The sequence below is a fragment of the Canis aureus genome, chromosome 2, assembly GCF_053574225.1.
Source record: "Canis aureus isolate CA01 chromosome 2, VMU_Caureus_v.1.0, whole genome shotgun sequence".
NCBI lineage: Eukaryota > Metazoa > Chordata > Mammalia > Carnivora > Canidae > Canis > Canis aureus.
The window spans coordinates 47,933,867-48,222,224 of NC_135612.1; the positions used below are offsets into that span (position 1 = coordinate 47,933,867).

Here is a 288,358-nt window from a genome sequence, read left to right on the forward strand (position 1 = left end):
CTTGCTCCCTTTTCCAAGCACAAGGGCAGGCCCCAGCTCTGGTGACAGGGGTGGTCTCCAATGAGCCTTAGCGGGTCTTGACATGGCCCTCGGAGAGTGATGACAAGTGCCGAGACCATCTCAGCCACCCTCAGTGACCTTACTCACTCCACCACAGCCGGGCAAACTCTCATTATCCCTCTTCTGCAATTGAGACTCAGAGGAGAGAATAGGCCTGAGGAGGCCAGCTGCTTCAAACCCAGCTCTGTCCACTTCCTAGACCCACACCTTCCCTGAACCCCACCCCCAGGGCTCGCCTACCAGCACCCCTGCTCCCCCCCATCACCTGGCTCTTTCCTCCCTGGCACTCAAGTGACATTTTGTCCTCTTGTGGTTGGTCCCCATGTGCCTTGCCAACCCTTGGCTCAGAGGGTGGGGGCCTGGTCACCTTGTGTGTTCACCTTGTGTGCAAGCCCAGATTCTAGAACAGGGCCTGGCTCACAGGAAGTGCTCAAGATCTTGGTCAAGGGAAAAACTCTCCTGTGACTGTCTAGTCCCCATGGGACCGTGAGCTCCCTGCTGGGCCTTCCTACTGGGCTCTAATCTCTCCCTAGAGAGAGACCTCTTCCTGGGCCCCTCCAGTGAGCTGGGCCCCAAAGAGCAGCAGCCCTGCTGGTCACGCAAGGTTCTGGGCTGAAGGCTGCTGTGGCAGAATGTTCGGCCAGCCGGCCCTCTAGCCTGGGCAAATGCCCTCCTTGGTGCTGTCCCCACCCCCACTCCCAGCAAGGACTGGTGAAGTCTCCCTCTGGGTAGGCTTTCAGGGTTTACAAACCTTTACTTCTCACTGGGCTCTCGCTATTTGAAACCTAGAGCTGCCTCCTCCGTGTGCAAATGAAGACGCCCTAGGCCCCCTGACACGCAGGGTGGAGCCAAATGGAGACAAGGCCCCGCCCCCCGGGGGCACCATGGGGCACATGGTCAGCAAGGACCGGGCTGTAGCAATGACAATCCCCTTGTGGGTCCCGAAACATATTTAAAGAAAAGATACCAAGTGCGAACCGTCCAGGGGCCAGCTGGCCAGAGTAGATAATCTGCCTGTTTTGGAGGTATGGACTCACAGGGCCACAGAACTGACCTGGAGGCACGACACCCAGGCCCCAAGCCGAGGATAGGGACCCCCAGCACCACAAGGGGCCAGATTTCTTCAGGACGAAGAGTGATCTCCTTCCCAAGGCCGGGAACAGAACGCAGCACAGGCCGCTGGGCCCGGCCTCCAAGCGGGTGCAGGCAGGGCCCAGGGGAAGACGGGCCTCTACGGCAAACCGTCCTGCTCCTTTAAGAGCCACAGGTTGGAATCCGGAGCGCAGACGGGTCTGGCAAACCACGGGGCCTTGTTTCAATAAGTGACCTTTCTGTTGGTGCTAATTGAGGAGGACTTGCCTTGATTCCAGACATGCGAGGCCCTGCCAGGGAGCAGGGAGGGGGGGCCTGGGGCCTGCTCCTTCCAGTAAAAGGCAGGCTTCTTGGCAGCAGTCGGTTTAGAAGCCGCGTTGCTATTGTAAATCATAAGCTGATTATTGCAGCGCTTTAAAGTTTCCCAAAGAGGTTCCAGCCGAGCTGTGAGTTGCAACATGATTGTGAGTTGTTTATCGGCAGGAAGAACCCTCCACTAGAAGTCTTTGACTCAAGAGTTCTTCGCGCTAAAAATCCCAGCCTCTCCTTCCGGGGGGCCCCCCCTGCAGCCAAGCCTCCTGGGTTGACAGCCATGGGAGTTAACTGAGCCAACATATGGGTTTATTTGGTATCAAGAATTAAGAGCTTCACGGAGATTGGAGGTGGATTTTGCAGTCCCCTAAGTATTAGCAAAACCCCTTGGGTCTGGCAAACTTCTCTAACTCCTACTCAGACGGATCTCCACCCGCAGGCTGTGCCACCCTTCCTCTGTCTGGGCCTCGCGAGCGCTGGGCCGGCCCCTGTGCCAAATTGCTAGAGTTAACATTTGTGTCAGTGTTTCCATTATAAAATGCCTTTTTCCCCCTTCATGAATATATAACCCAACTGTTAAATTACCCTCAAGGCTGTGGGCTGGCAGACAGTGTGTTTTCGCTTCCTCTGGATGGAGGGGGGGAGGTGCAGGATCCCCATCTGGACGACACAGGTCTCTCCACACGCACCTTCCTTGGCACGACCAGTGTGGGGAACTAGGCATAGCTCCGATCAACCGGTGGTGGCAGCCCCTCCAGGTCACCCTGTCTGGCGCAGGGACAAGGGCTAAGGACTGCAGTGGCTCGGCCCGGGGCTGTTACCCTCACCAGTGGCTGCTCAAGGACAATCTCAGAAACCTGTGGTGGTTAAGGTTCTGGACCCAACACCACAACCGGTGCCGGTAGGAAAAACAGTGCAACTTTAAAGGCTCAATTTCACAAGCACACAAGCGAGCGATCTGAACAACCCAGCCAGCAAGGGAAGGGAGGGAACCGGAGGTGTATCCAGTCAGAGTTCACGCCAACGCAACGTAACTGTGTTCAACCAATTCTAAAAATCCTTAGTGACACTTTTTAATATACAAGAATCAAAAGTACAGCAGTTTTACAATGTAGGAAAATTTAATACATACTATATAAACAACAGTATTTACATCAGAAATCACTAGGACAGTGGCATTTTTCACAAATATAAATTAATTACTGTTTAGTCAACAGGTTTTTAAAAGTCCACAATTTTACAATAAAGAAAAACCATCTGTCCCCAAACGCATGGGGTACGGATGGACTACAGCAGCCTGGACCCTTGGCCTGGCTCTCCTCGCCCCACACGGCAGCCCTCAGACAAGCCAGAAAACCACTGGTGCTCCGCCCAGGGCCACCGCTCCTGCTGACGAGTGGATTTTGGTCTGTAGGATTCCAGTGTCCCTGTGTGAATTTGTAACTGAATTGCATGTGCACCGCACATCCTGATGCAGCTCTCAGGCATCAGGCTAAAATGTCTGCGGCACGATGTGAGAAGTGTTCTGGTTTCCCGTGGAAGGGCTAAAGAAAGGAATGACTAGAAGGAGAGAGAGGGGGCCCAGGGGCCACCAGCTCGGGCTCTGCAGAGGGCCTGGCTTTTTCTCTCCAGCTGTCTCTGGAAAGACCGCAGGGCTGGACCTGGGCTTTCAGGCATCCTTTTCCAGGGCTGTGGTGTACCACGTTAATCCTTGTTTATATCCAGAGCTCAGGTGATGCTAACTCCCCTCTTCCTCAACCCTGCTGTTTCTACCCAATTATGAAATCCTTCAAAGCTAGGCTCCATGGAATACCACCCTTGCAGATTCCCGGGGCAGCTTATCCCATCCCCATGGGGAGAGAATACCTACCTGTGCAAATCCGTTTTTGACAAAAGCATACAGTATTTATACTGATTTAGGTCAATGAGGAAATGCCTCCTTTTCCCAACTCACTCTTCAAACATACTTCAACACTAAAATAGACGCTTTTATGGGGATACTGTAATTTTATAATCAATTTAACACTGATCTGGCTAATATTGCCTTTTGCTACATCATATGGCACTAAAAGTCCTGAATGTAAACAAAAGGAAGTTCCTTTTTCTTCATGATGAGACATCTTTGGGAATAACTCACACCTCCTATCAACTTCAGAGAAAACCACCCTGGCTGAGAACTGAAATTCAGGGCCTCCTGCCATGCCTCCCAGAAGACACGGCCTGACTTCCCACAGGGAGAGACATGCTATGCTGGGGGCACCTGCTTCCCTCTTCCCTCCCCTCCCAACCCAAAGGACAAGCAAATCAACCTAGCCTTCCTCTTTGGCCTGGGCAACAGAAACACAGGGTAGTCTCAGTACTGTCATCAAGAAGCTACTGGTGGTGGCCAAAGCAAATACACTCTTCTCTCACAGAACAGTCCCAATGGGATGACTGTGGCCACGGGATCCTATGCATTTCTTTGGGCTATGCTCCAGGGCATGCTGACCAGGTACGTACAAGCCCACGCTGAACTACCCAGTACCATGAGGAGATAGATCAGGAGGGGGCAGGCCCACTGAACTCCCAACACAAGCTGTGAGGACCCAGCCCCTCTAGAATGCACACCTGGCCGGCCCCAGGATACTGGGGACAGCAAGATGCAACGAACCACCAAAGCCACATCTGCTTCACTAGGGTGACAGGACTTGAGAATTCCTTAGTAAAGGCATTAATGGTGCTGCCCAGGGTCCTGGCAAGTAAGTGATGATCATTTTATGAAGTCCTCATGGGTTAGTTCAGAGAGCTGACCCTGGGCATGCCCAATGGGAAGGTTTTCACCTGCTCTGAGCCTGGACACATGAAGGCATGCTGTAGGTTCAAGTCCATTATCCCACCTAGAAAGGCCTTTGGATACTCAAACAATACTGGCAAGCTATATTTAAAATGAGTAAAATGGAAGGCCCAGGATCCGCAGAATGAAAGGAGCCTGATTAATTGGTATAACCAATCTGCCTTCCCACCACTGACTCGTTCAACCCCAGGACTCTTCCTGTTTGCAGCTCAATCCCCTGTCCTTGGAGGCATCCTAGTTTGGAAAAACTTTAACTTAGGTTTATACTTTGATCTCATCCTAAAAAAAAAAATAATAATAATAATAAGCAGTTCAATTCTAATGTGTGGGTTCCCCATAGGTAACGGAGTTTCCACCTGTCCACCCGCCACACGGGGTCAGGAGATGTGTGCTGTGCGTCATCTACTTATTCACACTGTGCAAAGGGAACTAGAATTAACTACAAGGCAGCTGCAAACGCTGACCTGGCACAACACGAAAGCCCCCATTCCCTGGCACTCCTGAAGCCCCACCCCAGGAAACCTGCTTAACACCTGCACCCCCACCTGGGCCCCTGCCAGCAGCAAGCTTCTCCCTCCTTCCCAGGCTCTGAATTTAATACTTCCTATCACAGGATCAGAAATGCACCGAGGGACTCTGAGTCCCTGGCCACACTGCCCCTGCCCCTCTTTCAGCCCATGCCCAACAAAGGCAGACCCATGCCAACTCCAATGCTGCCTAGCTCACAGTGCTCAGAAGTCAGCCAGATGGACCCTACTCTCCCTGGCACCAGGGCAAAGGAGGCCCACTCAGAAGACCAAGCCTTTGAAATGTACAGATAGTGTGGGAAAAATTAGTGTTGGTCGGGAAGGGGCCACTGTGGAAGCTGTTTTCCTCTGTCTAGCCCCCCTGCACCACAGGTGTCATGCTGAGGCCCCAGCACGGTTTCTCCCAAGAACACATCCGAGGAGTGTACTGCTCCCCTTCAAGTCCCACGGGGCGAGACCCACGCCCCGCTCCCTGTCAGCAGCATCTGTCACGTCACAGTGAAGCAAATCGTGTGCCGTCCAGCAGGTCCTGGCTGCCTACGCGCGCACGCACGCGCACACACACGCACGCACACACACACACACACACACACACACGCTCCTACCCAGCCCACTGCACCCAGGCTCAGGGCAACAAAATACTCATGACTCTAAGATCCCTTCTTCCTTCTCTGGGGACACACAGCTCACAAAGCTGGTACACAGAAGTCACCTCTTCCTCCTAGCACCCATCGCAGTGACAGGCCAGAACCAGGCTGGAATGGGATGGGGTGTCAAAGTGTAGGAGTGGTGACCCAAACCCAAGCTGGACCGAGTGAAAGGCCCTCCACTCCTCGAGGTGCTCCTTCCACCGGCGAGCTGACAACAGCAGCATGTCCAGAAACTCCACTTATTGGTCTAGATAACTGGCTCCTACTGGATCAGACCAAAAATATCCAGGTGCTTAATGACTCTTGCTCTGCCCTTCTTTCCCAGTCGTCCTTTATGTTTTCCGAACATTCCAGTTATAATCTGGATTGTTTTTCTGTTCTAATGATCTCTCCAAAGGAGACCTGTGATCCAGGGGTGACTTGGAATCGTGGGGAGACTTCTGAGAAGGGGGTGAGCGAGGGTCTGAGACTGCAGGGTGCAGAGGGGGCAGGGGCTGTTTATACTCCCCCAATTTGTCTGTGTGGAAAGAGCGGTAATGGTCTGAGGGTCCTTGGCCATGATAGCCCATCGGGGGGCGGTGGTCAGACATTCGTCGGAAATCCTGCTGGTGGTAATTTTGAGGCCGAAACTCATCAGATCTCCTCCGCTTAGAGTCATGATGGTGCCTGAAATGGAAATGCAAAGATTAGCCAAGAGAGACCAAACCCATCCCCTTCTTTGTCATGTACTGGCTCTTCCTAATGCATTCACATTCAAGGACACTTCCAAAGGACTCAGAGTTTGCAAATGATTACCAGGAATTGGGGGAAGGTACCCCACAAAAGTAGTAACAAAGGGCTATTTTATACCTATTGGCAAAACACATCCTATGAAATGACATAAGCCTCAAGTCTGCAATGAAACAAGTACACATTTGAATCACTGGTGGCTTTGTAAAGCCTTACTCCCTTCAGGAAAACTGGCAAGATCTACAAACAATTTCATATTCTCTGACCTGGCCCAGGAGAAAAAGAGCCACAAAAATTATTTGAGAAGCTATTAGTAACAGCAAAAGCCACAGTCAACCCAAATAGGCAACAATAAGTGAAGGGTTAATTAAACTTTTAAAAAATTGACTCAATGTGAAGAATATTAAATTTTTTTAATTAGCACCACAGTAAACTTCTTGTTATCCTATTAGAAGAAAATTGGTACAAGTCAACAACAAAAAGAAACAATCCAATTCAAAAATGGGCAAAGGATGCAGACAAACATTTCTCCAAAGAAAATCTACAAATGGCCAGTAAGCACATGATAAGATGTTCAACATCTTTAATAAACATTAATCATCGGGGAAATGCAAATCAAAACCATAATGAGCTACCCCTGATTCACCCCCCACTAGGATGGTCATGTTTAAACACACACAGAAGGTTAAGTGTTGGCAAAGATGAGGGAAAATAGGAATTCTCATACATTGTAGTAGGAATGTAAAATGTTTCAGCCACTGCGGAAAACAGTTAGGTGGTTTCTAAGAAGTCAAATAGAACTCCCCCAATTCCCTCCCAGGTATATACCCAAAATAATTGAAAACAGATATTCAAACGATATTCAAACAAATACTTTTACACTCATGTTCATAGCAGCACTATTTACAAGATCCAAAGGTAAAAACAATTCAAATGTCTTCCCAAGAAATAAATGGATAAACAAAATGTGGCACACAGGTACAGTGGAATATTAGTCAGCCTCGAAAAGAAACAAGTACTGGTACCTGGTACAATGTGGATGAGATTCAAACATTATGCTACATGTTCAAAGAAGCCAGTCACAAAAGGCCAGATCTTGTATGATTCCATTTATACAAAATATCCAACAGTAGCAAATCCATAAAAACAAAATACAGATTGGGGATTATCAGGAGCAGGGAGCAGAATTCAGTGACTACTTAATGATGATGGGGTTTTCTACGGGGTGATGAAAGGGTTTGGAACTGGAATAGTGATGGTTGCATAACATTGTGAATGTATTAAATTGTCACTGAATTGTTCACTTTTAAAATAGTTAATCTGTATTGTGTGAATTTCCCCTCATTAAACGAGAGAGAGAGAGAGAGAAAGAGAGAGAGAAGGTGACTTCAACTTCCAGTCAAGGTGGAGTCCCGGCAACTGGACTCACCCTGCTACTTGAACAAGCAAAGAAGGGACAAAATGTATAGAATCAGGCTTCTCAAGACACCAGATGTCAGTAACAAAGAACAGTGATTTCCCGAGGGATGGAAGGGGAATGAGATGAAGTTCATCATAACCCCCCCGCCCCCCGCCACCTTCAGACAGTTCCCAGACCTCAGCACAGGGAAGGGGAGACGTCTTTCCAGAGTTGAGAGGACGGGGCAGAACCGAGGCAGCTGGAGTTCAAATGATGGGACACAAGATTACTCTGCACACACAAAGAAGTTCAAAGACCTACAAAGGGGGATTCAGTGATCCAGGGCGTGCCCGTGAAGAAACCACACAGGACCAGGAAATCACCACCCAGAAGATTAGAGGTGTGAGTGCCCTGCACTCACCAGCTATACCAAAAAACCTCAGGCTTCAAGGGACAGCAGTCGAGTACCATGCAGCGCTCCTGCCTCCGTGCTGGAACAATCAGCCCTTGCCAGAGCACTGTTCCTGTTCCACCCAAAGAATTTTAACAGCAACACCTGGAAGAATCCAACTGTTTGCAAGTAACCTGTGTCTCACAGCAGAGCTCTGGAATACTAACAGGAACACAGAACATCCAGCACTCTGCGCACCCCATGAGGCATCTAATCAAAAATTACCAGGCCTGGAGAAAACCAGGAAACTAAGACCGTAGTGAGGAAATAAGCTAATCAACTGAAACAAACCCAAATGGTAGAATTAGCCAACAAGGATGTATACTTACAGGCTGTATTCCAGATTTCAAAAGGTTAGAGAAAGATTTAAATTGGAAAAAAGGGGGGGAGGGGTACAGCTTCTAGAAATAAAACCAATGTATGAAACACAAAATATATTAAATGGGCCTCAAGGCAGGTTAGATATTGAAAAAATAACCTCAGTGAACTTGTAGACACAGCAATAGAAAACTATCCAACAAAGAGAGAAAAAACGAAATTAAAGAAAACAGAGCATCAGTGAGCTGGGAGACCAAGGCAAACAGCCTAATTACAGGTGTAATTAGAAATGCCAAGAGAGGGAAAACAGAAGAAATACTGGTTAAAAAAAAAATCCTAATTTGATAAGATAAACTCACAGATCCAAGAAGCTCAACAGTTCTAAGCAAAACAAACAGGAGGAAAAATACAGCAAGATGCACTGTAATTAAACTGCTAAAATCTAGTAATATAGGAAAAAACACACATTATATAAAGAGAAAGAAAAAGACGACACTTTTCATTAGAGACAGTTCAAGTAGAAGAAAAGGAACATCCTTAAAGTACTGAAAGCGTTCACCTAGGATTTAAACCCAGCACAGATATCTTCCATACATGAAGGCAAACTAAAGACTTTCTCAGACACAGATATGCAGAAAGGATTTATCACCAGCAGACCCATCCTATAAAATGAAAAGTCCTTCAGGCAGGGAAAAAAAAAAAAGTCACGTTGAATGGAAATACAGATCGAGACAAAGAAATGCTGGGCAAATGCCCACTGAAGCCAGACAAGACAATACAGAAGGGTGGGCAATGAGGCGGACACAGATCCCTCTAAAGGAGACAGATGCTACTTGGCAAGACCCTCTGTCCTAATGTGTTACCAAATCTTCCCCAAAAAAGAAGATATTTATACAAAATTTTCCAGATTTAAATTCAAGTCCAAACAAAGCATGTTGTTAGCCTAAGGAAAACCAAAGCTACCATGAGGTTAAAATACAGTCAAGTCCTAAAATTAGGAAGAATAAATAAAACCTCTTCAGGCATTCCTGTACTTGGTAACTCTCACAGGTTACTATCTTGGCTCATAATGGTACTAAACTGTTTACTTGCAGATAGAGTAGGACTTCAAAAGCCCTTGACCCCTGAACTGTGGGCTGGTGGCAGACAAGGACTAGAGGCTGGGACCCCTCTCAGGATCCTGCCACCTAGTGTTCTGAGTGCCTCTCACAAAGCTTAATAATTTCGTTGTAGACTCTAAGATTTTAAGGCTATAACTTCTCTACATTTCCTCAGAGGAAGGAAGAAAATTCTTTTCCTGTACAAGTGGAAAAATGCAACTGCAAATAGCTCCCTCTGACCCAAAGAACACAACTTAAGACCTGTAACTTGGCATTCAACCCCTTTCTAGCCATTGTGTTCATCGGTTGGCTTGGGCCTATGATAGCTACTCCCATTTCTCCACTTAGCAGACTCTACAAGCCCAAAGCAAGAATCAGGAACCTCTCCTCTTCCTCAGCCCCCAGGAAAAACTCAAAAACCTCTACTTTCAACCATCCACTCAGTACAGTGTCAGCTGTCTATACTGGGATTCTTCCCCCACTTCCCAGGATGCCCTGAGGGCAAAAAACATGACCAGGGACCATGCACTCTTCTCCCCCTCGAAGAGTAAAACTCTTGGCAGAGGTCAAACTAGTGCCTCAGGACCTTCGGCCTACCTGTCATAATAATCTCTGTGTCCCCTGTGGTCTCGATCACTGCTGTACTGTTCATAAGGTCTCTTTCTGGACAGGTTGTTGGGTCTATAGCTCCCAGAACGGTGGGCGTCCATGTGTCGCCGGTCCCCATAATGGTGGTCCTTATACCAGTGCTGCTCATACTGATGGTGTCTGTCACTACCCCACGGAGGATTGTTGCCACCACCATAGTTAAACTTTCTTTCCCTCTGCCAGTCTCCTCGATCTGCAGGAAAAGAAAGAACAGTTTCACAACTGCAACAAATGGCTGAGTTTCACATCCACTGAAGTTTTAAACTCAGAGGCTGGCACGTGTTAGAGAAATAGACATTGAATTTCCTCCTTCATAGCCTTTCTGCTGCTGATAAACATTCCAATAATGAGTCCCCACGTTCTCTCCCTCAAATTTTAAGCAAAAAAAAATTCACTGCCTTTCTCTTAGGAAATCCTAAGAACTATGGCCTTTTATTTTCTAAGCCTCTCTACCTTCCAATGAGATTTCACTCAAAAAAAAAAAAAATCATTAATTCAGAAAACAGCACTTGCTGAGTTTCATAGTCACAAGGTATCTTCTGTTTACACGTTGAAAGTTTATTTGCCTGCTGGTACCATAAGCTGTGCCTGGTCTCTGAAAATATTTCCAAACTATAGATACTGATTCTATTACTCTTTTCCAGCCCACACCAAAGAGATAAACCTCCCTCCAGTAAAAAGGAATTCCTTTAACTCTGGATTTGGATCAGTGTGCTAACTCTCAAGGACAGGGCCAAACTGAAATGGTTTCACTTCTTTAGTCTCTCTTTTCCCTTGCCAGGAGAAGAATCACACTTAACTTGAATTAGAAAAGGTAGCGAGCACACAAAAGTCCAGGAATGGAGGTTACAGTGGGTTCAAGTGTGACCCCAAAATGTATGTCCACTGAACCTGTTAAGTGTGACTTTACTGAGAGATAGGGTCTTTGCAGATATACTTAAGGATTTTGAGAGGAGATCATCTTGGATTTAGATTGGGCCCTAGATCCAAAGACAGATATTCTTCTAAGAGAAACGCAGAGGGAGGGATGAGATAAAGAGACACAGGGAGGAAGGCCACACAGAGATGAAGGCAGAGACGGGGATGATGCAGCCTGCAGCCACAAGTCTGGGAACACCAAAGACTGCTGGTAGCCCTATACACCAGGAGAAAGGCTGGGAACAGATTCTCCCTCTCATCTCCCAGAAAGAACGTGAATGCTATCCTAATTTCAGACTTCTGGCCTCCATAAGTGTGAGAGAATACACTGCTGTTGTTTTAAGCCACCCGGAATGTGGCACTTTGTTACAGGTAGCCCCAGGAAACTGGGACAGGGGCTTAACCAGAGAGAACTACGTGGCCTCAAGGGAAATCCGTCTTCTTCATCTACAACTACACTAACAAAAACAGGCCTCCAGGTAAATGTCTCTCTACTCAATTTGCTGGTCGTCGTCTTTTTTTTTTTAAGATGTTATTTATTTATTCATGAGACACACACACACAGAGAGGCAAAGACAGAGGCAGAGGAAGAGCAAAGGCAGAGCCTGCTAGAAGCAGGCTCCCTGTGGGGAAGCCCAATGTGGGACTAGATTCTAGGACCCAGGAATCATGACCAAAGGCAGACGCTTAACTACGGAGCCATGCAAGCGCCCCTTAATTTGCTGGTCTTCTAAGCATTTTTGTATTAATGATACCATGATGGAAGCCGTGCAGCTTCAAATCTGACACCCTCGAAGCAAAACACAGTCGACCAGCAACTGAGAGTCATTGCCAATCCAGAGTGGGTCAGGCCAAAGGACCAACAAGTAGAAAAGTTTTACTCTTTAAGCCTAATAACTTCATAGACAACAAAAAGAAACACCTTCACAACATGAAAACAAAACACTTGCAGATGGCTTCACACCAAATGGAAAGTAATATTTCAAACAGGGTGTCAGTGTTTGCGGTATAGTGCAGATGCTTACAACTTTAGCCAAGCCATTTACTTCCAGAGAAACCAAACAGTGCTTTTCTTTCTTCTTGAACCCTCCATGAGGTAGGTCGCTGGTGAGGAAGTGCTAAGCTATTAAGGAGATGGATGAAGAATCCAAGATTTAAATAAAAGACTACAGTGAGCTAAGAAGCATTCTTTCAAAAGATCAGAATATAAAATCAGTGACGTCACACAAATAACACAAAACCAGTCTGATCCCAGGAAAAAGTCAGGACAAATAATACAATTAGATCTATGAACATGGAAACTCCACCCAATCATCTTGTATAGTAATTACCTTTCTCCCCCTCAATCAAATGGTGATCAATGAAATCTGAACTACTTAGATTTTTAAGATTAGAAGACCTGGAACTTCTGCTTCTGGGTAGTATAGAGCAGCTTGCTGCAGAAGCTATACTTCACCAAGAACAGTAAGAAAGGCCATGTAAACAAAAATTACCTGTCTGAAGACATCAAAGAGCAGCCAGAGCTGCTAGACTAGAAGGAGTAAGACTCCAAAGAGCAGAAAAGCTCAGAAAGGTAAGAGGTGATTGCCGTATCCACTGGGCGGGGAGGGGGTGCTGTGATTCTGAGCACAGGTGAGAGGCTGAATATCTGAGCTCCTCCCAGCACAGGACCAAAGACACCAACAGAGCCTTCGGAGGTCCTTTTAGGCTAGAGGGACACAGCAGAGCTGAGGAGCTCAAATGCACAACCAGTCTTCCCTTAAGACATGTGCTGAATCTGCAGGGAGCAAAAAGGCTTAAAAACCTAAACGGGAACCCTCAAAACAGCAGAGCAGTCTGGGGCAGTCTTGCAGTGCTGAGAAAACCCAGACTGGAGTTTAAGGCCTGTTGGAGGGGAGGATCAGAGAATGCTAGTACAGGCCACCAGATGAGCACTTGGAAGAGCTGAGCCCCATAACAGGGGGACCAGAGGCAGACTAGATTAGAATGATCGCCTCACATTTTGTGTGCCCAGGAAGGGAAAGAATGAATGCTCCCTTGGGAAAGCAACATACCTGGAGTTTCCATAATTTCTAAAACATAGGTTCCCCATTTATTTTATTTTTAAAGATTTTATTTATTCATTTGAGAGGGCAAAACACAGTGCAAGAGAGCACAAATGATAGGGGGCAGGGAAGGGCAGAGAGAGAATCAGACTCCGCTGAGCAAGGAGCCCAACACAGGGTTGAATCCCAGGACCCTGAGATCATGACCTGAGCTGAAGGCAGATGCTTCACTGACTGAGCCACCCAGGTGCCCCACAGGGTCCCCCATTTCATAAAAAATAACTAGGTATGCCAAAAGACAGGACTTTAGACTGAAACCAAGAGATATACAACAATAGAAAAGGACACACAATAATTCAGATACTGAAGTTAGCAGGTAAAGATTTTTAAATAACTATAATTCATCTGTTCAAAAAAAGAGGATGATGGGGAAAATCAAGTTTTCTAAAAGTTGAGAATTTTACAAGAAGACTGATATGTATTCTTCAAAAGAATCAAATGGAGGGTGCCTGAGTGGCTCAGTTGGTTGAGCATCTGCCTTTAGCTTGGGTCATGATTCCAGGGGTCCTGGGACTGAGACCCACTTCAGGCTCCCTGCTCAGCAGAGTTGGCTTCTGCTTGCTCTGTCTGTTCTCTCAAATAAATGAATAAAATCTAAAAAAAAAAAAAAAAAAAAAAGAATCAAATGAAAATCCTAAAACTGAAGTTTAGAAAGAAATATATACTTCACTCTGATTATTATGGAATGCCTGATCCTTTGTAAAATCCTATACCTATGACTTCTATAGATAGTATATACTTTTAGCTTTGATTCTATACACTTTTTTCCCTTTCTTCTTACTTGTATCTTTAAAATTCATGCTCACTGTAATCAGTGAAGCAAGAGAAGATGGAGAAATTAACTTTCTACAATCACCCTTCCATCCCCAGCATCCTGAGATCACTGGTACTGTGCATGTCTTCACATCTTTCTGGATGCTTATTCAAACATATAATATGGAAAACGGTTTGGTGGTTCCTCAAAATATTAGAGTTACCATATAATCCAGCAATTCCACTGCCAGATATATACATATACCCAAGAGTTGAAAACAGGTACTCAAAAACTTACACACAGATTGTTCACAGCAGTACTATTCACAATAGCCAAAACATAGAAACAACCCAAATGGCCATCAATCAAAGAATAAACAGACTGTGTCCTGTGTCCATATAATTCAGTCACAAAAAGGAAAGAAGTCCTAATACACGTTATAATATAGATAAACCTTGAAAATACTGTGCCAAGTGAAAGAAATCAGACACATATAGTATGATTCCATTAAGAGGCAGTGTCCCAAACACATGAACCCAGATAGACAGAATACACACTGGGGGCTATAGGCAGGGACTGGGGTGAAACTGCCTCACAGGTGTGGGATTTCCATTTGAGTTGATGGAAATGTTCTGTGATTAAGAGAAATGGTTACATCACACTGTGAATGTACTAAATGCCACCAAACTGGGTATTTAAAATGGCAAAGTTTGAGGCACCTAGGTGGCTCTGTTGGTTAAGCCTCTGCCTTCCACCCAGATCATGATCTTGGGGTCCTGGGATCAAGTCACACAGCAGGGCTCCCTACTCAGCAGGAAGTCTGCTTTTCTACCTCTCACTCTGACCCTCCCTCTCGCCTACTCCTGCTTGCTTTGCTCTCTCATGCTTTCTCTCTCACAAATAAATAAAATCTTAAAAAAAAATACAATTAAAAAAATAAAATGGTAAAGTTTATGTTATGTGAATGTCATCTCAATAAATCTAAACAGGGATGCCTGGGTGGCTCCAGTGGTTGAGCATCTGCCTTCGGCTCGGGGCATGACCCTGGGGTCCTAGGATCGAGTCGCACATCAAGCTCCCTGGAGGAAGCCTGCTTCTCCCTATGCCTGTCTCTGCCTCTCTGTGTCTCTCTTGAATAAATCTTAAAAAAAAAAAAAAAAAAAAAAAATCTCAACAGACATATACAGGTTTTGTTGTTGGTTTCTCTTTATTTTTTTAATCTCTAAAGCCAACTCATTCTTTTTAATAACTGATGATAATACATAGACTAACAATGTCCTACTATTTATCTCATGATTCTCCTGTTGATGGATATCCAAGTTATTTCCAGTTTTTTTGCCACTGTAAGACTGGAATGGCATCCTGATACATCCTCATACACACAGAAAAAAAAGCTTATGTATTTAGATATTTCAGATTAATTTCTGGAAACTGTAGCAATTCACTCTCTTAGCTATTTTTGTGTATTCCACTCTTTTAATTTTTGTTGATCTGCATGGGCAAAAAAAAACGGTTAGCTTGCTGTGGCCTTAATTTACAATTTCCCTAAAAGCAGTGCTGGTCACCTTGTCATGCTGGCCATTTGAGTTTTCTCTTCTGTATGAATTCTCTTTTGCTAACCTCTGCCCACTTTTCTGTTTGGTTATCCTGTTATTGTCAATTTACAAGGGCCCTTTCAGTATTAGCAGTTTTAACCATTTCACTGTGCTATATAATGTAAATTGCTCCTCTCTCAGCTGTTTGTTTATGGTGGCCAAGTTCTTCAAGCTAGAGTAACAGCCTTTTAGATCTTTACTGCATGGTCTGTCTGAGACAGGAGACAATAAAGTCCTAAAGGAGAACAAAGCACAAACGTTTAGCTGCTACCTTTGGAAAATAAAATGATTCTTTTGGAATCTCTTTTTAAAACTCCACTTAATGACCTACCTGCATTACTAAAGTGTCTCTTGTTAGGGTGATTATAGTTATCTCGTGGGTGTCCATGCATCTGTGGGCCGTGGGAGGCAGGCAAGTGAGGCTTCTGAGGGTGAAGGTTGTGTGGAGTGTGGGACTGAGATATCAGGGAGTCCCGGCTGGAGCCTGAGGCCTCTGGTCGAAATGGCTTCTTACCACCAATTACATCATCTTTCTTCTTTTGCTCCTGAGAATAAAAAGAAACCAAAGACTCTTAAGCCCCCAGGCTGACTTCACAAAAACAGTACAGAGATCATCACCTTTAAGTATTCCCCTCCTGCCCGTCTTGGCATCCCACCTGCCACCTACTACATTTTTAACAAAACATGTTTGTAAATTCCCCCGAGCTCCCACAGCATGCCAGCTTCCTAGAGTAGCACCTTTGCTGACAGGTCCTTGTGAGCATGTGCACATGAATTGCTGGCTGCCCCTGCATAGGGCATGCATGAACAGGTGCCCAGGCTGTCTTTGTTCTCACTCAGAGACTTAGCTTGGACCATGTAAAACTAGGACCATCACCTTTCCTAGAACCAACAAGCTCCGACTAGCCCAGTGGGAACTAGTTCCTATGCCAAAGTCATCAAGCTAAACATGTAAATGTTTACTTCTTTACCACACAAGTAAAATGTGACATAAAAATAAAAAAAAAAATAATACAGTAAGAAAAAAATAAAAGTAAAGTGACCTAAAATCTCACCACCAAGGGAATTACTGTCTGTAGTTTGGTCCATGTCCTTTTAAGCTTGTATTTTTTCAACAAGGAAAATATTATTTGGTATTCTTCCTTCACTTAATGTACTGTGAAATTTTTCTCATGTAAACACTTATTTGCACCATTTTATTATGGCTGAATAATACTCTCTAACATGGATATATCATCACCTATTTAATCTATTCCTTATTGTTTGACATTTAAGTCATTTCTACTATAAATGTGCTTATTTTATTTTTAAGATTTTATTTATTTATTTGAGAGAGAGTGAGAGCCAGAGATCAGATAGAGGGAGGGAGTGGGGAGAAGTAGACTCGCCACTGAGCAGGGAGCCTGATGCGGGGCTCAATCCTAGGATCCCAAGGCCATGACCTGAGCCAAAGGCAGATGCTCAACTGACTGAGCCACCCAGGTGCCCCTATAAACATGTTTACATCCTTAATTGACAAATCTGACTGAACTGTCCTTCAGAAAGGCTGTGACAGTGTGTACCCCCCGAAGTAGGACCACTACTTTCACTCAATGATGCTAACTTCTGATACTTAGACTAATGTGGCACTTTACCATCATGTTTCTAACTTTATCCTGTATAACTTCCACTCCCCACTAGAGGGTCTTTCCCTCCTGGAGCTTTTCCTGACTATTCTCTCAGACTTTTATAACACTTAAAATTTGCATTAACATTCAGTGACATTAATATGTTATTTCTGTATGTTACTGCTAGATCATACTCTTCCATATAAAATTAAATTATAAAGTAGTTAAAAGTACTTACTACTCTATAGTCCTGGACAATGCTAAGCACAGTGTAAGTTCAAGCAACAAATACTTCTGAGTACTGCCCCATGTCTGATACCATTTCAGGCATGGAGAACAAAGCAGAGGGATGAAAGACATAACATCTCCACCTTCACAACAAAGCTGACATGTTAGTGGAGGAGGTGTTAAATGTTCACAGACTGGCCTTAAATGGCTGATTTGGGAAGGGCCTACATGGCACAAGTCAGCAGATCTGAAAGTGGGCATGCCAGCATAAGGAACACTGCACTGCCCCTGCAGAATCAGCAAAGTCACTCAAGTGCCCATCCTCCCTATGCCAAAGAAGGGCACTTCTGGGCACCTTCTCATATTTGCTCCTTGACGTGAGCAGTTGGGCTGCTACATACAACAGCTAGAAGGACACCAAGTATACGTGGCCCAGAAAAGAAAAGAAAAAGTATTTTCTGCTCACAACCCTGTTGTTTATCAGGAGCCACGTTTATAAGCTAAAACAAGACTGTGAATCAATGATTCTGGGACATAAGAACACAGGGTCACAAGTCCTTGTCAGAATGCGAACACGCTTTGGTTCTAATACGTTGGCTATTTTACCTGTCAAATCTTACTGTTACTTTCATACTACAGTGGCATGCCAAGAGAGCACAGAGCTAATATCGCTGAAGAGCACACTGTGCCAGCAGGAAGGGCTATGGTGGGCACCTCCCCACTGCTAGACCTACATCTTCTTCTGTAACCAATGACCCTTCTAGCACTAACAATATCATCCCATGATCATCTCCCCAAGAAAAAATAGTAATTAAGGAATTTTTCTATGGAATCAGTTTTTATCTGCATATATTAAGATTAAATTTGTATTTTACCTCCTCTTCTTGAGACCTTTTCTTATGAGCCATCTTGTATAACTTATGCAATTTTCGAGCATCAAATTCTGTAAACTTGGAAACAAAAATCCATAGGTTCCTAAAATAAAAAAATATATATAGTTCTAATAAATTACAGAATTTTTTTTTTTAAAGATTTTATTTACTCATTCATGAGAGACACAGAGAGAGAGAGAGGCAGAGACACAGGCAGCAAGAGCAGGCTCTAAGCAGGGAGCCCGACATGGGACTCGATCCCGGGTCTCCAGGATCACATCCGGGGCCAAAGGCAGTGCTAAACCGCTGAGCCACCCGGGCTGCCCAAAGTACAAAATTTTTTAAATGACTTTTTGTTCTATTGATGGCAAGCTACTGAATTCTGCTATGGATATTCTCCCAAGTGTAAAAGTTAAATGACAGAAACATTCCTTCAGGTCTGTGCTTCGTTAACATAACACATCTTTAGATGCCAGAGTCAACAGCATCTGACCGAGGAGTCTCCTAGCTAAAATCCCTTGCTTTACACCAGCACCCAGGAAAAGTCCTAGAGTCTTCCTGCACATTTCACACCTCCTGGACTCTGCCACGCAAACCATCATTACCAACATCTTCCAGGCTGGGACCTACATACATTCAGGTATCCTCATGTTGCTGACCCTCCTTCCTTCCCAGTTGTTGCCACCAAGGCCTATCACTTCTTAAAACTCCCAGAAGTGCCTCCACTGCGATACCACTGCACTCATCCTAGCAAGGCATTACCGTTAACGGGCATCTTGAACAAGGAGGCAGTAACTCACGGTGAGCTGGAAAAGGAGTCTCATCTCCTTCCACACTTCGTAGAAAACAGTATTGCCACATCATGCCACCCACAGAAACCGTACTGGCTCCTGAAGTCGTAAACCTGCTGCATCGTGTGCAAAGCCACTTCCCTTTCTTTGTAAGATCTTCTATAATGGACCTGGGTCTTCACAAACCCTACAAACCTATGAAACCCTACAAACCTCTCACAGTTCACTGCCCTACTTTTAAGCCTTTGCCAAAGCCTGAAAACTCATCTGAGCCCTACTCTTCCACACCCAGCTCAAGGACACCTGCCCACCTTTCCTAAGAGTGTCCTCCCTGCCTGTTCTTCTGCAGGAGGAAGTTGTTAACAGTATACGGGGAACGAAAGTAACATTTTGAAGCTTAATTTTTTTTATGGGTGTGAAGCATGTGGTGGATAGCATCATAAAGAAGCTTTCTTAACTGCCACTTTTCATTTAAAACCAATCCACTGGGATTGGGCCTCTTATACCAAGATAATTACATAAACTACAAAGTTTAGGAGTTCAAAATAACTTTGGATTACAGAAAGAGACTTAATGTTACAGTGATCTTTAAGAAAGAAATTTCAGTTGTATTTTCTTAAAATATCAAAAGTAAATACATAAATGAATATATGAGCCATGCAAATTAAAGTTCTGGATTAAACTGGATTAACTCAAATTAACTACCAGAGTTCTTCAGTTCTGAATTAACTCAAATTACTACCAGAGTTCTTCAGTTATCTGAGAGAACGGAGAAATGACAGTTCTGGTGACTTTAGTCTTTATTTCATGTCATGTGTTAGGAGAGAACTATTTAAATAGTTATCACATTGTATCTATCAACCTGAGGCAGGTAAAGTCATAAGACTAGATCCAGGTTTACAGATCAAGTGTGTGTTCTGACAATAGGCCAGTGAATCTGGTACTCCTGCTGTTCTCTTATGAAATAATGACATCCACCTACCTATTCAAAAGACTGGTCTCAGTGGAATGGCCTATTACAGGAAAAATGGAATTGAAGCCTGCATATTACTAATAGATGGGTTTTTATTGGGGGAAAATTTTTTTTTCATTAGGTGACTCTGAACCTTTTATAAAACAAAAACAGAACATACTCCCTCCCTCCCCCAACACACACCCACAGTTTCCTGGCCATCTGAGGCCAAGGTTACTGACCTCCTCCACAGTTTGATATGCTCCTGGTCTGAGTAGGCTTTAAGGCACTCGGCTATCCGGTCTCCAATTTTCAGGAGGCAGTTTCGGGTGTGCTCCAGCTGTTCCTGCACATTGAGCCCCTTGTCAGGTTTGTCTAACTGTTTCAGTGCCTTTTTCACAGGCCTCATCCTCTCTTTGCACTGCAACAGGACAACAGAGAAGAGACATGACACACATGCAGCAGAAACATCTTGTCTTTCTGTGCCCTAAATTCCCAGAGAAAACCCAGCTCACCCTCATGCCATGTTACTGCTAGAGGAGGGATGGGTTAAGGCTCTGGGAACAAGTACAAATGTACGTCAGGAAAACCTGAAGTGCAGGTCCAAAAGAAGCCCTTAGAGCAATGACTCCTATACCTTCATTATAGCTCAAAATGGTGTTTCCTCATCTGCAGGAGGGGCATGATAATGCCTCAGGAGGTCATTGTGAAGATAAAATGAGAAGATTATGGAACTAACCTAGAAACACCAGATAAACTATCTAAAACTACAGAATAAAATATTCACAAGTCCTTTGGACTTGTAAGATGCTAACTTCCAGATAAAGATGGTGAGCTGTAAACAAGAGCTGTTTTCTCCCCCTGACCAACTCCACTGAACAACAGTAAAGGGAGTGTCTTACAGAGATGGGCCCTCAAACCAAGGGAAAATGCAGAGAAAACAAGAGTAACAAAATACTGGCAGCAAAGGAAATGACTTAAGAGACCAGAGATGAGAACCAACCTGGTTTATACTGTAACATCCCCCACAGAGGTGAGTATCTCTGAAGCAGGAGAGAGTTAAAACTAAGGACTGGTTTTTTCAACAATACTTAGAAGTAACAAATACCCAGATTCACAAGAGACACCCAAACTTCCAACTCTGCTCAGCAAAAGGTACAGAGGTTATTATCTAAGGAGGATGAAGGAGAGGTCTCTGAACTGCGCAACACAGGCACAGGGGAGAGGCAGGGGTGCCACACTGAAACAGGAGTAATGACCATGCATATACCAGAGGAGTCAGCACCTGGCCTTCTGCCTCCCAGACTCCAGAATGAAGAAAGCCAGGCCTTCACCCTTCACTCAGGAGACTGGAGGGTCCTTGTCCACAAAATCTGACCATCTAAGAGGAGGAACTACCCCCTGCCAGCCAGTCTCCCAATGAACCAACCCAGCCACATCACCGAACAGTGATCACACGAAGTCAACCAAGCTCCACTAACATGCTCAGAGCTTTGGTTGGATGGTTAGTCCCCTACTCCCAAATGTGTGTGCAGACAACCAACAATTCTAAATCACCATCACCTGAAAAAGCATCTAACATGAATGATGGAAAACAAGTAAAAAAGAAATATAAAAAAACATTCAGAGAACCACAGACAGGAGAGAAATCTTACAAATGAAACAAGAGAAATAAAAAGCTTAAAAGAAATAATGTGAGATAAAGTGGAGGGGATCTCCTAGACAGCAGAATTTAAAAAGCACAAATGAAAAAAAAGGTAATATTGGGAACCACTCCCAGAGTCCAATATCCAAAAACAAAAACTTCTATAAAGCTAAAACTAAGAATTAGGAGGAAATCACCATACAATAATTCAAGAAAACTTCTCAGACCCATAGGGCATGGCTGTCAACCATAAGGCTTCTGATACAACAAACTAAAGATGACCATGAAGCTTCACAAGAAAATCCTGAAGCTTCTATCTGTGGTAATTCCATTTACTTTCCAGAGTTATACTTCAATTTTCAAAAGTGACACAAAATTAAAAGATGTATCACAACCTGGAAGGAGTCTCTAAGGACTATAATGGGTAAGAGATTAGTATCATGAACGTATAAAGGATTTCTATAGAAAAGCTAAGAACAAAAAAAAATTTTTTTAAATAAAAATAAATAAAAAAGAAAAGCTAAGAACAAATTACCAAAATAGGTGAAGTATACAAACAGGCAATCTGCTGGAAACATGAATGCCTAACAGATACAAAAACAAATGTTCAACTATGCCACTGATCAATTTCATACCCCTCAGATTAGCAAAAATTAATAAATCAGAAATGACCAAGTGTTTCTGAGACTGGGAAGCAATCAGAACTCAAATTCCCTGCTAGGAATGTATAAATCTCCACAAATAGCTTAGAAGGGATAATTTAATAGTACCTAGTAAAGTGGTGGACATGCGTGCCCAAGGAAAGACCCACAGCTCTGTGCAAGCTATACACCTTAGAAAACCGCTCATACATGTATAACTAAGAATATTTACAAGAATTTTGCTGTCATCTACTTTTAGTAATAAACATTTGGAAAACCCTAAGGTTATCTATAGGAGAAACCATCAATTGTGGAAGTCATGATACAGAATAATATAAACTTTTAAAAAAAAATTTTTTTAAGTAAGCTCTATGCCCAGGGTGAAGCTTGAGTTCACAACCCTGAGATCAAGAGTGGTATGCTCTCCCAAATAAGCCAGCCAGGAGCCCCTGAAACAGTTTAAATTACCAACATGGGTAAACCTCAAAAATAGAGATGCTGTAGGAGGAAAATCAAGCTACAGGATACACACAGTGTAGCATTTATATAAAATTTTTAAACATGAAAAGCAATACTGTGTGCTGTGTATGGACACATGGGAGGCTGTGCACTAGAACAGTTAAGAACCCAGGTGCTCATGCCACACAATCTGGGTCAAACCTTTGCCTACATCTTTACTGTGTTAACACATAACGTATGTAACTCTCTTCATTTTTTAAGATTTTATTTTCATTTATTTATTTTTTTTTAGAAAGAGAGTGAGTGAGAACATGAGCAGGGAGCGGGAAGAGAGGCACAGGGAGAAACAGAACTTTATCCGGCTCCCTGCTGAACATGGAGCCCAACTCGGGGCTTGAGACCACAACCCTGAGATCATGATCTGAGCTGAAACCAAAAGTTGGGATGTTTCACCAACTGAGCCAGCCACCCAAGTGACCCTAAAGATTTTACTTTTAAGTAATCTCCACACCCAATGTGAGGCTCAAACTCACAACCTCAAGATGAAAAGTCCTGCTCTTGGTAAGCCAGCCAGGTGCCCTTCTTCATCTTTATTTTTTTAGTAAGTAAAATGGAGAGAATTACCTATCTCATAGGATTGTTGTGGAGAAAGAAAAACAAAAATGCACAAACAGTGCCTGGCTATTTATGTGAGTCATTATTGTCTTTACAGACCAACAGAAGTGATAAAATGCTAAAACCAAACATGAACAGTACATGAACAGTAACTGAATCTGAAACCAGCCTTACTTCTGAGAGGTAAGAAAGGAAAAAGTGTGGGTTTAGAGTGAGAAACAGTAAGGCCTTCAACTTTACTCTGAGTCTTAAAATTCACATATGACAAGGTTTTGTGGTACCTGTATCACTATTATATTCCTTAAATTTTTCTATAGTTTTTAAAGATTTCATAATACTAAAACATAATAAAAGCCAATAGGTGAAAACATTTTTAAAAATAAATGGTTACTATTAGAAATACTGTGTTAGGATTTTCTCTTATAAATATTGGACTAAGGAAAAATCAGGAAAAGGTCAGCAGATCAGATGCTGTTGTACAATGAATTTATTCATTCAGTTAGTTTACACATTCATTGATATACCCTTTTCATTAAAAATATTTCTTTAGACATACTTCTAATACCTAAACATACTTTACATAAGAATCACTACTTGCCGTCAGCTCAGGACAGAACACTTCAGAGAATTAAGAATAGTTAGGTAAGTATAAAGAAAAAGAATATATATATACATATGTTTATAGATTTTTGAGAATAAGGAGAAAGGAGCAATGAGAAAGGAGACTACCTTACAGGATGAGATCAATATCCTATCCTTTGCTGCCACACAGCAGGAGTATCTTGATCTGGAAGATCAGGTTCTCTTTGAGACTGAAGTAATGGTCAGTTAGCTGTGATTTACACACCTCTGGGGAGAGGAGGTGGGAGGAATCACAGAGCACAGCACATGTGGACCATGGAGCCCTGGTGAAGGGTTAGGGTCCCTGAGGGCATGCTAGCCTATTTCCATTCCCACTTGAGACCTGGTCCATGCACTCCCTTTCCCTATCACATTATCATCTCACAGGAGGAAAGAGACAGTGTCCTAGGCCACAACTTGGCCACGACTTAGCCCCCAGCACTGAGGTGTGGGAGTAAGAAAGATACACCATGCTCACGCACACCATTGCTCTAGCTCACTAAGCCAGGACTCTGGCCTCGTCTCATGTCGTGCTGTTCCCTGGTTCTCACCACACCAGCCAGAGTGGCCTTCTGTGACCTCCTTGCTGCACTACAGGCAGTCCCTGCCACACAGCCTTTGCACATGCCATTGCCTGACCTTGACATGTTCTTCCCTCCCCTCATCTCTTGTGACCTTTCCCTCTTCCTTCAGAACCCAAGTCAACATCATCTCCTTAAAGCTGCCTTCCCGACAGCCCTTGCCTGGGTCAGATCCCCTTCTCACAGAATCTTCAGAGCATCTGCTATCCCTCTCCCAAAGCCCATCCCAGTAGCACAAGCTCCATCTGTATGGCTATCCAACTATCTCCCCTACTCAAGTGTGAAGTCTGCAGTGACAGCAGTTCTCTTCGCAACATCATAGGTAACTCTGGGGTCAGCACACAGAGCGTATTCAATAAAAGTTAGCTCAATGAACATGTCTGCTTCCCAAATGCCTCTAAGGGCCCCTGCAGCCTTTCTCTTTTTTAAAAGTTTTTCTTTTTTTTTATGTATGTATGTATTCATTTATTCATTTATTTGGGAGGGGGCATACACAGGGTGGAGGGAGAGGGAGAGAAAAAAGCAGAGAATCTCAAGCAGACTCTGCACTCAGTATAGAGCCTGACACAGGGCTCAATCCCACAACCCTGAGAGTATGACCTAAGCTGAAACCCAGAGTCTGACACTTAACCAACTGAGCCACCCAGTCTCCCACCTCCCCTGCAGCTTTTCTGACTGGGAGCACAAGACAAGAAATCGAGTCCCCAGACTTCTTTCTCACTAGAACATAAGGAAATCTCTTCCTGCCTATCTTTCTAGAGCAAAAGGTCTTTAGATAGTAGAAGCAATGTATTCCAAAGTAACATACTAATGCTCAATCAAGCCAGCTAAGGCTGTAGGCTGGGCCCGAGAAAGGCAGAGCCACAGCAAGCACTATGGCCACACACCAGCACCCCTCCATTTTAAGACTTACTATGCTGAATGTCTCCTGGTCCAGATCATCATCCTCATCCTCTCCAATGGGGACAGGTTCACTTCCTGCTGTAATATGGACAGGACCCTGAGATCGCTTTGATTTACTTGAAGATTTGGCATCACCACCTTTAGGCTTTTAAAAAAGAGTTACAAGGAATCATTGTCATTTGTGCAATCCTGCCTTGTAAGCTGGACATCTTATCTATGTCACATCACTCCAGAGAGTAAATGTGACAGGCTCAGTTCACACAAATGGTAAAATAAAGTCATCTAAAACATCCACAGGTGAAGACTGTAAATTGGCAGAGCTCTTGAACAGTATCGTGTATCATGTTTTATTAAGAGCTTTATAATCATACAGTTTCATCTAGGAGTCTGTATTAACTACAGTGCTGTAAATGATTGATGTGTACATGAAGCCACATGGATAAATCTCACTTATCCATGAAAGGATGGAGATACATATATATATAATAACTTCAGGTATAAACATTTAAAAAAATAATACTATGCTTTGTTTACAATTGTATATAACATATAGTAAAGGTATAAAAAACATGGGCAGGAAGGTTTCAAACCAGGAGAGGAGAAAAGAGGGAGGCAGAATAATGAAATTGGGAAAGAGGAAATGGAGAGGGGCTTCAACAGTATTTGTAATGTGCACGAAACACAAAATATATCAGCTCAACAAAAGGCACTGCAAGTAAACGTGAAAAAATGCTGGCCACAGTTCTATCTGGGTGGTGGATGAGTGGATGTATGGGAAATGGCTCCCTGTACGTTTATATTTTGGAAATACTTCACTTAAAAAAAGAATTTGGAGTACAAATGCAAATGTATCTGGCACAGCAAGCTTCCTAACATAAAAAAATCTGAAAGTGATTTCAGCATGGTAAGTGTACACTGCTTCCAAGGTGTTATAAATAGAATCTTCTTTATTTATTCAAAGTGATTTTAATACTTATTCAGTTGGAAAAGTTGTTTCTGATATACTGCTTCTGTGGGGAGAAAAGGCTGCCCAAGGAATCTGATTTGATCATTTTGTACTTACATATATAAGAATAGTTCTAAAGATCAAAAAGTCTACTAGAGATTATCAATAGAGGGTGGAATAAAAGCAGGATTAAGGGTTAACTGCAAAATAATTTTTTTTTAATATTTTATTTATTTATTCATGAGAGACAGAGAGAGAGAGAGAGAGAGAGAGGCCAAGACACAGGCAGAGGGAGAAGCAGGCCCCATGTAGGGAGCCAGACGTGGGACTCGATCCCAGGTGTCCAGGATTAGGCCCTGGGCTGAAGGCGGTGCTAAACCGCTGAGCCACCAGGGCTGCCCGCCCCCTTTTTTAAATATTTTATTTATTTATTCATGAGAGACACAGATGCAAAATAATTTCATCAGAAGCCAGAAAACATACATGCAACACTCTACCAGAATCCTGTGGTTTGGGATTCACCTCACAGAAGTACCAAAGGGAAGATTATAGAATAGCTGGGCTTTTCATCCATTTCTACTCCAAAAGTTTCTCTTGGTATATTTGGGCTGACTCCTAAACTTTTCAAATATTCAAATTCATCTATGGATTGTACTCTTGTACCGTGAAAATGAGAACAGATTTCAGGTCATTACCTGTAAGTGCAACATTTCTCACCTGTCCTATCCATTCAAAATTCCCCTCTGAAATCAGTAGTAAGAGATCAACTAAAGGCCTTCTGTATTATAAATACCCCACAGTTGCACGTTTCCTCTCTGTAAGAAGAGGGGCAGGTGTCCCTCTGACAGCCCAGGCCTTCCTTCTTGGATGTGCCCACAAAGACGATTACTTCAGGGCGCTCCAGGCCCATTCTGTCTAGGTCCTAGCAGAAATCTCCGAGGCTATGGGAATCTCAGTAAAGCACAAGGACGCTGATACCTTCTCTTTCTTATCTTTTGACTTCTTCCTTTCCTTGTCCCCTTCTTTGTCTTTCCTAGAACTCATTTGTTTCTCCTTGTTCTCCTTGTTCTCTTTCTTCTTCTGTTTCTTTTTCATTGGACTTTTTTCTAAGCCATCATCCTAGAAAACAAACAGGGCTGTGAGCTTTTGCCACAAACTTTATATCTACTGGTCTACTTTCTAGAGACAGGAGCACTGTCCGCAGTGGTTCATCACTGCATCCACACTAAGCTTGTTTTCAAGCACACAGCCCTAATGCAGGCGCTCACACAATTCTAAGCTCTCCAGTAATCACCAGGTAAGCCTGTAGCAACAGATGCTCTGCAACTCATATCCTCTCTTAAATTCTCATAGCAACCCTTCAACCATAAGCATTATCATTGCCCTTTCACAGATAGAAAAAAACTGAGGACCAGAGATATGATATACCTGTCACCAAGTAATTGTCACGGTTGCTACAACTTTTTGAATTCATTTGTGCATGACAATTTCATGCCAGTTTCTGTACCCACTGCTGATCCTCTTGGAGCTAATCTCAAAGTACAATCACACTCAAAGGGCAACAACATAAAATCCCATAAGGCTGTCACTCACTGAAACAACACACTGAATGCTACCACTTTTTAAACTTTGCTTAAACCAGAGGTCACAAACTGGCAGGCCCTGGGCCAAACCTGACCCACAGATGTGTCTTATTGGCCCACGATAAACTAAACTGCAGAGCACCTGCCCCCCTGCCTCAAGCATGAAGCTCCTGGTGAGCTGCAGTCCCCACCACTACTCCATCTTCTTCAACCACAAGACTGGGTGTCACGGGCCACTGATCATTACATCTTGCATGGTTCGCTTCATTTACTTCCATTACCCATGAATCTGTGATGGCTGGCTTAAATGAACAAATTGCTCTCTCACTGGGTAAGCAGAGACATATATATTCTATTTTCACTTTATTGACTCTGCATATAAACCAAACACATTTTGAATGGTTTTATACCAGTTGGCACAATAAATATAGCCTAAAAGGCAACCCTCAACTGAAATCCAGCCGCATACCTTTACTTCTCCCTCTTCTGATGGATTGTCTGAGTGTCTAGGAGATGAAAACTCAACCCCATGCTCATCTTTCAGCCTGGGTTCTTTGTTTTCCTTCTTTACTCGAGGCTTCCGCTTCTTTAATTTGGCCTGGAAAGGAGAGAAAATGATGATAAAACCACAAACCTGAAAAAGGATGACCAAATAACGTTAGGACTCTTTAGAGCAGTAGCAGCCACTAACTCAAGTGAGAAAATTCAGAGTTATTTCAAAAGGCTGTCATCAATTTTACCTGGGGGTGGGTGGTGGGGTGGGGAGAGGAAAACAGTAATGTAAGCCCTACACATGTCCCTACACCACATAAAAGCACCCATATCCTTGACTGTATTAATTCCAGTGCTCAGAATTTATGCTAAAGATAGAATTCAAAAGAAGGAAAAGCACATTTATGCACAAAGACACAAATAAACACATGAGACTTAGCAGTAACATTAAAAAATCTAGACATATGCTCTATCTAAAAATTAAGGGAAAGGTTAAAATACTGTTGATCCCCTCAAATAGGATACAGACATATAAAGCAAGTATAAACAGGACCTAATCTGTCCCTCCAGAACCCAACATATAGTTCATACTCAACATGTTATCTGGAGAATGGCACTACTTTTAACACTATTACATGAAAAAAAAACAAAAAAACAAAAACAAGGATCACGTGGGATCATGGTGATTTTCTTTCCCTAAAATTCATTTTGTTTATAATATATGGAAATATATGCAAAGGGCAGAGCTCAGAGCATGGAGAACACACACCCAACAAGGACCGCTAGTACCAGATATAACATCTCACTGTGATTGCCAGCTTTCTAGGCCTGAATTTGAAGTGAAAATTTGGGAAAATAAAAGGAGATAAGGTTCAAATGAGATCATAAGCAACTTCGTTGGTATTCTGTACTGAGTAAGTAAGGCAGTCAGAACTGAAAACCAGCTTCTGCATTCACTGTGGATTCTATCCATTGTACCTCTGGGACCAACTGTTACAAGTAGCCCAGGGTCAGTTATACAAGTTAAATCTGGTGGTATTCATACAGTAACAAGAACTGTGGTCCAAAATTGAGGAAGCAGCCCCAAAATTGAAAAAACAGCAACATATATGTCTGGATCAGTGGCTCTGGGAGAGGTGAGGACTATTCTGAGGCAGAACTGGAGGAGAATGAGCTTGTAAGAAAGTTGTCAAGATGTTCAGGCCAATTACTGAATGAACATTCCTATTATTTATTACCAACCAAACCATCATTACTGGAACTTCAAAAGCAACACCTAACTATGGGATGATTGCATTGTGTGCTGTGCCCAGAGAAGGCAGGCATTCCTTCTCCTACTTAACTGTGCGGGGGGGTGGGGGGGCGGTGGTAGCCTCAGCCCTCTGAAGGATACTCTGCTGGCAGCTGCACTCACCTCCTCCCCGCCCGTCACAGCCCCCTTCTTCTCCAGACTCTTCCTCAGCAGCTTCAGCAAGTAGTCCGCTCGGGTCTGCAGTTGCTTCCCCTGAGGCTTTTTATCTGTCTCCACAGGCAGAATCTTCAACAGGAAAGGAAGAGAAGCACCCGCCACCACCCATGTCCCGGTTAGTGGATCAGGATACATACAGTCAACAAAGAACTAAGCAGTCCTTTCCCTCCCCAACCACCCAAAATACAGATAAAGCCTCAGATCCTATCTCATGTCCATGGCTCCCAGTCACTGAAAATCCCTTATGAGCCGTTCTCATTTTACAAAATGGGATGGAGAAATCCAGCTCTCCCACTGGCTCCTACCTGTGCTGTTAACAGGGTAGAACAACTCAGGTAGGAGGGGCTTGTTGGCTTCATCTGCTAGAGCATCCCAGCCGTCGTGGATTTCCTCCTTCCAGGAGCAGGGAATCCCTGGAGCTAGGTTAAAGCTTCGTTTTAGATTGAAAATGCTTCTTAGAGCATTGCCGGAGAGCACTGAGCTATGCCAGGACATGATCCGTCCCTGCTACCACAGCTGGACCTCTCAGGCCAGGCTGGATTTGGTCTCAGTGCTTATGGCAGGGTGCTGTCACCCTCTTAGAGCATCACACATGGGATGAGCATTGTTTGACGTGCCAGGAAAAGCCCTGCCAGGAGCACAACATGGAGCGCATCCTACTAAAATTTGAGCCAGTCAGCTTTCCCTGCTTATAGCTCTGAGTACGGCCTTACTACTTGGTAGCCTGATTTACAACAGATAGGGTGGGAGGCTCGATTTTGTGGGAGAAGTACAGCCAATATTTAATTCCATTACAAAAAATACCAAGGTGTAGCTCATTCTTTGGAGAACTGAAACACAATTGCTTCAAATATTGTTTTAAACAAGAGGGCCAATGATTGAGGCCAAGGAATCCTTGTATTCTTAATAATCTTACCCTGGTATTTGTTGCAATAAGATTTGATGTATAATAAGAATTAGAATTTTAAGATTTCTCCTGTGATTTCCCCAAAATTTTACCTGGCTATTATCTTCATCTAACAGTACCACAGTCCACTAAAGATGGTAATATTCCCCAAAACAAAAGAAATCCCAGGAATTTATTACTGTACTAATTTCCAATGTGATCCGCCAACCCCAGAGAATAGTTAAAAATAAGTTATCAATATAAAAATATTATGTAACAAATCTGGAAATCTCCAGCATCACAGATTTACTTACTTTGTCAGTTAGCTTAAGCTCTGGATCCGTCTTAATTAACTCCCAGTTTCCATAGCCATGTTCATAAATTCCCAGCAGTAGTCTTGAATCATCCTCCACCCCCCACTCCACATCAAAATGTGCAGCTTTCACTCGACAGGTTAAGCAGTATCTAAAGGGATTTCAAAAACAGGAGGACATGAGGAGGGGCCTTTAGAATTTGGAAAGGAACAAAAATGAACATGGACAAAGCATTGTGATGTGTTAAACACAAGACCATGAAAACCCTACATAACACACAACTCTTAACTTGGAATCGCCTTTCTGACAGCACAACCACTCATGCATATGCACAGAATAGACTCACTTTTTTTTTTCTTCAGGGTCCACAGGGATAGATTTATGCAGCATCTCAAACTCTTCCTCATGTTGTATAATGGATTTCACGTTAACCTGAACCCCCGATATTTTGATTGTTGGGCCTCTTTTTTTCCCTGGTCCTTTCCCTAAAGGATACCAATTTCACATCAGTTAAGTGAGAATTTGCTGCAGTTCTACAGAAAACATTATCAGCACACCCTGAATGTTTATTCACACTTGATATGTATCTCTGGTTTATTGTTAGTTTTAAGATAACCTAAAGTCAAAAAAGCTTTCCAATTAACAGGCATAAAATAACCTCTAAACAATTCAGTTTTTTAAGATTGAGGATTTTTTAATCCACTAGTATTTATTTCTATTTTAATCTTCCTATCTTTTATACTTTGGTTCTAAAATTAAAAGTAAAAAAGATCCTAAAGGATTAATAGTAATACTGAAGTTTTTTTTGTTTTCTAACTACCTTATTAACAGAGTTAAGAAAACTCAAGGTCTTAAAGATGATTTTCTCTACTGTAAAAATAGGGGATCAAGTTAATACCATTTGAAATGAACAAAAGGTGTCCTGGAAAGATTTCCTTAGCCCTAGTGCCAAATGAAAATAATCCTAGAATTAAAAATGAAACCCAGGGGTACCTGAGTGGCTCAGTAGTTGAGCATCTGCCTTTGGCTCAGGTTGTGATCCCAGGGTCCTGGGATCGAGCACCCATCAGGTTCCCCACAGGGAGCCTACTTCTCCCTCTGCCTGTGTCTCTGCCTTTCTGTGTCTCTCATGAATAAATTTAAAAATAAATAAATAAATAAAAATGATGATGAAACTCCGTCAACTTAGCCAGATATTGGGAAAATGATGGCACAAGATAATGACACTTGTCTGTGAGAGGAGAGGGCTCAGAGCCTAAGAAACGGTTTCTTTTTTTAACATTCAAGTTGATGAAATGGTGCTATGATCATAAATAGTTATTTAGATATTCTTCTGTAATCCTCTAGAATTCATTTGCAAATGCTATTCCCAGCAATTCTGAAGAGAGCTGGAACAGAATGTGTGAAAATGGGAAAGGCACTTCTCAAAATCAGAAATCTGGGATTTATTCCCAAATTTGCACAAAGTATCCTTGTTCCCTTCCCTTTTCCCCTCTCACTTCTAGTTGTTGACCTCTCTGGGTCTCAGTCTCCTCATCTGTAAAATAAAAAGACTGCAACAGAAATATGGGCAAAGGATAAAGAGACAATTCAGAGAAGGAAAAACAAATGATTCCTCAACATTTGAAAAATACTTGACCTCACTCATAATCAGAGAAATGCAAATTAAATATATATACATACCATTTCTAACATTTCTATCATGTTGAAAAATTCAAAAATTTGAAAACATTATGTTGATGAGACCAAGAGGAAACAGCCACGCTTATTCAATGCTTAGTGGGAGAGTATAGTGCAAAATGGTGTGCATACAAAATTATCTACCACAATACTGTAAAGCAAGATCATATAGCTGAATGTCCTTTAACATATAGCATATCCATAATAGATTATGCAAGTCTTTAAAACAAAAATCAGACAGCTGGATAAAACTAACCACTTTCAATGGCACTGAAACATATAATAACCATACAGAAAAATAAAACTGGATACACCAGGAGAAACTTCAAGTGGATCAAAGATATAAAAGTAAATGAAATCACACAAGTATAAGAGGAAGAAAAGTCACAGCGAATTCCTGTTTATACTGGGAGTAGAGGAAATGTATTTAACGGACTCAAAATCTAAATACAGTAAGGTAAAAGACATACATTTAATTATATAAAATATTTAAGTTTTCTTAAAGTGCCATGAGTAAAAAGACAAGTCACAAACTACAGGTGAGAAACAGCAACTTTCATCAGAAAAACACTCACAATCTTACTCATTAAAAGAAAAACAAGATACCATTTCTCACCTATCAGTTTGGCAAAAACCCAACCATCTGACAATATCCTTTGTTTGTGAGACTTGTAACCAGTACCAATATCCACTGCTGGTGGCACTATAAATTATGGTATGACTGCTGGAGAATTTGGCAAAATCCAATCAAGTCATGCTTCTCCAGGATCCAGCAGTCCCACTTCCAGAAACCCATCCAGGAGACATGCTTGTAGAGATACAACACAGCATCTCCCTTAGACTATGAATTCATTACAGCTGTCTTTGTAATAGTCAAAGACTAAAAACAACCCAAATATTCATCGCTCAGAAACAGTAAAGTCTGGGATCCCTGGGTGGCGCAGCGGTTTGGCACCTGCCTTTGGCCCAGGGCGCGATCCTGGAGACCCAGGATCGAATCCCACATCAGGCTCCCGGTGCATGGAGCCTGCTTCTCCCTCTGCCTGTGTCTCTGCCTCTCTCTTTCTCTCTCTGTGACTATCATAAATAAATAAATTTAAAAAAAAAAAAAAGAAAGAAACAGTAAAGTCTGAATCCACATCTACCGAACATAGTGGAACACTGCAATTGCAAAAGGAAAGAAAGAGATTTCTACAACATGCGGCATGATCTCCACACGTGAAAATATGTTGATACAGAACACAATACGCACTATGCTATCTTCTGTATAAGAGGGGCACGCACACTGAAATTCTTACATAGAAACAGTGGAAAGAGAAATCTGAAATTAATAGAAACAGTGACCTATGAGAGATGGAAAAAGCAAGGTGCAGAACAGTGTGCTTGCTGCATTTGTGGTATTAGGAGAAAAAACATGATTTATTCATTTTCCATAGTACATATTTTCTCATTTCTAGAAAGATACAAGAAAGAGGGATACCAGTTTTCAATTTGGAACCATGTGAATGTAAAATTTATTCACAACAATTACAATGAAAAATGAAAACATGGTAAACTTAGAGTTGACTCTTGGGTGTTTTCTGAGTGCCATACATATAAAAGCATGTACTTGGATCACTGTCCTAACCATATCAATGTCTTTTACAAAATAGGAAAATACAGCTAAATAAATTTTTGACTATACTTAAGATACTTTAAAATTATACTACCTTCAATAATATCTTTAAAAAGAAAATCTATAGCACAAATACTTCTTTCCTGGTATCAGCGAATGGGGCAAGCCAGATACCACACTATGCATTTCCCATGAACAGACTGAGCCAGGAGTCACCCTCAGCCTCTGAGGCAGGCACTGTTACTCCCCTCTGCAAATGAGACCATTGTGAGGGAAGAACTTGTTGAGCTCAATTAAAAGAAATTCTAGCACCATGAAAATCGCATAGTAACAAAAATGTTTATAATATTCATCCAAAATTTTATATATTCCAATTAATTCTCTAAATTCTTTAAGTTTGCCATATTACAATCCATATTTGTATATCCAAGATGACTAGTGATGCTTGTGGTCTATAATGTCCTCACCTCCAGCCAAAATATAGATGTATCCACTAGGCTTTGCCCACTCAGGTCTTTACATCATTCAAACCAGTCTAAGGTTTCTATAACAACATCAGAAGAAACCATTCATGGGGCACCTGGGTGGCTCAGTCAGTTAAGTGTCTGCCTTTGGCTCAGGTCATGATCCCAGGGTCCTGGAATCCAGCCCCATGATAGTCTGTCTCGCTGCTCAGTGGGGAGCCTGCTTCTCCCTCTGCCCCTCCCCCACTCGTGCATGCACGCTCTGACTCTCAAATAAAATCTTTATTTAAAAAAAAAGATGAAATCATTCATGTTGCTCATTACTCTCCACCTGCTGCAAATCAACTTTGTGGAGTAGATATCTGGGTTCTTACAACACTGAGCTCACATAAAGGCAGGTCAGAATACACACGTCAAAGGATGAGGGATGCCTGGGATAGGAGTCTGTTCCTCAAAAACAAAACCCCCTGGCAGCAGTATTCTCAATCCACAATACTGGGTTTGGGAGAACTTACCCTCGCTGGCATTTTCTTTCAGCTGTTCTTCATACTCCTGCATTGCTGACACACAGCTGTTGTGAATCAGTTCCCCCAGTCGTTTCAGATCTGCTACAGACTTATCCACCAGCTCGGCATCCCGTGCTATGCACTCCAGCCTGAGGAAGGACAAATACGGAGACTCGTCAAGGCCCTATGCCCATTTTTCTAATGTCACATGAGATACTATTTGGCCTCATAGAAACTTGCTCCTGCAAAGACATTTTCCTCAATTTTATTGATCATTCCAAGGCTCCAACAAGAAGCCTCCAATAATGACTGAGAGGTAACTCATTTTCCATCATAAAGAACTGCTCTTTGGAATAATCCACAAGGTAATTTCAAAGAACAGAGGGAAAGGAGTCGGCTTTTTTTTTTCTTTTTTTTTTTAGGAGTCGGCTTTTCTTACTAGTTTTTTATTACTAACTAGACGGCTGCCTGACAATGGTGGCAGGTGAGGTGCCAACGACTGTCTGCACTCCTCTGATCCTCTGTGCTCACCTCTCTTCCTCCAGCTTACTTTCATTCATCACATTATTCCTAGAAGCAAAGTACAGTTACTTCTACAATGTTTCAGTGATCTCATATGGAGCATGCAAACATACTTAACGTCTAAAAATCAGTGTGCCAGAAGCAGCCAGATGCACTCTTCCTCACCCTGCTGGTTTTTATGATCACCGGCTCACAGATACACATTTTATCCTGGGTGGCCAGCAACAACCTCCAAAAGGTGCACCTGACTTTCTAGGTTTCACCATCACTAATGCTACACATCACTGCTTCCTCTCTAAATGGAGAGGACAGAACAAAACATACAGACTATAATTTTCTTCCACTCCAGAAGTTTACTAGGAAGAACAGTAAGGCATCTGCTATTTCTATTAAGTCAGTACTATTATTCATAGGACATACTGCTGATTCTGGACAAAGCAAAATACTGAACTAGTTCAGATTCAGATAGTCTTTTCTTAAAATCCAATTTCTGAGTTCATTTCCTGAATGCCTGTAAAAGAGTAACAACAGCCAACCCTTTGGTAAGTTGCTGCTGGCAAGGTGTTATTTGCATTTAATCTTCATGATACTCTACTAAAAAAGTAAGAGGCTACAAAAATCACAAATTGTTATTACTAAATAAGAACTAGGATGCAAATAGTAAATAGGTGCATTCTTTCAAATTGAATTATCTGAACATCTCCTCTGGAAATTCTCTCTGTATTGTAGTTTTGCATGTACTTGCTTCATTTTCCACTCAAGTAAAATCTCTGTACAGATGGTCATCTTTGTCATCCCTCCCCAAAAACATATGTACAATTGCACAATATATAAATATTTGTAAAAGAACGTTTCCAGGACAAAAAAAAAATGTTCCCAGCATTAGTACTAAGTGGAAAATAATACAAGGGAAAAAAAGAAAGCATGCTATGTAATAAAAATGAAAAAAAGGTGGATAAGAAGCTTACCGTTCAAGAGGGAGACCAAACTTCTTATATGCCTTGATGAACCTGCGAACATGATCATAAAAACACATTAAAAAACAGAGGTTTTGGCTCAGTGGTAAAACATGCCATGCACACTGTCAAAATAGACTGAGCCCAAACCATGGAATTGACACTAAGTCAAAGAATGCTGAGTCTTTGAAACTGGTCCACTTAAAATAGTGAGTATTAGAGATGCAGTCAAATTTATTCTCAGATACTAATCAAGAAACCATTAAGGAATGTAACCGCAAAGTGACCTAACTCTAATATTACCCTTTTTAGAAGGTGCAAGTTCATGGAGTTCAATACATGATAAATGATTTAACCACCATTTAACTCCTGTGATAAGACCGCAAAACGGTCAGCCACTCTACTCAGTTACTGTTACTATCGATTCTAAACAGTAATATTTATTATTTTCTGGTCAATTACACAGCTGTAAAATTTTTAAGACTGTCTCAAATACTTCTGGGAATAAAGCAAAGTAAAGTAAGTATGTGATTTAAAACTTCTTAGATAAATCTATTTTGGAAAGTCTGCTGACTATGCCTACCAGACCCTGTCTTCAAACAAATATCCAACCAATCCTTTCACAAGTCTCTACCCTATACTATTATTCCTTCCTTACAACTAACCACTACCATTGTCACTAAGTAGCAAGATGTTACGATATATCATAGTCATCACTGTCATCGACCACATTACTAAAATCATCTCGTTAGGTAACAGTGTAAGGTGAGACACTACGGAGGGATAAATGGAAACAGAGAACACAGCAATTAAAGAAAAAGGGGGAGAGAATGAATAGGCCTGTTGCTGAGAAATGATACTACATGAACAGCATGAACACAAGGACTAGGAAAGCATTATGGGGAAAGTGAATGTGAAGCTTATTCTTCGACTCTACCTTTCTTCCATTCATATATACTGAAATATTTTATGTATAAAAGAATATGACGTTTGGGAATTACTTTGAAATAACACTAGGAGAGGGAAGCATTTCTGGAATGGTCAAGAAAAGGACTTCTGAAAATCTGTTGTTCCTCCATAAAAGCAAGAAGAACACCAGCAATATAGTCAAGATCGACTTTGTTAGAACTCTGGAAATTAACCAAATGCTTGCAACTATCACAGGAGCGTTTACTCAAGCAGATGGCTGGATGTCAGTAAAAACTGAAAGCGCTCTGGCATTTTAACTTGTTCTATTCCCATGCTCCTCTCTGCATGCTCCATGAGTCTTGAAAAATCAACATCTTTGTAACTACAGTAGTTGTCCAAAGCAGCATCACAGCAGCCACTAAACAGGCAGAATTAAGAGCCTCACAAAGAGTAACTGAATAGGGGCACCTAGGTGGCTCAGTCGGTTAAGTGTCTGCCTTCAGCTCAGGTCAGAATCCCAGGGTCCTGGGATGGAGCAAGCCCTGCATCGGGCTCCCTGCCCAGTGGGGAGTCTGTTTTGGCCCCTCTCTGTCCCTCCCTCCCCCTATTTGTGCTCACTCTGTCTCTGTCAAATAAATACATAAAATCTTTATTTAAAAAAAGGTAAATATATAAAGACAGCATAAATGTACTTTTGTAACTCTTTAGATTTTTTAAAAAGCAGTAATTACAAAACTGTGTTGACAGGCATATAAAGTGTAAAGATATAACTTCTGCAACAATAAGAACACAGAAAAGGGGAGAGGAATGAAGTTATATTAGAGTACAATTTATTTTACCATTGGAATTAAGTTGATGATAATCTAAATTAAACTGTTCCAAGTTAAGGTACTAATTATAACCTCCAAGGCAACTACTAAGAAAATAACTTTGAAATAGTAAAAAACTATATGGGAAAATAATGAGAAACACAAAAAAACAAAAACAAAGGTATTAAAATGCTATATTAAAAAATACCTACATAACAAAAATAACAGTAGTAATGGGAGAATAAAGGAACAAAAAAGACACAAGACATAAAACAAATAGCAAAATGCAGATATGAATTCTAACTTATCAGTAATTACATGAAATACAAATGTGATTAAAGACTCCAACCAAAAGAGACTGACAATAAATTTTTAAAAAACTGATAGAACAATATGCTGTCTATAAGAGACACAAGCTAGACTCAAAGACAGGCATACTGAAGTAAAAAAGATAGAAAAAGATAATGTGCATACAGTACCCAAAAGAGAGCTGAAGTGGCTACACTAATAACAGATTTTTAAAAATTAAAGCAGATGATGAGTAAGGAAATGGAAGACTCAGACAATCCAGAGTCAGAGAGGCCTCACAAACATCTGTAGACCACTGTGTTACCTACAGAATACACATTCTTTTCAAAATAATACTGAGGGTAGGAGGTGAGAGGATGTAGCATGTACACAGAAGACTGACTACAAATTCAAAATGGTTAAGATGATAACATGATAAGTACTGGAGGGTATATATCAATGTTTATATATATTTATACTTTTCCATACTAAATTAAAGAGAAGAAAAAAAGAATAGTTATAACATTTAGGGAAAAATAAAGACTTGGTTTAAAATATACTAACCTACAAGAGTTAGTGTAACTATATGTGATATAATTATTATAATATGGATTGGACCATAAAGCTACTGTAAGTAAATACTATAAATAATATTTTCTTCAGCCTAAAACAAAAAATACATGCAAAGTGAGGAAATATCACTTAGAAGCAACAATTTTAGATTTCTTTTATTGGATGGCAGATGTATGAATTAAATACCAACAAATGTACAATAAGTACAGACATAGAAAGATATCTAAAATCAATTACAGGTGAAAAAAAAAAAAGCTGCAGAAGACTATGTTGGGTGTATTACTAACAAACCAAACCACCACACCACCAAACTGGTATCAGTACTAATACTGTCAGGAAGTGAACTGGGGAGACAAGGGATATGAGGGCAGCGTTATCTGTACCATTTTAACTTTTTATATTTATACTATCTCTTTTATATGCATAGACCTGTGTGTGTGTCTATGTATGTTTGCACATGTATTCCTATTCTTAAAATAAAAAACGCTCAGTCCCAGTTTGCCTCCAACCGTTTTTGTCTTGGCTGGACTTTCTTTGTGAAAATGCTCAGAGTAACCAGAGAACAGGAAGAAAACAAGAGCTGAGCAACCAACAAAAGACCTCAAGTGAGGAAAACCCTGGAGGGCAGAATCTTCTGAGGCAGGACTCCATCTGTGGGGTATGACTCTGTCCCCCGCCTTCCTTGCACACTGCAGCCTCTGCCTACCTTGTCTTCAATGTCAGGAATACCATCAGCCCACAGCTCATAGCATGCCCTCCACACAGACTCCAGAGAGAGAGCAAAGCCTCCACTAACCTTCGTATCTCTGCATCAGTAAATCCCTCGACAAGGTCCTTCCGCACGCTTCTGGGGCGCCCTCTGCGCTTTGGTTTCTTGTCATCATCAGAGTCATCTGTCTCACTCTCAGAAGCAGAGGATCTCTGGGCCTGCCTCTTGGACTCAGTGTCAGAATCACTGTCATTTGTCTGAGCCTGAAAAGGCAAAGTCTCATTGTAGCAAGTGCCAGGCACAAGAAGTCAAGACTAAAACCAGCCCATCTCAATTCTTTAGTACTCAAACTTTTCATCATATTCAACAAGCCCTTTTTCCTTTAAGAAAATAAGGAGGAAGGTGTCACATAAAGGAAGAAGATCTGCTTGGGAAATAGTCACATTTCCAGAGACATAATGCAATGTAACGACAAATGAACTAGAATAAAAATACGTGAATTGTAGGTTCTTATTTACTTGCTTAGGTAAGTTTTTTACCACTCTGTGTCTTGGCTTTCCATTTGTAAAATGATGATAAATATCTATTTATTTGGGTTTTCACGAACACTAAATGAGTCGATAGATATAACAACACAACTATGCCTGGCACACAATTAGTGCTCAATCAATGGTAGCTATTACTATTAGCTAATACTTACTGATTTGCTACAATCTTGGATAAATCTATGTCCAATAAACTGGGTAATAATAAAACTTATTCTACCTACTTCAATGATGTTGCAAAAATCATATTAGATCATGCTTGTAATGGTGCTATAAGATGTGAAGTACGTGTATGTTGTTTACAGTTATATAATCTCTTACTAAGTATTTACACTGGTGCCACAAAAAGCCAATTTACAAAGATCAAATGTCTCACAAGTGAACCCAGGGGTACTCCATAGTTTTCCTCTGCTAGGTTCACTATAAAATAACTGCCTCCACGTCAAGACAATAATGCAAAGCCTCTTCCTTGAATAATTAGCACTTCCTTAGCCTTTACAATAGAAGAAGTCCTTTCTTATCTTTCACCTAACTCAATCACCTTTTTCGTGGAACTCCGAATTCGGGGCAGCATGTAAATTTCTTCTAGCTCCTTCTGACGCTCTTCCTCTTCTACTTTTTTCCTTTGCTCCTCCGGAATGATCTCATCCCAGTCCTTGTGAGGACGCTCTTCCAGCTCTTCTTCATCTTCCATTGTTGCAAAGTTGGCAACCTTAAGACACATGAATAACTCATTGTCTGACATTTCCCTCTTTCCCAAACACCATCATTTTTAATCTCACCTAGCATTTTTAATCTAAATATGATGCTATGAGTAATATCAGAACTCCTGTGATCTTACATAATCAGGCCATCAATTTTCTGCTAATCTCTCCCTTATCATCCGTAAATCACCTTGCCAAACCCTCAAGTTCATCAGAAACATTACTGAGAAACAGGGAAACATAAAGATATAAATTGTCTTATAAGTTTTATGGAAAGATATAAATTGTGATATAAGTTTTATGAAAAGTCTATCACATTTTCTAATAAATATGATACTAATTAGAAATTTTTTATTTACTTAGATGATCAAATGCTGAATACAGAAACTAAAGGTATGTAATGATCTCATACACTCAAAAGTGCACTCTACTCTTAGAACATAAATGAAATGAAAATGAGAACATAAAATGCAAAAAATTCAAACAAATCTAGAATATTCCATATCTGGCATTCAAAATATCTATGCAATTCAAAGTCGCAGCCTGTGGCTACACACAGACATATCTATCAGCTCTGGCCAGGCTATGGGCAGTGGTGGGAAGGCCCCAGGCATGGGCTCCACATCCTTTTTATTCCTTCTCACCTAGTCTTTTAAAGCTATAATCAAGTACAGAAGAGCTTTTTGGGTTTTTTGTTTGTTTTTGTTTTTAAAGATTTTTATTTATTTATTCATGAGAGACACAGAGAGAGAGAGAGGGGCAGAGACACAGGCAGAGGGAGAAGCAGGCTCCATGCAGGGAGCCCGATGTGGGACTCGATCCCAGGATTCCAGGATCATGCCCTGGGCTGAAGGCAGACGCCCAACTGCTGAGCCACCCAGGCGTCCCTAGATCTGACTTTTAAAACAGCCAGATGAAAATGGCAAATAAATACATTAGTGGTTCACACAGTTGGGAAATGAACTTTTCCCAGGGCACATTACGGCTAAGGGCCACATGCTATATATAGGCCAGACCACCTGCCTAGGACGTAATCACAACTCCACATATCTGTGACCTTAGGAATCTACTTGGCATGCCTGTGCCTCAGTTTCCTTATCTATAAATGAAGAAAATAATATCTGATTCATTCTAAGGTTCTGAAGGGCTTGACATACACAGTAAGAGTTATACAAGTACCAGTTATGATTACTAAAGAAAAGTATAATCTTAAATTATCTCAAAAAAAGCTTTGCTATGTTTCCAACATGTTAAATTAGGGTTTAATAGAGAAAGGGGGAGAGAAAGAGAAAGAGAAGATTAGTGGGAAAAACAAAGTCAATTCAGTTGAAGCATTCCAGAAATAAAAAAGCCCCCAGGTAGACAGACTCCTACTGTTAATTACATCACTTGATCAGGTGCTAAAACATAACAGCCAAAAGAGCTTATTTAAGCAAGGCAAAAGTCACCAGCCAACCACTTTTGATTAACCTGTTAATATGCAGAAATTTTTATATCTAAATCATCATATACTATTCTGACCAAAACATTGTCATGAAGATTGCTTCTCTTTAAAAGAGAGCAGCAGTGCAAGAAGTGTAGTCCAGCTGAAACGGTAATAATTCACCTTCAACTGCAAACACACTTACTCTGATTCTAGAGCTCTTTCGTCTAGTCAGCTCCTTTTGTGTTCTTTCGCTGAGACAACTTCTACCTGTGGCCAACTGTGGACCTCATTACACAATACTACTTCCTTCTAAACACTTTGCCCACATCTCCCTCAATCCCACAAGATGTACTGTACTTAACCATCACTGGAACCTTCAAGTCGCCACTGCTTCTCTAACCTGTAGGGCACAAACCCAAAGCCAATTCCTTTACCCATGTTCTCACCTGGAATTGCGAAACCTTTGCAACTGTGACTTAGTCTCCCAAGCCTACCTCCCACTTTAGGACAACAAATTGATCCAGTCCCTCTGACCTCAAGTACTGCTGGAGAAAATCCTAAGACTCTGTTGACCAGCTCTAATGTGAAGTCTTACCTTCCAAATTCAGTTCACTCACTACCAAGTTCCTCCTTCCTGGCCCCACCTGTGGCTGTCCCAAATTATTTCTATTTTACTTACTTATTGGTAATTACCATCACAAAGAAAGGTATCCCACCTCTTCTCTCCTCCCCATTCCCTGAAGTCTCCTTTTTCTTTTGAAGGCAACTGCACCACCAGTGTTTTTGATTACATCCATTCTAAGTCTCTTCTAAGGCAGTGTGCTAACAAATTTTCCTTCTTTCCTTAGAGCCTTCCATCTCTCCCTACTCTCAAGCTCTTCCTTCAACCAGGAGACATTAGAATATCTTTCAAAACCCTTGCCTTGCTAGACTCTTCTATCCTCATAAATCACCTTCACTGTACTCTTTATAAGCTTTAAAATTAACTCCACTCAATGCTGCCACCTCCTATTCACCTGGTGCCCAGCTTTTGCACTTAGTCCTGATCTCATTTAATTTTCTGTTCTATCAGATACCACCCATAATCATCACCCTTAAAAAAAAAAAAACAAAGCCCAGGTGGTCTAATATTTTTACCAAGTCATCAAGGGCTTTCTAACTGTTACCTTCTGCTTTATACCTTTGGCCTCTCCTCATCCTCTGATTCTATCAATGTCTCTCCCACAATGCCCTCCACACCTCCGGGAGCTCCACATTATCCCGTTCTCCACCCATCCCACTGACACAGATTCTGCCCTCTTTGCTGGCTTTTCCTCTATCCACGGACTCTGGGCAGGAGAGACCACATCAGTGATTATCTCTATGCAGAAGACTAAACCTACACTCATATCGGGACCTGGAACTCAGGAGCAGAAAGAAAGGAGTCAAGTTAGGTAAAGGAGAAAGTAAATCGCCTTGCACAATGGAAGTACTCACAGACATTGGTTATTATTAGATAATGTATCAGTGCTGAGGACTCTCTCCCACAATAATTTTCATACCTTAAACTGTGACAGAAGTTCATCTGTTGCACTTGTTGACACTTCATTCTCTCTAGTTTCAGCCAAGCGCAAAATTTCATCTATGTCCATTTCCTTAGGGACACCAACAATATGATAACGGTAAACAGGCAACAGTGATCAGTACAAACTGAAAACACTTGGTGTGAATAAACCAAATCTCTTTCCTCAGATCCCATTTACCTTTACAGTACTTGGGTTTATATCCTTTACCTCTAATGTCTCAAACTATTATTTATACAAACGACAAGGTGAACTTCAAAAATTACACAAAATAAAACCAGAATTAAAAGGACCTAAGATAAAATCCTCAAATATTTTTCTCATTCTTTCCTATTCTATTTAGTAAGAGCTTTGAGCTCTATAATTTAAAAAGCTAGATCTTTCAATTACTATTCTTTATAAAAGCTTCTAACACAGACTAAAAATCTACTTCCAGAAAAATTTAGACTCTTACAAATACTCGTCAAAAAAGTTTTTTCCTTATTGTTAATTACCTGAGGCTCTGACTCCTCCCCTTCAAGTTCTTTGAAGAGATCCTCTGCTCCAAATTTCAAAATAGCTGTCAGCTCTTCTTTATTAAAAGGATTTGAGCTGTAGAAGTAAAATGTAGTTGTAATCCCTTAGGAATGTCAAGTAACCGCCATGAAGTTCTACTATAAAATAGCTACCCTTCATAAAGGGGTGAAATTACTTTTGAAAATATAAATTCTGCCCCAGGAAAAATGATCTCTCAAAGATTTCATTTTTTTATCCCTAGGATGAGTCTGTGATGATAAATCTAACTTAGCAAAAGACTAGAAAATGAATTATTTTCCTGATGGCTTATCTATTACATGATTAAGCAAGAAACTTAATTAGCAACAGTGAAGAAGACAGTTCTTTGCTCTTTGTCTTTTGACTCAGGCAGTTATCATTCACCAAGAATTTTCTTTTTTATTTATTTATCCCCCACCCCCCAACAATTTTCAACCTTCTCATCTCCAGTCTAAAATAAAAGAACTAAGCCTTTTCCATTTAGGTTCTTCTTGAATGGAAGATTATCTGAAAATATTCTATTTAGGGAAGGGCTCATTTGATTTCCACCTGTGACACAAACTGCACAATTGCCACAGAAGACACTGAACAATTTGGCCAAAATATAAACTCAGAGAAATAGCTGTGTTTCTAAAAAAGTCAATTGAAACTTGACTGTTTTCCTTCTACATCTTTCTGTTTTCAATAGGAAAAGTAACAATCTCCATACAAATATTTTTTACCAATAATAAGAAAACAGCTGCCAACTCCATCTGGCAGATTCTTACTACTAATATGTTCAAGGCAACTTTATGTTGGGATGAAAGCCTAACTGAGGGACACAGCTGCCACTGCTGCAGTCATATGTCACAAAAAGCCAAAAAAGAGCCAAAAGCTAAAGGCAAGAGAGGGAATAAGAAAGAGAGGGCACATGAGCACAGGGTTGAGAGGTAAAAAAAGAAAACAGGGAAAACAAGAGAAAATGAAAATGACACCTTCTCGTGGTTTTGGCTTGACCTTTTCTAGGTAATTAATAGGTAACGTCAATTATAGAAAATCCTACTAGAAGGATAAATTCTATCAAATGTTGATGTAAAATCAGTTTGGTTCTGATCACCTCCTCCACCTTTCTAGAACTTACTTGGACCTTCCCGAGTTGTTTTCCAGAACTGTCCGACCAGTAGTATCCATGCGCTGAATCACCAGATGGTCCAATACCATCTTCTTTTTGGCCCGTTCAATGATCTCCTCCTCCACAGTCCCCTTTGTAACCAAGCGATAAATATTTACCTATAGAAAAACAAAATGTTATGTTTATACTTGATCAGCAAAAAAAAAGTTACCTGTCTAAAACCAAAAGATAAGTAAAAAAGACTTATTCTCTTCTCCTAAAAATGACTATAAGCAATTCATACAAACAGGCAGCTTAAGTAGATGCAATATTTTTACTCTAACATATTGTAATCTTAAATAAAACTTCCTCTAAAAATTATTACAGCCTAGTCTAATGATAAAAATCTTGCTAAAAAATAGTTTCACTGATGGAAAGTTTCACCAAACTGAACTGTTGGCCGAGTACGAAACTTAAGAGTTACCCAATGCTAGAGCAGAGTTTGAGATTCTCACATGAAAAAAACAAGCATGTATTTTCCCAATGTAGCTCAGAGCTAACAATCATGTATAATAAAAGTAGACCATCCTGAAAAATGTTGGACTATTTAACAATTTAACCACATTCAAATAGAAAAACATTCCAGTTCTTAATCTATTCATCATATCTCTTTCTTAGGGTAAACCTGAAACTTACAGGTGACATAATTTTCAAACAGCACAAGAAAATATTTCCCTAAGAAGTTCATCTGAGCCCCAAAGACACCTCTGTACTAGTTAACAGACAGGCATCTACCCTTGGGGAAAAGAGAGCATAACAGGAAAAAAGCATTTTACAAATGTCCTGAAAGGGCTAAACAACACCCCTCTCTTTCCCACCTCACCCAAACCACATCCAGATGTCTCACTCCACTGACCTGCTTCTTCTGACCAATTCTATGGGCTCGGGCTTGTGCCTGCAAGTCGTTCTGGGGGTTCCAGTCAGAGTCAAAGATGACAACTGTGTCCGCCGAAGCCAGATTGATTCCCAGGCCACCAGCCCTTGTCGAGAGCAGGAAACAGAAGTCCTGTACACAATGCAATATACTACTTTATGCAGTGGCCTTCTCAGAAACAGTTTCACAGTCCAATAAGCCCTTATACCTGGAAACCCCTGCAGGTGTGAAGAAAAGTGAGATATGATGGACAAACTTTATGGAAGCTACAAGAAGGCCAGGGACTTGATGGTAGAGTGAATTTTCGTTTCATTAAGCAGGAAGAATCAGTGCAGAGAACTAAGGAGTAAAGCTGATTCTGGTAAGTCAACTGGAACAAAAGAATTAGTGTTCTCTCTTTGCTAAAACTAGCATTACAAGCAATTAACAAAACCCAGAAAAACTTAATTAGCAAGGGGATCATTCCAGCAAGTTGCCCACACACTCATTTTCAGGTAAAGGTGGATTATACCACATAAGGTAGTCGGTATAAGCAAAGGTACTTTATTGTGAAGTGGCTGAATAGAACAACACTGCATCAACAGATCAGGTGCCAGCACTGCTCAGAAGCACAGGGTCCTCGATCAGCACAGCATACACAAAAAGAAAACCAAAGCACATGTCGCTGAAGAGCCACGTGTGGGAAAGATACAGGCTCTGGCATATTCTACACAGCAATAATAAGAGATTGAGCAGGCATGGTATACCTGCCTGCATCTGAGAGCACAGAAAATATGGAGCAGGAGGCAAAAATTAAATTATATGAGCCAGAAGAAAAGAAAGCCACAGAGATTTCTGTCTTTAGGGCATTTGATCATGTATGTCAAAGGCTGACACCTTTTTGGCACACAAGTGGTGCTCAAAAGCTGATAGTTCTGAGTTGTATTTGATCAATGGGTGTATTTACTATACACAGAAACAATGAAAGGCTCTCCACACTCTAACTAAATCCCACTCACCAGCATCCTGCCACAGAAATGAAAATGGAGAGAATGATCTCAGAACTTTAAACAAATCCTGAGGCACATATGCTCTGTGATCCACAGAAATACCAAGTGACATCACACTCTCTAATTTACAGAAGCCTGCAAGTAAATGCTGGAGACTTGAGAATGAGATACCTAAACCACATAAAATCTGGGATCTGAATAATCATAAATAGTTTTCACTGTCGCTACTTTCTTTTAAAGATCTATTTATTTGGGGGGGGGGGGGCGAGGAGGCAGAGAGAGGTGGAGAATCCTTTTACAGACTCCCCACTGAGCACAAGAGCCCAACATGGGGTTCGATCCCAGGACCGTGAGATCATGACCTGAGCCAAAACCAAGAGTTGGACACTCAACCAACTGAGCCACCCAAGCACTCTTTACCATAGATAATGTGAATTAGAAGATGTTATTTGTGTCTATTATCAGACTGAAAAAAACAAACATGATGACATGCAATGCTAATGCTGCTCAAGGTGAGATAGAAATATGCATACACAAATAGTAATGATATAAACTGCTTTGGGAAATTTAACAAAGTATGTGAAAAACCTTTCTTAAAATGCTCGTATGCTTTCAACACCCCAAAACAACAAAATAAGTGATTAAGTTTAATCACTGGGTTAAATAATAATGGTACAACTATGAGAAAACTTTAGAAACTAAATTTTTTTTAATCCTTAATGACATGGGAAAAATGATCACAGAATTCTAAATGAAAGTGACAAAACTATATGCAGAATGATCCCAAATTAGGTGAACATACAGATAATCGGTTTTATCTTGTATGAATGGAAATACATCCAAATGATAAGAATAGCAAGTTGTTTCTGGGATGGGGGTAGGGTATGCGATTTTTCTTCTTTATACTATCTTTTAAATTTTCTAAAGGTGCATATATTTCCACCCAATGATAAAGTATTTAATTTTTCTTAACCAAAAAGGCTCAGATGTGCAGAATAATGGTAGAGAACCTGTATTCTATATACAGTCATGAGATGAAGAATTGAGAATTATAAAGGCAGCTTTAATAGTGTTTCTCTAAGAAAGGGTAATATGAAACATTCATACCATTTTTTAAACTAAGAATAGGGAACACAAAACTAGTTTCAATAAATACCAAATCATACACTAGCCTAGCATTTACTGAGTGCTCACTATGCCCCAGGCAGTAAATGCAAGCCTACTGCTTGCATTTAATCCCCAGAGCAGGTATTGAAATTATCATGATTTTACTCGAGGAAACAGAAAAAGAAGGAATGGGAATTAATGGGTGAGCGGTATTCAGTAATCCAATTCCTCTTCTCCTGAACCATTCAGAGCCTCAGTTCTGTCCAGATTCACGCCCAAAGCTCCTCAAGTACAGCTAACATTTTAGGGTAAAGAAGCCAGAATGCTATAGTCTAACTGGGACCACATCCATTTCTAGAGGCAGAAGGCATACCATTTTGGAGTAACAGACTGTACAGAGTTTTTAAAGCCCCTCAGAAAGCAGAACATGAAGTCTGTTTCATCTATATGAAGTAGTGGCCCAGGCTTCAGAAGCACTAGCGTTCTCTCCAAAACACTAGTTACTTCTGGCTCTCTCCACTGCTGCCTTCACCCACACATGGTGCTGCAGAGTTACCTCTGCTGAACCTCTTCTCCCCCACTTCTCTCAAATCCCACAGCACTTCACAGCTTGATATGCACGAACTACAATCTTACCATAGTTTCTCACTTCTCTTTAAGCACCCCTTCTATATATGCCTTAAAATCACTTTAGAATGCAAATCCAAGCTGGACAATAGACCATAAGTTATATTGATCATACCAGTAATCCAACACATTTGAGATACAGTAAATGTACTTTACATGCCTCAGTCACCAAAAAAGTACAGATCAGAACCTTCTGATGTAACACACATGTCAAAATTAATTCTACTGGCCAGCTTTCTTGCCTCTTGCCTTACTGTTTGTTCTCCTAGGTCCAGAAATCTGATGTCTGGAAGCCACTATGGAATACGCAGTTGCTATTAGAACTGCTCTGTCACTAATCCAGACCAGGGCAGATAAACAAGCATGCAAATGCTTTTCTGGAATAACAAACAAAATTAAGGGATCCCTGGGTGGCGCAGGGGTTTGGCGCCTGCCTTTGGCCCAGGGCGCGATCCTGGAGACTCGGGATCGAATCCCACATCGGGCTCCCGGTGCATGGAGCCTGCTTCTCCCTCTGCCTATGTCTCTGCCTCTCTCTCTCTCTGTGTGACTATTATAAATAAAAAATTAAAAAAAAAATAAAAAATAAAAAAAAAAAATAAAAACAAACAAAATTAAGAGGCATCTTTTATATTAGTGATTTCTCATTTCCTTCCCAAAGCAGGATAACTTTGCTGTGAACTGTTTCTGAAATGAAATACATTAAAGCCAGAAAGGCTTTCTCCTGGATACAGAGCCCACGCTGCCCAAAAAGCAAAGCCATATATGGTGTACCTCAGACCCATCTGCATTGAAGTGGTCCAGGGCCTGTTTTCGGATTTCTCCCTTGATGGAACCATCCAGACGCTGTAAAAATAAACCACAAGGAAATCATAAGGTAGGCAGATCAGCTATTCTCAGAACACCAGACTTGCAACCTTTATCACTCCAACACCCACTTAGTAAAAATAACCGGAATGCACTGGCAACATGCTGGCAAGGGACATTGCTTAAGCAGCATATTCTACTTGCCCAAGCTCTCTGGTTACAAACCCAAGGTCAAAAGCTTCTGACTCAAAGAACTAGGTCTACCTAGGTCTACCCAAGGATCAGAACGACTGCTAGAACCTCTAATGAGAATGATGGCAACCCAAGCTATGCTTGGAAGCTATGTTTGCTTCTACATCTGTAGATCCTGAAGAGATTAGGTCATCAGACCACTGGTCATTTTAGCTTGTGCAGAAAATGATCCTTTTTAATAATGTGACCACAAGTCCCACAGTTATTAAGTGCTACACAAACCAAAAATTCATTTGCACAATTTTGTTTGTAAACATTCTGCCATAACATTGAAAGTGTTAAAATTAAGTTGGTCATATATTCCAGCTTTTCCAAAAATTACATTCTGAAATCAGAGCAAAGTGTTTAAGTAGCCAAAGAGCGTATTTAAGAAAGCCTCTGGAATTCAGTTCTAGGTTCCAAATATCACCAGGGAAAACCACATGTCAAATAGACACTTGAGAATCACTACCTGTATGCTGTACATGTAAAATGTTTATTTCTTACCCTTTAAAGACATTTTCACATCTTCCCCTTACAGTCAGATCTTGAGATGAACAAAATACCTCATTTTACAGAAGGCAAAACTGACCTGAGAGATGAGGTCAGCTGCCCAGTGATGGAGACACCGGCTGTAGAAGAACCTATATCTCCCCAGCTCAGAGCTCTGCTGACCAGACCCAGAGCTACCAAAACACAAGTCAATCACACCTGGGAACGCCCTCCCTTCTTTCTGACTACCAACTCTACTCAGAGCCTTCACCCAAAGATATGTTTACATGGCAGATTCATAGCCTATATTTGATATCAGAAAACCCAAATGCCTTCTTTTTAATATCCCCATTAATAGAAGACAGTAGACATGACAGACTCTAGTGGATCCCAGCCAAATATTCCCTACAGAGAAAACCAATGCATTCTTATTTTATGTGGTATCGAATGATTAGCTTGACCTGAAAGTTCACAGAGATCAGATGCATTGAGACACAATAATCTTTTTGAGTGTGCTGGGCTTTTATTAGTCCATTTTTAAATAACCACAGTATCAAACCATATTCTAAGATAGCTGCGGAAAGACCACACAAAGATATTATGATAGAGCAGTGTCTTTCAGGGCATTTTTGAAAGACAATATTAGTGAGTTGAAAGCTTGGCCATCTCCAGGTACAATCACTAACCTCGCTTTCTTCAATACCAGACAATTACAGAAGTAGGTTCATAAGTCCAGCCACTCAAAGAAAAAATATTAAGCCAATCTTAAAAGTCAAAGCACTATAAAAATGTTATGCCAAAAGTCAAGAAAAATAGCAGATACGTCCATAAACAGATCAGAAAAAAAAAGTTTCACACACTCTAACACCCAGAAAAATACTGTGTTGAAGAAACTCATTTCCCCCTTATCTTGTAGGAGACAACTGAGTGAAGATGAAAAGCCACAGTAACAATCCCACAGAGATGAGGGGACCATCACTACCCCCTTCAGGGCCCAGCAAGCTCTCACATGCACCACTCTGCTGAGTTCCCAGCCTCACAGCCAGGGTCAGCTTTCTCCAGGGTGACCGCACAGAACTACTGCCTTTCTCTTCCTAGGATTTGGGCTTCTGGAATTAGGCCCGCACCTCCTTCCTCTATAGTGTTAACCAAGATTTTGGAGCTGGAAGATACCATCTCACAGCCTTTACTCTTGTTTGCTTTTCCTCTATCACCCACCTCCGTACCACCCCCTGAAAACCTGAAGGACCTCACATGACCACTTTTATTATAGGCTACTGAAAGGTATGGAAGTAAACACAAAGACCCTCGTGGAACCTTCATCTCAATTTGTTTCTAGCTGAAAAACTTGTTTCCTAACATTAGGATGATTCTGTAAGCAAAGAATACAACTGCAGGGAGGGAGCCAAGAGGGATTCCAATCACTGAGCATCCTTACCTGGAAAGGGTAGTGCTTGATCGTCAGGTACTCAGCCAGGATGTCCAACATTCTGACCATCTGGGAGAAGATTAGGACTCTGTTGCCCCTTTCTCGAAGCCTTGTCAACAGTTTATCTAAGAGAATCAGCTTCCCACTGCTCCTGATCAGGGACTGCAGATTGAAAAGACATTCTGATCATTACACTCAAACCCATACTTCAATCTGCCCTTAAAACTGCTAAGAGTTCCTACTTTGACAATCATCTTTCAGCTTGGTGAAGCCCCCTGCCATCTGGCTGACAATACCCAAAATGCTCTTTACCTGGCATCATTCTTTCCATATTTTTCCTAGTGAACTTTCCTCACATCTTTTCAAAGCTTCTTTTGACACTCCTTGAAGAGTCATCAAAGGAGGAAAGAAAAGAGCATCTATAGAAACCACAGTGTTTGAGAATTTAATTACAAATACAGAGGCCACACACCAGAAGAACCTCCTGCCCGTTCTCTCGCTCATTCTCCTCGGGGGGCTTGATCAGGTAGCAGTGGTTACAGCACTTTTTCAACTCCATCACAATATTCAGGAAACCAGATGTGCTGCCTCTTGTCCCTTTGGCAAGAGCCTTATAGTTTCTGGTCAGGATCCACCTATAAATCAAAATAATGATGTCATTCAATTTGAAGAAACAGAGAATCAGAGGCATCAGAAGATTGTGAGAGAGAGCTGTGTTACTGGAAACAGAAAAACCAAAGCAGAAAATACCTAAGACCGTTAAAAAGGCACAGAGGGATATGGTATTTTGCATCTCCCACCACCTACCTAGGACCACTCACATCTTTGGTCTGATTCAGAATGTTAGCCTCTGGGAAAACACTGCTCTACTGGGCACTGTAATCTGAACACAGGAAACTAACAAGAGTGAAATAAATACACACACACACACGCACAAACGTGTCAAACAAGGACAGTCACTGAAGCATTCTTTATCACAACATACAAATGGAAGTAAGCTAATAAGGGATTAATTACATTAAGATTACCATCAGATGGAAGCTATGTACCCGTTTACAAACTGCTATAAAAGGACATTTTACACTATAAAATGCTCACAGTAACTATGTTTTATCTCCAAAAGGGAAGGAGAAATGTATGTGTATTCACATATATCCACACGTAAGTTTTAACCACTCTAAAATATTAGAAGTGCTTTTTTTCCTGAACAATGGAATTTCTTTACACTGTTAGCAATTCCAATTTTAGGACTCTCTCAAAGTAGAATGTTCAAGGATTTTAAGTGCTATTTCTAAGAGTAAAGTATTTGAAACACTAAATGTCCACCACCAGGAGGCTAGTTGAATAAACTATGATACAGATCCACAATGAAATACTATACATATGTAAAAAGGAAACAAGAATATCTTTATAAACAATGAGAGTGTTCTTCAGCCCACATCATTAAGTATAAAATGTAAGGTAAAGAAAAACATGTATAGTATGTTGTCTATATAGGAGGAGGAAACAGCAAAAAAGTTAAAATGTATTTGCTTGTATTTTAAAAACTAAAAAATAAAGGAAAAGTAAGCATTTAAATTGATAATTATTATTACCTAAGGGAAAGATGGACTAGAATGAGATGACAAGGAAAGAATAGCAGGCTTTGTAGCTTTGCCTTTGGAACTCTACAAATATTGCAAAATATTAGGAAGCAAAATTAAGCAAAGCCAACTTTTAAAAAAATAAAACTAAAATGAAATAAATAAACCATTGTATCTAGCTGGTAACGTAACCACAAGTAAAGAAAAGAAAAACTATCTCGAGGGCACCTGGGTGGCTCAGTTGGTTAAGTGTATGCCTTCAGCTCAGGTCATGATCCCAGACTCCTGGGATTGAGTCCCACACCAGGCTTCAGACTCCTCTGAGCAGGGAGTCTATTTCTCCCTCTACTCCTCCCTCACTTGTTCTCTCTCTCTCTCTCTCAAATAAATAAAATATTGAAAAAAAAAAAAAAAAAGGAAAACTATCTCAAAGTACTTTAAGATTCTTATCCATTTCTAGTGGAATATACCTTTAAAACAAACCAAAAATATCATTTTACCCTTAACCTGTTTTCATTATTCACACTGCTGATGGTAATCCTGGCACTATTATTCATTACTAAGACCATATGTGCAATGTTAATTAAGTTGGTGGAGTTGAGATGTGGAATTTTTGGTATGGGGATAAGACCATTAAGGTCAAATAAAATATCTATGTTTCACTGTTTCACTGAAAAAAAAAAAAAAAAAAAAAAAAAAAAGATGTATTATCTTTAAAAGCAGATTTCCTAAAACAAATAAAAATAAAAACAATTTCCAAATTCTGTCCACTGAAAAAGACTGGCAGTGATATCCAGTGTGGCTGCAAGTCACAGCTCCAGTACCCAGCCTGAGGCCTCCAAATTTCACTTTCCAATAAAACAGTACAGAGCTTGTTGGATATATGGCTGACTCCTGCTATGGGGCACAAATGTACTACAAGATGAACGTGAACAATTTGTTCCAGAAAGCAAAAAGCTCTGAGCTTCAAGTAGGATTATGTCAAAAGGGCTCAAAACGGACTTGAATGAGCTCCTCCAGGTTAAAAAAGGAGCTATCAAGAATAACGGTCGCAGAGTATAAAAAGAATAACAATCACAGAATGAAACACGAATATGCTTATCAATGAATTCATAATCATACCAAAACAAATCTTACTGGTCGAAACCTTTGAAGAAGGGTAGATATAACCTATTGTTTCTTTTAAAGATGTCAAAACTCCAACATGAATGGACTTGAGCATATTATGCTAAGTGAGATAAGTCAGAATGAGAAAGACAAGTACCATATGATGTCACGTATATGTGGAATCTGAAAAAGCCAAACTCAGAAAAAAAGAATGTAAAATAGTGGTTACCTGGAAATGGGGGAATGGGACAGATATTAAGGGTATGAACCTACAATCTGTAAATAATCCCTAGAGATCTAATGCACAGTATAGTGAATACAGACAATATTGTATTATCATCATCAACCTTGCTCAGACACTAGAACTTAAAGATTCCAACCATTAAAAAGAAAGGGTCATTATGTAATGTGATGTGATAGAGGTGCTTAATTATCACTACAATGGCAATCATCTTCTTACATATGAAAGTATCATATATGAGCAACATGTTGTACACATTACATTTTCACATTATATGTCAAATCATCTCAATTTAAAAAACAAGTGAGGTGGGGCACCTGAGTGGCTCATTCAGTTAAGCATCTGCCTTCACTCACATCATGATCCTAGAGTCTGGGATCAGACCCCACATCAGCCTCCCTGCTAAGCATGGAGGCTGCTTCTCCCTCTCCTCCCTGCTTGTGTTCCCTCTTGCTATTTCTCTCTCTCAAATAAATAAATCCAATCTTTAGAAAAAAATTAAAAATTAAAAACCACAGAGGCACCTGGCTGGCTTAGTTGGTAAAGCATGCAACTCTTGATCTTGGGGCTGTAGGTTCAAGCACCACGCTGAATGCAAAAATTACTTAAGAATAAAATCTTAAAAAAAAAAAATAATTATAAAATAATAGATTTTTGGGATCCCTGGGTGGTGCAGCAGTTTAGCGCCTGCCTTTGGCCCAGGGCGCGATCCTGGAGACCCGGAATCGAGTCCCACGTCGGGCTCCCGGTGCATGGAGCCTGCTTTGTCTCTGCCTCTCTCTCTCTCTCACTGTGTGCCTATCATAAATAAATAAAAATTTAAAAAATAATAATAATAATAATAGATTTTTAAATGCCAAAAATCAAGAAGAATCATGCATTTATTCTGTCTTTCCTAAATGAACTGTTCCTCACCTGATACGGTAAAGTTTCTTTTTGCAGTATTCCAGCTAATAAACAGAGAGTAATAAAATTTAAATATCACCCGTTTGTAATCCCTAATGAATTAATGATCTAGGCAATGCATACTATTACTTGCTAATATCAAAAAAAGACAATAATCTATTGTGAAAGAATGTACCTTTGCATTCTATGAAATACTCATATTGAATCTGAGTCTAATCAAGCCTCTACATTTATCTGTAAATATGAAGGGTTCAGAGAAAAATGTTAAATAATGCCATGAAGCTGGAATCAGCTAAGTCCAGGCTGTAAAAAATATCCACAGAACACAGACTCGGGGGACACCTGCATGGCTCAGCAGTTGAGCATACGCCTTTGGCTCAGGGCGTGATCCTGGGGTCCATCAGGCTCCTTGCATGAAGCCCACTTCTCCCTCTGCCTATGTCTCTGCCCCCTCTCTCTCGGTGTCTCTCATGAATAAATAAATAAAATCTTAAAAAAAAAAAAAAAAGATCTACTCTCTCAACAACTTTCAAATATGCAACAGTATTATCATCATAGCCTCCGTGCTGCATGTTACATCCTCATGACTCATTTATAACTGGAAGTCTATACCTTTTGACCCCCTTCACTCATTTCTCTCACCCCCACCCTCACCTCAGCCTCTGGCAACCATTTTTCTGTTCTCTGTACCTATTATCTCAGTTTTGTTGTTACCACTGTTAACTCATAAAACAGTGTTCATCTTTTAGAGATATACAGAAATATTTGATTGATAAGTACCTGAAACAGGCTTTAAATGATCTAAGGGTGGACATGAGGATGCAAAAGAAGACAAGGTGAACTGAGACTGGCCATGAGTCAATAACTGAAGCTGGACTATGGGTATGTAACTACTTCTTATTCCATTTTTGTACATATCTTAGATTTCCCCTAAGAAAAAGATTTTTAAAAGTCAATATAGTGTTAGGCAAAAGGGTCAGACAGTAATTTTTGAAAATTACAATCTTGTTTTTATTCAGTTGCATTTAGAACAAACAGGGAATATTAGAAAGGCTACCACATTTTAACAGTAAAAGACTGTAATGTTCACAACATGTAATTATTTCCAATCATTCCAGATTCAACTTTAAATCATCAAAACTAAAGCACATTATTTACCACTCCCTGTCCTAAACCCAATATTTTGCCCATCATAACCTAAACCAAGTCCACAACCTGCCTGGGCCACTTGGGAGTGCCAGAAAGGAGAGCATCTTCCCCTTCCAGCACATAATGGAGAACTTTTCCTTCTGAACTTTCACAGAGCCCTGCATATGCCTCGGTTATTAAACAACACTGTTTTAAATCCTTGTCTCTATTCTGTCTTTCCTCTTAAGCAATACTTCTGGCAGAAACACATTCCACTCATCTTCATACTCTCAGTATCTAGCAGAATGCCTGACACATTGCAGAATCTTGGTAAATGACTGAAAGAATAGTGGAGAAGAAATGGATTAGTGAGTGAAATATGCCTGCCTGTTGGAGGGGATTAGCACTAAGATTTACCATATACTTCAGACCATCCTACAGAATGGAAAGTGCTGCGTGCAAATTCTCATCCAAATAAAAAAGCAAAAACAAAACTTCTTTCTAACGATGAATATATTGCTATTCACATCTGTTAGGCATCACTGAAAAAAAGCAGCTTGTCAACTGTCTATCTCATGGCCCCTTTCTTTTTGTTTTAAGATTTATTTATTTATTTATGATAGACATAGAGAGAGATAGAGAGAGAGAGAGAGAGGGGCAGAAAGAGAAGCAGGCTCCATGCCAGGAGCCTGACGCGGGACTCAATCCCGGGTCTCCAGGATCAGGCCCTGGGCTCAAGGCAGGTGCTAAACCGCTGAGTCACCCAGGGATCCCCCCTCATGGCCCCTTTGAATGGGTATTAATCCTACTGCAGGGTGACCCAGCCCACAGCTTACTTGTAATACTGCTTCTGCAGAGCCGACATCTCCACCCTGAGGATCTGTTCCACTTTGGCAGGAAGGGATTTCTCCACATCCTTTTTGACTCTCCGGAGGAGGAAGGGCTCCAGCACCTTATGGAGACTCTGGTAGCCATTCTCCCTCCCTTTCCCATGGTCCTCTTCAAAATCTTCCCAGAATTCAAACCTGGAAATAAAACAGGACAGCAATTGTTACAGAAGCAACCAGGAAGGGGAAAAAATAATTTTTTTTTCAAACTATAATTTTAATTAACTAAATGGGGAAAAAATCCGTAAAAAAAAATTTTTTTTAAAAGACTCTTTCCTATAAGGAAATATAAATTTTACCAGTCACTAACTCGTGAACACAAGAGAAGGGAAAACACAAAGGAAAGGGACCACCTGAATCAATTCCATCTGTCTGTATTGGGTAACATTAAGTTTCCAATTCTCAGACTGGGTCTAGAAGTCACAAGATATTGCAGTGGAACATGCAATGTATATGTAAGTATAGACAAGTTATTGTCATGTAACATTCTGCAGAAAAATTTGTAAGCTATCTGTAAAGCTGCAATTTCTTGGGAAAACAAATTCAGAGGTAAGAGAATTAGTGGCAATATTACAGCTGTCACTACTCAAAGGTGAAAGTTTATTACATAATTTTCATCAATAATCTTCACAGTTCATAGATGAAAAAAATTAATGAATTATAATAACAGTAAACAAGACCATGGCCCCCAAACAAGAATAGCAATATGAGTGATGCCACTTTAATAGCATTAGAACTTAGGGACAGAAGTTTTACTAATAAATTTTAAAACCTGTCACCATAGTAATTCTGCCTCAACTCAATAGACAAAGGTTTCTCTTGTTTAAATCTTAATTCAATCATCTCTGATTTACTAAAAGACCTATGGCAGAAGTCCAGAATAGGACACTGTGAACAGATTTCTTTCAAAAACAAAACAAAATAAAACAGAAAGAAAGAGAAAGAAAGAAAGAAAGAAAGAAAGAAAGAAAGAAAGAAAGAAAGAAAGAAAGAAAGAAAGAAACTTCTTTCATGAGGATTGAAAAAAAAATGTGCATTGTTCTGCCACTAGAAAGCCAGGGAGGCACTTGGAAGAACCAGCTGGGTCCTATGTGCATAAGGATGGATGCTCCACAGGGGAGAGCAGGCCATGGAAGAAATGGAAGAAGGCTAGAACTGAACGCTCAATCAGTCACTGCTTCCCAGTCTGCCTTCTGACACCAGGTGGCCCTCCTCTGCTGAGGTCAATCACACCCCAGAAGACAGAATAGCTCAACATTATCTAGAGCTCTGGAGGACTCAATAAGCATCTGCCCTCTGAGGAGATGGAAAGTCAGAGCACAGATGCCAGTGCCGCCAGAGACTACAATGGCATCAACAGAGTCTGCTGCCATTTCTGAACGGATAAATGGCCTTGCATTATATCAGGTACTAGGAGGTAGGTCTACACCAGCCTCAGTAACGCCTGGTAACACGGAAAATAGCCACCCTTAAGGAAGTGGACAAAAACTTTTAGGGTAGGAATCTAAAAACGTCAAAGCTTACAGCCTGATAAAGTTAATGTAAGTTGTATTTTGTCACACTGCTATGCAAATACTCCAGGAACAAAACTAAGTGAGGAATTAAAAATAGTAAGAGGATTAAAAGGAACAATGCCAACTGAACTATCTCAATGCTAGGGTTGGCAGGTCACCCACAAAATGTATGAAATGACTGGAAAACAGGGACTATCACTATATCAAGCTATTCTCTGAAAAGCTGGGAGACAGTTTCAAGAAAATGTTTCAATTTACTTAACACTCATTATCATGAATTACTATTATATTAGTCTAAAAACTTAAATACAAACCTTATTTACAAGATTTACTTCCCCTACTGTTTCAGGCAACAAATACTTTCACCTGCCTAGTGTATTCTTACTAAACTTAAAGTTAATATGACACACTATTTCTTTATATACATGCTGAATGGTTTATGAATGGTCTATGGCTGCTTTCTCTCTAAACAGCAGAGATGAGTAGCTGTAACTGAGACCGTAATGCCTACAAGCTGGAAATCTTTCTTATCAGGTCCCTTATGAAAAAGTTTACTGTTCCCTGCAATAGAACTGTCAACTTAAAATACTACATACATAAAAGATATAGAGCTACAGCAGTGAACTTAATAATGGCATCATGCCATGACCTATAGATTATTTTAGATATATCCTTGTTGTTAACTTGCGTACATAGGTCTCTCACGAAAGTAGGGGCAATTTTGGTTACTTCAATTTTCTAGACTTTGGGGTTTTAGAAAATAGAAGTTCACTCTACTGAGGAATAACAAAGAAGAAAATTAAATCAGAGCAGTGAAAATTGCATGTTAGAATTCATGTGATAAATATGTGAAGGGAAAGGTACAAAAAAAAAAAAAATCAGACTGGCCTAGACAGCAGAAACAAAAGCAAAGCAAAGCAAAACAAAAACCATTTCTTACATGAAACGGTCACATCTCTAAAATATGCTCTATCAAGTTATTTTGTGGAATGGGTATGCAGTACACTTTGCAAGTGATTAGAAACTCAATTTTTCGGGCTTGCCTTATTTTTTTCTACCTTTATTACCAAGCCCTGTGCTTTGCCAAATAGTACATACAAACTAATTGATTGGCATATATTTACAATAAGGGTAGTGGTCAGATTTATAAAAATGGTGGTAGTCTGGTCAAAGCCACCATGCAGGAAAGGAAATAGCATTTCAGTTGGCTAAAATGAGAACTAACTTCTGAATTTAAAAAATGATGGCCTGTTATAATCAAGGAGGTGAAGGTTCAAAAGTTATCTGACCAAACTTAATTCCTTTCTATCCACTAAAACTTCTTCAATGGATCATTTCTTTGAAAGGACTAAGTGGTCCCACAAAACCATCTGGAACCTAAGAAACTACTGGTAAGGATTGGGAAAATATTGCACCGGATTTGGTCACCCGCCCAGCAAAGCTCAAGCAGAAACAAAGGTTAAATCTTAACTCAACTAATGGAGTCATATGCACATTTGTGGAAAACAATCTTTTAAAAAATGTTTGAAAATGACAGTATTTTAAAAACAAAGTTTTCAAGAGAAAAAGCTCTCTTACACACACACACACACACATTTGCATTTTTTTTTTTTTAAGATTTATTTATTTATTGAGAGAGAGAGAGAGAGGCAGAGACACAGGCAGAGGAAGAAGCAGGCTCCATGCAGGAAGCCCAACGCGGAACCCGATCCCAGGTCTCCAGATCACACCCCAGGCTGCAGGCAGTGCTATAAACCACTGGTACTTCCATATATATGGTACTTCCGGTGTACCAAAAAGATCTAATATGAAAAATTTAAATACACATGAAAATTCTTCATTTCAGAAAACAAAGATTAATAACAAATCATTGAAAACCAGGTAGCCCAGGTGGCTTAGCAGTTTAGCACTACCTTCAGCCTAGGGTATGATCCTGGCAACCCCGGATCGAGTCCCATGTCGGGCTCCCTGCATGGAGCCTGCTTTCTCCTTCTGCCTGTATCTGTGCTTCTCTCTCTCTCTCTGTCTCTCGTGAATAAATAAACTCTTAAAAAAATGTAACAAATAATTGAAAATCTTGACTAGTTCTGAACTTTTATACATTATCTGTTTTACAACACTTGTACCTTTGAAAAGCACACTTTATAAAAACACAGCCTTCTACTAATACATGATGAATAGGTTACTCATTACAGAATGTACAGCAGAATGTTTAAAAAAAAGAAGAGGGCCTGGCAGGTGGGGAGGATGGGGTAATTGGATGATGAGCATTAAATTAAGGAGAGCACTTGAAGTAATGAGCACTGAGTGTTGTATGCAACTAATGAATCACTAAATTCTACCTCTGAAACTAAAAATCAGATTAGAAAAAAAGAAGGCAACTGCCTCCATCCTTAGGCCAGTATCCACTCACAGAGCTCTGAAGAAAGGACAGAAGACCCAGGTGAGCAACAACAGGACAGACAAGACAGCAGCAATGAGACGGGGATGGGTGAAACATCACAGGAAAAGGAATCTCCTATAGAACGGTGTTTCTTGACTGGTGATGAATCTGCCTTCCTGTGGGACACTGGGAAGGCCTGGAGACATTTTTGGTTACTGAAACTGAGAAAGGGGGCAGCTACTGGCATGTGAAGTAGTGGCCAGGGATGCTGCTAAACACCTTCTAATACAAAGGACAGCCCCTGACAAAAAAGAATTATCCAGCTCAAAATGTTAATAGTGCTGAGGATGAGAAATGAGAAACGCTGCTCTGAGAGAAGGCAGAGGAAGGAGGGGTGTCCAGGGGGCCCCCCACTCCCAGAAGCACACCCCCATCAACAGGATGCCTGCAAACACAGGAAATAGTTTAAGCCTATTCTACTAACAGCTGTAGTGAGGCCAGCACAGTCAGAGTGGTCAAGTTTTTCTACCCATCTTCTGAAGAGTCTTAAACTATCCTTGAAAAATAAAAGTGAAAGAAGGACAGTCACAAACAAATGAAAACACAGAATTTGTTGCTAGTTGGTCTGCCTTACAAGAAATACTAAAGAAGTCGTTTAGGTTAAAAAGAAATAATACCTAACGGCAAGCTGAATCCACAAGAAGAAATAAAGATCACTGGAAATAATAAAATAAATGTGCAATATGAAAGACTATGTAAGTACATTTTTCTCTTTTCTTAATTTCCTTAAAAGACAAGCCTGAATAAAGCAATAAATTTATCACTGTATTCTTGAGTTTACACTTCATGAAGCCATACTGGAGAAAAGCTCTATTTTACCAGAAGTAGGTCAGCATTAATCTGAAGACTGTGATGAGATGCACACTAAAAAAGCCCCAGCAACCAGTAAGAAAATACTTTAAAAAAAAAATCAATTACCAGCATAATTAAAATGACACACTAAAAATAATCGTTGAAACAAAAAAGACAGTAAAGGAGAAGCAGAAACAAAAAAGATACAAGACATATGGGGGGGGGGGGGGGGCAAAATACCAGACATAAATTCAATCATTGCAATAATTACATTAAATGTGAATGAACTAAACCCTTTAATCAAAAGACAGAGATTATCAAACTATATTTAAAAAGGAAGATCCAACTATATTCTGTCTATAAGAGACATATTTTAGACTCATTAAAAGTAGTTGAAAGTAAAGTGATGGAAAACAGTATATCATGCAAACAGTTACCAAAAGAGAACTAAAGAGCTGTCATATCACACAAAATAGATCTAAGGAACAAGAAATATTACTAGAGATAAAGAGACATTTCCTGAAAAAAGATTAATACATCAAGAACATAGAACAATTCCAAATGTGCACAAACCTAACACACAAACCCCTCAAAATACATGAAAGAAAATCTCACAGAACCGAAAGTAGATCACTCAACAACTATAATTATATATCTAAACGTTTAACTGTCAATATTAGAGAGAACTAGACATGAAGTCAGCAAAGGCATGTAAAAAATAAATTTTAAAAAAAGGCATGTAAGACTTGAGTAAAACTATTTATTAACGAAGTTAATATAACAAATTCTACCCTAGGAAAGCAAAATATTCTTCTTTTCAAGTGCACAAAGAACATTCTCCAAAATGCAAACATACCAGACAATATAACAAGTAACAGTAAATTCATTTAAAACATGTTCAATAAGACAAAATTAAATTATGAATCATTTGGGAAGTATCTAAATATTTCTAATTAACCAACACACTTAAAACAAACCCATGCACCAAAGAAGTAATCACAAGAGAAAATAGATGAAAACTGAATGAAAGCCAAAAACACATGTATCAACATTCGCAGAATGCTGCTAACGCAGCACAGAGAAGGTAACCTACACCATTAAACACCTATATTAGGAAAAAAGAAAAAAAGCCTTACATCAATAATCTAAGTTTCCACCTAAAGAAAAAAGAAAATGAGAACATTAAATAAAAGACAATAATAAGGATGAGAACAGAAATTTGTGAAATAGAAAACAAAACAAAAAAAAAGTCAAAAGTTGGTTTCTTTGAAATATCCTTCTTCAGACTGTTAAACCCTTACCTGAAATGACCAAGAAAAAAAGGCAAGACACAAATTACCACAACCAAAACTTACTGAGATCACAATATATCCTTCAAAAGTAAAAGGATCATGAAGAAACACTATGACATTATGCCAATAAATCAGACAACTTAGACAAAATGGACAAATTCTTAGAGAGACACAGATTAACAAAACTAAATGAAGAAACAGAAAACCTGAATAGATCTGTAACTAGAAACTGAATTAGTCAGTTTTCCCACAAAGAAAAGATAGGGCCCACAAGGCTACACTGGTGAATCCTATCAAATATTTTAAGAAGTAATACGAATCCTAATGAATTCTTTCAGAAAATAAAGGAAGAATGAACATTTTCCAATTCATTCTATTATCCTGATACCAAAGCCAGGCAGACATCACACAGACAGGCATAGAACTAGAGACTAATATCCATCAAAAAACACAGATGCTTGTCTTTGATTAAGTGGTCAATAAAGTATTAAACACACACACAGACTGTTAAACAGTCTTTAACAAAACAGTAGCAAAATGAATCTAGAAACACATTAAAAGGATACAACACCATGACTAAGTCAGATATATCACAGGAATGAAAGGTTGTCTTAAAATCTATAAAGTAACTAATATAATATACCATATAGGCAGAAGAAAGAACAAAAACCATAGTCATTTTAATAGACCCAGGAAAAAAAAATAGCATGTGACTAAATCCAACACTTTTTCATTATAAAAACTCTCAAAACCTTGGAAGAAAATGTCCTCAGCCCAAAAAGGTATTTACAAAAATTCTACAGCTAACATCCTGTTCCCAACTGTATTCAACATGGATGTTACAGAGAATAAATACCACAGGCCAGGAAATAAGAAGCATCCATCCACATTGTAAAAGAAGCATAACTTCTTTCAAATACAGTTGAATTTTGCAAGTTCATAGGATCTAAGATAGCTAATAAACACTCAGGTACTTGGGATGCCTGGGTGGCTCAGCAGTTGAGCGTCTGCCTTGGCTCAGGAGCGCAATCCCAGAGTCCCAGGATTGAATCCCACATTGGGCTCCCTTCATGGAGCCTGCTTCTCCCTCTGCCTATGTCTCTGCCTCTCTCTGTCTCTCATGAATAAATAAAATATTTTTTAAAAAAGACAAAACTCAGTTACTCTATTACAATCTGAACATTAGATTAAAAAAACAATTCCACTTAAAATCAAAATAAGTAGGAATAAATTTAACAAAAGAAGTATATAAGACTTATACACTGAAAACTATTAGACACTATTGAGAAAAATTACAAAAGATCTAAATAAACAGGAAACTTTCTGTGATGATAGCTTAGAAGGCTCAATACTGTTAAGATGATAATTCTCTCTAAATCAGTATCTATATTCAACACAATGCCTACCAAATTCTAGCAGAACTTTTTTCCTTTCAGAAATTAACAAGCTGATCCTAAAATGCCTTTGGGAATACAAAGGATCTAGAATAGCCAAAATAATTTTGGTAAAGAGGAACAAAATTGAATTTATATTTCACCATTTAAAAAAACAGTATACAGCCACAGTAATCAAGACAGTGAGGCATCAGCATTAAGGGCAGAAATACATATCAGTAGATCAAAACTGATAAACCACAAATAGAACCTTACATTCATGACCTCAACTGATTTTCAACAATATCAAGGCAATTCAATAAAGAAAGGTTATTTTCAACAAATGGCACTAGGACAACTTCCAAAATCCCACTGCAAAAAAATGACCTTAAGTCCTCATACTTTACCCTATCAACAAAAAATAATGCTAAAACAGAACAGAGACCTAAACATAAGAATTAAAATTCCTATAAGAAAATAAAGAATAAAGTCTTTGTGACTGTAGGTTGAGCAAATATATCTTATTTTATAGGACATTAAGCAGAATCCTTTTAAAAAATTGGTAAGATTATACTTTATCAAATTAACAGACTTTTTGCTCTTTAAAAGACAACCTTAAGAAAACAGACAAGCCAGACTGGAACAAAATACTTGCAAATCATAAAGTACTGAATCTGGAATACAAGGAAGGAAGGACCTCTTTGACTCATGAAACAACATAATTTAATTACACAGACATTTCACCAAAGATACACAAATGGCTAATGAATACATGAAAAAATGTTCAACATTATTAGTCATTGTAAAAATCCAATTCTAAGCCACAATGAGGTATCACTACACTCCTACCAGAATCACCAAAATCCAAAAGACTGAGAATACACCAAGTTTTGGTGATAATACGGAGAAACTAAAAATTCAGACATTTATGGTGGGAATGGCAACAGGAAAACAGCCTACCCTGGTAGCTTAAGTTAAACACATACTTTCCAAACAACCGGCAATTTCAGTAAGTTCTAATGAAGATAAATAAAAACATATGTCCACACACAGACACAACAGGCCCAAACTAAAGCAACCAAAATGTCCATCAACTGGTGACTGGACAAACATATGATGGAATAGTACTCAATTTTAAGAGACTAACTCCTGATAAATTCTGTGACACAGGTAAATCTCAAAAATATTATGCTAAATGAAACAAGCCAAAAACAAAAGACTACGTATTAGGACTCCATTTATATGAAATTTCTAGAAAAGTTAAATCTCTAGAGATGAAAGTCAATTAGTGATTGCCTAAGGCTAGAGGTAGAAGCAGAAATTAACTACAGACAAGAGGGAACTATTCTGGGTGAAGAAAGTATTCTAAAACTAGATAATGATGGGTGCACAACTCCAGAAATTTACTAAGAAATACTGAATTGTATACTCACAGTCATGTATCTTATGGTATGTAAACTGTATCTCAACAGTGTTTACAAAACGCTAACAACACATGGGGGAAGGGGCCTCCTTTATGGTTTTAATTACACTATCCAAAATGCCTTGCTCAGTTTATGGCACATAGTACGCACTCAAGTCTTTTCTGAGTTAAAATTAAAAAATTGTGGAGCATTTCCCTGTCAATTGGACAACCCTTGACCGTTTACTGCATACCAGAAACTACTCCAGGCCACATAGACCATCAATGAATTACGTAAACAAGATCCCTGCTGCTTCTGATACGTAAAAAAATTTTTTTTAAGATTTTGTTTATTTATTCATGAGAGATACAGAGAGAGAAAGAGAGGCAGAGACACAGGCAGAGGGAGAAGCAGGCTCCATGCAGGAAGCCTGACGTGGGACTGGATCCTGGGACTCCAGGATCACGCCCTGGGCTGAAGGCGGCGCTAAACCGCTGAGCCACCAGAGCTGTCCCCTGATATGTAAATTAAATGACATGAGGTGAACGAGGAAGAAATGAGGAAAGGGAGGTGCTGTGAAGAAAATAAACAGGGTAGGGTGACATGCCTGTCCCACAAGCAGCTTCAGTTAGATGGTCTGAGGAGACATCTTAAAGGAGGTGGTCATACAGGCTGAGGCAAAAATATTAAGACAAGACAGCCATGTGAAGATGAGGAGGAGGGAGAACATTGCAGACAGAGAGTGGCAGGGCCGTGGCACGCTACAGGTACAGAGAGAGGACAGACTGGCTGAAGCAGAAGGAGTGGTGAACAAAGTGGGATGGGATGGGTCAGAGTACTATGAAGGACCACATGGGGCAGGGTCTTCCAAGTTAAGGTAACAAATTTAGAATTCATTCCAAGGATCACTGAATACCATTGGGTAAGTTTTAAGAAACGTGCATATCATCTCTCCCATAAAAATCTTCTCAATAAAAGACATTCCATGATTCCTTAATAAGTTAAAGATCTGAATAACACCCAATGCTGATGGCTTCTGTTATCAAAGCTTTGGGTTTAACATATTAATGCTATCAGACTGTGTATCTTATATACTTCATTTCAATTACTGATTACCTTATAAGAATAGGGAGAAGGTCTGAGGTTACCTATTTACCAATTATTTCCCCAAAGCATTAAGTGATTGATTTAAACATCTGCTAGGTAACAGGCTTTCCTCCTTGACATGCTCAATTCTGTGCCTACCATTTATTATGGAACATTTTACTAATTTTGTTCCTGCACCAGTTTAATGTTTTGCTGTCCCCAAATCATGCCATCTGTTTTCCCTAAGGTCTATTTTTAAAAAGTTAAGAAGCATTGGCATTTCAGACATTCTGCATCTTTCGAAATACACAGGAAGGAGCTTACTTCTCCGGCATAATAAAGTGCAGCAAGGACCAGAGCTCTTTGAGGGAATTCTGAAGAGGGGTCCCCGTAATCAGGAGCCTATGGTGGGACTTGAAATCAATCAGAGTTTTATACAATAAAGAGTCATCATTCTTCAACCGATGGGCTTCATCCACTCCCAGAAAGGCCCAGTTAATACTGCCCAGCACAGTCTAAAGTAAAAACAAAACAGAACGAGCCACCAGGTCAGAAGGGAACCCAAAAGTACTTTCAACTGTTAATTATCTCTGTACAAATACCATCACAAAGGTATACATAGAAACATTTATTCTTCACGGACTTAAATTATATTAGGACTGCTCTGTTTATTCTGTTTTTGGCCAGATTGGTGTCTACTCAGAAGAGCATATCACCACCATCACTTTTGAGTTATTGAGGGGGAAAAGGGAGTCTTTTATGCCAAGTGTTGCTGCATGCCCCACAGGAAGAACACAAAAATTGGTATGCTGGGCAAAAACAATACAAAAAAAAAAAAAAAAAAAACCATGATTTTGCAGTCTCTCCTTAAATAAGATTCTTCTCTGCCTATTCTCCACCCCAACCCTGAAGCACAGAAACACTAAGAGCCACCAAATTGAACTCATTTACACTTATTGTCACCAATGGAACCACCTGCCACATACATTTCTTAGTAACTGTAGAAAGGAGATGGTGTAAAAACCTTCATTTTTCTGTCCTCCTCACAGAGACCATTCACATCATCTATTGTGGAAAAATTGCTTGACAAGGATATGATGGGAAATGCCCAGGATGACGCTCAGGTAAGTTATTGGCCTCAATACCATTTCATCCTGTTAGATGTGATCTAAAGTCCCCTTCAACTGTAAGGTTCTGATTTTTATTTACAACCTTAATATTCTTTGCAGATTGCTTGTTCACGGTTTGCTTTTCTAAATAAATAAAAGTAACATGGCAAGCGGGAAGCACAGGCCCCACCATTTACACAAGTCACACTACAAAATTACACACCTTATCTTTTAAGAGGATCTCGTATGTTGTTATAAGTGCATTGAACTTCAGCCTTTTAGTCTGAGAATGAATCCATTCATATTCCCGTATCTAGAAGAGAAACCAGTAATTAAGATACAATTTCTACTTTTACCTTTCTAGATCACCAGCAGTCTTGTGACAGATGCATCAGAAACATGCCAAATAAAAAATAAACCTGACTAGAATTTAATGAATATTTTATACATTCTAAATTGACCTAGGCAACCAAAATATTAAGCAGTAGAGAATAAAAAGATCACTCACTGAGCAGCAAAAACTTTACTGTGAGAATTCAAATAAACTGTCATCAACCCCTACCCCTGCCCCAACATGTTTGACCAAAAAACCGCACTGCAACTACAACTAAACCCTGGTGACTTGAACTTATCTAGTGATCTACCTGAATGTTAATTTTCTTAAGGATAGTTTATTATTCTTTGCTCTTTGGTAAGGCAATACTTTTATTAACAAGTAGAACAAATGCCAACCTCTGGCTCAGTCAGAAATGTCATTAATCTAGAGCAGAAAGATGTGGCCTCCAAGAAAAAGGGAAAGAGGGGTATAGGATGAAAATGCAATTTAATAAAAAAATAAAAATAAAAAAAATAAAAAAAAATGCAATTTAATGAGTGAAAATAAGGTCAATGTAAAGGAACACAAAACTAACACATTCATACTGCAGTGTAATGAGTTCCAGCAAGCACGATGGCCCAAGAAAAAGCTCCCGTAGTTTGTATGGACTGGAGAACAGGATAAGGAGTGTGTGCAGGTGATCACTACCAAGTGGGCAGAAAGAACAAAGAAAAGGAGGATTGGAGTCCACATAGGAAACTACCCTGACTCTACAAATTTTCAGAGTTCACTTTGTCTTCACCTATGAATGCAGTGCTTGAAGCCATTTTGCATAATCTGAGGTTTTTTTTCCTTTTGTAAAGGCTAACAGATGGATTAGCAGAGCTAAGAACTGCAATTTTTTTAGAAACTCAAAATTAGAGCAGTGAAATCTGCCAAGGTTTAGGTTAGACAATTTGAATGAAAATATTTAATAAAAAATAAATTTCAACAAGCATAATATATAACATCTCTTTTAAAGGTCTGAGGATTCCTGATTGTTTGCTCTTGTGATAAGCAGTCTACTAGAAACAGTTTACTCTAACTTCACACAGAACAAAAGAGCAAAGGTCTGGGACCAGACACTTCTCTGTCCAGACCTCAGCTCTGCCACATCCTAGATGGCGGGGACAAGTGTTAAACTCTCGGAGTCCTTTTTCTTCATCAATTGGTTAGAAAGCACCATCTACTTGGAGGAAAATCACGAGGGTTACAGCTAATATACACAAAGCACGCAGCACAGGCCCTCGCATATTAACAGGTGCTTTTGAATAAGTCAGTCATTATGAAGAAATGATTTGCTAAACAGAGATCAACTCAAGCCTCCATGTTCTAAGTTCCTGATGCTCATGTTAAGGTTGAAAATAGACAAATAATTCTCATTTTTATAGCCCTAGCATGGCTCATTCTCCTTTCTCTTTATTCTTTCAAGTTCTACAACCTCACTATTTTAAAAGGCTGGGAAATCAACTATAAGAACTTGGTTTTAGTAGTAGGTCTCTGCTCAAACAGCAAAAATATCAACCGTCCACAAATACATTATATTATTTATTTATAAATAAAGTGTTCTTAGAAATACAAAAGACAGAAGAAAAAACTACAGCAATCCAACTAAAAGAGATTCCCATTTATGTACTGCCGTAGCTTTCCTTTAAAGCAGTCAGCATGTTAAAGAACATCTGAGTTGCACTTTTGTGATACATAAATCTCCCAACATTGGGGACATAGCACAGTGTCAGAATCATAATGTTACTGAAGACTATAACGATTTTAGGTCAATTTCCAAAATACATTTATAACACAGATTCTATCCCAATTCTTTTTGTTTACACACCGTATTTCTGCTCATCAGGTCACCTATGTAAACCACTACGTTAATCTCTGGTGCCCAGATTTCAAACTCCCTCTGCCATGAGGTGAGGGTGGATAAAGGGACGACTATAAGAAAGGGGCCATACAGCTGGTGTTGGTGGAACAGGTAGGAGAGGAATGATATGGTCTGGATGGTCTTTCCTAGGCCCATTTCATCAGCAAGGATTACACTGTTACTTCTGCAAAAAGAGAAAAAAACAAAACAAAACAAAATCATTAGTTCACACACACACACAGCAAAGAAGCCAATGCCTCACAATTCACCAATCAAGGCACCGATTCCATCCAAGCCTCAAATTTATTTCCTCTCCTGCGTAAGAAGAAAGCAGAAGCTATACAACAGGAAAAGTAACAAGTGATCAGAGTATAATCAAATTTGGATTACTATGAGACCTTATTCAGACTATATTCTTTACCTTGCATTTTGGTCTTTCTTTCCTTATAACAGAGCAGGCAGGTTTTTATTATATTGGGGTGTCCAGGAACAGGACCTTGGGTTTCAGCATTACAGAAAGCAGAGACAAACTGGCTATTCACCACTGCTGGTGAACCCTACAGCCTGACAGTCCTGTGTCTCTGCCCAAATCATCCACCCATTCCACTACATGCCACTGGACTGTTTAATGCTACATACGCCACTCCCTAGGCACATGTGCTGCAGGGCATGGAGCTTGTTTTAGATACAGAACAGTCTACAGGAAAGGTAGGCTACAGATCAGATTTCTGAATCCACTTACACCTACCAAAGAAAATATCTGGGAAAGGGCTCAGGGATCTGTACTTTTACAGATACTTCTGGATATTCTGATGCAGATGTATTCCTTGGACTGCATTTTGAGAAACTCTGCTCTAGGAGACAGTCTAGATTTCAACTGGATACTAACAGGAGAGGATTTTCCAGATAGAAGAAAAACACTCAAGCAATGGCCAGAGTAGGAAGTATGTTCAGGAAACAGAAAACAACCCATTTGGCATGGAATTAGGAATAGATATATGGCAAAAGGCTACAAACATTAAGAGATTGTTGAAAATCAGGCTATGAAGGTTTACAAATACTAACAAGTGCTTAATCAATGAACCAGAAAGAACTGAAAGTAATATGCAAGTTAAAGAGAACTGATTAGAAAAACAAGACATTCTATTTACCAAGAAGAGATTAAATTTTTAAAAATACATTGTATGTTCCACAGAATGGCTAATTTTAGAGGGAAAGAACAAAGTCAAAAATATACTGGGGGAAGGGAAAAGGAGGAGCCATACCTTTCTATAATCAGGTTGACCTAATTTTATATGCACTATTCAGACATAGTATGTCCCTTTGAGTAATCTCCCTCCTCTTTCTCTCACCTTTCTGGCGGGGAGCAACTAACCTCATATCCTCCAACATTTCCTCTCTCTAGCAAGCTACCACTGTTTATATATACATATTATAAGAGATTTGAAATGATCTGCCCATTTTTCTAAAACTAAGCTAATACAGCATACTATTTAGCATAAAGTTCCTATGACCAGGGCCCAACGACTTCTTGGGCCTGTTCAGCCGACTCTGAATTGTTCAGATGGAAGTAGAGAAAGCTAGCCAAGGACTCCACAGAAACAAGTGGAACTATGAATCAGGTACATGACATCTTCGTTCCTAGGAGCCTTCATAAGAGGGTCAGGAGACATAGCTTGAGGTTCCACCTAGCCTTATAACTATCCTAAAGGAAGAGAAGGTCTCACTATTCTCTGAAACCAAACCCGTTTTCAAACAATTTAGAATAGTTCTAGGAGATACACATTCTTAGTCATGCAAACAGAATCTCAAGAGCTCTCATGTTCCTGTCAGATACTGCATGCATTAGGTTTTACAGGACACAGAGGTGGTTGGATTGGGAAGCAGACACTGTATATTTATCCCTAACTAGAAACCACTTTTCTGGCATCGAGAAAAGCTGCTCACACGTTTTTATTTTCAGGCTGCAGTTTAACTCTCAAACAAGAATTTCTGCTTTACTATAAAACACTGAAGAAATTAAGAGCTGCATGTAGATGAATGAGTTTGTAGGCAGGCATTCACATTGTATATACCCTGTGAGGGCAGGGAAATGAAATGAAAACACCTCTGGGACCCCTCAGACACAGTAATCAGAGACTACGAATTGCAACTGAACTGATGAATGAAATTCATGAGTACTATCTCAAAGTACCTTTAAACTTCTAACACTATCATCACAGCTTTTTTTTTTTTAAGATTAAGTTGGTTTTGTTAAAAGAAGAAAGATTAATTTTATAGATTCAACCAGAGACTTTTCCCTAAAAGGGACAGCATGTACAGCAATATCAGGAAGGCAAATTTCACACTATTCTTCAGCATGGCCATAGGACATTAAGTCAAAGGTTTCCCTGGCCTAGAAGGAAAATGAGTGGAAAACAGACATTTTCTTCATTCTCCTTCTACACCAAAGATCTGGGCAAACTATCTTGCTATCTATACCCATGAATAACATGTTATGATGTAGGTCTCTGGCTATGACAAATTAGCCAATTTGTTAACTAACTAATTAACCAAGTACTATTTATTTCAGATTAAAATGGTATTACATACTTAAATAAACTCCTAGAAAAGCTTTCCCTCAATCACATACTTTTTGTTTCTGTAATACACAAAGAAAGAAAGAAGTAATTATTTGTACTTAACAATAAAGAAGTCAGAAACTGTAAAGAAAATGTCAAACGTCTTTTTCTACCTACTTGCACCAGGAATGAGCAAGCCAGTTGAGACCTTCTAGCTGATAATCACGGAGCTCCAGATTCTCCCCTCCTAAATATGTCGGCTGTTTCTTTAAAGCCACAAATCGTGGTCTCTGCTTCAAGGCCTGAAAAACAAAAATTAACAAAGTCCAGGTCTGAAGAAGACTTTCTTGCTATTCCTATATAAAATACTAGCTGTGATTTATGTGCTCTGAACCATAGCACAAAAGTTTAAATTTCATATCTGCATCACCAACCACCCAACCCAGCCTACCCCACCTCCTTCCATTGTGGTCTGTATTCCCAAAGCCAGATGCATCCCAAATAGTTTTTGGTTCACATGCTCCTGGTCCTGAAATCAGTCCATGAAAATAATTACACAGCACTCATTTTATATCATCTCTATCATACAACAAGGAACGCTATACTATCACTTTCACATTATCTCCTTCTAAACCGTACAAAACACCACCTCTGGTAAAGTCTCTATATGCTAAACCCAGCAGAACTGTACCATAATAGCATTTGCAAATCCTGAAAAGCAGCCTCCACCTAGTTGGAACCCCCAGTGTGCAAGTTTGGTTTTTCTAATGAAAAGGACATGAAGAACCATGTAGTCTCTAGTAAGGCCACGTCTCTATGGTTTGTACAAAATATGGATTCTGTGGCTAAATCCATGTGGGAAACAATGTAATAAAAGTTACACAGATTTCATTACTTGTGCCTTTCCCATGTCTAAAATGCTTGTGCATATTGTGAATTTACAGGAAAATTTCATTTAGGAATGCTTCCCAAAATTCTTTGGCCATGAAGTCTTTCTTCAGGGAGTATTTCCCTGAAGAGTAGGGCTCTGTGGAATCTGCATGCTATTACATGGAGTGTCATCCTAGCAGTTTGATAAGGTGATTACTCATCATCACAGCTCTCCTCTGTGACACCAGGCAGCAAATGGAATCTGACTCCTCGTGCTCAGGCCACTGAACACTGTATCCACTTCTGCCAAGTCTCCCCCATAATGCTTCTCCCATCTGATCCTTTCATCCCATGGCACTTCCCTTATCCTTACACTATTCCTCCATAATGGGAGGACTTCTACGGCATCTTCTTGGCTGGACCTTCTGGCTTTTCTAAGAGCCTCCTCCAGAGTTTCCTGCACACTCCTGTGAGATGGAGCTTTCTAACTCGTTTTTTATGCAGCTGCTCTTCTCACATCAATGCCCACAGGATAAAGCCCAAATTACTTTTCAAGTTACTCAAGACATACACACTCGGGACTTAAATGCACTCGTCAACATCACCTTCCTCCCTTCCCACCCAAAGTGTATCCTTCTCCTGCATCCTTCATGGGAGGGTAATAACCTGGGCCCCCTTTTGTCTGTCTGTCCAGCACTCACCATTCCTCAAGGACCAGGAAAGTTCAAGTACCACAACCTCCTCTTTAGCTCTTTAAAACCTCCTCAAGGACTACTGGAGCTCAGTGACTCTGCCTCTCTACTTCTCTGACACCAATTATTTATTACACTCACTGCCCCCTTATTTACACACAGCAGTTCACAGATGGAGGTTCGGTGCCATGAACTGGATGCCAACTTCTCAGAGACAGAGCCCATGTCTTAATAGACTTTTACTATGGAGGCACATTTCTTAATATGTGGAATGGATTCCAATGAAGGGAAAGCATACGTACGATCAATCTAAATAAATAAATCTAAATAAAGGACCATATCTATTTAGGCTCTGAGAATTTAAAGCCTCTCCTCATTCCTGTCCCTTCTATTTAAAGTGCTTAATCTTTTTCAAATATCCTGCACATGATTTCCAATTAGACATACCTGGATGTGTGGATTTTAAGAATAAAGAAGTCAGCAAAGCCATTATACAACTCATGCTCTCCCTGTTTTAATATTTTACTGTGATGTTGAGGTTAATTCAACTTCTTTCACTTCAAAATGGAAACTATCATTTAGGTTTGTACTATTTTCTCTTCCCAATATAATATCTATGTGACCAACCCTTTCTATTAACACCTCTTTCCCCTGGAAAATCAAAAGCCAGCAATCACCACACCTTGCATTCTCTTGTTGGGATGGTTTTTGAGTTGTTCCGACTATGGAAGCTGTCAATGCAGCTCTGGAACTTCTTGCCAATCAAGGCTTCATCTTCCCAGCTGCACTCTGAATATGGCAGTCCCATCCATTTGCATAGATACTCAGGTTCATTTGAAGGCGCTGGCTTCCGACTGTGAGCTATTTCATATACAAAAATTGGTAAATTACCAACTGTCATTATTTTTTTTTAAAGATTTGTTTATTTATTCATTAGAGACACACAGAGAGAGGCAGAGACACAGGAAGAGGGAGAAGCAGGCTCCACGCAGGGAGCGTGATGTGGGACTCGATCCTGGGACTTCAGGATCACACCCTGAGCTGAAGGCGGCGCCAAACCGCTGAGCCACCAGGGCTGCCCCCAACTGTCATTAAAGGAGGGGGAGTGACATTCTGTTTTACATATAACCATTGAAAAGCCACCTGGCAAAACTGTAAATATTCTGCAAAACATGAACTGCTCTTAAATGCTCAATAACATTTATTAACCAGACCTCTTGCTCACCTGGAAAATCTGTCTGACCCAGTGTAGATTTGCTTGTCTTCACAGCTAAAGAAATGGAAAATAAGATAAAAAAATTATCACTATAACAAAGAGTGACATTTTAGATCCTACGAGTAAGAACACAAATATACAATATTGCATTAAAAAAAAACAAAAAAAAACACAGTCCTCCCACAGCTCTGTGTCACAATTACCCCATTCCTCTGTTCCCCTTTACCTCAAAACTCCCCAGGAGACTTATTTCTACTCACTGTACCCCCTCATTCTCTCTTAAAGCCCTCCCAGTCAGGCCTGCATCATCCCTACCATTCCACAGTTCCACTTCACCAGCACCACACCTGGGGCCAAATTCAAGGATCAACTCTTAGCCCTCCTGGCATTTGGCTAGCAGCAGTTCCTCCTTCCCAAACCCATGAATCACTTGGCTTCCAGGATATACTCCCCCAACCCCACTCCAATCTCACTGGCTATTGTCTCCTGGGGCTTCCCCCTGTCTTCCAAAACCTGTAATGTTCTCAGACTTCCTATTCTCACTATGTATACTATTTCTGATATTCTCAGTAAATCTTAGGCTTTACATACTATTTATACACGGATAAATTCCCAAATTTAAATCCCCAGCACAGACTAAGAGATTGAAACTCCAGGCTCACATATGCTACAGCCTTCACTATATTCCCACTTAGACAACTAAGAAGTAAAGCAGACTTACAAATATCAAACCAAGCTCTTGATTTCCACTCCAAAAATCAGCTCTTCTCTTAATCTTTCCATTTCAGTAAATATTTGTTCTCCTATTTGCTTGGGTCAAAAATCTTGGTATCACCCTAACATCCATCCCTCATCCCCCAAATCATAATTTACCAGCAAATCTTGTTAACTTCTCCTTCAAAATATCTAGTCTCAAAGAGTAAGCCCGCAAAATGCATTTTGTCATTTACATTACCCAAAACCAAAAGCCATTATTCATGGAGATCAAACACTGCTCAAGTAAGTTTCCATGTGCTCACCAATTACTCTTTCGACTATCTGATACTGTTTGTTCAACTCTGAGGCCAGCTCTTGTTGGCAGTTAAAATATTCCACATCTTCAGGAGAGACTTTTCCTAACCTACACAGAAGAAAAAAAAATGCATACCAGTTAGATTTGGAAAATCTATATATATCTATCAAAGTCAAGGCAAAAAGAGAAAAGGAAATGGAGTCTTTACTTCCATCTGTCCCTTTGGAAATCCTTTACTACTAGTAAGGCAAGATATTTTACAAAAAAATACACTTTCAAAAACTCTTAAGACTCATAGGACACACCATTGCTCTTTCTTTATAGAGAAACCTAAAAATAACTACTTTGTATGATAAATTCATATATCTAAACAGAATAGGACAATAAGTGCAGCCCCAGTGGCGCAGCAGTTTAGCGCCGCCTGCAGTCCAGGGTGTGATCCTGAAGACCCAGGCTCGAGTCCCACATCAGGCTCCCTGCATGGAGCCTGCTTCTCCCTCTGTGTCTCTGCCTCTCTCTCTCTCTTTCTCTCTCTCTCTCTCCCTCTCACTCCTCTCTCTGTGTCACTCATGAATAAATAAAATCTTTAAAAAAAAAAAAAGAATAGGACAATAAAACAATCTTTTTTTTTTTTTTTTTTTTTTTTTATGATAGAGAGGCAGAAACACAGGCAGAGGGAGAAGCAGGCTCCATGCACCGGGAGCCCGATGTGGGATTCGATCCCGGGTCTCCAGGATCGCGCCCTGGGCCAAAGGCAGGCGCCAAACCGCTGCACCACCCAGGGATCCTTAAAACAATCTTCTATATTTAAAAGGAAACGTGCCTTTTTTCATATAGATATGAGCTTTAGGAGTGATTCAATGTAGCTTTTATGAAAAACCAGTTATTCCTGGCATCAAAATTCTATAGAAGGATAACAGCAGTAACCAGAAATGAAATGCTACTGTACCTCTTAGGATTTTAAATTTCTAACCACTTTACAACCTACACCATCTTCAGGACACTCAAAGGAAAAATAAAGGAATTACTGAAGGACCATACTGTGGGTAATAGTGAAAGGGGACCTAGAACCCATCTGGCCCTACTTCTAACACAAAAAAAAACCTGATCACATTACACTAACAGGTATGTCTTCAGGATTGAACTTGATTATTAGTTTAGGTTTGTGGGTACTACAGCCCCCACATATTTCTCATATGCAACTCAATCACATTCAAAGTTATAAGAAAACTAAAAACACAACAGTCTAACACAGCTTCAGGAGTTCTGTTTTTGTCACACCATTTCTGCAAATGGTGTAAAACTAAGAATAGTGTTAAGTACACCAGAACCCAGATAGTTCTAGAATATTAGCTCCTGACATCTAAGCAACCCCAACATACATGAGAAATATCAAAGTGTTTAGGAGCTCTGGCTACCAGAGTTCCAAACCTGGGTCCCCCCAGAAAAGCTGCTCTGTGCCTCACTCCTTCACCTACAAAATGTATACAACAAGGAGAATCTCATGGGCTTATTGTGAGGATTAAAAACATCACATGCACAAAATGCTCCATAAACTACTTATTATTATTCAACTCTACAAACTTGGTGACCATATATGGAAATATATACTGTCTTCAGGTCACAACTTTATAAAATGGAATTTTGGATGGCTCTGTGCTCAATAATCAAGGCAAAATTTGAGTTCCTAGACAGCTGTGCATTCCCCACATTATTTAAAAACCTTCCCTTCCCTGAAGGCTGCAAATATCCCATGACTTTAAAAATGTACCATTGCTTGATTTCATCCTCTTTCTTCTTGAAGTTCTCTAATTTTTTGAGTCCTTTCACTTTCTGCTGCTGTAAGGATTCTTCGCTCTCCCATGTGCTGTGGATATAAGACCAACCCTTCCACTTGATAAGGTACTGGACTTCGCTTTCATCCTTTTCAGTGTCAAAGTCACCACTAGGGTCTCCATTAGCTTCAATCGCATACACAGTAGTAGAAGCTCCGGTGGCTGCAAAACAATTCAGATAAACTTTGAAAAGTGTATTAAACCAGACTCTGAAAAAGCTTCTCAAGTATGGATTCATCTGAAGAGTCTCTTTTTGGATGAAGCACAAAATACTCTGACTTAAAAATATGCACAAATTCACAAACAATACAGGATGAACAAGATCTGTAATTTCAAATATTTTCAAAGTGCAAACCCATTTTCTAAACTTTAAAATGTTTTCCAAAATTTGCTGATGAAATCAAAGAAATCCTTGTATCCAAACAAAATAAAGGTGGAAGAGAAATATCCTTTTGATTTGGTCCCTATTAACTCAGAAAACAAGTCTGTCTCTCCCAGAAATTTAAGAAAACAAAAATCCCCACCATCACCCTGTCCAATTACCCATCCACCCAAAGTACTCTGTTAACTCTAAAACTCCAATGAGGCTGGATGAAAAAAAAGACAAAGAAAAAAGAATTAGGCAATATTTCATATTTTCTACATGGAAGCTTACTTTAAAGAAACGGAGTTAGGAGACACCTCAAGTTAGATATTTAAAAAAAAAATCTTGGGATGCCTGAGTGGCTCAGCAGTTGAGCGCCTGCCTTCATTTTTTTTTTTTTTCTGTAAGAATTCATTTATTTATTCATGAGACACACACACACACACAGAGAGAGAGGGGGGGGGGGGGGGCAGAGACACACAGAGGCAGAGGGAGAAGCAGGCTCCATTCAGGGAGCCCAACGTGGGACTCGATCCTGGGCCTCCAGGACCACACCCTGGGCTGAAGGCAGCACTAAACCGTTGAGCCACCTGAGCTGCCTTTTTTTTTTTTTTTTTAAATAAAGATTTATTTGTGAGCGCCCGCCTTCAGCCCAGGGCATGATTCTGGAGTCCCGAGATCGACTCCCACATCGGGCTCCCTGAATGAAGTCTACTTCCCTCTCTGCCTATGTCTCTGCCTCTCTCTCTTTCCGTGTCTCTCATGAATAAATAAACAAAACTTACGAAATAAATAAAAATAAAAATCTTCACTGTCATCCACATATGTATTTAGCCAGTTTGACACACTTCACAAGGAGATTCAGAAACCCCTAATTAAAGGTAAATTTGTTTAATGTTTGTGAGCAAGAATCTCTGCTACATCACTGCTTTTTAAGAGATTAACATATCTTTACTATCTTAATTTTCAAGTCTCAAAGACATACAGCACATATATCCCTACATCCTCAGCAATGAAACATGAGACTGGGTCAGAAAAACTTCCATTTTCATGCAAACTGGTGCAGCCACTCTGGAAAACAATACAGAAGTTCCTCAGAAAGTTAAAAACAGAGCTACCCTACAATCCAGCAACTGCACTACAAGGTATTGACCCAAAGGATACAAAAATATGGATTTGAAGGCACACATGTACATCGATGTTTACAGCAGCATTATCAACAACAGCCAAATTATGGAAGGAGTCCAAATATCCACTGACAGATGAATGGACAGAAAAGATATGGTACATATACACAATGGAATATTAGCCATAAAAAAGAATGAAATTTTGCCATTTGCAACAACATCGATGGATCTGGAGAGTATTACGCTCAGTGAAGTAAGTCAGAGAGGGACAAGTACCATATAACTTCACTTATGTGGAGTTTAAGAAACAAAACAGATGAAAGGGGAGGGAGGGAGATGCAAATAAAAAAACAGACTCTTGACTATAGAGAAAAGCTGATGGTTAGTTGCCAAAATGGAGGCAGGTAGGCGGGGATGGGTCAAACAGGTAAGGAGAATGAAGGAGTGCACTTCTGATGAGCATGAGATGATCCATGGAAGTGCTGAATCACTATATGGTATACCTGACACTAATATTACACTGTATGTTAACTAATTAAAATTTAAATTAAGATGTGATAAAGAAAAAAAAATCCACATTTCACAACCAATGTAAGCATGGACTGAAATTCATCTCAGAGCTGAAAATACACAAGATTTGGACCTCGCTGAGCAGATATAAGAAGTAATTTGCTTCCCAAAGACACATACCTCCTTTCTTTCCCAGCCTTGAATCTAAGACCTTTTCAATAGTTTCACTGTTATCCTGCTGCTCATCGGCTCCTTCTCCAGTCATCTCAATGAGGTCATCAGAGTCGGTCTCAAAGTCATCATCTTCCTTGTAACTGCATGAGGAAAAATGCCAAATAAATGAGAAGCTACTGCTTCAGACTTAAACAACATTAAATATATCACCATTAAAGAACTATACCCTTTTGGCTCCATGTTGTCTTAAGATCAGCCACAGTTAAAGTGGGCTCAGAGTTCCTTTTTTCCTACTTAAGTAGTTATGCATGTCCACAAAGAACTGCAGGAAGGCTCACTCACAGTTCAAAATAAAACCAGACTACATTTTGTAGTGATTTGTGTAAGTAAGATACACACAACTCCAAGGACACGGCTATGCTTTCTTTTTGTGATAGGAGATCATGACCACAGAAACGAGGGAACAACTACGAAGAAAATGCATGATTAAATGAAAAAAAGTTACTCTTTTATTAAGCACAAAGGAAGCAGTTACTTCTAAGACTGAATGTTTGAACCCTGTATTTTACCAGTGAACAGAATATGAAATTTAGGTATTCTCAAAGTGTTGAAAACTACAACTAACATACTTCCTGGTAATAAAATATTAAAATGTAACCTCCTACAATAAATAGGCAACAAACGGTTTGGGAGTTACATGTGAGAAAAACACTCCTGAATGTACAACAAGTGCAGGAGGAAGAAGGGCTAACTATATGTCAGCATACTCCGCACCTAATCCCTAGCTGTGGCATCATACCTGGACACATGGACAGGTTAGGATCTCCAGGACTTAGCTTCACCATCTCTAAGTAGACCAGAAGAAACCTGTGTATCTTCTAGAAGAAAATAAAATGCCCTTCGACTCCTATAAAGTAAAATCTTGATGCCTGCATGTGTCCCTTCCAGTGTTTTATTTCCTACTAATGTTTCATACCCTATTAGAAAACTTAATAAAACTATGGCACCCAAGTATGTAAGGTGACCCTCAGGAGAATCTGATTAAAGGAGCAATTTAGAAGTGAGAATACAATCCAAGCATCTTTCCTGAGAAAGGATGATATGAAATGAAGACAGCATCACTAAGTCATCTCAACAGAACATAACCTGAAGCAGTTTTCTTTCCACAAATGAAGGTCTGAAATAAGTCACTGCTATTCCTTCCACATTCCCACTGGTCCACACCATTCCTTCTGCAAGAACTCTGATCAGATTTCTGAGCACAACCTCCAGATACAGGTCATTACTTTTGCCTTTCAAATGCAACATCCTGGACTTACCAGGACCAAGCTCTAACCAACTACACTATCACCCTCACATGAAGCCATCACCCACCTAACATTTTTAGCTGCTCTGCGCCGAGTCTGCCTCTTAGGAGCTTCATCGTCTTCATCATCATCATCAGAAGAATCCTGTCTTTTTCTCTTGCCACGCTGAGTCTTAGGCTGCTTTTTAACTCGAGGTTTGGGCACTGTTCTAAAATCAGAAAAGAAAAATGGCAAAGTTTTCACTCTATCCCTTGGTGTCTATTTCACATCTTTATAATTTCCCAGAGTAGCAGTACACAAATAAGATTAACCTGTGGAATGTCAGAAATATGTATTTCTGGGTCCCACTTGCTGAGATTCTAACTGACTAGAAAATCTGCATTTTCAACACAAAAGTGATTCTAATGCTGAGAATCCCCAATCATATACAGAAGATGCAGTGGATTCTCAGGCAATGGTTCTCAACTATTCCTCAGTGCTATCAGATATAAAAATACATACGCAACATGTTGCTGATGGTATCTCTTTGGTGGGCAATTTGAAAGTATCTATCAAACTCACAAATGTTAACAATTTTACTTCTGAGAATTGATCTTACAGATACAGGCATAATAAGGTATTCACTGTAGTACTGTTTGCAATAACAAAAGATTAGAAAAACGCTAAGTCTTCATCAACTGGGAATCAGTTCACTGAACAGAATACTAGGTAGCCACAAAAAAAAAAAAAAAAAAAAAATTCCAAGAACTGATATGAAATGATTTCCAAGAGAACAAAAGAAAAATGCAGAACAAGATGCATGAAATTCTATCTATATAAAAGGAGCAAAAGATAAGAAATCACTACACATGTATTTGTGTTACATGTGTACAAAATATACCTAAAAGACAACCTGAGAGTGCGTGCCCTTCCACAGACCAGAACAGGCTGAGGAGATGCTCCACAGGTGACTCCCACTTACAATCAGGATTGGAGGCCACAGCCCAGATACTCTCAGAAGGAAATTCCCAAATATTCTACCCATGGTAGAAAGGTGAAAGGAGGTAGAGGGAGATGGAAACTCAAAACCCTGTTTCTCTTGTACCTTCCACAAACAACACTACAGAGACAGATGATCAACTACTCAATAAATGACAGGTAAACTCTAAAAGAGAAAGCTAAAGTAGCTTCCTAGTCCTGTGAGCTTAAATTTGGACCAAAAGAGACCAAACTCAGATGACAAATTTCCCTGCTGGGGTGGGACTGGTGTACAATATCCTAAGTCAGAAGTAGGCAAATGTTTTGCCACAAATGGCTAGCACATAATAAACATTTTTGGCTTTCCCAGACAAGAGGCAAAACTGAGGCCACTACACAGGTACTTACATAACAAGGGAAAGTAAGTTTTCATACAATGTTTATTAACAAAACTCAATCATCACTCAGTACACATACTGTGATACACAGCTAATAAGAACAGAATTCTTTTTGAATTAATTTCACTTAACTGAGGTTCAAATTTAGTGTTCCCTATCATCAAACTATAAATGTTTATTTACAAAATCTATACTTAACTTGCAAGCCCTACAGAAATAGGTGGTGAGTAGGATCTGGCTATCAACCCCATCCTAAAGCAATACTGAGAGGTAAATTTCCCTGCTATTTTTCTCTGCCTCCCACCTTCCTTTTCCCAACAGCAGTACCTCTCTCTGCTACTGACATCTGACCAAAAATTACCAGTCTCTTGCCACCTCGGCCTACTTCTTTCTCTGCACAATCAGATTCTCTGCTTAATGCTAGATTCTAAGAACAAGGTAATAGTGAAGAATGTGTTCAACCAGCCAGTGTTTTAAACTTAGGAATGTCTTCTCCCCAAAAGAGCCTGCACGCTACACAAATACACAGGGAGGTTTTTTAAAAGCAGAAGATATATCCACCCCTAATAACCAGTATGCCATGGGTAAGAAACAGAAGCTTTGCCCTGCACAACATACCATGCAAATACCCAGTCAAGTGTAACATCCCCATCATCTAATCACTTGCTAACGAGGTAGCCCAGCAAGAAGTGAACCAGACTTCCAAAGCCCAGAATCGTAACATGTATCCCATCCATTAAGGCTGTCGTTCTAAGCACTGCATCATCCTCCATCTAACGCAAATTAAGCGCCACCAGAAGCAGAGATCTTCAAGTAAACACTGCACCTTCTGGGGACAGGTCTTCTGGCTTTCACTTTTTTTTGCTCTGCTTCGCTCTCTGCACTGGTGCCTTGCTCCTGTTCATCTTCTGAGGGCTCCCGTTTCCATTTTTCTCTGTGATCAAAAGCAAAGCAAAATGATTTTTTTTCTAAAAGAACTCCTGAAGATAATATAGTTTGAAGAACCTGACAAAATTAATTTCAACTGTACTCTCCAAAAGGCAGAACATGTATGTTTTAGTATTATAGCTAAAGTTTATTCTAGCTCCACTTAAATTCTGGCTGTTATTATCTTTTCCTATTTTTTTCTCTGGTAACAAAAATAAATGAAAATGGAAACTGAAGAAGTATTTTTTAAACTATTCTGGGTGGGGGGGAAGCAGTTAAATTTCTCATATTCTACTTTTATTTACTATTATTTTTATTTACTACTATTCTTGAACAGATTGAAGCTGTAATATAAATTAGACCAATAGTTCTCAAATTAAGATGATCAGAACCACCTAAAGGACTTACTAAACAAATTTCTGGACCACAGCCACAGTTTCTGATTTAGTACGTCATTAATAAGTGGCTTAAAAATTTGAATCTTAACAAATTCAAAGCTGATGCTAATACTGGTTATAGACTCATTCTAGAACTACTATGCTACATATTTTAACATCTTTAAAATATATTTGATTAAACAGTCTCTAAAAGTATTTTTCACTAGTAAACCTACTACCTACTAAATAATCTGTTCAGCTAAAAATGCAGTTTTTAGTAATTATTAGATACAGCAGGTGTTCCTTTGCTCCTTGAGATCTCAGAGGACATTCAAGAGCCATCCATACCTTATAGGTCTTTCCTACCACCCCAGTTTTTGAGGTTTACTTAAAGACCAAATGTGGGACTTAGCTCATTTCTAGAGAAGAAGGAACATATAATCGCCACTGGGCATGAAATACCCAAAAGAAAAACGACACTGAAACTCAAAGCCAAATACCTGAGATTTTGTTTTGTTTGTTTCTTTTGTTTATTTGTTTTTTAAAAGATTTTATTTATTTATTCATGAGAGACACACAGCGAGAGAGAGAGAGGCAGAGACACAGGCAGAGGGAAAAGCAGGCTCCATGCAGGGAGCCCGATGTGGGACTCGATCCCAGGAATCCAGGATCACACCCTGGGCTGAAGGCAGGCGATAAAGTACCTGCCGGGCTTCCCAGTACCTGAGATTTTCCAAAACAATTACCTCTGTGCCTCTGGGTCCATGACTAGGAAATAAGCTTATACTAAAGACAACTATTAGAGAATCACAAAGTCATTCTTCACAGGAGAATAGGTCAAAGGAATAATGGAAGTTTATTGCCAGAAGGTGGCTTATGTACCAACTCCTGAGCCACCCTACACCTAAGTGAATGGAGACTCTAGGATGAGTGAGAAGGCAGCAGAGCAGGTCTATGTACAGCACTCGAGTTCAACTGGCATGTTTGTTTAATACCCATTGCCCTGGGAGTAGGGGACTGCTTCTGGGCAAGCCCACTTCTGCTCATCTTTGTACCAGAGCTTACCACAAAGGCAAACAAATGGAGGGAGATACTCCTTTGTTAAGTAAAGAAATAATTTAAAAATAAACCCTATCAGTCTAACAGACAGGTAGGTACTTTGGAAGCAGACTGCTAAGACACTGAGGCATATTAATGTTGCCTAATATCCTTCCATCTCTCTTAAAAACAAACACCTCCTTCTGTCTAACTACTCTCTGGGCACCTGTCTTAGTCTCCTTTCTAGAACTTAGTACAATAAATGTTTGCTGAGGAATCAAAGGAATAGAAGGGGATGGTTAGGAAGGAAGGAGGGAAGATGTCTCCAGGTGCTGGGGGATTGGTACATGCAGCTACAATCTTCCTTAGACCAAGTCCAGAACAGTTAACCTCTTGGAAGGGGCTCACATAGCCTAAGTAGAGATGTGACTTCACAGGAAAGAACCTGGAGAGAACATAAACAACTAAGATGTAAGGGAGAGCGGGTCAGATGGGAAAGATCCACAGTCAAATATTAACTGTAATTTACATAACTCCACAGGAACTGAGAATCTAAATCTGGGCAGCTAAGGAGGTCCACTTCTACAACTTTAAGAGACTAAAATGGCAGTCAACTTGACAGAATCCATGCTAAGGCTAGAGTTTTCTACTTAAAATTGCAGGTTTATATACTTATGGACAATCAGGAAGACTCAGAATCTTCCAGTATGAGAAATGTACAAAAACTGAGCAAATAAACTGGCCCAAAGGCTTCCTCTTAAAGAAGGAAACCAAAGCCCAGTGAAAACAAGGTGTTTGTCATAACATGTCAAACCTCCAGCCATCCTTCTCTCCATCATAACCCACTGAAGACCACAGAAATCAGGAAACACCAGGCTTGCACATTCTGGGAGGATCTGAACTCAAAGGCTTAAAAGGCCTAATTGGGTTAGTTTGCACATATATTTGAAATTGGCTGGATTGTTTTAAATTTTCTATTAACTTTCAAGAACAGGAGGAAAAGTAAGTTACGTAAGTCACTTTGTATAAAGAGATGAGAAAAGTGATCAGTTACAAAACGATTTACTTCTCAACCTTGTAGATGTCAAGGGCTCTCCTAGATCACTGGTTTCTTATACATAATACAAATTTTATGGGGATCCCTGGGTGGCTCAGAGGTTTAGCACCTGCCTTCAGCCCATGATTCTGGAGTCCCGGGATTGAGTCCTACATCAGGATCCCTGCGTGGAGCCTGCTTCTCCCTCTGTCTGTGTCTCTGCCTCTCTCTCTCTCTGTCTCTCATGAATAAATAAATAAAATTTATGAGGATGACTCCTTGACTATGCCATACACTACAAGTCAGAGTACAATGAGGAGTTATCCAAAATACAATATTGTAATTAAAATTTTTTTTGTATTTCAAAGGAGACTTGAATTGCCAGACCCAGCTCTAAGAGAGCATCATGAGATTCCCTAAGATTCCCTAAAGGGGAATCACTGTAATTTTTTCTTTACCAAAATTGTCAGAATTGGGGAGAAAAATATTAAGATTTAGCCACTGAGGCCCCAAGACAATGTAAATAGACATAAAAAAGTGAGAATCCAAGCTAACTAGGAATAGTTTTCTTCCTTTATTGGAAAAAAGGTGTTCAGCAGAACACAGACCCTAAGACACAAATCAAATCTAAACAGATGTGCGGGCAGCCCCGGTGGCACAGCGGTTTAGCGCCGCCTGCAGCCAGGGGCGTGATCCTGGAGACCCGGGATCGTGTCCCACATCGGGCTCCCTGCATGGTGCATGCTTCTCCCTCTGCCTGTGTCTCTGCCTCTCTCTCTGTGTCTCTATGAATAAATTAATTTAAAAAAAATAAACAGTTGTGAAAGAGGGAATGAACAAAATTCCTTTGTAAATAAAACAGGCCTAAACTCTGGCCAATAATTAATGATACTTTTCTTAGTAACTATCTGTAAGAGCCCAAAGAAGGCGATTCCTTTCTCCTCTACATTAGAAGGCAGATCAGGAAAAGAAAAAAAGAACTGCTTAAATTTCAGTTATTTTCAGTACATTTTCCCAGAGAGAACCCCATTCAGGAGCAAGTTCCAATGAAAAATGATAATCTGGGGCTAACAGATTCTCCTCCACTGTGTCATGCGTTTGTCAGAGTTCCAATTCAAAGCACTAGAAAGGAAAAAATAACTCTTTCCTCCAGGAGAAAAACTTCAAGTGATTTATAGCTAACACATTTTTTTCTTATTCCAGTTGGAGAGAAGATTCTAGAACAATTCTAGAGAGTAGTTTGAAGCACTGAAGGGACCATAATGAGTCAGCAAAAATCCTATACAACACTTCACAAACTTGGACAACATTAATAAGTACTGCATGGAAGGGGATCCCTGGGTAGCTCAGCGGTTTCGCGCCTGCCTTTGGCCCAGGGAGCGATCCTGGAGTCCCAGGATCGAGTCCCGCATCGGGCTCCAGGCATGGAGCCTACTTCTCCCTCTGCCTGTGTCTCTGCCTCTCTCTCTCTCTATGTCTATCATAAATAAGTAAAAATAAATATTAAAAAAAAAAGTACTGCATGGAAGAGAGTTCAGTGATCAAAACAGCAGGAGTAGGTTAAATAAAATTTAAAAATTTATTGGTTTATATGACTAGGTCAGGGGTTATAATCTCAAATACCCACTGAGGCCAGGTAAGGACTCTAAATGGGGTCAAATGGAGAACCCCCAAGTCCATCAGAAGGTTACAAAGACTACTGTTACGGGGGCCATCACTAACAGATTTTCTAAGAAGCACCTAGAAATCTGGATTCTTAAGCATCATTTCTCAAATTTTTAACATTGCCAACTAATTTTAAAAATGTTCCCAATATTGTACAGAAGCATTATACTGCTTTACTTCTACATTTTTAAAATGCGAATTCACATTATGACTCTGGGGAGTTAATCCCTATGACTCTATTCTTCAAAAATGTCAAGGTCATAAAAGCAAAGTGTGAAAGCACTGTGAAAGTGCTCTAAGGAAACATGACCAATAATACACCACATCTAACCCCAGACAAGACGCTGCAGTGGCAGCCTGAAAAGTTATAAAAAGACATTATTGGTTCAATTAACAAAATGTGAATATGAACTACACAAAGAATTTTAGGAAAGTTAAATCTATATTAAAACTATTCTGTGCTTATGAAAGAGAATATTCTTCTTAGGGAGTCCACACTTCAGTATTTAAAGATAAAAGGCCATAATGTATGTCAATTTTAGTCTTACATGGTTCAGAAAAAAATATTATGTGCATGCATACATGTATATATATACATATAATATATACACACACACAAAGAAAGCACCAACAATAAAGCAAATGGGGCAAAAATGTTAACCAGTGTAATTCTACGCAAAGTACACAGGCATTTCTTATACTATTTTTATTCTTAGAACTTTCATAAAGTTACAATTTCAAAAAAACAAAAACGTTAACAAAAATAGCTCCTTTTAAAAAGCTTCAAAATCTGTGTGAGTAGTTTGCAGGGTTTCAGAAAAGCATTTCCCTGTGCTAATATTTCAGAATCTCCGCTCCCTTGGAGTCTCTCAATTCTGAAATCCGTTGTGCCCACACACTAGGTTCTGTTAAGCTTGCTCAGGTAATAGAGGGCCCCTTGTAGTGCTATGCCTTGAAACTATAGCACCTCCTCTAATTCTACGAATTAAACGGACTCAGAAGAGCTCCCCATAAGCCCCAGTTCCCAACCTGCCGCCCAGATGATGGCAAGAAGGGAGGCTAGCCCAGTGCCCCAACAAATATGCCTGATAGGAACTCCTCAGCTCCCACTAAGTTCCTAAGGCCCGGGGTGGGGAAGCAGCCTTACAGAACATACACTTCCCTAGGAGGAACTAAGGTTCTACTCAGGGGAAAGAAGGTCTCTGAGGGCCATCAACTTTAGAAAACTCTTAGGATTGACAAAAGGAAAAGAAGTACAGGGGCCAGTGGGCTTTCTGTACACCCAGAGAAGGCCATTAAAGCAGGATGTGGAGGTTTTCAAGCACAGCACCACTTAGATCCCTGCCAAGAGACCAGTAGAATATAGCCAGATGGTGGAGGAAAGAGCATATGCATGGACTTCCCAAAAGGCCCCAAAAGGCCATTAGACCAAAATAAGTCCCCCAAGCAGGCCATGAGATTGGAGTAGAACAAAAGCCTTCTAAGATGCCAAGAAATACAGGCTTGCCTACAGTTTTTCCTCCAAATCGAACTAAATACTTAAAACACAAATGAAAATTGCAGGTGTTCTGGGGATGGCAAAACTACTTGACTTTTCTTAGCATAGTTTCCAGCAACCCTGTTAGGTTGGCAGAACAAGTATTACTCTATTTTAGAAATGAGAAAAAGAGTTTAAAAAATTCAAACTCCTTTGCCTTAGGCCAAATACTTATTATGCAGAACTAATATTTTAGTCCTAATATTTAGGACTCTATTTTAAGATGCCACAATTATTTACCACAAGAGACCCCTGAATTTATCTGCCAGGTGGTGTTTGGTCTTTGTTTTAAGATTTTATTTATTTTTTCATGAGAAACACACAGAGGAAGAGAGAGAGGCAGAGACACAGGCAGAGGGAGAAGCAGGCTCCATGTAGAGAGCCTGACGTGGGACTCGATCCCGGGTCTTCAGGATCACACCCTGGGCTGAAGGCGGCATTAAACCGCTGAGTCACCAGGGCTGCCCTATCTGCCAGGTTTTTAATATCTACATTTTCAAGTGCAGTCCCTGAGGAGACAGGCTGTAGAATTCAAACTGTCAGAGATCCATACCCGCTCCAAATAGGACTTTTAAATTCCCCCTCCCCCCCAAAAAGGGCAAATTATTTTTCACCTTAAGTAGAATTTATAAAATTTAAAAATTATATATAATCTAGGTCCTAAAGGAATTTCACATAAGCCCAAGAATTAAAATTTTCTAGCTTGTGAACTGCAGTATTAAAATCATATGGTAATAAGATGAAATTTCACACTACATTGGGTGTCTTTGCCCAATCAATATAAATTTGCCACACCCACAAAAAGAACAAATGAAAAACAGCAAATCTAAATTTGTTCCTTGCTCAACCAGAAGAGAATCTGTGCTCATTTAAAGAAAAACAACCAGGTTAACGGGGTACCCAGGTGGCACACACACGAGACAGGGAATCTGAGCTTCAGAGACTGCCAAGGCAGCAGGTCACAGGGACAAGAGCCCATGACAGCAAGAGGAGCAGGGGGCTCTGGGACCCAGGGTGGACTACAACACAGCAATAACAGCCACAGAGAAGTGGACATTCTCGAAACTCCTGGGTGAAATAAGTGCCCCATGAAAAAACTTACTGTTTCTTCAGCTGCCTCTGGCCTCTTCTTTTTGGGCTCCCACTCTCAGACCCGCTACTTGCCTTCAGTGTGTGAGGGGGGGGAAAAATGATCACAGACTTTAATTCACAGTTCTTAGGGACAACACAACCCCCTGGTTCAACAATTTACTCAATAATAACATTATTCAGTATGAGCTTCTCAGACAAAAGAAATCTGTGTTTGGTGGTTCTCATTCTTATTTTCCTTTGAAAATTAGTTACAATGTGGTTACCTCTAACACCAGGAAATATTTCTCTCCGCTTACTTCTACAAGGCACAGTCTGATAAAATTCTCTGTGATAATGGAAATGTTCTTTCTGTCTCTGCAGGGTTCAATCTAGTGACCAGCAGCCACGTGTGACTGCTGAGCCCCTGAATGTGTCTAGTGCGACTAAGGAAAGGTATCTTTCCTTTTACTGGACTTTAATTAATACAAATTTTAAAAGCCACATGTTAGTGGCAACCATACTGGATATTGCAGATCTAGAATATCATGTGAAAATGCCACATCTAGTGTACCATTAAAGGTGGTGACCTACTGATCTACTCTATTTCAGACTCACTGAAGAGCATGTTCAATCGTCAGCCAACGGTGCTCTGATGACAGCACTAAGCCAAGGAAAGTTCATTAGTCAGAAACATCTCAAAGCTCTTTTCCCCCCAAGTTGGGCAAACTGGCAAATATTCCTATTGCTGTTAGTCTTGTGCCCTAGCGGGAACCTGTTAATTTACACAAAAAAAGGGAAAAAAGACTGACACAACCATGCGACTGGTTGTTAAACATAGGGTCAGGAATCTAATCCTAGACACTATGGAAAAAGAAAGCTGAGGCAAACCAGCTCACAGGTCATCAAAAATAAAACACCTTGAATGCAATGTGGATGTTAACAGTCCAGTTGATCTGTAAAGTACATTTACCAAAACCCACCTCCACTCACTAACCTCTGGATATTAATATTTAACTTTCATCAGAAAGATGTTACAAAGTTAAGAATAGCAAAGTCCTCCTAAGAATGCAGGAAGGGGGTATTTCACTGAGACATAAAAGAGCATCTCTTCAGACTGGTCTATAAAATATAGAGGTAAAAATTGATAAAAAATACCACACAAATTGAGAAAGATGAGGAAAGTCTGATGCTATAGAAACCACAGAACCCAATACATAATACCAATTTTTTTAAAATCATCAATCTATTTAATCTCTCTCAATTATATCCGAGTAAATATGTGTGAAATATAGTACACACTAAAAACGGAAAGTAAACTTAAATAATTAGTTAAAACACATTACTTAAGTTAAACAAACTCTCCTTCCCTTCTCAGAAATAGATCTGAAAGTATGTCCATTATCACATTTACCACGCAAGTGACTCTTTAACAAAATATAGATTTAGAAACTAGGTATTTTAAAGGTAAACCTGTTGAGATAATCAATTTCACTTGAAATCCATAAACATTAAAAAAAAATGAAAATACAAATGTGAAACCAATACTGTAGAATACTCTAACACTCTCCTAAAATATTATGACAATATAATCTTTCTGGGAAAGTTCTTTCTTTAAAAGCCACCTGTGGTTTTCCTCGCAGTTCTAGGTTGAAAAACCTCACATAAGAGTCACTTAACTGAGGTATAATGTTCAGTCATGTTAATGATAACATACACAACCAGAGTTGAAAACGGTAAGTAAGATAAGGAATTTAAATGCATCCCCTTAAAACATTTATTTTTCTTACCTCCTCCTTAATATTAAATCGTGATGGTTCTTGTCTGCTTCGGTTTGACCGCCTAACCCCATAAACATCAGGATATTCTTCCCACATCTGTAAAATTAATAGACCATGTGTGAATCCTTTTTTCTTGATCCCCATTAACTATTTTCATCACTAGAACATGTATTTCCATCTAAGAAAATTCAAATAGCTAAGTATCAAAAGGCTTGTTTCTTACTAGCTTTGTTTAAAGATAATAAAGTACCATCTGTATTATCCTGGAACACAGTAAAGTTTAACAATGTCTCTTCGTTACTGAATGAAGTTCGTTCGAACTTAAACTACATGGCACACTGCTTACTCGTCATTAAAATATAAACAGTTAAACAATACAGAATCTTTACTGATGAATTTTAACTCCCTAATGCCTTCCAGTTTCAGCTCTTGACTGTGTATTGATCCATCTGAGAATTCAAAAAACCACCAGGGCCCCAACATGTCTAATTTTAAGTAAAACTCAGGACATTTGTGTATTTCTTTAAAATCCTCAGGATACATAACATGCCAGAAGCATGAGTAATAGTCATTTCTGACACTTAGCTACTAAGTCCTCAGAATAAGCACCACTACCCCTCATTCTCTGGAACACTCTGTTTTACTCTTCAACAGTAATTACCCTTTGCCTTCAGGATTTGATTTTCAATAACAATCCTCACTAGCAATCCAAAAAAAAAAAAAAGTAGGGACCCCTGGCTGACTCAGTCACATGCAACTCTTAATCTCAGGGTTCTGAGTTCAAGCCCCTTGTTGTATGCATGCAAAAGTTACTTAAATAAAATAAAACCTTAAAATAAAAAGATAAAGCTGAAAGGAGAGATTAGTTGGAGAAAAAGGTTTTTTTTCTTCACAATATACCAAATCATTGTATAAAAAGACTCAACAAATCTATAGAAAAAATGTAAAAAAGACCTCTAACAATGAGAGTCTATAACCCCAAATATCACTCTCCTTCCCACAGATAACTACTACCAAGTGTATCATATATTCTCTTAATGAAATCAGTCACAAGGAGCCAAAATGAATTTGGATGGGCTGTGGAACACTGAAATGAAGATGTTAAAAAAATGTGGAAGAAATGCCTGATAGCTAAGATTAGAAATGGGAGTTTGTTGTCAAAATACAGGTGACAGCTAATATATCATTAAAATATTTACAAAGTGAGGCCAGAGGAGAAACCACTGGTTGAGACTCATGCAGTATGTGCAAAAATGGACCCCAAAAAAGACAAAATTGATGAAAGACAACCCAGAAAAACAGAATGTCACTCAGGCAAGGGAGGATATTGCCAAAGTACCTTTAAAAAAAAAGAAAAAAAGCCAAGTAAGCTGAAGAAAACCAAGGCCTTCAAAGAAAACAAGAAAGATGTTCCAGGAAAAGTCATTTTAGAAAAAGAATCCAATTTAATTATGTAATCCAGTGTTCTCAGTTTATAAAAGTGACAAATCCATAATTGCCTTAAAATAATCTGAGAGTGGAGAGGACAAAAGGTCCAACCAGAAAGAGTTAGGAATAATCAAGTGGCAGAAAATGTAGGCGACAGAGGCAGAACACTGAACAAATCTAGAAGAGAAAGGAAGAGGACAAAAAAGTTTACTGTAGCCATGCCAACCCCAACCTCGACCCCTTTTCAGACTTTTGCTAGAGCTATGAAATTACTTTACTCAGCACAGGTATTTTAAGCTTTTATAAACTGGGACAGCTATATCACTTTAAAAACCCTACATTTATTAGTTTTATCGTTTTAGATATTAGGCATTCAGGTTCAATTGCTGGGACTGTATTATAGGAGATACTATAATATACACACACTAAAATCATCCTGAGTTCATCTCTGTCCTTTTGAGGGCTACAATATCTAATCCAACCCTTCAATTAGAGAGCTACCATGTAAAAGGACATGTATATAGGAAACAGAGAGCCTTCCTCAGAAATTCTCATTTTAGAATAGTATCATTAAAGTCACAATCCAATCCTTCTAACTGGTTAGTACATCCATCCATTTGTTAATCTTACTACTAACTTTTTGGAATTGATCACTTTAATTTTGAAAGTTTATCTGAAAGTTTCTGCCTGAAGCCATACTTCTATTTTGAAATCGATCTTAGCAATGATTTCCCTTCTTTTTTAGTTATCTTTTATTTTTTTATATAAAGTTATATAAGGTCTTAAAACTTAACAGCTGTGAATCCTGGTGGTCAACACAGTTTCAGTGAAGTTTTAAGCACTATGTTAAGTAATGGCGTCTGTTTTCCTTTAATCTCTGCAAGTTAAGAACGCTCCACTGCACAGATGGAAGTTATATTCAGATTTTTTCCTTCCTTTACCATTCCTTCAAAAGTGTATTGTGGTGTTCTGAAAAGAGCACTTGATCTAGATGCAGAGAAAACCAGGCTCCAACATGACACATGACACACTGAAGATCAAGATCACACAAGCAATGCCTTCTGCTACAAGCCTGCGTAATAAGTCTCTGAGGTTAGTGATACTCAGAGCAAAATCTCTAAGTGGTGCTTCTACATGCAGGGTCTTTTTGAATTCTCTCTGTGAAAGGTCCACCCACACTGAGCAGACAACACGGTGCAATAACTTTAGTATCTGAAAGTCACTCCTCTGTTGAGTGAAGCAACAAGGATAGCTCTCATTTCCCTACCCGTCACAGCACATCTGTTGAAGCTATTCTACAGAACCTGCAGGTAATTTAAAATTGTCTGTACAACTACAAAAATCTGAGACCTCAGAAGACTTCTATCTTAGAAGAATAAAAACTGATGTAGCATAATAGCTTTTAATTTCATTAGGCCATTTTATTTTTAAATTCCTAAAAGAATATTCTTTTGTATTTTCAGTGATTCAAATGCAATGGTCTCAACAAAATTTTAAAAGATCAGCTGTATTCTTGTGATTAATTAGGTCAAGTCATTCATTTTTCACCAAAAGGAATGCACTCCAAAGTTTGTGCATCAATGAGAGCACACTCTGCATTTCAATTTTGTCTCTTTGCATTCTTTGCTAGAAGACTCTTCTGTTGGGATGCCTGGGTGGCTCAGTGGTTGTGCATCTGCCTTCAGCTCAGGGCATGGTCCCAGGGTCCTGGGATCGAGTCCCACCTCGGGCTCCCCTCGAGGAGCCTGCTTCTCCCTCTGCCTCTGTGTCTCTCATGAATAAATAAATAAAATCTTAAAAAAAAAAGAGAGAGAGAGAGAGAGAACTCTTTTGTTAAGTGAACAATACCTACATTGCCTAAATGCAGATAACTTTTTTCCTATGAGAAATATTTTTCTTCCATCCTTCAGATAAGAAAAACTGCCCTTATTCTTTTTTTTTTTAATTTTTATTTATTTATGATAGTCACAGAGAGAGAGAGAGAGAGAGAGAGAGAGAGGCAGAGACACAGGCAGAGGGAGAAGCAGGCTCCATGCACCGGGAGCCCGACGTGGGATTCGATCCTGGGTCTCCAGGATCGTGCCCTGGGCCAAAGGCAGGCGCTAAACCTCTGCGCCACCCAGGGATCCCAACTGCCCTTATTCTTAAATTATCATCCATCACTAAGCTTTACAACTGCATTGCATAATCATCTGTCAGTGATTCTCTCTGGTATTCTTCAGTATTGACTATTACCTTTTTTAAATGTTAAAAACCAAACTATAGGGGCACCTGGGTGGCACAGTCCATTAAGTGTCCAACTCTTGATTTCAGCTCAGGTCATGATCTCAGGGTCATGAGATCAAGCTCCATGTCCAGCTCCATGCTGGGTATGGAGCCTGCTTAAGATTTTCTTTCTCTCTCTTTCTCTCCCTCTCTTTCTGCCCCTCCCCCTACCACTCACTCTAAAAAGACAAAAAACAAAATTATAAAAATTTGTCCTTTTGCCTTGTAATTTGACAGATCATGTAATTTTCCTTATGGCCTTGTGTCTACTATATCAAATAGCAGGAGAGAATGCAATCTCTGTTTATACCCACAGACAGTATATTATTACAAAAGGTGACTATAGTTTTCATTATCCAGATCCACTGAGTTTTCCATGGGAAACAAAGGTCTGCTAACTGGTCCTAGCTAGCAGCACATTTTTAATGTACAGCAAAGTAGATACCTTCTTCACATCAGCTATCCGTTCCTTCTTAGAGGCAGGCTTCTCTTTGGCTTCTGGAAGGACTGGCTGGGATTTAGAACCCGCCGACTCGCTTTCAGATTCCGATTGGCTCTCTGAAGACTCAGAACTGCTATTTGACTCACTGCCATGTCCGCTTCCTGGATCGCTGCCCTGCTCACTCTCCGACTGGCTGCCTGAGTCTGAACCGGAAGCTTCTTCAGATGCTGAGTGACTTAAGTTAAAAAAAAAAAAAAAAAAAAAAGACTTAAGATCCACCATATAAATCTGTTTTTAAAAAATTCCACATAAATCTATTTTTAAAAAGCAGTAAAATGACAGCAAAGAATAATTCTGGTAACACAAAATCAAAATCTTCAAATTCAGATTTATATTCTTAATATTGCAAATAATGTTACCATCATCATTCCCAACATCCCTAGTAGCTACCATTTCCTGAGTGGTTAGATGATGGTATATACCATTTAATTTATATAGATTAAATCTTTTACAAAACTCAAAATGAAGCTCAGATATAATTAAGCAAGTCTCCCAAAATGTCATAGGCAGGATTTGAAACCAGATCAGTCTGGATCCACTAAGTCTTATTTGTTCTGTATCAGTCTCTTCCTCCTCAAGACAACTCTACCCCCACACACAAAGGAAAAAACCAACATAGAACAAAACCAAGGCAAAGTTACCCAAAGAGTAAGAATGCAATCTGGTTGCAATTATCCAATCGGATTCAGGTTCAATTATCTGATTTGAACCTGTTCTCAACAACAGGTTCAAATCAGACTCATCTGGGGAGCAGTATGAAAACATACACATTAACCCCAACCAGAGGTCCTGCCTTGCAATCTCTGGCAACGGAGTTCCAGGCCTGGTAGACTTAACAGAAAAAAATAAACACAAAGAGCATTCGGAGTCTGATGTGAATCCAATAAAGACCCACTATGGACTAGCATACATCCCACCCCTTCCTCATTCCAAATACCCCTCTAGAAAGAGCAACCTAAGGAGGCACATGATAGCAAAAGCCACAAAACAGAAATATCAGAAGGGGATGGAAGATGGGAGTATCAACCCTGGGAGCCAAGTAGGCAATATACCCTCCCCATAAAGTAAAAAAGCAATTCAGGGGCACACTGGTAATAGTGAAGTTACTTTAAAGGGAAAGACCTAAACTGGGTAGACTCCACAAGAAGACCTGGGCAGTTCACAGAACTCTTCTGCTTAGAGTCAGAGCACACAAAGGGAGGCAAGTAGCAACCCAGAACCCAGGGTTAATAGCCACTTAACAGAAGGGGCCTGGTGTTTAGGAAGCAGGAGAGAAAAGACATGTGGCATGAAGCCCAAGGGGGTAAAGAAGGGAAGCTTTGAATTTACCACCACTGTACCTTCCCAACTAGAAATGAGGGCCTATCACTTGACAAACATGTCCACAAAACGGGTAAGACAGTACACTGGGGACTGGGATTGACTCCCCAAATGCCATGTGACACACAGTACGCACATTAGAGCACAGCAGCCTTTTAGTAAAGATAAGGAAGTAATTAATCAGCGACATTGAAGAGGGGGTAAGGGTGTTGGAGGCGGAGGGGTGCGGGGAAGAAGGGTAAAACCACATATTAATTGCCTAATCATCTAACAGGTACCCAGCATTATTCGAAGGACTTTATATGTATTATTTTGCTTATTACCCAGAACAACCCTATTAGGAATCAGTATCCCCATGCAAAGGACGAGAGAAATGAGACAGCAGGGCTGGGATTCCCCCCCACCCCCTGCCCGCCCCCAGCTTGGCTCTAATGCCCATATCCTTTATTTTACCACAGGAGTTCAAAACTTTAGCGACTCAGAAAATAAAACTTTCCCCTGTTATACTATGTCCAAAACCAGTCAGGCACCCCAGTAATAAGTGACTCAACACTGCTAAGGTCTCATTAGACTCCCTGGCCCTCCGGACAGTAAAAGCCAACTAATCCAGCTGACTATGGCATCATAAATCACTTATTCTCTGTGACCAAGCATAAGGTGGTCACTTGGCAAATAATAAAAAGACGAAGGCTGGACAGTATAGCAACAAGTGCAGGCTTCAGCATCGACGGCTCAGGTCTTAGTCCTAGATCTCTCCCCCATGGCACTTTGTAAACCGTGCCATCCTGGCAAGGTTATGATATGAGAGCACTAGAGGGCAGACAGGACACCAGGACCCTATAAATGACAAGACCTTACCAAACATTAGGATTTCCAGACTTTCACTTCCCAGCTCTTCTAACACAAAGTTCTCCCCAGCTAGCACTCATTAGTGAATCAGTACCACACAATTTATGGCACTAGTTGGAATTTATTACCTTTGCCTCCATTATTTGCTCAGTTTTAAAGGTACAGAGGCAGCTCCAGCATTTCTGCACCAGAAGAATTTAGAAAGAAACTCCTTTCCACTTAAAAAAGTGTTAGGAATGTACCTGGAGGCTGCATTTACATAGCCAAAGGGGCTGAGTGATTAGAGAGGCCTGGAGGAGGAAGAGCTGGCTGCCCACCTCCCCGGGCCTGGTCCCTGGGAACATCCAGTCTCAGCATGTCCCAGGAAACCTGGCCTCCCTCTCTAAGTTCTCAAGATCTAGAATTCACCCTTCCTTCCCCCCTCACCCCCACCACTCCAGCCTTACTGAACCACTTGTACAGCACACAACACAGTCAGCCTGAGTACTGTTCACCTTCAATCTTTGCTGGTGAGGCACCTCTCCAATTCTTGAAGCCTCAGGCATTACCTTCTCTAGGAAAATTCTCCGTGGCCTCTTCAATCCTAAACTCAGCGCCTATTAAGTACTTCCATGATACTCTGCCACAGCAGTTACTGTCACTGGGAACTGAAACAGGCAGGCTCATTTTGGTCTGAGTTTCAACCACCACGCTCCACTGGCTCTCACTTTTAGCAATGACACATCTCAACCTTGAGGACAGGCGCCAAAGCCCCAGTTGCTAAACATCTAGGCTTCCTTTGCCTCTCATGTATCCCATCCTATACAAGTAACTTGGTCGTGTGTCCACCTCCTGAGAGCTAAACTGTCTTCTTTGATGTTCCCTGGGCCTGGAATGTTGGAGAAGAGGACAGGGGGAAATCACTGACTTTGCTAAAATATGCATTCATTCTGCAACCTTTTTGGAATGAATGGTTTAGTTTTCTAATTACTATACTGCTTCACTATCTCCAGACAAGAGATTAAGGCAAGAATCCCATTTTGGCAATCATCACCAGCTAAAACTGTCTCAAGACCATAGGATGTTCCATGAAATACAGAACACTCCAGCAACAAGACAGAAAATATTCAACTCTTGGGCAGCTCCGGTGGTGCAGCGGTTTAGCACTGCCTGCAGCCTGGGGTGTGATCCTGGAGACAAGGGATCCAGTCCCACATCGGGCTCCCTGCATGGAGCCTGCTTCTCCCTCTGCCTGTGTCTCTGCCTCTCTCTCTCTCTCTCTCTGAATAAATAAATAAATCTTTAAAAAAAAAAAAAAAAAACCTCTCTCTCTCTCTGAATAAATAAATCTATCTTTAAAAAAAAAAAAAAGAAAATATTCAACTCTCAAACAGAAAATCACAAATAGCATTAATCTGCTGAAGATACCAGGACAGTCCAGTTAGCTGGAAATCCTGGGAGCGTTTTGTGCTGAGATGTGATGGAAACATCCCCTGCCAGCACCCACAATAAGGGTACGTGTATACATAGGATGCCTCACTCCCTTTGACAGCCTCTATAATGATAATATGGATGCTCTATATTTTATTTAATCCGTCCCCTATTCATGAGACATTTAGGCTATTCTTAAACCATTATCTTAACCAATAAGCTACAAATATCCTTGATATACTTCCATATTTATCTCTGACTAGAATATTTAGTTTTCCAAATTGCTCACTGTAACAGACCATAAATATCCTTGTATAAGGCTTCTTGTGCAGCTGTATATTTGTGTTTGTGTAGGAAAGTGACTCTAGAAATCTAACAGTGCACACAATAGCTTTTAAGGAAAAAAAAACACAACCATGTTTCTATCAACACCTAATCTATATACACAGATACATTTTAATCACCAAACTGTTAACAGTGGTTTACTCTGTTTGATGAGTTATTTGAAGTATACTAACAGATACAATGAACTACTTGTGTAATTTCAAAAATGTATATAGATATATTAGTATGAAAATCAAACCTCTAAAAAAATAAACACCAAATTCACAATTGTACTTACCTCTAGGGTTGAGGGAGCAGATGTGATCAAAGAATGATATTGGACTGAAGCGGAGTGGCGAGTTCAGTTGTTCATTATGTAAGTATTAGTCTTTTTAACATTTAAAATGGTTCATAATAAATCCAGACAAAAGAATCAAATGCAAAGCAAGGGAAATTACCCCCAATCCAACACAAGATGAGCTAAAGATGTGAATGAAAGTAAGACTAGGTGTTTTTTAATTATTTTTGAAACCAGCAAGTCATATTTAATAAAGTAATATTCAGGAGGAAAAAAAAGGTGCTTAAGAAAAAAAAAAGGGAAGAAAAAGGATTCCCACTGCTAATGTCATACTCAGTAGTGAAAAGGCTGAAAGCTTTTCCCATCAGATCAGGCACAAGTATGCCCACTCCCAGCTCTCAGATTCAACACAGTACTCTAAGTCCTAGCTAGAGCACAATCAGGCAAGAAAAGGAAATACAATGTAACTGAAAAAGAAGTAACTTGTCTCTATTTGCAGATGACATGATTTTATAAGGAGAAAATCCTAAAAATTCAACCAAAACACTGTTAGATCTAATCAATGAATTTAGGAAAGTTGCAAGATACAAAATTAACACGCAAAAATCAGTAGTATTTCTATACACTAAAAATAAATTTTCAGAAAAAAAAAAGAAAGAAATTGATCCCATTTACAATAGCAGTACCAACCATAAAATACTTAGGACCACATTTATTAACTGAAGAGGTGAAAGATCTCTCACTCTGAAAACTATAAGACATTAATGAAAAAAATAAAAGATGACACAAACGGGGAAATGCCTGGCAGGTTCAGTCAGTGGAACCTGTGACTATCTCAGGGTTTTAAGTTCAAGCCCCACATTAGATGCAGATTATTATTTTTAAGATTACTTAAAAGTAAAAACTTAAAAAAAAAAACAACACAAATGGAAAAGTATCCTGTGTTCATAAGTTGGAAGAATAATGTTAAAATATCACTATTACCAAAAGCTAACTTTAGATTCAATACAATCCATATCAATATTTCAATGGTATTTTTTACAGAAGGAGAAAAAGCAATCCTAAAATTTATATGAAACTGCCAAAGACCCCAAGCGCCAAAATCTTGAGAAAAAAAAGAAGAGGTATCACACTTCCTAATTTCAAGCTATACTATAAAGCTACAGGCATCAAAACAGGATGGTAGTGGCATTAAAACAGAAAAATAAATCAGGGGAACAGAATCAAGAGCCCAGAAATAAACCCAGCCATACACAATCAACTAATATATACTTTTTAAAGATTTTATTTATTTATTCATGAGAGACACAGAGAGAGGCAGAGACAGGCAGAAGGAGAAGCAAAGCAGGCTCCCCATGAACTCTGGGTTCATGACCTGAGCCAAAGGCAGACGCTCAACGACTGAGCCACCCAGGTGTCTCCAATCAACAAATATTTGACAAGAAATCCAAGAAAGGGCAGACCGGTTGGCTCAGCGGTTTAGAGTCGCCTTCAGCCCAGGATGTGATCCTGGAGACCTGGCATCAAGTCCCAGGTCAGGTTCCCTGCATGGAGCCTGCTTCTCCCTCTGCCTGTGTCTCTGCATCTCTCTCTGTGTCTCTCATGAATAAATAAATAAAATCTTAAAAAAAAAAAAAAATCCAAGAAAATTCAACCGAGAAAAGACTGTCTCTTCAATAAATGGTGCTGTAATAGCTGGAATAAATCCACATGTAAAAGAATCAAAATGGACCCATATCCTACTCACTCACTCACAAAAATTAATGCAAAATGGATTAAAAACTTGAATGTAAGTCCTGACCATGAAACTCCCAAACAAAAATACAGAAATAAAGCTCTTTGAGAGCAGTCTTGGTAATGATTGTGTGGATATGATATCTGAAGAACAACAAAATCAAAAATTGAAAATCAAAAACTCAACTGGGACCACATCAAACTAAAAAGCTTCCGCACAGCAAAAGAAACCACAAACAAAATGAAAAGACAACCTACAGAATGGAAAAACATCTGCGAACTATAGATCTGATTAAGTAGTTAATATCTAAAATATAGAAAGGACTCCTAACAACTCAATACCAAAAAGCAAATACATTGAAAATTAACAAGCTAATGGGGCACCTGGGTGACTCAGTCTGGCTTTGGCTCAGGTCATAATCCCAGGTTCCTGGGACCAAGCCCCACATCAGGCTCTGCTCAGTGGGAAGCCTGCTTCTCCCTTTCCCTCTGCTCCCTCTTCATGCACATGCACTCTCTTTCTCTCGAATAAATATTTTTTTAAAAATTAATAAATTAAAAAATGAGCAAAGTACCTCAAAAGACATTTCTCCAAAGATATACAAAAAAATCAACAGGTATATGAGAAGATGCTCAACATCACTAGTCAGTAGGGAAATGCAAATTAAAGCCACAATGAGATATTACCTCACACCTATTTAGAATGGCCATATCAAACAGACAAGAGATTAAACAAGTTAGCAAGGATGTGGAGAAAAGGAAACTCTTGTCCACTGCGAGTGAATTGGTATAGTCACCATGGAAAACAGTATGGAGGATACTCAAAAAATTAAAACTAGAACTATCCAGTAATCCCACTTCTGGGAATATACCCAAAACAACAAAAACACTAATTCAAAAAGATACCTAACTCCATGTTCACATGTTCAGGGCAGCATTACTTACATAGCCAAGACATGGAAACAAACTAAGACAAATACTAAATACTGTATGGTCCTACTTAGATGTGGAATCTAAAAAAACAAATAAATAAAACAGTAACTTTTTAAAAAACTCATAGAAAAAAAGATCAAACTGAAGAGTTACTGGATACAGATGGTGGTGGGAGAGAAAACTGGAGAAAGGTATTTACAAGAGGTACAAACTTTCAGTTATAAAATAGGTAAGTACTAGGGATGTAACATACAACATGATGACTACAGCCAACACTGCTGTAGGAGATATGGGAAAGTTAAGAAAGTAAATCCCATGCGTTCTCACTAAAAGAAAAGAATTCTTCTTCTTTAGGTTACTGTATAGATGGATGGATGCTACTGTAGCAATCATTTTTTAGTATATGTAAATTAATGTATGCCTTGAATTTATACAGCGTTTTATGCCAATTATTTCCTCAGTAAAACTGAAAGAATATACTTTCTTTGTAAGAAAAAAAAGTCTTAATAAAGGTATAACAATTAATTTGCATACTTCTCTCTTAGGAGGGCAAGATTCTAAGTGTTAAAATAGAAAAGAAATATCTACAAACCAAAACACTATATTTCCACACTTAAAGCGCTGACAATCTATTTCAAAAGACAAGATTAACTATTATGCTGACTTGCTATTAATGCCTAGTTATAATAATACTAAATCATTATCAATATTTAATTGTAGCTTGTAATGCCAATTTAGACCCAGAGATGTGGAAAATCCACAAGACTTGACTAAATGGGTCAAATGGAGTTGGGGGAGAGGGGGGAGTCCTTTAAATAAGCTCTCACCTAAACAAAGTCATAACATTACCTGACTTCCGACATTAATGGTGATAAAGCAATTAAAAATGGGATATTCAGGAATCTGTCACACAGAATCCTTATGAAAAATAAGTGTATCCTAAAATCACTCAAAATCTAATTTGCAAACAAGACTTGTAATTTGGGTCTGAAAAATCACTACACAGGAAATACAATGCAAAAAAATAAATGAAAGGGACTCATCAAAACCAGATTTCTGGATTCCAATTGAAAATAAATGTTTATGAAAAAAAGTTTAACATCTCTTTTCACTTGTCGGTAGAAAAGGATTTGGTATCTCTTCAAAATCCTTTGTGAAGTTGGCAAAAATCGGGGATCCCTGGGTGGCTCAGTGGTTTGGCGCCTGCCTTAGGCTCAGGGCGTGATGCTGGGGTCCTGGAATCAAGTCCCACATTGGGCTCCCTGCATGGAGCCTGCTTCTCCCTCTGCCTGCGTCTCTGCCTCTCTCTTCGTGTGTGTCTCTCATGAATGAATAAATAAAATATTTTTTAAAACTGAAGTTGGCAAAAATGGAGTGATGAAGTATATTTTACAACTGGGCTTTGAAAGCAAGCAGCCTTGTAAGAGCTATTGTTCCCATTTTTTTTTTTTTTTTTAACTTATGATAGTCACAGAGAGAGAGAGAGAGAGAGAGGCAGCGACATAGGCAGAGGGAGAAGCAGGCTCCATGCACCGGGAGCCCGACGTGGGATTCAATCCCGGGTCTCCAGGATCGCACGCCCTGGCCAAAGGCAGGCGCCAAACCGCTGCGCCACCCAGAGACCCCCGTTTCAATTCTTTATCGCTGTTTCCCGAATGGCCACAAGAGGGCAGCACAGCAACACTTCAATGAGAGAAAAGTAAGCCTGTGGGTGCTCTGCCCAGGAGCTGCCATTTCAGCACTTGGGTGTTTATTTTTTCTGAAATTTACAAAATGGCTGAACTGTTTGGCAGAGGATGCTTTTTTTTGTCGGTGAAAGCAAAATCTGTTAACACAAAGCAACCTACACTAAAATTCTTTTTTTAAAACTTGTTTTCAGACTAAATTCTATCGATGATTCAGTAGCTAATATTTATGAAGCGCTTAGGTGTCAAGCATATGCAAAAATTTTCCTCTAAACCTTTACAAAAACCGTCTAAGACAAATTACCCTCATTATAGAAGAGGCTTAGCCCAAGTGCATATACATGATGTCACCCCTCCCAGCCCCACAGCATGAACTATGGGACTCACAGTGCTGTCCCCGCCATGCAGACATTCTTCGGTAAAACAGCATTAGGGCAGCCTGGGTGGCTCAGCGGTTTGGTGCCGCCTTCAGCCCAGGGCCTGATCCTGGAGACCTGGGACTGCCTCTGGTTCAAGTCCTACCATTATGAGGAATACACCACATTATAAACAAGGTTAAAAGACGACCAATTGAGAAGAGAAATTTCAATAACATAAGAATTACAGATCAAAGAAAAATCCACAGATAACTAGGGGAAGGACAGGGATTATCAACCACAGAAAAGAAACTGGCCAAGAAACTTATGAAAAGGAAATTAAACCTCAGGAGTAATTTGAGAAATGTATTATTACAACAGGTTATTCTACATCCATCTGCTTTGTAGAAATTAAAATGTATGATAATACTAAGTGATGTGGAGAAAATAGGCAAGATAGTAATGATACACCATTACTGAAAAAGCAATTGGCAGAGGCATTGCAAAGCAACTTGCCATTTTCCAGTAAACCTCCAAATATGCATATGAATCATGCAATTTGATCCATGGGTATATAAAAGCACACACATTATTAAATTTGTGCAAGAGGGATCCCTGGGTGGCGCAGCGGCTTGGCGCCTGCCTTTGGCCCAGGGCGCGATCCTGGAGACCCGGGATCGAATCCCACGTCGGGCTCCCGGTGCATGGAGCCTGCTTCTCCCTCTGCCTATGTCTCTGCCTCTCTCTCTCACTGTGTGCCTATCATAAATAAATTAAATTAAAAAAAATAAAAAAATAAAATAAATTTGTGCAAGAAGTGGAAGTATAAAAATTCACAGCTCTGCTCATAAAGACCATTAATTCCCTAATAAAGGAATTAATCTAATCTAGATTCATACTCTGCAATTAACAAATTAGACTAGGAATGGATTAGATCTATAAACATCAACACAACAATTGCAAAACTATTAGATCTTTAAAACACAAAACCCATTATGCAAACCAGGTACATTTTTAAAATGCCAAGTTTTTTATATGTCAAGTTCATGACCGTTAACTAAAGAGAAGGCATAGTAAACAGGACATTAGCCATATCTAATTTGTTTAGAACTTTAAACTGTACTCTTTGAATTTTTCTGAGCTTTTCTGAATTTCTCAAAAAAGACTTGCAGAATTGATCACTATTCAGAAGCAGATCTTCCTGGGGTCTGACAGTGCTGGAAGTTACTTTTTTTTTTTTTTTTAGATTTCATTTATTTATTCATGATAGAGAGAGAGAGAGAGAGCCAGAGGCACAGGCAGAGGAAGAAGCAGGCTCCATGGAAGGAGCGTGATGTGAGACTCGATCCCAGGACTCCAGGATCAGGCCCTGGGCCGAAGGCAGGCGCTAAACCACTGAGCCACCCAGGGATCCCTGGAAGTTACTTCAAACACTTCTAAAACCATGGCTCTTCTTTCCAGAAAAAAAAAAAAAAAAAAAGGCACACAAAAAGCTACTTCCAGTTTCAGGGGGTAAAAAGCAAAGTCTCTCAGATTCAGAAATTCAGTGCTAACAAGGGAAAAACATCCATCTGTAATAAGCATGCTCCTAACATCTTCAACTGGTGCCAGAAGTCACCTTGTCTTCATCATGCTACCTCTGCTCCCCCATAACCAATTAATACTGAGTAGTCCTAAATAGCTCCAGAAGCATCAAATAAACAGTTCAGGAAGCATCCATGGACATATACCACCAGGAAAAAGTGAATTAGAGCAAGGAGCCTGGATGAGGTAAAAACCAGATAACCACTTTATGAACATCTACCCAATTCAGATCTGCTAATGCACTAAGGATCATATAAGAACAGGACAAGTAGTTAAAGCGGGGTGAAAGAAAGCTCTTCCTATAACCCACCATCTCAGGTGGTATATTTTAGAGCCCTGAGGACAGATGAACTAGTCTGACCACAAATTCCTTGCAGCCCTTTGAGTCTCATCTTTCCTTACTTCTAGGCTATAAATCTCTAGACTTCCATAAGGTAGCAACTCCAACGTTCAAAGGGGGCTTAAAAAGCCAGAATGCTAACCTCAATAGCAAATTACTTCTACCCAAAGTCATAGGACCTAAGTGGGGTCCCTGAATCAAGCCACAGAAAAAGCAATACTAATGGTGAGGACTCCCTCAACTTTCTTAGTAACAATCAATATTCACTGTGGCAAGCATTTTGCCAAATGTTTTAGACCACAGTTTCTGAAGCATGGCATTACTAACATTTGGGGCCAGATAATTCATTTTCTGTTGTGGGAGGCTGTCCTTACATGTTGTAAGACATTTACGCAGCATCCCTAGCCTCTTCCAAGCAGATACCAGGTGCACCCCAGCCCCAACCAAAAATATCTCCAGACACTGCCAAAAGTCAGGAAGGGGGGATGTCCCAAGTAGGAAACTACTGCTTTATTTCATTCTAAACTTCCCTAAGAGACACACACATAGTCTACCCTTTCTCCTTTTCTAAAGGATAAAGAAACAAGTTCAGAGGTTCCCGCCCAAGATCTTACAGCTAAAAGGCAGAACAGAGACCCAAATTTCTGTCCTAATTAGCCCTTGTTTCCCAAACCAGCCTCAAGCCTCCGCACAAGAAACAACCGTGGTTGGTGTTCAACATACAGGTTCCTGGGATGGGACCTCCCGGACCTGACTGAATTCAAACTTCCAGGCGAAAGGCTGGGAATATGTTTAACTATCACTCAAGTGACTCTTAACAAGTAAATCTGAGGACTTACATGCCTTTATAAAGCTAACTTCAAAAGGAGCAATTTTTTATTTTTATTGGTAAATCAAGCAAGGGAAATGGAGAATTTGACCTATCACTCACCTTCCTCAAAATTACAGCTTATCAGCCAGACACTATTTGAATGTCTCTATTTGAATGTCAAATAACCTCTACTGAAACTGAAGACACTAGAGCTACTTCCTTTCACGGCATGTCTAGAGAACAATGGTTTCCATCCCTGACTACCTAATACACCCACCTGGAAAGCCATGACAATGCCCATGATCGCCCCTGCCCTACTACATATAGAACCCCTAAAATCCAATCAGGTATGGGGCCTGTTTTATTTTTTAAGACTTTATTTATTCATGAGAGACAGAGAGAGAGAGAGAGGCAGAGACATAAGCAGAGGGAGAAGCAGGCTCCCTGCAGGGAGCCCGAAAAGGGACTCAGGAGTTCAGGACCCCAAGATCACGCCCTGAGCCAAAGGCAGATGCTCAACCACTGAGCCCCGCAGGTGCCCCTGCGGCCTGTTAAAAAAAAAAAAAAAAATTCCCAAATGATTCTGATGCAAAGGGTATTTGGAAGTTAAGTAGGAGTTAGTTTAGAACAAGACAACAAATTAGAAACCCAGTCTTCATAATCCGTTGCCAAATCCAAAGGGTGTGGGGGGCAATGGGAGTCAGGACTGCAAAAAGATCTTCTGAGATTTCCAGTACCTCCCCCTCCCATCCACCCTTCTTTTATCGAGTCCCCAACCACCCCCATGGGAATCACTTAAAGCAGCCACATTTTTTTTTTTAGGTTTTCGTTTTATTAATTACCAGCAGCCACATTTTAACTAGAAATTCTTTATCCAAAACAATGACTTTTGAGCAGCACTAAGTTTCTGGTGCCCATTAACCCTACAATGCATTGAGATTTTGAGTTTTCGGTTTCTTTAAAACACAGTTTTTATGAGAAAAGAGCATACAGAATAATTCGATTTTTACATTTTCCCTTAATATACAGTTTCCTCTTAGCCATCTTATTTGATGGTAATTTTCGACAAAATGCTTAAGTGACCCCTGGAACCAAACTACCAGTGTTTGAATCCAATTCTACCATTTACTCCTTTCCCCTAATGCCTGAGTTTTCTATCGGCGAAATAAGGAGGGTAATCACAACTACCTCATAGGCTTGTGAAGATTACCCAAATTAACACATATAAAGGACTTGTTCTAACAAATTCCAGGCTCGTAGTAGGCACTATAAATGACAGTTACTGTGTTTTTGCAAAACAAACTTAGTTTTCACTGAAATCTCTCTATTACCTCATCCACTAGTTTAAGCTTACTGAAATGCAAAATTACCTGCAAAACCAGCATAAACAAATTTGAGAGGAATCTGCAAATCCTTTTTTATGTATATGACTCAAATGAAGGAACACAATGGGATGGGAATGAAAGAGCTCAGCAGGATGCCGGACCACCCACAGGCCTTCAAAGGGAAAGTGCTCTGGGACAGTTAATTTGGGGAACTGGCTAACCAGTGGCAGGTCAGTAGCATTTCTGCTACACTAACCGCCACATTAAATAAAATGCACATCAAAAAAAAAAAAAAAAAAAAAAAAACCTTAAAATAGTGACTGACAGGAGGGATCCCTGGGTGGCTCAGTGGTTTAGCGCTTGCCTTCGACCCAGGGCGTGATCCTGGAGTCCCGGGATGATGGAGTCCCATATCGGGCTCCCCTCATGGAGCCTGCTTTTCCCTCTGCCTGTGTCTCTGTGTCTCTCATGAATAAAAGAATAAAATCTTAAAAAAAAAAAAAAGTGCCTGACACAAGAGCAAGTAGTCAAAAAAGCATAAATCTACTCCAGTATTTTCCCATAAAATTCTTACTACATACTGCTTTTCCCTATGATAAAATCCAAATGAAAGATTACCAACATTATGGATACTGCTGAACTTAGAAATAAGCCTAACCCTAACACATGCCATTCCATAAGGTTTATTATCATATTATATTCTATTTTATTTTTTAATGCTGGTGACAATTCACAACCCACCAATGTGTAACAAACCCTATTCCAAACAGCAGAGCCCACATACACTGCATTAGACAGTTACTTGTATCAGCTTGAGGGAAAGGGAATTATGAATGGAATGTCACTGCATTCAAAGTTAATTCTGGAATCCAAACTTTTAGAAGGATCATAGGGCATAAGTGGAGAATTATAGTAAGGAAGTGACAGCACTAGAATTTAAAGCAATTAGGACAAGAATTCAAAAACCTTGGGGGTGAAAAATTCTATCAGCATACACTACTGCTGGATTTGGCATAACATTTAGTGCAGAAAATGTCCCTCTTCCATCAAGACACAACCACCCTTACACCAGCACCCCACCCACTTTTCCCTTCCAGACCTCCAAACGCAAGCTACTGGTAAAATTGCCCTAAAGGGACAAGGAGAAAAAAATGAGAGAGGCAACAGGAACACCAAGGGCTAGAAAGGAATCCAACAAGAGGTTCTCTGTCAAAAGAATCAAAACACATGCAAACCTATGGAAATACATGCACTTTTAAACCGCATGGAGAGCTTTGGAAAATTAACTCAATCCTAGAGAACTGGGCTAGACTTGAGTCTTTTTAGATGCCCTCTCCAGGGTCTGCTATAGGAACAAATAATAGAACTCAACCCACAAACCATAAGGAATGGGAAATGAATAACATTAAGAAGACCAACAATACAGAAATCTTAAACCTAGACTACAGCTAAAGCAGAATAGTATTGGACTTTAGGCATTATGTTAAGTCAGATATATGGTGCTATGATGAAGGTGGATTAGGAAGAGCAAGCCACTGCCAACTGGGTATTAGTTTTAAGTATTATTGCAGTTACATCTGTATCCAAACAGCATTGCTCCTTGGCATTCATTATTCACTCCTGCACAGCTTGAGAGGGTAAACCAGGGCAATAACCACTTGCTCCAGAAGGAAGGTAAGGTATCTACTCAGAGTGACTACCCACAGTTGCGCTGTGACTCACAAGCACAGAACAAGAAGCTGTTTTGGTCCAGAAAGCATCAAACACTCCCTTCAAAAGGCTGGCTGTCTCAGAAGAAAATTCTAAGAGAGGATTAACTACAAAAAAAACCTAAGGTTTCAGCTAACTAAAAGAGGACTTGCCTTCTAAAATCATTTTAGAATGATTTAGACAGATACCTGTATCAGCAGGAGGGGAAAGGGGCCTAGATTAGGCCTAATGGATCTCTTATGGGAGGCCAGGACACCAACCTCTACTCTCAGGAACAGCATGACTCTTAACAAGGGAATAAGTGCAGAGGGAGGGGTAAGAAAGTAAGATAAAGCATTAGAAGTAAAATAGTACTCATTGCTTACATTTAAAGAGCACTTTCAATGTAACAGGTTATTTGCTAACAAGCACTTTATAGGCTTTATGTTACTTGACTTCATAACCCCAAGAAGATTATCATTATCCACATTTTTTAAGTGAGAATTCTGCAAGTCCAACAGTAGACATCATGGGCCTAAATTGGGAAAAAAATTTTCAGTATTCAAGTAAACGTCACACTGGTGTGTGTTAGGTACACAGCACTTGCCAGGCACAGAAGTTAACAATTAAACCCACCACAAACAACAAAATAACTCATTATATTGAATCCAAAGCATAAAATCAGGACCTTAGCCAAGGCTCCTCGGCAGCATTTCCCCAAACTATGGGAACTCTTCAGTAAAGGGAATTTACAGTTCTTTTCAGTATGGAATATAATCCTGATAAGGTCACTGAATTAACCAAAAAAGGTAACCCTAACCAAGTATCTTAACACTAAAATACTACATAGGAACTGTTTCAAAATGTACCATGAAAGGCTTCCATACACCTAGGTTCTCCATGATTTATTTCGCAAAGCAAAAAGCTCGTTCCTCACCTCATAAACTGCACTCGAGCTTTTTAGAAAGTCTGTCCCCAGACTTGCCCTGTCAATTAAACTTTAAACACTTAAGTCGAAAGGTCATAGCAGACATATAAACAATGTGTTGTTCTCACACTGTATTACGTTACTGATTACAAAATAAACATTGGATAGACCCTAAGTCTATTTGATGGTATTTGGTTTGATGGGTATTTGATGACTTAGTCAACTTCTATTGTTCTGGCCTTACACTAACACTAAAGTTCCAAAACAGCAGCAATTAGCAATTTTGCTAAGGTATAAATTTGAATTCAATGCCCGGGGGCAGGCTAGAAGGCAGGAGACAACAACAGCTAGGATAACAAGCACTCAGCATAAATTGGCCAACATGGGGCTGGGGCGTCTGGGTGGCTCAGTCACTTAAGTTGTCTGCCTTTGGCTCAAATCATGATCCCAGGGTCCTGGGATTGAGCCCTGCAAGAGCTCAGAAGAGAGCCTGCTTCTCCCTCTCCTTCTGCTGTTCCTCTGTTTCTGCTGTCAAATAAATAAAACTTTATTTTCTTTTAAAGATTTCATTTATTTGTTCATGATGGAGAGAGAGAGCGCGCGTGCGCGCGCGGGAGAGAGAAGCGGAGGGAGAAGCAGGCTCCATGCCAGGAGCCTGACGCGGGACTCGATCTGGGGACTCCAGGATCACACCCTGTGCCAAAGGCAGGCGCTGAACTGCTGAGCCACCCAGGGATCCCCAAATAAATAAGACTTTTTTTTTAAAAAGTAAATAAATAATATGTTTGTGACCCCCACCTCCACCCCTCAAGAAAGCCAACTGAGTTCTTGAGTTCTAAGATTTGCAGGAAGAACCTAAAGGGCCTTAAAATTTTCTTTGTTTTTTAAAAGGTCATAACCAGAAAAAATTTACTAGGTATGACACAGAACACTCAATTTTTGTCAGGAAGAAGTTTACCCTACCACATTTTATGGGAGAAAGGATAGGAGTTTGGAAATCCCAGAGGCCTCAAAAAGTATCTCACAATCATTAGGAATTTGCCATATGAGAGAAAGGAGAGGAGTAAAATAATTATAAAATCTGTGAGAGATGGGACAACTGGGTGGCTCAGGTTGTAATCCCAGGGTCCTGGGATAGAGTTCCACATCAGGCTCCCTACAGGGAGCCTGCTTCTCCCTCTGCCTATGTCTCTGCCTCTCTGTCAGAATAAATAGATAAAATCTTTTAAAAAATAAAATCTGAGAGGTGCCCAGGTGGCCCAGTCAGTTGAGTGTCAGACTCATGATCTCAGAGTAATGAGACAGTCCCAAGTTGGGATCCTAGCTGAGCATGGAGCCTGCTTAAGATTCTCTTTCCTCTCCCCCTGTCCACACTGTCTGTGGAAAAAAATAAAATAAAATCTGTGTCAGATACTGTCAGAAAAAAATTCAACTTCCAGATTCACCTCTCAAACCAGAACTTGCTAAAACTTTCACAAAATTCATCAAATACTGTTTAACCATGTTCCTGTGAGGACTTAATCTTTACAGATTTTAATTTTCAAGGTGCCATGTAGGTTTTAAAAGAAGCCACAGAGGGACCCCTGCATGGCTCGGTCAGTGGTTGAGCATCTGCCTTTGCCTCAGGCAATGATCCGGGTCATGGGATCCGGTCCTACACATCTGGCTCCCAGTGAGGAGCCTGCTTCTCCCTCTGCCTGTGTCTCAGCCTCTCTCTGCACATCACTCATGAATAAATAAAGAAAATCTTTTTTAAAAAATAAATAAGCCACAGAAAAGAGATTAAATCAACATTTTTCTTGCCATTTTTTGCCATTCTCTGCACAGAAGGAAAAACGCTCAGAAGTCTTAATGAACAGACCTAATTACTCTGGTTCTTTAAAAAGTTCACTGGCTCCAAGTGGCATGCAAACAGTTTGTAAATAAATTGCTGTTATCATAATATAAATTTTAACTCACGTATTAATATCATCATTTTGGGTTAAAACATCTTCAACAAAGTAGTTTATATCTTCAAACATGACTGCAATACTACTTCTCTTCCAGTTTTTAGGAATTTAAAGACATTCAGCAAATAGTAAAAAATTTATACAACTAACCAGAACTCAACCTCAATACACAAGAAGAATCTTCTTTCTTGTTGCTTCAAACGCACTTCTGAGGTTTGAAGCTCCAGTTAAATGGTCAAGTTCTACAAGTATTCACCTCTAAAGCTAATTCTTGTATACGTACTTTATACCTGAGAACATAATTTAAGAATCTCTTATTAAACTTGATGGGCACAAGTCTATAGAACCAAAATTCCAGTTTCACCTAAAGTTTCTATAAGCTATTCAAAAGATTCTTCCAAAAGCTTCAAAATTGTGTGAACCTACAAAGCCAACTACTATGGCAAATTTTAACTTTTTAAAACTTCATTCGGAAACGTGAAAGATGCTCAGGTAAACCTGTCTACCTACAATCCACATCTCTCTGGAGACAGCATCTCTCACTCAGTAAGGAACTTCTGAAATAGGCCCAGTACCTGACGACTCCCTCCCGTGACTGCTAACAGCACTCCAATAGCAGAGGGGGGAAAACAAAACCTTTTCGTCAGGGCACAGTAGGAAAACAGTACAGCCTCCTCTTCGTGCTTAAATTCATTACGTGCGACTCAATCATGAAATAATCGTTGCTAAACTAGGGTTTTTTGTTTGGTTGTTTTTTTTTTAAGAGCCAGAAATCCTTGCCAAAGCTTTCCCAACCAGACCGAACACAACCAAAGCGTTTTATTAACAATTACCAGGACCGAGTTAGAATACCCAAGAACCGGGGGCTTGAGAGGTTTCCAAGGCCTTCCAAGTGCTTCGTTCCATCAACTGAGTTTCGGGGCGTCGCGGCTCCTTGGCACACTGCTACCAACACCTGGAAGGAGCGGTTTTCTTCCTAACACTTGTGCGCACACTAACGGGTGCCTCACATGCTGTTTTCTGTCATTTTTGAAGTTAACGTCGTCGTGCTAAGTGGAAACTCCTAACACTGGTTTCTACGTATCCCGTAGTCTTAAAAATAAATCACTTTGCACATACTGACCTGAGTTTTCCTCCATCAAATGCCAACTGAGAAAATGCGTGGCACCAAGTAAAAATGCACGGGGACAGGTTCACATAACCGTCCCTTTGTTTATGAGCCATGATTAGACACCAGCTCTAACACCCGCTGGGACGTCTCACTTTCAACAAAAATATTTCCTGACAGAGAAACGGTTTTGGTCAGTGATGAGAAGATTAAGCTCACTAATCTCTTCACTGAACGGGAAAAGGAAAAAAAAAATCCGCTAGGATAGAAGGAAAGCGGAAAAAAAAAAAAGTCAAACCCCACAGGTTTTTCGATCAGCGGCTTTTACTTCGTCCCAAAGTAGAAGCCGCTCCTAAGAAAGGAGCGCCCTTCCGAGGGACGGGCCGAGGAACACACGCCGCAGGGTGCGGACGGCTAGAGGGGAGGGCGCAGAGGACCGCCGAAGCGAACCGGCCGGGAGGCGGCCCCCCCACCCCCACCCCCACCCCCACCCCCCGAAAGCCCCGGCCGCAGCTCGGCCCCTTCCCTTCCGACCCTCCGCCCCAAGGCCGAGGGCTCGCAGGACCGACAGGAAGCACCCCGGCGGCGCACGCAGCCCAACGTCACTGCGTTCGCCCCTCCCAGGGGCGAGACGACGCGCCTGACGTCGCGGGGCGGGGCCTGCCGGGGGCCGCCGCTGTTGACCCGCTGTTACCAGGCGTGCGCACAGCCAATCAGCAGCCGGCGCCGGCGCCGGCGCCGGCCGGCCTTTGAACTCGGCACGGCAACTTCCTGCTGTTTGGCGAGTACACAGTGCAATGCAGTATGTCTGTCAGCGCTGCGGCACAAAGGAACAGCCATTTTGTGACTGAGCTGGACCTGCACCAAGATGCCAGGGGCTCACAGAGCTGCTGCCCGCGCGGACTACCAAGTTGCCCTTTATTTTAGCACCACAGAACCAAAAAAACGGAAGGCTGACGGGGGGGAAGGAGTTTTGGTATTTCAAGTTTACATTCGATTTTGAGTCTTCTCAAAAATCCCGATTCTTAAGAATTATCAGCATCATAAAATGGCTGCCACTTAAAAACTGCCTGTTCAGTCCCGAGCAACTGCATTATGCCATTTCTAATTAGCCCCAGTCTTTCGGCATAACTGCTAAAAGGATTAAAAAGCAGAAGGTTTTTGCCGCACCGCAGGTTGTCAAAATAAATCTGGTTCAAAGGCAGACGATTCAGAGATAAATTTAATAAACTGTCTCAGTTCTTTAGATAAAACTGCAAACGCAGCGTCCTAGAACACACAGAACCTTTGTGTGCACACAGGTCCATTCACATTCCCTGGTCTCCTGCTTCCCAAGCTTCAAGATTACTCGTTACCCCACTGACAATTATTTAGGAAAGAAGTGTGTGGTACATGGTTTCTCTGTATGTCCATCACTAAAACTTTTTTTTAATATTTAGAAACTTTACAGATAGATCAAGTATTTTTGAAATCATATTTTTGAAAGTAACTTTTTAATCTTCAGAAATCAGGATATACAACATATAACATAGTTAAAAGCATTAACAAAAGAATACAGTAATAACAAACTTTATATAGAAACTATAAAGTCACTGCATTATTTCCAAACAAAAACAGTGAAGTATCAGGTTTACCTAAACTTGCACTCAATCCTTTCAGATCCTAAACTAATTCTCAGAACAGAGTTTACTTGACCTGCAAACTCCTCCCTTCCTCTCTAGTGGCTCAGGCTGTAAAAGTGATTTTTGTAGAATTCCCTGAACACTAGACTTTGTGCCATGGAAACTAGGTCCTTGCAAGAAATTGTGATAGATTAAGGAACCAAGTACTAGTACCTGAACAGTCTCCTTAACTTGAGCTTCCTAAAATTAACATTCATCTACCACAATAAACACCACTAGCATCCCATTAAGCTTTACAATTTTAAAAGGAAGTGATGTCATAATTATGTACATGTATTAAGGTATGCAATTTCAGATAACTATTTTAAAACTCCAAGGAGTCTCTCAGATATTTTTGAACATTCATCAGGTATGTGAATCAAACTACCTGACAAAATCAATTCAAAGAGCAGTACATCATGCTTCCTTGTTAAGCTGTAATCTCCCACTGCCAACAGGCAGATGCATGACAACTTCCAAATAGTTTTCTAGGTAAGTAAATTATTAAAAGAAAGAAGAGCAACACTGCTTAATTTTTTAAATTAGAAGGCAGTCTCATCAATGATGTTAACCACAAACCCTACATAAGCCAAAACCTATGTGAGACTATGCAAATCAGACATACTCAAGGGAGCAACAATTTTAGGTACTGAATCTTTAATAATTTGTCAAATACACCTGGGGATTCCTAGTTCTTCAAATTACCGTTACTTTTCAGAAAAAAAATCAGTTTAGGATTAGTAGAGAAGTTGTCTGTCCTAAATCAAATCTAGGTAATTACAAGAGCAAATTCACTTCAAAAGACAGCAATCCAAATTGTGTGACAACTTAATTTGCAAAAGAATTTGGAAAAGTATTTTTAAAAGAAAGGGTCAAAATATTTTAAGTATACTAAAGTATAAATAAAATTCAACATTTGTAATAAACCAGTTCAACAAAACTTTCAAATTCACTAACCTAATATTACTTCTATAAAATTATAAAAGTAAAAGCAAAATTGAGGGAAAAAATCATATAATTAATCACATCCTTAACTGTAGGATTTAAAATTCATAACATGACAATTTATAAGAACACACGTCAAAGAAACTCATTCATATGTACTTTTAAAAAATTAATATACAGATCGTAACAACAAAACATCTGAGAGGCTTTATTACTTAGTCACTAATAAGATTCCAACAAATGTGAAACATATCGTGATTTGAACAAACAGTATATTTGTAAGCTTCAGAAGATAAAGCATTCCAGGCGACTCTGTCAAAATAAATCAATAAATTTAAAGCAGCTACAACTAAAATGCAAAAATAAGACACTACACATCTACCAACCAAAAAGCACTGTCTGAATATAAGTATATAAATGCAAACCTTAAAATATTTTAAATGCAAAATGATACAAGTATAATCAGTAACAAACACAAAAGAGAAGTATATTAAGAGTATTCCAGGATTTCTGTGATCACAGGTTTGATTTCATAAATGCAGGAACTGTAACCATGGAGTAAAGGTTTTGATAAATCTTACCAAAATTTCCTAAAATGTCAAGAGTATCAAAAGAAATACAGAGTCAAATAAAAATATAAACTGAGAGGCATCAGTCAAAGGGTCCTTTTTGCAATTTCATTTTAAAATGTACATTTTTTCATTCATATAACTTTCTCAAACGTCTATTTACTATAATTTACTACCACAAGGCTCCTCTATGGCCTTCAGTTACAAGTTTGGGTATCCTAGATTCTTCAAAGAAAAAATTTGCCTTGTATGTAAAATGGTGCAATGCAGCAATGGCTAAACCGACAAGGTCATTTTTCTACAGCACAAAAACCTAAAACCTGAAATTTATTGACAGAAAAACTGTAGTTTGCAGGAAAGGCCCCCTTGAATAAAGGTACCTTACCTTTTGACTGCTGTAAGAGGCCTTAAGTCACAACTCAACTTTCATAAATTGCTACCAAAAAATTAGGGTGTGGCATATTAGCAATCTCAAGGTCACGCTTTAAAAAACGAATTCAAATTAGTAAAATACTAAAATAAAATAGACAGCTCTCCCTGTCTGTCAAGGTAAACAATGTAAGCTGAGGTTCCCCCCCCCCAAAAAAAAAGAAAAAAGGAAGAAAGTTGATAGCTCATACCTCGATGCATTGCTGTGTAGCGAACTGTCCTCCTCTTGGCTTTTGTCCTTATTTCTCATCATCTTTTAATTCTTAAATATTAAGGGGGAGGGGGAATCTGTGTTTGCTTTGAAGTCCTGTGCCCAGGTATTTACTGTCAAAAGTTGAAAGAAAGGTAAGGTCCCAGCTTCTATCGATGGTTTTTATTATCAGGAACAAAGTCCTGACGATGTAACGATATTGTTATAATACAACAGCGGTAAGCACCAAAAAACAAAACATTTCTATTTTTTCCTTAAAAAAAAACAAAAACGGATAAACCGAACAGAGGAAATCATCACTATCAATAAGGAAAGTTTCTCAAAGTAACACACTGGATACAAATAACAATCTCTGTATCTTATTGCGTCATCCAGGAATTTCTCATATTTACAGAAAATAAAGCAAACTTATACATATAAATCTTTAAAATTATCACTAACGATCATGGACTTACCTGATCCATGTAGTAGGTCCAGAGCAAGAGTCCTATCTAGTAGTAGAAAAATAGCAGATCCCAAATAATTAAAAATAAAAACAAAATCCTCCGTTACAAAAACGAAAAATAAATACAATAATCCTCCAATATGTTAACTGGTCAAAAAAATAAAGCAATAATTAATACTAAAACGGGTCCGGAAGAAAAAAAAACCTCATTAGGAGAGCGCACAAAAATGGAGGTGCGCCATGGCTTCTAAGCTGGAAAAAACAACGACCTGGGCTCTCAGTACGGCTGCTTCTTTCCAACAAGGCACGAAAAGAAAGCTCCTAAAAGCTGCTTTTCTCCCTTAAAAAGGTTCAAATCGACCCCAGTAAGTCACTAGGAGAGGCAGGGGGCTGCGGGGGCCCCCTGAGGCTGCCCGAAAGTTAGGGAAAGTTGCGTAAAGTGAGGCGAAGGCAGGGAGCAGAGCGCGCTCTCTCTAAGGCACAGCCGCCATCTAGAGCCTCCTTCCCAGCTCTGAGAGCTCTGCCTTTGATTGACACTCTCTACATTTACCCCACAACTCAGGTGATGTACCATAGACCCACCCCTTCATCTCCACCAAAAAAAAAAAAAAAAAAAAAAAAAAAAAGATCCTCCATCCCAGGGAGCCTGAGGACCCCTACCCCCACACCTCCCTGCCCCTCCAGACCACCCCATCAAGGGGAGGAGGGAGGGTTTCTTAACCCCCTCTGGCTCAAGCACCCTTTTTAAGCCAGAGAGAAATGTAATTTGTTCCTTTTGTCTAAAGATCTGCTAAATATTTCAGTCCTTGAGCTAAAATAACTTCCTCTCTGGACAGGAAGTGGTGTTTTATCAAGCCATTTTGAAAGAGGGATAATTCTTAGAGAATATAAAGCTTAGCTTAAGTATTAATCTTTTAAAAAATTAACCCCCCAGGGGTAAAATGGTTTCTGAATAAAAGCAAAACCTCTATTTCATAAATTAAATTCAAGTCTTGCCTTCTTTGTGAAGCCAAAAATTATCTAAAGACAAAGTTAAAGGGGGAATCTTCCATCCCAACTGGAAAACGGGGGTACAACTCAACAGCGCCTCCCTAGTGTTCAGTTGCATTAGAGCAAAAATTATGGCAACTAGCTTTTATCTAAGAATCTCAATTTTCCTTTAATAAAATTCTTTAACCCATTATATATAACCTTGCAAACTTCACCAAAGCTCTCATAATCACCATATATTTACTTCACACAGAGTCGGACAAAACAAAGTTCTTAAATTCAAGAGCGTGAAACTACTATGGGCACCCTTAGGAAACAAACCCAAGAAACTCCATCTCCAAGCCAACAGAACACATATATCCCAGCCATTCCCTTGTATTTCAAATCAAATTCTAAGTATATACCCTCATTTCGACAATGGCAAATTAATAACAATTAGTCCTATCTGATAGCAAGTTATCAAAGTAATGTCACAGGGTGAATTCTCCTAAATACCAACACCATTTGATCTACGGAAACAAAATGACGAAGGCCAAGAACAAATTATTTAATACTTTTCTCTCAACAAGCACCCCAAGAAAACATTCATGAATCCAAAAAGAAATAAGCCTTCCTCACATAACATTAGACTATGCCAGAACAATATCCTCCCCTCCCTGAAAAAAACTATTTTGGGTTTATACCTAACAAAGGTAACAATGTTGCCTCTAGGTAGTAAAATCCATAATCGAAACCTAGTTTCAATTCTGTACTTTCCACAGAACATAAATTTTCTACCAAAATCAAAATTCAAAATTCCACTTTTGATTTAGACGACCAACCACCTCAAATCAGTCAATGAGAATACTGCACATGTATTGACCAGAGATGTGTGCATTATGGTATTTGACACTGATCGCAAGAAATGATTCTCACCAAAAGAAAAAAAAAATTCAAACTCAACTAGTCCTTGTTATCTGTATAATGGGAAAACAGAATCAAGTCATTTGGGGTATCAAAATGAAGTCTACCCCATCTTCATAATAGTTGCTAAAACTGGTATTTATTCAATTATCAATAAATGGAACAGCAGCATTTACCTAGAACTCAAACAGTAATCCATGACATGTATGATTTATTCCAAATTCCTAAACAGAGTAAGAAAAATACTAGATAGATTATAAGCCCTATTTCATATTTATATAAAATGTACCACTGACATTATTGCCACCAAAATTTTAAGTCCTTTATGAATACCCTAAGGACACTTTCATATAAATCCAACATCTCTTCCCCTAATTAATATTAACTATTAAAACAGGAGGCATATGTTTAAAATGTTCAGATGAATATTCTAAGACATTTACAATATTAAAAAGCATAGGTAAAAGAGACCCTTTCCATCAACACAAAATAACTTATAAAAATATTTTATCACTCATTCTGAATTTTGAGGCAAAAGGCATTTTGTTTTATAAGCTAATTACAATCTCATGGCAAATTAAAGCTCCTATTATTACCCCTTGGTAAGTTATTTTCCAAGATGTTTCATGAAAGCACAAAATAGCTTTTCAACCAAACGACCATTTCTTAATGCTGAAATAAATTTCCACAATTTTGTGAAAAAAAAAGACCAATCTTAATGAACCCAGTAAAACATCTTCCATCACACCATTTCCATTTTACCAGCTTTATTCAGTACACGTTACCCCTGGGGAACTCTAAAGGTCAAAGTGTTAAGCCAGTAAGTGAACATTTAACGAAATTTCAGCTTAAAAAAAAAAAAAAAGCCCAAACTGAGAAATTTTAAAGTGTTAGAAATTTTATTAAAGTTAACATTCCACAAAGTCATACTCATACAAATCAAACTGCAAAAATTTCCAGGCATACAAACTAACATCTGTGTTAATGTGCCATCTTTCTTCTCCAAATGTCAAAAATTTACTTGTTTTAATGATACAAAAAGTCTTTGGAAAGTCAAATCCACTGTCCATTTGTGCTGGGTAAGAAACCTATGTCTTCATTCATTTCATGAAATCCATGTTAAAAGAACCCTGTCTTGGTTGTATATTATCACAGCACTCTGGTATTAATCCATTTTCCTGAATTCCCCATAGTGGACTGCCATCTTGTTTTCTCAGTGGTAGGATCCATTTGAGACTCTTCAAGCTGACTGGGTGCTTGATGAAAACATTAAAAGAAAAAAATGCTGTTGGAATACCAATGATCTTATTCCTTCAAACAGAGAACATCCACCCACCTTGAAGATACTCTTACCATACACAAAGGTTTAATTCTGTAACAGCTTTAAACTATGAAACTGTATTAAAGTCTAAAGTTGTATGTACTACACACTTCTCAGAGAATCATGGCAAGACTGCAAACAAGTAACAAAGTTCTACTGTCACAGATACATGTGTAACTATAAAAAAGTGGCAGTGAATACTCAAATTTTACATACGTAATGTTGTTACACTGTCAATATGAGAAGTAAAAACAAAAATTCAAATTCAAAATCCTGGAAAGCTAAATTACAGCAACACTATGGATTTTAAATTTCAGTGCAGAAAACTTTCCAAGCTTCTTCAAATAAAACTAATTATGGAAATGAATTTTGAGATTAAAAAAAGAAAAAACCAAAGCAGTGGATAACAGCATAGTTTTCCAGTCCAACAGATGTTAATTAATTTTGCTTAGATAACACAAATGGCCAACAGAGATGGTAGCATCTTCAGCTACTTATTTGAGAATACAGGAAAGAAGTAGCAACCAGGGTAAAAAATTATCAAAAATGCAAAATATCTACCTGGCCTATTTAATATTTGCCATGAACTGCTAGCATATTTCAAATTAAATACAAGTAAAATACTCCTATTGCCAAAATATCAAATGTTCCTCATACACAAACATATCCATTACTTAAATAATTTTAACTAAGGGGATTAAGTGGGAAGCCAGGATATTCTACTATTAATGATCCTGGATCCATCATTAGCAAACATAATTGCAAAAATAAGTTTTAACTCTGTCTTCTCCATCAATTTTGCAACTCTCAAACTAAATTTGTAGAGATAAAGTCTGGGTGACTAGGAGATTTAAGTATAAGGCAGTTTTGCTCTTTAGGTAGTTAAATCTTAACTCCTAAACTGCTGTCTACATACACAATATAAGTATCTACTTGGTCAACTACTTGACAACCAAGAGACACTGCCACTCATATCAAAAAACGACTAAAAAGGAGTGTCACATCATCAGGAATAAACATGAAATACAAGATGTTTCTCCTCAACATACTTTCCTGATTTCCCCCCGCCCTAAAATAAGAACTACATAACTCATTCATTCTTCCTATCAATAAAGTACCTTCCATTTGAACTATTCATTACTTAAAACTAAGGGACAAAAGTATAAAGATAATACCATCATTTTTCTTGCACTGTTAAATTATAAAACAATTCCAACCCCAATCTATATTGTTACAATGTAAGATCAAGCTCTAAAGGAAGAGGAGGATGTAAACAATATTATGGATCAACAACACTAATGTATTGTTAACACATTATAATTACTTAAATGGCTATAGGTACAATTTATTGAGTTTATTAGTACATTAAATGATAAACTCAATGCTTTATATTATTTTGTCACAGGACAAGAGGTAAAATTTATCCAGGACATCAAATTTTCCCTTTAAAATCATTATTTTAAAAATTTTCAGAAGAAAACCTGATGACATTAAAATCATTCTAAAATTACTCAATAAAATGCACTAGTTGGTGTGACAACAGAAATTAGAAAATACTAGCAATCTGATCATTCTATCATATTATATTTAAGATAGCTTTAAGGGGCACCTACGTGGGTCAGTGGTTCAGCATTTGCCTTTGGCTCAGGTCATGACTGTGCCTTGGGCTCCCCGCAGGGAGGCTGCTTCTCCCTCTGCCTATGTCTCTGTCTCTCTACATCTCTCATGAATAAATAAAATTTTTAAAATATATATATATAAAGATGGCTTTAAAAATAGAAAGCAAGTAAATGCTACCAAGAGCATTAAAAATGTCATGGTCAGTCTGCACTTCTACAAAGCCAATGAAAGCCAAAAGTGAGAATTTTGTTAACAGGCAAAAGCGCTCAAAACTTATCAAGAATTCTAAAAACACCAATGAGGGATTTATAAGTAAGCCATTTATTTTCATGGAATTCCTAATTTTTGCAAAAACTAAATCTGCAAATATGCAATTTGTTACAAAATAAAAAAGAAAGTAGGTATGAGTTCTGTGAGCCTGAGTATTTTTTCAGTAACAAAATCCACAGTTCTTCATGTGTAAAATAGAAATATAGTACCTACCTCATGTGGCAGTACTGAGAATTAAATTAGTACATTTATAGCTTTTACATTATCTGGCATGTAGAAAGACCTCAATAAATGTTATTTAGCTACTATTCCTATATACCACACTGATCAAAGTACATGAAGATCTACAAACTAACCTTACTAATCAAAGTAGTTTATATTCCAATAGCAACAAGATCTCTGAAAAATCCATTGGATAAATGAGGTCAATTATTTAAAACATTTTCTGCTCTAAAAAGATAATTTAATCTTGCATTAAAATAAGGTCAGTACAGAAAACTGAGTAGGGTTCAGATATCAAAGCCCTACTACTCCACATCTTTCCAATAACTTGTGAATTACTGTAGACATACTGAAAAGATGGTCTGATCTAGAATTCCATCATCAAATAGACCTAGATCTTTTGTGTTTTTATATACAGGCTTCAAGATCATTCTATGAACAGGTAAAATTTTTCCACTCTGATGTTTATAGTTTAGATCTCCTTTTTAAGGAAAATTGTTTGTTCTAAGAAAATTCTCAAAAGCAAAAGTAAGTTTCTATGGTAAGAATAAGAAGGTACTAAAAAAAAAAAAAAAAAAGAATAAGAAGGTACTAACAGCTATCTCTTAAAATCCCTAAATATTGTACATCCAGAAATTTAAGAATAGAAAATTGAGCAAGGAAATCTCTCAAAATTCTAATTCAGTAAGTTTGTTCCAAAATCACTGGACATTGTAAAATTAAGTTAGCTGAAAAGTAAGCAATCAGTTGAAATGCAATTCAGCAATCCAATTACTAAATTGGGTTTACGAGGGGGTCCCCTAAAGTAAGCATAAGCAATCTCCTTACCTCTACTTCCCAGCAAACTCCCATTTTTTAATAGCAAAAAAAATGTGGGGGACAGGGAGGAAGGATTACAAGGAATAAGAAATGATTAATGATTCTTTTATTTTTTTTTTGATTCTTAATTTTAAAGCAGGTGTCTCTAATAATGCCACAAAACATTAACGTTAATTTACATCACTTCAAAACTCAAATACTTACTGCAAAACCAAAAGGACAAATATAAAGTAATGATAAGGAGTAGAAATTGATTCTTCCCATCACGTAATTAAGATTCTTGGTGCTTATGACTGGATTTTAGTCTTCCTTGTTCTGGTCTTTAAATTTGGAAACATTTAATCGTGAACTTACATAGATTGTCTTACTACCAAAAGTAGCTTGAATCCTCAACAGGATTACAATGCATTAATAAGTTTGGGTCCTAAATAAAAACTACAAAATTGTTTGATCTCTAAGAGAATAAGATCAATTATGGTAACTAAGAAAAAGAATCATCTAAGGCTTTACAATCCAACAAATCTTCCTCACTGTCACTGTATTAGTTTATAGTCTGACAAAATGTACGTGTTGAGACAGAAAGTTGTAGTTTCTTATCCCTTTTAATCTTTACTGAGTCACAGTTTTAGTTTTCAGACATAGTTAATGCATTAAAATATAAATTTTAATAATAAATTTAACTTTGTTTTCCAATTAGACCTAAACCACTAGTTGATAAATAATGTTTAACAAATGATATACCAAAAATCAAGTTTATTTACTGAGCATCCACTATGTGCCAGGCAATTAATCTCTTTAAAATATGAGGCATGAGATCAGTAATTGTACATTAGGAAAGTTTTCATCTCTGCCCTTACCATTCCCATCAAAATGTAACGAAACCCCAGAACTTCACCCTTATGCAGGATCTAGTAGCCATTTATATAATGTAAGTTGAAGTACTAATTAGAAGCCATATTATCATTTAGAATTTACATTCTCAAATGTGATTCAAAAGTACTTATGAAACAGCCGGTATGTAATTATCATACCTCAAAAGTTGTCATAATAAATAAATCCTTTAGAGGATTCAGCCAAATTCATTTCTATAGTTTTTTCTCATGTTGTAGGTTAGAATAACTATTTCACAGTAGTAGTAACCAAGTCTTCTAATACCAAAAGATAACTCCAGTGTGAAAAGAACTTTTTGTTGGGCTTTCAAGTTTAAGCAAAGTTCAGAACTACTTTATTTACTATAATTTTTACATTGAAATTCATGAAAAATTATGTTCTGTTACCAAAAGAAAACCCAAGGGCTTCTTTTTGAAGTTCTACATAGAAAGGATTAAGTTGACACAAGAAATGGGTCTAGGACATGGACAGGTAAGCTTTCTTTACAGAACAAGATAGCATAAACCTTTCAGGGTTTGTGACCATTAGCTACAATTATTCTCAACTCTGCAGCTATTGTGGCAAAGGAAACAATGTATAAATAAAAGAGTGTAGCTGTGTTCTAATAAAACTTTATTTACAAACACAGGAGAGTTTATCAATACCCAGATCTAGAATGAAATTTTAGAAACATTACTTTGCATTCTATCAAAGTTTAAGAAAAAAAAAAAACAAAAAAACGGACTAAACCAATAAGCAAAATTTTAATCAACTTCACACACATCTAACCATAGATTTTATTTTTTGTAGTACTGCTTTGAGCTTCACTAAATCCCTTTATATTTCTCCAACTGACTCAATTATTCAAATTTCCAAAGTCATTGAAAACTTAAGAAACAGAAACATGAAAATTAAATAAAACTTACTAAATGCTTCCACCAACATCTATTACGTTGTACAGGCCCTTTAGAGAATTCAGTCTCTGGATTCACATTTCTGCAGAAAACAAAAATAACCTAATTTTATGCATAGAAAAAGATAAAAAGACTACTAAAATGCCATGATTTTTTCCCAAACTTCAACCTAAGGATCATTCATCAGAAAACCAAGACATTTATGTATTGTTGAACAGTATAGTCCAAGCATAAGGTAAATTCTAATCCCGAGGATTTTAAATCTGGATGTACAGGAGGCTTACCTGCAGAGTAAGTTACTCTAAAAACCATGGGTAAGTCTCAGTCCCCAAGAACTCCAACAGAGTAGATAAAATCTGGTCTCCCTAGACTTAATGAGCAATCAGGGTGGAGAACTAGTTGTTTAAAAGAGCCCAACAACACTTCTTAACAGTACAGAACCACGCTATTTCTGGTTGTTCATCTAATCCACTTTTAAGACTTTTTCTTTTTTTCTTTTTTTTAGATTGTTTGAGAGAGAGAGACAATGAGAAAGAGTACAAACAAGCAGGAAGGGGAGAAAGAAGCAGACTCCCTACTGAGTAGGAAGCCCAACACTGGCCAATCTCAGGATCCCAGAATCATGACCTGAGCCAAAAGCAGCCCCTTAACGAACTGAGCTACCCAGGGACCCCACCCTCCCCACTTTCAAGACTTCTGAAAGAAAATTTCCATTATCCACCTACAGGGTCATGTTTCTCACTCATTATCATCCTCCTATTATTTTACATCATCAAATACTTTAATCCAACTATTTTAAGGTAAAGAGAAAGGAAACTTTAGACAAAATTTCAAACAACTTTTATTACCAACTGTATTGACCTACTCAAGCAACACTCTTTTTAAGATATCTAACTGAGGGGAGGCACCTGAGTGACTCAGCTGGTTAATGTTGCCTTAAGCTCAGGTCATAATCTCAGGGTCCTGGGATAGGATGAGGCTCCCCACTCAGCGGGCAGTCTGTTTTTCCCTCTCCTTCTGCCCCTCCCCCAGCCCATGTGCTCTTTGTCCCCAAATAAAATCTGTAATTGATAACAAAAGTCTCGTATCCATGCTGTTCACTAGATGGAAATGCCCCATAAACTAAACATGGAAAATAATGTTTGTTTCAAATGCCCTCTGAATTAAGATATGTATTTTTTTAGTCACTCTGCTCTTAAGTATGATTATAAAAATCATAACATGTAACGATATCAAAAAAGCTCCAAGTTCAATATTAAAGTGTAGTAATTTGGGGCGCCTGGGTAACTCAGTGATTAAGCGTCTGCCTTCTGCTCAGGTCATGATCCTGGAGCCCCAGGTCAGGATCCCTGGGCCCAGGTTGGGTTCCCTGATCAATAAGAAGGGAGTTTGCTTCTCCCTCCTGCCACCCCAGGCTGCTTGTGCATGTGCACTCTAATAAAATCTTAAAAAAAAAAAAAAGTAATTTAAGGACTTTTAGAATGCACAATAGTTTAGGATTTAAATTAAAACCTACTTAAATGTTGTTACAGGACTAGGATTTCAAATTTTCAAATTATAAGAAAAGTTCCTGATTATACTACCAAATCTAAATCCCTTAAGTCATTTTGACTAATCATAATAAATAAAGATCTACTTAAAAATTATCTCTAAGACTTTAGATGCTAAATAAAATATCCTCCCCCACCAAGTTAACAAATCAAGTAGTTTACAAGAAACAGCATTATTTACCTTTAAGCTTCCAAATTTAATCTGACTTTAATAAGGAATAGTTTGTGAACAAAGACAAATATTAAATCAAGTGAACTAAACTGATTTAACTCCTAAGAGAAAGGTGGCATTGACTTTCATTGGTAAAAGAATATGAGGGAAATCCTTCACACTGGTCTGAAGATATGATTAAAAAGCTACTATGAGTAAGAGTATGTGCCTCACTCCACCAGAAGCAAAAAAAAGGACTTGGATCTCACTTTGCATCACTTCAAAAATTACTGACACCAATGTAATCTACCATACTATCTCCTTCCCTAAAACTAAGAAAGTAGTACTCTGCCTTCCTTTAAAAAGGGCAGGGAGGAGCCAAGCTGGCTTAAGCAATCTACAAAAGTTGGTAATTTTGCTATTATTCCTCCCTACCTTTAATATCTTGCAATATTATAGATTCTCATTTAATATAAAATTATAGGTGCAATGTACATTTTGACTCCTGATCCTTTTTTTATTTTAATTTTTATTTATTTATGATAGTCACACAGAGAGAGAAAAAGAGAGAGAGAGAGAGGCAGAGACACAGGCAGAGGGAGAAGCAGGCTCCATGCACCGGGAGCCCGACGTGGGATTCGATCCCAGGTCTCCAGGATCGCGCCCTGGGCCAAAGGCAGGCGCCAAACCGCTGCGCCACCCAGGGATCCCCTGATCCTTTTTAAAGGCAGACTCCTATCTTTATTACCCCACTTGTGCTTTTCTTAAAAAATTTTGTCACCTTTTAATCTTTGAAAGTCCCTAGAACAATTTTTACATTTCAAGTACGAATACCTGAGTCTCTCTGTCACGAATAAATAAAATCTTTAAAAAAAAAATACCTGAGTACTGTAAAATATATGAAATCTTCCACAAAAATAATGTAGCAGTAAAGTCATTAACATTCATAAGTCAGCTCAGAAACCATTTAAGTTAAGCAAACTATCTTGATCATCTAAATCAAAATGATTATGATCATTTTAATTCACTATGTAGTATACATTAAGGGTATAATTCGTTGTTTGGGAAATATTCATTATCAAATAAATAAAGCTTAATTTCAAAAAGCAAAGGATTGTTTTCCAAAACACAGATCTAGCTTTGTACAGTGTACAAATCAAAATTTCATCTGATTGTAGGAAACATGCCACTTGAATGTTATGAAATCAAGTCCTACAGTTTCTATTTACAAACTTCAGAACATCCTTGAATTTAAATTGTAAAGGTTAATTACATTCAGAAATAACAGCCAATTTGAAAATTAGAAGTTTGTATTGAGCTGCTCAGCCCGGAAGGTCAAAGTAGTTGGTAAAATGAGGATATTTAGCTTTGAAGCATAAAAATTTCTTAAAGGAAATTAATTATGTCAAACATATAAATGATGAATTCTCATAAAGAACTGTGATAGCCAGCTACAAATGTTACATTAAATACACTAAAATTTCAAGTGTATCTAATAATTAGGGGGAAAAAAAAATCCAACAAATTTGTTATTGCAGCATTCTAAATCTCAATCGTTTAAATACAATTTCACACCTTAACTATTTTTTAAAATCAACCTTCTGCATTTATATTGTTAATATTTTAGAATGTCTACCATGAAGAGTCAGGTACACTATATATCACGTTATTCACATCATTTCTTCACAGAAACAGCATTTCTAATGCAAAAATTACAAATTATTCCCTGTATATAGGAATAAGATACTCTTTAATATTATTTTTATCACATAATTAAGGGCTAAAAGTATTTTAGGAGATTAGAAACTCCAAATACTTTCTGTAGATTAGGAGACTAAGGTCCAGAGTCAATGTCAAGATTACAGGGCTAATCTACACTTAGACGCTCCCCTCCAGATTGCTGAATCACAGCTGTATTTTCCACTCTATCACACACACCACTCATTAATGAAGATGAAGATGTCCTCTTATTATTTATTCCCCCTTACATCTCTCAACAAAAAATCTTGGAGGACAGAAAGTAAATTAATTGGTTGTCCAGTCCAAATTTTTAAGCAATCAAAAAACTACAAATAACAGAGAATTCAACTTGGAAGAAAATTTATATTCAAAGTTACCTGTATCATATAATGTAGCCTCTAAGTAGCACACCATAGTTCATGAAAACGTTGTAATTAACTATGAGCATGGCTGCTTTCATTTCTGTGGAATTTCAGGTACTTTTTTAAATAGTACCATAGTGACAAATGCAATAAAACATTGTCACCAATTCAATCAAGTGATTTTTATGATTTAATAGTTCAAAATGCCAAAATAAAAATGCGTCACCTTAGTTCTTAGGCAAAATACAGTTAGTAAAGTAAATGTTACTTTTTAAATGAAATTTGTCCATTACTTTGGTCTATCAAACATACTGCCCATTTTACAAGCATGATTCAAGCAGCAAATATCAGACCACTGAATATAAGCATCATCATGAAGGTCAAAATACATGTTAAGACCTTTTTAGAATGTGATTTGCTATAATCCTTTATCTTGTTGGTGATAAAAGGGAAGTTGTATTCCACTAGATTCGGGGGTTAATTTAGAAGTTACTAAACCATTTAGATTTTTTTTAATATTTAGTGATACTGGAATAAAAAAAAAAAAAAACAAAAATAAAAATCATCATTTAACATTTCTAACCTTGACCATTCATTTTTTATTTTAATGGGTCAAACTGGATCTTCAGTAGCCATCAATTTATTGCTGATTTATACTTAAAATTACATTATACTTCACATACACTTGTGATTAAGAGGACAATTCTCAGTTTTTATAAGAGTGCCCAATTCTCAGTTTTTACAATAGTACACAACCACAGCTGAATACTAATCTAATATCCTATCATTTGCATACAAGAAACCCTAACCTTGGCATTTGTGTTAAAGGTTAAAATGAAAAGCGTTTGTATGTTAGATCTTTAAAAACACTATAGTTAAAAGTCTAACATTTAGTTTTCTTTTGCACACTAAAATATACACAAATTTGATCAAATCGCAAAATGACTGAAAAGCAAAAATTAAGCTAGAACAAACGCAACAAAAATATTACCTTTATCACCTATTTCAATGAATACAATAAGCCAACATCAAGATATAAAAGATTTCAAGGGTAAAGATAAATTTGCCTTCATATTACTTATTTGGCTATTCTTAAAATATCCTAAGATATCTTTTTTACTATATATACATATTTCTCTGCTAAATCCCTAACATCAGCTTGACAGTAATTTCCATGTTCAGTGTTAACTCAAAAAGAACATTTCTTGAAAAATATTAGCAGATGTATTTTTTTCATTCACATATCTAGTTTTAAGGTATCAAACTATCCCATACATGTTGAAAATTATTTTCCTTTTATGTTTTAAAAATAATTTTACTAAGCTATAAATTACAAGTCTCTTTAGATGTATTATTCTAATTTCCTATAAGATAACTCATTTTAGTACCTGTTTGAAAACAAAATCATAAAGACAAGTAAAATATATTAAATCCATTAATAAGAACTGAAATGTGAAAGTGTCTTCAATTTTAAAAATATACTTCTTTTAAGAACTGTAAGATCAGCAAAGGGAAAATTCTAGGCCCTTTCAAAAACATGATCTAGATCGTCAAAAAAAAAAAAAAAAAAGGCTTAAGAATTTCAGATTATAAAGCCATATGATGCTGATAATTCAACTACTGATTTAACCATAATCCTGATGCAATGTAATACTGAAAAGTACTGAATGTCTTATTGCTGATATAAACTACATACATCAACTGTTTTAATAGAATACAAAAGTGCTTTGATGTAAGGTAAAGGAATTTGATGGGCTTTTTCCTCATCTCCTTTTTGAGATAAACAGTCTACATTTTATGTTTCATTGACAAACTTCAGTGATATTTTCCTTCTCAAATGTTGGTAGCTATTAAATTTCAGATGTTGAATAAAACATTTACTTACTTGCTATATAAAATAAAGATTTTAGCAAATATTTCCTTTTATATACTCAAGGATAAAACTCCATGGATCTCAGTCTTCAAAATGGCATACCTTTTGGAGGAGAAAAGAAAAACACACACACCAATATTCTAAACAATTTATTGATGGAACAACAAATAGCAAGTAGGAGTAAGTGTTTTAAAACTTTTATTATATAATTGAGAACAAAAACTAAAATCCATGCTCACAAAACTTGATTTTTAAAATGTTCTTCCCTAAAATGAACTACTATGAATACTGACTAGCTCAAATTTTCCAAAAAATTCATCTTTAAATACTTAAAAAATTAGTTTGCACAGTACACTAGAGAATTAGAAAGAAAAAAAATGTATCTTTGGTTCAGTTTTTCTCAAAATATAATCAGTCTTTTCTTGTTCCCAAAATTAAACAAAGGCTTAAGAGACCTTCAGGATTTTAAACTATTCAAAAGGCACATTAAGTTACAACGGCTAAGCACATATACTTTTCATTCGATAGACAGGTTTAAAGGTTTGGCAAAATTATTTCAGCTATTTAGTATATTCATACTTATCATCACTATTTACTAGAAATATAAATTACTAAAGAGCAAAATAAAAACCAAATAGGCTTATTTTTAAGTGAAAGTAATAAAAATTTATGGTCTTACCTCAAATAAAAGGGCTGTATTTGTTCAGAACCATCATCAACCAATTTAATTTTAATCTTGTTAGGTTACCTTAAAAAAAAAAAAAAAAAAAGATGATATCAACGTTTTGATTTTTATACATTTCCTGGCCAAAGTTTCAGTGTGATAAAACAATGAGAAAATATTCCAAATACACGATCTATGAACAAATTTGGGGACAGCTTAAGACACCACCTTTACATTTAATGTTGCAGTTATTTCTTAGTAACACATCAGTCTTTGTTGTCCTCATCTTTTAGTGGCATGGACAAACACTAGATATTAAGGCACTGAGATTCAATAAACTACAGAAAATTCACATCTTCAGACAGATTTAGGATTATAACCTTTTTTTTTATTTTTTCTTTTGATGCCAGGCAATACACAAAAGTTTGCCATTTAAGAACCGAAATCATCTTAAAATTTCCATTACCATCTAGAAAATACCTTTTACAATTATAAGCAATTAAAAATTAACTCCTCCAGGAGAAATTGGTCAAGTTAAAATGGCTACTGGTTACTTTAAATTTTTAAACCACAAGTTATTTGATCTCACCAAGTGGGATATGAGCTTTGTCTTTTAAGCAAGTCTAAAACATGTAGTATCTATGACCTTTATTCAATTTCAAACCAGGGTCTTGAACATTTTTTCAGTCTCTCCCTTCCCCCATTTCTCCCGTAAAAAGATCTTATGAGGTTAAAATGCTAACAATTATTTTGCATTTCACCATTCAAAAAAAGGAGCCCGAAAAAAAGATTCCGAATATACATTTAAAACTACTTTCAGTGTTCACAAATTTCAAAAATGTTGTTTTGAAGAACCAACATGAGCACCTAAGATTCTGTAAAATCAAGATATGCGCAACTGATGTAACATGTAGGACTATATGAATGCTATTCAGAACATAAAACAATTTCACTGACAAAATTACCATCAGAAATACAGTGGATTACACCAGTAACTCTGATTTTCTAGGTACTACGTAAATCTGCCCGACACTATTTTTACGCAGATCTGCACCTTTACAACACAACAGCTACCGCAGAATGAAGACAAATAATATTCTAAAATACACAAAGGTTTGTGCATTTGTGGTCTGTTCTTCAAACCATTAAACTTAAATCCCCCCTCGATTTTCTTTTAGACTCAGAACTACAGAGGACTCTGCAAATTTTTGAGAAAGCAGGATTTATTATTAAACTACTGTTCCGTTTTGAGCATATCTAGATTTTTATGCATGCAACAAATGCAACAAATATGGCTCCTCTTCATCGCCCATTACCGAGAACAGTCCTACTTTAATATTTACACTACGAGAAAGTAACTTCACAAAGAGATTTGGGCGTCAGAATATTCCTTTGTAAAAGTTTTGTCGACCGTGGCTTGTGCCAACGTACATTATTTCTTAAAAACAATAAAATGGTGCTAACTTCAACTTTTAGGAGTCCAGGAACGGATTCAAGTACGTTCTAACATTCAGGTGTGATTAAGTTACAGATAACGGCTCCTGACGACCTTTTAAAAAGTACCGAACAGTCTATTTAATCGTTATTCAAGCATCAAGAATGTCACCTAATCTTGGCATAACTAATCGATAACACAAACTATCTTAGTCAAACGTCATCGTCTAGCACTGAAATTAAAACCGATTTCCACCAAACAGCCTTGACGGCCCAGTAAACTTATCTTCGTAATTTCTGAAATGCCAGCGGCACTTCTCCCACTTGCGTTTTTAAAAAGACAACCTTCACGTCATAAGGGTTTTTAATAAGCAGCAAGTACCTTCCCAGCCCTAACACCGCAGCCGTTTTCAAAATCGGCTTGCAAAGAGTTAAAAGCCAACACCCAAAAGGGGGGGGGGGAAAAAAAAAACAAGTTTTATTTTTGTTCGAACGTAGTCAGGCTTCCATTGTTCTTTTAAAATTCCACCATGAAGAGGAGCTTCCACCTCGCCGGAAGGGGGTTAAAAAGCTCCCCGGCTGGAGAACCTGAAAGGAATTCTTGCCCCTCACCCTCCACAGCGACATAACTCACCCGGACAGAAAGGGGCCGTGTGGCGCGGTCCCCGTCGGGCTCCCGCCTGCGCCGCCGCCGCCGCCGCCGCCGCCCCTCTCCCGGCCGGGCTGCGGCGGCCAGGCCGGCGAGGCGCCCCCCGTGGGGTCTGCGGCGGGCCCCGCGCGCCCCCGACCCCGAACCCGGCCCCGGCCCCCGGCCCCGGCGCCTCCCGCGGGGAGAGCCAGCAGGGGCCGCCCGGGGAGAGCCGGCCGCCGAGGCCCGGCCCGCCGCCCCCTCCTGCTCGCGCGCTCAAGGACATTTTGCTTTTCCTCCCAAGGACAAAGGACAATAAAAGGAGCCGGGGAGCCACTCACCGGGTCCGAGGCGGCTGTCGGCACCTCCCGGGCGCCCGCACCCGCGTCCCGCGCGGGGCCGCCCGCCCGAGCCTCCCGCCCGCGCCGGGTCGAGCCGCCGGGGCCCCGGGGAGCCTCCGCGGCCGCTGCCGCAGCGCCGCTCTCGGCGTCGTGGGCCCGGCCGCCAGGCGCCTCGGGCGCGGGCTCCGACGCCGGCGCGCGGCCCGCCTCGCCCCAGCCGCCGCCGCTTGGCTCCCGCGGGCCTGCGCACCGCCCGGGCGCAGCTCCCCGCCGGCCGGCGACCCTGCGGCCGCGGCGGAGCGCCTGACAGCTCGCGGTGCTGCTGCCTCTCCGGCCATCTTGTGCCGTGTGTGTGTGGTGTCTCTCTCCCGTCTCCTCTCTCGGCTTTACTCCCTCCTCCTCCTTCCCCCCCGCCCCACACACCACACAACATGGCCTCTTCGCTGCGGCGGCGGCTGCGGCGGCGGCAGCAGCTCCGCCGCGCTCCTGCCCGCTCCCCTCCCCCACTCCCCGCCTCCCGCCCGCAGCCCCGGGGCCCAGCGCGCACGCGCGCCGCCGCCCGCCCGCCTCGGCCATTGGCCGCGCGAGCTTCCTGCCACCCCTTCCCGGGAGCGGCCCCACGCACGCTCGCAGGCGTCTTCCTCCCTCCTGACAACAACCACCTCGATTCTATTGGCTGGTTGTGCTCCCATCCCCTCGGCTGCAGGCGCTCGGATAGGCGGACATTACTGCCACTCACCCCCCGTCGGTGTTTCTGCTCTTCTCGAGGGGCACCAGCCCGCGATTGGCTGGTGATGGAACCTCTGGGTTGGGAGCTGGGCTGTTGCCTTGCGCCCCGCAGTGCGGACCCCTCCGGCCTGGCTGGGCAAGGGGGGCGGTCGGGGGCCGGTTCCTGGCGCCGCGTAGGCCAGGGTAGAGCCATTAGTACGGAGACCTCGAGGGGAGGGCTGCACTTCTGGGAAAAGCTCGGAATCCGGTGTGTCTGAGCTCAGATTTGGGCTTCTTTTTTTTAGAAAAAGGAAAATGACTGACAGGTCGACGAGCAAACAAGCCGCCTCTTGAGCTGTAGAACTCAAGATTTTTCTTCCCACCAACCGGTCGTTGCCTAAGGCTCACCAAGTCAGGACCAGTGGTTTTACAGCCTAGCGGCTCCCCCTAGCCCGTCATCCACATGTAGTCGCCGTGTGTTTGAGGGCCAGTGACCTTCGTGTGGTTGCCCACTTACATGAGACAGCCTGTTCCCAGGCCCAGTGTCCTTAGAACTTCGTGAATCAGTGTTTTATAATCCCGGTGGGACCCCATACCACTTCTGGGCACTTATTTGTTTAAAGGCGTAGTTTTAACCTGAGCAATCACAGTCTACCCGTCCAGCCTTCTCCCAGAGAATTCAGCGAAACAAACTTCATTTTCTTTAGGGAAATCTCACTTTTTTTTTACCCCCCACTAGGTCTTCCTACTGTGATCTGGAAGCAATCTCGGCACTCAACGGAATAACCGAAAAACCTAAACTTTCCTGAAATGGATGAGAAAAGAAAAAGTGGCTCTCTCCGGCTGCCAGCATTTTAGAAGTCTTGCTTCTTTTGGCAAGGGACCTTGGGAAAAGAAAAGGAACACCGGAGGCTCTTAGTTTTAACAGATTTCTTTGAGAGGCTGGTTCTTGGGGGCAACTCTTAAATTCTCTTGAGACTCAGCCCCTGAGTTACACTCAGTAGGTTAAATATTCAGTCAGGCCTAGGAACAATCTCTGGCCATTCTTTTAAAAATGGCACAGCTGTTTATTGACCTGGGCATCAGCTACGGAGGGCGGAGCTTAGAATCTAAGTCTCTTGACTTAAAGATCTTAGGGTTCCTTCTATGCAACTTGGCCACCCTTCTTAGCAGTTTAACTTGAGCACTAAGTGGGCACACAGAGAGAGTACTTCTTTAACTGAAATTAAATTTTCTCCATTTAATTTCCAAGAGACATTCCCTTATAGTCTAGCTTTGAGCCCTGTAGGCCTGCAACAAGACTTTTCCTCTGAAATAGTCCCACCCTGAACCCTTTTTCTTCATTCTTCTTGTGTGTGCTTGCTATGCTATCATTCACTCCCTTTCCCTTCCTACCACTACCTGAAATCCATCTATGATTCTGCTTTTCCATATTCTTCACCAAGTACTCTGTGCCGGCGATGCAGGCCTGAACAGGCCTTGATTAAAAATAGTAAGGGCCAAAAAGCATTGAGTTAGCTATGTGCCAGGCATTGTTCTAAGTCCTCATTGTAGGTTAACTTGGCACCCCTGATGAGAGACTATTATTACTCCCCTGTATTTTCTTTATTAGGAAGCTGAGACACAAGAAGTTTAACTTGCCCAGGCTCACACTGCTGAGGCACACCAGAAGCAGGCTTGAGCCCAGGTGCTCTGGCTCTAGACCCATTCCCTCTGCATCTCCCAGTTTCTTTTTGAATACTGCCCCTCTGCCAGATAGGTTCAGTTGGATCTTCCATCTTTCGGTGCTGATTTGCCAGCTGCCCCATCTTCTACTTTGTTGAAATGTTTCACCTTCCAGATTGGGCTTCCCTCCAATTTGGGAGATGTCAGGTCCATTCTATCTGAATTTCCACACGTGGGCCCCACCCTAGTACTGTCAATCTCCTGGCCTGCCACCCCGGAACCATCCACCTCTTGTTTTATTCCATCTTTGACTGTAGACCCCCCACAGCTCAACTGTGGGGTGACTCCCCTTTATGAAGATACAGCTTGGGTGGCTTACAAAAAACAGCTTTCTTCTGAGCTTCCATCCCACACAACATATTCAGAGAGGCCCTCATTTGCCATGTTGAAACTTTATTCCCTGCCACACACATCAGCCATGATTTCTTTTGCCATATCTTTACCATGTCTTTAACCATCCCTTGTTAAAGCTAGACTAGCTCTGTCCTAAGTTAAAAGCACCTGACACCTGGAGGACCTCATCCTGTCCCCTTCCCTGTCCCTTTTCATGCAAAGTGATCTGCCAATGAACAGAGAGGAGATCCCTTCCTCCCTCCCCCAGTCACACTGGCTTCTATTACTGCTGTTTCTTTACAGGTGAAAATGAAGAGCTCTTACCCTGGGCTCACTTAACAGAAAGACCTCTATGTACGCTCTGAGTAGTTCTGGTCCTATGTAACTGTGACCAAATGAAAACATGGATGGGCAGAGAATATTTCTGTAAGGATACAAGGACCTGTTTGCACCAGTTGCCTCCAGGGAGACCTCAGAAGCAGAGAATGGGGTGGGAACGTCACTTTTCCCTTTAGACCCTTGGTGACTTTTGAAATTTGAACCATGTGAAAGTACTACCTTTTTAAAGAAGAAAGAAAAGGAAAAAAATGAAATTCAAACAATCTAAAATTCAAGCTAAAAACTAACACTGTAAGGAAGATAACTTTTTGTGACATCTGCATTTATTACAATAAACACCTTTATTATTTTTTTTAATTTTTATTTATTTATGATAGTCACACAGAGAGAGAGGCAGAGACATAGGCAGAGGGAGAAGCAGGCTCCATGCACCGGGAGCCCGACGTGGGATTCGATCCCGGGTCTCCAGGATAGCACCCTGGGCCAAAGGCAGGCGCTAAACCCCTGCGCCACCCAGGGATCCCCCTTTATTATTTTTTTTAATGGAATAAAGGTCACACCACACTCAGTATCTCCAGGGATGTGAACATCACCTAAAATGTCCCCAGTTGATAATAAGGATTCCTGGTACATAAAAATGGGGGCAGCAACTTTCATTCCCAATATAGCATGGCCTCACACACTGCAGAACAGGACTTCCCACCATGCCCCCTACTTCCCGGAAGCTCTCCAGGTCTGTTGCCCTGTTTCTACCCTCCTGTCTTCCTGTGGCAATTAAAGAAGTAGAGACACCAGGAAAGTCAGCTTCTCTCTGTTTTCCATCCTCTGAGGCCACGTTGGCCTGGGATGTCTCCCTTCAATGACCAGCCCAGCTCATGAAGGAGACTCAACAGAAATTAAGGATGTCCTTGACTCTAGTCAGAGACACCGTTTTCAAATACAGACCTTTCCAGATTCCTGTAGTTCTGCTCCTGCTGTCAGCAGTTTCTCTTGCCACTCATATTCTGCATAATTTACATGCAAACTCTGTCTTGCTTCTGTACACACGCCCCTCCCTCTTCCCATGTGGCAGTCTTTCTTTCTTTTTCCCAGGGTACCTCACACATAGGATTGACATTCATTTGATAGTCAAAACATCCTTTCCAAACACAATTATAATAACGTGCTCAATAATGAACTTCTTCTGTGTTTGTTGTACCGTTTTGCAAGCTAGGGATGCCAGAGTACCTGTTCTCATGGAGTTTATATTCTAATGGACAGAAGTCCATAAATTAGAAAATACCAGGTAGTGATAAGTGCTATAGGGGACCTAACTACAGTTGAGTGGTCGAGAAAGGCCTTTTGGAAGAGGTGATATTTAAATTGAAGCAGGAAGTACACAAAGGAAGCAGTGTTGTGTATAACTGCATGTAAGTTTCAGGCTAAGATGGCAGATGGTATGCATGCAACTAATTTTGCTCCAACCCAAAACTGCTCTAAACAGATTTTCTTCTTTTTTTTAATCTTTCTTCCTTTCTTTCTTTCTTTCTTTCTTTCTTTCTTTCTTTCTTTCTTTCTTTCTTCTCTTTTTTATATTTAAGTTATAAACTCATAAGGAAAGGAGAACAGAAGAGGAAAGAACAACACAATTTCAGAAGCTGAAAAATAGATGAATGAGTGGTTAACTGATTTAGGAGACCTAAGAAAATGGAGCTGCAACCCAACTTATACTGGAAATACCTAAAAAGGCTCAGAAACTCACAGAATCAGGGATCTTTGGGCCTGAGGGTAGAGGCGTAGGCTAGAAGAAGGACAACTGAATGAAAGCAATTTGAAAAGCTGCATTCCTGCAGGGGTGGGATTCCACACCCCATCCCTGATCCTAGCAGAAAATTGGAGGTTTATCCTGCAGGAAAAGTCCCTGGTCTAGAGGATGCCAGGCACACTGAAGGTGTAGGAACTACAGTAGAAATGGGGGAATCCAGAGGCCAGATATACACCAAATGCAGAGACTCCAACTATCTTGACCCATTTGGCTCTCAGAATGCTGACAACGTGATCTTCACCTACTAGATAAAAGACTGGAAAACTCTAATCTATGAGGAAAGCCCCATGGAGTGTGACACTGGGGGATCCCCCAACCAGTCTGACCTGGTCACCCTTCCTTCAGGGAAGCTCAGGGTCAGAGTGCCAGACCTCTTGTGTGCACCACATCTAATCCTCTTGATCTCACTTCTTACTCAGCCCACAGTGACAGCCACTATCCCATCAAGTTCCATACAGCTTCCCAGAGCAAATGCAATGGCTAATTTTAGGTGTCGACCTGACCAGGCTGCAAAATGCCCAGATATTAATCTTTATTTCTAAGTGAGTCTGTGGGGATATTGCTGATGAGATTAGCATTCAAATTGGTAGGCTGAGTAAAGCAGATTCATTGATGTTGGTGGGCCTCACCCCAAATGTTGAAAGCCTAAATAGAACAAAAAAGTTGAAGGAAGGGAAAATTTGATCACTCTCTCCCTCCCTGCCTCATTGTTTTTGAGCTGGGGCATTGGTCTTCTGCACTCAGACTAGAATTTACGCCATTGGCTATGTTGGGTCCCAGGCCTTTGGACTTGGAATAGAACTACACCATTGGCTCTTCTGCATCCCCAGTTTGCAGATGGGAAATCATGGGACTTCGCAGCATAATCAGATGAGCCAAATCATTACATCTATATCTATCTCCTATTTTTTCTGTTTTTCTGGAGAACCTTCACTAATACAGCAAGGAAAATCTCATTTCAGACCTGATCTTGCTCTGTGTCCTAAAGCTTCGTTATCCATGTGGGTCTGCAGAAGCATTCAGCATCTACATTCAGGCAAGTGCAACCCAGAAATTCAAGGAAGATAATATCTGTGGAGCTACCTTCAAGGATAAATATTGCCTTTTTTCATCTCCTGAGTGGACAGTCTTATTCCATAAGACTCAGAATATCCCAGGGAATGGAGCACCAGTTACTACAGCAATGGCCAGCTGGATAACACATTTAACACTTAGATTGGCTTTCTCTCTCTTTTTTCCCGCCCACTATCCCTTATTCCTGCTTCTTTGGATTGCTTAACAAATGTACTACCTCCATGTAAGTCTTGGGCTCTGCTTTGGGGGAAACCTTGAGTAAGATACACAGCAAGGTCTAATCCCACACTCAGAACTTCCAAACAGTCTTTGAAACTGTACTCTTAATCATGAGCAAACAGCTAATGCCAAACAGCTAAAGAAAGCTTCTCACATGAGAGATAAGGACTAAAACCAGCAGGGCAAGAAAAAGTAACTTGTTAAAACAGACCATGCAGGGAAGACACCAAAAAATTAATTTAGAAAGTTATCATCAGTATTTTCAAAAGGAAAAGAGATGATGTTGCATCCATGAAAAAAGGAAAAGATGCCATATAAAGAAATAATTCAAAGAACAAAAAAGAATTCTTGGAAATCTAGAACATTATCCCAGAAATAGAAAACTCGGTAGAAAGAATGACGAAATTGGAGAAAATTCACAGAAAATAAAACCAAAAGACAGAGATGGACAATAGGGGAGAAAATTACAGGACAAGTCATATAGGTTAAACGTGAATAATAGAAACTCCAGAAAAAGGGGAAAAAACACAATGAACCCAAAAGAATCATTTTTTTTAAAGATTTATTTATTTATTCAGAGAGAGCGAAAGAGAGGCAGAGACAGAGGCAGAGAGAGAAGCAGGCTCCATGCAGGGAGCCCGACGTGGGACTCGATCCAGGGTCTCCAGGATCACACCCCGGGCTACAGGCGGCGCTAAACCGCTGCGCCACCAGGGCTGCCCCCAAAAGAATCATTAATTAAATAATTCAAGAAAACTCTCCAGATGAACAACTTCCAGATGGAAGAGGTTGATCAAGAAATAAGACCAACAGATGAATATAAACACACACCAAGGGGCACCTGGGAGGCTCAGTAGGTTGAGCGTCTGATGCTTGATTTCGGCTCAGGTCATGATCTCAGGATCCTGAGATAGAGCCCTACATTGGGCTCCGTGCTGGGCATGGAGCCTGCTTGAGATTCTTTCTCCCTCTTCCTCTGCCCCTCCCCCTCCCTGTGCACAAGCTCTTTCTCTTTCTAAAACACATGCACGCACACACACACACACACACATCAAAGCTCATCACTGTGAAATTCCAAAACACAGGAGATGAAGAAAAGATTCTACAAGCTTCGAGAGAAAAGAAAAGTCATGTATAAAGGATTGGAAATCAACAGTTTTGGGGTTCTCAACAGTATGGCTGGAATCAAGAAGATAGTAAAGTAACATCTTCAAAATGGTATGGAAAAATTATTTCTGACTTAAAATCCTATACCTAGCCAAATCATTTAGTAAATATGAGGAGAGAATGAATGCAATTTTCATGCAAAATCTCAAAAAATGTTACCTCCCGTGCATGCTGTTTCAAGGAGCTGCTAGGGAATGGATTCCACAAGACACTTAACAAAAAAAAAAAAAAAAAAAAAAAAAATGAGGAAGTCAGAGGACAGAGGATGGAGGAGATCTATTGTAGAAAGCAAGCAAACAGTCCCTAGATGGATGGTGCAGAGAGATTCCAGGATGTCGACTGTGCTCCAGATGGCTACCAGTCAGATATAACCCAAGAGACAGACATGTTGAGGATGGCTTTCATCCAAGTGCTGCCACCCATTGCTCCCTCCTTTTTATCTGAGGACCAAATACACAGGTGGACCTGACCCAGATTGTAGTCCATCCATGATCTATCTGATGCAATCTATCCATGTATCTATTTGATACAAGCTTTTCTCTATCCTCCTTGAGCCTGGCCACTCTAGATCAGCTAAGGACTCACGTCTTCCCTCATGGAATTGATTTGCTTTGATCTACTGCTTGGCCATGATGAGCATAAAAACAGATTAAAAACAGAGTGGCGAACTCCCCTGCCCACATAACTGCCAGGCATCTAACACCTTCCTCCTACTCTTGCTCTACTACCAATGCCCTGACTATGCTGTACTCTGTTTCCCCCACTCACAACATTGCCTAGGAGACATTCTGGTAAAATCCCAGAGAAGCTAAAGTCAGACTGTAACCTAGGGACCATTCTAGGAGCTTGTGTAGTTGATTTTTTTTTCAACTGTCAATAAAAGCAAGAGAAAATTAATTCTAATTAACTCAAAACTCAGAAATATGGGTAGCCTCTGATGGTGGAGGGGCATGATCATGAAGGGGTACCCAGGAGGTTGCAAATGTACTGTTCACAGTTTATTTCTTAAGCTGAGTTGTGGGTACAGGATCTGCCTTTGGTTATTATTTACCTGTGTGTGTACGCTTTATATACTCTTCAGTATGTAAGAACATTTCATAAGATAATTTGATTAGAATTCAATTACATTAATGATAATTTTAAAAACAATGATCCAGGAAATCAAAGCCACTGAAAAGTCCCTAAGGCAAGAACAAACTTGCTTTGTACCGAAATAGTTAATGTCTGAGGAAGGCCCACTGTGTGAGATGGGTGAGCTAGGAATTGTCACAAGTGTCAAGCCCAAGGTCACGTTCTGTCCAGTGTCTTCTGTTACCACTGCATTAGCCCAAATCGGTTGGCTGTAGAATGTTAAGGAACAACAGAGAAGTCACAGGAATAGGTCAGAGGACCAAGAAGGAGAGAATATCAAGCGAAATAAAGGACTCAGTCTATTTATAGTAAGCTTTCATGGTAGTTACTATGAAGAGAAAGATCCCAAGTTCTCATCCCATCCCCAGAGACTCCTCATTAAAAAAACATAAAACAGGTATTAACCATCAGTTTTTCTGGGCACCTGGGTGGCTCAGTTGGTTAAGTGTCTGCCTTTGGCTCAGGTCCTGATCCCAGGGTCCTGGGCAGGAGCCTTGTATCCAGCTCCCTGCTCAGCGGGGAGCCTGCTTCTCCCTCTCCCTCTGCCCCCAACCCCTGCTTGTGCTCTCTCGCTCTCTCTCCCTGTCAAGATAATCTTTTTTTTAAATAATCATTTTTTCTATTACAAATGATAGAAACTCCACTATTATCTATATTGTGTTAAAAAATCACCACAAGGGGCAGCCCTGGTGGCTCAGCTGTTTAATGCTGCATTCGGCCCAGGGCCTGATCCTGGAGACCCAGAATTGAGTCCCACATAGGGCTCCCTGCATGGGGCCTGCTTCTCCCTCTGCCTGTGTCTCTGCCTCTGTGTGTGTGTGTGTGTGTGTGTGTGTCTCATGAATAAATAAATAAAATATTTTTAAAAATCACCACAAAACTTGGTGGCTTAAAGAATTTGCATTTATTATCTCACACAGTTTCTGTAGTCAATGATTTCAGGAGCAACTGAGCTACATGGTTCTGTCTCTGGGTCTCCTGTGAGGTTGTAGACAAGATGTCAGCTACAGCAGCAGTCATCTGAAGGCTTGAGTGGGGCTGGAGGATCCAAGATGGTTCACTCACAAGGCTTTTGCATGGATCTCACACAGGGTTGCTTGAGTGTCTCCACCACAAAGTAGCTAGCTTCCCTAAGAGTGACTTATTCATGAAAGAGCAAAGGCAGAAGCAGGCAGCTGTAATGTCTATTATGATTCAGCCCAGGAAGCCACACCTCATCATCTCCTCAGTATTCTGCTGATTACACAGGTCAGCCTGATTCAGTGTGAAAGAGGACCATAAAAGAGCAGGAATGCCAGAGCAGGAGACTATCACTGGGGCCATCTTGAAGGCTGGCTACCACACCAGGTGGACTTCATAAAAAATAAAAAGTCTCTTCTTCAAAACTACTAAGAAAATGAAAAAGCAAGAAACAGATTGGGACAAGATATTAACAAGTCATATATGTGATGGTCTTGTATTCAGAATATATAAAGAGCTATCAATATTCAATAATCATAACATGATTTTTTAAACCAGCAAAGTATTTGAAGAGACAGTTCCCCAGGAAGATCTACAGATGGCTGATAAACATTGTATACACCCTCAGTAACTTTAGTTATTAAGGAAATCCAAACTAAAACCAAAATGAGGGGCATCTGGGTGGCTCAGTCAGTTAAGTGTCTGCCTTTGGCTCAGGTCATGATATCAGGGTCCTGGGATCCAGCCCCACATCAGGCTCCCTGCTAAGCAGGGAGTCTGCTTCTCCCTCTCCCTCTGCCCCTTGCCTTGCTTGTGTTCTCTCTCTCAAATAAATAAAATATCTTTAAAAAATTTTTTTAATTAAATGAGATACCACTATGCATGTAATAGAAAGTTGAGAATTAAAAACTCCCTGCCAGGTGGTAAGAATGTGGAGCAACTGGAATGCTCATTCACATTTTGTTGGTGAAAATGCAAAATTGTATAGCCACTTCAAAAGAGTTTCTTTTAAAGTTTAATATACTTAGCATATGATCCTACTCCTAGGTATTTACTCAAATGGCATATCTATGACATGAAATACTACTCAATAACTTTTAATGAATGAGCTATTGATAAACGCAATGTGGATAAATCTCGAAAATAATGTTGCTTGGGGCACCTGGCTGGCTCAGTCGGTAAAGCATGTGACTCTTGATCTTGGGGTTGTGAGTTCAAGCCCCACATTAGGTATGGAGGTTACTTAATAATAAAATATTTTAAATAATAAGTTTGCTTGAGTTGAAGCCCAACAAAAAAAAAGTACATACTATATAATTCCATTTATATAAACAGTGAGAAAATGCAAACCAATAGAAAGCATGCTTTGGTGGCCTGGGGGTAGGAGACAAGGATGGGGAGAGGTGGGAGGTACAGATTTCAATGGACATGAGTAAACTTTCAAAGGTAGTGAATATATTCATCATCTTTATTATACTGATGGTTCACAGATGGAAATGCATGTTGAAACTTATCAAATTGTGCAATTTAAATACGTGCAGGTTACCATGAGTCAACTATATATCAAGAAGGCTATTCCTTTAAAAATGCAGAACGGTTTGTTTGTTTGCTTATTTTTTGATAGAACATCCTATGAAGATTGTACTCTTAAAACTTTTCTATTTCATTCCTTTTTTTATTTTTTTAATTTATTTTTTAAAGATTTTTATTTATTTATTCATGAGAGACACAGAGAGAGAGAGGAACAGAACAGGCAGAGAGAGAAGCAGGCTCCATGCTCGATCCCGGGTCTCCAGGATCACACCCTGGGCTGAAGGCGGCACTAAACTGCTGAGCCACCTGGGCTGCCCCATTCCTTTTTTTTTTTTTTTTTAGCATCGTGTTCTAGTCTTTGATTTTTTTCACTTATAGTTTTTTTTTTTATTTAAATTCAGTTAGCCAACATATAATATAACACCCAGGGCTTATCTCATCATTTGCCCTGCTTAAGGCCCAATTTTTAGTTTTTTAATTAGTTAACATCTGGTTTGAAGTTCAAAGAGTACATAAGGGTATACAATGAAAAGTCCCCCATCTCTGTTCCCATCCACCCAGTACCCCTTGGGGAAAGCAGTTCATGCAACTAGTTTCCTAAGTATCCTTCCAAGGACATTCCAGATTTTATTATAGAGAACAGACTACTAAAATGAATTAGATTGTATTAGATTGTATTTTACCTGTTGGCTCAAAGCTTTTGGCCTTAGGGTCATCTTCTTAGGAACCTCCACACCATGAGAACCAAGTGCAGGAAGAAGCAAATGTGCAGGTGAAGTGAAAAAGAACAGAAGACAAGGCCGAGGTCCAAGTGAACCACTAGCTTACGTACCCATGGGAGCCCCGGGAGTAGAAACCAGGAAAGCCAGAGTTGAGGGATGCTAGTGCCAACTGTTGGACACATGCCTCTGTCCAGAATCTAACAGGTCTAGAACATCCATTGCCACCTGATCACAGCCACCATCTTTGAGGGATCCACCTTGCTAAGACCAAAACAGTCCCTTTTGGTCCTTTGCCCTGGACCTGCGACATTCTGGACTAGTTCTATTCTCAGCTGTGGGTGAATGTTACATGTACATAGTAAATCATCTCTTCTGCTGCCTTAGTTGAAGAAACAAAAGAAAAGCTTGCAGGGTCAAGGGCATGTTCAGCATCACACAGACCAGTACAGTCCTTGAGAAGCCATGCCATCATGAAACCCCTTCCCTAAAAATATGACCATTGGTCTCAGATGTTTCTCTCCCTGCCCTCTCTGCTTCACCTCACACTGACCATTGGTGTAGCTCTTGGGATTGGAATCTAGCTCTTTCTGACTCTGGATGCTTCTTGCTTCCTTCTGACTACATCAACCATTTCTTTCTCAATCATCTTCCCGGTTGCCATCCTGCTCTTCTTGGAGACTCCTCATGAAGACAGCCCCAGGAGCTGTTCTTGATGGGCTCCCTGGAACATCTCATCTGTTTACGACTCTCTGAACTAAGGCCACTTTGAGGTTGCAGATTGGTGCTTTGCCAGCTTAATATAGCTGCTACCCAGGGGGACCGATGTGTCTCTCTCCTGTGATCCTGGCTGGCACCTGAAGGCCCCCTACCTTTGCACAGCCCTCCCTACATCCCTCAAATATATGCTGTACACATTTCCACCTACGTGCCCACCCTGTAGAATCAGTTCATGCAAACAGTTCTCTCTCTTCAATATAAATAAATAAATAAAAAGTGATTGCTTTGGCCTCCTTGGAATTTCTATGGGTTAATGGCTATGCTAGTCAGTAGTCAGGTGGCACTTATCATGAGTTAATATTTGTCTATTTGGATATATGGATCATATCTCTCTAAGTAGACTCTGTGTGGCTTTACTAAAGGTAGAGACCTTGACTTAGACTTTATTTTGTTTACCACCACACAATTGTAGATGCTCAAATAACAGCTGATTGAAGATTTGCCACATTAAAACTACCCAACAGATTGGCAAAATACCCACCTGTTACAAACAAAATTCCATTTCACAGATTAGGAGCACTTGATATTGAATGGGCTTCAGCATGATTTAGCCAAAGTAAATCATCACAACTTAATGTACTTTTAATGTAAATATAGGTTTCCATTTATTAGAGCTCCTTAAAAGTAGGACACACCCTGTATTGTGGGTGGTGAAAAATAGATCTTGCCCCTGGCACTCCGATAGAATCTCTGGAATTGCTGGCATGTTATGCAATAGCCCCTGACCAGCCAACCAGAAGTATCTCCATGCCAAACACTCCTTGGGACTTAACTTGGGCTCTTATGATTTTCAGTGTGCAGTAGAGTGATTCCTTTACAGGTGTTTTCTCCCTGCTAGGTATAAAAGCACTAGGAAGACAGAGGGGGTAGAGACAGCACAGCAGCAAACAAAGCTCTCTGACGCCATGAACACTGGGATCCAACCTGAACTTGACCATTTTCTGGTTATCTGACCCTAGCTGGGTTCTGAACCTCCTCTATAATAAAAAATCATGGGATCCCTGGGTGGCGCAGCGGTTTGGCGCCTGCCTTTGGCCCAGGGCGAGATCCTGGAGACCCGGGATCGAATCCCACGTCGGGCTCCCGGTGCATGGAGCCTGCTTCTCCCTCTGCCTGTGTCTCTGCCTCTCTCTCTCTGTGACTATCATAAATAAATAAAAATTAAAAAAAAAATAAATAAAAAAATAATAAAAAAAAATAATAAAAAATCATGATTCTATAGACAACCCTGCTTCACCCACTCTGTCTGCACACCATTGGCCACCCTCATAACCCTCACCTGGCAAGGAGGAGATGGCCATGTGGGTCTGGGAACCTGAGACAGATGGGAAACAACTGCTCCCATTGCACAATAATGCAGGGTCATAAAATAAGCAAACAGCTGGTCTTTGTTTACCAGTTTGATATTTTTGTTCATCGGGGATATTTTATTTATTTGTTTGCTTATAAGATTTTATTTATTTATTCATGAGAGACACACAGAGAGAGGCAGAGACATAGGCAGAGGGAGAAGCAGGCTCCTTGCAGGGAGCCTGATGCAGAACTTGATCTCAGAACCCCAGGATCATGACCTGAGCCAAAGGCAGATGCTCAACCACTGAGCCACCCAGGCACCCCATCGGGGATATTTTAACATTAATTTTAACTCTAAAATATATTATCGTAAAACATTGTCTTAGGGCAGCCTTGGTGGCTCAGCGGTTTAGCACCACCTTCAGCCCAAGGCATGATCCTGGAGACTCGGGATCCAGTGCCTTGTTGGGATCCCTGTATGGAGTCTGCTTCTCCCTCTGCCTGTGTCTCTGCCTCTGTATGTGTATGTGTGTGTCTCATGAATAAATAAATAAAATCTTAAAAAATATATATTTGTCTTGATTTGGCGCCTCTTAAATTTTGTGCCCCAGGCAAGTGCCTCACTTGACTCATCCTAATCCCAGCCTTCCTGGGATTATCAATTTGGAGAAAGGGCTCTGGTAACCAATAAGCTCTGTTTCTGACCTCAACTCTGCCATTTATGAGCTTCAAGATCTGGGCTGCCTGGGCCTCGCCCTCACAACTTCATCTGTCATACGATATAGATGATTAGACCTGCTCCGTTTTTTTTGCAAAGCAGTTAACTATGACGATCTGATGAGACAATGCAGGGAAAGAACCCTTGTTAAAGAGCATTGGGCTCACACACAGAAAGGGATAATAATTAGCAAGAGCTTTATCCTCAGGCTTGTTCTTGGAGCAGGGATTAGCAAATACCGCTTGATCTGTGAGCTCCCCAGGCTCGGCATAGAGAGTCCAGCAAACTAAAAAACATCTTTCCCCAACATTTACCTAGATGCATGAGGAAGGGGTATCTGTGACACCCTAAAATTCATATATGTTCATATATGCTTTGCATGAAATTACATGTGCTTACTAAAAATTGTGGTAAAGTATATATAAGATTGACCACCTTAATCATTTTTAAACATACAGTTCAATAACAAACACGTTCATGTTGTTGTATCTGCTTTTTAAGAGTTCCCGAAGCACTTCAGGATTTTGTGGCTCGATTAGTCACTGTTGAGAACATTAATCAAGACTATTCAGGAGACTTAGAAATGCCTATAAAGAGAGGGTTTCAGCTAGCAGAGGACAGGTTTTGATTCTCTAGTGCTCCTGTTTTTCTCTGGGTGTGGTAGGGCCATGAGGGCCTGATTGTGTGGAACCCAGGGTATGTCATTCTAAGAGGCAGTGTCATACAGGAGCTGAGAGCATGGGTCTGGAGACTGCAGGGCTTTGCATTGAGGCTATGCCACTTATTAGCTGTAAGACCTTGAGAGGCTGCTTAACCCTGTGCTTCTATTGTCTCTTGGGTAATAACACCCACCTCATTGGGTTGCTTTGAGGTTTAGTCAAGTAAATACATCAAGTCCTAAGAACAGCACCTGGTGTGTCTGCCATGCTGTGAGATTCAGCTATCGTTCCTGGGGGAGGAGAGAGAGGGTAGACGGGATATGGGCGGTGGAACAGAGGTGATGTTTCTGCAGTTTAGCCTTAAAAGAAATGGAGCCATGTCAATACAAGAGGGTAGAGACAAAATAAAACAAAACAAACTCAAGTAGATGTGATTTCTGTCTATGATACAGGCACTGTTTGTGAAGTGGGGTCTGAGCCAAGTTGAGAGCCTTTCCTCTTTGCTGATTTTGTTCTGTACAATATTTTGATGTAGTAAACCATAGCTGTGAATACAACTATATTCTGGGTTCTGTGAATCCTCCTAGCAAATTTTTTAAGCTGGGGAAGGTCTTGGGGACCCACAATACAAGGAAATCGTAAGATAATGCCATTTTAACCTTGCAGGCTGACTTGTGTTTGGGCACAGTACTAGGACAGTGGTGAGAAACCTAGTCAGTCATTCCGTGTTGCCTGCTACCATCTTTTATATATTTTTTCCTTTATTTCTTCAGTTTCCTAACTTTCCGGAGCATGTTGGATGCTTTTGAAAACTAACACATGTTTTTCAATGGCCATCTCTTTTCAGGCATGTAACATACACAAATTTGGTGGCATTTTTCCCATCATCCAAATATTTTCAGGTTAGCAGTCACCTTTAGTGACAACAACCAAGATGATCTTGATTCTATGAAGAAAATATTTGCAACAGAAGTTACTTTTTTAAAAATAATGCCCTAAAACCACATGTAGTTTATCTAATTAGATAATAATTTTAAAAGATATGCATTAGCTTTGAAATATTCTACCAATATTTTTCCTCCTGTTCTTTCTGTGAGATTATCAATAATGGTACTCCATTTTCAGATGAAAAAGTAAATAACCAAACAGACATTCCATCTCTGGTCCCTAAACAGTGCTCAAATCAAAATTCCTTCCTTGGATTTTACAGGACAACAGAAAAAGCTGAAACTTCCAAATGGCCTTGAATGATTCCGATTACCTTTGGTTTACACATTATAACTGTGATTGACTACGTTTGACCTTTTGCTGTTTCAAAAGCAAAAACAAACAAAACAAACAAATCAACCTAAAAAACAAAGAGTTCCAAAACAGGACTCTGTCTTTGATACTTTAACTTTTCCATCAACATACTTCACCAAGAAACACAGAAGTAAAAGGACTTCTGTGTTTATATCTCTTTTTTTTTTTTTTTTTTTTTTTTTAATTTTATTTATGATAGTCACAGAGAGAGAGAGAGAGAGAGAGAGAGAGAGAGGCAGAGACACAGGCAGAGGGAGAAGCAGGCTCCATGCACCGGGAGCCTGACGTGGGATTCGATCCCGGGTCTCCAGGATCGCGCCCTGGGCCAAAGGCAGGCGCCAAACCGCTGCGCCACCCAGGGATCCCCTGTGTTTATATCTCTATCAGATTTATATCTTCTATATTATTCTGTGGAGTGAGGGAAAATTTTAAAAGTCTCTCTCTCTCTCCAGAGATCTAGTGGAAAAAAGCTCCTCTTGGATAGCTGCTGCTGCTGAATCTATGAAAAGACAATTTATTATTCTTCCAATCTGTTAAATTCCATCACGTTTAGAAAAAACAAGTAAAATGAACATTCCCACAAATCAAAACCACAATGAGATAGCACCTCACACAGAGGTGGATAGTCTGAAAAAAGCAGAAAATAACAAATGTTGGTAAGGATGTGGAGGAAAACGAACCTCTGTGCACTGCTGGAGGGAATGTAAATCACTGCAGCCACTGTGGAAAACAGTATGGTTCCTCAAAAGTTACAAATAGAACCAGCATATGATCCAGCAATCCCTCTTGTGGGTATTTACCCAAAGAAAATGAAAACACTACTTTGAAAAGATATGGACACCCCCATGTTCCTTGAAACATCATTATTATTATTACATATTATTTCTAAGTCATCTCTACACCCCACATGGGGCTTGCACCCACAACTCTGAGATCAAGAGTCACATACTCCACCAACAGAGCTGACCAGGGCAGCATTATTTACAGTAGTCAAGGTGTGGAAACAACTTAAATATCCATCCATGAATGAATGGATAAAGATGTGGTATATTTACACAATAGAACATTAATCATAAAAAAAGAATGAAAATTTGCCATTTGTGACAATATGGGTAGATCTAGAGTGAAGTAAGTCAGGTGAAGAAAGACAAATACCATCTGGTTTCACTTGTATGTGGAGTCTAAAAACCAAAACAGAAATAGTTTGGCCCCATTGGTTAAGTGTCCAACTCTTGACTTCAGCTCAAGATCTCATGATCTCAGGGTTGTGGGATCGAGCCCCACATCTGGCTCTGCATGCAGTGCTGAGTCTGCTTAAGATTCTGTCCCTCTACCCCTCCCCCCTCTTCATTTTCAATCTCTCTCTCTCTTTCAAAAAAAAAAAAAAAAAAAAAACAGAAACAGAAATAGACTGGCAAATGCAGAAAACAATACGGTGGTTGCCAGAGGGGAGAGGGATTTGTGGGACTGGCAATATAAAAATAAGTGATTAAAAGGTACACAGTTACTATTATAAAATAAATAAGACACAAGGATACAATATACAGCATAGAGTGATATAGTCAATAGTATGTAATAAGTTGGTATAATAACAGATGGTAGCTAGATTTATTGTGGTAATTACTTCATGTATATAAATGTTGAATCACTATGTTGTATATCTGAAACCAATATATATATATTTTTATAAATTTATTTTTTTAAGATTTTATTTATTTATTCACGAGAAACACAAAGAGAGAGAGAGAGAGGCAGAGACACAGGCAGAGGGAGAAGCAGGCTCCATGCAGGAAGCCCAATGTGGGTCCCCATCCTGGGTCTTCAGGATCACGCCCTGGGCTGAAGGAGGCGCTAAACCGCTGAGCCACCTGGGCTGCCCCCTGAAACCAATACAATATTCCATGTCAACTATGCTTCAATAAAAAAAAAAAAAAAAAAAAAAAAATCTCAGCTTGCTTCAGTATGGTTTTGTTTTTTTTTTCTTTTTATGATAGTCATCAGAGAGAGAGAGAGAGGCAGAGACATAGGCAGAGGGAGAAGCAGGCTCCATGCACCAGGAGCCTGACGTGGGATTCGATCCTGGGTCTCCAGAATCACGCCCTGGGCCAAAGGCAGGCGCTAAACGGCTGCGCCACCCAGGGATCCCCAGTTTAAGTTTTAAATTAGCTGTTATTGAAAAAAATGCTCATGAAAATAAAAATCAAACAAATATATTTTGGTCTGAGGGTGGATTGTGCAGAAAGGTGAATGTTGGGTTACTACTTCCCTTATAGAGAAAGTCTCTGAGACTTCAGAATAATCCTGGATTGTGATTCTGGCTCAGTGATTCTCAAAGTTTCTGCGGGCATTCTAAATGTCTTCACATAGTCAATGGGTTAATGGAAAATAATGTACACCTTCAAATTATCTTATTGAGAAATCTTTTGGGTTTTTTTTTTTTTTTACAGGATATATACTCAGCATCCAAATTTTCATGCCACCATTTTTGTTAAATTATAAGAACTTCTGTTTATGTGTTTGCTAAGCAAAAACTGTTCTCACTTAAAATAAGAAATTGAGCTCAGTGGTTGAGCTCTGCCTTTGGCTCAGGGTGTGATCCCCGGGTCTGAGATCAAGTCCCACATTGGGCTCCTTTCAGGGAACCTGGTTCTCCCTTTGCCTGTGTCCCTGCCTCTCTCGGTGTGTCTTTCATGAATATATAAATAAAATCTTAAAAAAAAAAAAGAAATTGAATCGGTTTCTGAGATTTTTTTTTCATTAAAAACAAACAAAAAAGTAATATATGCTTTCATGTTGTATTAGTTTCCTCAGACTGCTATAACAAACTACCACCAACTGAATGACTTCACAACAGAAATTTATTCTGTCTCAGTTTTGAATTTCATGATCAAGATGTTTGTGGGGTTGGCTCTTTCTAAGGATTGCTAGAAAAATCTGTTCCATGCCTTACCCCGAGATTCTGGCAGTTGCTGGCAATCTTTGCTGTTTCTTGGCTTACGGAAGCATCGTCCCAATTTCTGCATCATCTTCACATGGTGTTCTCCTTGCATGTAATGTCTGTGTCTAAATTTTCCCTTGTTATAAGGATACCAGTCATATTGGATTAGTGGCCCACCCTACTCTGTAGGACCTCCGCTTAACTAATGACATCTGTAATGACCCTATTTCCAAAGAAGTCTTCATTCTAAGATACCAGAGGTTAAGATTTTGACACATGAAGTTAGGGGGGGATGGACATAGTTCAACCAAAAACACATATGAATACATTTATCTTAACAGATAACCACATGGCGTTGTACAAGAGATCTACCTACTCTGAACCTCAGAGTCTTCATTCCTTAGGAGGGTTATTGTGACTATTCTCATTCCCAAGACTGTGTCTCCAGGAGACCAGGGACTGTCCTGTCCTATTGAATAGCCTGAGAGAGAAGCAGGCCGAGCTTTGCTTCTTCTGCTCATACAAGTACCTGTAACCAGGATCCCCCTATCCCACCACCAGTGCTGGTGGTAGAGTCTTTTGTTTCATTCAAATGCAATCCTTGTACATAAACTACTCTTCATTACCAGCCTGGCAGCAACTATGCACATAGTTCCACTCCCATTACCAGGATGGCATAACTCCCACTTCTCACCCTCCTGGTACCTGAGTGGTCACGATTGCAACCTATCACATCCAGCTCCATACTCTTCCCCTGAATTAGTGGTACACTAGCCAACTAATGCCTCCAGTCTCCTTGCCCCAGGTCTTGCCTTGTTCTCTCAAGACTATCAAGGTGCAGAGCAGGGTGCCTGGGTGGCTCAGTGGTTGAGTGTCTGCCTTTGGCTCAGGTCATAATCCCGGGGTCCTGGGATCAAGTCCTCCATCAGGCTTCCCGTGGGGAGTCTGCTTCTTCCTTTGCCTATGTATCTGCCTCTCTCTCTGTGTCTCTCATGAATAAATAAGTAAAATCTTAAAAAAAAAAAAAAAAAGGTTCAGAGCTGATGTTTTAGCCCAAGCCTCCATACCCACCCTAAACAATACATAACCACACATTCAGCGGTTCCTCTTATCACATGTCCTATTAGACCTGAAACTCTCCAATAACCATATTGTCAAAATTATACATAGTGTATTCCTAATTCCTAGAATGGGATTCAATTCAATCCAACTTTTGGAGCAGTACATTTGTATAGCCTGTGAACCAGCTATAAAAACATTCTGGCAATGATTGTATTCATAAGTGAATACTATCAAAATCTTACAATATGCTTAATAAAACCTAGTAGACTACACACTCACAAACAAGCCTATAGGGTCATAAAAGCATGGGCTGAGAAAGAAATCAATGGGAAAATCAGTCTGAAAGTTAATTTCATATGTCAGCTTGGCTAGGTTGTGGTGCCTAATTGTTTGGTCAAACACTAGTCCAGATGTTACCGTGAAGGAGTTTTGTAGATGTAATTAACATAATCAGTAGACTTTAAGTAACAAAGATTACTCTCCAATAATGCCTCCTGAAATCATCTGAAGCTCTTAAGAGCAAAAAACTGAGGTTTTCCAAAGAAGGAATTCTGCTTCAAGACTGTAGTATGGGAATCGTGCCTGGATTTCAGACTTGCTAACTACCCTCAACCAGTCATGGGAGTCAACTCCTTAAGTTGAGCCTCTCTAGATAGATGGTGGTGGTGATGATGGTGATGATAATGATGATAAAGCATGTGTGTCCTATTGGTTCTATTTCTCTGAAGAAGTGATTGATAAATTCAGACTTATTTTAATGGTGGCCAAGAAAACAGGAAGAATTGTTTGAATAAAGGATGTAAGATGAACTCATTGGCTACAGACTGGAAAACAAATCATTACCAATTTTCCACTCTGGGTCGTAGAGAAAGAGAGAAGAAAGATAATGGCACTTCACAACTCCAAATGATTAGCTTCCCACCTGGAAGTTGCACCAATAAGGCAAAATCCTTCCAAAAAGGATGTCTAAGATGTTTTCTTAAATCCGAATACATCAGACCCAAAGAGAGAATGAATGTTCAACCTGCCTCTACAGATGAATGCTTAGAAAACTCCCCTGCTGACAGGCTGTTAGCATAAGGTGGACTCTCCTTCCGTCTCTACACAGTTCTTGAAAGGATGCAATAAGTAGGTTATTCTAGCCTCAAAGGTAATAAAATGAATTATGAATGACTCAGTGGATAGCAGTGAACAGATAAAAATGTACATCATATTTAATTAGCCAAAAATAAGCTAATTAAATCAAAACTCAAAAGGCAAACACTAGATGAGGGGAACTATTTATTAATAATGAGGAAGAGAATTAATAGTTTTAATATTTAAAGAGCCCATGCCATTCAGGAATAAAAACCCTAAGAGTTAAACATGCAAAGGATTCTACCAGAAAATTCTCAAACAGGTTATATCAATGACTGGCCAATATCTGGAAAAATGTCCAACCTCATTGATTCAAAGAAATGCAATCTGAAACAACAGTGAGATTGCATTATCCATATACCAAATTAGCAAAGATGGAAAAAAAAAATGAAACGATCTCTGATGGTGCTGACAGGAGTAAATAGCTATTGGAACACAGTTTGGTAATACCTAAAAGATTTGACCTAGTAATTTACCTTCTGAAAATCTACCTAAAGAAAGGTTGGATCACAAAAATGTTTCACACAGCATTATTTCAAATAGTAAGAAATTGAAATGTCCTACCAAAGAGGAATGTTTTTTCATTTAACCATCCAAATAATTATTGAGTACCTACCATGTGATCATTCCCTAAGATTGCCAAACAATGGCTAGTTGTTCTAGATTAATCTTTTATTTTTTATTTTTAAGGGTTTTTAAAGTTTTTTTAAGATTTTATTATTTTATTTTATTTTATTTTATTTTATTTTATTTTATTTTATTTTATTTATTAATGAGACACACACACAGAGGCACAGAGACACAGCAGAGGGAGAAGCAGGCCCCATGCAGGGAGCCCGACATGGGTCTTGATCCCGGGTGTCCAGGATCAGGCCCTGGGCTGACGGCGGCGCTATACCGCTGAGGCCACCTGGGCTGCCTAATCTTCTTTTAAAATGTGGGTAGAGGGAATCCCTGGGTGGCTCAGAGGTTTGGCGCCTGCCTTTGGCCCAGGGTGTGATCCTGAAGTCATAGGATTGAATCCCGCGTAAGGCTCCCTGCATGGAGCCTGCTTCTCCCTCCTCCTGTGTCTCTGCCTCTCTCTCTCTGTGTCCATCATAAATAAATAAATAAATCTTTAAATAAATAAATAATAAAAAAAAAATAAAATGTGGGTAGAAATTTGTGTAGATAAATTAGTGATGCATGTGATTATACATAAGCTTGTATCTGCTTGTATCGTCACTGGAAGTCTACACAAGGAACTCATAACAGGCTGGGTGAGAGGGGAAAGGGAGAATTGCTTTTCACTGTGCTCTTATACCATCCCGAATTTTTAAAACATGTTCATAGATTTTGTTAACGTTTTGAAAGGGCATGATACATAAACAATCTTATTTCTCATAAAGAAGTCTTTATTGGGATCCCTGGGTGGCGCAGTGGTTTGGTGCCTGTCTTTGGCCCAGGGCGCGATCCTGGAGACCCGGGATCGAATCCCACATCGGGCTCCCGGTACATGGAGCCTGCTTCTACCTCTGCCTATGTCTCTGCCTCTCTTTCTCTCTCTGTAACTATCATAAATAGATAAAAATTAAAAAAAAAAATTAAAAAAAAAAAGAAGTCTTTATTGTTTTCAAGTCATTTCATATGTGTCTTGTCTTCTTGAATGTAGAATGCTCTTCATGGGAAGAAACTGTTTTCTATTTCTTTGTATTCTCCCATAGTTTGTATGTAATTCTGGCACATAATGGGTGCTCAAAAATATTTATTGAATAGAAAAAAATGTAATTTCGTGCTCAGAAGTTAGTTAAAATAGATGTTAAAATCAATAGCTCTGCATATTGCTTTCATGTTGACTTGTGTATTTAAAAGCATATCTCTTACTGTTTAGATCATAGTTTGCTAATCTAGAATAAGGAAAAAACAAGATAGTTGATGGAATTCTTTGATGAAACCATATAGAGAAAAGCAAAATGACCTTTTAGTTCCTCTGCATCTACTTGTAATCTTAATAAATAGATTTAAAGACCCCTCAACATCGAGTAAGGAGGGATCCCTGGGTGGCGCAGCGGTTTAGCGCCTGCCTTTGGCCCAGGGCGCGACCCTGGAGACCCGGAATAGAATCCCACGTCGGGCTCCCGGTGCATGGAGCCTGCTTCTCCCTCTGCCTGTGTCTCTGCCTCTCTCTCTCTCTGTGTGTGACTATCATAAATAAATAAAAATTTAAAAAATATATCGAGTAAGGAAACATACAGATAATCTCAAGATTTTAATTATCACAAAATTTGAAATTTTTAATATAAGGTCTGTTTTGTGCATCTGTAAGAGATTAGATTTGTTTTAATACACCTTGTAAGATATTTGTGATCTACAGTAATTCCTCTATCACCAAAGAGGTGTTGTTGTTGTTTTTATTCTCCTCTATATGAGAAACAGGGAACAAAGTTGTTAAAAGTAATACATTGCATTCACCAGTAAATTTATCTCTTTTCTACAGTTTCATGAATGAATGGACAACATCACTTAAAAGTGGCACCTGATTTGGTTTATTGGTTCCCTTCACTGACTTCCTCCTTCCCCCCATAGTCATTTACTTTCAAAATATCATTGCCTGCTGAAGAAATTAGCTGGCATCCTACCAAAGGGAAGTATATTGAACTAAATGAAGTTCCTGAAATGCAGCTTTTGTTTTTTGTTTCTTTCTGCTCCGCCAGCAACTCCAGATTATGAGAAAGTGCTTTCTCTGCATTGTATAGCATAAGACAGTCCAAAACTATTCCAGAAGGTACAGCTGCTATTTGGTACAACGTACAAAGCAGGGGGAAAGCCTGAGGAGGAGAATGAAGGAACTTTTGAACAAAGGATCTGTTTTGTTTCTGAAACGAAGGAAACAGTTTGATGTTAAGTGAAGTACTAAGCACTACTGGTGAAAAGCTAACAGGAAAGGCTGGGCCAATGTGAAAACAGCATTGGAGGCGGAGCTGTAAATAAGGCCTCTTAACGAGGGAGCAAAAAAGAGGAAGCTCAGTGAAAACCAGAGTGAGGCAAAATTCTCCCAGCCGGGTGAAGGGACTTTGCTGCAAAATTCCCTAATGAAGGAAACACACAGATTTGCTGGGATGCAGTTAGGTTAGATGATAGGAAATTGGAAAATTTTATTAAACTCGCAAAGAAAGATTGAGATGCTTGTGACAATGTATGCAGATCTCAGGGCATCAACTGACAAATGACCAATTGCCAATTACCAGCCTGCAACCAGAAATCAGGAATGGTGGCCCAGAAAAAAGAAATAATAATAATAATAAATAAAACAAATGCGTTGTCATTGAGGGGGAGGGGACAGTGAGTGTGCTCTATTTATTGTGGTCTCTGCAGTGTTTCCCTTGATAAGAGTAAGAAAGACAAGGAGAAAGAGGAAAAAATAAAAGAAACAGAGCGTGGAGAAATTCTGATTTCAAAGAGAATGAAGAAGGACAGAAGGGGGAAAGCACCAGAAAGAGGTAGGGAGCCGACATTTAAAGATGTCACCTCATTTCCTCTTCTCTAGAATTCCAGAGCCTGCTTTTATTTCCATCGTACAGGTGAAGGAGGCTGGAGGCTGTGCAGCTATGGACAGATGGAGCCAGGCTAGGACCTGACAACAGTGATTCCCCTCCTCTCCATGCTCTACAGGACCATCGTCCACAGTCGGAGACAAGGACATCTGTGAGCTGGGGTTCCGTCCATCCATCAGCGTAAATGCTTGAAGGAGAGATCAGCACGTGGGACATTACCTGCAGAACTGTTGTTGTAACATTAAGTTACATTTCACCTCTGGGAAAGAGGTAATGAAGGGCATGGGAAAGCTTTTAACTCCTTTACATCAATCTTGAACCCACAGGAATGGAAATTACAACCGGTCATAATGACATGCTGAAAGGCTTGGCCTTTGGGGAAACAAAACAAAACAAAACAAAATGGGATGAGTTTATACTGGGAATGAAAAGCTGAAAAGAGATGTAGTGTTCGGTGATACAAAACGGAGACTGTAGGGGCCTGCTGATATTTTAAATCATCATCACACAGAGAGGAGGAGGAGGAAGAGGAATGGTAACACAGTTGAGTGTTTACACGTACAGAGGCGAATTGTAAACACTTAACTTGGGATTTTCTGCTCTCTCCCAAAACACCACATATCCCTTGAAATTGAGGGATTGGCTTAATGTGGTCTTGTCTAAAAGCAAAGGTTTATGGGCTGAGTTATTTCTTTGTTGGTGCTGATGATTCATTGGAATTAGAAGGAGCCAGGATATAGGCTCCCACATGGTATCAGGCTTTTAGGTTCACAGAGGTAGCACTGTGGTCCCAAATCTTCCTGGGCACCCTCTGTTATGTGAACTCCCTTCAATCCTAAGACTCCTCAGTGGGGCATCATTCACTTAGTCCCCAAAACTACTGTGTCTGCTGACTCCAAGGAAGAGCCATCAGGGAGCCCTTGGAACCATCTTTGGAGTCCAGGTGAGTCTAAGGGCCTAACCTCCAGCTTCACGCCCTGTACTGTGTCCTTGTCATGGTGTGCCTCTGTCCTAGCTCTGGTCTCTGGATCTTATTAAAAGTGAAAAATAGGGCAGCCCCAGTGGCTTAGCGGTTTAGCGCCGTCTTTGGCCTGGGGCGTGATCCTGGAGACCCTGGATCAAGTCCCACATCAGGCTCCCTGCATGGAGCCTGCTTCTCCCTCTGCCTGAGTCTCTGTGTCTCTGCCTCTCTCTTTCTCTGTGTGTCTCTCATGAATAAATAAAATCTTTTAAAAAAATAAAAATAAAAAAATAAAAGTGAAAAATACAGTGTCCTCTTACCTGGCTAAGGGGAACATGAGACAAAACCAATGTCATAAAGCAAGTCAACCTATTTTTAATTAGTTCATTATTCTCAACAGTAGAAAAATATGCCTCACATAAAGTTCACCATCTTAACCACGTTTAAAGGTACACTGCGGTGCGCCCATCACCATCACCCATCTCCAGAACGTCTTGCAAAACCGAAGCCCGGTACCCATTGAAACAGTAAGTCTATTCCTCCTTGGCCCCTGGCAACCATCATATTACCCTCTGAATCCACTGACTTGACTACTCTGGTACCTCATGTAAGGGGAGTCATACAGTATTGGTCCTTTGGAAACTTACTTGTTTCACTTAGCATAACATCCTCAGAATCCACCTCGGTTGTGGCACACAGCAGAATTTCCTTCCCTTTCAAGGCTGAATAATATTCCATTGTCTGTACATACCCCATTTTGTTTATCCCTTCACCTGCTGATAGACACTTGGGTTGCTTTCAACCTTTTGGCTCTTAAGCCGGTTTTTTATTTTTTTATTTTTTTTTAAATTTTTATTTATTTATGATAGTCACACACAGAGAGAGAGAGGCAGAGACACAGGCAGAGGGAGAAGCAGGCTCCATGCACCGGAAGCCTGACGTGGGATTCGATCCCGGGTCTCCAGGATCGCGCCCTGTGCTAAAGGCAGGCGCTAAACCACTGTGCCACCCAGGGATCCCTAAGCCGGTTTTTTAAATCTTGCATTTATACAGAAACTTTAAAGAAAGTTTGAAAGTACTTTTCTATATGTGGCCTTGCTTTATTCTATGTATCTTCTTTGTCGCATTTAGAGATAAATTCATAGGATTATTAGTTTACAAGTTTTGAAAGGGAAGTATATCACAGCAGGTGGAAAACAGCCACAGCAACCAGTCTGTGGAGAGGCCTTAATCAAAGGCAAGGAAAGTGAAGAGGCTCCCAGCCCTGTGCTCCCGGGACAGCTCTGCGTGTTGGATTACTTTTGGCACATTAGAGAAGCCCAGTACCAACTTGGAACAGGCAGGAGAGGAAGGGCTTGCCCTAGATCCTGACATTTATCATCTGCTTCTCTGTTGTATGAGCACAGGCAAAAAATATAATAGGTTTGGGATGCCTGGATGGCTCAGTGGTTGAGCATCTGCATTCACTTCAGGTTGTGATCCCGGGGTTCTGGGATCGAGCCCCATATCAGGCTCCCCATGGGGAGCCTGCTTCTCCACCTATGTCTCTACCTCTCTGTCTCTCTTGAGTAAATGAATAAAAAAATAAAAATAAAAGTAAGTTCAATGTTGCTGTAATATGAGGTCAGAACACAAAGAAAATCAACTGCCTTGTAATTTGTTTGTTAAACCTGACATTTGTATAATACAGGATGAGGGAGATTGCCCCCTACCCCCGCCATGGTTATCCCTATCAGAGGGAAGCTTCTATGGAATTAACAATTAGCGAAAACAGCTGAAGAACATAACAAGTATTTGGTGAGCTCACCAACATTTGTTAGTCGTTCAGCAAACGCTTTTAAAGACCTGGTAGGTTTTAGCACTTTCATATGAGCTGTCCCACCTTGACCATGCAAGAACCCAACATTGGCAAGCCTGTTTAGTCACACTGTGCAGGGTTGGTAGCAGGCACAGCGCCCAGAGCAGCACAGCAATTGGGGGCCTGGCCCGCCTCCACCATTCCCAGCTGCACCACCTGCAGAAGTGACTTCACCACCCCACATCTCCATTCCCACATTTCTAAAATGAGGCCCATAATAACGTCCAGCTCCTAGAGCCATCACAAGGATGGAGTGAGAGACAGCACGCAAGCCTGTGAGCTTGATGTCGGGCAGGCAGCTGGCACTCTGTGTACTTGGGCCTTCATTACTACAGTGTACCTGCCCACCCACCTACCCCTGGAGGCATCTGTGCCTAATAGGCCCATTTCCCGGAAGAGAATACAGGAGAGAAGAGAGGTTGAATACCCGAGGGCTGGGGTTTTGGTGGTCATGACAGGACTGGGGTTCAAAGCTGGTGTCTGGTTCTCCAGATCTGGGCTCTGCTCTGTTTTATAGCTGTCTGAGGAGCTGGAGACCCTGGGCCAGAAAGTCTGTGAGGAAAGATGACAGTGGTGGGCTCCATGGTCCTGGCACACCAGCCCGTGGTTGTCCCCACTGCAGCAGGGAGAGGCCAGCAGCATCCCTAATAGTAGCAGCTGCCCACTGGGTGCCAAACCTCTGCACCCAAACTTGCGATGAGCCGTGCCATTGACCAGGCCAAGCTCATGGGCGACCCCAGACCTCTCCTGCATCTTCATGCCTGCAGCCCCTGGTCCCCTCTTTTCGTCTCTCTCACTCCTTCTTTGCCTTCCCTTCTCACTTCTTTGCCTTCCCTTCTCACTTTCCTCTCACGTCCTCTCTGTCTTCCTTCCACACAGCCTGTTTTAGGATGGAACTAAATTATCCTGTGTTCTTTAAACAAGGTGTTAAGTTTCCTGTTCTGAAGTTTTAGAAGCAAATGAATGGAATTTTTAGGCCAGGCTTTAAAAAAAAAAAAAAAAAAAAAAAAACCACCTCAAGCATTGGTGGCTTACAGAGATGGAAGAAGGATATTTTCTTTCTCTTTTTAAAAAAGATTTTATTTATTTATTCATGAGAGACACAGAGAGAGAGGAAGAGACATAGGCAGAGGGAGAAGCAGGCTCCCTGCAGGGAGCCCGATGTGGGACTCGGTCCCAGAACCCCAGGATCGCTCCCTCAGCCAGAGGTTACACGCTCAACCACTGAGCCACCCAGGCATCCCTGGAAGAATGATTTCTAAAGGAAAGCAAATCTAGCAAAATGTTCATCGTAGAATCTACAGGGAAAATAGATGGGAGTTCCCTGCAAAATTCTCTAAGTTTTCTGTATGTTTCAGAGTTTTCATGATAAAATGTGGTGATGGCACAGGAGGAATCGATGGCTTTTTGTCACTTTGAACTAATTCTGGTTGTGAGGAGGACTGGGACAGTGGCCTCAGTATAAGAAAAGGTTTCTTGTCTTCCTGGTGGAGTGTATTTGGAAGGGGGCGAGCTCCCCAGTGTTGGTGTCTCTTTCGGAAAGGAAATCATGCAGGGGCCTGCCCAGGACTGACAGTCACCAGGCATCCTCGAACAAAGCTGAGCAGAGGTAGACATTCAGCTGTTGGCTTTGCAAGGAGCCTCCCCAAAAGCTTTCACCTCAGGCAAGAGAATATGAGAACGGTTGCTCAGGTCCCTTCCTAAGAGAAATAGCCATAGGCTGGATGGCCTTCGGAGAACCCCGTCTTGTTCACTCCCTCACTATCTGTTGGCCACATCACCCCAAATTATAGGCAGTGCCTCCAGCCACATGAGTCAGAGAACCAGCCCCATCCCTGGGACTGGAGGTCCTGCTGCAATAGATGACAGTGGCATATTTGGCCAGGCATGTTCGGGAAAGCTTACAGTGTTGTATTTGCTGCTGCTGCTGCTGCTGCTGCTGCTGCTGCTGCTGCTACCAAATTTCAGTGCTCAGTTGAGCTGCCGTCTGGATGCTTTCTCTGAGCTGTACCTCCTCAGACGAATTGTCCTCTGATGACAGTCCTATGGAGCCAACTCCAGCAGTAATCTATGCCTTGGGGGAGGGCAAGCCATAAACTCTGCTCCCTTCCTCTTTGACACACGTGACATACGAGATCTCAGAGGGGCCTGCGCGGCAATACAACACAGCACACACACTACAGATTCACGAGGCTGACTTGTCAGAGCTTCCGATCACAAACAGCCTCAGCAAGCATTAGAGCAGACGGATGGCCCTACCATGGGAATCTTCACGGCATCTTTTTAAAAAGGGAGAGAGAGTATTTAGGTATTGACAAGCAATAATCTCCAAGCTATATTGATTGCTAAAGAGGAAGAAATAGGGAGATGCAGAGCGGTGTGTATCACAGGTGCCCATTTGTGTGGTCAGAAATCTATGCCCACGTGGTCACGTGTGCAGGAATCCCTTTGGCTGGATGTATAAGAAACGTTGTCTCCGAAGGTGAGGGCAGAGGCTGGCAAGGGTAGGATGAAGAATCCTATTCACTAGATACTATATGCTTTTTGTGATATTTGATTTTTTTATTATGTGCATATTTTCTATTTAAAAAGATATACTTGGGGCACCTGGCTGCTCAGTTGGAGGAGTGTGTGACTCTTGATCTCAGGGTTATGAGTTCCAGCCCCACATTGGGTATAGAGATTACTCAAAAATAAAATCCTTCCAGGGGCTTGCACCTGGATGGCTCAGGTCATGATCACAGGGTCCTGGGATTGAGCCCCACATGGGGTTCCTGCTCCACAGAGTCTGCTTCTCCGTCTGCAGCTGCCATCGTGCTCTCTCTCTTGTGCTCTTAAATAAATAAATAAATATCTTAAAAAAATAAAATCCTAAAAAAAAAAAAGATATACTCACATCAAATAAGTAAAAACAAAACCAGATTGTCAAAACCACAGCCTCCAGACTGTGGTTTTTGAGCCGCTCAAGCTCACCCATGTACCTGCACAGGAGTCCCAGGTAATTAATCCAACACTGTGCCTGGAGGAATGAACTCCAGTTTATAGCAGTGAGGACCAGCTAAGGAGAGCCCTTCCCCCATAGCCAGCAGCAGGGTCTGTTCTGGAAGCCACACCACCACTGCCACCACCAATGTCCCCAGGGCAGTGTCCCTTAGGCATTTGCAGTTCTAATTTCTAATTTCCAGGCAACTGGTTTTGTAAAATAGGAGGAAAAGAGAGGAGAAAAATGCAGCCAGGTTGGGGTTGAGAGAGGAAGGTGTAGCCATGTCGGTCAGTAAGGGGGTTTCCAAGTAGGCCTTTGGCAAGATTCCCTGGGGCTTACGAGGCTGCGGTCTCTCACATTCTGACTTGTGGGGACATTTAGACCTTGACTTTGATGACTGGGCTTCCTTCCCATCCTAGTTCTACCCGTGACTCGCTGTAGGACTGGGGACAACAAATTTTCTAAATTTCAGTTTTCATTCAAAAGGTAGGAGGGGGCACTTGAATGGCTCAGTCTGTTGAGCACCCGACTCTTGATTTCAGCTCAGGTCCTGGTCTCAGGGTTGTGAGATTGAGCCCAATGTCAGGCTCTGCGCTGGGCATGAAGCCTCTTTGGGATTCTCTCCCTCTGCCCTCCTCCTTGTCCTCACTCCCCCACCCCCCCAAAAAAAAAAGAAGAAAAGAAAAAGAAAGGAAGAAAGGAAGAAAAGAAAGAAAGGAAGGAAGGAAGGAAGGAAGGAAGGAAGGAAAGAAAGAAAGAAAGAAAGAAAGAAAGAAAGAAAGAAAGAAAGAAGAAAGAAAGAAAGAAGAAAGAAAAAGAATGAAAGAAAAGTAGGAGGGAATGTGGGGTGAGGGGATAATAATGCTGCTAAAGATGTCATAAGGTAGTTGGGGCACCTGGGTGTTGAGCGTCTGCCTTTGACTCAGGTCCTGATCCTGGTGTCCTGGGATGGAGTCCCACATCAGGCTCCTCCCAGGATGCCTGCTTCTCCCTCTGCCTATGTCTCTGCCACTCCCTGTGTCTCTCATGAATGAATAAATAAAATCTTAAAAAAAAAATGTCATAAGGTGGTTGTTGAAAATGAGCTTTCAATGAACGTTACCTAGTTTAGTAAGAGCATAGACTCTAAAGCCAGACTGGGTTGAAATCACATGTACTGGTTTTGTGAATTTGGAAAAAGTAATTTAATGTCTGTGCCTCAGTTCATTCACCTGTAAAATGGGCACAATAATAGTACCAGTGTGATAGGGCTTTTAGGAGATATAAATAAGTTAACACTTGTAAAATGCTTAGCCTAGTGCCTGGTCTATATTGAGTTTTGAGCTGGATAAGCTCAACCTTTTTATTTTTCGTAATGAGGAACTGTGGTCCAGAGAGGGACTTATCCAAAAGTAGACTGTTTATTAGTGACAGAGCCAGGAGTAAAACCCAGTCTCTCAACTTCTAGTCTGGAATATTTTCCACTATTTACTTTAGGCCAGAATGTTTTCTTACATCCCAGCATAAAATTAGAAGGAAGTGAGGAAAAAACCTGTTTTGGACCAAATAAAACAACATCAGGTTCAAATTCAGTGTGTGGCCACAGCCAAGTTTCTTGACCTCCCTAAACCTACTCTTCTTTGGGAATAAGATGAGGATAAAAATCATGAACCTTGTTGTGGTAAGTGTAAGATGCCTGGCACAGAGCATTTCTCAATCAATGGTAATAATATCAATAGTGATTAACAACAGGTGATGGTGTAGTCAGGCTCAGGAGTCGCACATCTGTGGGTAGACTGTTCTTACTCCTCATTCTTCCAGGGGCTTGCAAACTCACATGAGAAATCCCAATGTGGATAATTATTAATGACACAGCCTCATTTTGGTAGCAATTATTTTTAAAACAAATTGGAAAAAAAATAAAAAAAAAACAAATTGGAAATGCAAGAATAAGCTAATATTGAGGGTAGGGAGGAGTTGGTTTTATGGCACATAGCTAGGAAGTATCGTGGCAAATAAGGTTGGTTTCTAAGTTGGGTAATAATATTTCCGATCCAAAGTAAGTATGGTATCATCAGGAACATGCAAATCAACACCATGGTGAGAACTCCACGTCCATTCAAAGGGCTAAAATTTGGAACACTTGCTAATGATCAATTGCTAGTAAGGATGGAGCATCTGGGACCCTCATCCACTGCTGGCAGGATTGCAGAATGATAAAGCCACTTGGCTTTGGTACCTTCTTATAAAGTTGACCATAATCTTACTATATTAGTTATCTATTGCTGTCTAGCAAACTACTCCCAAATTTCATGGCTTAAAAAAAAGTGTTTTTTGTTTTGTTTTGTTTTGTTTTGTTTTTAAGAAGTCTCTCAGAGTTTCTGTGGGTCAGAAATTGGAGCAGGGCACAATTTGGTCCACCATGTCAGGGTATGGCTGGAAGATAAAGCTGAGGATGAGAGCACTGGAGGGCTGGGCTACCCACGTGTTTATAGATGAGGCTGGTGTTGTCTGGGAGCTGCTGTCTAGAATATCCTCACATGGCTTCACTATGTCTGGGTTGATTCCCCATGTAAGCCTCCCAAGAGAGGAGAGAAGGGAGGGAGAGAGGGAGAAGGAGAGAGAGATGTAGAGAGATAGGGATAGGAAGAGAGAGAGAGAGAGAGAGAATACCTGAAAGTAGTTATCAAAAGAGTTATCAAGAGGCACCTGTGGCTCAGTGGTTGAGCGTCTGCCTTAGGCTCAGGTCATGATCTCAGGGTCCTGGGATCAAGTTCTGCATCGGACTCCCTGCAAGGAGCATGCTTCTCCCTCTGCCTATATCTCTGCCCCTCTCTCTGTGTCTCTCATGAATAAATAAATAAAATATTTTTTAAAAAGAGTTCTCAAGAGTTATCATATCTTACCCATTTCTAAACCCTCACAGTGGCTTCAACCTGGTAAATAAGCTTGTAATTAAGCAAGTGAATTTTTCAAAATGGGTGTTTTAACCTGTGAGATAGTTGATTTTATCTATTACCTTCGCTGGGCCACAGTGCCCAGAGATGTGGTCATTATTCTAGATGTTTGTGTGAGGGTATTTTTGGATGAACTTAACATTTAAGTCAAGGAACTTGAATTAAAGCAGCTTGCCCTCCACCGTGTGGGTGGGCCTCATCCAATCAGTCAAAGAACTGAAGAGCCAAACCTGACCAGCAAGAGGCAATTCTGGCAGCAGTTTTCAGACTTGAACTACAACACTGACTCTTCCTGGATCTCTAGCCTGTCCATTCACCCAGCAGATTTTGGACCTGAAATCCTATATCACCATGTGAGCTAATTTCTTGAAACAAATCTCATTCATTCGTTCTCTCACTCCCTCTCTCCATATGGAGAGAATATATACTCTTGGTTCTGCTTATCTAGAGGTGCCTAAGACTCGTACAAGCTAGTTTCCCAGGTATCACCAAAACCATGGGCTTCCTGTTTAGGAGTTTTTGCCCTTGGTTCAGAACTGAACTGGGATTTTCATTTAAAATATTTCCTGCACACCTTCTTCATGGTAGACAATGTACCCCTTTTATATAGCATTTCCACAGTGGCTGTAAAGCCTCATGGCAAGGTGGCAGTTCTCAGTGGTTGGTTTCTCCGAGGAGAACGGGAACAGGAGCCATTACATGGCTCATCAGTAATCTGTTGCAAAGAAGCTGTGCTCATTGGCGCAGAAGTAAATCTTTCATTACTGGAAAATGTGAATCAACTCAAGTGAAACAGGGTTCTGTCAGCTTATAAAACTTAATTATGTTTCTAACTCCATAAATTCACCCAAGTAAAGACGTTTGAGAATACCTAACTGCCAGTTTGAACTGACAGAAAATTAATTGTGAGGATGCAGATGTATACAACATGTGAAGAAATGTCTGAATTTCTTAAGTGTGTCTGTCTTCCAGCAAGAGTGTGTGCTTCCTATTTCTGTGTCAGCTCAGCCTCAGAATGGCTCGGTGCCTTCTGCTACAACAAACCACGGAAAATTCTCAACTTTTGGAATAAGAGCATCCCCTGAAGAGGAGCACATGGAAGGGGAGAAGAAGAAATCAGTAGGTGGTGGCTGAAGTCCCCCCCACCACCCGCCTCCTTGTGGAGTTAAGAAAAAAACTTGAGCATGAGGACAAAAGCTCCCTTGTTTTAAGCGCTTCCCCAGCTGCACTTCAACTAAATATATCCTGGGCAGAGTGTTTTCATTTCTCCACCCTTCTCCTGGAGCCAATCACAGGGTGACAAACAGCTCCGAGGCCCCTGGGACTGGCACTGCAGAGGTACTGCCTTGGTTACAGGCTTTACCTTCCCTTCCAGCCCTAGGCCTGCTCCGTGGTTCCCCCAGAGGCTGCTGGGAGCCCAAGGCAGGCTGCCTGAGCCCTCTCTCTGCTCTAGGAGGAGGCCTGCATGGGTTAACTCCGCTGCCTCTGTCAGGAATTCATGCACCACCTGGGCTGACAGCATGAATGACTCATTGTTTCCCCTCCTAACAACGACTGAGGAGTGCTTCTTCTGAGGTGTCAATAACCCAGGCAAAGTAAGATTGTTTTTTTCCCTTTCGACACAACCAATTTTCTAAAACTGAATATAGAACTGGAAATCTGGAGAGTGTGTTTCTTCTGCAGCCACCGTAGCCAAGGTTACTGCTTTGAGTTGGTCTGCAGGGACAAAGGATTTAAATTTACTGTCTCCAAACAGAAAGAGGCCTAAAGCCAGAGGTCCTTTTATTTATAGCTTGTGTGACAGTCCTATGACACAAAGCAAACTTGGTTTAAACCTCCCATCTGTCTAAACCGGTGGTCGGACTGGATTCAGTACTCGACTTTATATTACTCACGCTTGGTATAAATGGAAATTTTGACTGATTGTTTCCCATGGCCAAATTGAAGACACACATGCATCGAAGCCCATAGATGAGTCTTCCACACCCCCAATTCTAAAGCAGGGTATTAATGATCATGCCCTACCTCACATTTCCCTGTATGGTGCCCTTCTTCAATGTCAGCAAGTTTTATGCTTCTTGGGAAACTGGACTGGTAGATTTTCCTGGACTGTGGGATATTTTGCCTTCCATAAGTACATCTCGGCCTCAAAGCTTGAGAGCCAGACTGTGCAGACATTGTACTACCTTTCTGCAAGGGTGTCACGTGCAACGCATTTTGAACTCTTGTTTCACGGCCTCTTCCATCTACTTACCTACAGTTTAGGGATTTCTAGGAAAATATTCAAAAGGACGATGTAGAAAATGGAATAAATAGAAAGGCAAGGAAAAAAGTCCTGCAGATTCAGATATAGGTTCTCACTCAAATCTGGGAGGTTAGCACTCAGCAGAGTGTTTTCCTCATCAAGTTAAGTAACAGCCCTGAAGAGAGTCCAAGTCAGTTTGACTTAGAACAAAGACAAGGACAGATGGTATTGAAGAAAATATGCATAAGTTATGAAGATTACATAGGATGATTAATAAAATGGCAGTAGATGCCCTCACTGTAATTGACATCAATCAGTTCACGTATTCTTCAAATTTCTGCAGTAATAGGAGACCGGTTTGCTTTGGGCTGGTTTCCTGTGATACACAGGGCTACTCCATGCCATGGATGGAAACTCATGCAGATCCCGAATGACAAAGAATCCAAATAACAAAAAATATTTCCCTCTCTTTCAAACGAACACTATAATTTAGCAAATTGAGGGTCTCTTCTTTGATTGTCAGTATCCTTAAAATAAAGTGAGGTATCAATATTTGCAATTACCCTTGTTGAAGCTAACAAAAACCTGCAAAGAGTAAATATTTCTGTTTTTGTAGACAGGACACAATTATTTCAGCATGCCTCGAGAAACAGCAATAATCAGAGCTTCAGCTTCTCACATCTAACCACAAGTAAATGTGTAGTTCTCTGAATGAGCCTGTTTTACATCACATACAAGAAATCTATTTGCCAACGAGCTTCCTTAGCTACTAAAGATTTTGTGGTCCTTGTGCCAACCACATAATCGAGCACGGCTGTTAAAATATCTGAAGGACTGTGATGAGATGTGGAGAATAAACAAACCCTACTACGTGCAATATGGTTTGGGTTTTCTAACAGAGAAGGGAATTTAAATTTCTGGGCAGCTTCTAGGTGCTGAAAGAGGCAATTTATTTCCATTTCTCAGCAGTATAGCCACTTTCCACTCATCCTTACAGTCTTTTCAACAAAACACGGGTCTCAGGATGCCAGCTTTGCTTTAGGTCCCTTCTAGTAGGTGGAGGGTTCATTCAGCTTTTCTCAAGTCCAAAAGAAATGCAATTTGCATGGCCCATTGTTGTTTCTCCAAATGCATAGAACTCTTTCACAAATGTAATAAATAGTCTCTGATGTACCCTTCCCCTGTAGAATCCGTGTTGTATACCCTTCACTTGTTTTTAAATAGGCCTGAAAGGAAAACTGGGAGTTTTAAAGGGCAGGATATCACCAGAATCCACTGTGAAGCTTTTCCTAACTGATCCTACCACCAACTACCGCCCCAGCAGCTCTACACATTTGAAAAGGACAGATATGGCCAGACAAAACAATAATTTAGTGGCTTTTAAATCCCAGGCAAGGAAAAGGAGACAGAGGACTTGAGGTTTTCTGTATGATGTCACAGCATGTTCGGTGGCTCCGTTTTATCACTTCATACTCAGTAACACCATTAAAAGACAGCAAACATCAAGGTGCTCAGAAAGATTCTCTACCCCATTAAGCTGTTCATTTACATTGTCAAACAATGTAAATCTAAGCTATGACAATTTAGGAGGAAATGCTAATTAAAAATCCTTCCTTGAAAACAAAAGCTCTATTAAACAATGTTTGTGACTTCTTTATATGGTTTTGTTATCTTGATCAGTTTTATGTGAGACAGAATATCAATATCCTCCTACTTTGTGACTCTTACCTCACTGGTGTTTAGAGAGAAAAGATAGTATTTGTTTGGATGCTCGTTGTGATATGTAAACACTGATTGCAACAGGACTGACAATTTTCTCTTAATAAGTTTTACAAAATAGCTCTCAGTTCTATCCAAACATTATCTCTCTTAAAGTGCTGTGAATAATCTTTTGAAAACGAATTACCTGCATGAAGTGAACATTTTTTTGTTGTGTGCATTCTATGCCCGTGGAGTCATCAAGAACAGAGCATATGCACAAATTTACCTCCCTGGTTTTTGCTAAGGTAATTGCTATAGGAATCTGAGTATCATGCACACACCCAACCCAACTGCAGCAAACAGCAGAAGAGATGCTCAGGGTGAAACTAGACGACTGGCTAAAGGTGCTAAATTGGAAAGTCTGTTTAAGTAGCTGGGTTAAAAAATCTGGAATCTTATCCATTTGCTAAACTTTTTCTTCTTTCTTCCCTCGTCTCTTCAAACAGCTTAGGAGTATCTACCCTACTGGTCAAAAACCCAAATATCTACAGTGGCCAGGAAGATAACATAAATAAACAAAGATGTATTTAAGAAAAATAGAGACAGATGTGCTTTATATGCCTAATCAACCCAGAGCCAACTCTTCTCTCCCACCACGAAACAGGTTCTCTCCCACTATCCTTGAAAGGTACATTAGTCTTGCTTCCTCTCTTTCGGTATTGAGAAGTATTTTACTCCAAGAAAAACATCAGTGTGTATTCTCTATAAATGATGCCTCATGCTTAGATTCAGTGGGAAAGCAATAGGGAGTGGCAAAGTCTGGGGCAAAGTGGGAAGCTCCTGTCCCAGCTACAGTGGCTGATCTCTGTACCAGGTACCTGCTCATGTGGAAACAGACCCAGGACGGCCACATGTTATTTTTAAAGAGAAGTCAAAGACCCTGATTCGTATGTAAATCCAGATTTTAAATTGTGACCTGGAATTCACAAAAAAATGTTTAAGAGTCAAACAAAATAGTTTGGTAGGCTGAATGAAGCCTACGACTGAGGTCCCAGATCTGCTCATCTACATACCCTGCTGTGAGGTGTTGGGGATTTAAGGTTTTTTTTGTTAACAGATCTTCAATCTCAAGAAGTTTACAAACTAATATGTTACACAGGTGCGTGCCATACTGGGGGAAGTTACCGAGTCGTCCGGAGCCCAGGGGAGACCAAGTCAGATAGATGCAGGCTAGTGAGCAGGGAGGCTGGTCAGGGAAGGATTCCAGTAGGAAGGTATGGCCGAGCTGCCTTGCTAATTGAGCAAGGCAAGCAGAAACCTAGAGGAAGGTGGTCCAGTGTCAGGTATCACCACAAACTAAGTAAAGCACCAATACCTTGGCTGAGCAACCTGAGCCTTTTTGTTAGTGGAGGTTTAAGAAAGGGGGGGAGGGGGAGGGGAGGCCTTCCTGTCAGATGTCTCCAAGACTGCGTGTGTAATGAAGAGGGAAGACAGAAGAGTTAAGTCTGAACTCAAGAGTACAAGAGAGCTAGTTGTCTGTTTGGCAGTTCTTGGACACATTTATTTTCATGGTCTGGTGCTGCACGGAAATTCACTCAGCATCTGCTAGAAATTAGATGTAATTTCAAGGAAACCAGGAAGTAAGAATTCAAACCAAAATAGAAAACCTAGGTCTCGGCATTAGGTAATGCTGCTCCTGCCTTCCTACGATTTGACTCATTATTGTGTCTGTGGAAATAGTGGGCTAGTGAGGTGAAAATCTGAACCCAAGCCGACTCTGATTGGAAGAGCTGACCTGAGTTGTCTCTGTAGCTTATGTCAGGGTAAAAGTAAGACTAAATAAATTTCCCTCACAGTAAGGGAAAGAGACCCTCTCCCTCCTTTCTTTCAGCCTTGACTTTAGAAAATTTATGATTGCAAATTGTCTGCCCCTTTGAGAAGTATGTAATCCTTTTTAAAAGCTAAATCAGCCTTTGCCAGCTTTACAACTCAGGAATGTCTTTCTCAAAAACCTGGGAGCCATTTCTTTGAAATGGATCACCAAAAGGAAGATAGAATCCCTATTTCCCAGTTTCTGTGGGAGGGTGGGAGTTTAACTCAGGTTCCTTGTTCTAACTTGCAAATCTACCTCCTGTCATAAAGATGTTTACTTTTTCCTTTGAATAATGCTAATTAGCTGATACAGAGTACCAGCTACTCACTGCCAAGGTGAGTTTAAGACGAACTAGGTGTGACAACTGGTGCTGTCAAGTCCTCTTACTTGAAAACTAGTTGTTTATTTTGAAAACAGGTACATAACAGGTGTATCTGCTTAGCTGTGCAAAAAGGTGGAATTTCTTCCTATCCTTCCCATCTCGCAACAGATTGTCGGTGATGCACATCCTATTTTGGCTTAATGCTTTCTTTATTCGATAATAAAACCGTTTTTTTTTTTTTTTTCTCTCCTACTTGTGGAGAGATTTCTTTGGGTTGTCAGATTTTGAATGGTATTTCCCCAACAACCTGCCACCAAGGTTGGTTGGGTTTGTGTCTTCTAGCTCCCAGCTCTGGTAAGCATCTAAATGCCCTGATATAAGAGCCAGAAGTCTATTCACAACAAAGAGGAACGTATTTCAAGAAAAGAGACTTCCATGCGCCTCCCTGGAAGTGCTGCAATGAGGAGGCATCAGGCATGCACTCCCTGCAGTCTTTGCAGAGGCATTAAGGTTCCAGGGCAGCCTGGCTGAAATCCCCCTGCCAACACGTACTAGCTGTGCTGCTTCAGGCAACTTTTTTTTCTCTTTTCTAAGATTTTATTTATTTATTCATGAGGGGCACAGAGAGAGAGGCAGAGGGAGAAGCCGACTCCCCGCAGGGAGCCGGATGCGGGACTCGATCCCAGGACCCCGGGGTCACGGCCCGACCGCAGGCAGGTGCTCAACCGCTGAGCCGCCCAGGTGCGCCTGGGGGCAACGCCTTAACCCCAGTTTCCCCACCTGTAAAAGGGGAGCGAGGAGCTATCTCGGAGAACCGCCTCCTAGCCCGGTGCTTGCGAGAGTCGCGGCCTCAGAAGGTAATTAGGATTATTTAGCTACATTATTAGATTTGTTACAGGCAGAGACACCTCTGGGACAGAAAGATGAATAAAACCTAATTCCTATTCCCAGAGGCATTTACCATCTTATGATAATGGTACCAGAAGATTAATCTGGGTTTAGACTAATCTTTCAAGAAAAAACAGGAAAATCAACAGGTATTTTATACGGAGAGCGGACACGGCGGGGAAGGGGGTTCCCCTGCCTAAGCTCCCCCTAATTTTATATGGTCTTTAACGCTGAGCGTCAGAGTCCAGTTGAAATCTGAAAAGGCTTCTTCCTGAGCTAGTTTAGCAGGAAACAACCACCGCCGCCGCCGCCACCACCAGAGTTCTCAAAAGACACGGCCGTCTCCCAGCTTTGAAGCCCCGAGCCGTGTCTCCGACAGGCTGAGCGGCCGTGGCTCACGGCGCCGGGGACTCCCCGCCTCCTCTCCCATCCAGGCAACCCAACAGAAAGGATTTTTGTAAACCTAGGAGAGTAAATAAATATTGACATGGAACACTCTTGAAGCCAGCCATACGATGCTTGCTTTCCGCCAAGCGGAAGGCTGTTCAATGGGCTTTGTTCCGGGCGCGTTAAGGCAGAGCTCGGAGGCCATCTTGGAAACAAAAGGCCATCGGCGGCCGCGGGCGGAGGAGGCGGTATCCAGGCAACGGGAGGCGCGCGCGGCGCGGCGCGCAGCCGCACTCGGACGCACCCCCGCCGGCTGCCGCGTGGGCGGGGCTGTCCGGGCCGTGGAAAATTACCGCGGCTGCTCTTAAAGGCACCGGCACGTCTCCTACCCGCAGATCCTGCCCTGGTGGTCATTGCAAACGGGAGGTCCCCGTTTTATCTTCCTAGAGGAAATAAAATGCAGTGCGAGGTCTCTAGGACTAGTCCATAATTAGGCAAATAATGTCGAAACGAATTGGCTTCTTTATAACGAAAAAAGGGGAGAAAAAAAAAAAACCCTCCCAAACACTTGATATAGCTACTCTGGTGCAGGAAGAGCCACCAAACACCCAGGAACGGGACAAAAGGAAAAAAACTTAAGGAATAAAGTTACGCTGTCTATGCAACAGGTTTAAAAATGCCTGGGCTGTGAAGCAAAGTAAATCTATTTTTGACAGGTGCATTGACCAATCAGAACATACTAAAAATTACCAAAAACAAAACAAAACAAAACAAAAAAAACCAAGATAAACGTGTCGAAGAGGCCACAAAATGGATTCAGCGTGGATCAGAAAATTTATTCTCTTTATGGATCAGTTTTTACAGTAGAATAAATAATCTATAAAAGATCTTTTCTCCTTCGTAGTCGTCAAAGAACTTTCTTCATGTGCGAGGCTTTTATGATTTACCAGTTAGGCGGTAGCTTATTGCTGCCTTACTTTTTCGAGAGAACCAATAAATGACATAATTCTCCTGGTTTTGGGCAACGTAAACATCGAGACTATATTCTACTGCACTCTGTGGCTCTGAATTTATTTCCCTCACCAAGCAATATTTACTAGAGGCTGTCCTGGAAACCACGGGATGAAAAAGAAATACTGGTCTTGTAAAGGAAAGCTCTTGACATAATGCATGTCTGTTCAGTCCGTCCGTTTCAAAAATGTGAAAGATGGCTCTTTTCAGGCTGTTACTCCTCTTGGGGGTTGTTGGGTGCTAGTTGTCGTTTCTGCTGTAAAGTATCAGGGGCCTCATGCACTCCTGTGCTCGAGCTCTGACTGCAGACATGGCTGTGTCACAGAGATCTGGAAATGAGGGGATGTTCCAGTCTCACCATGTCTCTGGCAGATTGATTTTCTACTCCAGGACTGAGCCATTTCTCCCATGCTTCTTTGCCATATTAAGTCACTTTGCATTTTCACTCCAAGCCCTTTTAAAAAATGTCCCCTTTCTCCCCTAATGTAAATTCTCTCACATTCTAATCGCCACTTCTTAGTGATTTTTGACGGTCATTGGTTTGTTTTTCAGAACTCACAGCTGTGATATGAGTACTAAGGGATTTTTTTTTTTTTTTTTGCATGAGTTTAGACACGTAGGACCATGTTTAGTCTGTAATTCTCAAGTTGGGTGTTAAAGAAAGGAATGACACTTGTGACATGATCTTACTTTATAGAACCAGAGGGAAAACTAATGACATGTAACAAAAAGGTGTATCCTGTAGAGCTGCCATTCACTACCAAGCTGCAGGGGAATGTGACTTCGTGTCATGGGAAATGTTCCTTTGAAACAAAAATATGTGCAGTCGCTGTTGGTTTCTGCATTTTTGGCCTGCAAGATAATTTGCCAGTGCTAAGAGACTGAAATCTGAAAATGCCTGTTTCAGATCAGATGGTATTTCTAACTTTTAAAATAGCCTTGTTGTGGAAAGCCTGGTCTGTAATAATACTAAATGGCGGCTGAGCTGGCAAGTGCAGGTGCCAGCACTTGGCAGTGGGGCTCCTATCTTTTCTCCGCAGGAAAGTGGCACTTTACAACCCAAACAGCAATTCAAGGTTTCTAACCACCCAGACCAGCCCTACTGCCCTACCCATGCTGAGACATAATTTCCTGTTACCTAAGACATACTTTGGAGAGACACCAGAGAGAGAAAATATACAGAAAATTCAAATGGAAAGAGTCCTATGATTTTCCCTCACAGATCTAATTCTACTGTTAAGTGGCTAACAGTCTAAATTAGTGTAAATTAGAATCTAACTCTGATGGTTAAAATATAATAAAGGAGTTTTGGAAGGAAGCAGTGTTTTGAAATGTGTAAAAAAATTCTAGTAACCCGAGTTAGGAGATTTGGGTAGTTTATTTCATAAAGATGATAAGACTGCATGGTTCTTAATATTCTCTGTGAAGAATTAACTGGGTCTGAACACAGGAAGATAGAGTTTGGGAATTCGGTCTTTGCAGTAGGTTGCCAGATAAAATATAGAACACCCAGTCAAATTTGAATTTCCGATAAACAATGAATAATTTTTTTTTTTTTTTAGTAAAAGTGATATTTGGGGCATCACTACACTAAAAATATGTTTATGGGAAAATCAAATTTTTATTTTATTATTTTTTCTTTTTTTCAAATTTTTATTTGTTAAATCTGGCAGTCCTGCTTTGAGGGACTTGAAAGGGACACATTTAATGAGGTTTCTCCACCTGCATTCAAGTGGTAACCACTACCTAAAGCTCCCAGTTCAAGATGCCAGGCTGAGGTGTGAATGTGACACACACAGTGTACGACTCTGTTGCCCCAAATAAGTAACAGATGGCTATCACGTGCAGCCCATCAAAATACCGTGAGCACTTACTATTACCTTGTTCTATTCATGCAACAATTATTTATTGAGTGCCTGCTATGAGTCCGGCATAAATTCCAGGACAAGTAAGATGAACAAGGTAAAAATCCCTGCCTTTCAAGAGTTCTTATTTTTGTCAGGTGAACCAACAGGCAAAATGATAATTGCAATAAATGACTAGTGATCACGAGTTTGGTCAGAGATCCATGGGAACATCATTTATCTGACAAAGGCAGGCTAAAAACAGGAAGGCTTCAAAGGGGAAGTGCCTTCAGAAGGCGGCTATGCTCACCACCAAAACACCAATGTGAAGAGGAAATGACTCTGAATGATGGAGACAAAGTGGCCAAAGAGGGAAAGAACATTAGTGGAAGATACTGCATATCCAAAGGCAAGAAGTTTGCAGAGACTGTGGCTTTCTAAAAAATTATATGTAACAGGACAAACCAACAATGATTACAAAAACAGTAACAAGTCAGATGTAATTGGAGCTACAAGAGAGTTTGCTGGGAATGTCTGATAATATAGAGTGGGGCAGGATTAGTAAGAAGTCTGCAAGAGCTCAAACTCTCCTTTGGACAACCAGAATAGGATCAGGGCAGTGGTGGGAGAGACTCATTCCAGACCTTTTCAATTCATTCCTTCAAAAGAAAAAGAAAGGCTGTGTGTATGTATATCATCTTAGGCTGGATCCTTCGAACATAAAAATGAATACCACATCAGGATGCGTGGGTGGCTCAGCTGGTTAAGCATCCCACTCTTGGTTTTGGCTCAGGTCATGATCTTAGGGTCCTGAAATGGAGCCCTGCATCAGGCTCTGTGCTCAACATGGAGTTTGCTTGTCTCTCTACTTCTGCTCCTCCTCTGCTCGCCCTTTCTCTCTCTCAGATAAATAAAATATTTTTAAAAATGAATATAATATCAATCCCAGCTTCTAGATGCTCTTGGTTTTCTAGGGAAACCAGTCTCATAGTTCTATTCAATACAATGGGGTGAATTACATTCAAAATACAGGGGCAACCCAGGAAGTATGAAGGAAGAAGAAACTGGCTGGAAATGGAGGAAGAGGGCCAGTCAAGGCTTCCCAAAAGAATAGATGCTGGAATTAAGGTTTTTCTTTTTCTAATTTAAAGAAATTTAATATTTTATACATTTTCCCAGTTGAACAAAGACATATATAGTGAAAAGGAAATCTTTCCTTGCTCAGACCCTTGACTGCCCGTCAGAGGCAACCACCACCACTCCATCAATATAAATATAAATGTGGTTGTTGTTTTTTTTTTTTTTTTTTTTTTTGGACAAATGGAGGTATCTTCTACTCAACTTTTTTACATCTCAATTTTTTCATGTAACAATATATTTTGGAAATCAGTACTTGTAGAGCTACTCACTTGTTTTTAATATCCCCATAGTATTTCCTAGCAGGAATAAATTAAAATTTTGAGGGATCCTTGAGTGGCGCAGGGGATCCCTGGGTGGCGCAGCGGTTTAGCGCCTTCCTTTGGCCCAGGGCGCGATCCTGGAGACCCGGGATCGAATCCCACGTCGGGCTCCTGGTGCATGGAGCCTGCTTCTCCCTCTGCCTGTGTCTCTGCCTCTCTCTCTCTCTCTCTGTGACTATCATAAATAAATAAAAATTTAAAATAAAATTTTGATACTAGTGCTCCATTGGACATGTAGGGTTTTAATATCTTTTTGTTATTAGAAATAGTATTTTTATGCACATTCCCTTTTCGCCCATGGGTGAGGATCTCTATAGCATACATTCCTGGAAACAGAATTCCTGGATCCACAGGTTGGTGCATTTAAATTCTTACTGTTTTTGTAAAAATTTCCCTTTGAAGGAGTTACAACAATTTATACTTTCATCATCAGTATATTAAGGCTTGGGTGTTGATGAATGAATAGGAGTTTGCCGGACAGATAAAAGAGCTAAGGGTACATTTATTTTATTTTATTTATTATTATTATTTTTTATTTTATTTTTTTTAATTTTTATTTATTTATTTATGATAGTCACAGAGAGAGAGAGAGAGGCAGAGACACAGGCACAGGCAGAAGAAGCAGGCCCCATGCACCGGGAGCCCGACGTGGGATTCGACCCCGGGTCTCCAGGGTCGCGCCCTGGGCCAAAGGCAGGCGCTAAACCGCTGCGCCACCCAGGGATCCCCTAAGGGTACATTTAAAGGGAAAACTGGGACAAGGAATAGTAAGCACTTAGAGCACTAGGCAGGATGCTGACTGGTCTGGTCAGGAAGCAACTAGCCAAAGGAGAATGAGGAACTGAGTACAGGCAGAGGATGGGTTAAGCAAGTAGAGGGGTTAAAAATCAATGCCTTCTATTGAGAGCTTATTTGGGCCAAGCGCTGTGCTCAGTACTATGTACTGACCATCATTTAATTCTCAAAGAAGGAGATAGCCCCCATTTACAGGGAAGGAAGCTGAGGCTCAGACATGGTACTCTGCCTACGGTCACATAGTTTGTAAGTCACAGAACTAGAACCCAACTCCAGTCTCTTCTGACTCCTAAGCCCCAGTTGTTAACCACTGCACTATGGAGCCTTGAAAGAATGAGAACTTTAGGCTATTAAATATAGGAACAGAGGAGATTTGGTGGCGGGGGGAAGGGGGACTAAAAGGTAATGAATGATGCCTTGGTCAGCAAGGTTCTGTCAACCTTGGCCCTGCTGGAATGTGCCAATACAGTAGTGTAGACTCTAGGGCCTGAATTCCGGGACACAAGACAACCTGGATCCCCTCTATTATTTCTGGCAGGGCTGACTCAAGGGGCAAGTTGACAAGACCTCTGCCTTTCATTGCTGGACACTAACTGTACCTGACAGTGGAATCTGGATGTTTTCAAGATTAAAGAATATTAAATACCTTTTCAATGTCAAAAAAATATGTATTTCTTCTGCTTCTCCCCTTCCTTCTTCCTACTCCCACCCCCCTTCTTCATTTATATCAGTAGCAGATTTTAAACTTCAGCTCCAAGAAGACAGGTTTCTAAGAGCTATATAGCTCCCAAAAGCTGCTCAAAGTCAATTGTCCCTTAAAAGAACTAAAATGTAAAATATTCATCCATTTGCTGTCTTGGGTATCATCTATGAAATCTGAATGATAAAGCAAGAAAAATCTAGAGCTGTTTTTGAAAGGATTATAGAGAATGAATCTCTAATAACAGGTTTTAATTTCAGATACACACTGCTGATATAACTAAAAAAAATCTTTGCGTGTTTATTGCCATTTATATGTAGAATCAGACCATGAAGTAGGTGGTGTCAAAAAATGATAGTCTCGAGATAAACCTCTGCATGGGATACTGTCACCAAAAGGAAGACTTCTAGAATAATAATGATTGCCATGTATGGTAGCTCTTCAAGTCCCAAATCTATTTGAATAAATATTCTTAACACAGTGTTCCCTCTTCTAGTAGAATGGATCTTATTCCAAGTTTAGTAATTAAGACGTCATTTAAAGAGAGACTAGGGGGGCGCTTGGGTGGCTTAGATGGTTAAGCACCTGCCTTTGGCTCAGGTCGTGATCCCAGGGTCATGGGATGGGACAAGCCCTGTGTCATCCAGGTTCCCTGATCAGCGGGGAGTCAGCTTCTCTCTCTCCCTCTGCCCCTCCCCCTGCTCATGTTCTCTCTCTCGGTATCTATCTCAAATGAATAAATAAAGTCTTAAAAAAATAGAGAGACTAGGGCAGTTTACAGTATGGGGTGATTAAAATGGATATTGCCCTAGGAAAGAGTGTCCTATTCTCTGAGGTAATTTTGAGATGCTCATGGAATCGCTGCTGATTGATACATATCCGTTATTCATACATTTGTCTTACTCCTTTTTATTTTTGGTATTCTCTAAATGATTTTTAGAGAGAAGGATGACTGTAGCAAACAATTTAATTTTGATAGAACAGACTACACAGAATGGTTTCCTGGTAAGGAGTATCTGGGTATCATTACACTGATCTAGAGAAACCTTAAAACTACTGTGCTTGTCACCTGGCTTCCAACAGAGCTGTTTTTCCTGTCCCTGTGGATAAAGGTCCAGCAGCTATCCACAACAACTGGAAATAACTAACAAAATGATGATATGTGATGGTTAGAGATTTTACACCAAAAGAGCCTACATTCCCTTAGTTCATTAATTTTACGAGAACTACATAGTTGATATACTTGTCTCGTTCTGGAAAGAAAACTTCAGCAATGAATTTCTTTTGTGTCACGTCTACACACAGGAATGAAGTAGTTACGAGGAAAAGAGGTTTCTGTTTTTAACAGGTTGACAGCAAAAGGACTCCTTTTAAATATTTAACTTAAACATCCAAGTCTGGAACTTGTTAGACACACATCCCTATCAAAAATAATACACCAAGAATAAATGATTTATTAACGGAAACAAATAGATTTAGAGGAGAGCAATGAAAGTACAAGAGATGGGATGTAACCTCGAGTGGCATGCTGACATACAGTAATTAGAACGCTCAAGATGGAACACCATTAACTCACTAGTTTGGGGAGTCAAATATGTACCAACAAACCTGAAACTTTATTTTACAAAATCTTAAAAGCTTTTTTTGCGAAGTATTCGTGTCCACATTACTTACAGGGGCAAAAATTGGCAAACAAATTTAGCGTTCAGTAGTAAGAATATAGTTAATGGTTAATTCATCTGATAGAATATTATGCAGGCTCTAAAAATCATTAACATTCTTGTTTGACATAAGATGATGTTCGGTAAACAAGCTAAATATAAACCCTGGATTACAAAGTGAGATACAGCGTTACTTTAAGACAAATACAATTTGCTTAATAGTGGCTTTCCTTGATGATGGCATTCTGGGTGATTTTTTTTTTCTTTGTATTTTTCTGTACTTTTCATGTTTTCCATTGGGCATCATTTGCTTTAGTAATATAAACTAGAACAATGTATTTTTAAAAGTAAAGGTACCGAATTGTTAACACAGCATAATGTCCCCCAAACAAACTTAAATCTATGCCTAGAAAGACACGTATCTCTGAATTATTGGAGTACAGATTCTTTTAATTTTCTTACTGCTTTTCCAGATTAAAAAAATTTGCTACAATGATACTTTATTCTAAAATTAAAGTACATTTTCTCCTTTCAACAGTTAGGCAGTGTTAATGAAATTCTTGGAGGCAAACAACTTATGGCCTGGGAATATACCAATTCTTGTGCTCGGTGATATTTGCAGAAAAAGTTTCCCAAGATCTGAATCGTGTGTACCAAAGGGAGCCAAAGAAGTGGGTAATCATTGCAGAATATAAAGACTAAACGGAGCAGGCTTCTTTTAACGACATGGTATTAAGTAAGCTGCAATCTTTTCGCAGGCTGAAGGGAGAGAAGAGGGTCCTTATCCCCCTACGTTAAAGGATCCTTTGGAAACAGTCCAGTCCCCCCCCCCCCTTTTTTTTTTTTTTTTGCAAAATGATGGCAGTGAAACCTTGGAAGGCATGGATACAAAAGTGAATGGCTGAAGGGAAATTCTCTCGAATCCATGTTAGGGTCAAAAATCTGCATTTAAACCTTAAAATAAAAGCCTTGAGTATTCCTTTCCCCTCTTGACCATATTATGCAGTTTCTAGCCTGTCACTTAAGAGCGACAGTTTTGATCACAGCGCAAGTGTCAAACACCCTAGCAGACAGAGGAAACCGTGAGGGCGCCTTTGTAAACACAGCCGAGTCTTTCCTGAGCTTTGTCGCTGTAACATGCCCTCATGGGGGAGGGGGGGTCCCTTATTACATGAAGAAAGTTTTGCTAATTAAACCTCCCAAAGCTCGGAGAGTCAAGTTTTAGTATTTAAAAACGCCTCCCACCCTCCATGTAAAAAGTCACATCATTTCAGTCTTGCTAAATGACCTCACAAATCACCCAGAAAGAGGGCATCTGAAATGCAAACAAGACGGCGTACTTAGGCATAAAACCAAGGACAAGCGTCTGTTTTATCCTAAATATACCATCGCAACCAGCATGACTTGCGTTCACTATTTTTACCCACACTGGCTCCTCCGCGTCTCAACCTCCCGTCAAATCACCCGCTGAGTTGGGAAAACCCAGCCCGGGCGACGGTCGGGGCCGCGGCCGAACAGCCGGCGGCTGCAGCGCTCGGAGCTCTCGGCCTCCCTCCGCCGGGACCGGGCGGGCTCCCGGGAGGGCCGGCGGGGCGGTGAGCAGCGGGGGTTCTACTTGTCCGCAAGCCCAATTTAAATAAAAGAATAAAAAACAACAGGGTTGAGGTTCTAAGCAGAACAAAGGCAGGAGCGCGCGGCGCTGCGAAGAGAGGAGGGACTGCATCTGGGCCAGCCCGGCGCCCAGGCTCTACCCGCCGCCCCTCGCCGCCCCTCGCCGCCCGGGAAACGCCCGGACAAAGCCGGTTCTGCTGTCCGAGGTCGCGACAGCTGCAAACACAGGGACAAACAAACCCCGAGCAACCTCCAAAGCAAAAACAAAAACAAAAACAAAACCCAAAAAACAGAACCCTAAGACAGCGGGACAATATCTGGGAAGCGGGCCGGCAGCTTCGAACGCAAGCGCAGCGGAGACCCCACGGCCCGGCTCGGCTCGGCCCGACCGCCTCCGCCCCGCCGCGCGAACGCCGCCGCCCTTTAAGGGACCGACGGCCTCAAGGGCACCAGGAGGCCCCGCCCCCCCGCCGCCGCCGCCGCCATCTTGTTGTTTTCTGCAGTCCCTCCCGGCCGCGCACGTGGCGCGTCGCAGCGGAAGCCGAGGTGCCGCCCCCACTTCCGGCCAGACCGGTTCCAGCCGGCCGCGGCCCGCAGACGCGCGACTGCCCCCTGGCGGCCGGCCGCTCCCGGCCGCGCCCGCCGCAGCCGCCATTTCCTTCGCCGCCGACCGCACGTCCGCGCGCGCAGCCAGTCCGGGCGCGTGTGGGCGGGGCTCCGGCGTGCGCCGGGTCCGTGCGCCCGCGTGACGCTGGGGTTCAGCCGGGGTCACCTGCGTCTTTGCAGGTTTGAGCCGCACGCGCCGTGGGGCTGCCGGGGGCGGGGGCGGGGGCGGGGGCGGTACCTGGTGATCCGGGCACGGGGTCTCTGAAACAGGAGCCTCCCCTCGCGGCGGTGAGACGCGGCGGGCCTGGACCCCGCGGGCCCCGGGGTGGGGGTGGGGGGGCGCCGGCTCGCGGCCCGGGGTCCCCGCCTTCCTGGCTGCCCTCCCTCCGTGTGCGTTTCTGGAGCGTGTGGCACGAAGGAGCCCGTGCCCTTGCTGCGTCTTCCCGGCCTGCGCAGCAGCCCTTGCGATGGCAGTTGCTCGGTTCTTTAAGACACGAAAGCTGAAGCCCGGAGAGTGGAGGGTGACTTGCTCCAGGGAGACTCAGCGGGACGCAGAGCCGGGCCGCGGGAGAGGCGGGCTCCCGGCGGGGAGCCGAGCAGGACTGCATCCCGGACCCGGGGTCGTGCCCGGGCCTAGGCAGGCGCGCCCGGGCCCCCACCTGCCCGCCCGGGCCTTCTTGAGGGCCCACCCGCGCCCAGCGCTGTGGCTGCAGGTATTCTTGCGAGTGTCTGATGTGCTCTTCCCCCACCGCTGTTCTAGGGGAGAGGAAACGACATCAGACTTTCCATGAGGGTCGAAGGCTGACATTGGCACAGAATGGTGCAGGGTTATGTGTGTCTTTTGCTTGTACCATATATGCGTAAAATTTCCCTGGAAGGAGATCAAAAAGTTTTGTTTTTTTTTTTTAACCTCCAAGGAAAGGAGGTGGGTCCCTGCGGGGCGCTGAGTTGGGAACCTTTGTGACTTGTGATCTGCAATCAAATGAGTCTCACTTATTCCACATAAACAGTTAAAAATCATACTCAGAACAGCATTAGGAGCAGAAATCAGAATTTGAATTCAGGTCCTGCTGGCTGCAGGGTGTATTCCCTGTGCTCTATTGAGACACGTGAGAAACTGAAGCACAGGGACGCCAGGTGGCTCAGGCGTGATCCCAGGACCGAGTCCCGTCCGGACCCTGCTGCTCCCTCTGCCCGTGTCTCTGCCTCTCTCCGTGTGTCTCTCTCATGAATGAATAAATAAAACATTTTTAAAAAGTGAAGCATAAAATGCTCCATAAATTTGAGGCATTGTTATTAATTATGAAATAGTCATTCCTTAGGGATTTCGTTTCTGTTTTAAACCTTGGAACGAAAAATAAAATAAACCTTGGAACAATGACCGTGTCTAATTCTGGTCTCTACGTGACACATTGTATGGTGCGTAACGTTGATCTTATTTTCATTACTAATAACAGCAATAAAATGACCATAAAATAGACCATAAATGTACTGTCCAGCCCCAGAGGAATATTGATGTGTAATTAATTGATAATTGCAAAGAGATTTGAGCCTTTTTAGTGAAGATGAATGTGGAAAGACAAAGTGCTCTTATTCCCAAGACTGATCATTGTGAAAAATTTTATCGGTTGTATTTATGTGTCTATTAGGTTCAATTTACAATTAAATATGTATAAATCCTCCTTATTTTTACACAGATCATACCCTAAAACATACTAGTTCCTGGGTTGGGAGACTGTCATTCATTCTGTCACTCTTCATTGGGAATTCCAAGGGCAATTTAGGGCCCTGTGACTTTAGGCATATTTACTTAACCTCCCAGTGGTTCAATTTGCTCATCTCCTGAAACAGAGATTAAAGTGCTTGCTTCATAGGTTATTTGGGAGGGTATATTGAGTCAAGGTGTGTGCTGTACTTGGAATAGGGTTTGGCACGGAATCAATGGCAGATAAATCCTTAGAGAGATGGAGATCAGAGAAAGTTTTAGAGCAGTCAGAGGAGAAAGATAGTGATGTTTTGTGCCTAGAACTCTCATGTTGGGTAGGGATCATAAAGATTTGTGATTCCTGGGACGCCTGGGTGGCTTAGCCATTAAGCGTCTGCCTTCAGCCCAGGGCGTGATCCCAGATCCAGGGATGGAGTCCGACATCAGGCTCCCTTCATGGAGCCTGCTTCTCCCTCTGCCTGTGTCTCTGCCTCTCTCTCTTTGTGTCTCTCATGAATAAATAAATAAAATCTTAAAAAAAAAAAAAAAAGATTTGTGATTCCTTTAAACCTTGTTCCTAGTAGTAGTATTTGGTCCCTGAAATTAGAAAATTAATTCTTTATAGTGATCCTCCAAAAGCTGCTCTGTCCAGCTCTTGGGCCTGCAAATTCTCACTGAGGGAAAAGTGGTTTTTCCATAGGTCAATGGCTGGGAGCTGCAGTGGCTGCAGCTGACAGGTAAGATCGTGCTGGTCTCTTGGTGACATCATCCTGGCAGCTTGAAATTGGCCACCATGGGAATATTTATGTCTCAGCAATAGGTAAAGCTATAGATCCAAGGTTTGCCCCTGGGAAACTGGTTGTTAAATATTTATCTGCAGAGGCTGTGACCCTATCGCAGAAGCCCTGATGGGAGGAGCCCAGAGAAGACACGTTGCTCCTCCCAGGTTGCCTGGTGTGATGTGCCTGGACTCTGGAGTCCCTTAGTGGCCTTGGGCTAAAATATTTCAACAATCTTCCTCTCTTAAATCAGATTGTAAACAAGGGCCGAGTCACGGGTTTTTCCTGGGTGAGTCTGCTTAGTATTGCACAAGCATTTCTGGAGCAAGGGGGAAACTGAGGCAGTTCGGGGAGCTATCTTCCCCCGTGAAGAAACTTGCATTGAAAAGGAAAGCGAATAGGGTCACCCGGGTGGCTCAGTGGTTGAGCATCTGCCTTTGGCTCTGGTTGTGATCCTGGGGTCCTGGGGTGAGTCCTGCATTGGGTTCCCCACGGGGAGCCTGCCTCTCCCCCTGCCTATGTCTCTGCCTCTCTCATGAATAAGTAAAATCTTTTTTTTAAAAAAAAGGAAGGGGAATTATTATTATTTTAGATTATTTATTTATTCATGAGAGGCACAGAGAGAGGGAAAGGCAGAGACACGGGCAGAGGGAGAAGCAGGCTCCATGCAGGGAGCCTGATGTGGGACTGGATCCTGGGATGAAGGCAGGCCCTAAACCGCTGAGCCACCCAGGGATCCCAGGAAAGATAATTAAAGGAGCAGAGGGTCATATTCTTTGCTGATGGGACCTGTCTGTGGCCCACTGTATTTTGGGAGTCAGGAACGCCAAAACATTTTTTTAGACCTTTTTAAAGGGGTAGAATATTATAGAAAGTCTCTCCCTTGAGGGCTAGCTGTAAAGTCAGGCAGTGGAGGAGAGGGGCATTTTTCACCATGGAGTTCATTCATTCAACAAACCTGTAGTAAGTGCCCAGCTCAGTAGTTTTCACAGCTGCAACAGAATCACATGGGAAGCTTACAAATCTACCTCCGTTTAATCTGCTGCGGTTCAGGTGTGTGGTACGCTGAATAATGTCCCCCGTGGAAGACATCCTAATCTCTGGAACCTGTGAATGTTACTTCATCTGGCAAAAAATATATATATAAGAAAAAAAAATCAAACCAAACCCTTGCAGATAGGATTAAGTTAAGGATCTTGTGTTGGGGAGATTTTGGATTGTCAAGGTGATCCCTACTTGTCATCGTACATATGCCCATAATCAGGAGACAGAAGAGTATGTGACTACAGAGAGGCATGGAACAGATCTTCCTTTTGAGGCTCCAGAAAGCACAGCCCTACCCACGTGTTATTTTTGCCCTGCTAGCCTCCAGAAGTATGAGGGAACAAATTTCTGTTGTTTTAAGTCATCTAGTTTGTGGGAATTTGTCACTGCAGCTCTAGGAAACTAATACAAAGTAGGACCAAACTTGTTTTGAAGTGTCTATGTGGCACTTTACATGATTTTAGCAGACACAGTTGTCCATACCAGAGATGACAAAGATCAGGTGATACCTTTTTTAAAAAAAAGATTTTATTTATTTATTGGAGAGAGAGGGAGTGAGCAGGGGCAGGTGCAGAGGGAGAGGAAGCCCGATGTGGGACTCGATCCCAGGACCCTGGGATCATGATCTGAGCTGAAGGCAGACGCTTAACCCACTGAGTCACCCCCCGCACCCCAGAGGGTAATATCTTGACTCAGTCACTGCCTCGCATTAACCAGGACATGTTCCCAGTGAGTCTGGAGCCCAGGAATCTATATTTTGCAACAAGTGAAGGCAAACCCTCATGTGATTCTGAATCATGGGTATTTGCAAGTCCATCTGTCTGCTGTGTATGATAGACACTGAAGATGCAAACAGGGTAAATACCTCCCTGTTCTCAAGGAGCCTACAATCTGGCAAGGAGTAAGATAATTTCAGTAGAGCCTGTTTGCTAAGTATTAAGTAATAATACTGGTTTCCTTATGCTAAGTGCCATATCTATATGCCATCTCTCCTGATCTGCCAAAAACAATTCCAGGAAGAAGGTAATAATATCCCCTCAGAAAAAGATAGCCTTAGCAGCTTAATCAACTAGTTCCGTTTGACCCAGCTGGTAAGTAGAGAGGCAGGATTGCTGGGGAAAATGCTGAGACAGGCTTCCCAGGCATGAGCCACTGGCAAGGGCCAGCTGGGAACTACCTGTTTAGGGTGCTTGGGATGTGGGGTGATGGAGCATCGAGGAAGGACGAGAGGCAGAAAAGTGGGTACTGTGTCCTCACATTGGGGCAGGTTCGCTTCTCAACTGTGGTGCTGCAGGGTCCCCCTCAACTCCTGGAAGAAGGACCCTGAGAAGCTCAGAGCTTGGTCAGAGCAGTGCTGGGCCAATGGGCTACTAAGAGGGACCTCTGTCTTCCTACCTTTATCTCCATGGCGTTCCTGTGGCTTTCTACGTTTTAGAGTTGATAAGCCCACTGGAAGGGAAGGCCTTTCGGCTGTAGGGCTCTCCAACCCGAGGAATTGTGCAAAGCATCCAATTAGTCACCAGCAGTGTTTTAAGTCATTATCAGCTGTTTTACGAATAAAAACAAAAAACAAAAAACCCAGCTTCCCAACCCAAACCCTATAGTTTATGGCAAATCTAAGAAAATGGCATTGTTGGGCTACTTTTGCCTAGGACAGAAGAACAAACGATAAATGGAAGGGATTAAGGTCTCTGCTAAACAAACAGCAGAACCGCGTGCTGGCACTTTGCATATCTTTTACCCCACACAGCAACTGTGTGTTATTGATTGATTGATTGGTTGATTGTGGGATGCCTGGGTGGCTCAGTGGTTGAGCATCTGCCTTCAGGGCAGGGTGTGATCCTAGGGTCTTAGGATGAATCCCGCATCAGGCTCCCCCGCAAGGAGCCTGCTTCTCCCTCTGCCTACGTCTCTGCCTCTCTCTGTGTCTCTCATGAATAAACAAATAAAAAATCTTTAAGAACTCTTTTTCAGAGCCCTCAATCTACCCGGCCATGCTGGCCCCTCCATGTGGTCTGAGCTGGAGGCTGCTTATGTGAGGAGGTGTCTGGAATGCTAACACTCAGGTTTCTGGAACAGCCTATTTGAACAGCCCCCCTAAGCAATTAGAGGTCATTAAAGGCCACACCCCTTCTCTAAGTGAATTTGGGAGAATGACCAATTTGCTGCAAAGGGAATGGAATCACATTCTTCCTATAATCCTGTTATAATCCTGTTATCTCTCAGTTCTGTTCTTTTTTTTTTTTTGCTTTGATTCTTTGGAGGCCTTCCCTTATCTCTCTCGTGACCTCTGTAGATTTCTAATACCCCCTCAGCATCTCTCTTTGTCCTTGACCTGTGGCTGGTCTTCATCCACGTTGGCTTGGCTGCTTTTCCAGGTTTTACTCCAAGGTGATTTCACCCTCGCCCAGTTGACTCAATGTAGTTCTGTCTTTGAACTCTAGACTCAAATGTTTCTTTCCCTTCTGGATGGTTCTGCCTGGATATCTCAAAAACCCCTCACAGTCAGTGTGTCTAACACTGAGCTCATGACTCCCCACTACCCAACCACTATTTGAGACCCTCTTCCCCCTCCTGCCTCAGTTTATCTTGCATCTGCTGTCCTGTCTGAGCTGGATGCTTGGGAGCCATCTCTGCCGCCTCCCTTCCTTGTACCACCACCCCTGGTATCTGCCACCCCCCATCCTGCTCCTTCATCCTCACTGCCCCCACCCCGATCCAAGGTTCCTCCTTCCTTCCCAGAACCAGAGATGGTTCTCCAGCTGGTCTCCCTGTACCCCCTGGCTACCCTTCAGTCAAATCCCTGGAACAGATCCAACCCTGTCAGAATGCAAATCTGACCTTGTCAAAGGCAAATCCAATTTAACCACCCAGCTCTCTCCCCTCCCGGGATGTAGAACCCAACAGTCATCTCCTATTGCCATTTGGATCTAGACCCAAATCCCACTGAATGAGCAAGGCTGGTGAGGCCCTGCATGACCTGGCTCCGGCTCATCCTCCAGGATGGGCAGCTCCAATGCTGCTGCCCTGCACTTTGGGCTCCAGCCACATGGACTTGCTGTTCTCCGGTTTACCTGGGAGCCTCTGACAGGCTCTTCCCTTTGTCTGAGTGCTCCCTTCCCTCCCCCCACCCATGAACTCCTGTTCTTCGGACCTTAGCTCCCCCTTCTTGGCCTCATCTCTCTTTAGGGATGGTTTCCTCCCCAGCAGCCTGACTCTCCCCTTGTGCAGTATCACAGCATCTGTGATGGTTTACTGTTCGGATTTTTTGTCCATTTTCTCACCTAGAACTATAAGGTTTGTGGACAGGGACCCTGTCTTCCTTTGCTGATCCTTGTATTGTAACCGTGATGCTAGACACATAACAGGCATTGAATAAGTATTTTCTGAATGAATGAATGAGTACTGATTGACAAAGCACTCAGTCCCAAGAACCACTGTTAATAACTAATTACTCAGCGCCATGATCGCCATCTCGTGGTGGCTGATGTTATTATATCGCTGGGCCTATGGTCACTGACTGCCTTTCACGGTTGGCAAGATGTGTTGCCGTGCTCCTGGCATAGAAGGAACTCAATATATGAATAATAGATACTTGTTCCGTGCTTGCTTTGTTTCAAGCATTGTAGGAGGCACAACACTGCCTGCTTGATACCTGAGCAAAGCTGCCTTTCCAAGGTCAGGAGCTAGAGACAAGACCCTTCATTCAACTGTGCAACAGAGCCTTTATTTATTTGTTTGTTTGTTTGTCTATTTACTTATTTACTGTGCCCCACTGCTTCTGTGTTTCCAGCGTTTCTGCCAATTATGATATGAAATGTATTCATAAGAAGACTGGATTTGTAGTGCTTGCAGAGGCCTGAACAAAACTCTGTTTAATGGCAGGAAGCATATTTTGTAACTAGGGAGGATACTCTGGGGCTCCTCAGATTTCAGTAAAATGTCTGAACTCCCAGAGGAATATTTACTGGTTATTCAATAAATGAGGACCTGTGAGTGTTCTCATTTCCAAGGCCCCCGGACATTTTTGGCTACCCTGTGTTTCTGGATGGTGCACAGATGGTTTTTCGAGGCATGTATTTCTTAAGCTTTTTGACTTTATAGCCTAGAAAGCTCTGGTCTTTAAGTCTCTACAAAGTTTCAGATCTTTCATGGGGTACATTTTTTTTTAACATTCTTCCTAAAGCTCATTTGAAATCTATGGTATACATTAATTATACGTACACAGGCCACCAAATATATTTTTTAAAGATCTTATTTATTTATTCATGAGAGACACAGAGAAAGAGAGGCAGAGACACAGGCAGAGGGAGAAGCAGGCTCCATGCAGGGAGCCCGATGTGGGACTCGGTCCCGGGACTCCAGGATCACGCCCTGGGCCAAAGGCAGGTGCTCAACCACTGAGCCACCCAGGCGTCCTGCCTCAAATGTTTTTTAAAGCAAGGTAGGAAAAATAAATGAATAAATAAATAAATAAATAAAGCAAGGTAGAACATACATAACATTTATGAGACAGCTGTACTTTGCATTATGTTCATGACAAGTTTATGTAAATAGATTTTAGGTGGGGCAGGTAAATTTGATCATATATTTATTTTTAAGGTGTAATTTATTTATTTGAGAGAGAGAGAGAACATAAGCGGGGGTGGGGTGGGGTGGGGTGAGGTGAGGGGCAGATGGAGAGGGAGAAGCAGACTCGCTGAGCAGGGAGCCTGACGAGGGGCTTGATCCCAGGACCCTGAGATCATGGCCTGAGCTGAAGGCAGACGCTTAACCAACTGAACCACCCAGGTGCCCCTTGATCGTATTTTCTATGTCAAGTAAACTAAAATAAAATGAGCCAGAGTGTTAACTTTTATTGGCAAGTTGGGTGGAGGTATAATAAACGTACTATTTAAAAGACACCAGGGCACCTGGGTGGCTCAGTTGGTTAAGCATCCGACTCTTTTTTTTCTTTTTTAAAAGATTTTATTTATTTATTCATGAGAGACACACAGAAAGAGAGAGAGAGGCAGAGAGACACAGGCAGAGGGAGAAGCAAGCTCCATGCAGGGAGCCTGATGTGGGACTCGATCCCGGGACTCCAGGATCATGCCTTGGGCCAAAGGCAGGCGCTAAACTGCTGAGCCATCCAGGGATCCCCAGCATCCGGTTCTTGATCTCATCTCAGGTCTTGACTTGAGGGTGTTGAGTTCAAGCCCAACACTGAGGTCCACACTGGGCCTGGAGCCTATTAAAAACATTAAAAAAAAAAAAAAAAAAGACATTTGTGGTAATTTATGTTGTAGAGAATTTTTTTTTTTTTTTTTTTTTTAAAGATTTTACTTCAGAGAAAGAAAGCATGAACAAGGGGCAAGGCAGAGGGAGAAGAAGCAGACTCCCCACCAAACAGGGAGCCCAATGTGGGGCTCGATCCTGGGACTCTGGGATCATGACCTGAGCTGAAGGCAGTAACCAACTGAGCCATCCAGGCATCCTATAGAGAATGGTTTTAAACTTGAACTTGCATCGGAATTACCTGTGCTTGTTAAAGCATAGATTTCCAGGGCCCACCCCACGAAGTTTCTGACTCAGTGGAGCTAGGAGAGAGTCTGAGAGTTTGCATCTTAAACAGCTTCCAAGTGATGCTGGTGTGGTCCAGAGACCACACCTTGAAAACTACTAGAGCAGTGAATTATACACCCTGATTTACTGGAGTCTGTTTCCTTTCAGTCTTTCCTGGACAGGTCAAGATTCACCAAGCCTTTGGAGGAAAGCAGCAAGGAGAGAATCTTTTTCAGCTTTGGTCTCCATCCAGCTTCCACATGGAAGCCAGAGCCCTCCTACCATACATGTCAGGTGGTTGATGTGCAGTGTAAACCTTTCAGGATAATTATTTATTCTTACAGAACAAAATCTTCCCTTTAGTGAGATGCCAGAGGTCTTTATATCTGGTTCCTCTTTACCTCTCCATCCTTTCTTCTCTAGTGTGGCATTTTGATTTCTCACATCCCGAACTTTCTGCTTAGAATTTCCTTGCATCATTTCTTTGTCTTCCTGAACCTGAGGATAAATCTGTACATAATTCTCCGATTCTGGCACACATGGGTTTATTGAATGATTGAACAAATGCATGAATGAATAAGTGAATACAGAAGAATATAGAAAATGGATTTCTAAAAATTGTGGTAACATACATGTAACATACAATTTACAAGGTACAGTGGAATCATACAGCATTTGTCCCTTTGTGATGGGCTTGTTTCACAAAGCATAGTGTCCTCAGGGTTCATTTGTGTTGTTGTATGCGTCCAAATGTCCTTTTTAAAAGTTTGAATAATATTCAATTACTGCCTTTTGTTTATTCTTTCATACGGAGAATAGATTTTTGTACAAGGACTTAATTTACACCATTGTTTGAGGTAGCAAAAGATTGGAAGCCATTTCAATGTCTGTAGGTGGGGGATTGGTGGTATAAAGTAGGCATGACCTCACAGTGGAATAAGGAAGAATGGGGCTTCTCCCATACTGGCATAGAACAGTCACCAAAATAGAATATCTCCTTTTGGTATAATACCACCCCACCAAAAAAAAAAAAAAAAAATCCAAAACAAGGCATGTATACATGCTTTCCATAGGTGCCAGAGACTGTGGGGGAGGGAACGAGATAATATACTTTTTTCTGTACTCTCTTTTCTAGCTTTCACATTTTGTACCAGGCATTATGTATTTCCTATTAAAAAATGTTGAAAAGAATGCAAATAACCTGTCTAGAGGGAAAAGTAATTAATTTCCTGCAGATCTTACATAAGGAGGGATGCTTTATGCTTATAAATAATTATTAAATTAAGTCAGTAAGAAAAACTTAAATTAAATTAAACTTGGTTGGTTAATTCTCTTGACTCTCTGTAGAGATTAACAGTGGATCTGATTCTCTGACTACCCCTGGGGATTTTTAATAACCAAATCTTATCAACAGTTTAGGGATCAAATGTTGCAGTACTCAGAAGCTGATCTGACTCAGAAGCTCTGCCCAAATGAATTTAAGGACAAAGCCTTGACCTGACTCTTCTGAGCAGCTGTTCTGGTGAAGGCTTCTGAGTGACCACTCCTTCTAAAGCAGTCTAAAGCAGAAAGGAAGACTGCTTTCAGATGAATTTGATAGCCTTGTCTGGATAGATGCTTATGTCTAGGTCCAAAGGGGCTGGTGTCTCCAGATCAGGAGCGAAGAATAGGCCTTCCCCTAGAATGAATGTTTGTTGATAACAAAAGGATCCGAGCAAATCACCATCCTTTGCATTATGGTCTCCTCAGTGCCAGAGCTATGCAAACATACCTGCGTGTCTTTTACCTAAATTTCACCCCATTCAAAACTATGAGATTATCCAGTCCTGGCTCTCACATGTCAGATCATCAGATCATGCTGATACCTTAACAAGGTGGCAGATGTGCCCAGGACGTTTGTTACCAGTAACAAATAATTTTTTTTTCAAATATTCCTGTTAATAAAAAAGTATTTGTAATGTTCATGGTTTCTGAAAAAATTGGCTTGGAAATTCTGCTGTATAACCAATGTTGCTGTGATGACTCTGGATATCACTAATATTTGACACAGAGAGCACAAGCAGGGAGAGTGGCAGGCAGAGGGAGAGAGAAGCAGACTCCCTGCTGAGCAAGGTTGAGCTGCAGGGCTTAACCCAGGGATCATGACCTGAGCCAAAGGCAGATGCCCAACCTCTGAGGCTTTTTTTTTTTTTTTTTTTTTTTTTTTTTATGATAGTCACAGAGAGAGAGAGAGAGAGGCAGAGACACAGGCAGAGCGAGAAGCAGGCTCCACGCACCGGGAGCCCGACGTGGGATTCGATCCCGGGTCTCCAGGATCGCGCCCTGGGCCAAAGGCAAGCGCCAAACCGCTGCGCCACCAGGGATCCCTTTTTTTTTTTTTTTTTTTTTTTTTTTAAATGAAAGAACTTTTTTTTTTTTAAGATTTATTTATTTTGTTTATTTATGATAGACATAGAGAGAGAGGCAGAGACATAGGAGGGAGAAGCAGGCTCCACGCCGGGAGCCCAACGTGGGACTCGATCCTGGGACTCCAGGATCACACCCTGGGCCAAAGGCAGGCGCTAAACCGCTGAGCCACCCAGGGATCCCCTCTCTGAGGCTTTCAAGGCTCCCTTCCTGACTGTTTTAGTGGCTGCCCTTCCCCCACTGCATTATCATTGCTGGTTTATGTTGGCTGGACTTTGAACTCCTCTGAGCAGTGGGTCTCAAGCTCCTCCAGCATGTGACAGCATCACTTGGAGGGCTTGTTGAGGCAGAGTGTTGGGCCCCACTCCATAGTTTCTGATTCGTTAGGTAAGGGGTAGACCTGAGAATTCCTCAACAAGCTCCCAGTTGATGCTGATGGTGCTGGTCTGGAGACTGCACCGTGAGGACCCCTGCTCTAGGGGAAAGGACTGGGCTTTCTTTCTCCATTTCTGTATCCATAGCATCTGGGCCATCCTGAGACACAGTCAATAGTCAGCAAGTACTGGTGTTGAGTGAATGAGTGCAGTCAAAGATAGGTGCAGTGGGTTCTGCGCACCATGGCTGTTTCCAGTAATACACAGGGGGAACCTGAACACCTAGGGGTTTATTGATGATAAAGATGGTTGGGGGAGGAGGCAGTGCCTGGCACACAAGGGAGCTCAGTGAGTATGTGAAATAAGAGGAGGGGGAGAGTGTGAGTAAGGTGTTGTGAGGAGTCAGGAGTGAGGAGGTGAGGAGAGTAGGTGGATCCTTAGTAGCTTCATAAGTTGGGGCTCAACACATTAATTTTGTGACATGTCTTACTTTCTATTGTAAACCTTTGAAGGCTATAAAGTTCTATCTAAATGATAATTTCTTTTTTTTTAATACTTGATTTATTCATTCACGAGAGACACACAGAGAGAGGCAGAGACATAGGCAGAAGGAGAAGCAGGCAGGAGAAACAGGCAGGAGAAGCAGGGAGCCCGATGTGGGACTTGATCCCGGACCCTGGGATCACACACTGAGCCAAAGGCAGACACTCAACTGCTGAGCCACCCAGGCATCCTCTAAATGATAATTTCTTTATTTTTATTTTTATTTATTTACTTATGATAGTCACAGAGAGAGAGAGAGAGAGAGAGGCAGAGACACAGGCAGAGGGAGAAGCAGGCTCCATGCACTGGGAGCCCGATATGGGATTTGATCCCGGGTCTCCAGGATCGCGCCCTGGGCCAAAGGCAGGCACCAAACCGCTGCGCCACCCAGGGATCCCTAAATGATAATTTCTTATACCATATACTACATGTCTCAGAATATAGTTATTTCTTTAAGATTCATTTCTAAATGTTTTGAGATTTCTATTATGATTTCTTCTTTGATCCATGAGTTATTTAGAAGTGTATCTTACCTTTCCAAACAATGGGTTTTCTTGTATCATTGCTAGCCACATTGTGGTCCGAGCGCATGGTCAGCATGATGTCAACCCCTTGACATTTTTTTTGAGCTACTCCTCCTGGCCAGTCACAGGGCTGCTTTTTGCTAATGTTCCAAACATGCTTGAAAACAATGTGATTGAAAGCAACCTGTCTGCTGGGTGCTGTGTTCTGGTTGCATCCCCTGGATGCCAGGACCATCTTTATTCATTGACTCTTACTATATCCCTGCCATTTCTTTGGCAGCTTCATCCATCCATTACTGAGACAGCAGAATCAGAATCTCCAGTTTTGATGGTGGGTTTATCAAGCTCTCTTTGCAGCTGTGTAAATTTTTGCTTTACATGTTAGGTGCATACACGTAGTTATATGCCTCTCTTTGTCATAAATGGAACTTTAAAAAAAATTACAGCTAGTTTATTTATTTATTTTTAAAAAACTATTTATTTATTTTAGAGAGGGTGGGGTGGGGCAGAGGGAGAGGGAGAGAATCCTCAAGCAGACTCCTCACTGAGCATGGAGCCCACAGGGCTTGATCCCAGGACCCTGAAATCATGACCTGAGCAGAAACCAAGAGCTGGACTCACAACTGACTGAGCCCCCCGGGTGCTCCTGAATAGAACCTTTTATTGTCATAAAGTTATGTTGTCATCTCTTTGTTTACAGCCTGTTTTGTCTGATAATACAGCAACATCAGCTTTCTTATAGTTAGTATTGACCTGTGGTATTATTTTCAGTCTTAGGCTTTTCACCTTTCTGTGTACCACTTCCCTTCTTCTCTCCTTCCTTTCTCCCTCTCCCTTAGGAATGGTTTCTCTTTAAAATAACAAGTATAACTTTTGTATTGTTTTTACAAAATCCAGTCTGAAAAATCATTTTTTTTAATTGGAAAGTTTTGCCTGTTAAGTTTATTATAATTACTGGTTTATTCAGATTTTTTTTTTTTAAATTTTTATTTATTTATGATAGTCACAGAGAGAGAGAGAGGCGCAGAGACACAGGCAGAGGGAGAAGCAGGCTCCATGCACCGGGAGCCCGACGTGGGACTCGATCCCAGGTCTCCAGGATCACGCCCCGGGCCAAAGGCAGGCGCCAAACCGCTGCGCCACCCAGGGATCCCCAGATTTTTTTTTTCTGAATAAAAAAAAATTTACTGATTTTTTTGCCTTACTAATATTCTACTGTATTTCTTTTACTTTTTCTGTTTGCTCCTCTACTACCTCCCTTTCTTCCTTCTTTTGGATGATAGATGGTTTTGTTTTCCCGCTTATTCTAGTGCCTCCCACCCCCAAATATTTTGGAGATTCTGTGTCTATATAAGAATATATATTTTTTATATTTTATTTTTAAAATGTTTTATTTATTTATTTATTTTTGTGGGAGAGAGAGAGTGAGAGAGAGAGAAAGATCACAAGCAGGGGTAGGGGCAGAGGGAGAAGCAGATTCCCACTGAGCAGGGAGCCTGATGCAGGGCTCCATCCCAGGACTCTGTGATCATGACCCAAGCCCAAGGCAGACCCTTCACCAACTGAGCTACCTAGGCATCCGAATATCTGTTCTTTTAGTGGTTACTCCGGATATTCTGATGTATATAAGAAACAAAATTTAAGATTTGTTAAGCAACAAAAATTCAACTAAGTAAATATGAAGATGTAATTGGCCTTATTATTATTTTTTTTCAGGAATGTACAAATGTCTTTTTATTCAAAAAATACAAAATAAATTATCTGTAGGCATGGACAATGATGCAGTAAACCATTATATGTTGTCAACTGAAACCAGTAACTGATGGTTATAGCGATTCTTAAACATCAGCCAGTCTTTTCTTTAGTCATTTCCTTCAACTGACTTCTCTGAAGTTATGGTTGAGGAACCCAGCCTTGAGCTTCCTCTCACAGTTCATTAAGAATGGTAAAGCACTATTCTAGGAATCAGAACATGCCACCTCACATACCACCTCCCACTCCACCCATTCCACCCATTCCTGGGTCCTTCTCTTCTTTAGGAATTTCGGTGACTACAACAGAGAGGCCACTCCAGCAGCATCCAATAAAGCAATTCTTACCACCTTAGTTGGATCAATGATTCCTTTTTCCACCATATTCACAAAAGCATAGCATCATAACCAACTTCTGAGGAACTCTGCATAATTTTCTCAACTATCAATGATCCTTCAACACCTGCATTCTTAGCAATGGTCATTGCAGGAATTTTGAGTGTTCTCTTAATAATTTCGATACCAATTCTTTGATCTTCATTAGCTGGAGTTATTGAATCTAAGGCTGGAATGCATCGAAGCAGGGCACAACCCCCTCCAGAACAATGCCTTCTTCAACAGCAGCTCTTGTGGCATTGAGGGCATCTGTAACTCTTTCTTTTCATTCACTTCAACATCACTTATCCCACCAACCTTCAACACAGCTACTCCATCTGAGAGTTTTGCCAGACATTCATTCAGCTTTTCCTTTTCATATTCACTATTTGTGATATCTAACTGCTCAATGATTTCTTGAATACGTTTTTCAATTTGAGCCTTGTCACCTTTTCCTTTTAAAAGCATGGCATCATCTTTGGTCACAATGACCTCTCCAACTTTTCCCAAGTCATGAGGCTGAACATCTTTGAGATTTAGAGTCAATCCTTCTTCCCCACACACTGCACCATGAGCAGCAATAGCCATATCTTTAAGCAGCTTTGTCACCAAAACCTGGAGCTTTGACTGCCACAACCTGAAGACCAACTTTTACTCTATTTAAAACAAGTGTATTCCGAGCTTCTCCATAAACATCTTCAGCAGGAATTTTGAGTGTTCTCTTAATAATTTCGATACCAATTCTTTGATCTTCATTAGCTGGACTTTTGAATCCAAGGCTGGAATGCACCGAAGCAGGGCACAGTGACCTGGGGCTTATGGTGACCTTGGTCAATTATGACCAAGGGCTTATGGTGAGCATTGGCAATTTCAAGAGCAGGTACAATGGACTGGACACTAGAATCTTCTTCTCACTCAATAGAACATAGGCATCTTGGAATTCACATTTCTGACCTTTTGATGTATTAATAAAGTATGGAGAAATATAACCTCGATCAAACTTCATGCCTTCAGTAATTTCTAATTCATCATTCAGTGTTTTTCCATCCTTTACTGTGATGACACCCTTTCTTCCAACCTTTTTCATTGCATCAGAAATGATGTTGCCAATTTCTTTGTCTCCATTTGCAGAAATCGTAGCAACCTGAGCAATTTCTCCAGGGGTTGTCACGGGTTTAGACTGCTTCTTAAGTTCAGCAATTACAGCATCAACAGCTAACATCACACCTCTCCTGATTTCCCCAGGATTAGCACCTTTGCTAATCTTCTCGAAGCCTTCCTTGGCAATAGAGCGTACCAAGACAGTAGCAGTAGTGGTGCCATCCCCAGCCTCTTCGTTTGTGTTATTGGCAACATCTTGAACAAGTTTAGCGCCAATATTTTTATATTTGTCTTTGAAGTCAATTGACTTTGCTACGGTCACACCATGCTTTGTTACATTGGGACTTCCCCAACTCTGTTCAATAATCACTGTTTTTCCCCATAGTAACGGCTACAGCATTGGCTAAGAGATCTACACCGTGAAGCATTAAGGCTCAGGCATCGGCACCAAATTTTACATCCTTGGCATAGGCCCGAGTGAGATGAGGAGCCAGGACTCTGGACACTGGCCTGATCTGGCGGAGGACTGAGGGTAATTGAAGCATTTCTGCTGGACGGCAGCGGAGCGAGCGGGCGGCGAGGCAGGCAGCCGGCGGCGACTGAGGGGCTGTAATTGACCTTATTAAGTGATTCATGAATTGGGTAGCATCTTATCCAGCAAGTAGGGGGAAATCCAAGGAGTTGTACAAAATGGATTTTTTTTTAAGATTTTATTTATTTATTCATGAGACACACACACACACACACACAGAGGCAGAGACACAGGCAGAGCTCGGAGAAGCAGGCTCCTTACAGAGTACCCAATGTGAGACTTGATCTCGGGACTCCAGGATCGCGCCCTGAGCTGAAGGCAGGTACTTAACCACTGAACCACCCAGGCGTCCCAAAATGGAAGTTTTTTTTTTTTTTTTTTTTTTTTTAATAGGAATGAGGGTGAGGCAAGGAAGGTGAAGGAAGAGAAAGGATTATTTCAGGCTGGGTTACTTTGTCTTAAGGGGAAGGAAAAGGGGTTTCATCATGCAGATAACTTCATCTTCCTTTTGTGGGGGATGGAGAGGGCCCATGTGACAGTTACCTCATTGGTGTTGGCCAGAAAATTCCTGACCGACTGGTTAAGACTACATTTCTGGGGGAGGTTGAAACTGAATTTTGATTATGTATTAAGTCCCAGTTTGGTGACATGGCCTAGCATGAGTGACTTATCTTGGGCATTTTTTTTTTTTTTTAATTTAAGTAGACTCCATACCCAGCATGGGGCTTGAACTCATGATCCAGAGACCAAAAGTCAAAAGCTCTACCAACTGAGCCAGCCAGGCATCCCAAGTGTGAGGTTTCTCTCTTTTTTTTGTTTTGTTTTGTTTGTTTTTTAGCAGGTCAAACAATTTCTTATCTTTCTTCAGATACAAAGATCTTCAAATGTTTTAGATTATTATCTTCTAATTGGAGCACTCATACATATACATTCTATAAAGTATGGAGGTTGTTTTATGGGAATCAGTTTCCAGATCCTGTGTTTTTGTATGCAGTCTTTTCTAAAATTGATCTTGAGAGCTCCTTTGAGATGAAAGCTTCATCTTCCTTAATCCCTATTTTCCTGTCTCTTGCCCATCCTGAATCCTACTGTGGCATATTACGCTGAGTATACAAGTCTTTAAGCTACCTATAAGGAGTTGACTAAAAAATATTTGTGTTAGGTTTGAGACAGTGAATGACCCTAATGGTTGAGTACCAAAACTGTAATTGTTTTTATTTTTTATTTTAAATTTAATTTAATATTTAAAAAAGTTGATTTAAATTCAGTTTGCCAACATATAGTATAACACCAGGTGCTCATCTCATCATATGAACTCAATAATACTTGTCACCCAGTTATCCTATCCAACCCTACCTCCCCAATTTAATTTAATTTTTAAAATTTTTATTTAACTTCAATTTAGTTAACACATAGTGCATTATTAGTTTCAGGGGTAGACTTTAGTGATTCATTAGTTGCATATAACAGTGCTCATTACATCGAGTGTCCTCCTTAATGCCCGTCACCTGATTATCCCATCCCCCTACCACCTCCCCTCTAGCAATTTATTTCCTATAGTTAAGACTCTCTTGTGGTTTGCCTTCTTCTCTGTTTTTATCTTATTTTATTTTTCCTTCGCTTTCTCTTTGTTCATCTGTTTTGCTTCTTAATTTCCACATATAAGTGAAATCATATGGTATTTGCCTTTCTCTGACTGAATTAGCTCACTTAGCATAATACCCTCTAGTTCCATCCACATCATTGCAAATGGCAAGATATCATTCTTTTTGATGGCTGAGTAATATTCCATTATATATATTGTTTATCCATTCATCTATCAATGGACATCTGGGTTCTTTCCATATTTTGGCTATTGTAGACATTGCTGCTATAAACATTGGGGTGCATGTGTCCGTTCAAGTCACTATTTTTGTATCTTTTGGGTAAATTTCTGAAAGTGCAATTCCTGGGTCATAGGGTAGTTCTATTTTTAACTTTCTGAGGAACCTCCATACTGTTTTCCAGAGTGGCTGCACTCTGCACACAGAGTGGTTGAATTTCTACCAATGGTCTAAGAGAAAGGGTTCCCCTTTCTCTGCATCCTTTTCAACATCTGGTGTTTCCTGAGTTATTAACTTTAGCCATTCTGACAGGTGTGAGGTGGTATCTCAGGTGGTTTTAATTTGTATTTCCCTGATGACAAATGATGTTGAGCAATTTTTCATGTGTCTATTGGCCATTTGTATGTCTTTTTTGGAGAAATGTCTGTTTATGTCTTCTGCCCATTTCTTGACTAGATTCTTTGTTTTTTTGGGTGTTGAGTTTGGTAAGTTCTTTACAGATTTTGGATACTAGTCCTTTATCTGTTATGTCATTTTTACAACTATATATTTTTTAAAGATTTTATTTATTTATTCACAAGAGACACACAGAGAGAGGCAGGGACATAGGCAGAGGGAGAAGCAGGCTCCTCGTAGGGAGCCTGATGCAGGACTTGATCCTGAGGCCCCGTGATCACACCCTGAGCCAAAGGCAGACACTTAACCACTGAGCCTCCCAGGTGTCCCTTACAATTGGTTTTAATGTATTTGAGTCATTTTTTAAAAAAGTAAGCTCTACATCCAACATGAAGCTTGAACTCACAACCTCGAAATCAAGAGTCACAGGCTTAGGGACGCCTGAGTGGCTCAGTGGTTGAGTGTCTGCCTTCTGCCCTGGGCCTGATCCTGGAGTCCTGGGATCGAGTCCCATGTCGGGTTTCCTGCATGGAGCCTGCTTCTCTCTCTGCTTCTTTCTCTGCCTCTCTCTGTGTCTCTCATGAATAAATAAATAGAAAAAAATTTTTTTAAAAGAGTCACAGGCTTTACTGAGTCAGCCAAGTGCTTTTTGTTTGAATAATGTTGGTGCTAGATCATATTGTTGAGAATCTAGCTAAACTACTACAAAATATTACTGCTTCAGCATAATTTTTTAAAAAGATTTTTATTTATTTATTCATGAGAGATAGAAAGAGAGAGAGAGAGACAGAGAGTAAGAGAGAGAGAGGCAGAGACACAAGCAGAGGGAGAAGCAGGCTTCATGTAGGGAGCCTGATGTGGGACTCAATCCTGGGACTCCAGGATCACGCCCTGGGCCGGAGGCAGGCACTAAACCACTGAACCACCCAGGGATCCCCCAGCATAATTTTTTTAATTTATTTTTTTATTTTTATATTTTTATTTTTTTTCCCCCAGCATAATTTTTTAAAAAGATTTTATTTTTAAGTAATCACTACACCCATTGTGGGGCTCGAACTCACAACCCTAAGATCAAGAGTCACATGCTCCAAGGACTGAGCCAGCCAGGCACCCATCAGCATCATTTTGTGTGGCCAAGCAGTCTATATGGGCTAGCCCTTCTTTAGGTATCATTTGCCTCTCCCTAGGTAACAACCACACTCTCTGACTTCCCCTCACCCCGTATGGCATATCAGAATGTGCTGAGTATGTCCTCCAGTGCCTGTGAGTAATAAACTTGTCCATTTCAATTGCCTTGTGGTATTCCATTGAAAGAGGTTCACCACTCACACCCCCAGGTACTGCTTCACATATGTTGATTTAACTAATTCGCAATGGGCATGTAATTCTGAAGTTCAGAGAATTGAATGACATTACCTTAATGATACTCTTCCCATGTCTACCTATGTGTCTACATGAACATGGTTTCTCAGTGCTTGCAGATACACAAGCAGAACCTAGAAATGGAACTGAGGCTGAACCTTTCTTATGCTGGCAGTTATTAATACTTATCTGTGAATGCATGAGTTAATTGGAAATAAAACCAGCCTATTTGTTTCATTAGCAGATACATTTTGGTAGAATTTTACTTTATATGTTTAAAAATTATATGTCAAGATGTATATCTTTATGTTGCATCTGTCAGTTGTGTACTAATCATCATTGTAATGCTAACTCAAGCTGAAAGGACTTATTTTGAACACTTAGCCATATACAGAAAATATGTATGGCTCAATTTATATTCATATTTTGGTTGCTGGACAGTCTGGTGGAATGGTCTATTAAAGATTTTCAAGAATATAAATGGTTACATCAGAATACGGTTGTTTGGGGGAAGTGGAAGAGAAATAATCATTCAAGGAATAAAGAAAAGATGTAAAAGTGAGAAAGAGGCAGCCTCTGACATCTGGGGCCTGGCCTGACTCCAAGAGCTTGGCCTCAGTGTTGTTAGAAGTTGACCCAGCACTCACAGCCATGGTGTTCTCCTGAGCACCTGATGGTCTCACAGTACACCAGCATCAGATAGGGTCAATCTTTGATTGAGGCAATATAAGCCAGAAAAGAAATAGGACCACTGTATTATTTTTTAAATTATCTTTAAAATAATATTTATTTGTGATAAACACAGAGAGAGAGAGGAGAGAGACAGGCAGAGGGAGAAGCAGGCTCCACGCAGGGAACCTGATGCGGGACCCAATCCCGGGACTCCAGGATTATGCTCTGGGCTGAAGGCAGATGCTGAACTGCCGAGCCACCCAGGGATCCCCTGTATTATTTTTTTTAAAAGATTTTATTCATTTATTTGAGAGAGAGAGAGAGAGAGAGAGAGCATGAGCAAGGGGAGGGGGAGAAGGAGAAGCAGACTCCCTGCTGAGCAGGGAGGCTGACTTGGGGCTCTACCTAGGACCCTGAGATCTTGACCTGAGCCAAAGGTAAACAACTGACTGAGCCAATCAGGCACCCTGAAATAGGACCACATTATAATTTTGTGTAAGCATGGATGAAAACAAGCAAACCAAAGTGATGCTAAACATCTTTATGGCAGATACCCCTTAGGAAGGGCCTCCTGATTCTCACTTCCCAGAGGCCATGCCTTTGTAGCATCCCTTCCCCTTGAGTGAGTGGGCCCTGTAACTTGCTTCTAACAAATTGAATCTGTTAAAGGTGAGGGTTATTTTAAATGATGTGGCAAAGCTGAAGGGATTTTGCAGATGTAATTAAGGTCCCTAATCAGGTGATTTTTGAATTCATCAAAGGAAGACTTACCTGAGTGGCCCTGACCTAATCAGGGGAGCCCTTTGGAGGAAAGTCTAGGCTTTCCCTAATGGCAGAGTCTCCAGCAGCAAAGACTCTTCTTTGTTGGTTTTGAAGAACACACTGACATGAATTCCATAAGCTTCAAAGAAATGGATTCTACCAACAACTAGAGGGAGCTTGAAGATGGATTATTTCCCAGTCCAGCCTCCAGATGAGAATGCAGCCCCTTGGCACTTGAATTGCAGCCTTGTGAGACTGAGTGGAGGATCTAGTTAAGTCATGCTACAGCCTTACCCACAGACACTCTGAGACAATGGTGCTTAATAAATGGTTGCTAAATTTTGATAATTTGTCTGAAGCAATAGTAAACTAATATAATTCTGCTCTCTTTGCTACTATAAGTGATTGCTTCTCTACCATTTAAAGCTTTAGCCTTCTCTATTATTTTCTCCTTTTAGCTAAGCTTTATTTAACTCAACATAGAATTAGTCCTTCTTGACAGCATCCAATTCAGAGCAGAACCCCAATTCCTTGAATTCTCCCAGAAAGCACCTAATGCAAACCTAAATTCTCTGAGTTGTTTCTTTTTTTTTTTTAATTTTTTTATTTTTTATTTATGATAGGCACACAGTGAGAGAGAGAGAGAGAGAGGCAGAGACACAGGCAGAGGGAGAAGCAGGCTCCATGCACCGGGAGCCCGACGTGGGATTCGATCCCGGATCTCCAGGATCACGCCCTGGGCCAAAGGCAGGCGCTAAACCGCTGCGCCACCCAGGGATCCCTCTCTGAGTTGTTTCTAATACCTTGCCACTTGGACGTGCCCTATGGTTCCCCAGGGTAAATGTTCTTCCTTCTTGCAATGAGTCCGTAAACTCTACTTGTTGCTGGTCATCTTTGGTTGGAGGGAATTGACAAAGTTTTTGCTTTTTGAAGAAGAGCTTGCTCATGTACTTCTTAAAAGGCTAAAGATGGGGATCCCTGGGTGGTGCAGCGGTTTGTCTGAATTTCTGGCCAACCCAAATAGATAGCATTTAGAGACAGACTTAAATTGATTGAACAAAAGTAAAGAATTGCTGTATTTCTTACACACTCGAGTTTGTTGTTGCAGATTGACACCTGCTATATGTAGAGCATTTTGCATATACTTTGGTGATGGTATAGGGTTCATTGGTGATGAGAAGCCCACTCAAGAATACATGGATCAACCCCAGGTTAAGCCCTAAGGATAAAGGGTGCCTGAATGTAATTTCTGGGCACATTTTTACTTGCCAACCCAGGGTGGGTTGACCCAGATGAAACTATAAGAGATGGAATGGATAGGGAGCTTTTCTTTTTTCTTTCTTTCTTTCTTTCTCTTTCTTTCTTTCTTTCTTTCTTTCTTTCTTTCTTTCTTTCTTTTTCTTTCTTCTTTCTTTCTTTCTTTCTTTCTTTCTTTCTTCTTTCTTTCTTTCTTTCTTTCTTTCTTTCTTTCTTTCTTCTTTTTTTCTTTTCTTTTCTTTTTTTTTTGATAGGGAGCTTTTCTGTGCTTTTTGGACAACATCCTGCTTCTTTCCAAAGCCAACAGAACTGGTTGCTGGACTCACACAGACAGCGCCTGTCAAACCCAACAGGAGTGGATGGCTACATCTCTGCCTGCACGTTGTCCTCACCCATCTACACCTCTTGCTATTGGAATTGCCGCACATGCCTGAGGTTCAAAGGAAGCCACAAGTCACATACTTGGAGCAGGAATGAGGACAGTTTGGGGAACAGTCAATGCTTCTTCCAAACGCCAGAGAGTTCCTTTCCTCTGCTTCCTTCCTATAACTCTATAAATGATAAATGAATTCACTTCTTTGAGGGTACATGGCATAGGAACGGAATAATATAGCACAGGGGGAGATAGAAATGATTTGAATGTGGGTGGATACATTGTAACCACTGAAATCAGAGATTAAGAGTGTGTATGAGTCACTGGGAGCTTGTCATGTTGCCCCAGTGTTTGGCAGCCGGGACTGAGCCCCTTCCTTCCGCCCTTTGGCTGATGGATGCAGAGCACCTGTCTTTTCATTGAGGCTCATGGATACCATGAAACTCTGCTTCATTTTCCAAACACAAAGAAAACTTTTATCCTGGCCCCTAGTGAAGGAGCGGAGGTGAAAGAAACTCTGAGAGGTGATTAGGAATCCTGGCTGCATCACTTTGGAGTGGAGATACTCAGGCAAGCAGAAACTTGAGATTTCTCCAGTGTAGTGGGGGCTCATTATAATAGGACTATGGGTTTTACAAAGTTCTGGTAAATCAGGAGGTTTTGTTATGTATATGCGGTTGAAACCAAGATCCTGCTGGGTCTGTTCCTGCTACTCAAGAGGGGAGAGGAAGAAAGGAAGGTGGAGAAGGGGCTGCCCATTTTGCATCGAAACATGGGAAGTCTTTGGCCATCCAGCAGCTTTTGATGGCTGAGGTGCAAGTAGCGCCCCATCCTTGAGTTGCATTGGGCATGCAACTCAAAAGATTTGCGGGTCCTGATGGAAGGATATGTAAATCTCACCCAATTCTCAGCTGCTCTTAACAGTTCATTTGAAATTGCATCTAATTTAGGCTCATTCATCCAGCGGACGTGGAAGAGCCTGCCACAAGGCCTGATAATCACTTCACAATGAAAACCTGACTGTAGGAACATCAGTGTTGCTATGACAACCACGAAAGAAGCCCGGTTGCCCACGGTTACCTATGTTAGCTGATGTCACTGGCGCTTGAGTCTTAGCTTGAATGAGCCTGGGGAGCATAATGGGGAGAGGCAATGGGAACTGTGTGAGTGGGTCTGAATGAAAGGACCTTTTTGCCCCCGTGGGCATCTCTGATACCCTTTTTGTTTTCTTATCACTAATGGGTTCATGAAGACTCTTTCTCATTATAGGACCATTGAGTTGTCATCTTGGAGCCAGAGAGTTCTAAAATGACCCCTCCGCTGAAAGCCCTTTCTTTTTTGGTTTCTTTAAAAAATTCTTTGTAAATTTAAAAAATAAGTAATACAATCGTGTGGCTCAAGCCTCAAAAAATGCAAAAGGGGTGTGGGGAGGTTCTCCTTCCCATCCTTGCCTCCCATCCACCCACTCCCTGTTTTTCCCCAGAGGTGGTTCTTATGCTGCTACCGATCAATACAAGATTTATTTCCTTCCTTTTATTTTTATACAAAAGAATTTATAAGACACATTAAAGAATAATGTATACACACCGTTCTGTACCTTGCTTTTTTCTTTAATATATCTTGAAATGGCCTCATATCAATCCATAAAGTACTTCTTCAATCTTCTTAACAGTGCAAAGTATTCCATTATATGGCTGTGCCAAATGTGGTTAACCAGTCCCTACTGATGGGCATGAAGGTTGCTTCCAGGTCTTTGTTGTCACAAAGAAGGTTGTAATGACAAGGCTTGCCTTAATGCCATTTTGCTTGAGCGAGAGAATTTCTAGCCGTCATGTTGCTGAGTATATGGATTTGTCACTTTAAATTGTCATCCGTGGATCTTCTGATTTGTGCGCCTCCCAGCATGTGAGGCCACTTCCCCACAGCCTCACAAAGAGCGTTTTGTCAAACTTCTGGGTTTTTGCCAATCTGGTAGGTGAGAAATGTTATCTCATTAGGGTTAGAATCTGCATTTTTCTTGTATGTATTTAATTTTATTGAACTGTCTATTCAAAGGTTTTGGGTTTTTCTCTTGGGTTGTTGGCCTTTTTCTTGGGAGGAATCTCTTAACATATTAGGGAGATTAGCCCTTTGTGCTATGAATTTCAATTATTTATTCTCTTTCATTTGCCATTTACCTTTGACCTTGACAGTATAGCATAACAGATATGAGCACAGACTCTGGAGCCAGCCTGTCCACATTCACATTCCAGCTCTGCCAATACGCTGTATGTGACTTTGAAAATTTGCTCCCTGGGCTCATTTCCTCATCTATAGAATGAGGATCATAGTGCCAACCTCATACGGCTGTGAAGATTAAATGCTTAATATATTTAAAGTGTTTGTAACAATGCTTTATACAGAACATGGTAAGTTCTATATTTGGTACCCATTATTATTTAAAACATTTTTCTGGTTCCTAGATTTTGAGTCACAATTAGGGAGGCCTTAGGAAACTTTCCCTATGCCGTCCTTTGCACTGCTCGTGATTTTTTTCACATACTTCTACCAGGAAAGTTATGTAGCCAAGTGGTTATGCACACTAGTTCTTTTGAGTCAGGCAAATCTGAGTTTCAGTGGCTACTCCCACCCTTACTACTAGCTAAGTGACCTTGACCAAGTCATTTCACCTCCTTAAATGAGGGTTAAAACAACACCTGCTTATAAAATGGCAGTGATCATTGGGACTGTGGCTGCTCCATGGTGAGTGTGCATGCAAAATAGATGGTGGCCATTGCTTTTATTATCATGGTGCTGGCCACATGGTAATCCATTTAATTTCCACTCCCTACTTTTCTTTCTTTTTAAAGATTTTATTTATTTATTCATGAGAGACAGAGACATGCAGAGACACAGGTAGAGGGAGAAGTAGGCTCTCTGCAAGGATCCCGATGCAGGACTTGATTCCAGGACCGGGATCACGACCTGAGCCAAAGGCAGATGCTCAACCACTGAACCACCCAGGCATCCCTCCTCTCCCTACCTTTCCAGGTCCCTAAGTGCAGGGACTGTGTACTGTTTTTTATCCCCAGAGGTCTGCATGGAAGAGCCCTAACAAATGCTGATTGATGAATGAGTAGAGAAACAAGCTCAAAGCACTTTAGAGATTGCTTAGTATAGATTATCTCCGGTGCTTTGCAGAGGAGAGAATGGAGGCAGAGTGATTTGCCCAGGGTCAGAATCGGAATGGAACCTGGAACTTTTGACTCTCGTTTTTGGAGGGGCTCTTTCTACCACTCAAAAGGCAACAGCTAGGTAGAGGAGAGAAAATTTGTAGCCCTTGATGCCATGTTGGCCCCAGACTAGGAAGGGCGATATTCAGTGTCCTTCACAGTGGACAACTCTCCTCATTACTGCACAGTGTCTTCCACTCCAGCTTCTGAAATATTATTCATTTTCCTTGCTTTTGGTAGACCCAATTTTTTTTTAAATATTGTATTTATTTATGATAGTCACATAGAGAGAGAGGGAGAGAGGCAGAGACATAAGCAGAGGGAGAAGCAGGCTCCATGCACCGGGAGCCCGACGTGGGATTCGATCCCGGGTATCCAGGATCACGCCCTGGGCCAAAGGCAGGCGCTAAACCGCTGCGCCACCCAGGGATCCCTAGACCCATTAAAAAAGAAAAAAAAAATGGGGCACCTGGCTGTCTCAGTTGGAAGAGTATGGGATTCTTGATTTTGGGGTTGTGAGTTCAAGCCCCATGTTGGGCATAGAAATTACTTAAATAAATAAATTTAAAAAACCCCTCGGGGTGCCTGGGTGGCTCAGTTGGCCAAATGTCTGGCTTTGGCTCAGGTCATGATCTTGGGGCCTGGGACCTGTATCAGCCTCCCTGCTCAGCGGGGAGTCTGTTTGTCTCTCTCCTGCTTCTCCTCCTGCTTGTGCTCTCTCTTTTAAATAAATAAATACAATCTTAGAAATCAATCAATCAATCAATCAACCAACCAACCAACCAAAAACTGTGGCATTGAACTGAATTTCTCTGGGCTTAGCTCCTCTGTCTCTAAAATGAGAGCAATCATTCATTTATTCTCTCGTTCATTGAATAAACATTCTTAGAGCTTCTGTAGACTCTATTTCTGCCTTTAATAGACCCCGAGCCTACGAAAATGGACAGAGTGAGAGCTTTGTGCTTAGGGAGTTCAGAGAACCATAGAGCAACTGCCCCAATAATCCATCAACAATGCCTGACTCTTGGGGTCCCTGGGTGGCTACAAAGTTAGGTGTCTAACTCTTGATTTTGGCTGTGGTCATGATCTCAGGGTTGTGGGATCAAGCCCTGAGTCGGGCTCTGCACTGGGCATGGAGCCTGCTTAAGATTCTCTCTCTCAAAAAAAAAAAAAAAAAAAAAGATTCTCTCCCTCTCCCTCTGCCTATCTCCAATCTCTCTCTCAAAAAACAAAACAAAACAAACAAACAAACAAACAAAACACAAAAAACCACACAAAAAACAAAACTCTTCTTTAGATTGCTGGGCTGCATAGGAGCCTGCATGTGGTGCCTTGGAGAACACAGCTGAAGAACTGTTTATCTGGCATGGGGTGGAGGTAATGAAACTTCAGAGAGCATGTGACATTGGAGCTGCCTTCTGAAGGATAACTAGGTGTACCAAGTTTATTGACCTTGTGCTGTTTTTAGATTTTTCTTGGCTGATAATGCCTTTGTATGACAGGCCTTGTTGGGAGCAGATGCAGAGATTACTCAGGAGCTCAGGGCTTTATACTTCTTTGATGTGATGATGCTTCCTGTAGCCAAGCCCTGGCAACCCTGGTTTCAACTTCCGTCCCCCGTGTGGGGATGCCAGATTTAGCAAATAAAAATCCAACACTCTAGTCAAATTGGAATCGCAGATAAGCTGTATTTGTTTGGGAGGTATTTATACTAAAAATTTATTTGTTGGTTATTTGAAATTCTAGCTTACCCGGGAAATCTGTATTTTATCTAGCAAACGTACCCTGTAGTACGTGCCAGAAAAATCTCACTGCTGGGGTTCCTTTTCTCCAGCAGGTTACCTTTTTAGACACAGAAGATTCAGGTTGGCTCAAGCCCTACTGCTTTCCTCAGCACCCATTGTTCCATGAGAAAACAGACATCTCTGCCACTCCAAACTTTGAGAGAGAAGGTTACCTCAGTGCTGCCATCTGGGGAAACTCCAACCTGCCCTGTTATTTCCTGCCTGTACAACCCACCTACCACTCTCAGTGTTCTCTAGATAGGAAGGAGACATCAGTGTCTGTGTTTGCAGACAGACCCCAGGTCCGAAATGCCAGGGGATATGGATACGCATTGCACTTTTCCAAGAAGGCTCAAAGTTTGGCAGTATAAAGTAACCCCCTCTGCTCCATAGGCTGGTTTAATAGCATCAGCTGGTATGCATTCATACATTTCCTAGCTCTGCCTATCTGGAAGAATGATGCTCCAGGAGCAACAAACATACTCGAAGCCCACATCTTAGTTTCTAAACACTATTCTCCAATAAAAGGAACAGAAGCTTGAGGAATGGCTGATTCCAGGATTGGGGGAGGGAGAGTACAAGATGAGCCTGGAGCATTATGTAACTACTCAAGTAAAGAAGTAGTCAGAAAAACCCAGAACAAAGTGAAACTAAAAACAAACAGTGGATGAAAGTGTTTCAAGAGGACTTAGGACCCAGTCTGGAAGAGCTCCCATGGCCAAAAGGGGAACAATTTGAGCAACAAAATAAATAACAATAGTATTAGATTAGAATCCAAGTAAGTGATTATTAACAAATGAATGAATGAATGAATAAATATATAGGAGAGAAGGAATAAACCTTACTGGATAATTCCAAATAATTTATGTAGATATCCCCTCTTGCCAAGAGATGGGACTTATTTCCTCCCTCCTTGAGTGTGGGCTGGACTTGGTGACTCACTTTCAAACATGGGAATATGGAAAATTAACAACTTTGCAATGAAGAAACCTGGCGGACACCACCTTGGCCAAGCGATCAAGTTCTAACATCACTAGATAAATCGTGGTGATCTTATGTGCCCTACATGCAATGCAGTGAGAAGGGTACTTTTACCTGTAAACCCTTAAGCCCAGTCTATTGGGAGAAAACATCAGGCAAAGTCAAATGGAGGAACATTCTTAAAACCAGCCGACCAGTATTCTTCAAAAGGTCAAGGTCATGTGGATGTCCAATTTTCCCAGCACCATTTATTGAAGAGACTGTCTTTCTTCCAATGGATAGTCTTTCCTCCTTTATCGAATATTAGTTGCCCATAAAGTTCAGGGTCCACTTCTGGATTCTCTATTCTGTTCCACTGATCTATGTGTCTGTTTTTGTGCGTGGTTTATGTATACAATGGAATATTACTCAGCTATTAGAAATGACAAATACCCACCATTTGCTTCAACGTGGATGGAACTGGAGGGTATTATGCTGAGTGAAATAAGTCAATCAGAGAAGGACAAACATTATATGTTCTCATTCATTTGGGGAATATAAATAATAGTGAAAGGGAAAATAAGGGAAGGGAGAAGAAATGTGTGGGAAATATCAGAAAGGGAGACAGAACATAAAGACTGCTAACTCTGGGAAACGAACTAGGGGTGGTAGAAGGGGAGGAGGGCGGGGGGTGGGAGTGAATGGGTGACGGGCACTGGGTGTTATTCTGTATGTTAGTAAATTGAACACCAATAACATTCTTTTTAAAAGAAAAAAAAAAAAAAAAAAAAAAGGTCAAGGTCATGAAAAGCCAGAGGAAAGACCGCTAAGCTCGCTGGTCAGAGGTGACTAAGGAAACATGGTGACTAAGTGCAGTGTGGCATCCTGATAGACTACTGGATTGAAAAACAAACATTCATGGAAAAGCTGGTGACATCCAACTTCACAGTAACGTACCAACATTGGTTTCTTAGACTTGACAAATGAAGCACAGTAACATAAAGTGTTAACGTTAGGGGAAAGTGGGTGGGGGAATATGGAAACTCGCTGCATTATCTTCTCAGCTTTCCTACAAATGCAAAATAACAAAGTGAAACAAAAACTGTAGGGCAGCTTAAACATATAAGAGTTCAGTTTCTTTCATGTACATTAAGTTCAGAGATAAACAGTCCAGGACTTAGATGGTGGCTCCATGATCCTCAGGGATCTGGGCTGCTTCTATAGATCTTCCGCCATTTTTAAGTCCTTTGCTTCATGACCCAGGATGGCTGCCAGAATGCCAGGCTTCCTGGCCGCATTCCACACGTCAGGAAGGAGGAAGGAGGTGGGACCAAGGAGGATAGGAACCCTTTTAGTTATTTCCCTTTAAAGAGCTTACCCAGAAACCCTACTTCTACCACATTGGCTGGGGCATATCCAGTTGCAAAGGAGGCCAGGAAATGCAACCTTTTTCTGGATGCATTGTGCTCTGAATAAAACCAGCGATCTGTTATGAAGGAAGAAATGAATACTGGTTAGGCATCTAGTGATTGTTGAGCTTTCTGTTTATATGTATCAGGTGGTCTGTGACCTTCTTACCTCAGTTGTACCTGGAGGAAGGAAGACCGGCTCCCATGAAGTCACCTTCTGTTTCTGTGTCTATTTTCTTGCCTTGAAGAAGGGAAATGTCCCAATACTTCCTTTTTTTTTAAAGATTTATTTATTTATTTATTCATAAGAGAGAGAGAGAGAGAGAGAGAGAGAGAGGAGAGAGGCAGACACAGGCAGAGGGATAAGCAGGCTCCATGCCGGGAGCCTGATGTGGGACTCGATCCTGGGACTCCAGGATTGTGCCCTGGGCCAAAGGCAGGCGCTAAACCGCCAAGCCACCCAGGGATCCCCCCGATACTTCCTACCAGGTTGACAACTTACTTCCCTTCATAGATCTCTGCATTAAAAACTTCAGTTTTCTGGTTCTGTTGGTTGGTTGGAAGTGAGCATTGAAGGACAGTTTACTTCTCTCTGGCAAGCTGTGTGCGTAATCTCAGATTCCTTTGCTCTGGGGCTCTAGGTCTTTGTCAATTTATAATAGGGCTACATCCCAATATACTTATCCTAAATAAAAAATATCATGAGTTGAAAATATGTCTAATACACCTTACCTACTGCACATAACAGCTTACCCTCACCTCTCTTAAATGTGCCCACGATCTTTATATTAACCTGCAGTTGGGCAAAATCACCTAACACAAAGTCTATTTAATAATAAATTATTGAATAACTCATGTAATTTATTAAGTACTGTACCAACAATGAAAAACAGAATAGTTGCATAAGTACAGAGTAGTGTTAAGTATGTCAGTTGTTTACTCTTGTGATTGTGTGGCTGACCAGAAGCTGGGGCTCTCAGCTCATGGCCAGCATCACGAGAGAGAATTGTACGACATGTTGTTAGTCCAGGAAAAGATTAAATTCGACATTCAAAGTATGTTTTTTGCTGAATGCCTATTGCTTTCGCAACATTATAAAGTCGAAAAATCATAAGTCAAGCCATCTTAAGTCAGGCACCATCTGTATAGGTAAAATTTGGGGCAGCAGGGAATGTCTGTTTAATATCCTATGAAACAAGGTCACTGAGATAATTGAGAAGCAAGATTGACAGGGTGTGCATTTTACATGATCTGGTGATAGGACAGATTGGCATCTCTCCCTCCTCCAGAAGGTAATTTGGCAGATGTATCCAAAGTCTTCAAAATATTTACACCTTCTAGAAATTGTTTTCAGGAAGTCATCTGAATACAAGAAACAAAGAAGTACTCAGAGATATTTATTTCAGGGTTATTTATAATGTGAACAAAATAGGAACCAATGTGAAGTAAAATGATGGACCATTTATGAGGTGGGATTTTATGTAGCCAATAATGATAATGTTCGTTATGATTTAAAAATAGCATGGGGGTGTCAGCATGGCTCAGTTGGTTAAGATATAGGGTCTTTGTGAATGTAATTAAGTGAAGGATCTTGACATGAGACCATCGTGGATTTGGGGTGGGCCATGAATCCAGTGACTGGTGACCTTGTCAGTTAAGGACAGGACATGCACAGACAGGTACAGAGAGAAGAAGGTTGTGTGAACATTGAGGCAGAAACCCAGTAGGTGTGCAGCCCCGAACCAAGGACTTTCAAGAGTGGTTGGGAGTCATCAGAAGCGGGAAGAGAAGCATGGAACAGATTCTCACAGCCTCCAGAGGGAAGCGACACTGTCAGCAACTTGACTGCAGACTTGTAGCCTCAAGAGATGCTACTGTGAGAGAATAAGTTTCTTTTTAAGCCATGGAGTTTGTGGTAATTTGTTACTGGCAGTCCTAGGAAAATAATCCACCTCTCACTTCTTTTCCTCTGCCCCCGCATGTGCATTAGGACTTATTTTAACCTTTTTTATTTCTAAACTTTGCAGTGATCTTTCCAGTGATGAGCATGCATTTCATTTGGAATGGGAAAAGATAAACTTAAGAGGAAGGAGGGCAAGGATCTGAAAATGCAGCATTTGGGGAAGATCAAGACCATGCAGAGTCTGGCTGAGGTGGGTCAGGGTGACTCTGTGTGTCCAAGACTGAGATGCTGGTGGCTTAACAGGATGGAAGATTGAAACCACCTGTGTCAACATGATTACCATTTACTCCAGAAAACTCTTGCCCGGGAAGATAAGACTGTAAACCCTTAAATATTTCACCATTTGCTTTGGACACTCCTGAAAACTGATTTATTTAAACAAGAGATTGCCCAGTTGGGCACATAGTCCTGTTCTTAGAAGCACTGGCTGCTCTCCTCAGCAAAAAGTCCATTTACCAAACAACCATTTACTAATAAAGACTCATTCTAAGGTTCCTGCCTTTCCGTGGCTGCCAATCCTAGACTGTATTTTTTTTAATTTTTATTTATTTATGATAGTCACACACAGAGAGAGAGAGGCAGAGACACAAGCAGAGGGAGAAGCAGGCTCCATGTACCGGGAGCCCGATGTGGGATTCCATCCCGGGTCTCCAGGATCGCGCCCTGGGCCAAAGGCAGGCGCCAAACCGCTGCGCCACCCAGGGATCCCAATCCTAGACTGTATTAAAAGACCTGCCTTAAGCCACTTGAGCTCAGACACCAAAACCCAATAGGTATCTGCCTCTGGTCTGCTCCTGAGAGCCTCCTAGGCTTGATTGAGGTGGAGCTGCTGCCTCTGACAGCACATAGGTAAAAACTATGGCTTTGTTTTGTGCACAGGATGTTCTGGTGGTCTTTTCTGGGTGGTCACAATGTACAAGTCTTTGTGTGTATGTGTGTGCTCACGTGTGTGAGTGCAAAAGGAGGTGAGTGTATTTATGCACATGTGCACATAGTGGTCAGAGGTTGGGTTGCAGAGTCCAGCAATTTGTGATTGGTCCTGAATGTCAAGCTAGGGGATTTGAATTCTCTTTCATAGGCAGTGGGAGCCTTGAAGACTTGAATAGAGAGATGACGACATGCCTAGGTCAGCATTTTGGAAAGATCTGTGATTCCAGGCTCAGGAGAAGTCTCAGGACCATAGCTAAACCCAGGGCATAGAGTGGACAAGATTGCCAGACAACAATGCAATGGATGACTAGGATGAAAGCTGGCTGCTGGTTCTTTCCACTTGTCTAGCAGGAGGTAGAGCCTATGCCCTTCCCTTTGAATCTGTAGCCTTGGGCCTCGTTTCGTGGGATCAACAGAATGCAATGGAAGTGATGGAGTGTAACTTCTGAGGCTATGCCTTCAGAGATTGGCAGCTCTGACTTCCTCTTTGGAATGTTTCCTTTTGAACCAGACTGTAAGAAGTTTGATACCCTTGAGAACACCGTGTTGGAAGGAAGCCCATACTCACCATGTAAAAAGAGAGAGGCCACGTGGAAAAAAGCATGGAGGCACAACAAAAAGAAGTGAAGCTTTCTTGAAAATTCTACTCCAGTTCAGCCACTAGCTGAATGCAGCTAAGTGAATGACCCCAGCTGATGCCACTTGCAACAGAAAAGCCACCAGCTGATCCCTCTCTGGATTCCTGTCTCACAGGAATAGACAACCCAGAGAAACAGCTAATGTTTCTCGAATATTTAGTGCATGTCAAGGATGGTGGTAGGCCGTATTGTTAGGATGTCAGTTATCCATGATTCGTTTTACAAATTCTTGTTATTTTAGCCACTTAGATTTTAATATTCGTGATTCTCATTAGCTATTTACCTGAAAATATACCTATTACATATGTAACTTTTCTTTTTATTCGTAAGTAATTGCTGAATCAGAAATATTTTCTTGGCGCGGGAGGAGGCTGCAAGGGCCGATGAGATTGCCAAGGCTCAGGCCACCTGGGCTGGAGGTGACATGATCTTCAGAAAGATCATCCGCAAGGAAATCCCAGCCAAAATAATTTTTGAGGATGACCAGTGTATTGCTTTCCATGACATTTCCCCTCAAGCACCAACTCATTTTCTGGTGATACCCAAGAAACATATTTCCCAGATTTCTGTAGCGGAAGATGATGATGAAAGTCTTCTTGGACATTTAATGATTGTTGGCAAGAAATGTGCTGCTCATCTGGGCCTGAAGAATTATTATCGAATGGTGGTGAATGAAGGTTCAGATGGGGGACAGTCTGTCTATCATGTTCATCTCCATGTCCTTGGAGGCCGGCAGATGAATTGGCCTCCTGGTTAAGCATGTTTTAGGGATAATTTTCCCTTCTCTAGGCAATGGTCAATATTTTTAAGTTCCAGTATGTTAAACAGTATACTTACTTTTGCCTTATGTATGGATAGATTGAGGAAGTAGTTTTTAAAACCCATACATAATAAAAGACAATGTTGCATGGTTAAAAAAAAAAAGAAATATTTTCTCAACATATATTAAAGTCAAATAAGACGTAAGTCAAGAAGAATCCAACTTTGTGTCCTGAATTAGTCACATATGCTATCTTTCTTTTTCTTTCTTTCTTTCTTTCTTTCTTTCTTTCTTTCTTTCTTTCTTTCTTTCTTCTTTCTTTCTTTTTTTTTCCTTAATATTTCATTTATTAGAAGGAGAGAGATCAAGAGCACAAGTGAGAGGGAGGGGCAGGGGGAGAGGGAGCAGCAGACTCCCCACTGGTCAGGGAGCCTGATGCAGGGCTTGATCCCAGGACCCTGAGATCATCACCTGAGTTGAAATCAAGAGTTGGACAGCCAACCTACTGAGCCACCCAGGTGTCCCATAGACTACCTTACACAATAAAACTTTGGTGGAAAAAAAGTACAGTGCTAGGCCTCCCCTCAGTCATCCTAGAGGTGGGCGTTGTTGTTACCTCTGTTGTACAAAGTGGGGCACAGACATGAGGGTTGGAACTAAAGAGAATGCAGATATGGGTGAAGGAGAGTCAGGTCAGGAAATTGAGATGGAACAACAGAGAGGTCAGACGGTGTGGAGAAACCAGGTGGCCCTGCCCTTGGTCTGGGCTTCCTTTATAGGATTTGGTATTCAGAGAGGGATGATAACTTGGATTTGGGCTGACTCTTGACTGGAAGTGTGTGTCTTGCCTCTTTCCTCAGACTCCCCAACCAAAGTACATCCAGGTTAACCTACCTCCCATACTCCCCATTAACATTTCCAGGTAAAACCTGGAATTGGGGTGAAGCCTTACTGTTAATTTTCTTTTAAAAGGGAGAAATGGGTAGCAGAGAGAGAGAGAGGCTGGTCCTAATCCATTAAATTGATTGGCTCAAAATATTTGCCTCCTTGGATTTCAGTAGCCTGGAGAAATCTACTCCTTAATGAGGCATTTCACCAACTATAAATTAATATGCAAATCTATGCAAATAATGTGCAACTCTTTCTGAGCCTCTTAGACAGGTTTTTGTTTCCGACAGAATTACTTCACCACGTCAATTCAATTGGGTAGAAAAAACCCTTTGCAAATGGGATTTTCATATTAGCAAGAGCTGCCGTGGATTAAGTATCTGGCATTTGATGCATCTATTTATAACCCTCCAACACAGAACTGGGCAAACTCCAGACGGCATCTTGGAGTGGGATGCCAAGTTTGCCTACAAAGCTCAGGAATATAAAAGCCATCACCTTAAGTAACGCTCTGTCTCTACCATTAGGCTGAAACATTTCACTGTAAGAGCTGGGTTCAAATGCTAAGCTATCAACACCAGATTCTTTAATTTCCATTGTAGGAAATGTATGAGGTATGTGATGTTGTTAACACCACGTTTATTTTTTCTGATGTGGAAATAATTACCGACAGGCAGATAAGAATGGAAGTTAAGTGTGCATGTTCTGGGGCCGGGGCCTGGGTTTGAGCTGAGATCCACCACTTCCCAACCAGCAGAATGGGGCTTTTTACTTCTTGTGTCTCATTTTCCCCATCTGTAACTCTCAGGGCTAAGATGAGAGCTCATGGGCAACAGATGATGCCTGGCACTAAGGAACTACCCAGTAAAGGTTAGCAAGTGCCAGTAAATAATGAAGATTTTAATGGGAGGGAATTTCTTGATCTGTCTGAACTACTGAAGTAGGAGCATGAGAAGATAATCAAAATCTGGTCATTGTTTTCAGCCTGATTTATAGGGTGACACCTGACCCTATGCAGATTCAAAGCATGTTGAAGAATGGAGAATAAGAATAAGGCAAGATGTAAAGGAGAACATCTCATTTTTGGAAGGCAAGCTTTTTTTTTTAAATATTTTATTGAGATTTGATTGACATAACTTTAAGATGTAAAACATGGGATCTGGTACATTTCTACATTGCAATATGGTTATTGCCTTAGGGTTAGTGACCACCTCTCTCACGTGACATAATTATAATTTCTTTTAAAACATTTTTATTTATTTATTTATTCATGAGAGACACAGAGAGAGAGGCAGAGACACAGGCAGAGGGAGAAGCAGGCTCCATGCAGGGAGCCTGATACGGGACTCGATTCCAGAACTCCAGGATCACGACCTGGGCTGAAGGCAGGCACCAAACCACTGAGCCACCCAGGCATCCCTAGCATTTCTTTTTTGTAGTGGGAACAATTCAGATCTAGTGTCTCATCAGCTTTGAAGTCTATAACACAGTATTGTGGCTTATGATCACTATGCTCAGAAGGCAAGCACTCTTCTTTTTTTTTTTTTTTAAAGATTTTATTCATCTATTCATGAGAGACACAGAGAGAGAGAGGCAGAGACACAGGCAGAGGGAGAAGCAGGCTCCCTGCAGGGAGCCTGACGTGGGACTTGATCCCGGGTCTCCGGCCCTGGGCTGAAGGTGGAGCTAAACTACTGGGCCACCACGGCTGCCCGGCAGCACTCTTCTTAAAAAAATGTTTACTCCAACTGTTCCCCCCAAATTTCAAACTTCGTTATAAAATTTACTCATATTCACAAAAGTTGAGCATATGATAATGAACCTCACATACTTATCACCAAAATCCAGTTACAGACATTTCACCACACTTCATATTCTACTGTTTTTTTCCTTTCTTCTCCAGTATTTTATTTTTTTAAAGATTTTATTTTTCAGTAATCTCTATGCCCAACGTGGGACTTGAACTCACAATCCCGAGATCAAGAGTTGCCTGCTCCTCTGACTGAACCAGCCAGGCATCCCTCTGCTCTAGTGTTTTCAAGCAAATCTCTGCCATCAAGTCATTTCATTCCTAAGTATTTACAAATGTATCTATATAAAATACATTTTCTTATGTAACATAGTATTTTTATTACCCTGCCTGTTTTAGTTTTTTATGACTGTTGTCATGAATGACCACAAACTTACCGGTTTAAGACAACACATATTCATTATCTTGCAGTTTTGAGGGTCAGGATTCCAAGTCTTCCTGGACTAAAATCAAGATGTTGACAGGCCTGTGTTCCTTTCTGGAGGCTCTAGGGATGAATCCATCTCCTTGCCTTTTCTGGCTTCTAGAGACTTCTGAGTTCCTTGGTTTGTAGCCCTGTTTCCTCTGTCTTCAAAACCAGCTCCAGTGGTTTGCAGCCTTAGCCTTCTATCTTCCTCTTTAAAAAAAAAATCTTTAAATTTTATTTATTTATTCATGAGAGACACACACATAGAGGCAGAGACACAGGCAGAGGAAGAAGCAGGCTTCATTCAGGGAGCCTGACATGGGGCTCGATCCCAGGTCTCCAGGATCACTCCCTGGGCTGAAGGCAGCGCTAAACCGCTGAGCCACCGGTGCTGCCCTCTTTTCTTTTCTTTTCTTTTCTTTTCTTTTCTTTTCTTTTCTTTTCTTTTCTTTTCTTTTCTTTTCTTTCCTTTTTTTCTTTTCTTTTCTCTTCTTTTCTTTTCTTCTTTTCTTTTCTTTTCTTTTCTTTCTTTTCTTTTCTTTCTTTTCTTTTTTCTTTTTTTTCTTTTCTTTCTTTTCTTCTTTTCTTTTCTTTCTTTCTTTCTTTCTTTCTTTCTTTCTTTTTTTTTTTTAAGAGATCTTATTTATTTATTCATGAGACACACAGAGAGAGGCAGAGACATAGGCACAGGGAGAAGAAGCAGGCTCCTTGCAGGGAGCCCGAAGCGGGACTCGGTCCCAGGACCCTGGGATCACGACCCGAGCCAATGGCAGATGCTCAACCACTGAGCCACCCAGGCTCCCCTCCTTCTTCCTCTTTAAGGACTTTTGTGATTACAGTGGATTCACGGATATAATCTGGGATAATCTCCCCGTTTTAAAGTCGGGTGACTAGCATTTGCAATTTTAATTTCCTTTTGCCATGTAACAACATAACATACAGGTTCCTGGGACAAGGTTGTGTACATCTTTGGAGACCATTATTCTGTCTGTCATGATACCTAAAGCAGTTAACAATACTTTCCTAATATCATTTGATAGCAGGCCCGTATTAAAATTTCCTCATTTGGGGACACATGGGTGGCTCAGCGGTTTAGCCTCTGCCTTCGGCCCAGGGCATGATCCTGGAGACTCGGGATCGAGTCCCACGTCGGGCTCCCTGCATGGAGCCTGCTTCTCCCTCTGCCTCTCTCTCTCTCTCTCTCTCTGTGTGTATCTCTCATGAATAAATAGATAAAATCTTAAAAAAAAACCAATAAAATTTCCTCATTTGCCTGAAAAATATTTTTTTCTACATTTTTTTTTTTCAGATGGGGACTGAAACAAAGCCCACATGTTATATTTGGATGTTGTTTCTTAAATCTTTTTGTCTAGAATAGTCTCTCCTCTTCCCTTCTGCCCTGGTTTTCCCATGCCATTGGCTTGTTAAAGAAACTGAGCCAGGTGCCCTGTAAAATGTCCCATGTCTGCTTCATAGTGTCATTTAATTGGTTTCCCTGTCCCACAAACTTCCTGAATACCAGATGTTAGGTCTATAACTTGGCTAGATTCAAGTTCAACTTTTTTACAACAATACTTTATATTGGGAAGCCTGGGTGGCTCAGTGGTTGAACAGCTGCCTTTGGCTCAGGGAGTGATCCTGGAGTCCCAGGATTTTAAAATAAAATCTTAAAAAAAAAAAAAAAAGAAGAAAAAAGAATACTTCATATTACAGCACATTGGGGACGCTCATAATATCTGGCAAAGCTAAAATTGTGACTTCCCAGTCTTTCCATTTTTTAAAAAGATTTTATTTATTTATTCCTGAGAGACACAGAGAGAGGGGCAGACACATAGGTGGAGGGAGAAGCAGGCTGCCCATAGTGAGCCTGATGCACCACTCAATCCCAGGACCCCAGGATCATGACCTGAACCAAAGGCAGACACTCAACCACTGAGCCACCCAGGTGCTCCCCCCCAATCTTTTCATTTGCATAGTTACCTCTCATCTTTCTTTTTCTTAATGATTTTAGTGCTATTGTTTCCCAAATCAGTTATTTCATTAGGCATTGCAAAGGGTGATTTTTTAATTCTTTCGTTCCTTTTATATTCATTAGTTGAAAATCTTCCATAAGGAGAGACTTTTTCTCATCAGCTAGGACTATTTGGTTACCTGAATATATAGTTTTATAAGATAGATATGCTCAATTTTCAGAGTAAGGAGTTACCTCTTAAGCTTCTAATTGTGAACAAAGAAATTGTTTATTTTCATTTTCTTTTCACTGTTTTTTTGATATTGATGTGAAGTCATGGATTTTAAAAAAAATTTAAATTTTTTTAGAGAGACAGAGGGAGAGGGGAAGAAAGAATCTAAAGCAGGCTCCAAGCCCAGTGCAAAGTCTGATGTGGGGCTCAATCCCATGACCCTGAGATCATGACCTGAGCTGAAATCAAGAGTCGAATGCTTAACCAACTGAGCCATCCAGCACCCTGAACTCATGATTTTTTTGTTCCATATGTTTTAATCTGTCCAGTAATTTTTTTTTAAGATTTTGTTTATTTATTCATGATAGACACACAGGGAGAGGCAGAGACAGAAGTAGGCTCCATGCAGGGAGCCCGATGCGGGACTCAATCCCGGGACTCCAGGATCATGCCTGGACTGAAGGCAGGCGCCAAACCGCTGAGCCACCCAGGGATTCCCATAATTTTTCTTTTTGATACTGACATTGTACCATCTATAGCTAGTGACAATCCTTTTAAGTTGACTTCTGTTTCCTTTTGAAGTGATCCTGTCGATTTTATCTTCCTTGCTTTCTACACAGAGTCCTGGACATTTCCTTCCTCTAACCCAGAACTAGCTATTTTTGCATGATCTCTGATTACTTTTGTGGGAAATGGTATCTAGAAGCCACAGTCCGAGTGGCATGAATACTCTGTGTGCTATTCAGACTTTTTCATAGTTTCTAGACCTCATCAGTGGCCCAAAGAAAAATAAATAATGCATTGCTACTGATACTTAAAATTCAAATTTATGCTTCCAAGGCTTTTACATAACTTTGATTTTATCCTTGTATTGCTTTTTTAATAAGAAAAAAGTTTGGTTTCCAATCTCACTAACATAACTACTTATTTATCTATCCTACAAGTTTCAAAGTAACAATTTAAATATTACTTTTAGTAGTGAGATTACTAAATAAAGTTTAAGATTTCTTTATATTCTTTTTCATCTTTAGAATAAAGCTCACTAAATCTGTACTGTCAAATCTGTGTTATGAAATTGTATCAATAGTTTATTTCTCTGTGTGTTTTTCCCTACAAGTTAATCTTCAGATAGGTTCATTTGTTTTGTTTTCAGGTTTGCTTTAGCTCTTTTTTCTCATTTCTACTCTATTTTAACAATTTTTTTTGAGTAAGTAAAATGAATGATTCTACAGTCAAAACTATATAATCCAATGTATAAAAAAATCTTACATTTATCACTGCCTCTTCTCCTTTTTCCTTCTTTTATTCATAGGGTAATATTGGTTTTTGGTTTATCTTTCTAGTGTTTTGCTTTGATTTACAGATATGCCAAAATATGTGTGTGTGTGTGTATATATTTATATTCCCTCTCTTTTATACATAAAAGGCAGCTTTTATCAGTTAATGGGTATACTGGAAAGTTCCACATTGGCACATAGAGATTTTTTTTTTTTTTACTTCTTTATTTTGCAAATCACCTCTCAATGGATATTTGAGTTGCTTCTGATGTTTTTCTAATTTTTTATTATTACTAATAATGCTATGAGAAAAAGCCTTGTCCATTTATTATTTTGTATTTTTAGTAGTGTGTCTTTTGCCCCACTTGACATTTTAAAAATAAATCTTGTTTTCTGAAATAACATTAGATTTACTAATTATAAATATAGTACAGTTTCCATAAACCTCACATCCAGTTTCTCTTATTATTAACATCTGGCATTAGTATGTTAGTATGATTCATTACAATTAATGAACCAATATCAATGCATTATTTATTTATTTTTTAAAAATTTAAAATTTATTCATGAGACATGGAGAGAGAGGCAGACACAGACAGAGGGAGAAGCAGGCTTCCTGCGGGGAGCCTGATGCGGAACTCGATTCCAGGACTCCAGGATCACGCCCTGGGCTGTAGGCGGCGCTAAACCGCTGAGCCACGGGGGCTGCCCTATTTTAAACTTTTTAAAAAGTAATCTTTAAGCCCAGTGTGGGACCCAAACTCAGAAGAATCACATGCTCTACCAACTGAGCTAGCCAATTTCCCCTCGATACATTATTATTAGCTAAAGTTCAGACTTTATTCAGATTTCCCTGGTTTTTACCTAGTGTTCTTTTCCTGTTCCAGAATCCTGGCAAGGATAGCACATTTCATATAGTTGTCATGGCTCTTTGGACACGTTTTGGCTCTGACAGTTTCTCAGAATTTCCTTGTTTTTGATGATCTTAACAGTTTTGAGGAGCACTGGCCAAGTATTTTGTGGAATGTCCCACTACTGGGATTGACCTGATGTTTTTCTCATGATTAGATTGGAGTTATGTGTTTTCGAGAAGACCACAGAGTTAGAGGTACATTTTCATTCCATTATATCAATGTTACGTCCTATCAACATGACTTACCACTGTTGATGGTGATCTTGATCACATGACTGAGAAAGTATTTGTCAGATTTCTCCACTGTAAAATTAACTCTTTTTCTCACTTTCTATACTGTATTCTTTGGAAAGAAGTCACTAATATAGTTGATGGCACTTCTTCACTATGGAATGGGAAGTTATGCCTCACCTCATTTTTTTTTCTCACCTCATTTAAGATGGAATATCTACAGAATTTATTTGGAATTCTGCACAGGAGATTTGTCTCTTATTTATTTATTTATTTATTTATTTAACTATTTATTTGTATGAGTGTGGATATTTATTTTATACTTTGGGCTATAATCCAATATGCATTTGTTACTCAAATTGTTACAGCTTTGGCCACTGGGAAATCTTTCATTTGGCTCCTTTGACATCCATCATTGCGTTTTTTTTTTTTTTTTTTTTTTTTTTACTTGCATAGTGCTTCCTTACTTTCTGGCACTGTAGGATGTTCTGAGCCCATCTTGTATATTTCTTTCACTTGTTGTAGAATCAGCCATTTTTCTTGTTCCTCTTATTGGAGAATGGTGTTAGAAACCAAGATCTGGTAAACCAATGTGTGCTCATTGTTCCTGGGGTGTCATTGCTTGTAGGACCCTCTGAGCTAACAGAGCAAGACATGTGTGTACATTAAACTGTGATGTACTCATATTGAGAAATTTTTCTGTGTCTAATCACTGAGTCTGTGTTAAGCAAAATATGAGTTTATACTTGTGTCTCCAACTCTAATCTGCTGCCATGTGTGTCATGCTTATCTCTAATGTCCTGGTCCAATAATGAGAAACCTAGCTCCCGTGACCTGCTGTCCATTTACTTAATTATTCAATTCTAGTATACATGTATAGTAGTTTCAGAATTGTTAATCCATACACCACTCAACTTGATTTTTGATAGTTGGTGAATGTCATCATTTTTAATTCTGCTACACATAAGCCTCTAACTTTATGAAATATACCTAAACACTTATCTCATATTCCAATGCTACTTGGCAGTGTTCTTGCTCCTTACCTTGCACAAAAGAGAATATCTATGTCTCTCTTCTTCCCTTTTCTCATCTCTTTTCCCTTCTGCCATCTAAATTTTTCAGTTGTAAATTCATTTTTAAGTACCAGGATTAATATTTAAATTATTTTCAGTAGCCACAGTTAAGTCTTTGTGCTGTGTCAGTAGGTTGATAATAAAAGAGTGAAATCAAAGAACAGTGTTTTCTGACTATATAAATATTAATCACTGAAGAATCTGCTTGTGTGTAGGATTAATTTCTTTATATATTGTTGGAAGGGCTCAGCAGATTTAATTGGAAGATTTTGAACTCATTTTATTTATTTATTTATTTATTTATTTATTTATTTATTTAAGATTTGGAACTTAGATGGTTCTGTATAATTGCCAGATTGAGGCTGAGGACGGCCACTTCATGCAAACATATATGCTTATTCATCAAGCTTTGTTGTGCATCCTAAGTATCTTGTGACACATTGTAGCTGGGTTTGTCTGGATGTCTTGGTACTTGGGTCCATGTTTAATGTCTAGTAGCAAAGATCAACTATTCAATTACAAAGAATCTAGATATTATTTTATGACAAAGTGAAAATCCTTTTAAGATTTTTTCATTGTGTGGCTTTCTTTAATAGATGAAGAGGGACAGATAAATCTATACTATCTGAAGGCAGACTGCTGCAGAGCTGAACATTGCATTACACTGAAGTAGTTAAGATTCCAGATCCAGGGATGCCTGGGTGGCTCAGTGGTTGAGCGTCTGCCTCTGGCTCAGGGTGTGATCCCAGAGTCCTGGGATAGAGTCCTGCATCGGGCTCCCAGCATGGAGCCTGTTTCTCCTCCCTCTGCCTGTGTCTCTGCCTCTCTTTCTCTGTCTCTCATGAATAAATAAATAAAATCTTAAAAAAAAAAAAAGATTCCAGATCCAGAGGTCTGAATTAGGTTTCCCAGAGCTCCCACCTGGTTCCCACTAAAGTTATCATGACATCTTTCTCAGGAGGCTGTCTTGAGGATTAAATGAACAATTCCTAGAAAAAGCTATGTGCTGCCTAACACATAAGTGTGCAATACATGTTAAATATTGTTATTATTAATATTTATATTATTAGACTATTTTTTCTTTGTAGATTGTACATAATGGAAACGTATTGCAGGCACCTATTTTTTTTTGCATTTTTTTTTTATTGGAGTTTGATTTGCCAACATATAGTATAACACCCAGTGTCATCCCATCAAGTGCCCCCCTCAGTGCCCATCACCCAGTCACCCCCAGCCCCTGCCCACCTCCCTTTCCACCACCCCTAGTTCGTTTCCCAGAGTTAGGAGTCTCTCATGTTTTGTCTCCCTCACTGATATTTCCCACTCATTTTCTCTCCTTTCCCCTTTATTCCCTTTCATTTTTTAAAATAAATTAATTTTTTATTGGTGTTCAATTTACCAACATACAGAATAACACCCAGTGCTCATCCCGTCAAGTGTCCCCCTCAGTGCCCGTCACCCACTCACCCCCACCCCTCACCCTCCTCCCCTTCCACCACCCCTAGTTCGTTTCCCAGAGTTAGCAGTCTTTATGTTCTGTCTCCCTTTCTGATATTTCCCACACATTTCTTCTCCCTTCCCATATATTCCCTTTCACTATTTTTATATTTCCCAAATGAATGAGACCATATAATGTTTGTCCTTCTCCGATTGACTTACTTCACTCAGCATAATACCCTCCAGTTCCATCCACGTTGAAGCAAATGGTGGGTATTTGTCATTTCTGTTGGCTGAGGAATATTCCATTGTATACATAGACCACATCTTCTTTATCCACTCATCTTTTGATGGACACCGAGGCTCCTTCCACAGTTTGGCTATTGTGGACATTGCTGCTATAAACATTGGGGTGCAGGTGTCCTGCCGTTTCACTGCATCTATATCTTTGGGGTAAATCCCCAGTAGTGCAATTGCTGGATCGTAGGGCAGTTCTATTTTTAACTCTTTGAGGAATCTCCACACAGATTTCCAGAGTGGCTGTACCAGTTCACATTCCCACCAATAGTGCAAGAGGGTTCCCCTTTCTCCACATCCTCTCCAACATTTGTTGTTTCCTGCCTTGTTAATTTTCCCCATTCTCACTGGTGTGAGGTGGTATCTCATTGTGGTTTTGATTTGTATTTCCCTGATGGCCAGTGATGCGGAGCACTTTCTCATATGCATGTTAGCCATGTCTATGTCTTCTTTGGTGAAATTTCTGTTCATGTCTTTTGCCCATTTCATGATTGGATTGTTTGTTTCTTTGCTGGTGAGTTTGATAAGTTCTTTATAGATCTTGGAAACTAGCCCTTTATCTGATATGTCATTTACAAATATCTTCTCCCATTCTGTAGGTTGTCTTTGAGTTTTGTTGACTGTATCTTTTGCTGTGCAGAAGCTTTTTATTTTGATTAAGTCCCAATAGTTCATTTTTGCTTTTGTTTCCCTTGCCTTCTTAGATGTATCATGCAAGAAGTTGCTGTGGCCAAATTCAAAAAGGTGTTGGCAGGCACCTATTTTTAAACAAATTAACCTGGGGTGATAAGGTCTTAGATGAAAGACAATGCAGGCATGCAAGATGACATGAACTTTGCCCATATAGGATGCCTAACTTAATTGATAAATGTTGTGTGTGTTTGCTCTACCAACTGGCTCTTCCCCTGTCTCTCTCCATCTCTTTGGGCCTCATTATTCCTTGAGATGAACAATATTGAAATAAGGCCAATTAATAGCCCTACAATGGTCTCTAAGTGTTCATGTAAAAGGAAGAGTTACAGGTCTCTCACTTAAAATCAAAAGCTAGAAATGATTGAGCTTAATGAGGAAGACATATGAAAAGCTGAGATAAGCCAAAAGCTAGGCCTCATGCCCCAGTTAGCCAAGTTGTGAATGCAAAGGAAAAATTCTTGAAGGAAATAAAAAGTGCTACTCCAGTGACATGAATGATAAGGAAGTGAAACAGCCTTATTGCTGATAGGAGAAAGCTTTAATGGTCTGGACAGAAGGCCCAACAGCCACGACATTCCCTTAAGCCAAAGCCTAATCTAGAACAAATCCCTCACTCTCTTTAGTTCTATGAAGGCTGAGGGGGGTGACGAAGCTGCAGAAGACAAGTTTGAAGCTAGCAGAAGTTGGTTCATGAGGTTTAAGGAAAAACACTTTCCATAATATAAAACTTCAAGGTGAAGTAGCAAGTACTGATGTAGAAGCTGCAGCAAGTGGGATCCCTGGGTGGCGCAGCGGTTTAGCGCCTGCTTTTGGCCCAGGGCGCGATCCTGGAGACCTGGAATCGAATCCCATGTCGGGCTCCTGGTGGATGGAGCCTGCTTCTCCCTCTGCCTGTGTCTCTGCCTCTCTCTCTCTCTGTGTGACTATCATAAATAAATAAAAAAAAAAATTAAAAAAAAAAAGAAGCTGCAGCAAGTTTCCAGAAGATCTAGAGGAGATCATTTGTGAAGGTGGCTCCACTATACAACAGATTTTCAATGTAGATGAAACAGCCTTCTATCAGAAGAAGATGCCTTCTAGGACTTTCATAGCTGGAGAGAAGTCAGTGCCTGGCTTCAGAGCTTCAAAGGACAGGCTAATGGAGCTGCTGACTTTAAGTTGAAGCCAGTGCTCATTTACCAGTCTGAAAGTCCTAGGGTCCTTAAGAATTATGCTAAATCTACTCTACCTGTCTCTATCAGTGGAACAACAAAGCCTGGATGACAGTACATCTTGGTTTCTTAAATATTGTAAGCCCATTGTTGAGACCTACTGCTCAGAAACAAAGATTCTTCTCAAAATAGTACTGCTCATTGATATGGCAGCTGGTCACCCAAGAGGTCTGATGAAGAATATTCCAAGATTAATGTTGGCCTCTTGTTGCCTGCTAACAAAACATCTATTTTGAATTCCATGGATCAAGGAGTAATTTTGACTTTCAAGTCTTATTATTGAAGAAATACATTTCATAAGGCTATAGCTGCCAGATAGTGATCTCTCTGATGCATCTGGGCAAGTAAATGGAAAAACTTTTGGAAAGGATTTACCATTCTGGATGGCAATTAAGAATATTTTTGTGGGGATCCCTGGGTGGTGCAGCGGTTTGGCGCCTGCCTTTGGCCCAGGGCGGGATCCTGGAGACCCGGGATTGAATCCCACGTCGGGCTCCCGGTGCACGGAGCCTGCTTCTCCCTCTGCCTGTGTCTCTGCCTCTCTCTCTCTCTGTGTGACTATCATAAAAAAAAAAAAATTAAAAAAAAAAAAGAATATTTTTGTGATTCGGGATGCCTGGGCGGCTCAGCTGTTGAGCATCTGCCTTTGGCCCAGGGTGTGATCTTGGGGTCGAGTCCCACATCAGGTTCCCTGTTTCTCCTCTGCCTGTGTCTCTGCCTCTCTCTCTCTCTCTGTGTCTCTGAAGAATAGATAAATAAAATCTTAAAAAAAAAGAAAATTTTTGTGATTCATGGGATGAAGCCCAAATATCAAAATGAATGGGAGTTTGGAAGAAGTTGATTCCAACCCTCATGGATTACTTCAAGGGGTTCAAGACTCTAGGGAAGGAAGTCACTGCAGATGTGGTGGGAACAGTAAGAGAGCTAGAATTAGAAGTGGGGCCTTGGGGGCACCTGGGTGATTCAAGCAGTTAAGCGTCTGCCTTCCGCAGGTCATGATCCTGGGGTCCTGGGATCGAGCCCTGCATAGGGCTCCCTGCTGGCTGAGTAGCCTGCTTGTCCTTCTCCCTCTGCTATTCCCTCCCCACACTTGTGCTCTATGGCTCTATCTCTCTGTCAAATAAATAAATAAAATCTTTATTTTAAATGTATTTTTCTTTTTTAAAAATTTTATTTATTTATTCATACACACACACACACACAGAGAGAGAGAGAGAGAGAGAGAGAGGCAGAGACGCAGAGGGAGAAGCAGGCTCCATGCAGGGAGCCCGACGTGGGACTCGATCCCGGGACTCCAGGATCACGCCCTGGGCTGAAGGCAGCGCTAAACCACTGAGCCACCTGGGCTGCCCAGAGTTCCTTATTATAGATGAGCAAAGAAAGTGGTTTCTTGAGATGGAATCTACTCCTGGTGAAGATGCTGTGAAGATTGTTGAAATGACAACAAAGGATTTAGAATATTATCTACACTTAGTTGATAGAGCAGCAGCAGGATTTCAGAGGATTGACTCCAATTTTAAGAGAAGTGCTACTGTGTAAAATGCTGTCAAACAGCATCCCATGCTACACAGAACTCATTTGTGAAAGGAAGAGTCGCTTGATATGCCAGATTTCATTGTCTTATTTTAAGAAATTGCCACAGCCACCTTACCTTTCAGCACCCACACCTGATCAGTCAGCGGCCATCAACATTGAGGCAAGATCCTTCACCAGCAAAAAGATTATTTTTTTTAGCAATAAAATATCGTTATTTTTTTAAAAAAGATTTTATGTATTTATTCATGAGGCACAGAGAGAGAGAGAGGGAGAGGCAGAGACACAGGCAGAGGGAGAAGCAGGCTCCATGCAGGGAGCCCGCCGTGGGACTCGATCCTGGGTCTCCAGGATTGAGCCCTGGGCTGAAGGCGGCGCTAAACCGCTGGGCCACCGGGGCTGCCCAATAAAGTATCTTTAAAAAAGATTTTATTCACTTCTTCATGAGAGACACACAGAAAGAGGCAGAGACATAGGCAGAGGGAGAAGCAGGCTTCCTTTGGGGAGCCCAATGAGGGACTCCATCCCAGGACCCCAGGATCACGCCCTGAGCTGAAGGCAGATGCTCAATCAGCCACCCAGGTATCCCAGCAATAAAGTATCTTTAAATTAAGGTGCAAAAAAAAAAATTAAGGTGTATACATTGTTTTTTAAAGAACCATAATGCTGTTGCACACTTAATACACCACAGTATGGTGTAAATATAGCTGTTATATGCACTGGGAAAGAAAGAAAATTCATTTGACTTGCTTTGTTGCAATATTATTTTATTGCAGGGGTCTGGAACCAGAGCTGCCATATCTCTGAGATATGCCTGTGGACAGTGAGACTTGATGATGGGCAATTTCTACTTCTTGTTGATGATTTCTCTTCATCAGTTATAAACACTAGCAATTTAGTTCTTAAAAATAAGGGTTTTAATTTTATTTCAAAATTTATGTATGTATGTATTTATTTATTTATAAGATTTTATTTATTTTATTGACACAGAGAGAGAGAGCACAAGCAGGGGCAGCAGCTGAGGGAGAGAGAGAAGTAGACTCTTCATTGAGCAGGGAGCCTGATGTGGGGCTGGATCCCAGGATCCTGAGATCAGGACCTAAGCTGAAGGTAGATGCTCAAATGACTGAGCCATCCAGGCGCCCTATTTCAGAATTTGTGTGTTTTTTTTTTAAATTTTTATTTATTTATGATAGTCACAGAGAGAGAGGCAGAGACACAGGCAGAGGGAGAAGCAGGCTCCATGCACCGGGAGCCTGATGTGGGATTCGATCCTGGGTCTCCAGGATCGTGCCCTGTGCCAAAGGCAGGCACCAAACCGCTGCGCCACCCAGGGATCCCAGAATTTGTGTTTTTAATTCTCCTTCTCCTTCTCCTTCTCCTTCTCCTTCTTTCTCCTTCTCCTTCTTTCTCCTTCTCCTTCTCCTTCTCCTTCTCCTTCTCCTTCTCCTTCTCCTTCTCCTTCTCCTTCTCCTTCTCTTCTCTTCTCTTCTCTTCTCTTCTCTTCTCTTCTCTTCTCTTCTCTTCTCTTCTCTTCTCTTCTCCTTCTCCTTCTCCCTCTCCTTCTTCTTCTTCTTCCAAAAGTATTTATTTATTCATGACAGACACAGAGAGAAGATAGAGACACAGGCAGAGGGAGAAGCAGGCACCTCGCAGGGACACAGGCAGAGGGAGAAGCAGGCTCCATGCACCGGGAGCCTGATGTGGGATTCGATCCCGGAACTCTGGGATCACGCCCTGAGCCAAAGGTGGATGCTCAACCGCTGAGCCACCCAGGCGTCCCTATTTCAGAATTTAAATTATGAAAATATACAAACATATACAAAGATAGGGAGAATAATTCAATGAACCCCCTATATCCTTTACCCAGATTTAATAATTATCAGATTTCCCCACATAAGTATTATTTTTTTTCTTTTTCTTTTTTGAAACTATTTCTTTCAAGTTTACTTATTTATTTTTTAATAATCTCTACACCCAACATGAGGGTTGAACTCATGACTCTAAGATCAAGAGTCTCATGTTCTTCCTACTGAGCCAGCCAGACACCCCTCTTTTTTCTTTTAAAAGCAAATTCCGGGGATGCCTGCTTCTCCCTCTGTCTCTGTCTCTGTCTCTCTCTGTGTCTTTCATGAATAAACAAATAAAATCTTAACCCCCCCCCAAATTCCAGTAATCTTATCATTGCCACCACATACTTTAGCATGCCTCTCTAATAAAATGGGCCTTATTTATACAACTACAGGACCATAATCATATCTGACAAAATTTGGTATCATCCAGTTCAAATAAAAATTTCCTTATTATCTAAATAAATCATATTTTAGAGGATTTGTTTAAATCAGGATATGAACAAGGTCAGTACATCATATTTACTTGTTTTTCCTTAATTCTTTTAAAAGTCTTGACTAACCTGTACCCCCTTCACTCACGTCATCATGTCACAAAATCAAGATCAATTGTCCTGGAAAATATCCCATATTTTAGATTTGTTGGTTTGCTTCCTTGTGCTGTTATTTAAGTAGCTCCTTTATCCCTTGGATTTCATTTTATTTTAAAATTATTTATTTTAAAGGCTTTTCTAATGAAAGTATATAATGTGATAGTTGTAAAAAATGAGAAAAATCATAGAACTATAATTGGTAACATGGGAATACAAATTTGTCATAATCCTACCCTAGAGACAATCACTGTTAATGTCTGGCATATATTCTTTTTTTTTTTTGTAAAGATTTTATTTATTTATTCATGAGAGACACACACACAGAGAAAGAGAGAGAGAGAGAGGCAGAGACACAGGCAGAAGGAAAAGCAGGCTCCATGCTGGAAACCCAATGTGGGACTCGATCCCGGGACTCCAGGATCAGGCCCTGGGCTGAAGGTGGCGCTAAGCTGCTGAGCCACCAGGGTTGCCCATTGTCTGGCATATATTCTATCAGACTTTTTTCCTTACTATTCAGTAAGAAGGTAATTTCTTGCAGTATTTTGCAGTGAAATTGGCCATTGTGTGATTCTCTATGACTACTAGGTTTTGTGGCGATTATTCAGTGATTCTTTGCACAATGTCCCAATCCTGTAAAAAAATCTAGCCATTGTTAGAAGGTGTTGGGGTGGGACGGCATAGTTTTTGTTTTAAGTTAATCAGACGTAGGATATTTTGTGTGTATGGCAGGGTGAAGAATGTAGCACTCAGGAAGGAGCAGATACAGAATGGGAACAGTTGAGTAAAGCATGCAGGACCAAACCCTACCATAAGCTCCACATGCTATCGATAGGACATGATCTAATGGGATCAGTGAGTTTGGTGCCCAATAGTGGAAGGAAAGACCATTTAGTCTGGTTCCTTAGTAACTAGGACAGTTTCTTCAATTGTCTATCTGTTCAATTTCTTCAACTGTCTGTCTCAGTGAAGATTCTGAGCCTCCTGGTAGGAACAGACTATTGGTGGAATGCGTACCATAATTTCTTTTAGTGCTTTGTCAAATGAAAAACAAAACAAAACAAAACCCAACTCTAATTTGCATGCCTTCCCTTGCCTGAATTGAAGCATTACACATTTTTTTTACTACAAATTCCATTTTCGAGTTCTTAATTTTGACTTTTCTTTCAGTTTCCCTTAGTATGTCTTCACATAATTTTTTTTTTCTTCACATAATTTTTTGTAAAAGCAATGAGCAGGATGTTTTCCAATTTTTGGGCATCTGAGAATAATTTTCTGTTATTTTTACACATGAAAAACGTTTTGACTAGATTCTAAAATATGTGATTACAACAGTTCTGCTCAAAATTTAATAGTATTTCATTATCTTTTGGAACTTATTGCTGCAGGAGCTTTGGGCAAGTGTGAATTTTATTCATTTGTACATGACCTCGGATCTATGATGGCCCTTTTTTGTTTGCTTTTTTTGTCTTTTTAATCATTTGCTGGAATGTGATCTAGATATTTCCTGCTTATCCCTCCATTCTCCGTAATCTCCACCCTGCTGTGGACCATGGGATTTTACCAGAATTAATTGGCTCTGATGCCCCTCTGCTTCTGATTGATTGGGCCAGTGGGAGTCACTAGAAGATTAAGAGCCACAGGAGAGTAGAATCAGATCTTCTTTTATGATTCTCTCTGGTTTCTGATACTTTATGTTCCTCTAGGTTTTCCAGGCTGCTAAATTCTTGACTGATTCTGGAATTGATTATTCCAAGAACTTGGTGAACAGTATCAAATTTCAGTTGGTATGATTTCTAATAGCTTATCTCCAAGGTCACTGACTATTCCTTCCGTCGTGTCTAATCCACTCCTATGCTATGGTTTTTGTTTTTTTTTTTTTCAATTTCAGATACTCGACTTTTCAGTTCTAGAATTTCCTTTTGGTCATTTTTTAGATTTTTAATTTCTTTGTTAATATTTTAATCTGTTTACTCCTTATGACTATGTTGTCCTTTAAGTCCCTGAACATATTTAAAATAGATATTTTATTTTTAAAAGATATTTTATTTATTTATTCACGAGAGACACACAGAGAGAGAGGCAGAGACATAGACAGAGGGAAAAGCAGGTTCCTTGTGGGGAGCCTGGTGCAAGACCCGATCCCAGGACCCCAGGATCATGACCTGAGCCAAAGGCAGACACTCAACAACTGAGCCAGGCACCCTAAAATAGATATTTTAAAGTTTTTGTCTGCTAATTCCAACTTCTGAGTCATGTTTGTTTCTTATATGGGTCTCATTTTCCTTTGTTTTCTCATATCTAGTAATTTCTTATTATATACTAGGCATTGTGGCTTTAAAGGATCTCACTTGCAGGGAGCCTGATGTGGACTCGATCCCAGGATCCCCAGGACCACACCCTGAGCCTAAGGCAGCCGCTCAACCACTGAGCCACCCAGGCGTCCCTGTTTTCTATCTTTAGAAGTTACTGAATTTTGTTCTAGAATGTAGTTAAATTACTTTGTATCACCCAAATCTTGTGGAAGCTTGGTTTTATGCATTGCTAGGGCTGGTCTACTTTGGTTTTACTGTTAGTTAAGGTGAATGCATTGGTCCTGGGAAGTAGTCTTTACTCCTGAGTGTGGCTTTTCTGGAGTTTTCCTGGAAAGCCTCTGGTTTTTACCAGGCCCCTTTAACTTGGAAGGATTTGACCTATAAACTGTCTTCCCTGAGGTGGGCATGTGCTAAAATCTCAGTTCAGGTCTTTTGTCCTTCAATTATTTTTCCCGGGGCTTCTTTGTAGTCTTGCCCTACGGAGGTACACTGCAGGGGTCAGCCAATGATGTGAGGGGATTTTCTGTGGAGATTTTGGGTTTACTTCCTCTGTGGTGTCCTCCATTTTGTGGAGGAATTCTGTGATTCCTCCAGTCAGGAACCAGCTGCTTTGGCATGCTTCAGTTCTTTTTTTCTGACTCCACAGACCAAAAAGATTACAGACTTTGCCTGACTCTATCTGCCATATTCCCCCTTTCCAAATGTCACATCCTCTTCTGTTTCTGTCTGCTTTTCGTGACTCTGTGGTGTTTTCAAACAGCTGTCTTTTATAAAGCTCCAGCAATTATAACCTTGATCATCAGGAAGAATAATCTGATATATATTATTAGGCTATAACCAAGCCATTATTATTTTTTGCTTGTATTTTTGTGATATGCCTGTGTACTCTTGCCCCATACAGCCTATTCTCTCTCTCTTTTTTTAAAGATTTTATTTATTTATTCATGAGACACACAGAGACAGAGAGAGAGAGAGAGAGAGAGACAGGCAGAGGGAGAAGCAGGCTCCACATAGGGAGCCCGACATGGGACTCCATCCTGGGTCTCTAGGATCACTCCCTGGGCCGAAGGCAGATGCTAAACCACTGAGCCACCCAGGCTGCCCCCGTACAGTCTATTCTCATGTTAGTAGCCAGAGGAATCCTATTAGAATATTAAGTCTGATGATGCTTTCTTTTCCTTATAAGCCACTGCTGGCAGTCCATCTCCCTCAGAATGAAAGCCCAAATCCTTGCAATCAGCAGTATTGTCTTCCAGTGTACCTGCCACCCTCTACTCTTTTCTGACTTGGCATCCTATTTTCCATTTTAATCACTCTGTTCTTGTCAAAGTTACCTTCTTTCTACTCCTTGCACTTGCTTCAAGGCCTGTCTCCTTTCTGTTCTCTTTTCCTAGAACTCCTACGCTATTTAAAAATGATAAATCCTTATTCCCCTACCTACTCCTATAGTCTTTTCCTAGCTTCCCTGGTTTGCTTTATCTCCATAGCACTCACAACCAGTGTGTTCACTGACTGCTTCTCTTTGAAGGATATAAGTTCCGTGAAGGCAGGAATTTTTTTTTTTTTTTTTTTTTGGTTTTGTTCTCTTGTATAGTTTCTGACCCCAGAACAGATAAATGCTGAATGAATCAGAGTCTTTTTCTCCATGGGGACTCATATTGGCTCAGTTCCTTAATTTTGAAAAATATATGTCCAGGGCAGTTCCCAGCCACATTATGAAATGGACATATTTTATCTTGGGCCTACTTATCTTCACTCCTATGTAGAATCTTCCCTATATAGCTCCTCCTTTGCAGTGTTGAGTCTTCTGGGACACCACAGTGTTGTGCTTGATAAAATGTCAATGAATTAGGTTTCTGTGGAGTTTGGTATTTTTATTAGAAATAACCTCAGGAAAACATGGTATCCTTTAAATTTGTTACTACCACATAAAATGTATCCCAGTATTCTAGTTCTTATAGAGTTAATAGGAGAAGGATAAGAAAAATATGGGGATGTTGGTTTAATCATCATTTATAGAATACATTTTATGAGCCTACATAAATTATGCATCATTGACCTTTAAATGAATTTAGACTTAATGAGATCATTTCATTATGTTTAAAGATGTAACATAATTATTTTATTATGTTCTTTATTATTTCCTAAGCTTATTTATGCTCCTCCCCTCTCATTAAGGCCCAAGTGTATTGCCTTTTTATCTCATATTTTTAGGCTGTTTTTCTGGTTTGAGTTTTGTAGAAATCTGATCTCTCTGAATTATGGTGTTACTTAATTGTTTAATTTTCCAGGGCACCCTACAATAACTTTTGCTTTAATAGAGCCCTATATTTCTAAAAGAATTAAACTTTGTGATTTGAAAATAGATTCTTTAAGAATGTGGTTTGCAACAGGAATCTTTTCACCCTGGTCACAGATAGAATAATGAATCTAGAGCTCAGTTAAGGCTCAGCATTCCACCCTCTAGTGTTGGATCTTGAAAATGCAGATTAATTTTGAAGGGCTTTGTGTCCCATGGAGTTCTAGGAATCCCAGAGGATCCCAAGAAATCTGAAGGGAGGGAGGAGGAAGCTGAACAAGCTGGACTCTGGCCTCATTCCTTTCAGATGCAAAAGCTCCACTTTTATATATTTTCCTAATTTGGGGACACTACTTAGTTCTTTTTTGATAAAACAGTTATTTTTGTGCTTCAAAAATAAAATTTAAACTCTATAAGGGGTGCTTAGGTGGCTCAGTCTATTACACGTCTGCCTTCTGCTCAGGTCAGGATCCCTGGGGCCTGGGATGGAGCCCCGTATCAGTCTCCTTGCTCAGTGAGGAGTCTGCTTTTCCCTCTGCCACTGCTGCCCACTCCCCACTCATGCTCTCAGTCTTGCATTCTCTCTCCCTCCTGCTCTCTCTCTCTCTCTCAAATAAATAAAATATTAAAACAACAACAACAACTACAACAACTATAGTACTGTAGGGGCACCTGGGTGGTTTAGTTGGGTCAGCATTCGAATCTTGGTTTCAGCTCAAGTCATGATCTCAAGGTTGTGAGACTGAGCCCTTCCTCGGGCTCCACACTCAGTATAGGGTCTGCTTGAGCTTCTCTCTCTCCTTTTGTCCCTCCTCCTGCTCACACACTCTCTGTCTTTCTAAATTAAATAAATCTTTTTATTTATTTATTTATTTAAATTTATTCAGAGGCAGAGAGAGAGGCAGGCAGAGACGCAGAGACACAGGCAGAGGGAGAAGCAGGCTCTATGCAGGGAGCCCGATGTGGGACTTGATCCCGGGTCTCCAGGATCACACCCCAGGCTACAGGCGGCGCTAAACCGCTGCGCCACCGGGGCTGCCCAATAAATCTTTTTATTTTTTATTTTTTTTATTTTTATTTTTATTTATTTTTATTTTTTAAAAATATTTTATTTCTTTAAGAGAGAGAGAGAGAGAGAGAGAGAGAGAGAATAAATGGGACAGGGCAGAGGGGGAGGGAGAAGCAGACTCCCTGCTCAGCACGGAGCCTGATGGAGGCCTCTATCCCAGGACCCCGGGATCATGACCTGAGTCAAAGGCAGATGTTTAACTGACTAGCCACCCAGGTGCCCCTAAAATAGATAAATCTTTTTTGAAAAAAAAAAAAAAACCCAAAACTATAGAATGTAAAGGTATGAAACCTAAGAAGTGATTGTAGTGTACATGTTAATTTGTATCATTGGTTTTTAGAATTTGGTCTATATTTCCTTATATAAAACTTATAAATGCTTGAGCTAGCCCCAAATAACTATTTAACACAAGGTAGAATTTAACATCTATATATTTTAAATTAAAAAAAAAATACACAACAGAAGATGTATAAATGCTCAGGTTTCATAAATTCATAGTCAAACGGCCAGGCTTGGGAATGCATTTGCAATACTGTATTTATTGCTAATAATCAAGAGATCTTTGATTTTGCTGCAGGGAGGCTCTGGTAGAGGCATCCTGAAAGCAATTCTGATGTTTCTGTGCTATGACTTGTAATGAAATGCTCTTCTTAATCTTTCACTGAAACAATAATTTTTTTTTTTTTGTTAGTTTGTTTTCTGGGTGGGAGTCAAAGTATGTGAGGGGTTGGAAATGGATTTTACTGGGCATTAGAAGGGGTCTGAAGTCCCTCCAGAAGGGAAGGGGAGATGGGGTTGAGGGGATCGAGCCTTTTCCAACCTCCCCAGGAAAGGATTCCCGGTATCTTTGATAGTTTACTTCTAAGGCTCTGCTTGTCCTCCTAATTTCTGAGACTCCAACCATCATCTTCTAGTTCAGAATTTGGGTCCTTAGTTTCTTCCCTCTTTGGCTGTGTGGAGTTTTGATAACCTCCAGTGATTCTGAGCTCTCGTTTCCTGCCCCTACGCCTACTTTAACAGGCTTGGAGAGAGCAAGAAAAAGAAGGAGTGGGGCAGGGGAACAGCCTATAATGTTGTGGGAATGACCTGGGGCTCACTATGGAGGAAGGCTATGTGTGTCCTGGGCCTTCTGGAGGAAGATACATCTAGAAAATTGGGTTGATTTGCTCAATCTTGTCATAGTGACCAGGAATATGCTGGGGTACTTCCAAGCTACTTGGGACTGGGTAGGCCGGAGTTTCTAGAGGTGTAGGAGGGCCCAAGAGGATAAGACATCTTCTCAGCTCAACCAAATGTAAAAGGGAGTAATTCCTAGAGATTCTAATGATACTCTTCAATGAGCTGGAGAGACAGGAAAATGTGCCTATGGAAGGCAGCCTCCAAGATGGCTTCCAATGATTCTTCCACTTAATATCCATGCTCTTGTGTAATCCCTTGAGTGTGGGTTGGACCTAGTGACTCTAATAAATAGATGGTGGCAGAAGTGAAGAGATGTTGCTTCAGAGATTAGGTTCTAAAGAGATCGTGGCTTTCATTTTGCTTGCACTCACTTGCTTTGGCTCTTCTTGCTTACTTGCTCTAATGAAGCCAGCTGTCTTTTTGTTAGCTGCTCTGTGAAGAGGCCCATGTAGCAAGGAACTAAGGGTGCCTGTAGCCAATAGCCAGTGAGTGGATATGAAAGCAGATGCTTCCCAAGTTGAGTCTTCAGATGAGATCCCAGCCTTGGTTGATACCTTGATTACAGCCTTGTGAGAGACTGTAGGCTGAAAGACATGGTTAAGCCGTTTTCCTTACCCACAGGAACTGAGAGAATAAATATTTGTTGTTTTAAGCTGACGCATTTTGGGGTAATCTGCTATGAACCAATGGGTAACAATACAGTGCCCTTGGTGAAGGAGTTTTATGTAGGTGATTGTAATGAGTGGCTTCCTTTTTTTTTTTTTTAAGATTTTATTCATTTATTCATGAGACACACACACACACACACACACACACACACACACACACAGAGGCAGGCAGAGGGAGAAGCAGGCTCCATGCAAGGAGTCCGATGTGGGACTCGATCCCAGGACTCCAGGATCACACCCTGGGCCAAAGGCAGGTGCCAAACAACTGAGCCACCCAGGGATCCCCAATGAGTGGCTTCTTTTACTCTACTTTTTCTTGTGATTCCTGAGCCAAAGGAATTGAGGGGTGTGTGGAAGAGTTGAGCCAGGATCACGGTCATGTCACTGAACTGTGCAGTCCTCTTTCCCCGAACCAGGAGCTCCTGTATCATTCCATAAGAGAGTCAGAATTACCATTTGAAAACTTGTCAGGCAGAGACCAGGAGACTACTCAAGTCTGGTTAGAGAAGCCAAAAAAAAAATTTTTTTTTTTGAGAAGCCAAATTTTATACCATTTCTTTAAGAAAGTCTTTTTGTTCTCAGTACTCTTAAAAATGTATATTCACTGTAGGAGAGTAGAAAGAAAAAAACAAAACCGTGATCCCAGTGCTTAGCAGAATCACCAATGGACATCTTGGTATATATTCTTCCAGTCTCTTTTCTTAGCTGTTCATGTTGTATTTTATACAGTTGACTCATACCATGGAAACACTTTGGCCAACATCTTTTGAAATTTACCATAATAATAACTTGAGCATTTTTTCATGTTTCCAAGTATATAACTATATATATTTAAAGAACTTTATTTTATTTTTTAAAAAGATTTTATTTATTTATCCATGAGAGACACACAGAGGGAGGCAGAGACATAGGCAGAGGGAGAAGCAGGTTCCCCATAGGGAGCCTGATGCGCGACTCAATCCCAGGACCCCAGGATCATGACCTGAGCCAAAGGCACATTCAACCACTGAGCTACCAGGTGCCCCTAAAGATTTTATTTTTAAGTAATCTCTACACCCAACATGGGACTTGAACTCACAACCCTAAGACCAAGAGTCACATGCACCACCAACTGAGCCAGCTAGGTGCCCTGACCATAACATTATTTTTGAAGGTTCCATAGTATTCTATTTAAAAGATGCAACATGGGGGATCCCTGGGTGGCTCAGTGGTTTGGCGCCTGCCTTTGGCCCAGGGTGTGGTCCTGGAGTCCCGGGATTGAGTCCCACATCGGGCTCCTGGCATGGAGCCTGCTTCTCTCTCTGCCTCTCTCTCTCTCTCTCTCTCTCTCTGTCTATCATGAATAAATAAATAAAATCTTTAAAAAAAATAAAAGATGCAACATGGGACACCTGGGTGGCTCAGCGGTTGAGCATCTGCCTTTGGCTCAGGAGTTATCCCAGAGTTGTGGGGTCAAGTCCCGCATCGGGCTTCTTGTGTGGAGCCTGCTTCTCCCTCTGCCTGTGCCTCTCTTTCTTTCTGTCTATCATGAATAAATAAATAAAGTCTTAAAAAAATAAAAGATGCAACATAATTAAGGGTATTTAATATCCTGTTGGGCATTTAGAAAGAAATTCTGGGTTTTGATATGCAGAGACGACTATTACTTCTCCTTACTTGATGTAACCAAGTGAGGTCAAGTTGAGAAAGGGGCATAGAGTTGGTGTCGTGAGACCAGGGAGAGACACAGAACATCCAGGGGTCTTGAGAACTCTTGATGGCATTTCCCCACACATTTCCATGTGCATGTGAGAGTCACACCATGTGCAGGCTATGGTCATCCTGTCTGTAAGGTGAGAGGTTTGGCTCATGATTTCTTTGGTCATTTCCATGTTTGTGAACTGTTCATCAGTTGACCAGTCTTCAAGTTCTCATCTAGTGTACCTTAACCTCCTCCAAAGCACTTCCTCCTCTGTGAAATGGGAATAGAAATGCCCTTCCCAGGGGATCTGGAGGAGTAAATGAGATCATGTATATCTATCGTGGACCCCAACACAGTAAGTCCTCATCAGATCTCCCCTATTACTAGGTTGGACTGTACTAAATTGCCATTTTTTGTAGGTCAAACACGACTAATATTGACAATTTCATGTGGTCAAAGCTAATAGTTTTTCTTCCATAGTAAAACTCCATTTGTACTTTCATTCTTTTTTCCCCGAGCTACTGGCTTATGGCCGAGGAAGCAGGCATTTTACAAATCTGAGAGCTGCAACAAGGTGTAGACGTTCTTTGCAGACATTCCTAAGCCATGTTCCCCACAATAAAGAACCTCCATACGGCCAAGAGGTAATATTGCAGACAGGTAGAAATGGGTCAGATGTTAATCTGCAATTGCTTTAGAAACTTTTGAGAACAGGCATATTGCAGTGACCGTGTAAATGTTGCTTAAACCCCCCAAAATGAATTCCTACAGGGCAGCAGTGCCCCTGGAGGTGGAGTATTTAAAGCATCCTGTTAAGCTTACAGAACTTCAGGTAACTGGGGTTTGACAGATGACAAGTGGCATCCATGAAGGATGGATGGCAGGAACCAGAGGTGACTGGTGCCACAGCTGGCTACAGGGGCACTCACACAACTCCTGCGACCAGATGCATCCCCACTGGGAATCCAACACTAGTTCTGCTTCTTAAAGCCATTGGATGTATGGAGGCTAATTTCTGAATTTAGGTTACCAGTAGAGAAATGGCATTTTTCATGAAAGGGACAAGAATGTGAGCTATGCGGCTGGATCACCTTTTTTCTGAATTCTCTTCTTATTTGGTCTTGAGAAGCTGTGCAGCATAGGGGCTGCTGACCGGCAGCAGTGACCGAAGAGGGACATGGGTCAGAGCCCAACAGACTGCTGGTATGAAGTCTAGTGCCATCCTTTCAGAAAGAAACACTTCAGATACCTCCTGTATTGTAGTATTTATTATTATTATTATTATTATTATTATTATTATTATTATTATTATTATTTTAAGTAGGCTTCATGCCCTACATGGAGCTTGAACTCATGACTCTGAGATCAAGAATCACATGCTTCATCGACTGAGCCAACCAGGTGCCTGTGATCCCTCCTGTATCTTAAACTGAATATAAAGATGCTTTTGATTTGTTGGAGTTTTTGAAATGCTGATAGGTAATGGGGTGGGCTAGGGGCTGGCGGTCCCATCTGAGATCCCATAGGCAACTGTTTGGAGTTCTCCCTTTGAATGCCAAGCAGCAGCACATCCTTGGTATTCTATTATTGTTTGAGGGGAATCTGTAGTTGAGAATGCACATGAGAAAGCGAGAACCGGAGGCCCTGGATCATTCACAGGGAAGGCTGGAGGCACACATTTCCTCTGACATGGCCCTCGAGGGGCCTGAGGACACAGAACTACAGGTAGAGTCCCAATGTGCAGCACATCTGGCCACCAACGAGCACAGGTGTGTGTGTGTGTGTGTGTGTGTGTGTTTGTGTGGCCATAAAGGAAGAGGTACACTTGTACATCCATATGAGGAAGAAAAACAATTGGAGGAGGGAGAAGGGAATTGGAGAAAGAAATATATAAATCCCTTAAAGAGAAAAATATTATACTAATCACCTGAGCCAACCTATTTCTTATTTGGGGAACATTTTGGACATTACCATTAAAAACAGTTGTCAGGTGATCACTGAGCATCAGATCATTTTACAATCTTGTACCAAACCCAGCAATTTCCTTTCTTGAGCTCCAGAATTGCCAAAATATACTTGTCTAACAGCAAAGGGCTATCAAAAATTGTGTGCCTCCCTGTATGTTTTTTGTTTCTTTTTTTTTTTTCCCATGTGCCCATGTGATTTCAACTCTGAGGCTCTACCCTGGCTCCATTCCCACCTCGGGGTTGCCTGCAGGTGAGCAGGAGCAGCAGGAGCAAGGGCAGGTGCTAGAGGCTGCAGAAGAACAGTTTCCAGGAGCTCTTCGGGTCCACATTCCTGTAGAACTGAAAGTTGAGGTAGGAAATATACAGGTTATTGGGGAGGGAGATGACAGGAAAGGTCCATATGGTGACGTCCAGGATGGGGCCCCGAGAACAGTCCAATCCATGCTGGGCAGTGGTACAGAGTGATGCATCTGCACAGAGCTGGGTGGGTGACCGATATCAAATGGAAGCCTCAAGAGTAGTCTGTGTAGAGTCCCCAGCTCAGGGCGTTGAAATGGAAGAAACTGGCAAGAGCAGAAGATTCTTCTGGGAAGAAATGTTCCAGCATTGAGGCTCCCAGTAGCAGCTGTCCCATCCATGACAGGTGGGATGACCCCAACAATGGCTCTGACCCACATGTTGGTGATGCTGATCCTCTTCAATGGGTTATAGCGACAGGTATACAGGACAATGTGGATGACCCTCAGGGCTCCCGCGAGTGGGTTCACCCCCTAGGTTAGTAGGGCAACTCATGGAACAGCACAGCAGGTGGCAAAGGACACAGCTAGCCATGGGCTAATCTGTCCATGAACCAGAGGCTTGTTTTTCTCGTGTTCACTTTTGAATCCAATGGTGCCTCAAAAAAACTGATGGATGGGGTTGGTAGTGCAGAATGCAAGGCCTGTTCTGACAGAACTGAGTAGGAAACAGGGCCAGTCAGGAGGTCCTGGAGCCCGTGCAAATCCGGCAGAGAGCTGTGAGTTTGATTTTGGACAGTGGAGCCCAAATTCCCCGCAGATCATCCAGATGCAGCTTTGGGGTCCCCCCACTGCTTCCCATCTTTAGTCTCTCCCCCATCTCTTGAGCCTTTAGTTCTGGAAGTCGGTTCCAGTTCTAGCAGTTCTTTTTCATTTGGCTTTTTGACAAAGGCAGGCTGGGGGTGTGTGGTGGAAGAGGTCTCATGTCCTAGATGTCTGCTGTGGCCTGACCTGAAGATGTTTTTTTCAAGGAAAGGAAACCGCCCTGGTTCTGGCCTCCATATGACTTGCTGGTTGAGGCTTCTGTCCACTTGTGTGACATAGAGGCACTTGAGGAAGGTCAGGTGCTGAAATGTCACCTATGCCCTATTGATACTCCTGAGAAGATGCATCACCGTGTGAGAGGATTCCACATTGCCCTTTTTTCTGGATACCAGACACATCCTCTCACCCAACCTGTCAAGAGGCGTGGGGAGAGAGTGTGCAGGGATGTGGCCGTAGTGCGTGAGGCTGGTTGCTCCCTGGGGTCCCTGTGTCCTCTCTCCTCGTGGCTGCTGGACACTGCCATCTTCTTTTTCCTGAACTTTCACTTCCATGGTTAACCTTCTGTGCCTGGGAAGGGCACCTCTCAGAGGGAAAACAGCATGAACCACAGTCCAGAGGCAGACAGCATCTGGCATCTTTGGCAACATTTTCACAAACCATCTCCAGGGTGTCTGTTTTACCCATAATCCCAGCTGCCTTCCTGCTGTGATTTTCACATGCACAGCTGGGGCTGACCTAGGTCCCTGCTCATCCTCACAGAAGCTGGCTTAGTGCTTAGTGCTTCAAATAGGACAGTTAGAAGTGGCAGCAAGTGCCACTGGCTTGTTCCCTTCTGGAACAAGCATTGAGGACCTTTAGGGTCTGCATAGCCACCCAGCTTTACCACGTAGACCAAGGAGTCTAATTTCCTGGCAAAGTCAAGAGACAAGATTACACAGAGGTCACTGGGTTTAGTGATTGGGCAGAGGGTACATCATTAAAAATTTTTTTCCCCTGATGGTAAGAGTCATACATTTTTATTGTGGAAAAAAATATCAAAAAAGCACAAGATCAAAAGTAAAAAGGCTGGTATAAAGAGATTCTGGAAGCTTTCCCTCTCAGAAGTAATAGGATCTGTTCTACATGAAATTCTTAAGTATGTTCCTTTTAGAGTTACTACTGCTGTGTAACAAACCACCCCAAAGCTTAGTGGCATCAATCAACCATTTTCTTATGCTCACAGATTCTGTGGGTCAGGAATTCAGACTGGGCACAGCCATGGTGGGTTGTCTCTCTTCATGGTATCTGGGGCTCCAGTTAGGAAGACTCAAAAGCTGGGGATGACTTGACTGCTGAGAGTTGGAATCATTTGGAAGTGTCTTCACTCATACATTCGGTGGGCGACTCTAGATAATGTCTGGGACCTCTCCCTGACTGTTAGCTGGAACAAATATAGGTAACCTCTCCATAAAGACTAGCTTGGGCTTTCTCACAACAGGGCAGCTAGATTGGAAGAGAGAGCATCCCTGGAGATAAGAAGTAGAAGCTTGCCAGTGTCTTAAGAGATTGTACATGGTCATAAAGTCATTTTTGCTGTATTCTGTTGGACTAACAGAACCCAGATTCAATATGGACCCTACATCTTTATCGAAGGAATGGGAAAGACTTTGGGAGCTCTGTTTTAAAACCTCCACACTTTCCCAGAGGGCAGGGTAGCTCAGTGACTAGGAGGTGAAGGTCTGGGTTCATAGCTTACTTCCATTCCTACTGGCTGTGTGGTCTAAGGCAAGTTCATTATGATGGAAATGATTACTCGCCAATATCTGTTTATTCTCTTTTCTTCCTGGAAGCATGAATAGGCTATCCCCAAGCCCCTTGCATCTAGGTGGGCCCGAGAGACTAGTTTTAGCTAGTCTCTAAATTGTGAGCGGAAGTGCCATGTGCACAGTGAGTTGAGGGGAGGAAGAGCCATGGGTTTTTTCACTCTCCCTCTTGCTTGCTATCTAGTTGCAGGGGATCAGGTGGTGACTCAGTGTAGGAGGTGGGGGAGTCACAGTACAGAAGGGGCCTGGATCCCTGAATGACTGCTAGACTAAGTCCTTTGTTTTGTGCTGTCTGCCAACAAGGGTGCCAATGAGGATATGGGGGGAGACGTAGGCTTTTACTGTGTTAAATCATTGAGGTTTGGGGTTTTTTTGGTGATAGTGGTTAGCCTGCCCTGACCAATGCATTGCCCAACCTCTTTGAACCTGTTTCCCCACTATAAAGTGGGGTATTAGCTGGAGCTATCTTTGGGTGCCCTGCAAATCAAGTGAAATAATTTACTGCACAAAGCCTGCTTATAGTAAGTGCTCAGTGGATGTTAGCTACAGGTATTAAGTGAGTGTGCCTGCCAGTGAGAAGAGTGGCAGGTTTGTGTGTGGAAGGATGGGGGTTTAGGACGAGTGGAATAGTAGGATTGCCATTATTGCCATCATCACCACTACCATCATCATCAAGATGGCATCCACCATCTACTGAACACCTGCTTGAGTCAGACTCTATCCTAGGGATTCTTCATCTGCATTCATGTCAATCCCCTGAGGCAGATATTATTAGTCTTGATGTAGAGATGAGGACCTGGGGGCCCAGGACAGCCACTGAAGCTGTCTGAAGTCATGAGCAAGCTTTTAAACTCAGGGCTCTCTGACCTCAAAGCCTGACTTGTTTTACTTCAGGGATGACATTTTGTGCATTTTTGGGAAATGTGACATGTATTTAAAGAACAAAAATGAGGCCTCCACCTGCCTTTCTTCTCACTGGGGCAGTGTTGTGTTTTCCTTTTGAGTTTTTCCTCAACTTTAAGATGCAGGGATTTGCTTTTGTCAATTAATCTTTTGGCAAATAGCTTTCCTGCAAATGTGGAAGGCCCCTGCTGCCTTCCCTTCCCCAGGGTCCTCTTGCTTTTCTGTTCTGTTTAAACTCTGTAGGCTCTGGGTGGAGTGGGTCAGTGGGGAAGGGGACTGGATCTCCAGAACAAAGCCTGTGTCTGAGTCCTGAAAGTCTCTCTTCAGCTTGAGGCCTCCTGTGAGTACAGTGGATATTTTAAAGCCCCGTCAGTGACAGTGATAACCCAAGGTGGGATTATAACCCCAAAGTGGCTTTCTTTTCTTTTCTTTTCTTTTCTTTTCTTTTCTTTTCTTTTCTTTTCTTTTCTTTTCTTTTCTTTTCTTTTCTTTCTTTTCTTTTCTTTTCTTTTCTTTCTTTTCTTTTCTTTTCTTTTTTTCTTCTTTCTTTTCTTTTCTTTTTCTTCTTTTCTTTTCTTCTTCTTTTTTTTTTTCTGTGTAACTCTCCAAAAGCAACTTGCCTTTCCACAAGAGAAAGGAAAGCTCAGTGAAGCTTTGTGCTGGTGCTTAAAATCCTGGTAATAGATTTATTACATTAACCAGTGATTAATGCCTGTAACCAGCTGTGTGTCCCTCATTCCCTCTTCCTCCTCTTTGAGATACCAGTTTTGGCTTTAGCAACATCCCCCACTCCATAGGCCAGTAGACCTGCAGGTTGATTCAGTCACTGGCATCGTGGGGGTGTCCCCGGACTACATTTGTGTTTTCATTAGGAAGACAGTTCTATATGCTGCTCTTAGGTTGTGCCCACTTCCAGGCAAGGGTTTACAACATATTTTGTTAACCCTGCTCCTCTTCTGGCTCGGATAGAACTATCTTTCTTTCTTTCTTCTTCTCTTTCTTTCTTTCCTTCTTCCTTCCTCCTTCCTTCCTTTTTCTTTTTAGAAAGGTTTTATTTATTTATTTATTTGAGAGAGAGAAAGCACGTGAGCAGGGGGGATGGAGGGGCAGAGGGAAAAGGAGAAGCAGACTCCTTGCCAAGCAGGGAGCCCATCTTGGGGGACCTATCCCAGAATCCCAAGATCATGACCTGAGCCAAAGGCAGATGCCCAACTGACTGAGCCACCCAGGGGCCCCTTGGGTAGGACTTTTGACACAAAACATATCCTTCTTCATTTTTAGCTCACAGCTATTTTTTCCTATCAAAAGCAGTTCTTAAGGGCAAGGGGGATAAAACCAGCTTCTACCCTTCAGATTGTCTTAGAAATATCTATGAATGTATTCCAAAGCGGGGTGTTTCAGGAAGCCTTGACCACTTGGTGCTAGAACAATGAGTAATGTTGATTTTCTTCTAGAATATTATTATTATTAATATTACATTGTTATTATAGTATTATAGAACATTGTAGAAATTCTTCTGCAATAGAACTTTGAGAACTGTTTGGTTCTTTAAAAATGCTGCTAAAAATGAAACGCTGGGACACCTGCACCCCAATATTATAGAAGCAATGTCCACAATAGCCAAACTGTGGAAGGAGCCTCGGTGTCCAGCGAAAGATGAATGGATAAAGAAGATGTGGTCTATGTATACACTGGAATATTACTCACCCATTAAAACGACAAATACCCACCATTTGCTTCGACGTGGATGGAACTGGAGGGTGTTATGCTGAGTGAAGTAAGTCAATCAGAGAAGGACCAACATTATATGGTCTCATTCATTTGGGGAATATAAAAAATAGTGAAAGGGAATAAAGGGGAAAGGAGAAAAAAATGAGTGGGAAATATCAGAAAGGGAGACAGAACATGAGAGACTCCTAATTCTGGGAAACGAACTAGGGGTGGTGGAAGGGGAGGTGGGCGGGGGGGTGGGGGTGACTGGGTGACCGGCACTGAGGGGGGCACTTGAGGGGATGAGCACTGGGTGTTATTCTATATTTATAAAAAAAATAAAAATGCTGCTAAAGATGAAGACACGAAGTCTTCATGGCTGTTTAAAAAGTAACACAAGATGGCACCAGAGAGCCAGAGAGGAGATGGATTTGCTTCCAGGGACAGGAAAGACCCGAGTGAAAGGGGCAACCTGTTCCTGAGTGATGGCCTCCCGGATGCCGCGACGCATCACCTGCTAGCAGTCGCCTGTGCACATCCCCACGGCCCCATCTGTCTTCACAAAGCCACGTCACCAGCTTTTCAGCCCAGGTACCACCTTCTGGCTGAAAGGAATGGAAAAGGCAGGTTGGCCTTGAGCCGTGGAAGGAGAAGGGAGGAAAGAGGCAGAAGGAGCAGAGCCGCTTCCTCGAGGTGCTTGGGAATGAGCCCGTGCCCAGCGGTGCCTCTGGGGCTGCACGGCCGTGGCCGTGGCCGTGGCCGTGGAGGGAGAGCAGGGGCAGCCTCGAGGGGAGCCGGCCACCCGCAGCTTGCTTCTCCTCTCTGGGCCCCCGGTTTTGCAACTAAGGAGTGGAGGACTCGATTTTAAAGAATTTGTGGCCAAAATAGAAAGTGTGGCAAAACAGGGCGTCTGGCTGGCTCAGTCGGTAGAGCGTGCTACTCTTGATCTCGGGGTCACGAGTTCGAGCCCCATGTTGGGTGTAGAGAAGACGGAAAAAGAGAAATAAAACCTTAAAGAAAAAGACATTCTGGCAAATTATACATAATAGGAAACTTGGCATTTTAATGTTTTAAAATTTAACTTTTTCATTATGGTAAGATATGTAACATAAAATCTACCATCCTGTCTTTAAGCGTAGAGCTCAGTGCCGTTAGCTACAGTAGCACTGTGCGGCCAGCACCACCGTCCGACTCCAGCCCGTCTCAGCTTGCAGAACGGAAGCTCTGGGCCCACTGACACTGTCTCCCCACTCCCTTCCCCGCCCCTCCCCAGCCCCTGGCAGCTGGGGCTACCTTCTGTCACTGTGACTTCGACTACTTTAGTGGTACAGTACTGTCTTTTTGGGTCTGGCTTATTTCACTGAGCCTGTTATCTTCCAGGTTCATCCATGTTGCAGTACGTCTCAGGATTTCCTTCCTTTTTTTTTTTTTTTTTTAAAGATTTTATTCATTTATTCATGAGAGAGACACACACACACAGAGGCAGAGACATATGCAGAGGGAGAAGCAGACTCCCTGCTGGGAAGCTAGTGGGGGACTCGATACCAGGACCCTGGAATCACGCCTTGAGCCGAAGGCAGACGCTCAACCACTGAGCCACCCAGGCACCCCGATGTCCTTCCTTCTTAAGGCTGAATAATATCCCCTTGTATGGAGATACCACATCTTGTTTATCCCTTCATCCATCCCTGAACACTTGGGTTGCTTCTACCTTTCAGCCATGTGAACGCTGCTGCTGTGCAAGAGGGTGAACACAGGTCTCTTGGCATCTCTGCTTTCAGCTCTTTTGAGTAGAAACCCAGAAGTGAGGGATCCCTGGGTGGCGCAGCGGTTTAGTGCCTGCCTTTGACCCAGGGCGCGATCCTGGAGACCCGGGATCGAGTCCCACGTCGGGCTCCCGGTGCATGGAGCCTGCTTCTCCCTCTGCCTGTGTCTCTGCCTCTCTCTCTCTGTGTCTATCATGAATAAATAAATAAAATCTTTAAAAAAAAAAAAAAAAAAAAAAAGAAACCCAGAAGTGGCGTTGCTGGATCGAGTGGTAATGCTGTGTCTACTTCCTTGAGGAGCTGCTGTACTGTTTTCCACAGCGGCTGCACCATTTTACATTCTCACCCGGAACGCACAGTTTCTGAATTCTCCACATCTTTGCAACACCTGTGAAGTTCTGTTCTTATTTTTTATTTTTGATGATAGCCATTCTAATGGGTGTGGTATGGTTTGGATTAGCATTTCCTGGAGAAATTAGTTTTAATTATTTTATTTTTATTTTTTTATTTTTATTTTTTTAATATATTTTTTTAATTTTTTAAATTTATTTATGATAGTCACAGAGAGAGAGAGAGAGAGAGAGAGGCAGAGACACAGGCAGAGGGCGAAGCAGGCGCCATGCAGGGAGCTCGATGTGAGACTTGATCCCAGGTCCCCAGGATCATGCCCTGGGCCGAAGGCAGGCACTAAACTGCTGAGCCACCCAGGAATCCCCAATTATTATGTTTTTAAGCCACAGAATCTTGCAGCCCAGAGCTCGTGTGGCATGTGGCCTGGTGGTTGAGGGCATGGGACCCCGTGTGTGGCAGCCTGAGGGAGAACCCCAGTGCTCTCCTGTCCTGGCTGAATTATGCTGCAAGTCATGGCTGCTCTGAGCCTCAGTGTCTTTACCTGTTGGGTGGGCTTCATAATAACTCCTTCAGCAGAGGTCGACTGGAGGAACACACCAGGTGAGACATTAAAAGCTCTCAGCCTGGTCCCTGGTACACAGGAAGTGCTCAGAAATGGTAGCCGTGTATACAGAAGCCCAGTGCAGGCAGCAGTGAACCAGGGTTGATGTGGCCTTCCAGTCCCTTTTCTTAACACCTTTTCCTCTCCTGGTAGCTGACATCCTGGCCCTATGTGTGGCATCTCTAGCAGAGAGGAGCCCACTTTGAGCCCTGCACCGGGTGGTTTCTAGGGTCCCTCTCAGTCTTGGAGTCCACATCAGTCACTGGAGTTCACTGAACCAGTTCCCAGGTCTCAGTTAGAAAAAAAAATAGTGTCACTAGCATCGCTGTGGGCCCTTGGGATCCTTGGAAGCCCTTGGTCCATGCTCATTCCTCTGGGTGCTGACATCTGTGCCAGGGTTCCCACCCTGAAGGCTCAGTTAGGAACAGACAGAGGGGGACACCGGGATAAGCCTGGAGCTTCCATCTGCCTGGCTCTACTGCTTCTGGAAGAGACTGCTCCTGGGGGTGGGAAGTGTGCTGCCTTTGGGAGTATGAGCCAGTGGGCTTCATAAAGAGGCAAAGTAAAAAAAATAAAATAAAAAAAAATAAAAAAAAAATAAAAAAAAAAAGAGGCAAAGTGTTATCATCACAGAGAACATGGAAGGATGTTTGGAGGAGAGGGGATATCTTGAGGTTCACTAAATGTGTTCACATTTTGCAGTTTGAACAGAGCAAGAAGTATTTTGCAGCAGAGTGCAGCAAGTTCACCAAGAAGTCAGGAAGCTCAGGAGGAGGGAGAGAGACCCAGGGCAGGACAGGGGTCCCTTTTCCTTCAAAGGGGCTGGGGGCAACTTTGTAGGCTGAGTGTGTGTTGGCTCCCTGCCAGGGGTTTCTGTTCAGTGTGCAAGAACGAGCCTTATGAGAAGAGATGGTATCTGCACAGGGCAGGTGTGGAGCTACAGAAACAGGTCGGCTCACAGGAGACTGGGCTATGGGCAGGAGCAGAGAGGCAAGGGGAAGGACTTAGAAGGGAGGGCGGGCACCAGTCCCAAGCTGCTGAGATTACAGATGGTACCAGAGCTGCCAGAGGGGTGATGCTGCAAAGAAATTCTCCCCGGAGGAAGAGTTGCAGCAGAAAGGTCCTCAGTTGTCTGCTGAGGAGTGGGGCCCAGGAGAGCCTTTCTGGCATGCAACAGCTATTTCCTGAATGCTGCTTTTGGTCCTAAAAGGCCCAGTAGTGAGACAGTCAATCTAGACTCAAGTCAGGGTCGCGGGGACTCATGCAAGGCTGGTCAGGGAGTGCAGCCTGGAGGAGGCAATGTGTGAGCTGGGCCTTCAGGGATGCATAGAACTTTAGATGAACCATGAAATGAGGGGCCGAGGTGAGACACAGGGTGACTGAGGGTGTAGGCCAGGCAGGGGAAATAGTATGTGCAGCGCTTTCATGATGGGCCATGCTGCAGTGACCTCAGCATAGGGTTTCCCATGCTGGTCGTGTAGATATAAGCTAAAGTTGCAGAAGGAACCAGGAGTCAGGTTGTGCTAGGCCCTTTATGTCTCATAAGCCTGGTGACGGAGTCTGAGTTTTATCTTGAGGACAGTGGGGAGCCGATGGAGGGTGTGAAGCAGAGAAGTGATGTAATAGGACATGCCTTTTTGATAAAGTACTCTGTGGAGGCTGGATACATGGGGGCAAGATGTGGGTCAGGTGCCTGTATTGCCCTCCTCTCCTCCAGGCTGACTCTATTCTAGTGTAGAAACAGAGGTCAGAGCTAAGGTGATGGAAGTAGAAAGGAGAGGCATATAAGGTGCTTTGTTCTGCTGCACAACTCTAGTGGGCACCGTTCTCATGGACCATGGTGGGAATCGTACACCTTAAATTGGACAGTGCGCATCCTATACAACTCTCTGCAGCATCCCCAAGTGAACAGATTGAAGACTGAAGAGAGGGGATCCCTGGGTGGCGCAGCGGTTTGGCACCTGCCTTTGGCCCAGGGCGCGATCCTGGAGACCTGGGATCGAATCCCACGTCGGGCTCCCGGTGCATGGAGCCTGCTTCTCCCTCTGCCTGTGTCTCTGCCTCTCTCTCTCTCTCTCTGTGTGTGACTATCATAAATAAATAAATAAATAAATAAAAAAAGACTGAAGAGGATCAAGAAGATAAATGATGGTTGATTGAATATGAGGGAAGGAATAGAGAAGCGTCAGAGATGACTCCCAGGCTTCTGACTTCACTGGGGGATTGGGGGATATTGGTGCCATTGAGTGAGTCAGAGGGCACAGAAAGGGAGCTGGTTTGGGAGAAGCTGGGAAAGCAGTGGGAAGCAAGGCACTTTGTGGGTGTGGACTCAAAACCCTTGAGAGCGGGGACTTTCTCCACCTTGCAGCTCCTGGCTCCTAGCTGGGCACATGGTGGCCTCTCCCAACTTCCCCAGCGGCTGATCCAGGCTCCTTCAGGCCATTAGTGTTCGTGTTCACACTGGTAGATGGCTCGGGGTCCAGAACTAGCAGCAAGGGGAATAAGTGCTGCATGAGGGCCCTCAAGGGACATCCTCCATCATCTCCACGGTGACCTGAAACAAACAGAGAACCCAAGAGGGTATCGGGTCATTACAAGGTCACTCATACCACTGCCAGGACAGATGCTTAAAAGGAAAACCCAAAAACCCTAGTGGTGAACTAAGCCTCCTTTCTTTTTCTTCCTTCCTTCCTTCCTTCCTTCCTTCCTTCCTTCCTTCCTTCCTCCCTCCCTCCCTCCCTCCCTCCCTCCCTCCCTCCCTCCCTCCCTCCCTCCCTCCCTTCCTTCCTTCCTTCCTTCCTTCCTTCCTTCCTTCCTTCCTTCCTTCCTTCCCTCTTTCCTTCCCTTCCTCCCAAATGCCATCAACCTCATTCTGTGTGTCACTAAGCATCTTGAGAGGACGCCAGCAGGAGCCACCTTGGGAGCCTGGGGTTTGGTTTACCAGCCTGAACAGGGGTCTCCCGACTGGGGAGTCACAGTTCCCAACCTCTTGTTTTTATTGAGAAAGTTGCTCAACCCCACACTTTCCCCAGGGCCACCCACTCACCACTCTGCCGAGAACATTAAGAGCATCTATGAAAGAGACATTGTAGATTTTGTTGGCCATGAACCTCAAAGATGAATTTTCCTATCACATTTTATGAGCGTGGGGTTTTTTTTTTTTTGAGTGTGGGTTTTAAAGACTCCCATAATGCAGAACTGTCCCTCTCCAGTGCCCGCATGAACTTCCTCCTAAGGTGATGATTTGTGTTGTTAATTCAGCCAGGAGAAGACCCTGGATGATGCTGGATCACTTAGCGTATGGAACTGATAGAGGTGATTACCTTTTTTCCCCCCTGTGGATGGCAAAGGGGAGATTTTGCTGTCTTCCTTGAACTTCTTAGCTTGCAGATGGGATCCTCTGCTGGGGACCTCTGGTGGGGACCTTGGGTGGGGATCCCAGGCTTGCAGGAGATGCTGTGATCCCCAACAGTATCCAAAGATTCTGAGGATTTTTTAAAAAGATTTTATTTATTTATTTGAGAGAGAGAGAGAAAGAGAGAACACAAATGGTGGGGAGGGGCAGAATGAGAACCAGACACCCCGCTGAGCAGGAGCCCAATGCAGGGCCCAGGACCCTGGGATCATGACCTGAGCTGAAGGCAGTTGCTTAATCAGCTGAGCCACCCAGGTGCCCCAACCCTGAGGGTTTTGAAGGGACCTCTAAGAGGGGGTAGGTGGTAAGATGAGCAGAACCGGAGATTGTTGGAGCTGGACAAAGCCTTTGGGACCCTTTGCCCCAGTTTGTTAAATTTGGAGACTGAGCACCAAGGTTATCCAGCAGCCTTTAGCACTTAAAAATAATTCTTTAATTTACAGAACGGAAGGCATTTTTGGTTAAGTGGGGCAGTGAAATGAAACACAGGCCTCCATTTGTGGCCTAATAATAACCCAAAAGTTTTCTCCTGCCCTAAATTAAGAATCCTCATTAACGAATAGGGCTTTTGTTTGCAGGAAGCCACAAAACATGGCCTGTTTTCCCCCTGTTTGCAAGGACAGCCCGGATTACAGCTCATGGCTTAAGCTTTTTTTTTTTTTTTTTTTTTTTTTTTGGTGACTTCTCAGTGCTTGCAAGAGATTAGAGTCACTAATGAGACAGGAATGCTTTAGCTCCCAAACTTAACTAGAGCTCACTCCTACCTTCCCTGGGAGAGGTGAAGAGACTCCCCGACCCTTCCCCTAACCTGTGGGGGTGAATTCAGGACAACCCTGGTGCAAAGAGTAGATTTGCAGAAGCCGGGCAGGCTAAAGCCCAACCACTGTGGTGAAATGACTTCAAGCAAGGGGGCACAATCCCAGACACAAAGGGCATGCTTTGGAAACCTGGTTCTCCCTCCACTGGCCTTTCTTTCTTTCTTTTTTTTTTTTTTTTTTTTCTGTTGGAAAATGCATGACCTGAAAAAGATTTGCTCAGTCATTCTGTTCACCTGGCTTGACCTCATAGTTAGAGTGCTCTTCCCCATGTCGTCATGAACACTTGTTTTGAAACAAAGGCTGGACCTTTCCCTTTATGCATAGATGGTGTCATTTGTTTTCCTTCCTTGGTAGACACTGCTTCATATCTGCACAATATCTAAAATCTCTAGCTTGGTGTTTGGGGCACAGCAGGTGCCCAACTGCTGTAGTTTGGGTTCCCTCAGTAGCAAATCCCAAGACACACTATAGGGAGCTGGGAGAAATGAAACAAAGGGGGTAGGCAGCCAGTAAAGGGGTGTTGGGAAGCCAACTCCCACTGCAGGCAGCTGGAGCACCATCTTGTGGAGAATGTGGGTTGTAGTGGAGGGTTTTCCCATCTGAGGGGCAAGCGAGCTGGCGTGTTTATAGCCTGGCTTGTCAGTGGTTGGTTGAGGGCCAGGGGAGTGGTGTTGAGTCCTTGAATGCCTGCCAATCTTCTGCAGTTTTGAGAAAGTCTTCAAGTGAAGAGATGGCGCTGGCCATTGGCGGTTAGCCAGAGCACTGACCCGTGGCATATGCGCAGGGAATGGACTGTAGCCATCACATCATTCATTATTCTGGTATCTATTTATCTGTGTCTTTCCATCTATCGTTTTTCTCTCACTTCTGTCGTATTTTTTGACTCAGTGTTAAATTTTGTTCTACAAACTTTGACTCATTTCCAGCCACTGTCGTCAGCTGAGATTCTGCTCCAAGCTCTGTCTCCTCCCTTAACTTGCCAGGGATGCCATGAAACTCCAGCTATGACATTTGGTTTTCTTAAATCTTGCAGGAATGAGCTAGAATGTAGAAGTGCGAGATCCACATACCCTCTGCCATCAGGATGGAAGCTGGGAGTGGATCCCATTGATACTTTATTATTATTATTTTTAAAGATGTTATTTATTTATTCATGAGAGACACACACAGAGAGGCAGAGACACAGGCAGAGGGAGAAGTAGGCTCCCCATGAGGAGCCCGATGGGGACTCGACCTCAGGACTGCAGGATCACAACCTGAGCCGAAGGCAGATGCTCAACCATGGAGCCACCCAGGAGTCCCAACACTAAAAAATGGTCTAGCTATTCCTCCTGCACACTGAGGATCTTCATGGTCCTCCAACTGTCTCCATGGCCTTGTAGAGGAAGCCAGAATACACAGCTTGGGTGTTCTCTGGACTTCCAGTATACTAAGCCAGTTATAGAACCTTCTGGAAAACACCCTGGGACTTGCTGTCCTCCTCAAGCATGTCTTCAGGAGCTTAGTGGGCTTCTACTTGGAGAGTTGAGTCCTGCCTCTCCAGAGTGGGAGGCTCTGGGAGGAGTGGGATCTCACAGTGGCTTTCTGTGATCAGGGTCTACTTAGGCCTGACTGAACATCCATTTCCATTGTGTATAAAGGTGCTGTTCTGGAACCTGAGAACCACCAGATCTGGCCGAGTGGTGGTTGTCTCACCTCCATGTCTCCGTGTTGACTCCTGCACCCTCCTCATACGTCTGTCTAGCCTCTGCCCAGTGATGACAACTGTGTTAGGTTAAGCTCCCTCAGATGTGGGCTCTGAGGAGAATTTGAGTGCAGATGGTTATTTGCAGGGGGTGGGGGTGCAGTCTTTGAAAGTGTGTGAGACAGAAGGGAAGTGAGTCCAGAGGGCATGCTGAGGAGCTGTTGTTGTGGGCACTTGGAGCACAGTCCCCTGACAATCTCTAGGAGATTGTGCCAAACACATTACAGAGCCTCTCCTCCCCCCCAGGGGCCAAGAAGCTGGATCCTCTCTGTCACCAGCTCCCGTCCTGCGTTGGGTGAGGGCTGTCCCGCTTTCAGGGGTGGAGTGGGCTCCTCACCCTAGGGAGAGTCCAGTTGGTCACAGGAGAGAAGTGCTTGTGTGTGCTGGAATGCTGGATGCTGGGCACCTGTGTCTGCCCCAGGGACCATGACTGGGGGTTGAGCCTCTGCTGTGTGCCAGGTGCTCGGTATGTGCTCACTTGTCTGACTCTTCTTCTCTGGGAGGAGGAAAGAAGACAGTCAGCAGTTTGCTAAAGGTCACACAACTTGTACATTGCCTGTCTGGCTGCCGAGCCTGTGCTGTCTTGCTGGCATCTTCTTTGGGATGTCCTGTCTGGCCTGTGGTTCAGTGCAGTTGGCTTTTTTAGTCATTGGCCTTGGGGACGTATCTTGTGAGCTGCTTCCCCAGGGAGCCACTGTACTACTCACCTTGGCACCATAGAGTTGTGTGTTAGACTTTTCAGGACATAGGTGGGGTCACTACTAAGCCCACTCTTTAGATGAGATCCTTGAGGTTGAGAGGTTGAGAAGTCTGCCCAAAACCCACAGTTGGCAAGGCATGGGACAGGCTCCCAGGTCCCTTGATTCTGTGGTGTGTCTTCACTGTGTTGGGGTGTGGTAAAACAGGTGCTCCGCCCACTGCTGGGTGAGTGGAAGTTGGGGACATCTCAGTGGTGGACAATATGGTTAATATCTATCAAAATTACAAATGCACATGGCCCAGACCCAGCAATTCCACTTCTGGGAGGTTATTATGCAGAGACACCCGCCTGTGTGTGAAATGGTTTATATTTTTAGTGGGTCCCAGCAGCACTGTTTGTGCTTGTAAAAGATTGGAAATCGCCTAAATGACCATCAGGAAGAGCCTGGCTAAAGCAGGTGTGGGACATCCATGCAATGAAATTGTGGGCAGCGATAAAAAAAATGAGGAAGCAGGCTGAGTATTTGTTTACTGGAGAAAAAACCCCAGGGGCAGAACTGTGTGTGCAGTGTGCTGTAACTGCTGTAAAGAAAGTGTGTATTTGATTGGTTGAGTGTCTCTGGCAGGAGACCCATGATACAGGAGACCCAACATCGATTGCTTCTGGGAGGGGGACTGGGAGGCTGGGGGTATGTGGGGATACCCTTTAGTGTCTACTGAATGTCAAATCGTGCGGATACTGGGTATCTACTCAAAAACAAATAAAATTTAAAAAATTAGAAAATCAGTTTTTTTATTATATCTCATTTCACTCTGAAATCCCAGGTTCCCTATTTGTAAAATGAGGAAAATAGTATTTGTTTAAGAGAGCGATGACTCCTGTCTGTTCCTTTATAGCATTTACCACCACCCTTATGTGTTTAATTTTAGGCATGGTTGACTTATCTATCTCTTCATCTCCTCTGCTTGGGGAGAAGAACCACAAGGGCAGGTACTAGGTATCACTTTTTCGCCATTCTGTCTCTGGGACCTGCATTTGGCGGGTGCTAGACAAAAAGATATTTTGGAATAATGAATGAAAGCACTCTGTTCATGAGAACATGCTTTGTCTTTGTTATAATTATTTGTAACATCAAAGTGCAAGAGGCAGCTGTGCACAGAGGTTCAGATGGTCTAGCTTCAAATGCCCGCTCTGCCACGTATTAGCTGTGTGACTGTGGGCAGGTCACTTAACCTCTCTGTATTTCAGGTTCCTCATTAGCAGTTTGGGAGTTGTGGAAGTACCAACCACATAGGATTGCTGTGAGGATACAGAGTTCAGACATGTAAGCACTTAAAACAGCACCTGGGGAGCACTTGGGTAGTTCAGCAGTTGAGCGTCTGCCTTCAGCTCAGGGTGTGACCTCAGGATCCTGGGATCCAGTCCCACATTGGGCTCCCCATGGGGAGCCTCCTTCTCCCTTTGCCTATGTCTCTGCCTCTCTCTGTGTGTCTCTCATGAATAAATAAATAAAACCTTAAAAAAAAAACCTCCCAAACTCCAGCATCTGGTAATCTGTAAACGTGAGATATTATTCCATGCCATGATTTTGGTATTTTTCTCTTTGTAAATACTCATCTCTGTGATTCTGGCAAAACTGGTAGAATTTGGGAAGACCTTTAGAGGAGTAGGAATACTTCTTTGGGTCCTCCTCTTAGTTCTTCCTTTCCTGGTACATTAGAGTGGCTCATTCTCTGAGTGGTCTCTAATTTTCCCAGAGAAGACCATCACGGAACAAAGGCTCCCTAATTTAGAGCACAGCTGGCTTCCAGGTTGTGCAGGGATTGTGTGTGTGTGTGTGTGTGTGTGTGTGTGTGTGTGTATGGGCAGCTCTTTTGTTTTTTTCTTTGTGGACACCTCGAGTCTACACACAGTCCCCAGGAGACCCCTGGGCTCCCTGCTCTCCTGGGAAGCCACACTCTGCTCATTTCCTGGGGTGCAGGTGGGCCGGGCTGGGGAAGGTCTGAGCTCCACCATGGCCTCTCCCTCCGCCTGACCTGGGGGAGAGGCACTGGGCCCTGGAGGCCTGGAGAGCAGCAGGGCGCCCAGGAAACCCTCTGCTTTCAGTTTGCACTGCTGTGAAAAGAGATGCTTTTGCTGCTGGCTTACTGATGATTCTTGAGGAAGATCGTGGCTTGAGTGGCCTGGATGGAGACGCACAAAGGACATGGACAATTGGGGCCTGAACTGCTCTGGGCAGCTCTGTGGGGTGTGGGGCTGGATCTGTGGGGAGCTGGGCCAAGGCGATCAAAGTACATCGGGAGAGCGGCTCTGAGGACAAGGTCTCAGCATCCGCCTGCATTCTGAGGGGCTCCTGCAGGTCCCTCTGGATCCTGAGCGCTCACCCTCCTCTCTGACAGGTCAGAGGATGTAGGGCTGGCCTGCTCTCTTCGCCCTCCTGAGCCCCTTCCATCCCAGGCCTCGCACTGCAGCCGCCGTGCTTCAGAGGTAAGCCGGAAAGTTCTCTTGCCACTGGGAGGCCGGGTGCTGGTGCGAGATGGCTCATTAGTGCCGGGCATTCTCCACTGAGTCGTCTGCCTGTGTGAAGTGTCTCCTTGAGACCTCGTGGTTACCTTGGGTTGGCTCGGTGGCGCTTGTGCAGGTGGTCCTGACAGCCGAACTTGGAAGACGCAGGAGCTGTGCGCTCCGGTGCCTGGGCTCCGAGGCTGAAATTAATCTCCTTTCTTCTCAGGAATCTCCAGGTAGAAGTGCTTTATTTATTTATTTTTTAAGATTTTATTTATTTATTCATGAGACAGAGACAGAGACAGAGAGAGAGAGAGAGAGAGAGAGAGAGAGGCAGAGACACAGGCAAAGGGAGAAGCAGGCTCCATGCAGGGAGCCTGACGTGGGACTCTATCTCCGGACTCCAGGATCAGGCCCTGGGCCGAAGGCAGGCGCTAAACCGCTGAGCCATGCTTTTCATCTTGTTTCCTGACACGGGATAGCGTCTTACCACAGTGCAATGAACCCTCAGTGTTCACTCAACCCCTGTGTTGCTCAGTCATATGGAAATAGCAGTCGATAAAATCATCACTGGGTTTCAAAAATTGAGGATGGGGACAGTAGGTGGACAGGAGCCTGAAAGGGAGAGAAGAAACCCAGACTCTTTAAATCTTAGGGTTTAGCTCCTTATCTGCTGGATCCTGGGGGCAGGATGAGGAAGAGCCAGTGGCTGTTTCCTTTTGTTTTGAAGTTTCCCATACTGCAGGGGTCATAAAAAAGAGAGAAAATTTCCAGAACTTAATCTTCCAGCTTTTTAAAATAGGAAACAAAACAAATAAAACCCCCTCCTGGTTCTTCCCTCTCTGCACCTTACCTCCAAAAAGCAAACCAGAAGTAAAGACCACACACTGTTAGACTGCAGGCTGTATCTGGCTCGCTCATGTGTTTTATTTGGCCCACACTGTGTGTGTGTGTGTGTGTGTGTGTGTGTGTGTATAATTCAAGCCAACATTTAAACACAGGGGGATTTCAAAGAACTATCCAGAAAATCTGGAGTCCGTGACCACGCTCATAGTTGCAAAACCAGATAGAGCCATGAAGTTGTAAGAGGCCTCTTACCATCCCATTCCCTGTTGTCTTGGCTGGTCTCTGACCCCTGAAGGCATCTGAGTTTGCCATTTCTGGCATGAAAGACCTGGTAATCAGCTGTTGACAAGGTATTTTTCTGGATTAAGCTTTCTGGAGCAGTGGGAGCATGGTGCTGGTATTCTTAGATTCTTCTCCAGATTTATCTTGCCCACTCAACTTTTCTTGACTGGTTTCAGTTACCCTTTTTCTGTATTCATGTTAAGCCTGGCAGGTGAACTTCCAGTTGAGTCTCCCTGGGTTAAAGAAGTTTGCTATTTGATTTTAAATTATGAGGCTTTGTAAAATTTATGAATGTTCTGATTTGAATAATTTTGAGTAAGTGGGAAACACTGAGTTTCAGATTTGTTCTACAGCCCTAGGCCATGTTGACTTAGTAATTTTTTTCAGCAACATGTCTCTTTTATCCAAGTTGTGTTTATTGACTATTGCCCTAACATTTCCTTTTTATCCTTTTACTGTCTGCAGGATCTGTAGTGATGTCCCCTCTCTCATTTCTGATACTGGAATTTGTGCTTTTTCTCTTTTTCAATGTTCAAACTAACTTAATGGTTCTTAATATATATGCTTTGATGATGTCCATGTATTCTATACTTATCTGTTCCATCTTGGATTCTCTCAATTGCCTCCTCTTTTCTGAAGGCATCAACCACCTCTTGAACCATACCACAGCCACCCCCCGGGCCAACTAGTCACCTGCCCTGTGAGCCCTGGGGCCCCCCACCTTCCCTGTGCCATGCAGCGGGGCCAACCAGCTATGTGCCTGAGTTTTCTGGTTCTTCTTGGCACTCTGGATTTAGAAAAACAGAAGTACCACTGTAGTTATGGAGTCTGGCATCTGAAAGTTCAGGGCAGGGTAATCCTGTGGGGTAAACACTGGCCAAGGGGAAACGGGAGACAGGAGTGACCTTGCTAGGGCCAGAACTAGGTGAGTGAGGCATTGAAGGTGCAAGGTAAAGAGGCACCTGCTCTCAGGGTCATACCTCTACTTCAGGTGTTTCCCTTTTCTCTCCCTCAGAATTGGCAGATAAACTTCTATCCTTCTTTTCTCCCACAGACTGCTCTTTGAGGGTCAGTTCCTCTTTGTAGCACACCTGTGTCTCCATGTGTGGCGTGAATCCACCTGCCTGGTGTCCCGTTGCATCTCTTTGTGGCTTGTAGTGAATAGAGGCAACACTCTGTAAGGCTCCTCTTTCTTCTGGTTCTTTCCCCTTTTCCTTACTCTTAAAGTCTAGGGATGGTATCCCCCAAATAAAGTGTAAATGTGTTAATCCTTGCCTCAGGCTATTTTTCTTTTTTTCAGGCTCTTTTTTCTTAGAGGATATGAGCTAAGATGGTATGAAAGTCTAAAGACAAAACACTAGATGAATTTGGCTTTTATTTTGATTTTTCACTTTTTAATGAAATATTGTAATAGAAAAAAAATCACAATTTCGTGTTTTTTTGAGAAAAAAGTATCAGTCACTAATTGATGTTCATAGGCTGAATTTGTTATGTTTTCTTTGATGTATGTATATGGGTATATATATATATATATATATATGCCTTAAAATTGAGTGACTAAGAATCAGGCAATTTTTACATACAAATTCAGATTTTTTACTTCTTTTAGAGAAGGGGAAGATCTGTAGTACAGGCCAACGATCAGCTAGTTTGGGCATTAGCTGTCCTCTTTAGATGGAGTGGGCATGCACACTCCAGCTGGATGTGGTCCCAGCACTCCACAGTGACAAATATGCTCCTACACATAGATCCTCTCTCCTCATTTATGGAATGTTCCTGCCTCTTTCTAGGCATTTGAGTTTAAAATCTCCAGGGTAAAGGAAATTCAGATAGAAGTCTTGTTGAGGTAGGAACTCCTTCTCGGAAGGCTTCTATACTCTGTGGCTAATGGCTTATAGATGGCTAAATTATGTGGCTCAGTTAGAAGTGTTCTTTGATCAATGGTGGGAGTTAGATCAAATAATGTGGAACACGTGCCAAGATCCCTTTCGCATATGCTGGGAGGGCTCTCTCTAACAAAATGACAGTGTTTTTGAGAACTCCTGAAGCATGAGAGAGAGGGAACTGTCGGGACCAGTAACAGTATGAAGAAATTTGACAATAAAGCCTCTGAGAATTAGAGTATGTATGTGTGTGTGTGCGCGCGCATGTGCAAGTATATATATATATATACACAACTATATACTAGCATGTGTTTAATATTGTACTACATACATATTATATAATTTATACTAGTATATATACACACTGTTATATATAGTGTTATATATGTCTCTGTATGTATATAATAGCATTGTCTGAGTTTTGTGATGCCTCTTGGAGTACGACACTGAGCCACTGGTTCTCGGTTGGTGGGCGTAAATCATTGGCCAATGAAGTGATGCTTGTTTCAGGATGTGCTACACCCTCTTTGTCGGTCCCTTTCATTGTCTTTCTTTTCTTGGTCTCACTCCCGGGGTCCTGGCTGTCTTTCACCTCTTCCAGGTCTCCAAGCAGTCCAGCTGAGTTATAGAGAAACAGCATGTGGAAACTAGTAGGTTCTTTTTTTTTTTTTTTTTTAAGATTTATTTATTTATTTATGAGAGAGAGAGAGAGAGAGGCAGAGACACAGGCAGAAGGAGAAACAGGCTCCATGCCCGGAGCCCGACATGGGACTCGATCCTGGGACTCGATCCCGGGACTCCAGGATCGCCCCCTGGGCTGAAGGCAGGCGCTAAACCACTGAGCCACCCAGGGATCCCTGGAAACTAGTAGGTTCTTATGTCACTTCTTCGTTCTCAATGACTGACACCGCCTCCTTGGCACTGAGTGGTCCTTGAATATTTTTGAAGTTTTGCACATCTTTCATCTCATTAGATCCTTCTAACAAATGTTAGAGCAGGCCGAACCTTGATGTAAGATGGAAAGTGAGTCATAGTGAGGCTAAGTGATTTGTCCTCTACTGTCAGCAAGGCAGTAGAAGAGCAGGGATTTGGCTCAGGCCTCCAGTGGTTCTGAACTTGACTCCCAGCCTGTCAACTGGTGACATTATCTGACTTTAATTCTTCAGCTAGACTGATGAAAGCAGGAGTTTTACAAACTGTGGGATGCAACCTAATTGTAAAATCAACTTAATGGTTGACACCAGTTTTCACAAATGAAATTGAATAGGATAGTTATCAAAGCACGTCACATATAGAGATAAAGCTTGTCTATTTATTTATTAAAAAGATTTTATTTATTTATCCATGAGAGACACACAGAGAGAAAGACAGAAAGACACAGGCAGAGGGAGAAGCAGGCTCCATGTGGGGAGCCCAATGCGGGACTCAATCCTGGGACTCCAGGATCATGCCCTGGGCCAAAGGCAGGTGCTAAACCACTGAGCCGCCCAGGGATCCCCCGAGATAAGGCTTGTTTAATAAACCTTTAGGTTGTAAGTCTGCTGCTATTTTGATTACCTTGGTCTGGCTGTTCTTGGTCAAGAACAGGTTCACATTCCTTTCAATGTGGATTTTTGTATTCTGTGAAGCCTCATTAGATGCTTCTGCCTGAGTTTCAAGGAGGTTAGATTTTAGTGACAGATTGTTGGGACATGCTGCTCTTGCACATCTGATAATCCAGGGCAGGAATGCACCTCACAGATGACAGAACTTCCAATATACCTATAATATTGGACTAAAAAATCCCAACAACTCCCAAAACAACCCAAAACCCAAAACTGGAAGACTGTATTCCTGCTTAGAAAGGCTAGAACCAAAAAGTTCATAAACTACTAGATACTAGCACCATCCTAACATATGGTTTTCAAGAAAGAGTAACTTTGTAATGTTCTGCTGTGAGCATTGGACAAATAAATGCATGGACCTCGAGCAAACAGGTGGAAGACACTGCTTGGGGCAGGAAGCTCAGGGCAGGAAGAGGGCAGGAGTAGATATAATTCAGGGAGGAAATGTGACTTATAGCTGAGAGGAGGCCAAGGTCAGTCCTGAGAGGGCTGTCTCATGACCAGAAGAGTTAAGAAGGGGTGGAGAAGTGGAGGACAGGTCAGGACACAGTGGCCATGAAGAAGGGGGAAGGATTAAAGAGCTGTTAATCACAGGTGCTGCCCAGTGGGCTTACAGGAAGTTTCCGTTGAATATCTGGACCAATGATTACAAGTGTGAATGATTTAAGGGGTCAATTTACATTGGGTCTTTGAGAAAAACCAATAAAATGGAAGCCAATCAATCAAGAAAGGTGGTTTAATAAATAATAAATATAATTCTAACATGGAGGACTCTAATTGATTGCCTGTTTGCCTAACTTTTCTTGCAGATGTCCAGGGGGAGAATCACATACTCATAAATCATACTCAGTCAAAGGCAGGATATTCTTTTAAGGATATAGTAACTTCCATCTGTGGTTTTTTACTACGTATGCCTAAGTATTGTCCTCTGTGGGAATCATACTTCTGAAATGGCGGTGGAAATCAATGGGAAAATGTGATAATTTACAAACATTTGTTTTACATAAGAAAAATTTCAACTGGCACTGGTTTCTTAAAACCAGTGACAATGAAGTCCATAACGATGGTGGAATGATGATGGATTGCGTGCACGTGTGAAGGAAAAGTAACAGTAGAGGAAGAGACAGAATGACTGGGACCCATAGAAAAGTAGGGGTTGGGGCTGTGGAGGCAGGAGCCAGGAGCAGACAGAGACAGACTCCTACAAACCAGAGAAAGGGCGTGATTTCCTAGTAACCTCAACCTTCTTCAGTCCTCCTGGTAACTTTTTTCCCTCCGGCATGGAGCTCCCCTACCTGAAACCCCAAGGCTCCTCCCCTCCCCCACCAAAATTTGATTTCTTCATCCATTCTGACTTGTTAAACTCAGATTCACATAAATAACACTAAGTATTTCTATATACATAAAGTATATTCAAATGCATACATAGATATGTGAATAATTATAAATATATAAAATATGCATATACTCTACAGACCCCAAACCAGCCCAGGTCTCTTACCAAAAGGACACTAGTGGTGTTGCTGGTCATTTATGCACACATGGCCATTGAAAACTCTCCTCTTCTGTTTTCAGTTGCATTTTCCTTCCTCTGTTGAACTCTCTGGCTGGCTTCACTTCCTTTGGCTACACTGAGCCCTTAAGATGATGATGATGGAGCTGACCAAGAGAAGGCCGTGGTCGTGTTTGGACTGAGGAGAGGTTTGGGAGATGGCGGGGATGGGAGTGTTGACTCAAAAGCCACAGCAATGCTAACTGGTACAGTGTTATCCTAAGTAATGGATTTTAAAAAATGAAATCTTTGTCGTTGGGTTGTGCTTCATCGTGGCTGTTCAAAGACAAGGTAACTGAACTTGGAGATAGCCAGTTTCACAGCCTGTGTCATGTGTTCATGCTAGGTGTCCTGAATTCTCTCAGCATTCACTGTCTTTATTTTTTTATTTTTGTTTTTAAAGATTTTATTTATTTATTCATGAGAGACACACACAGAGAGGCAGAGACAGAGGCAGAGGGAGAAGCAGGCTCCTTGCAGGGAGCCGGATGCAAGACTTGATCCTGGATCCCGGGATCACACCCTGAGCCAAAGGCAGACGCTCAACCGCTGAGCCACCCAGGTGTCCCGCATTCACTGTCTCTAGAGATCCCAAGCCTCTTTTAGCTAATAGTGAGCCCCTGATGCATAAAAAAGTGCCTGAGTTAATTTTCATAACATCAACCTTCGGCTTTTTCAGATTGAAAAGCCATTCCCCGCTGTACAATTCCTCTGGCTGAATTCAAATTTTAGCTTTTATTGTGTTTGCTTCCACCCTTTTCTGGTCAGTTTGGTTAGGTAACTGAATCATTTACGGCTGAAAGCCCTCATTTGCTTGCTCAGAAGGCTTGGAACGAGGAGAGAGAAGAATCGGTCCAGGAACCATTTGTGACAGATATGAGACCTCTGAGCTGTGCTGTTCTGACATTGTACCCAACAATACAGATGTGGCCCAGTGGTCCAGACACAGCACAGTATAATCTTAACCTGTTGTGGGGGGGGCGGGGATTGATGACTTGGGATGTGGTCTGTGTCCAGTGGTAGAAGGCAGACCTTCTCGCCCATGCTCCTAGACGATACTGTCAATTATGTGTTCCTGATAATGTGCATAGGGGCATCTGTTCAAAACAACACTGGATGCAGGAAGCAAGAAGCTGGTGAGAGGAATTCATCACCCAATGTGGAGATGCCCTCAGAAGACACCTTGACTCCTCTTTCATCTTCCTTGTCTAATACATGTAGAATTGGCTGAGAGTAGGGCTGGCTCCTCCTGCTGAACTCCAAAGGGCAGGAGGCCCAGTGAGTCTGGGTCTCCGAGGCTGCTAGCTTAGAGGGGTGGTGCCAGAAAAGTGAGTGCCAAGATAAGTCATCAGGGGAGGATTCTGTGTAGGCCATGGAATTGGGAACTTGTAGAATCCCAGCCTAATGATAAAGGTGGGAAAAGGAATTCCAGACAGAGATGGATGCCCGGTAGTTATATGGTTACTTAAATGTACCATCTCACATTGTTCTGTATAATTTTCTATATTGTATCTTCTCACAAGATTACTATAGTTTTGAAAGCAGAGGTCTTTTAGAGTGAGTGACTCTTACGGTTTTCTGGTGTGGTGATGGATACATGGAATGAGCTAGATAAAGATGTGTACACTGATTGGCTATGCTTTATTCAGATGGTGAAATGTCCTTCCCTCTAATTATAGCTGACCTTAGTTTTGACCTGTTGGGGCCAAGCTGCAGCCAGGAACACTGCTAATTGATTGCTTTTCACTCCAACTGCTCCTGTGAGATGGACCAGGAGCATTTTATCTATTATAAACCAATGTAGGATTCTGCTGCTTTTCACCTTCTGCTGCTGAGCAGTTGTCAGGCGCCACTGACTCCAACTCAATTGCTGGGCCTCAAATTTATTGGCTGAGTCATTGACAACCTCTGGATGATTCCCAGTGAGCCAGTCACCCAGAACATGATTTCAAATTAAAAGTTTATATATTGCTTGGAAGGAACATGGTAGTCATCACCATAGAGGCAGAGAGGGAGAAATGGTAGAAGTTGGCTTCTGGTGGTGATTGGAGTGGGGCATGCAATAGAAATCTTTCCAGCTAGATGGAAGAGCAAAGCTCAGCACATAAATATTTCACTTTGATGCTCATGTAAGATCAAGCTGCAACCCAGAATTCTCTGATTCCTGGGATGAGCTAGCAGGTGGTGTGCTTTTCAGCATTGATATGTTTGACTTAGAATATGGGGGATGGAAATGAACCCAGAATGCCACTCTGAAGAGTTATGGGCTGCTTAGGCAGATCTGAGCCCTCTCGAAATCACACTTGCAATGGACACTGTTGGCCATCTTGTTTTAGGGGTCAGCGCTAAGTAAATGGAAATTTCTGTGGTGTGTAGGAATTTCACTTAGTGGAGATTAATTTCTTAAGTATTGCCCTGTCTGAAAAGCCTCTGCTGAGGAGACATGACATTGTTACCAGTGCTTAGTATCTCAAAGAGAATTAACTTATCTGATCACTTTTATTCCTTGGCAGGGCAAGGAGATGGTGGGAGATGGAGAGAATAGAGGGAAATTAATATTTATTATGGACGTTTGGTGTGCCAGGCACTGTGCCAGCAATAATAGCCACATACTTCACTGAATCCTCAAAAATATGTGGAAGAACTTTTTTTGACCTCAGAGGCAGAGGGTTGAGTTAATGACACCTTATTGTTGCTCAATTCAATGTCCCTTTTTGGTTCAGTTATTTTTATACCCTTCTATTTTATCCCCTATGTCCACTCCCCAATCTTCCTGATGGCAGCCATTTTAATATGTTTGACATATGTTCTTTTATTTGTATTATTCTTTTATGTTTATATTTTATTTCATTTTTGGGATTTTATTTATTTATTTCAGAGAGAGACAGCATGAGCTGGAAGAGGGGCAAAGAGAGAGGAAGAAGCAGCCCCCTGGCTGAGCAGGGAACTTGACATGGGGCTTGATCCCAGGACCCTGGGATCATGACCTGAGCTGAAGGTAGACGCTTAAATGACTGAGCCACCCAGACACCCTGGTGTTTATTTTATTTTTTTATTTTTTAATTTTTAAAAACTTTTATTTATTTATGATAGGCACACAGTGAGAGAGAGAGAGGCAGAGACACAGGCAGAGGGAGAAGCAGGCTCCATGCACCGGGAGCCTGACGTGGGATTCGATCCCGGATATCCAGGACCCCGCCCTGGGCCAAAGGCAGGAGCCAAACCGGTGCGCCACCCAGGGATCCCTCACCCTGGTGTTTATATTTTAAATTTACATTAATGGGTTTGGTAGATAACCTCTTTCATTCTTTTTCTGAGCATTATTTAAAAACCTTTTATTGTGCAAAAATTTCAAAGAGTTTCAAAGTAGAAGAGTGTGATGAACTTCATTGTACCCATCACTCAAAGTGAAGTATACCACTTGTGCACAGAGTCAAGTTCAACTGTGGCCAGTTTTATTTCATCTGTACCACCACCCATTCCCACTGCCCACAGATTACTTTATTCTTTTATTTTATTTTATTTTTCAGATTATTTTAAAGTAAGTCCCAGCATCGTACTATTCCACTGATAAATATTTTGTATATACCTCTAAAATATAATCATTAAATTATATAATCAATACATATTATCATGCCTAAAAATTAGAAATAATCACTTAATATCATCAACTATTCATCATTGTTCAAAAATTTAAAACATTGTTTGAATCAAAATTCAAATAAGATTTTTACATTGTGATTGGTTGATATATCTCTTGTCTTTTTTTATCTATGGTTCTCCCCTCTGTTCCTAAATAGTTATTTATTGAAGATCAGAGTGTTTATCTTCATGAAGTTTTCCAAAGTCTGGTGATTGTATCCCTGTGATGTTGTTTCATGTTGTTCTGCCCTCTGTATTTCCTGCTAATTGGTAGTGAGACCTAGAAACTTGATCAGATTCAGGGGAGAGATATATATATATAATATATATATTATATATATATAAAATATAATATATATAAATAATAATATAAATATATAGAATATATATATAAATATAATATATATATTTTATATATAAAAATATATATTTTGGCAAGAAATACTTCATAGGTGAAGTTAGGGACTTCTATCAAGAGGTACCTAGTGGGGGATCCCTGGGTGGCGCAGCGGTTTGGCGCCTGCTTTTGGCCCAGGGCGCGATCCTGGAGACCTGGGATTGAATCCCACGTCAGGGTCCCGGTGCATGGAGCCTGCTTCTCCCTCTGCCTGTGTCTCTGCCTCTCTCTCTCTCTGTGTGACTATCATAAATAAATAAAAATTAAAAAAAAAAGAAAAAAAGAGGTACCTAGTGTCTAGTTGTCTCTGTAATGTTAGTGGTGTTGGTGGGCAATGCCTAGGTCCAAGTTTCCTTAGGGATTTCAAAATAATGATAATCTAATTCTGTCATTCCATCTTTGTTTATTAGCTACACTATTTCCGTAAAGAGAAGCTTAACTATCTTGAGATACAGTTTGTATAGGAAAAGCAAGACCGTGTTTGATCCTTTCCTTTTATTTATCAATTTTCTTTTAAAAATTTTTATTTAAATTCAATTAATTAACATATAACGTATTATTGGTTTTAGAGGTAGAGGTCAGTGACTTATCAGTCATATAACACCCAGTGTTCTTTATATCCCATGCATTCCTTAATATTCATCACCTACTTACTCCATCCTCCCATCCACCTCCCCTTAAGGACCCTAAGTTTGTTTCCTATGATTAAAAGTCTCTCATGGTTTATCTCTCTCTTTGATTTTGTCTTGTTTTATTTTTTCTCTCTTCCCCTATTTATCAATTTTCAAAATAATGAGCTATTCCCCTAAATATAAATCAATAAAGTTTTAAAAATAAGATTATAAACTCATGTATTTAAACATATTTGATTATTTCATTTGTTTGCAGTTTTCATACTGATATTCAAATTGTCCCATCTTTGGCAAATGGGAGCCTCTATGAGATTTCCTTTTTTAGTCATTGGTGACACTACCTCATTAGTCTTTGTAGTTCCTTGTTGTCTGGTATGATAAGCTATTCCTGGATCATCTTATATATTTATTGCCCTAGGCCTGGAGTCAGCCATCTTCAAGGAGCCCTTATTCTGATTAGTGGGAGATTGTATTTAGAGCTCACAGCCTGGGTGCTAGGCACATTACGTTTCTATACTTCATCTAAATTGTTGTGCACATCCAGTCTGCTTTTTCCAAGTGCTGTACCATATTCCATAGTGTGTATTCTCTGTGTGGCACAAACCCATTTCTCCAATGTTGGATGGCTGTCAACTTCCTGCTACCACAAAACAACACTACAGTGAGTGTTTTTGAACATGTTCACTCATTGACCTGTATGAGAATCTTTTCTTTTTTTTAAGGCCAATGTTATGATCCCTATTTAATTAGGGAGGTCACCAAGCAAGTAGGAGTGAGTGATCAAGAACATGGGGAAAGAGGAAAGAGGGGGTGCAGAAAGGGGATATGAAGCCTAGGACAGAGTGGGACAGCTCAGGAACTATATTTGCCTGTGTGTCGCTTGAGTGGAGGCTTCTCATTCTCCTGTGGTCCTGGTATCATGGGTTCTAGAGGAAGGACAGAGCAGGGGATGGACCATCCTTCTCCTGACTCCTCATGGCTGCTCTCCCACCTCTCTTCATTAGTGAAAAACTCTTAGTGCTCTAAGGCTCATGCCATTGGAATATCTCACAGTTCTATGGCTGTGTTTATTGTCCGTACTTTGGGGTTTCTTCTGTATATTCACTGAGGCCTTGGGCAGGTGACCCCGAGCCTTCTGCAGTCCACTTCTTACCATCATCCTGGCCAATTTCATTATCCATATGGATGACCCACTCTGCATGGTAGCATCTCAGCAAATGGGTCACTTCTGTCCCAATTCTCTTCACTCTCTTCCACTTCAGGTGCCTGTTCTCATTTCTACTCCAAGGGCAGAGGGAACAAGGAAAGCTTGGTGACTAGAAAGAAGACCCTTATGGCTACAGCATGGAATGTAGAGCCCACAATGCTAGATGAGGCCCCAGAATTAGACAGGAACCCATCAGTCAGCTTTGTAGGTTATTTTTAAAAATATTTTATTTATTTATTCATGAGAGACATAGAGACACAGGCAGAGGGAGAAGCAGGCTCTCTGCAGTGAGCTTGACGTGGGACTTGATCCCGGGACCCTGGGATCACAACCTGAGCCAAAGGCAGACGCTCAACCACTGAGCCACCCAGGTGTCCCAGCTTTGTAGTATATATTACAGATTCTAGCCTATGTCCTAAAAGAAATAAGAAGCTACTGGAAGATTTTAAATACAGCAGACAGGGTATTATGAGTTGGTGATGGTGACATGATCAAATTTGTAGATTGAAAAGATCTCCATGGTTACTGTTGACTTTATTTTTTTTTTTAATTTTTTAAAATTTTTATTTATTTATGATAGTCACAGAGAGAGAGAGAGAGAGAGAGGCAGAGACACAGGCAGAGGGAGAAGCAGGCTCCATGCACCGGGAGCCCGGACGTGGGATTCGATCCCGGGTCTCCAGGATCGCGCCCTGGGCCAAAGGCAGGCGCTAAACCACTGCGCCACCCAGGGATCCCTACTGTTGACTTTAAAAGTGAAACAGCTAGTTATTTTTCTCAGCAAATGGGTTTATTTGGGAATAGCAGAGGAATGCAGTTCAGGACAATCAAGCTATAGCAAAAGCCATAGGCAAGCCCAGAGATCAAAGGAGAAGAATGTTACTTTGTAGAGAAAAGGAAGAAGTTGGAGAGGCTAATTTGAATAAAAGTCCATTGGAGGAAAGTAAGAGTTCAGGATGGTGACTGAGGCCTCTGTATTTCCTGCTATTTCTCATTGGCTGAATTTGTTGCTGGGCAAGGAGAAGTTCTTTCTCCTGCTGAAGGATGAAGTTGACTTCTTCCTGCTGGGTCTTCAGTTGAGTGGTGTGGCATGAGAGCTCCCCCTTCTGGCCTCCTGACTCCATTTTTTTTTAATTTAAAAAAATTATTTATTTAGTTATTCATTCATTCATTTTTAAAAAGACTTCTTTATTTGAGAGGGTGGGGGCAGAGGGAGAAGGAGAAAGAGAATCTTTTTTTTTTTTTTTTTTTTTTTGGAGACAGAGAATCTTAAGCAGAGTCCTCACTGACTGAGGAGCCTGACTTGGGGCTTGATCTCAGGACCCTGAGATCATGATCTGAGTTGAAGTCGAGTTGGATGCTTAACCTGAGTCACCCATGTGCCCTTTTTAAAATTATTATTGAAATATTTTAATTCCAGCATAGTTAATGTACAGTGTTGTATTAGTTTCAGGTATATAATATAGTGATGCAACAACTGTATACATTACACAGTGCTCATCATGATAAGTGTATTCTAATCCCCATCACCTATTTCACCCGCCCCCTCACCTCCCTCCCCTCTGGTAGCCATTAGTTTGTTCTCTATAGTTAAGAGTCAGTTTCTTGAATTGTCTCTCTCTTTTTTCCTTTTACTCATTTGTTTCTTAAATTCCACATGTGAGTGAAATTGTATGGTATTTGTCTTTCTGACTTATTTCACTTAGCATTATGCTCACTGGATCCACTCATGTTGATGCAAATGACAAGATTTAATTCTTTTCTATGGCTGGATAATATTCCATTGTATATGTACCACATCATCTTTATTCATTCACCCATCAACAGAAACTAGGGTTGCTTCCATAAATGTACGGTAAATATAAATGATGCTGCAGTAAACACAGGGGTGCATGTATCTTTTTGAATTAATGTTTTTGTATTCTTTGGGTAAATACCCAGTAGTGTGATTACTGCATCATGAATATTTCTATTTTTAAGTTTTTGAGGAACTTCCATATTGTTTTGTACAATGGCTGTGCCAGTTTGCATTCCCACCAGCAGTGCACAAAGGATCCTTTTCTCCACATCCTTGCCAACATGTTGTTTCTTGTGTTTTTGACTCTAGCCATTCTGACATGTGTGAGGAGGTATCTCATTGTAGTTTTAATTTGCATTTCCTTCCTAATGAGTGATGTTGAGCATCTTTTCATGTGTCTGTGTGTCTTCCTTGGAAGAATATCCATTCATATCTTCCGTTCATTTTTTAATTGCATTATTTGTTTTTTTTTTTTTTTGGTATTGAGTTTTATAAGTTCTTTATATATTTTGGATACTAACCCCTTATTAGATTTGCTCCTGACTCCATTTTATATTTTTTAGAAATATTTTATTTATTTATTCATGGGAGACACAGAGAGAGAGAGAGGCAGAGACATAGGCAGAGTGAGAAGCAAACTCCCTGCAGGGAGCCTACTGTGGAATTCGATCCCAGGACCCTGGGATCATGACCTGAGCCAAAGGCAGACGCTCAACCATTGAGCCACCCAGGTGCCCCTCTTGACTCCATTTTATTTTTATTTATTTATTTTTAAAGATTTTATTTATTTATTCATTAGAGACATAGAGAGAGAGAGAGGGAGAGGCAGAGACACAGGCAAAGGGAGAAGCAGGCTCCATGCAGGGTGCCCGACGTGGGACTCAATCCCGGGTCTCCAGGACCACACCCTGAAGGTAGCTCTAAACTGCTGAGCCACCCAGGCTGCTCTTGACTCCATTTTAAATGAGGTTTCCTTTATTTGGTTTCATACCGCACGTAGAGAATAGGCTGGAAGAAGACAGACAGACACTGCTGGCCAGTGAGGAAACTATTGCCGTATCCCAGTGAGAGATGAGGGTGGCTTAGAGCAGGACAGAGATGTTGGTGAACTTGTGGGATCTCTAGGGGAAAAAAATCTCCAGGGCCTTTTGCTGGTTTGGAAATGGAAAGAAAGAGTGAGGGAGCAGTCAAGTGTGATTCCCAGTTTTTTAGCTTACCTGACTGGATAGCCCAAGGGCTATTCCCTGGGCAGGGGACCACAGGGAATGGGCCAGGCTTGAAGTGTGGTGGTGATGGAGAGGAGTGTTTAGGGCCTAGGGGACCATGGGCACTCTCTGGGATTTTTTGAGTACAAGAAGCCTTTGGAACAAACCATGAAGATTTGTGCCAGAAGCGGATGCTCAGGTCTGGAGCCAAAGGAGAGGTCTGGGCTGCTGAGGGGAAGTTGGGTATCAGGAGCATGTAGTTGGAAATTAAGCTTTGAGTGTGGCTGAGGCACCCTAAGGAGAGCCATCCGGTGAGTCAGCAGAGGATCTGGGCCCAGCCTGAGGACACCTGTGCTTTGGGGTTGAGTTGAGGAGAAGAATATGCTCAGGGGACAGAAGGAGCTGCCAGAGAGGTAGGGAGAGAGGCAGAGAGCATTATGTCATGGAGGCCATGAGAAGAATGTGTTTCAAGGAGGGAACCTTGGTCTGCTGAGAGAAAGGGAGAGGTCAGGGCAGAGGAAGAATGAAAAATGTTTACTAAATTTAGCCACGTGGAGTCGTGAGTAAGCTGAGAAAGAGTCATTTCAGTGAGGGGATGGGCCGGAGCCACCGAGGAGACAGAGGGAGGTGAAGAGCCCAGACTCTGAGAAGATTCTGGAAAGGTTCTCGGAGGGTGGATGACGGGAGTGAGCCATGTCCTTTTGTCCTGCCTTAGCCCACCTTCCGACTTCCTCCTGGGGCCTGACCATGACTGCTGAACAGCAGCAGTCACCCAGGGACCTCAGCTGCCCAGCGGGTGCCAGCTAGCACCCCCCTCTTGGAGTTTCTTCACGGGAGGAAAGTACAATCTCATGCACGTGTTACAGCCTGAAAGAATGTATAACCCACAGAGAGTATCACCTCCATCATCTCATTTAATCTCCACAAGGGCCTTTTGAGGTAGCACTATTATCATTCCTGTGTTACAGACAAGGAGACCAGAGCATAGACAGGTTGAGGAACCTGACTTGAGTGACATGCCCAAGTGGCAAAGCTGAGACTAAAGACAAGGTTTCTTACTCCAGACCATGCTCTCAACTGTGGGGATGTGCTTTCTCGTAGCTGCATGGGTGATTTTGTCATGGTTACTGCTGTCGGCCATCTGCAGGGTCACCAGGAGATGTCCTCTTGTGTGTGTCTCCTGTCCTGTCACACACGACCACCCGCACAGTACTTCTGACCCCAGATGTGTGGGGCTTCCGTCACCAAGCAGGTTTGTGTGACCCCAGTGGGCTGTCCTACAACTTAACTCAATACTGACATGCTCCACAGGGAAACAGGTCCACGGGTTAGGGGCTCAGCCCCATAAGACTGCCCCTTACTTCAGATGTTAATCACAAGTGGTAGTCCTCACGTTACCCACATCTTTGTCTGACTTCGCCACCAACCAGAGTTTCCTGTGACTTCCTCCCACTTTGGATCTGATTATTTGCTACACCGGCTCCTAGACCTCAGGGAAACACTTATGCTTATCAGTTTATTAAAGGACATGATAAAGGAGAAGATGAACAGCCAGATGAAGAGATGCATAGGGTAAGGTCTGGGAGGGTTGAGAGCACAGAGGTTTGTCACTGTGGATTTGGGGTTCACCACCTTCCCGTGGGGAGGTGTTTGCCAATCTAAAAGCTCTCTGAGCCTTGTACTTTTGGGATTTTATGGTGGCTTCATTGCATAGGCATGAATGAAAATTGACTCCCATTTTCAGCCCCTGTCCCGTCTCAAGAGAATGAAAAGTCCAAGCTTCTAATCATGGCTGGCTCTGATGACTCCCACCCCTGGATTTACCCAGGAGCTTACCCAAAATTACCTCATGAGAACAAAAGACACTCCTATCCCCTGTGGAAATCACAAGGGTTTTAGGAGCTCTGTGCCAGGAACCAGGGGCACAGACCAACATATACATTTTCTATTAGCTCACAGGAGCATTAATGATACAATAATGTTAAATCCCCTTTCAGTGTGGTAGGCATACAGTAGGTACTTAATACAAGCTTTACAATACCTAACAATTCTTTGTGTACCTCATTCAATATGTGTTTTGCGGAGATGGTGTAGGTGGTAGGGATACAGATAGTTGATATGAAAGGGAATTTCTAAAACTGTAATTCTACAGTTCCACTTGAAATGCACTGTGGTAGTTCATATACAAAACAATTTTCCAGCTTAGGATCACAGGGGAAAAGTGCTGAGATCAGAGAATCAGACAGCCAGTGTAGGGGAATCAAATTCCATTTCCACAGCTGTAACCACCCGTCAGCCGCAGTGAGGAATGAGCACACTGGGAGTGAATTGTATTTATTGCTGTTCTGTTCAGCGTGATGTCACTAAGGGGGATTGCGAAATCACCCAGTTCCAAGCAGAATAGAAAATCTGTCCAAGTTGTGCAAATGTTATTTAAAATCCTTGCCATCAGTGATGAGATAAGTCCCTGCAGTCACATCAAAGAATAGAATAGTTTTCAAAGATGGTTTTTATTGCTAAGTTGTTACTACAAACATGCTTTCACCCAAATAGAGCAAAGAATATGCAATTTTCTGAAAATCAGGGCTTTGAAAATACATCCCCAGAATATTTATAATTACTGTTAGTGATCTGTTTGTCAGCATTTCAGTATGCATCTTCAGGGGGAAAGACCAACCTACCAGCAGAAGCATCTATCAACAATTAGTGGAGCTACTAATTTTTCTTAATTTAATTAAAAAAAATCTAATTTAATAAAGAAAATTGCCTGGTGGCTTGTACCATTTTTTAAGGATTGAATAAAACTTAGAATTTATTTATGCACTTACATTATCATATTTTAAGCACAAATCTACTATATTGATTAAAACTTTACATATGATAAATAACAGACAATTGTGTTTTCCTCACCAAAATATTGGGGTTAAATAAAAAAAATTAACACACTATTTTTTTCTTAAGCATTGCCTGTTAATAAAGAAGATGTGGTTTATGTATACAATGGAATATTACTCAGCCATTAGAAATGACAAATACCCACCATTTGCTTCAACGTGGATGGAACTGGAGGGTATTATGCTGAGTGAAGTAAGTCAATCGGAGAAGGACAGTGTATGTTCTCATTCATTTGGGGAATATAAATAATAGTGAAAGGGAATATAAGGGAAGGGAGAAGAAGTGTGTGGGAAATATCAGAAAGGGAGACAGAACATAAAGACTCCTAACTCTGGGAAACGAACTAGGGGTGGTGGAAGGGGAGGAGGGCGGGGGGTGGGAGTGAATGGGTGACGGGCACTGAGGGGGGCACTTGACGGGATGAGCACTGGCTGTTATTCTGTAAGTTGGCAAATTGAACACCAATAAAAAATAAATTTATTATAAAAAAATCATTGCCTGTCAGTTTAGAACACAGGAAATTCAATTTATTCCAGAGTCTCTACCACCATCACTGTGATCTTGAGAGCTTATTTTAAAATGTGTTGATAATTGCAGACACATACATTATGAAATCAGAATGAAAAGTTGGGGTGATCTATACCTCTAGTGTTGCTATTGCTAATATACTCAGTTATACTTAGTTAATACTATCAGTGAACAACTGCAGTTGGTAGGGGCTGAAATCCTTTCTACCAGTCTTATAAAACACTTCATTTTAGATTCCAGTAAAAATAACCATCTCTCTACTTTAGATATCTGATGTTTATTTATTTATTTATTTATTTATTTATTTATTTATTTATTTATTTATTTATATTTTATTTATTTAATTAAAAAAGATTTTATTTTTATTTATTCATGAGAGACACACAGTGAGAGGCAGAGACATAGGCAGAGGGAGAAGCAGACTCCCTGCGAGAAGCCTGATGTAGGACTTGATCCCCAGACCTTGGGATCATGACCTGAGCCAAAGGCAGATGCTCAACCACTGAGCCACCTGGTGTCCCTATTTCATTATTTTTAAAAATATTTTATTTATTTATTCATGAAAGACACAGAGGCAGAGACATAGGTAGAGGGAGAAGCAGGCTCCATGAAGGCAGCCTGATGCGGGACTCGATCCTGGGACTCCAGGATCATGCCCTGGGCCAAAGGCAGACGCTCAACTGCTGAGCCACCCAGGCATCCCTGTATTTCATTATTTTTAAAAGGTTTTATTTATTTATTTGAAAGAGAGCATGGGGATCCCTGGGTGGCGCAGCGGTTTAGCGCCTGCCTTTGGCCCAGGGCGCCATCCTGGAGACCCGGGATCGAATCCCACGTCGGGCTCCTGGTGCATGGAGCCTGCTCTTCCCTCTGCCTATGTCTCTGCCTCTCTCTCTCTCTCTCTCTCTCTCTCTCTGTGTGTGTGACTATCATAAATAAAAATTAAAAAAAAAAAAAGAAAGAGAGCATGAATGGGGGGAGGGGCAGAGGGAGAAGGACAAGTGGACTCCCTGCTGAGCACAGAGCCCATTGCAGGGTTCAGACACCACCACCCCCATCTCTGCCCCTGCTCCAT

At 41.3% G+C, this 288,358-nt stretch overlaps 2 protein-coding genes and 3 pseudogenes across 9 annotated transcripts; 1 reads left to right on the forward strand and 4 right to left on the reverse strand.

The window, feature by feature from the left end:
- Window positions 1–2,521: 2,521 nt before the first annotated feature.
- On the reverse strand, window positions 2,522–121,811 carry CHD2 (chromodomain helicase DNA binding protein 2). Of its 6 annotated transcripts, XM_077871034.1 has the most exons (39): window positions 121,250–121,811; window positions 120,775–120,907; window positions 98,280–98,511; window positions 94,151–94,237; window positions 92,395–92,456; window positions 85,539–85,646; window positions 83,425–83,565; window positions 82,057–82,190; window positions 79,812–80,037; window positions 78,048–78,148; window positions 77,038–77,082; window positions 76,495–76,673; window positions 74,428–74,552; window positions 71,657–71,873; window positions 69,691–69,780; window positions 68,683–68,873; window positions 58,405–58,593; window positions 53,076–53,238; window positions 52,613–52,765; window positions 50,419–50,490; window positions 46,904–47,053; window positions 46,018–46,166; window positions 44,858–44,954; window positions 44,343–44,435; window positions 41,213–41,383; window positions 40,214–40,389; window positions 36,851–36,892; window positions 35,370–35,509; window positions 31,442–31,580; window positions 31,096–31,246; window positions 29,842–29,964; window positions 28,405–28,533; window positions 27,331–27,471; window positions 25,417–25,551; window positions 20,184–20,362; window positions 18,202–18,301; window positions 15,823–16,036; window positions 10,069–10,312; window positions 2,522–6,140 (listed from the first exon to the last, which is right to left on the reverse strand). In XM_077871034.1, exons 2-39 carry the CDS (start codon window positions 120,834–120,836, stop codon window positions 5,807–5,809), a joined length of 5,484 nt encoding a protein of 1,827 aa, XP_077727160.1. In that variant the 5' UTR covers window positions 120,837–120,907; window positions 121,250–121,811; the 3' UTR covers window positions 2,522–5,806. The 6 variants fall into 6 exon arrangements, with proteins under 6 accessions (XP_077727160.1, XP_077727150.1, XP_077727188.1 ...); XM_077871024.1 differs by lacking the exons at window positions 120,775–120,907; window positions 121,250–121,811 and adding an exon at window positions 116,995–117,418; XM_077871062.1 differs by lacking the exons at window positions 10,069–10,312; window positions 120,775–120,907; window positions 121,250–121,811 and adding an exon at window positions 116,995–117,422.
- A 2,201-nt stretch (window positions 121,812–124,012) lies between these two features.
- On the reverse strand, window positions 124,013–138,396 carry LOC144297234 (uncharacterized). Of its 2 annotated transcripts, XM_077871073.1 has the most exons (5): window positions 137,912–138,396; window positions 135,524–135,592; window positions 134,857–134,946; window positions 129,181–129,250; window positions 124,013–124,388 (listed from the first exon to the last, which is right to left on the reverse strand). In XM_077871073.1, exons 1-2 carry the CDS (start codon window positions 138,247–138,249, stop codon window positions 135,589–135,591), a joined length of 342 nt encoding a protein of 113 aa, XP_077727199.1. In that variant the 5' UTR covers window positions 138,250–138,396; the 3' UTR covers window positions 124,013–124,388; window positions 129,181–129,250; window positions 134,857–134,946; window positions 135,524–135,588. The 2 variants fall into 2 exon arrangements, with proteins under 2 accessions (XP_077727199.1, XP_077727208.1); XM_077871082.1 differs by lacking the exon at window positions 134,857–134,946.
- A 65,312-nt stretch (window positions 138,397–203,708) lies between these two features.
- On the reverse strand, window positions 203,709–205,609 carry LOC144290635 (60 kDa heat shock protein, mitochondrial-like; annotated as a pseudogene). The gene is made up of 2 exons (XR_013358224.1): window positions 204,759–205,609; window positions 203,709–204,628 (listed from the first exon to the last, which is right to left on the reverse strand). The product of XR_013358224.1 is annotated as a 60 kDa heat shock protein, mitochondrial-like (transcript).
- A 17,312-nt stretch (window positions 205,610–222,921) lies between these two features.
- Window positions 222,922–224,034, forward strand: LOC144289868 (adenosine 5'-monophosphoramidase HINT1 pseudogene; annotated as a pseudogene).
- Window positions 224,035–251,634: 27,600 nt separating this feature from the next.
- On the reverse strand, window positions 251,635–253,020 carry LOC144289876 (protoheme IX farnesyltransferase, mitochondrial pseudogene; annotated as a pseudogene).
- Window positions 253,021–288,358: the final 35,338 nt, after the last annotated feature.

What these genes read in the sequence shown, in the direction of transcription:
- LOC144297234 (XM_077871082.1), bottom strand. Translation starts at nt 138,249, where the DNA reads ATGGCCGGAGAGGCAGCAGCACCGCGAGCTGTCAGGCGCTCCGCCGCG.
- CHD2 (XM_077871024.1), bottom strand. Translation starts at nt 117,095, where the DNA reads ATGGCTCATAAACAAAGGGACGGTTATGTGAACCTGTCCCCGTGCATT. An exon ending in CACTTTATTATGCCGGAGAA is followed by an intron (nt 58,594 to 68,682) that starts GTAAGCTCCTTC and finishes TTTTATTTCCAG; the next exon opens with GTTTGAATTCTGGGAAGATT. An exon ending in AGCTTAAGCTAACTGACAAA is followed by an intron (nt 29,965 to 31,095) that starts GTAAGTAAATCT and finishes TTCCTGTTGAAG; the next exon opens with ATTCTGCCTGTGGAGACAGA.